We start from the raw sequence: 288358 nt of genomic DNA, 5'->3' as shown, positions 1-288358 counted from the left end.
GCCGCACCTTGTTCAGAACTCCGAGTTTCCGTGAAGCTGTTTTTATAACAGCCTCAAAATGTTGACTTTTTCGCCGTGAGAGCGCATACCTGTGTTTTCTTGGCATTAAACTCAACAAGATTGTCAGAGCCCCATTTGGCGATGAGCTCTAAGGTCCTATCGAGTTCAATGACAAGATCCTTCCGCCTCTCCTCAATTTCCGCTCGCCCAGCCACTGCGCGTCCGTGGTATCCACCATGCACTGTACTATCGTCTGCATAGCAATGTATGTTCCCAAGAGAGAGTATATCATTGATATGCAAAAGAAAGAGTGTCGGAGATAGCACAGATCCCTGGGGGACCCCAGCATTCACTACATAGAATTGTGAAGCGCAACCATCAACTAAAACACGAAGGCTACGCTTGTGTAGGAAGCTGGCAATCCAGGTGCATAGTTGAGCAGGCAGACCATATGCCGGCAGCTTGGAGAGAAGACTTCTGTGCCAGACCCTGTCGAAAGCCTTGGAGATATCGAGGCTGACAGCCAACGATTCTCCATGCTTGTCGATAGCTTCACCCCAGAGGTGTGTTACGTGCGCTAGAAGATCACCTGTGGACCGTTTTGGTCGAAACCCGTACTGACGATCATTAATTAGACAGTGATCTTCTAAGTAATGGATCAGTTGGTTGTTTAAAATCCGTTCCATCACCTTACAAAGTACTGAGGTGATAGCTATTGGCCGATAATTTGCCGGGTCAGACTGATCCCCTTTTTTGGGAACCGCTTGCACATTAGCTCTTCTCCAAGCCTCCGGCACACATCCCGAAGAGAGAGAAAGTTGGAACAGGCGCGTTAACACAGGAAACAGCTCCGCTGCGCACTTCTTCAGCACTATGGCTGGTATTCCATTGGGACCGCTAGCTTTCCGTACATCAAGTGATTGCAGCTCCGCACGCACATCACGTTGCCTGATTTTAATGTCAGGCATCGTATGGCCACATGAAGGTATTGTAGGTGGCAGCGCACTACAATCGTCGATCACAGAGTTGTCGGCAAAGAGTTTAGCCAGGAGATCAGCTTGCTCTTGCGGACTGTGAGCTAGCGATCCGTCCGGATTTCTGAGCGGTGGCAGCGAAGGTTAGTAGAAATTGTTTTGCACAGACTTGGTCAGACGCCAGAAGCTACGGGAGCCCCTAGGATGCGAAATAAGGTCATGACCAATCTGTACAATGCGCTGTGCATCCGCTCTCGTGTATGCCTTTCTACAGGACTTGGAATTTTTATTGTAGTTTGCTTTCAGTGAGTCAATGTTAGATGCCCCGCTAATGCAGCCGTTGATCTACTTGCGATATGCCGCCTGCTTAGATGATACAGCATCGGCACATTCACGAGTGAACCAACGGTTACGCGTACTCCTACTGACGAGATCTGAGCTAGGAATGTAGTATTCCATTCCCAACATGATCCCGTCAGCAACAGCAGCGGCACTAGCTGTCGGGTCATTCCCACTGAAGCAACGTTCCTTCCAAGGGACCGACGCATAGTAATCGCGATTTTCGTCCCAATCCGCCGACTTATAGTGCCAAACGCGACGTTTGCATACCGCTAGTGGCGGCAGCTTGGCCTGTGGCATTCTGGTAGATATAAGGCTGTGATCCGAAGAGCCAAGAGGAGCCTGACCCACAACCTGATATTCCACCGGGTGAGAAGTCAGCAGAAGGTCCAGTAGAGAAGGTGCTTGCCCATCAATGTCTGGGATCCTGGTGGGCTGATCAACCAGTTGGGTCAAGTCATGTGTAAGAGCAAAAGCATGAGCAGTCCTTCCAGCATGGTCAGTTTTGAGGGATTTCAACCATGATTCGTGGTGAGCATTAAAATCCCCCAAAAACACCAATTCCGCGTTAGGAAATTGCTCTTGCGCAGCATCTGCCACCCGACTAAGATGGTCGAATAATCGGCTTGTCTCCAAGTCACCATTGTGGGATCTGTAGAGGCACACGTAGACTCGGCTCTGACGAACCAGGTCCACACGTACCACCAACATGGAGAAGGAGGGGTCCTCCAAGCAGCGCAGTCGGTGAACGCAAACATCCGTCCTGACGAACAAGCATACTCCGGCTTTCGCTTTGAAGGATTCTTCAAGCGTGTAGCCGGGATAATTAAGGTAGCTGGTATCGGCAGGACGGAGTATTTGTGTCTCCGTGAGAAACAACATTGCTGGCCGTGCTGTCTCGAGATGGTGGTGGACAGCGTTGAGGTTAGTGTGAAGTCCACGGATGTTAGAGAACTCGACCTCAAACAGCGAGGGTATGGTGGGGGTGGGCACCGCTGTACGACCGTTATTTCTGTTTTGTTGCGCCATTTGGGAAAAATAAAATGGAAAAGAGACGTGAAGCGAGCGATGTACTGCCACGATTGGGATGGGCAAAGTGTGGAGGCGTGTTTCCCCAAGTGGTTGCCAAAAGGAAAAATACACTGACCCGCCGGACGGAAGGGCCTCCGAACCCCCCGGAAGTGGCCGCCGGGACCCCACCTGCCGGTCACCAACCGGCACGACGGTCCACCCCGAGATTATGCGTGGCCTGGTTTGGCAGCCTCACGAGCTAGTTAGGCACGCTCGGGCCCCTGTACGGGCGGGCGGCCAGCGGAACAGCCGTTTCTTCGGGTCTCCCTGTCCGGCAGGTCAATACAGTTTCCCCCGGCATTGGTTCAACAGCCGTCTCCATTGGACCAACACCCATCGCGGCAATACTTGCTCGGGCTCTGGCTGTACGCTGGCTGACCTCGAAACGCGGCTGCAAGCCACTTCACAAGTTTTTCACCATGCGTACGGTGGTAACAAGCCAGGCGGATGTTTAACATCCTACCACCAGATGAGCAGATGGTCGCTCAGATATCCCTTAGTCGCCTCTTACGACACCCATGGGAACGAGAGGGGCAGTGAAATGTATTCTTTCTCCGTCACTACACGGATAAAAATGTACTTATGTCATTAATGTAATGGACATATTCATTCTTTGATTAAAGTTAAATGTAAAGTGAAAAAACTAATATATTTTTATCCTAAAGCAGTTAATTAATTTCGAAGAGCAATTGAGTATACAATATTTTTTGTCAGACCGTCTTTAGCCAACACAAATAAGCTCGATGGTTTGCCCACCCGAGAACATGCAACGTATACTTGTTCGTTTAATAAACATCGTGTGTCCAAATCTAAGCCACAAACGGATATCGTTTGCCCTTGCGACTTATTGATTGTCATTATACATATATGCATAAAGCAGCACCCTGCGAATTTTTTCATGCGTTTATTTAATATTGTTTTCTTAGGATATGTCTACGGATTTTGTGTGTGAGTGGTGGCTCATCGTATATTCATCCCACTGTCCCATATGAGACAGAAATTTACAGAAAAAGGTAGTCCGTTATTTGTTTTCTTTATAATATTGGTAAGTGGTGATCATATAGTTCGTGGGGCCCATATACATTGGCACTATAAAAATATTGACCATTTCTTACATTGCGAATGCGCCATGTGTTATAATTGTATAGTGATTTAAAAGTGTGATTGTAAATTGGTGTTTTTAAATTCTAATCGTCACTCTCGAATGAAGCTTTAGAATACGAATAGAACATAATCTTTACTATTTCGCTGTCGCACCGGTGGCAATCACCATAATTTTTCTTCTTGCGCAAAAAAATTAATTTTGACTTGACCGTGACTCCTAAGATATTAATTTAAATTAATCCTTTTATAATTCCAGTGAGGCAACCGCGTCTTTTTATTACCTTTCAATGGATTCGATTATTAGCAACTAACAGTTTCTATTAAAACAGACAGATTAAATTACTGCTAAATATTTTTTGAAATATAGCTTAATATTTTACACAACTCGAGATGATTTATTTCACACAAACTATATAAACAAACAAAGACTGTTCAAAGGTGGCGCTGCTAACAGAATTCAAATGGAACTAAGTAGGAATAATTACTTATTGCATTAAATAATTAAATTTGATTCAGAATAATGATATTATTTCTAAAGGATTTTATTTTGAATATTGTCACAGTAATTTAAACCCTTTAACAATAAATTAAACATCAAAAATGTCTTTAAAAGTTTCAAACAATCAAAGCAGTCTACTATAAATTAAATATTGTTAAAATTTGCTTGATAAATAATGGTCATTGATTTTGTTTTTTTTCTCTTTCGATAGTTTTCTTTTAGGCTGAGCATATGATTATACTATCATTTCTCTGATTACACTGTCAATAGTAAACACTCGAATCATGTGTATATTGAACGTACGTAATATATATATATATATATATATATATATATATATATATATATATATATACTTCAATTAGTTTACATGATTTATTAACTTATTTTTTAAGATTGCATTATTTACACTTGCTACAATTTCGTTTTCTTGACTTTACTCCATAAAATTGTGACGAAGGCACGATATAAAGTCCCGTGTAAATTAAAACGATACCAAAAAAAACAATGTACGATTGGGGCAGAAGGGGCCCGGGGGAGGAACGAAGTACTTTGTGATGATGAGCAAGCCGTTCAATAGTGACATGCTCACACGGACATTTTCGTTATTTTGTTGGATTTGTTCGTCTGTTCTTTATGCTCTATTATTACGCATGCTTGATGCTATATTAGTTCGACGGCCCAAATGGGCCCAAATGGGCCCCCTTGCGTCTTGCTGGCATTTTTCACTGTAAAACCAAACCAAATTGTTTTATTCACTGATAAAAACGGTATACCGATAATGTATTTGATCTTTTAGTATTTTACCAAGCTTTTCAATATCATAAAACACGTTTATATTTCTAGCAATTAAATAAATCGTTAAACATTTTGCAAATTTTTAAATGTGAAAATGAAGCGACGCGACGAAAGTTCGATGAGTAATTATAAGTAATAAGTATAGTATAAGTAATTATTTTGATATTGTTCATAAAAACATACTAAAATCGTGATTACAAAATGGGATGATGGGTTAGGAGGGTGAAAATTTGGGTTAATATGTATTGTTGATGCTAAATCGAAATAAAATACAAATTAAAAAAATGTCTAAAAAATAGAAAAAAAAATCTGGAAAGGGACACCCTTATCTGCTAGCGGTATGAAATATACTTTACGACCTATTCTCATACCTCCTAAATATGCATAACAAATTTCATAAAAATTGGCCGAGCCGTTTCGGAGGTATTCGACCACAAACACCGTGACACTAGATTTTTTAATTAGATAATGTCCTCGAGACCGATTTCGGCCATGGCGGCCAATCTCAAAAGAGCCAACTACGCAGGAGATATTATAGTGCACAAGTGTGTGCGCAAACACAGGTGCACTCTCTATTCCCTAACTCTCATCATCCAATGGGACAGCAATTCGACACGACCGGAAAGAGTTCAGGCGCAGGACCAACGGCTTTACGTGCTTTCCGAGGCACGGGGGTGTACACACTTCCAACTCCCAGACTCCGGGCTGTAGCCACTTTTTCCACATTCAATTGTTATTTATTTCGTTTGTTGTAATCAACTTCTTGCAGGTAAAACGTTGAATTTTTAACCGCCATTTAAAACTTTTGACTATTAATTTATCCATACATTTCAACCAAAGTTCTGCGGATTTTTTTTTTTAATTATGTGTACAATTAGCTGCCTTTGCCAAATATCGGTCATGAGGTTACCATATATTTCTATAAGTACAATCTTAACTATTTATTTTCGGCAAAAGAAAAAAATATATACGTTATAAACGGGCTAATAATAAAGATAGGAAGTGTTTGCTGTTGATAGATGCGACTTTCCCTATTCATTTAAAGTGCTTTTTTAGCAACCAATATTATATGGAACTCTTAGGTTGCATTATGAGTAAAGGTTAGGTATAGCCGAGCGTGGAGTTTCGTGTTCAAACCACCAGTCTGCTAACCACTGGTGCTGCGTGCTGACCGTCTTCAGTCAGCGGGCTCTCAAGTGTTCAGACCGCCAGTCTAATTTCGACTGCGGCTAATTTCGACCACCTACAATAAGAGTTAATATAATTGTGAAATTGAACCATACCGTTTTTTATGTGTACATACATATTCGTAACGTTACGCCATCGTAAATTGAACATGATGATTGATGATAATATATCCTTTTATTTAATTCTGTTTTTTGAGTTAGTTCATTAAGTCGTATCATTTTAAATTTGTAAACTTCTTAATTTTAATTTTACTACTTATACTAGGTTACGCCGTGGAGTACCGGCTTAGAATAGTACTCCCTCAATCTCATCACGTGGGTGTTGTAAGAGGCGAGTGAGAGACGGGAAAAAGGAGGGATGAAAACTATTACCACTTCCCATCAGTTGCAGTAGAGTCATTTGCCCTACCGGCGCATATAAAAAAAATGGGCTGCAGCGTTCCCCCATAAATATCTTACCCCTTTACTGCGCTCGCCAACACGCCTGTCAATGCGCGGCGAGTATGGGCAAACCCTTCTACATGGTATATGCGCTCATAAAAAAGACCCCCAGTCACCGGCAAGCCCGCTAGGCCCGACCAAGATAGCGGTCGCGGTATCGGCAGGGCAGGCGATGCGAAGAATCACCGGTTCATGGCAGGCTACCATAAAACACGACTTTACATGGCAAAGTATAATGGACTCTCGATAAGACTGGACCATCACCTCGACGAATTAGAAGTAGAGTTAAGTAATATAAGCTGGCTTGCTGGAATAATTTGAAGTCCGAAGACAGGGGGAGAACACGATTACTCTAAAGTCCGGTAACTTACTCTACTTCCGCGAAGGTGATAACCTCTCCCAAATTTAGTAATTCTTATTTTAAAATTAATATTTATTCAGCAGAAATTCATAGTCATTGGTATTTCAAAGTAAATTAATTTATATTAAATAATGTTTAAATGGTTAAATAGCAAACCTTTTCCTTGCAGTCATAGAAGTTACGTTTAATATGCAAATATATTATGATTACTTTTATTTTACGTATCACTTTACTTTTGATTTGTAGGGGACTACCGTTTTAAACTGTAATTTAATTTCAAATGTTTTTAATGTTGCTATTTAATGAAAGTATCAATTACAATTTATTATATCTAAATTCAATCTATGATCTAGATACATTTGTGTACGAACGTACTATTGTTATTTTTTTTAGGTTAAATCTATTAAAACCTATCGAAAATCTAAATTTGAATACCAATCCATTTAAATAATTTTAGGTTTTACTTATAAAGATAAAAAAATACACATATTTTTTATCATTCATTTTATTAAACAATCTCTGTGGAACTAGCTTTTGCCGGTGACTTTTCCCTACCGATATGACATACGAACCTTCAAAAAAAGAGCGTACTCATTCTTTAAAGGCCGACAACACACCTGCAAGCACTCGGGTGTTGCAGTTGTCCATGGGCTGTTGTAGTCACTTTCCATCAGGTGAGCCTCCTGTAGGCAGGCCGCCCGTTAGAACGTCGTGGTAGCATGCGTAAGCGATCCCGTGCCGCTCCTTGTTATGACGAAAAGGGTACCGCTGGTTTTTTAGTGGGTATTCCGTTGTTAGTGACGCACTCGGCGCCTCGGACATCGGCGAGCCCCACATATCCCCCCACTGTTCCCGTGAGAGAAACGCGTAATGCGTTTACCAGCGACAAAAAAAAGGTAAACCTCCTGTTCGTTTACCCCTTCTAACATAAAAAAATTAATCTCAGTTAGCTAGCTTGTATGTGAGGAAGTAGTTGCCCGCGCCTTCGCTCACGCGATTTATCCTTTCCTTATTGTTAACTATAAGGAAAGGATAAATGATAGTTTGGAAGTATGTGATTTTAAAATAAAAAGCATGAAATGGCATTCTGATTAGAATAAAGTAAAGTAAGGAGGTTTTTAATTTTTAGGTTGATGATTATTCTTTTAATCATCATCAGTGAAGTTACTGTGAATCCCTAACTAATATTCCGATCCACGATTCTGTTGGTTAAATACCCCGGCATCTACCCACGTTGTTAGGTATTGTTAATACTGTAAATGAGCAAGTGTACTATTCTTTTATTCTATCAAATTTAGGTTAAACAAAACTATTCAACTCACTAAAAAAGTTATTTATAATTAATTATCGAATCACCTCCTTATAAACGGTGGTAGGCTTTGTGCCCTACCAAGCCCGTCCCTGAAACACGTCTAGGTAGTTACTCGCAGAGCTCACTCTGGAGCATGCACAGCTCCGTGTAATAATAATTATTACTAAAATCAGTGCCGGCCATGTTCAACGAAAGGCAATGGGCCTTTTGATTGTCATGGGGAAGCACACTTTGAGAGGGAACTATATACTTTCAATTCAAATATAATTTCGTGGAATGAAAACTACCACTCCTCGAGCACATCCTAAAATAAATCTGTAGGAATTAAGGGTCATGTCATGTTGAGGTAAAGCTTCGAGACTATCAATTACACTTAATTGTGCACATGGTAATAATGGAATACGTTTTCTTTATACAAACAAAAATAACTCAAATAAAACTCTTGAAACATAATAAATAATAATAACACAATATTATTTGATGTAAGCCTTATGGATTAATTGTCATAAGGGATAAATGTTCGTGTACATCCGTATTCGTGTTTTCTTCTGCGCTCAAATATCACCGAAACCTATATTATTTATAATATCCGCTGTCCAGAAGAAAATTAATAATGATAAAATTGATTTATTTCAGGTAAATTTCTACTGTTACTAACTTCTATCAAATGTATACAAGCGAAGTTTTGTTGAACTTGGTTACAAAGCTTGTGATTTGATGTTATCGGATGTTATCGGTGGTAGAACTTTGTGCAAGCTCGTCTGGGTAGGTACCACCCACTTATCAGATATTCTACCGCAAAACAGCAATACTTGATATTGTTGTGTTCCGGTTTGAAGGGTGAGTGAGCCAGTGTAATTACAGGCACAAGGGACATAAAATCTTAGTTCCGAAGGTTGGTGGCGCATTGGCTATAAGCGATGGTTGACATTTCTTACAATGCCAATGTCTAAGAGCGTTGGTGACCACTTACCATCAGGTGGCCCATATGCTCGTCCGCCTTCCTATTCTATATATATAAAAAAAATAACTAAAATAAATAGATTTACAGCCTCGCGGACTTTTTTGTAGGTGATGACTATAAACATATAATACTTTATTTTAGGTATTACCAATAGATTTTGCAGACTGACTGACTGATGACTTTTATGGTAAAAAATCGATACCTTGGGTTGCATTATTGCCATTTTCACAAGGATCTCTAACATTTTTGAAAATAAAATATAGTATGATACTTGCTGATAATGTTACTTTCTGAACGGTACCGTTTGTTATTAGAGCAATTAGATGAATAAACTGCCGAAACAATCTATGCTTACATACATAATCGTAACGTAACGTCATCGTTAATTGAACCTCATGATTGATGATAATATATCCTTTTATTTAATCCAAAATACTAAATAAATAAATGGCATTTGAAAAAACAATAACATTGAGATGCAATTTTTTGTTTTAAGTAAATATCGAAGGGCAAGCGTAAACTTTACATGAAATAAAAGTAACCCATCACGTTTCTAACACTATGTTAACTGTTCTGATAATATAATTATTTCTCTTCCTCATTATTAAGGCAAATTAGAATGAATTGATTCGTCGGGAGGTCTTTCAAATATTCAATTTATGTTTTTATTAATGAAATGTCAATAATTCCACTGATGATCAAAAACGTCTTTTACGAGTTATTTAATACAGAGTTAAATTATTCAAAACATGCACATTCATATTATTTTGTTTACTTTCAATGACAGATTGATTTCAACAGTGATTATGGATTTCGACCGCTGAGCCAAAAATAGTTAGAATACAACAAAATATTAATACTTACTTCCTTCATTGTAAGAGATTGTAAGTAAAGAAATCGCCGTCATAATAATCATTTTTAAGTTAGTTATTCTTTGGGAATAAATATTTTTAAATTAATCCAAAGTCAATATGACCGCCGGCGATCAAACGTGCTTTACGAGTAAAATTTATATAAATTCTTCCTTCTGAGAATGGGAACGTCTGCGGCACTTCTATTAAGGGAAAAATCATGTTTTCAAAGCAATAATTACCCTGAAATAAATAATGGCAGTTACAAGTACGAAACGATGAAGTTTTAGAAAGACATTTCAATATGTGGAGATAAAAATATTTACGCTCTTAAGACTAAATTACGTGAAGAGGATTTCTTTCAAATCATGATGTTCTAACCAAATACGACATCAGTAATTATTATACAACAGTTTTTTTTTGTGTACATGTGTATATTTCCAAGTACCAATGTACCAACTACGATTCAATTTGACATTGATTTCAACCTTTATATCTGTATTTGCTGTATAATCCTCCTGCTATATAATCCTATATTATATCTAATAAAGTAATCCGCATCGCCGGTTTCAGACGATAAATCATTTATGTTAATGATAATTCGGTCTGATATTGTATCCTTTTTTCTACTCTGAAATTACTGTTTCTTTTTAATGATATTTAAAGCAAACAACGTTTATCGAAAACGAACTATCAAAGCCAATAAACGAACTAACATAAGATTTTAAAACAAAATTGAGAAAACATAATATTAAGTATAGACTCAAAAAAAATTTGCTAAGCGGTTCAATGTCATAACGAATAATACTTTTGTAATAATGTCTGTATGTCGTAAGTATGTCTGTACGCTCATAATATGTACTACGAGTTTTGCTTTATTTAGTGAACGCTAACCTGTATATTTATTTGTTTTACTTTGTTTTTTTTTTATTAAGTTTGATGTATGAGCAATATATTAGTTTGTCTAGAGTTTATGCTTGTTAGTTTAAGCAGCACCCAAACAAGCTGACAAGACATGGGTATCAAGAAAAACAATAAACATTAATTTAAAATAAACATTGTTGATATCTAATAAATAAATAACAATTTTTTTTTATTTTATATAGCCAAACATTTCTTTATTCATCTACAGTGATGGCATTAAAAAATTCCTTAGCCTTATCTTTATTGCATTCATATACATTGTGACCTTTCCGTGACGTTTTTCTATGTAATAATAGGGAAAACGGGTAGGAGGCTCACCTGATGGAATGTAACTACCACCGTCCTGAAGTGAAAACTAACGTTAATGTACCTGCAACACCGGAGGGCTTGCAGGTGCATTGACGTAAGTTTTCACTTTGTAACATATATTTTATTATGAACTAATTATTAAGAAAAGAATAATAAGCAAAATGATACTTCTAACGATACTTATAGTTATAAAATTTTTTCTTTTGTATTCAACTGGATGAGCTGCAAGCTTTAAAATTTAGCTCTCTTATGATAAAGTAGACTTACTGGTATAAGTGGACAAGCCAAGGTTTTCATGGGACGTTGTGTCACAGGATAAAAATTCGCTTGCGTACGTTTGATAGAAGTTGATAAAAGTAAAAATTTATCTGAAAGAAATATATTATTATTTTTAATATTGTCAATGCAGTGGATATTATAATAAATAATTTATGTTTCGTAGATATTTGAGCCGAGGAGAAAATCCAACTATGCTACTAATACTACTACTACTTCTATTAATACCACTTATCCTATAATAATACTACTTTTACCCATTATCAATACTAACTACCAATGATATACCTCATTTAACAAGGGCTTTTAACTAATATAACAATAAGTCTATAATTTTGTACATTAAATAAATCAAAACTAAATAAAATTTACTCAAATAATAATTTACCGTCGATGCTGTAAATAATTGAAGCACGAAAGACAAATAATGTACGTGAACTCGTCGGTGAAACAAATTCAATTCAGTTCAGACATTTTAATAGAAGACATGAAAATTTCAACATAAAAAATGTTGCAGTATGTATAAGTATGTATTCGGCGATGGCGTATGTAGTCGTACAAACGAATTCAGTGAAGCACATGCATATTAGCTACTTACATTGTAGGTATTGTGAACTTGGCCTAAAAATACAAAGTTTATGGTCGCTTAATGGACACGGCTTGAGCGATTATATTTTTTCGACGTACAAGATATACTTGAAACATATGTGTAATGTATGGGGTAGTTTTAGAATATTACTTTTATAACTGTGGGTAATTGTAAACCCATGTATGGTGGTCTCTCGCTATTAAACGCTCAACCGAATGGACGTCTTTTATTGCGCTCAGTAATTATCCTCAAACAATTATCAATAATATTATATATTATTCACATACTCAACAGTGGCGACGAGTAGTAAAGAAACTACGTGTGTGACGCATCGTTTTTATTACTATGTCGGTGGGAAAACTGGAACACTTCGACCTTGGCAAGGACGATTGGAATTTGTATGTGGATCGGTTGGAACAGTATTTTATTGTTAACGATGTGAAACCGGCGATACGAGTAGCGACACTGATAACGGTGATCGGAAGTGACGCGTACGAACTGATGGTGAATTTATGTACACCAGTCAAACCATCTGCGAAAAGCTATGAAGAGCTGGTGGATGTTATGCGACGCCATCTTCAACCAAAACCGAGTGTATTGGCGGAGCGGTTCAAATTCAGACAAAGAGTGCAACGTCATAATGAGTCCGTGGCGGAATATGCGGCGGCATTAAAGAAATTGACGAAACATTGCGGTTTTTGTTCGGAAACATTATTGGATAATTTGAGCGATCAATTTGTATGTGGTATTAACAGTGACTGTATCCGTCAAAGAATGTTTGCGGAGGATAATATAAAGTTCGATTCGGCGTTTAAACTCGCGGTGACAATGGAAGCTGCAGAGGCGGATGCAGCCTTGGTAGAAGGTCGTACCAGGAGATTAGGTGACGGCGTATCAGAGGCGGAGGAATTTATAAACCAGATTACGTCCAGGAGAAGAAGCACAGGGAAACATCTACAAAAATATATGAACGTAGGAACGCGAGAACCGGTTTTAAGCAGTGGTACAAGCCTCACAAGCGGAGCGATAATTAGCAGGCGGAGCGATAATAATATGAATGACTTCGCACGACAAAAGAAGGGAACGACTTTTAAACAAGTGTGTGACGTTTGTGGTGCAAATCATCAAGTAAATCGGTGTAAATTTAGACTTTATATATGTCGAGTTTGCAACGAACAAGGTCATTTAAAAAAGGTTTGTCCAGTACTACAAAGTCAGGTGTCATTAAACATCGTAAAAGATGATAGTTCCGTATGCACAGAAAACGAAGGCTCGGGCAGTGAGGAGGTAAACAATTTTTCTATAAGTAGTTATTTAAAAAAATTTGCACCATACACAATTAGTATCAATATTGATAAATGTGTTCTTTGTATGGAAATAGACACGGGCAGTGCGATATCATGCATTAGTTATAATTGCTATAAGAAATATCTGTCACATAATTTAATTCGAAAGTGTGATTTAAATTTACGCTATTATACTGGAGAAATTGTAAAACCCGTTGGTAAAATAAGTCCTATAGTTAATTACAAAAATAAAAGAAAATCGTTGGATTTATTTATTATAAAAGATGCAAAAACGAATCTGTTAGGCAGGCATTGGATTAGCGAGTTACAGATCGAGATTCCTATTATGAATTGTAATAGTATTGATTTTAATTCCAAGCTGTTTAATTTTAATGAATTCAGTTCCAGATATTGTGAAGTGTTTTCGGACGGGCTGGGACGATTCAATGGTGGAACGGTTGGTTTTCGGCTGCGACCCGACGCGAAGCCGGTGTTCATGCGCGCACGACCGCTCGCTTACGCACTTCGCGAGCCTGTGGAGCGGGCGCTGGATCAGCTGGTACGGGATGGAGTGATCACGCCGGTTACTACATCTGACTGGGCTACACCGATCGTACCGGTAATGAAAAAGGACGGCACAATACGCGTATGTGGTGATTTTAAATTAACATTAAATAAGTGCTTGGAGGTGGATCGTTTTCCTTTACCGAGAGTCGAGGATCTGTTAGTTAAATTACACGGGGGTATCAAATTTACTAAGTTAGATCTGTCTCAGGCCTATGCACAACTTGAACTTGATGAATCAAAAAAATACACTGTAATAAACACTCCGTAACAGCCTGTGAATGTCCCACTGCTGGGCTAAAGGCCTCCTCTCCTCTTTTTGAGGAGAAGGTTTGGAGCTTATTCCACCACGCTGCTCCAATGCGGGTTGGTAGAATTCACATGTGGCAGAATTTCAGTGAAATTAGACACATGCAGGTTTCCTCACGATGTTTTCCTTCACCGTAAAGCACGAGATGAATTATAATCACAAATTAAGCACATGAAAATTCAGTGGAAACACTCACAAGGGGTTATTTAGGTATAATAGACTGATTTATGGTTTGGCTTCGAGTCCAGGTATTTTTCAAAGATTGTTAGAACAACTATTTTCGGATATGCCGCGAGTGAAAGTATAAATAATAAATAAATATATTAAAATTACAAAGTTAATATTCAACTGTATTTAGTGTTCAACAAAATAAAATGTGTAGGTAAATAATAGAAAAAGCTTAATACTGTTCGCTTCGATATCCATGGCCAGTTCGCACCGCGGCTTTTTTCTTACTTTTCGCATGATTATACCAGTCCTAACTTCTAAACGAAAGGTTCGATACTCTGATAATTTTAAGAGGAAAATACATGTACATAATCTTATGAAGCTATTTAATTGCATAAGGATTAATATCATGATACGAATGTCATCATCTTTCGATTCTACCTGTGTTTTATTGACTAATTTGAACAAAAAGCAGCTATTGGGACTTAACTGTAATAAATAGATTTATAGCCTCGCGGACTTTTTTGTAGATGATGACTATAAGCATGTAATACATTATTTTAGGTATCATCAATAAATTTCGCCGCGCACGCTACATAATGTAAAAACTTTTATGGTAAAAAATCGATACCTTAGGTTACATTATTGCCATTTTCATAAGGATCTCTAATATTTTTGAAAATAAAATATATGATAAATGTTGCTTTCTGTAGGTAAAAGAAATTTTAAAATCGGCTTATTAGTTATTGAGTTTATCAATTTTTTTTTATAGAACAGGAAGCCCATATGCTTCCTGTTGAGTAACACCTGATGGTAAGTGGTCACCAACGCCCTTAGACATTGGCATTATATGAAATATCAACCATCGCTTACATAGCCAATGCGCCACCAACCTTGGGTACTAAGTTTTTTTGCCTGTAATTACACTGGCTCACTCACCCTTCAAACCGGAACATAACAATATCAAGTACTGCTGTTTTGCGGTAGAATATCTGATGAGTGGGTGGATCCGACCCAGACGAGCTTGCACAAAGCTCTACCACCAGTAAATACAAAAAAATATCTTACCTATTTATCATATTAGTATAGATAAAATCTTCATTTTTTTGGTAATAATATAGCAATAAAATATTTAAACAAAGGTAATAAATAGTACTTAATAGGTACTGAATGCAGGTAATATTTTAAAGCTGATCGTTCAATTTATACAGTCACAGTGCACGATCACATTTTTGTGCAAGATCACAAAAATAATTTGTTCGAGTTTGCTCCAAAAAATAATTGGCTAATTTCGACCACCTACAATACGAGTTAATATAATTGTGAAATTGAACGGTACTGTTTGTTACTAGAACAATTAGATGAATAAACTACCGGAACAATTTATGTTCAAAAACTATAAAAAGAACCAAAAACTGTCCATGGTCTTATCTCGATATCGTTCATAAGAATTAATGTCTTATAAAAACGACTATTCAAATAGTAAAATATATTAGAACAAATTTGATTACCATATGAAAAGTTATAGCTAACCTAATGCATGGACAAGACAACCGACATATACCAGCATAAGCTGAACCCTTTTGTAATGTGATTGATCATATAGATCTGAGTTAACTTGCATTGGAGGTGTCTAAATCTCCGAAACTAACCATTATTTTAAATTTGTTTTATTCCTATAAACTTTCTATCATCATCATTTTACAGATTATCATTTATAGGTAGCTAAAGTTTCAGACAATTCAACTGAACAGTTATTTTATAGCAATTTTATTGAATAAATGTTCGACGCGATTCTTTAAATTGACATAACATTCTTGTTTATGAACCGATTGAAATAAAACAAGAATTAATTTTTGAGTGAAGTTGGCCACAATACATTGCTAGAAACCGCACTCATATCCGTAAATTTTCACTTTGTCCAATATATTATTATGAACTAATTAGTAAGAAAAGAATAATAAGCAAAAAGACACTTCTAACGCTACTTATAGTTATAAACACTAAAAATATACGTTACAAGATTATTTCCTTTTGTATTAAACTGGATAAGTGCAAGCTAAAAATTTAGTTCTCTTATTATAAAGCAGACTTACTGGTCTAAGTGGACAAGCCAAAGTTTTCATGGGACGTTGTGACATATGATTGCGGTAATATGATTTCCTTATCATGGGACCAATAATGTTATCCGTTAAAAATAAATCACAAGCTTTGTAAATTAATTTCTCCAAACTTCGCCTTTACACGTTTGATAAAAGTTAAATTTATCTGAAAGAAATATATTATCACTTTTAATATTATCAGTATACTGCATATTATAGTAAATAATTTATGTTTCGTTAAAAATACAACTAATACTACCACTTATATTATATCACCTATATACCACTACTCCTATAATAATACAACTATTACTCATATCGATACTAACTACCAATGATATACCTTATTTAACGAGGTCTTTTGAACACATATAATAATAATAAGTCCAAAATTTGGAAAATTAAATAGATCAAAACTAAATAAAATGTACACAGATAATAATTTGCCGTCGTGCACTGTATATAACTGAAGTAAAAAGACAATAATGTACGCGAACTCGTCGGTGAAACTAATTCAATTCAGTTCAGACATTTTAACAGAAGATATGAAAATTTCAACATAAAAAATGTTGCACAACAAAATGCCAAGAATACGTAAGTATGTATAAGTATGTATTCAGCGATGACGTATGTAGTCGCACAAACGAATTCCGTGAAGTAAATGCATATTAGCTACTTACATTGTAGGTATTGTCAACTTGAACTAAAAATACAAAGCTTATGGTCGCTTAATGTACACGGCTTGAGAGATTATATTTTTTCGACATACAAGATATACTTGAAACATATGGAGTATCGTAAATCGTGAACTTCGGACGATTATCGTATATAAGGAGTTTCTGTGAAACAAATATAAAATCTAATTATTATTCTATACAAATGGATTTCATTATTTAACGTAATTCGAAATAAATAATATGTTTACGAGTTACTTAATGTTTGTTAGCAAATGTATACAAAAAAAATCAAACTGATGTAAATAAATGTGAAATTCAAAAAGCCGATATTAACAGATTCAGCTTATAAATGTAAGTTTAAAACTCCCATTTAATTACTTTGATTCTATAGTAACTAGTTTGTAAGACTGCAGAACCAAGTCCCACACTCTCAGGGTGGGTCCATAAAAGGTTATCGAATATTCATCTGTTAACCCATTGTCAGTAGGTCAGCCCGGATTTCGTCGATCGTGTCGGATTATCGTCCCAACGGATTGTGAGAGTGGCAGTATAAACTAGAAATATGTGCACTTTGTAATCTTGTTATTTTGCTTAATTTAGTAATTCTTAATTTAAAATTAATATTTATTCAGCCGAAATTCACAGTCATTGGTATTTCAAAGTAAATTAATTTATATTAAATAATGTTTAAATGAGTAAATAGCAAATCTTTTCTTTGCAGTCATAGAAGATAAAATCATCTTAATTATTTGATTCTGTTATTGTTACTTTTGATGAGAAAGAGACTACCGTTTTAAACTGTGATTTAATTTCAAATGTTCTTAATGTTGTTATTGAATGAAAGTATACATCATATCAAAATTCAATCTCTGATCTAGATACATTTATGTTCGGACGAACTATTGTTATTTTTTTAGGTAAACGCTATTAAAACCTATCGAAAATCTAAATTTGAATACCAATCCATTTAGATAATTTTAGGTTTTATTTATAAAGAGTAAAAAAATATACATTTTTTTATCATTGATTTTATTAAACAATCTCTGTGGAACTAGTTTTTGCCGGCGACTCTTCCATACCGATATGACATACAAACCTTTAAGAAAAGAGCGTACACATTCCTTAAAAGCCAGTAACGCATCTGCACGCCCTCGGGTGTTGTAGGTGTCCATGGCGGTGGTAGTTTCCATGTAGGTGAGCCTACTGCATCACTGGAATTATAAAAGGACTGTTTTGTGTAATGGTTTGAATGAAATGTTTTTTTTATATATAACTTATAATGCGCTATTTTATATTTATTCTGAAAAATTATTATGTTACTAAAATGTTAAACGAAACTTATTAATTTATATCCCTACTTAACTTTTTGGCATTAAAAAAATAATTAATTAAAATCTACAAATTTGGGAGAGAATTGAATAAAGGAGGGTTGTATTTTTCGTGTGACAAAAATACAGTAATTAATCAATAAAAATCTACATTTTAAAGCACGTTTTGTGTTGGTATGCGAGTTCTTACGGACCCTTTATAGCCATTTGCTCGATATAAATATATATCGCCGCTAAACACTAAAGAAGATTTTAGAAGATATAGGGTCCGTTATATTTTAAATTTCAAATTTTACTGTAAAAAATCACTGTCAAATATTTGAAAACAAAGTATGCTGCTAAGTAATAAAAGCTAAGTATGCTGGTATTCTGAAACTGGAACTTGGAATCTTACTTACGGGATCACAGGACTTACTATTGTTGGGGTCTTGGAGAGCAAAGGACATTTTTTATACCTTTCCTCATATTCAAACTAGCTTTTTTTATGTTAGAGGGGGCTATCGCAGGAGGCTCACTTGTTGGAAACTACCACCGCCCATGGATACCTGCAACACCCGAGGGCGTGCAGATGCGTTAATTGCTTTTAAAGTATGTGTACGCTTTTTTCTTAAAGGTTTGTATGTTTTATCGGTAAGAAAAAGTCGTCGACGAAAGCTAGTTCCACAGAGATTGTTTAATAAAATCAATGATCGAAACAAATGTGTATTTTTTTCTCTTTATAAGTAAAACCTAAAATTATCTAAATGGATTGGTATTCAAATTTAGATTTTCGATAGGTTTTAATAGCGTTTACATAAAAAAATAACAATAGTTCGTCCGAACATAAATGTATCTAGATCAGAGATTGAATTTAGATATGATAAATTATAATTAATACCTCTCTCTATATATTTATTCAATAACAACATTAAGAACATTTGAAATTAAATCACAGTTTAAAACGGTTGTTCTTTTCTAATCAAAAATAAAATGATACGTAAATTTAAAACAATAATAATTTATTTGATTGTGTTCATTTGCATATTAAGAAGTAATTTCTACGACTGCAAGGAAAAGGTTTGCTAATTAAACATTCAAACATTATTTAATTTAAATTAGTTTACTTTGAAATACCTATGAACTACCGAATTTCGGCAGAATAAAAATTAATTTTAAAATAAGAATTATTAAATTAAGCACGATAAAAAGATTGCAAACATTGGAGAAATATAGTTTGTACTCCCATTCTCATAATCCGATGGGACGTCAATCCGACACGATCGACGAAATCCGGGCTGAACACTCGATAACTTTTTATGGACCCACTACGAGAGCCTGTGACTTGGTTCTGCAGTCTCACAAACTAGTCACTAGTAGCATCGATATTATTAAATGGGACCTTTAAACTTGCATTTATAAGCCGAACCTGTCAATACCGGTTTTTTAAATTTAACACGTATTTATATAAATTTTAATTGTAAACCGTAAACAATATATTATTGAAAATAATAATTAATTTGTACAGCATAGTTATTCATCATCATCATCATCATATTCAGCCCACATAAATTCACTGCTGGACATAGGCCTCGTCACCGGCGCGCCAATTCCCGGTCCTGTACTAATCGCATACATAGAGCACCCGCCATTTTTCTAAAATCGTCTGACCATTGGGCGGGTGACCTTTTCGCTTCTCTAGGTCAGTTCTTTGATTATGATTATTATCATTTCTTTTACAGAAACTCCTTTTGGACGTTCAACGTCCTAAGATCGTAATTTACGACCATTTATATATGCGAAATGCATCTAGCACGTCGAAAAGATATAATCGCTCAAGCCGTGTCCATTATGTGACTATAAGCGCAGAAACTTTACTTCCCACTGACAATACTTACAATGTAAGTGCCTACTATGCATTTACTTTATAATACATTAATAACTCAAATAAAACTCTTGAAACATAATAAATAATAATAATACAATATTATTTTATGTAAGCCTTATGGATTAATTGTAATGATAATGGATAAATGTTCGTGTACTTACATATATTCGTGTTTTCTTCTTCGCTCAGATATCACCGAAACCTATATTATTTATAATATGCGCTGTCCAGAAGAAAATTAATAATGATAAAATTTATTTCTTTCAGGTAGATTTCTACTTTTACCAACTTCTATCAAATATGTACAAGCGAAGTTTTGTTGAATTTGGTTACAAAGCTTGTGATTTGATGTTAACGGATAACATTGTGGGTCCTATGGTGAGGGACGCTTATTACCGTAGTCCTGTGTCACAACGTCCCATGAAAACTTTGGCTTGTCCGATTATACCTGTGAGTGTGTTTCATCACCAAAGAGCTAAATTTTTAGCCTGCACCGCATTCGATAGTGTTTAATCCAGAAGATTATAATTATATAACACATTCGCGTGTATTATATCTGTAGTCAGTCGATCAGTCATTCTTTTAAGGGGAAATTCGCCCTCGAGCACATTATCGGAATCATTACCCTTCAAGGTTTTATATGTTATTTGCAGTACTATGACTACAAGTTTCAAATAAATTCATATATACTAACCGCAACATAAAAAAATGCCTTTTGAGCAGCTTCCCGGTACTGTAATTTTATAAATTGTTACATATATTACTTTACTAGCGGTGTCCAAGGTTTCACCCGCGTATAATTAAAAAAAATCTTATCTTAAAATATTTACTTTTAATTTCGTGGGATATTAGTATTCGGTTTTTGCCGCACCCGGATCTAGACAGGGCAGGGCGACATACAATTGGAATCATACATGAGAAAAACATCATTCTCTTAAATCTATTCCGATATACATGAATGTATTTCCCTGTGCTTTATTTATTGTGACTGCAAACGATACCTACACAGAAAATTATATCCTTTTAAAATTAAAAAGTAAATCTGTCTTTTTAATAAGTACTTATTATCAACTAACCGACTAACTGGTTCATTTTTCACCCAGAGAATCGGAATTGCGGCTAGCATTCTTACCACGATTTGTACTATTTTTAAGTATTTTTAATTTTTAATTGCATATATTTAAGACTTCACTTGTCAAACTAATCGACTGAGTATACATTTAGCAAAGGAATGAAATATATATACATATATATATGCGGCAACGAAACGAAATATTTTATTTATTTACAAACCGAAAATAAATAAATGTATGTTATGAGTATTTTCAAACAACTTACTCAACTACCCGTTGTAATAATATACCGAAACTATATCTTTGACAAGAATTATTTTTTTGTAAAAACGACTGCAAATAATTTATTATTTAGGAAAAAATTTGATAACCATACAAAAGGTATAAATAGTCAACCCTAAAAGATAGACATAGTAAGACAGTTGACAGAATCATATTAAATAGGGTTCACCTTGTTTTACCAACAAAAGCTAAACCCTATTTAATATGATTGAACATATAGATCTGAGTTCAACTTACATTGGTAATAGTTATTTTACAGCAATTGTATTGAATAAATGTCCGACGTGATTCTTTAAATTGACATAACTTTATTGTTTATAAACCGATTGAAATAAAACAAACACAAAATTTTAAATGAAGTTAGCCAAAATTCATTAATGTAAACCGCACTCAAATCCGTTAAGCCAAAACTAAGATTAGCGTGCACAAACGCACAGACAAACAGACAAAATAAGGTAATAGTTTCACTCATATATCTTCCATGTACAGACAGCGATCAATTACAGATTTTTTATATGTACCGATATACGTGTTCCTATGTATGTGTAACAAAGATTACATATATTGCACATACATGGTACTTCAATTGAATGTCTAATTGTCCACAACAACATCTTAAGACTACTATTTGTTTGCAACATTGGTACTTGGAAATATAAATAGGCAAATATACGTGTTAAGAAATAATCGCAAGACCTCCCCGAACATCGAGCGCTACCAAGAAATACCATACCGTGAGAAATAATCACACCATGCATTCCTTGAAGCTAGCACCTGTTGCCAGCGTCGCTGCTTTGTTTCGCAAGACCTCCCGAACATCGAGTGCTACCAAGAATTACCATACCGTGGGGACCATTCAGTGATTCACCGATTTCGTTATAAATATGTAATTCAGACTACAGATCTTCACTTTTTGTTCTAATATCGAACAGACTGTCACGTATTAGAAATTAGAAATAATTAATTGTTAAATTTAATTACTTAAATAAACGTATAAGTTAAATTCGTTCGGTTTCATTCTGCATCCTCAACGGCAACCCAACGTAATTTACGAGTAAATATTTATATTATATGTTTAATTTCAATCATAATTATCTGGCTTCTTTCAGTACTTATATAATTTTTTATTCAGAAATCGAAAAATTTCTTGAATGAAAAAAAAATATCTGTGTATTAAAATTATTCTAACAAATTTTATTTATTTCAGGGTCATTATACATTTGAAAACATTTATTTTCCGGCAATGAAATTGCCGGAAGTATACCCCTTCTCTGCAGGAAGACTTTATGTCAACATATCTCGTAAAGGTCGTTTGATGGTCAGTGGGCTGTTTGACTATGAGTTTAAATAAAAACACTTCTATACAAAACACAAATATGAAAAATTCGCCTTATTGTATTCTTCAAATAAAATTGGAAGTATACCAAACCCAATGCAAAAGAATCATCAATCGATGCACAAACAAGAAGTTATACCCAGATCGTACGATTTTCTTATCCATATGTCGTCGAAAATTCTGAAAATTTTATTTTATATTATAAAATTATTTGTCTAATAGACAGCCGTTGCCAAATATCGGTCAAGAGGATTTTACAACTTGAACTGTTTATTTCCATCTGTAGAAGGAATAAACATATGAATTTTTCAGTCAATATTATTAATTCAACTTAGTTTTTATTCTATTTATTGATAGAGCAACGTCGAAATGAGTAGCATGCGTTACGTTTATTACGACAGATTTTATAACATAGAAAAATAACCTATAAAAATAGGATAATAATTGGCTTATATATTAATTACGTGTATACTTAACTTACTTACTAATAATAATTACCATCGTTAGTGCATAGAGTGATGTCTTCCTGACCGATTTCTTCTACGGCTACGTGTCTAAACAGAGATTATCACAATTACATATGTATAACACAGTAAAATGGTATACTCTGGTGTAATGTCACCAATATCAAAACAGTCTTTGGGGGTAAAACTTTTCGTGCAAATTAAGACTTGGTCCAAGTATTTTCAATAAATAAATTTATGTTCATATATTTATACTCAGTCTTTTATGCGTATTCGTGAACAACTAGCATTATATGTTTTTACAAAACCTGTGACATACATACAATTAATTATGGAACAAGTATTATAAGAGAATGTTAGTTTTATTAATGCCTCAAAAATCACTTAAACTATCAAATCTACAGAGACTTTTCAAGTCTTTCTGTTACTTTAACTAAGTATAGTTTTTATCAGTTATATGTACCACCAATAAGTATCACAAAGAAATTTTGAGAAATTTTACACATATCAGTTTAACATATTTCATTAAATGTTACCAAAATATTACAATATATTACACTAGATTGTCCTCCCTATTGTCCCTGATATTGTGCTATTCTGAAATTATATTAAATAACAATTAACATATTTATAAGTTAGTTCAATGCTTGTTTTAATATATTTATATTAATTGTGTCAGGTGTAATGTGACACTTAAATATTTGACTCATTACTATATATTCTATTGAGATTTTTATTTTAACGTAACAAAACTAACGACACGTCAGTGTGTTGTAAAACAAATAATATTAATGTTAGTAATCAAACAATCCAATTGCTGTAGTATATAATAAGCCATCAAATTATGTAAAAACCTATTTGTATAATTTGTATCATATCATATAATTATATCTATATACTTAAATTATACTTTTGCAACGATGTCTATCTGAATGACTTGTATATACATTTTCTAAATTTTGTATGAACACTTGGTTTAAATTATTTATTAAAAAACTGTTTAATTCAATACATTATTTATAATACTATCTTAACTGTTTCTTTGTTTTTGTTAATCATCACATAAACTTGACAAATCACGACACATCACATCTAGATATACATTAGTCCTGACTTTGTCCTGACTTCGAAACTTGACTAAATGAATTGGCAACATTGCCCCAAAAATAGAAAAACTGCAATAAAAACTCTTCAATGTATCCAAAACTCTAGTTATTTTCTATATTTCTATTTATTTTATAAAACACATTTCATTTTATAGCTATATTACCCTGCATGCTTACCAGCGGCTTTCGTAGAAATGGCCTCTGTTGAAGTGGATAATATAAAACGTAATCTATTAGGGAAACTTCACTATTGCAGTAAGTTTTTCTTTTTAACTCTTTTATGCTTCCGTTATTTAGTAGCTTGTTACATCACCAGTAGTCTTGTAACGATACTGACCATTCTATCGGACTCATTTCTTTATTTGATAGTATTAAAGTATACGAATTTGTATTACAACATGGATTGGAATTAAATAATAAATAATTTTATGTGGCCAAACTTAATATTGACAAGCTTATAAAATAGCATATATATTTATAAACTATTAATAAAAATAAAAATAAAATTATAAATATTAATAAAAGTTAAAATATTAACTTTATGCTAATCAATCTAATGGTACTTCAATTGAAAAACATTGTCTTGGGAAAGATAAATAGTGCTGATATATGAGCTAGAAATAAGGCCGCTGATCCCGAGGTTCTGGGTTCAAACCCTGGGTTGGGCTAATAAAATGTTAGTTATTAAATATTCAAGAACACAATTTAAAATTCAAATATTTTCAGATCAAACCGCGCGAGAAAATTTTTGACTCTTATATTTTTGAAACTTCGTCCAATCAAGTTTACCGTCTGGCGTCTTTTTCACCTCAACATATCCTTTTGTATATACCTGCTTGGTATCTGCACTAGTTATGTTATTGCTATTACTCGGTTTACTGAATTGTAAAAATAAAATTAATTATGCGCTTAAGCTCTATACGTCTTCGTTTCTAATTAAAAATTAAAATAATATGGATAGTTAAGAATAAAAATTTCAAACAGATTGGACTATATTTTTTCATTTTTTTTCTAATGTTTTCACCCCATTTCTCCTGTTTGGGGTTGAATTTCTAAAATTCATATACATTTATTTTTTTAAGCTCTAATATCATTGTTTTTACATCGAAAATGTCTCGATACAAATTTTCAACTGTCTTAGGGGGTAAATTTTCAAAAACGCTGAAATACATTTTTTTTATATTTCCGAGAGGGCAAAACTCTACCCCACCTGATGGGTAGAGGTTGTAGAGTCCAAGCGCGACATATTTATTAATTTCTAACCAGGAGCTTATATATGAAATTTCATGCCACTAACTTTCAAAATGACGGTTTTCATACAATCGTTCATCCCTTATCTTATTTAAAACAGGAAATTATTTTGAAATCGCAGAAAGACACTTCAATTTTATTGTATATATATGTATAGATGATATAATTTAGATTTCAATAATAATAATAGTTGTTCGCAAACAAATGTATCAAGATAAGAGATTTCATTTAGATAAGTTATGCGTATGCGAAAATTATATTTATAAATATTCAATACAATACAATAAAAACATTTGAAAATAAATCACAGTTTAAAACGGTTGTCCCTTTCCCATCAAAAGTAAAATGATTGGTAAAATAAAAGCAATCATAATTTATTCGATTGTGTTTATTTGCATATTGAAAAGTAACTTCTATGACTGCAAGGAAAAGGTGTGCTATTTACACATTATACATTATTTAATATAAATTAGTTTGCTTTGAAATACCAATGACTATCAACTAGCGATTTTTAGCAGAATACATTTAGTATTAAAATAAGAATTAGTCAATTACAATCACAATATTATTGAATATAGATGATTGCAAACATTTGTGCTTCAAATGGGAGTTTTAAGGTTACATTTATAAGTAGAGCCTGTCAATACCGGCTTTTTGGATTTAACATGTATTTATATTAATTTAAATTTTAAGCCGTAAACAATATATTATTGAAAATAATAATTATTTTGTACAACATACAATAGTTATCATTTCTTTTACAGAAATTCCTTATGGACCTTCAACGTCCTAAGATCATAATTCACGACCATTCATATTTGCAAAATATATCGTGTACGTCGAAAAGATATAATCGCACAAACCGTATCCATTATGTGACTATAAATGCAGCAACTTTACTTCCCACTGACAATACCTACAATGTAAGTGCCTATTATGAATTTACTTTATAATAAAATAATAACTCAAATAAAACTCTTGAAACATAATAAATAATAATAACACAATTTTATTTGATGGAAGCCATTATGGATTAATTATAATGATAATGCATAAATGTTCGTGTGCACACATATATTCGTGTTTTTTCCTGCGCTCAAATACACCGAAAAATAAATTATTTAATAATATCCGATGTCCAGAAGAAAATTAACAATGATAAAATTTTTTCTTTCTTTCAGGTTAATTTCTACTTTTACCAACTACTATCAAATGTGTACAAGCGAAGTTTTGTTGAATTTGGTTACAAAACTTGTGATATGATGTTAACGGATAACATTGTGGGTCCTATGATGAGGGATGCATATTACCGTAGTCCTGTGTCACAACGTCCCATGAAAACTTTGGCTTGTCCGATTATACCTGTAAGTGTGTTTCATCACCAAAGAGCTAAATTTTTAGTTTGCACCGCATTCGATAGTGCCTTATCTAGACGATAATAATTTTGTATCACATTTGCGTGTATCATCACCGTTGTCAGAGGAGTGAATTTGTAAATGATGATCGATTTCGGCTACGTCGGCAAGTCCTAAGAGAGATTAGCCAACTGCGCAGGTCAAATTGTAGTGTGTGTGCGCAAACACAGTTGCACTCTCTATTCCCTCAATCTCATAATCCGATGGGACGGCAAACCAACACGAACGGAAAAAGTTCAGGCTCAGGACTTTCTGAGGCACGGGAGCGTACACACTTCTGACTTCCGATCTGCTGCTGAGAATCTTCGACAGTTAAAATCAATAACTTTTTATGGTGGTTTCCCGGTGCTGCAATTTTAAATATTTTTACATATTTTTTTTTTTATAGAATAGGAAGGCTGACGAGCATATGGGCCACCTGATGGTAAGTGGTCACCAAACGCCCTTAGACATTGGCATTGTAAGAAATGTCAACCATCGCTTACATAGCCAATGCGCCACCAACCTTGGGAACTAAGATTTCATATCCCTTGTGCCTGTAATTACTCTGGCTCACTCATCCTTCAAACCGGAACACAACAATAACAAGTACTGCTGTTTTGCGGTAGAATATCTGATGAGTGGGTGGTACCTACCTAGACGAGCTTGCACAAAGCTCTACCACCAGTAAATATATAACTATATATACGTGTTCATATAAAACAAAGATTAAATATAAATTAAACACATGGGAATTCAATTCAATTTTACAAGTAAATTTGTTGACTGTTTGTGACATAAAATTCAACATAATAATCGGGCTTCTCTCAGTACTTTCACAAGTTTTTGTACGGTATTCGAAAAACTTACTTTAATGAAAATGACTTATTTCAGGGTTATTATAGGTTTATAGACATGAATATACCGTTAGTGAAATTACCGGAGGCTTTCCCATTCTCTGAAGGAAGACTTTATGTCAACATAACTCGTAAAGGTCGTTTGGTCGTCAGTGGCCATTTTGACTTTGGGTTGAAATATAATTAATAGTTCTATTATATAGTAACATGAAAAATTTCCCTTAATGTATTTTTCAAATAAGATTGAAGATATACTATATATCATCAGCCGAAAGACGTCCACTGCTGGACAAAGGCCTCCCCCAAGGATTTCCACGTTGGCCGATCTTGCGCTGCCCGCATCCAACGGCTTCCCGCGACTCGTTCTAAGTCGTCGGTCCACCTTGTAGGGGGCCTGCCCACGCTGCGTCTTCCGGTTCGTGGTCGCCACTCGAGAACCTTTCTGCCCCAGCGGCCGTCGGTTCTGCGAGCAATGTGCCCCGCCCACTGCCACTTCAATTTAGCAATTCTTCGGGCTATGTCGGTTACTTTGGTTCGCCTGCGGATTTCATCATTTCTGATTCGATCTCGCAGAGAAACTCCGAGCATAGCCCTCTCCATTGCCCTTTGAGTGACCTTGAGCCTTCTTATGAGGCCCATTGTGAGCGACCACGTCTCTGATCCATAAGTCATCACTGGCAACACACACTGGTCGAAGACTTTCGACTTGAGACACTGCGGTATTTGGGATGAGAAGATATCGTGTAGCTTCCCGAACGCTGCCCAGCCGAGTTGGATTCGACGATTGACCTCTTTCTCGAAGTTGGACCTACCTAGTTGGATGGTCTGACCTAGGTAGACATAGTTGTCTACAACTTCGAGTGCAGAATTTCCAACCTTGACTTGAGTGGGTGCAACATGGATGTTCGACATGATTTTCGTCTTGTCCATGTTCATTTTTAGACCCACTTGTTGGGAAACCCTGCTGAGGTCATCGAGCATAGTGCCGAGGTCTTCCAAGGTCTCAGCCATAATTACAATGTCATCGGCAAATCGAAGATGAGTGATGTACTCGCCGTTAATATTGATGCCAAGTCCGTTCCAGTCCAGAAGCTTGAAAACATCTTCCAATGCAGCGGTAAACAGTTTCGGAGATATCACGTCTCCCTGTCTTACACCTCTCTGCAGTTGGATAGGTTTTGAGTTCTGATCCTGGAGTCGGATCGACATGGTGGCGTTCTCGTACAAGCACTTTAACACCCTGATATACCGATAATCAATTTGGCACCTTTGAAGAGAATTCAGCACGGCCCAGGTTTCGATCGAATCAAAGGCTTTCTCATAGTCCACAAACGCTAAGCAAAGTGGCTGGTTATACTCCTCAGTCTTCTGTATAACTTGCCGCAGCGTATGTATGTGGTCTATGGTGCTAAAGCCTTTCCGGAATCCGGCTTGTTCGGGTGGCTGGAAGTCGTCAAGCCTTTGCTCGAGACGATTCGTAATGACTCTCGAAAACAACTTGTAAACATGACTCAGCAGTGAGATGGGCCTGTAATTCTTCAGAAGGGTTTTATCACCCTTCTTAAAGAAAAGTACCACCACACTTCTGTGCCATGCTTTTGGCGTTTGACCTTTGGCAATGATGGAGTTAAAAAGCCTCTGAAGAGCCCTGAGGATCGGTGTACCACCCGCCTTCAGAAGCTCGGCTGTAATACCATCATCACCAGGTGCCTTGTTGTTTTTGAGTTGTCCGAGAGCCATTCTAATCTCGAAAAGACTGACGTCCTGAAAATCTTCAGTGTAGTGTCGGGTTAGTCTTGCTCTGGGATCTGCAGCATGACTACTGACAGGTGATTGAGCTGTCGTGTACAGCTGACCGTAGAACTTCTCAACCTCTTCCAACAGCTCAGATCTTGACGTGACTATTCTGCCATCCTCAGTTTTCAGCCTTGTCAGTTGACTCTGACCAACAGACAGATCTCTGGCGAACACTTTAGAGCCTTTGTTCCGCTCGATGGCCTCTTTAATGCGCATTGTATTAAATTGGCGAGTGTCGCGAGTTAGAGACTTTGAAATCCGTCTGTTGATCAGCCGATAGCCGGCAGCATCAGCTGGGGACGTCAGAATCATTTTCCGTCTTTCCTCCATAAGCCGTAGGGTAGAGGCAGAGATCTTTTTGGTTCCTTTTGTACGGCTGGTCTTGAAGGTCTTAGACCCAGCCGTACGGACAGTTTCCACAAGCCTGTCGTTGTATGTGTCCACTTCCTCGCAGTCTGCTAGGCAATCGAATCGGTTTTGGAGTTCGAGCTGAAAGGCTTCGGGATTTCGGATTTGAAGAGGTGATGGTCGGAGCGTAGACTTCATCAGTCGGGACCTCTGGAGTTTAACATTGATATTTAACGAGCCTCTTACGAGTCTGTGATCGCTCCCAGTTTTGACTGCATTGATCACGGAGACGTCATTAAATATTTGTCTTCTCGTCGACAAGATGAAGTCTATCTCATTCTTGGTTTTCCCATCAGGGCTCACCCAGGTCCATTTACGCTGACCTGGCTTCTTGAAAAAGGAGTTCATCATAAAGAGTCCCTCCTTCTCCATAAAGTCGGCCAACATCTGGCCCCGAGTGTTGCGGTCTCCAATTCCATGAGGTCCCACCTTTAACTCATCACCGAATCGTTTGCCCAGCTTCGCGTTGAAGTCCCCCATTACAACAGTGAAATGAGTCTTGTTGGTATGTATGGCTTTAGATAAATCCTCATACATGACCTCAACCTCATCGTCGGAGTGTGTCGAAGTCGGCGCGTATACCTGTATGACCTTCAAAGAATACCGCTTGGTGATTCTGAGTATAAGGTACGCCACCCTAGCCGACACACTCTCGATTTTCACAACGTTGTTAACGAGGTACTTGTGGACTATGAACCCGACACCACCTTGAGACAGTTGATCGCCCTCTCGGAAATAGAGAAGGTTACCGGATTTCAGGATCATCGTATCCTCCCCCTGTCTTCGGACTTCGGGTAATCCGACGATATCCCAGTGTAACCTGCTCAATTCTTCCTCCAGTTCGATGATCTTCTCGTCGGTCCGCAGTGTACGCGTGTTATATGTTGCCAGGGCCAGAGGTCGTCGGTGTTGGTAACACGAAATCTGCCGGGGATTCTTAGCACCCCCTGCCCCGCCGTTACCACAGCTGTTACCAAGGCTAGGAATAGCAGGGCTGCCGGGGACTAGGGGCCGTGGTTTAGTTGCGCGAATCATGAGGGGATATGCCATAATCGCCACGCTTGGCAGACGGGTTGGCGATCGCAGTAAGTTAGTCATAGTACTCAGAGAGACGCTGCTGCCCGTTCTCTGGTGTATATTCCCTCGGGTCGACTTCTACGCCCCCCACGGGATGAGATGGGGTGGTGATATTCGTCGCCGTCACCACGCGACTATACCCAATGCAAAAGAATCATCAATCGATTCATAAACCAGACGTTATACCTTATGTGATAAATAATAAGTCTGTATATAACAGTCGGATTAGGATCCCTTATCTTTTTTTGCAAGCAGCTAAATTTTGTTATATAATTATATGTTTGTCATGATCTCAATTTATAATCGCTTTCAATAAAGTATATATAAATATATTTGTGTTTTTAATTGGCCAAGATACGTATTGAAACTTAACCTAAGACAGGCGCTTACTAAACTAACGATACCTCTTTCGTCACAAACTGTATATTATTATAATAGATGTATATAATGACTTGTCCTGACTGACTCATCAACGCAGAGCCTAAACCAAAGATGTTAAAGATTTTTAATTTTGACAGTTTGACCTTGATAGCGAACAAGTACCGTGAGGGAAAGTTGAAAGGAACTTTGAAGAGAGCTTATTTTCTTACTTTTTGCATGATTATACCAGTCCGGACTTCTAAACGAAAGGTCCTATACGAATAATTTAAAGAGGAAAATACATGAACATAATCAATCTATATTATGAATTTATCTAATTGCATCAGGATTAGTATCATAATATAATAGTATCCTGGGACATTTTTCACACAAGGCCATTTGATCCCAAATTAAGCTTGTACAAAGCTTGCGCTATGGAAACCAGACAACTGATATACTACATACACTACTTTTCTTTTGTAAATACATACTTATATAGATAATTACACCCAGACTCAGGACAAACAGACATGTTCATGCACACAAATGTCTGTCCTGGGTGGGAATCGAACCCGCAACCTTCGGCATGAAAGGCAAGTATCTACCAACCACGCCAACCGACTTGCCAAATCATGATACGAATGTGATCATCTTTCGATTCTACCTGTGTTTTATTGACTAATTTATTACTAATTTGAACAAAAAGCAGCTATTGTGGCTTAATTATAATAAATAGATTTATAGCCTCGCGGACTTTTTTGTAGGTGATGACTATAAACATATAATACTTTATTTAAGGTATTACCAATAGATTTCGCAGCGCACGCCAAATAGTGACTTTTATGGTAAAACATCAACATTCGTAAAGATCTCTAATATTTTTGAAAATAAAATATAGTATGATACTTGCTGATAATGTTGCTTTCTGTAGGTGAAAGAAATTTTGAAAACGGTTTCTTAGTTTTTGAGTTAATCAATTTTAAACAAACATAGAAAAAAACTAATATCATCAATATTTATCAGCTAAGTATAGATGTAAATATAGATAAAAATCTTCATTTTTTTGGTAATAATATAGGTACAAAATATTTTAACTAAGGTATTAAATAAGGTGCTGGATGCTACTAGAATTTTTAAGCTGATCTATAACTTTGTACAGTCATTTTGGTGCACGCTTCGAAAGGTCCAAAAAAATAATTTGTTCGAAATTGCTCCAAAAAATAATTGGCTAATTTCGACCACCTACAATACGAGTTAATATAATTGTGAAATTGAACTGTACCGGTTGTTATTAGAGCAATTAGATGAATAAACTGCCGGAACAATTTATGTTTACATACATAATCGTAACGTGACGTCATCGTAAATTGAACATCATGATTGATGATTTTGATCCAAAATACGAAATAAATTAATAGCAATTGAAAAAATAATAACATTAAGCTGCAATTTCTTGTGTTAATAAATATCGAAGAGCTACCTATCTACCTGAAGTAAAAGTAACTCATCACGTTTCTAACACTATTTTAACTGTTCTGATAATATAAGTATTTCTCTTCCTCATTATTTAAGCAAATTAGAATGAATTGATTCGTCGGGAGATCTTTCAAATATCCAATTTATGTTTTTATTAATGAAATGTCAATAATTCCACTGATGATTAAAAACGTCTTAAAAGAGTTATTAATAATTGAATAATTTAAATTCAAAACATGCAAATTCATATAACTTTGTTTTCTTTCAATTTCAACAGTGATTATGGATTTCGACCGCTGAGCCAAAAATAGTTAGAATACAACAAAATATTAATAAACTTCATTGTAAGAGATTGTAAGTAAAGAAACCGCCGTCATAATAATCATTTTTAAGTTAGTTATTCTTTGTGAATAAATATTTTTAAATTAATCCAAAGTCAATATGACCGCCGGCGATCAAACGTGCTTTACGAGTAAAATTTATATAAATTCTTCCTTCTGAGAATGGGAATGTCTGCAGCACTTCTCTTAATGGTAAAATCATGTTTTCAAAGCAATAATTATCCTGAAATAAATAATGGCAGTTACAAGTAAGAAGCGATGAAGTTTTAGAAAGACATTTCAATATGTGGAGATAAAAATATTTACGTTCTTAAGACTAATAAAAATAACGTGAAGAGGATTTCTTTTAAATCGTGATGTTCTAACCAAATACGACATCAGTAATTATTATATAACAGTTTTCGACGTATTCGTATTTTTTGTGTACATGTGTATATTTCCAAGTACGAATGCACCAACTACGATTCAATTTGACATTGATTTCAACCTTTATATCTGAATTTGCTGTATAATCCTCCTGCTATATAATCCTATATTATATCTAATAAAGTAATCCGCATCGCCGGTTTCAGACGATAAATCATTTATATTAATGTTAATTTGGTCTGATATTGTATCCTTTTTTCTACTCTGAAATTACTGTTTCTTTTTAATGATATTTAAAGCAAACAACATTTATGGAAAACGAACTATCAAAGCTAATAAACGAACTAACATAAGATTTTAAAACAAAATTGAGAAAACATAATATTAAGTATAGACTAAAATATTTGCTAAGTGGTTCAATATCATAACGAATAATACTTTTGTAATAATGTCTGTATGTCGTAAGTATGTCTGTACGCTCATAATATGTATTACGAGTTTTGCTTTATTTAGTGAACGCTAACCTGTATATTTTGTTTTTCTTTTTGTTAAGTTTGATGTGTGTGTTTTAATTATATATGTTAGTTTGTCTAGACTGTATGATTGTTAGATTAAGCAGCACCCAAACAAGCTGACAAGACTTATGGATGTCAAGAAAAAAAAATAAACATTAATATTTGTTGATATTTAAGAAATAAATAACTATTTTTTTTATTTTATATAGCCAAACATTTTTCCATTCATCTACAGTAATGGCATTAAAAAATCCTCAGCCTTATCTTTATTGCATTCATAAACATTGTGACCTTTCCGTGACGTTTTTTATGTAATAATAGGGAAAACGGGCAGGAGGCTCACCTGATGGAATGTAACTACCACCGTCCAAGGATACCTGCAACACCGGAGGGCTTGCAGGTGCATTGACGTTAGTTTTCACTTTGTACCATATATTTTATTATGAACTATTTAGGAAGAAAAGAGTAATAATTGTATATATATATATATATATATATATATATATATATATATATATATATATATATATATATATATATATATATATATGTAAATATGTATATATATACATATATATATAAGAAAAATAATTATATTAGTTAGTTATTAGTTATAAACGCTAAAAAAATACTTAATAAAATTATTTGCTTTTGTATAAAACTGGATGAGGTGCAAGCTAAGAATTTAGCTCTCTTATTATAAAGTAGACTTACTGATATAAGTGGACAAGCCAAAGTTTTCATGGGCCGTTGTGACACACGATTGTGGAAATATGATACCCTTATTATAGGAGTAATAATGTTTTCCGTTAAAAATAAATCACAAGCTTTGTAAATCAATTAAACAACACTTCGCTCGTGTTACGTTTGATAGAAGTTGAAAAAAGTAAAAATTTATCTGAAAGAAATATATTATCATTTTTAATATTATCAATATAGTGGATATCATAATAAATCAATCAATCATTTTAACAGAAGACATGAAAATTTCAACATAAAAATGTTGCAGACGAATTAATTGAAGTAAGTGCATATTAGCTACTTACATTGTAGGTATTGTCAACTTGAACTAAAAATACAAAGCTTATGGTCGCTTAATGGACACGGCTTGAGAAATTATATTTTTTTGACGTACAAGATATATTTGAAACATATGAAGCATCGTAAATCGTGAACTTCGGACGTTTAACGTCTATAAGCAGTTTCTGTGAAACAAATAATACAATCAAATAATTATTCTATACAAATATATTTCATTATTTAACGTCATTCGCAATAAATAATATGTTTACGAGTTACTTAATGTTTGTTAGCATATGTAAACAAAAAAAAAAATTCAAACTGATGTAAATAAATGTGAAATTCAAAAAGCCGATATTAACAGGATCTGCTTATAAATGTAAGCTTAAAATTCCCATTTAATTACTTTGATTCTACGGTGTTAGACCAGCTTATAAGACTGCAGAACCAAGTCCCAGGCTCTCTTTCCATAAAAGGTTATCGAATGTTCATCTGTTAACCCATTGTCAGTAGGTCAGCCCGGATTTCGTCGTGTCGAATTATCGTCCCAACGGATTGTGAGAGTGGCAGTATAAACAGAAATATGTGCACTTTGCAATCTTGCTATTTTGCTTAATTTAGTAATTCTTATTTTAAAATTAATATTTATTCAGCCGAAATTCAGTCATTGGTATTTCAAAGTAAATTAATTTATATTAAATAATGTTTAAATGAGTAAACGCAAACCAAACAAACAAGTAATAGCAAACCTTTTCTTTGCAGTCATAGAAGTTATTTTTCAATATGCAAATAAACAAAATCAAATAAATTATTTGATTCTGTTATTGTTACTTTTAATGAGAAAGGGACTACCGTTTTAAACTGTGATTTAATTTCAAATGTTTTTAATGTTGTTATTGAATGAAAGTATACATCATATCAAAATTCAATCTCTGATCTAGATACATTTATGTTCGAACTTACTATTGTTATTTTTTTAGGTAAACGCTATTAAAACCTATCGAAAATCTAAATTTGAATACCAATCCATTTAGATAATTTTAGGTTTTACTTATAAAGAGTAAAAAAATACAGATTTTTTATCATTGATTTTATTAAACAATCTCTGTGGAACTAGCTTTTGCCAGCGACTCTTCCATACCGATATGACATACAAGCCTTCAATAAAAAAGGCGTAGCTGTTTTGTATTGACGATTTGTAAACATAATTTACGAATATGCATATCTTATTAAAAAGAAATTTCTTATCTAGATATATATTATTATTTTTATTTAAATCTAAATTATATCATCAAATATATTGAAATCTCGTGTCACGGTGTTTGTGGTCGAACTTCTCCGAAACGGCTCGACCAAATTTTTATGAAATTTATTATGTATATTTGGGAGGTATGAGAATAGGTCGTAAAGTATATTTCATACCGCTAGCTGATAAGGGTGTCCCTATCCAGATTTTTTAGACTTTTTTTTATTTGTATTTTATTTTGATTAAGCATCAAAAAATACATATAATCCCAAATTTTCGCCCTCCTAACCCATCATCCCATTTTGTAATCACGATTTTAGTATTTTTGTATGAACAATATCAAAATAATGACATACTTACTCATCGAACTTTCGTGTGCGTCATTCACAAGAAGCATCGCTTCATTTTGACATTTAAAAATTTGCAAAATATTTAACGATTTATTTAACTGCTAAGAAATATAAACGTGTTTTATGATATTGAAAAGGTTGGTAAAATACTAAATGATCAAATACATTATCGGTATACCGTTTTTATCAGTAAATACAACAATTTGGTCTTTTTGTGTGTGTGTTGCAGTGAAAAACGCCAGCAAGACGCAATGTTTGTTTGAGACCCTTTGGGCTCTCGAACTAATAAAAGCATCAAGCATGCGTAATAATAGAGCAGACAGAACAGACGAACAAATCCAACAAAATAACGAAAACGTGCGTGTGAGCATGTCACCGTTAAACGGTGTGCTCATCGGCACGTATCCAGTTGCAAGGCTGTTCCTAAAGTCCATTCGCACACGAATAAATATTGCAAAGGACTTCGTTCCTCCCCGGGTCTCTTCTTCCCAAACCGTGCACTATTTTTTTGTTATCGTTTTTATTATACGGGACTTTTATCGTGTCTTCATCGCAATTTTATGGAGGAAAGTCAAGAAACCGAAATTGTAGCAAGTGTAAATAATACAATCTTGAAAAATAAGATAATAAATCATGTAAATTAACTCAAGTATACATACAATACATTCAATATACGCATGATTCGAGTGTTTACTATTGACGGTATAATCTGAGAAATGATAGTATAATCATATGCTCAGTGTCAAAAAAAAACTATCGACAGAAAAAAAAAGAAAAACAATGACCATAATTTATCAAGCAATTATAACAATATTTAATTTATAGTGGACTTTTTTATTTTTATATCTCTATTTGACAATAAGTAATACACAACAATAGTCAAATTATATATCACTCGGTGCCTTTAGATTAAAATTTGACTTGGATTGACGGTGTTATCAGAGAAATGATAGTATAATCATATGCTCAGCGTCAAAAAAACTATTGACAGAAAAAAAAAGAAAAACAATGACCATTACTTATCAAGTAATTATAAAAATATTTAATTTATAGTGGACTTTTTTATTTTTATATCTCAGCCTTTACAATAAGTAACAACAATAGCCAAATTATATATACCTTTTTTTCATTTGAAATAACCTGGAGGCGATCGTTTCATTCCCAGGGTGCAATCATTTAAAAAGTCATCGGATGTGTAATACAATTGAATATTTTTGAACGTTTTCTGGGATCCTGTTATAAAAGCGTATACATTGTCCCATAAAAGACTTACTAACCCTGTGTAATCTGGTAATAGTGGTTGTAAGTATATACTTGTTCCTGGTGTTAACGGTATGTACGTCACAATTTCTAGGAAAATCTTTTATGTTTTTATGTTAACGGACCACCTTTTTCAATAATCTGTCTCATAATATGGCATGATGAGCCACCACTCACACACAAAATCGACGGAGTGCAACCTACCCATCACGAGATGGTCTTAGGCACACAGACGACCACCAATGTCGGACGGTTCCAGGCCGAGAATGAAGCTGCAATGTCGAGATGAGCGCAAAACTCTACTTCCATCAGACGAATATAAAACTGTCTCGATATAATATAAAACCTCCATGACGGAATTACCTCAGAGCTTCTCAAAGCAGGAGGCACACCAGTTCTGAGAGAGCTGGCAAATATCTTTAATTCCGTCCTCCACAATGGTAAAATTCAATAGTAACAACAATATTCCTTCCTTTGACAATAACCCGAACCATGTATTTTTGAATATATTTATAATATTAATATAACCATACACTGTGAACGATTAGCATTTTGCAATTAAACTTAAAATGATATTTAATATTAAATCGGTAATGGTATATTCGGTTGTGCTTATATTAATAATTATAATTATATTCACAAGTAACTGCTATGACTGCAAAGAAAAGGTTTGTTTTTAAATATTTAATCTTCGATTGAATGGTCTAGCGAGGCTGAAAATCTTGAATAAAAAACCCGGGGCCGAGCAAATAGAATGTTATTTGGTTTTTCTGTCAAGACATTCTCAGCAGCTTCATAACTCGTGCCTTGGGATGCAAGTAAAGTTACCGGCATTTATAAGGTTTAATATTTGCATTTGTCAGAAGAGCATGTTAAAGTCGTCTTTAAGAATTATACCTTTATTTAAATAATTTTAACTATTAAACATATGTTTATAATATGTTATAAAAAAACGATGTAAAAAGTCCATGTTATAGTAATTGATTCTCATTTGTTTTTCAGAAATCGGTTTTGGACTTCGAATTTCAAAAACATAACCATCGTAGCTAAAAGACATAATCGATCAAGCCGAGTCCATTATTTAACTATAAAAGTAGAAACTGTACAACCCATAGACAATAGCTACTTTGTAAGTGTATATATAACCTTTTATATAAAAATTTCGTGTCACGGTGTTTGTGATCGAACTCCTCTGAAACGGCTCAACCATAACAAATATCATAAAAATCTTATTAAATTTGTTATGTATATTTGGGAGGTATGAGAATAGGTTGTGAAGTATATATCATACCGCTAACCTTCTAAGACGTCTGATGCCTGTGCCCTAGGCTCAAAATAATGGATTTTTCGGCTAGAAGATTCTCAGCAGCAATAACCTGAAGTCAGAAAGTTGACAGCAAATTGATTGAAAGAAAGACACACATAAAACCGTTCTCAATTTACGGCACTTCTGCAATATTATGTGCGTAGCGGATACAATCCTTTGATATTCAATCAACAGCCAATCGTTGTCCACTGCTGAACATAGGCCTCTCCCAAGGTGCGCCAAAGCTCCCTGTCCTCCGCCTTCCGCATCCAGTTGGTGCCCGCCACCTTCTTAAGGTCGTCGGTCCACCTGGCTGGAGGGCGCCCTACGCTGCGCTTGCCGATTCGCGGTCTCCACTCTAGGTCTCGTCTGCTCCAACGGCCATCGGTCCTACGACATACGTGACCAGCCCACTGCCACTTCAGCCTGCTAATATTACAAGCTATGTCGGTGACTCCGGTTCTTTTCCGGATAATCTCATTTCTGATCTTATCCTTCAAAGATACTCCGAGCATAGCTCGCTCCATAGCACGCTGAGCGACTTTGAATTTGTGGACTAGTCCCGCAGTTAGTGTCCACGTTTCGGCACCGTATGTCATGGCAGGTAAGACGCATTGGTTGAAGACTTTCGTCTTCAAACATTGCGGTATAGACGACTTGAGGACTTGACGAAGGTTGCCAAATGCTGCCCATCCCAAGCGAATTCTTCGATCGGCTTCCTTCTCGAAGTTGTTCCTACCGACTTGTATTATCTGTCCTAGGTAGGTATATTCACTAACAACTTCGAGAGGTTTCCCCTCGACGTATATCGGTCCCGGCACGACATGCCTATTGAACATGACCTTGGTCTTGTCCAAGTTCATACCGAGACCGACACGCCGGGAAGACTCGCCTAGGCTACGCAGCATTTCGGTGAGTTGTTCCAGCGACTCTGTTATGATGACGATATCGTCGGCAAATCGGAGGTGTGAGATGTACTCGCCGTTTACATTGACTCCATACCTAGTCCAATCCAGCGTTTTGAAAACGTCTTCCAACGCGTTGGTGAACAGTTTCGGGGATATTACATCCCCATGTCTCACCCCTCTGCGCAGTTGGATCGCCTTCGTCTTACAGTCCTGGATGTGGACAGTCATTGTAGCGGCGTTGTACAGACATCTCAGTACCTCGATATATCTCCAATCGATATGACATCTCTGCAATGAGTCGAGCACTGCCCAGGTTTCGATGGAGTCGGCTTTCTCGTAGTCCACAAATGCCATACACAGCGGCTGATTGTACTCTTCGGTCTTCTGCACAATCTGCCGAACAGTATGGATGTGGTCCACGGTGCTGTAGCCTGATTGAAAGCCGGCTTGCTCTGGGGGCTGGAACTCGTCAAGTCGTCTGGCGAGACGGTTCGTGACGACTCTTGAGAACAGCTTATACACGTGACTCAGGAGGGAGATTGGTCTGTAGTTTTTCAAGAGGGTTTTATCACCTTTCTTGAAAAACAGTACCACCTCACTCCCGCTCCACGTTTCCGGGGTCTTGCCATGTTGGATGACGGAATTAAAGAGGCTTGCTAGCTCTTTCAGGACCGGAGTCCCGCCTGCCTTAAGCAACTCTGTTGTGATTCCGTCATCTCCCGGAGCTTTGTTGTTTTTAAGCTGTTCTAGAGCCGCCCTAATCTCTCCTTGGTCAACGACCGGGAGCTCCTCGGAGTAATGGCGCATAAGAGGGGCGCGCTGGTCATCAATACTGATTCCCACGGGTTTATCCGATCTTGAAGAGAACAACTGCCCATAAAACCTCTCTACTTCTCCGATAATCTCAGGCCTAGAGGTAATGACCCCACCATTTTCAGTTTTAAGTTTTGTCAGACGCGGCCTCCCAAACTTGCGAGCGAACACTTTCGATCCCAGATTTTGCTCAATCGCAGCCTTGATGGCACGGGTATTGGAGCGTCGGAGATCGCGTCGCGTCAGCGTTTTTATTGTTCGGTTTAAGGCCTTATCTGACAAAAACGATGGTAGTTCTCGTCGTTTTCTCATGAGCTCGAGTGTCTCAGCAGAGAGTTTTGGTGCGTTGTCTCTTCTCTGTGGCGGAAAACACTTGCGGGATGTGTTTTGCAGTATTTTGACCAGCGTGTCGGTTCTCTCATCAATGCTGCTTATGGTTTCCAACGCGGTGAATTGATTTTGAAGTTCCATTTGGAACTTTTCGGAGCCTTGAGCAGCTTGGAGCATGGTAGGTCGGAGAGTAGACCTCATCATTCTCGATCTTTCGGCTTTTAAGTTGATATTTAGAGTGCCTCGAACCAAGCGGTGATCACTTCCGGTATTAAACCTGTTGATCACTGAAACATCTCTAAATATGTGCCTTTTATTCGAAATGATAAAGTCTATCTCGTTCCTTGTCACGTTATCGGGGCTTCGCCAGGTCCACCTCCTCTGAGGCTTCTTTTGAAAGAAAGAATTCATCAAACAAAGCCCCTGCGCTTCGAGAAAGTTTACCAGCATTTGCCCCCTGTGATTTCTGCAGCCCAAGCCGTAAGGTCCGACTTTCGATTCACCGCTATCTTGTACTCCCACTTTAGCATTAAAGTCTCCCATAACAACATTGTAGTGGGCCCTCGAGGTGTCGTTGAGGGCCTTTGCGATGTCCTCGTACATCGCTTCGACCACATCATCAGAGTATGTCGAAGTTGGCGCATATACCTGTACAACCTTCAGGGAGTACCTGTCGGAAAGTTTTAGGACAAGGTACGCTACCCGGTTCGACACACTACTGATTTCCACAATGCTGCTAATGAGATCCTTTTTGACTAGAAAACCGACACCACCCTGGGAGAGGTTATCACCTTCGCGGAAGTAGAGTAAGTTACCGGACTCTAGAGTTATCGTGTCCTCCCCCTGTCTTCGGACTTCAGATAACCCCAGTATATGCCAGTTTATATGACTTAACTCTACTTCTAATTCGGCGAGGTGATGGTCCAGCCTCATCGAGCGTCCATTATACGTTGCCATTTTCAGTCGCTTTATACGGTAGCCTGCCGTGAACCGGTGATTCTTAGCACCCCCTGCCCTGCCGATACCGCGACCGCCTCCTTGGTCGGGCCTAGCGGGCTTGCCGGTAACTGGGGGCCTTTTTTTGGGCGCATCTGCCATTAAGGGAGGGGTTTGCCCATACTCGCCGCGCTAGGCAGGCGTGTTGGCGAGCGCAGTAGGGGGTAAGATGTTTATGGGAGGGGGGACGCTGCTGCCCATCCCCCCTTTCCCCCTCCCTCAGTCGCCTCTTACGACACCCACGGGATGAGATTTTCTTTCAGGTTAATTTAAGCTTTTATCAATTAATATCAATAATCTATAAGCGGAGTATTCTAGAGTTAAATTACAAATTTTGTGACTACAATATCAACTGATTTTATAATAGTATAATACTATAAAGGAAGCATATTACCGAAATCCCGTGTCACAACGTCCTATGAAATTCTTAGGATCCGCTTGCACCAGTAAGTCTCTTTCTTATAAAAGCCGTTGTGGGTTCAAATTTCGAAGTAAAATAACTGGAGACACAACTTTCAGTCGTACGTGTGCTGATATGCCTGGCAAATCCAGTGAGTTAAAAAACTCTGTTGGATAATTTACAGTTTCATTGGCATCGCAAATTGTATCGATCGATTTGTATAAAAGCAATTCGCCTGCTGAATCTATGTAGTTTTAATCGTCGACGTCCATATTTTTTGCTGCCAAAATGGCTCTTTCAGCCAGCCATGTATGATTTTTGTATTATGTGCGTAAATCGGGAAATATGCGGTAAATGGAAGTATTTTGAGAATCAAGGATTATGCAGAAAGTAGTGGGCAATTTTATTCATCCAGAAATTTCATAGACAGCAACTTTTTTATCGCCGATATCTAACAATTGGTTCGAGAATGTGTCAGCGGATGGATCTTGTAGGATTTGGACGCGCATGTTTATCTTTAGCGTTGATATCATCAGCGTACGTTGATCGTGGAAAGACGTGAAGTGTTTGTCTCAACCTGAAAGGAGTAACAATTTATCATTGTTTTTTATGTCTTTGAGTATTCTGTTTAACGCCTCAAGAGAATGGTTGTGGGCCATAGTGCATTCATCCCAGATGATAACTTTGCATTTTTTCAGCACTGTGGCCATGGACGATTGTTTTTTTATGTTGCATACTGCGTCTGGGTTATTATGAATATTCAGTATTATTACAAGGAATTGTCCTTTTGGCTTCGGCTTTTCTTCAGCTTTGACTGATTGAACCTTGGACTTTGTTCCTTATTTTTATTATTCTTTTTGTGGCCACGGCAACAAAATACCGTATTTACGACTATGCTTCCTACTGGACTTCGGTCTAGTTTATTTATGTATTGATAAGACTTTTAGTCTTATATACCTCAGCTACGGTTGTGATACATAATGGACTTTAGTTCCACTTCATATTTTAATAATATATGAAGTGGAACTTATTGTGGGCGCACTATAAAATCGTATGTCTCATGATCGAGGAAGATTCACCGATGCGCTGTCGGAACCTAAAGCTGATGGCGGGCTTGGGGTCAATTCAGCCTCCTCCTTTTTTACAGTTTTCTAAATCAGTTAAATATATAAAGATGGGAAGGAGCGACGTGCTTCAACTATTCGTAAGACGTGTTAAAGGTAAAGGGACAGGGATCGCATAACTGAAATCACGAGCCAATACAGTATTTAAATAGTAAAAATATGAATTAATAAATATAAAAATAAATTTAATTCCATTTAATTAGGGTAAGTGTCACAATTTCAGAAAATAAAATAATAATAACGTTTGATCATCAGTGGAATTATTGATATTTATTTTATAAAAATACCTTTATTTGAACTTGCAGCTTAATATGATTATTTTAAAAGCCATTTATTTTTGTCGTATTTTAAATTATTTTATTTACCGTAACAGCCTGTGAATGTCCCACTGCTGGGTTAAAGGCCTCCGCACCTCTTTTTGAGGAGAAGGTGATCGTGCGTTCGAACCCGGGCAAGCACCACTGAATTTTCATGTGCTTAATTTGTGATTATATTTCATCTCGTGCTTGACGGTGAAGGAAAACATCGTGAGGAAACCTGCATGTGTCTAATTTCACTGAAATTCTGCCACATGTGTATTCCACCAACCCGCATTGGAGCAGCGTGGTGGAATAAGCTCCAAACCTTCTCCTCAAATTATTTTATTTATTTTAATTTATTTGAATAGGGTCTCCAACAAGAAATGTCTCTGTCACGGGGGCGCCTTGGGTGCGGAACTTTCAACGCACACTTCGGAACGGACGCTCCAGGGGTCTCGGTTCAGGCCCGCAAGTTCTTCTGCACTGTGGCAGCCTTCCTGGCCAGCTCACGATCTAGCTGGTTAAGAGATCATAACTAATCTCTCTTGAGATTGGCCATCGTGGCCGAAATCGGTCTAGATTGTGGTGACAGAGGTATCTTTAATTTAATTAACGACTAACGAGTCGCAACTGTCTTAGGTTAGGTTACAATCTCAGCGTATCTTAGCCAATTATTATCCTGTTTTTATAAAGACGACCTAATTTTTCTATGTTATAAAATCTGTCATAATAAACGTATGCCATGCTACTCATTTCTACGTTCCTCTATTTGTAAAAAAGATTAAACCGAAGTTGAATTCAAAATTATGGTGTTATCGACTGGGACACTTGTTTTAGTAAAGACTATGTCGAAAAATTAACATGTGTACTTCTATTGTAGTTTATAATGTATACGTTTTTTTATTTGGAAAAAATAAATAGTTCAGGTTGTAGTTATAGAAAGAGATTGTATTCTCTTGACAGATATTTGGCAAAGGCAGTTAATTGTGCAGATAATTAAAAAATAAATAAATAAATGTATTTCCGTAGAACTTTCGTTAGGATGTGTGGATAGAAAAATAGATCGGTTTTATTAAAACAATAAAAACACAAATATATATACATACTTTATTGTAAGCAATTATAAATTGAGACCTTCACCAACACATAATCATATAAAAAAATTTAGCTGATTGCAAAGAAGGATATGAAAGAGATACTAATTCGACTGTACATACATACAGACTTATTATTTATCACATTAAGCATAACTTCTGGCTTATGAATCGATTGATGATTCTTTTGCATTAGGTTTAGTATGTCTTCAATCTTATTTAAAAAATACATTAAGGGAAAATTTTCATGTTACTATATAATAGAACGATTAATTTTATTTCACCCCAAAGTCCAAATGGCCACTGACGATCAAACGACCATTACGAGTTATGTTGACATAAACTCTTCCTTCAGAGAATGGGAAAACCTCTGGTATCTTTATTAACGGTACATTCATGTCTACAAACCTATAATAACCCTGAAATAAATAATGTTTGTTACAGTAAGTTTTTCGTATACCGAACAAAACCTTGTGAAAGTACTGAGAGAAGCCGGATTATTATGTATTCACTCGTTTTTTTTTGTGTTTGTATATTTCGAAGTACCAATATTGCAATCAAATGATAGTCTTAAGATTGTTGCTGTGCATAACTAGACATAGAATTGAATTCCCATGTTTTATTATATATGTAATCTTTGTTTTATATGACAACGTATATATAGTACACGCATATATGTAAAAATATATAAAATTGCAGTAACGGGAAACCACCATTAAATGTTATTGATTTTTAATATCGAAGATTCTCAGTAGCAGACCGGAAATCGGAAGCGTTTGCCTCGGAAAGCACGTAAAGCCGTTGGTAATGTGCCTGAATTCTTTCCGGTCGTGTCGGGTTGCCATCCCATAGGATTATGAAGACAATTGAACAGAGGGTGCAAATGTGTTTGCGCACACACACTATATTCACACAAATAGGAATATTCTGCGCAGTTGGCTAATCCCCCTTAAGACATGCCGACGCAGCCGAAGTCGGTCAGGAGGACGTCATCATCTAGAAATTCACTCCTCTGACTACGAAGATGATACACGCGATTGTATTATAAAATTAATAATCTTGTGGATTAAACACTGTCGAATGCGGTGCAAACTAAAAATTTAGCTCTTTGTTGATGAAACACACTTACAGGTACCATCGGACAAGCCAAAGTTTTCATGGGACGTTGTGACACAGGACTACGGTAATATGCATCCCTAAGCATAGGACCCACAATGTTATCCGATAACATCAAATCACAAGCTTTGTAACCAAGTTCAACAAAACTTCGCTTGTACACATTTGATAGAAGTTGGTAACAGTAGAAATTTACCTGAAATAAATCAATTTTATCATTATTAATTTTTTTTTTTTTTATATATTCGCCGGGAGGGCAAATGACTCTACTCCACCTGATGGTAAGTGGTAGTAGAGTCCAAACGCGACGACGGCCAGTACAGACGGGAAAAACGTTCTGCACTAGCCGCCATCGCCTTGCCGGCCCGCAAGATGCCTCTTCACGCCTCGTTTGAAGGAACCCGGAACCCGGAACCCGAGCTGGTAAGGAATTCCATTTTTTGGAAGTGCGACAAAGAAAGGAGTTGCCAAATTTCTTTGTTCGCGATGGAATTGATGTCACAGTACATAGGTGACATCGAGAACCAGCTCGCGTGGACTTAAGAAGGAAAGGGGAAGCAGGAATTTTCGTACAGTGGATATTATAAATTATATAGGTTTCAGTGATATTTGAGCACAAAAGTAAACACGAATACGGATGTACACGAACATTTATCCATTATCACAATTAATCCATATGGCTTGCATCAAATAATATTGTATTATTATTATTTATTATGGTTCAAGAGTTTTATTTGAGTTATTTTTGTATTATAAAGTAAATTCATAGTAGGCACTTACATCGTAAGTATTGTCAGTGGGAAGTAATGTTACTGCGCTTAAAGTCACATAATGGATACGGCTTGAGCGATTATATTTTTTCGACGTACACGATATATTTTGCAAATATGAATGGTCGTGAAATGTGATCTTAGGACGTTGAAAGTCCATAAGTAATTTCTGAAAAATAAATGATTCATTATTATAATTAAATAACTATGCTGTATAAATTAAGTATTATTTTCATGAATATATTGTTTACGGTTTAAAATTAAAATGTATATAGATACATGTAAAATTAAAATTAAAAGCCAGTATTAACAAGCTCTACTTATAAATGTAAGTTTAAAACTCCCATTTGAAGCACAAATGTTTGCAATCATGTATATTCAAATATCTTGTGCGTAATTTACTAGTTTTTATTTTAAAACTAAATGTATTCTGCCAAAAATCGGTAGTTCATAGTCATTGGTATTTCAATGTAAACTAATTTATATTAAATAAGGTGTAAATAGCAAACCTTTTCCTTGCAGTCATAGAAATTACTTTTTAATATACAAATAAACACAATCGAATAAATTATTATTGCCTTTATTTTACGTATCATTTTACTTTTGATGAGGAAGGGACGACCGTTTTAAGCCGTGATATATTTTCAAATGTTTTTATTGTATTGTATTGAATATTTATATATATAAATTTCGAATACGCATAAGTTATCTAAATGAAATCTCTTATCTTGATACATTTATTTGCGAACAACTATTATTATTATTCAAATCTAAATTATATCATATATATGTATAAATAAAATTGAAGTGTCTTTCTGTGATTTCAAAATAATTGCCTGTTTTAAATAAGATAAGATATTAAAGATACATATATATAATTTATACCCATAACTTATCTAAATGAAATCTCTTATATAGATACATTTGTGTGCAAACAAACTATTATTATTATTATTTAAGCCTAAGTTATATCATTATTATGTAAAATAATACACAGATAAAATAAACATTTATTTTGATCATTGATTTAATAAAATAATCTTGTGCTAATGAACTTGGAGGATACTAGAGGAATGGGACAAAAAATGTTCATTTCTGAGCCATCCTAATCCCGAATACAACTTTAGTCCTTTGCTTCAGTAAGATCCTAAGTCCCAGTGTCATGTGCCATACTGCCAGTCTTCTGATTAAGGTATTTAATTTTTTTTCTTTATAGAATAGGAAGGTGGACGAGCATATGGGCCACCTGATAGTAAGTGGTCACCAAACGCCCTTAGACATTGGCATTGTAAGAAATGTCAACCATCGCTTATAGTCAATGCGCCACCAACCTTGGGAACTAAGATTTTATGTCCCTTGTGCCTGTAATTACACTGGCTCACTCACCCTTCAAACCGGAACACAACAATATCAAGTATTTCTGTTTTGCGGTAGAATATATGATGAGTGGGTGGTACCTACCCAGACGAGCTTGCACAAAGCCCTACCACCAGAAAAAGTAATGCACAAATACAATTTTATCTCAAATGAACTAAATTATTTTTATATAGAAGTATTTTGAGGTTTCGTTTGGTCTTTATTTCATCAAAATCTTCAATTGATCGATTGATATTGAATTGGTTGAATCTATCAAAAGTTATAAAACATACGTATTTTTGTTTTCCGAACCGATTCATCAACACAGAGCCTAAGCTACAGGGGTTAGACACTTGAAATTTTTTATGATGCAAACACACACTAAGGAAGGATTTCTGGAAATTCCAGCCCTAAAGGGTTAAAATAAGGGATGAACGATTATATGGAAACCCGTCATTTTTGAAGTTAGAAGTCATGCAATTTCATATACAAGCTTCTGGATATAAATTAATAAATTTGTATTTCAGTGTTTTTGAAAATTTACCCCCTAAGAAGGTAAAATAGGGGTTGAAAATTTGTATGGGGATTCCATCATTTTTGATGTAAGAAAAATTATATTTAATATTTATTTAAGCTTCTGATTAAAAATAAATGCATACATATTTCGTCGTTTTTAGAAATTCAACCACAAATGGGAGAAATGGGGTTGAAACATTAATATAAAAATTAAAAAAAATAGTCCCATCTGGTTGAAATTTACTATTTGTGTTTCTTGATTGAATTGATACACATGTATTTCAAAGTTTTCAAAAATTCCACCCAAACGGGTCGCATATTTTTATTTTTTTTTTAAACTTTAGAATAGTCGTATATACATAATCGCTTAGAAAAGTTCATTCATATACCTCTGGGTGTAAATAACGAAATGCAAAATACACAATGTCTTAATATCAATATTTTCTAAGGAGGTGCAAGTAATACTTTTTTTTAAACGAACTTTACTATATTCGTAAAATTTGTATAAAGAAAACGTATTCCATTAATACCATGTGCACAATTAAGTGTAATTGATAGTCTCGAAGCATTACCTCAACATGACATGACCCTCAATTCCTACAGATTTATTTTAGGATGTGTGTAGTTCTCGAGGAGTGGTAGTTTTCATTCCAAGAAGAAATTATATCATTTGAATTGAAATATATAGTTCCCTCTCAAAGTGTGCTTCCCCATGACAATCAAAAGGCCCATTGCCTTTCGTTGAACATGGCCGGCACTGATTTTTGTGAGAACTGTTATTACACAGTTATTTATAGTATATCCTATACAGGACAGTTTTTATGTTGCATGCTCCAGAGTGAGCTCTGCGAGTAACTACCTACACGTGCTTCAGGGATGGGCTTGGTAGGGCACAAAGCCTACCACCGTTTATAAGGAGGTGCTTCGATTATTAATTATAAATATTTTTTTAGTAAGCTGAATAGTTTTGTTTAACCTGAATTTGATAGAATAAAATAATAGTACGCTTGCTCAATTACAGTATTAACAATATCTAACAACGTGGGTAGATGCCGGGGTATTTAACTAACAGAATCGTGGATTGGAATATTAGTTAGGGATTCACAGTAAGTTCAAAGTAAGTGATGATGATTAAAAGAATAATCATCAATCTAAAAATAAAAAACCTCTTAACTTTACTTTTTTCTAATCAGAATGGCATTTCATGCTTCTTTAAAATCACACACTTCCAAACTATCATTTATCCTTTCCTTATATATGTTATATTGTTAACAATAAGCGAAGGCGCGGGTAACTACTTCCTCACATTCAAACTAGCTAAGTGAGATTATTTTTTTTTTATGTTAGAAGGGGTAAACGAAAAGGAGGCTCACCTGATGGAAAGTTACTACCACAGCCCTTGGACAACTGCAACACCCAAGGGCTTGCAGGTGCAGTAATTTTTTCTTAAATATCAAAAAATATTAATGTTTATTTTTTTTTTTTTTTGACACCCATAAGTCTTGTCAGCTTGTTTGGGTGCTGCTTAATCTAACAAACATAAAGTCTAGACAAACTAACATATATAATTAAAACACACACATCAAACTTAACAAAAAGAAAAACAAAATATACAGGTGAGCGTTCACTAAATAAAGCAAAACTCGTAATACATATTATGAGCGTACAGACATACTTACGACATACAGACATTATTACAAAAGTATTATTCGATATGATATTGAACCGCTTAGCAAATATTTTAGTCTATACTTAATATTATGTTTTCTCAATTTTGTTTTAAAATCTTATGTTAGTTCGTTTATTAGCTTTGATAGTTCGTTTTCCATAAATGTTGTTTGCTTTAAATATCATTAAAAAGAAACAGTAATTTCAGAGTAGAAAAAAGGATACAATATCAGACCGAATCATCATTAACATAAATGATTTATCGTCTTAAACCGGCGATGCGAATTACTTTGTTAGATATAATATAGGATTATATAGCAGGAGGATGATACAGCAAATACAGATATAAAGGTTCAAATCAATGTTATATGAATCGTAGTTGGTACATTGGTACTTGGAAATATACACACGTACACAAAAAATACGAATACGTCGAAAACTGTTATATAATAATTACTGATGTCGTATTTGGTTAGAACATCATGATTTAAAAGAAATCCTCTTCACGTAATTTAGTCTTAAGAACGTAAATATTTTTATCTCCACATATTGAAATGTCTTTCTAAGACTTCATCGCTTCTTACTTGTAACTGCCATTATTTATTTCAGGATAATTATTGCTTTGAAAACATGATTTTACCCTTAATAGAAGTGCTGCAGACGTTCCCATTCTCAGAAGGAAGAATTTATATAAATTTTACTCGTAAAGCACGTTTGATCGCCGGCGGTCATATTGACTTTGAATTAATTTAAAAATATTTATTCGCAAAGAATAACTAACTTAAAAATGATTATTATGACGGCGATTTCTTTACTTACAATCTCTTACAATGCAGTGTATTAATATTTTGTTGTATTCTAACTATTTTTGGCTATTTTTTATTTTGAAATTGAAAGAAAACAAAATTATATGAATTTACATGTTTTGAATTTAAATTATTCAAGTATTAATAACTCGTTTAAGACGTTTTTAATCATCAGTGGAATTATTGACATTTCATTAATAAAAACATAAATTGAATATTTGAAAGATCTCCCGACGAATCAATTCATTCTAATTTGCTTAAATAATGAGGAAGAGAAATACTTATATTATCAGAACAGTTAAAATAGTGTTAGAAACGTGATGAGTTACTTTTACTTCAGGTAGATAGGTAGCTCTTCGATATTTATTAACACAAGAAATTGCAGCTTAATGTTATTATTTTTTCAATTGCTATTAATTTATTTCGTATTTTGGATCAAAATCATCAATCATGATGTTCAATTTACGATGACGTCACGTTACGATTATGTATGTAAACATAAATTGTTCCGGCAGTTTATTCATCTAATTGCTCTAATAACAACCGGTACAGTTCAATTTCACAATTATATTAACTCGTATTGTAGGTGGTCGAAATTAGCCAATTATTTTTTGGAGCAATTTCGAACAAATTATTTTTTTGGACCTTTCGAAGCGTGCACCAAAATGACTGTACAAAGTTATAGATCAGCTTTAAAATTCTAGCAGCATTCAGCACCTATTTAGTACTATTTATAGCCTTAGTTTAAATATTTTGTATATATATTATTACCAAAAAAATGAAGATTTCTATCTATATTTATATCTATACTAATATGATAAATATGTAAAATATTTGTTTTTTTTTGTATGTTTGTTTGTAATTGATAAACTCAAAAACTAATAAACAGATTTCAAAATTTCTTTCACCTACAGAAAGCAACATTATCAGCAAGTATCATACTATATTTTATTTTCAAAAATATTAGAGATCTTTACAAATGTTGATGTTTTACCATAAAAGTCACTATTTGGCGTGCGCTGCGAAATCTATTGGTAATACCTTAAATAAAGTATTATATGTTTATAGTCATCACCTACAAAAAGTCCGCGAGGCTATAAATCTATTTCTTACAATTAAGTCACAATAGCTGCTTTTTTTTCAAATTAGTCAATAAAACACAGGTAGAATCGAAAGATGATCACATTCGTATCATGATTTGGAAAGCCGGTTGGCGTGGTTGGTAGATACTTGTCTCTCACGCAGAAGGTTGCGAGTTCGATTCCCACCCAGGACAGACATTTGTGTGCATGAACATGTCTGTTTGTCCTGAGTCTGGGTGTAATTATCTATATAAGTATGTATTTACAAAAGAAAAGTAGTGTATGTAGTATATCAGGTGTCTGGTTTCCATAGCGCAAGCTTTGTACAAGCTTAATTTGGGATCAGATGGCCGTGTGTGAAAAATGTCCCAGGATACTATTATATTATAATACTAATCCTGATGCAATTAAATAGCTTCATAATATAAACTGATTATGTTCATGTATTTTCCTCTTTAAATTAATCGTATAGGACCTTTCGTTTAGAAGTCAGGACTGGTATAATCATGCAAAAAGTAAGAAAATAAGCTCTCTTCAAAGTTCCTTTCAACTTTCCCTCACGGTACTTGTTCACTATCAAGGTCAAAGTGTCAAAATTACAAATCTTTAACAACTTTCTTTTAGGCTCTGCGTTGATGAATCAGTCAGGACAAGTCATTATATACATATATAATAATATATAGATTGTGACGAAAGAGGTATCGTTAGTTTAGTTAGCAGCTGTCTTAGGTTAGGTTTCAATATGTATCTTAGCCAATTAAAACACAAATATATTTATATATACATTATTGTAAGTGATTATATATTGAGATTATCACCATCATATATTTATATAAAAATTTTAGCTGCTTGCAAAGAAAGATAAGGGATCCTAATTCGACTGTAGATACAAACAGACTTATTATTTATCACATTAGGTATAACGTCTGGTTTATGAATCGATTGATGATTCTTTTGCATTGGGTATAGTATATCTTCAATCTTATTTGAAAAATACATTATTATTTTTTATTTTAACTATCATTTTACTCATAATATTACGTTTTATCATTACGTCATTTTGAAAGTTAGTGGCATGAAATTTCATATATAAGCTCCTGGTTCGAAATTAATAAATATGTCGCGCTTGGACTCTACAACCTCTAACCATCAGGTGGAGTAGAGTCATTTGCCCTCTCGGAAATATAAAAAAAATGTATTTCAGCGTTTTTGAAAATTTACGCCCTAAGACAGTTGAAAATTTGTATCGAGACATTTTCGATGTAAAAACAATGATATTAGAGCTTAAAAAAATAAATGGATACGAATTTTAGAAATTCAACCCCAAACAGGAGAAATAGGGTGAAAACATTAGAAAAAAAAATGAAAAAATATAGTCTAATCTGTATGAAATTTTTATTCTTAACTATCCATATTATTTTAATTTTTAATTAGAAACGAAGACGTATAGAGCTTAAGCGCATAATTAATTTCATTTTTACAATTCAGTAAACCGAGTAATAGCAATAACATAACTAGTGCAGATACCAAGCAGGTATATACAAAAGGATATGTTGAGGTGAAAAAGACGCCAGACGGTAAACTTGATTGGACGAAGTTTCAAAAATATAAGAGTCAAAAATTTTCTCGCGCGGTTTGATCTGAAAATATTTGAATTTTAAATTGTGTTCTTGAATATTTAATAACTAACATTTTATTAGCCCAACCCAGGGTTTGAACCCAGAACCTCGGGATCAGCGGCCTTATTTCTAGCTCATATATCAGCACTATTTATCTTTCCCAAGACAATGTTTTTCAATTGAAGTACCATTAGATTGATTAGCATAAAGTTAATATTTTAACTTTTATTAATATTTATAATTTTATTTTTATTTTTATTAATAGTTTATAAATATATATGCTATTTTATAAGCTTGTCAATATTAAGTTTGGCCACATAAAATTATTTATTATTTAATTCCAATCCATGTTGTAATACAAATTCGTATACTTTAATACTATCAAATAAAGAAATGAGTCCGATAGAAAGATGGTCAGTATCGTTACAAGACTACTGGTGATGTAACAAGCTACTAAATAACGGAAGCATAAAAGAGTTAAAAAGAAAAACTTACTGCAATAGTGAAGTTTCCCTAATAGATTACGTTTTATATTATCCACTTCAACAGAGGCCATTTCTACGAAAGCCGCTGGTAAGCATGCAGGGTAATATAGCTATAAAATGAAATGTGTTTTATAAAATAAATAGAAATATAGAAAATAACTAGAGTTTTGGATACATTGAAAATTTTTATGGCAGATATTCTATTTTTGGGGCAATGTTGCCAATTCATTTAGTCAAGTTTCGAGGTCAGGACAAAGTCAGGACTAATGTATATCTAGATGTGATGTGTCGTGATTTGTCAAGTTTATGTGATGATTAACAACAACAAAGAAACAGATAAGATAGTATTATAAATAATGTATTGAATTAAACAGTTTTTTAATAAATAATTTAAACCAATAGTGTTCATACAAAATTTAGAAAATGTATATACAAGTCACTCAGATAGACATCGTTGCAAAAGTATAATTTAAGTATAATGGATATAATTATATGATATGATACAAATTATACAAATAGGTTTTTACATCATTTGATGGCTTATTATATACTACAGCAATTGGATTGTTTGATTACTAACATGAGAGCAAACTACCATTAATATTATTTGTTTTACAACACACTGACGTGTCGTTAGTTTTGTTACGTTAAAATAAAAATCATAATAGAATATATAGTAATGAGTCAAATATTTAAGTGTCACATTACAGCTGACACAATTAATATAAATATATTAAAACTAGCATTGAACTAACTTATAAATATGTTAATTGTTATTTAATATAATTTCAGAATAGCACAATATCAGGGACAATAGGGAGGACAATCTAGTGTAATATATTGTAATATTTTGGTAACATTTAATGAAATATGTTAAAGTGATATGTGTAAAATTTCTCAAAATTTCTTTGTGATACTTATTGGTGGTACATCAAACTGATAAAAACAATACTTAGTTAAAGTAACAGAAAGACTTGAAAAGTCTGTGTAGATTTGATAGTTTAAGTGATTTTCGAGGCATTAATAAAACTAATATGCTTTTATAATACTTGTTCCATAATTAATTGTTCACGAATACGCATAAAAGACTGAGTATAAATATATGAACATAAATTTATTTATTGAAAATACTTGGACCAAGTCTTAATTTGCACGAAAAGTTTTACCCCCAAAGACTGTTTTGATATTGGTGACATTACACCAGAGTATACCATTTTACTGTGTTATACATATGTAATTGTGATAATCTCTGTTTAGACACGTAGCCGTAGAAGAAATCGGTCAGGAAGACATCACTCTATGCACTAACGATGGTAATTATTATTAGTAAGTAAGTTAAGTATACACGTAATTAGTATATAAGCCAATTATTATCCTATTTTTATAGGTTATTTTTCTATGTTATAAAATCTGTCATAATAAACGTAACGCATGCTACTCATTTCGACGTTGCTCTATCAATAAATAGAATAAAAACTAAGTTGAATTAATAATATTGACTAAAAAATTCTTATGTTTATTCCTTATACAGATGGAAATAAACAGTTCATGTTGTAAAATCCTCTTGAACGATATTAGGCAACGGCTGTCAATTAGACAAATAATTTTATAATATAAAATAAAATTTTCAGAATTTTCGACGACATATGGATAAGAAAATAGTACGATCTGGGTATAACTTCTTGATTGTGCATCGATTGATGATTCTTTTGCATTGGGTTTGGTATACTTCCAATTTTATTTGAAGAATACATTAAGGCGAATTTTTCATATTTGTTTTTGTATAGAAGTATTTTTATTTAAACTCAAAGTCAAACAGACCACTGACCATCAAACGACCTTTACGAGATATGTTGACATAAAGTCTTCCTGCAGAGAAGAGGAATACCTCCGGCAATTTCATTGACGGAAAATAAATGTCTTCAAATGTATATGACCCTGAAATAAATAAAATTTGTTAGAATAATTTTAATACACAGATATTTTTTTTCATTCAAGAAATTTTTCGATTTCTGAATAAAAAATTATATAAGTACTGAAAGAAGCCAGATAATTATGACCTAAATTAAACATATAATATAAATATTTACTCGTATTTTTGCCTATTTATATTTCCAAGTACCAATGTTGCAAACAAATAGTAGCCTTAAGATGTTGTTGTGGACAATTAGACATTCAATTGAAGTACCATGTCCTTGCAATACATGTAATCTTTGTTTTATAGGAACACGTATATCGGTACATATAAAAAATCTGTAACTGATCGCTGTCTGTACATGGAAGATATATGAGTGAAACTATTACCGGGGGCCTTTATCAACGCAATAGAACCTAAAACAATGGTTGTTAGAATTTTTGTCTGTTTGTCTGTGCGTTTGTGCACGTTAATCTTAGTTTTGGCTTAACGGATTTGAGTGCGGTTTTCATTAATGAATTGTGGCTAACTTCATTTAAAATTCAGTGTTGGTTTTATTTCAATCGGTTTATAAATAATAAAGTTATGTCAATTTAAAGAATAACGTCGAACATTTATTCAATACAATTGCTGTCAAATAACTGATTTCCAATGTAAGTTGAACTCAGATCTATATGTTCAATCATATTAAATAGGGTTTAGCTTTTGTTGGTAGTACAAGGTGAACCCTATTTAATATGATTCTGTCAACTGTCTTACTATGTCTATGTTTTAGGGTTGACTATTTATACCTTTTGTATGGTTATCAATTTTTTTTCCTAAATAATGCATTATTTGCAAAGTTGTTTTTACAAAAAAATAATTCTTGTCAAAGATATAGTATCAGTATATTATTACAACGGGTAGTTGAGTAAGTTGTTTGAAAATACTCATAACATACATTTATTTATTTTTGGTTTGTAAATAACTTTGTACGTTAAAGGTTATAGGTTAAGTAGGTATTTCGTTTCGTTGCTGCATATATATATATATATATATATATATATATATATATATAATTTATATATATATATAAATATAATATATATTTATATTCAATAAATTATAGGTATAAATTATAATTTTATAATTTTAATAGTGTTTACCTAAAAAAATAACAATAGCTCGTTCGTACATAAATGTATCTAGATCAGAGATTGAATTTATGATAAATTATAATATATATATATATATATATATATATATATGTATATATATATATATATATATATATATATATATATATATCTGTATATATATTTATATTTATATATATATAAATTATATATATTTATTATTATATATTTATATTCAATAACAACATTAAGAACACTTGAAATTAAATCACAGTTTAAAACGGTTGTTTCTTTCTAATCAAAAATAAAATGATACGTAAAATTAAAGCAATAATAATTTATTTGATTGTGTTCATTTGCATATTAAGAAGTAATTTCTATGACTACAAGGAAAAGGTTTGCTAATTACACATTCAAACATTATTTAATTTAAATTAGTTTACTTTGAAATACCCATGACTACGAACTACCGAATTTCGGCAGAATAAAAATTAATTTTAAAATAAGAATTACTAAATTAAGCAAGATAACAAGATTGCAAGCATAGGTGAACTATAGTTTGCACTCCCATTCTCATAATCCGATGGGACGTCAATCCGACACGATCGACGAAATCCGGACTGACCTACTGAGAATGTGTTAACAGATGAACACTCGATAACTTTTTATGGACCCATCCGAGAGCCTGGGACTTGGTTCTGCAGTCTCACAAACTAGTCACTAGTAGCATTGATATTATTAAATGGGACCTTTAAACTTACATTTATAAGCCGAACCTGTCAATACCGGTTTTTTAAATTTAGCATGTATTTATATAAATTTTAATTGTAAGCCGTAAACAATATATTATTGAAAATAATAATTAATTTGTACAACATAGTTATTCATCATCACCATCATCATATTCAGCCCACATAAATCCACTTCTGGACATAGGCCTCCTCACCGGCGCGCCAATTCCCGGTCCTGTACTAATCGCATACAAAGAGCACCCGCTATTTTTCTAAAATCGTCTGACCATTGGGCGGGTGGCCTTTTCGCTTCTCTAGGCCAGTTCTTTGATTACGATTATTATCATTTCTTTTACAGAAACTCCTTTTGGACGTTCAACGTCCTAAGATCGTAGTTTACGACCATTTATATATGCGAAATGCATCTAGCACGTCGAAAAGATATAATCGCTCAAGCCGTGTCCATTATGTGACTATAAGCGCAGAAACTTTACTTCCCACTGACAATACTTACAATGTAAGTGCCTACTATGCATTTACTTTATAATACAATAATAACTCAAATAAAACTCTTGAAACATAATAAATAATAATAATACAATATTATTTTATGTAAGCCTTATGGATTAATTGTAATGATAATGGATAAATGTTCGTGTACTTACATATATTCGTGTTTTCTTCTTCGCTCAGATATCACCGAAACCTATATTATTTATAATATGCGCTGTCCAGAAGAAAATTAATAATGATAAAATTTATTTCTTTCAGGTAGATTTCTACTTTTACCAACTTCTATCAAATATGTACAAGCGAAGTTTTGTTGAATTTGGTTACAAAGCTTGTGATTTGATGTTAACGGATAACATTGTGGGTCCTATGGTGAGGGACGCTTATTACCGTAGTCCTGTGTCACAACGTCCCATGAAAACTTTGGCTTGTCCGATTATACCTGTGAGTGTGTTTCATCACCAAAGAACTAAATTTTTAGCTTGCACCGCGTTCGATAGTGTTTAATACAGAAGATTATAATTATATAACACATTTGCGTGTATCATATCTGTAGTCAGTCGATCAGTCATTCTTTAAAGGGAAAATTCGACCTAGAGCACATTATCGGAATCATTACCCTTCAAGGTTTTATATGTTATTTGCAGTACTATGACTACAAGTTTCAAATAAATTCATATATACTAACCGCAACATAAAAAATGCCTTTTGAGCAGCTTCCCGGTACTGTAATTTTATAAATTGTTACATATATTACTTTACTAGCGGTGTCCAAGGTTTCACCCGCGTATAATTAAAAAAAATCTTATCTTAAAATATTTACTTTTAATTTCGTGGGATAATAGTATTCGGTTTTTGCCGCACCCGGATCTAGACAGGGCAGGGCGACATACAATTGGAATCATACATGAGAAAAACATCATTCTCTTAAATCTATTCCGATATACATGAATGTATTTCCCTGTGCTTTATTTATTGTGACTGCAAACGATACCTACACAGAAAATTATATCCTTTTAAAATTAAAAAGTAAATCTGTTTTTTTAAGAAGTACTTATTATCAACTAACCGACTAACTTTTTCATTTTTTACCCAGAGAATCGGAATTGCGGCTAGCATTCTTACCACGATTTGTACTATTTTTCAGTATTTTTAATTTTTAATTGCATATATTTAAGACTTCATTTGTCAAACTAATCGACTAAGTATGAATTTAACAAAGGAATTAAATATATATGTATATATATGCGGCAACGAAACGAAATACCTACCTAACCTATAAACCTTTAACCTTTAACGTACAAAGTTATTTACAAACCGAAAATAAATAAATGTATTTTATGAGTATTTTCAAACAACTTACTCAACTACCCGTTGTAATAATATACTGATACTATATCTTTGACAAGAATTATTTTTTTGTAAAAACAACTTTGCAAATAATGCATTATTTAGGAAAAAAAATTGATAACCATACAAAAGGTATAAATAGTCAACCCTAAAACATAGACATAGTAAGACAGTTGACAGAATCATATTAAATAGGGTTCACCTTGTACTACCAACAAAAGCTAAACCCTATTTAATATGATTGAACATATAGATCTGTGTTCAACTTACATTGGAAATCAGTTATTTTACAGCTATATTGTATTGAGTAAATGTTCGGCGTGATTTTTTAAATTGACATAACTTTATTGTTTATAAGCCGATTGAAATAAAACCAACACTGAATTTTAAATGAAGTTAGCCACAATTCATTAATGAAAACCGCACTCAAATCCGTTAAGCCAAAACTAAGATTAACGTGCACAAACGCACAGACAAACAGACAAAATAAGGTAATAGTTTCACTCATATATCTTCCATGTACAGACAGCGATCAATTACAGATTTTTTATATGTACCGATATACGTGTTCCTATAAAACAAAGATTACATACAGGGTTACAGGGTAATATGTCACGATCCTTTTAAAGGGTTATAGTTCAGGACAATAGCTAACAAATGACCCCCAAAATGCTTATGCAAAAGTGTATCGTTTTCGACTTATTAATTTTTTAATATTTTTTTATTTAAAGGATGTTTAAGATTCTAAAATTCAATAAAAAAAAATCAACGTATTTTCCCTATTTTTTTTTGTATTTCTTGCTAGGGTACATCCTAGTTAATAATAACCAGTTATAAAACAAAAACAATCTTCAAGCATTTTTAAATTACAGATCCAAAACTGTACAACTTTTCGATTTTTAATTTTGATTCTTTAAGTTACTCGCAATTTTTTTGTAAAAATCACTATGGCTCTTATCGTGCGGATCATTTTAAAAACATCTGCGTTTCCTTAGCTATCCATCGGTACATAAAAAGTACAGTAACAATCATAAACTCAGGAGAAAATTAGATAACAAAGAGACCAGGTAGGAAATCCGCTAAGTACCTACTAGAGGCCTTGGACCGGTTGCAGCGACGTGCAGTACGCATTATTGGCGACGTAAACGTCACAAACACCCTTGAACCTTTACAATTGCGTCGCGAGATAGCAGCACTGAGCGCTTTCTATCGTCTGTATCACGGCGAGTGCTCTGAGGAATTATTCTCTCTAATTCCTGCTTCCCCCTTCCTTCTTAAGTCCACGCGAGCTGGTTCTCGATGTCACCGCCTAACTGTGACATCAATTCCATCGCGCACAAAGAAATTTGGCAACTCCTTTCTTTGTCGCACTACCAAAGAATGGAATTCCTTACCAGCTCACGTGTTCCCCTCCTCTTACAACCCGGGTTCCTTCAAACGAGGCGTGAAGAGGCATCTTGCGGGCCGGCAAGGCGGGGACGGCTAGTACAGAACATTCTTCCCGACTGTACTGGTCGTCGTCGCGTTTGGACTCTACTACCACTTACCATCAGGTGGAGTAGAGTCATTTGCCATCCCAGGGCATATAAAAAAAAAAAAAAAAGAAGCAGACCGTCTCCAACCAGCACCTCTCGCTACCAAGCATGGCGTTTATCATACTCGGCAGCGAGAGGTCTTCACCGACTAAGGTCGCCAGGGACAAGCGCTGAGGTCCCCAAGCGGCACACTCCATCAGAGTGTGGCACGCTGTGTCCGAAGGTGCACCACACTCATGGCAGGAGGGTGTCACCTCCCGCCTCGCTATCCGGTGCAGGTACTTACCGAAACAACCGTGTCACTAGGCCTGCCGAGGGGGACCTCAGGTCCTCCTCCCACCTACGAATCAAGGCTCGCTGGGCTAGGGCCCTGACTCGCTCAACCTCCGCCGATCCTTGACGGACACCGCTTGACCTCGTTTCCACCCAGAACCGGTGCACTTCCGCAAGCACCTCTGCCTGGAGTTCCCAGGGCGGATCGCTCGCGAGAAGTGTCGCTGCCGTCCATGACACCGTACGGTACCCACGTATCGCTCTCACCGCTATGACTCTTTGCGGCCTCCGCAGAAAAGCTCTGTTACGAGCGGTGAGAACATCCACCCAAATGGGTGCACCGTACAATGCCATGGAGCGTACCACGCCAGCGTATAAGCGCCGACATGGTGTTTTCGGTCCTCCTACATTGGGTAGGAGGCGGCCCAGGGCAGCAGCAGCGCTTATGAGCTTCGGAAAAAGACAATAACGTACGTGAACTCGTCGGTGAAACTAATTCAATTCAGTTCATGACATGAAAATTTCAACATAAAAAATGTTGCACAACAAAATGCCAAGAATGCGTAAGTATGTATAAGTATGTATTTAGCGATGACGTATGTAGTCGCACAAACGAATTCCGTGAAGTAAATGCATATTAGCTACTTACATTGTAGGTATTGTCAACTTGAACTAAAAATACAAAGCTTATGGTCTCTTAATGGACACGGCTTGAGCGATTATATTTTTTCGACGTACAAGATATACTTGAAAAATATGGAGTATCGTAAATCGTGAACTTCGGACGATTAACGTCTATTAGGAGTTTCTGTGAAACAAATATACAATCTAATAATTATTCTATACAAATGGATTTCATTATTTAACGTAATTCGATATAAATAATATGTTTACGAGTTACTTAATGTTTGTTAGCATTGTATACAAAAAAAAAATCAAACTCATGTAAATAAATGTGAAATTCAAAAAGCCGATATTAACAAGATCTGCTTATAAATGTAAGCTTAAAACTCCCATTTAATTACTTTGATTCTATAGTAACTAGTTTGTAAGACTGCAGAACCAAGTCCCAGACTCTCGGGGTGGGTCCATAAAAGGTTATCGAATATTCATCTGTTAACCCATTGTCCGTAGGTCAGCCCGGATTTCGTCGATCGTGTCGAATTATTGTCCCATCGGATTGTGAGAGTGGCAGTATAAACAGAAATATGTGCATTTTGTAATCTTGTTATTTTGCTTAATTTAGTAATTCTTATTTTAAAATTAATATTTATTCAGCCGAAATTAAAAGTCATTGGTATTTCAAAGTAAATTAATTTATATTAAATAATGTTTAAAAGAGTAAATAGCAAACCTTTTCTTTGCAGTTTTAGAAGTTATTTTTCAATATGCAAATAAACAAAATCAAATAAATTATTTGATTCTGTTATTGTTACTTTTGATGAGAAAGGGACTACCGTTTTAAACTGTGATTTAATTTCAAATGTTCTTAATTTTGTTATTGAATGAGAGTATACATCATATCTAAATTCAATCTCTGATCTAGATACATTTATGTTCGAACGAACTATTGTTATTTTTTTAGGTAAACGCTATTAAAACCTATCGACAATCTATATTTGAATACCAATCCATTTAGATAATTTTAGGTTTTACTTATAAAGAGTAAAAAAATACACATTTTTTTATCATTGATTTTATTAAACAATCTCTGTGGAACTAGCTGTTACCGGCGACTCTTCCGTACCGCTATGACATACAAGCCTTCAATAAAAAAGGCGTAGCTGTTTTGTATTGACGATTTGTAAACATAATTTACGAATATGCATATCTTATTAAAATGAAATTTCTTATCTAGATATATATTATTATTTTTATTTAAATCTAAATTATATCATCAAATATATTGAAATCTCGTGTCACGGTGTTTGTGGTCGAACTCCTCCGAAACGGCTCGACCAAATTCTTATGAAATTTGTTATGTATATTTGGGAGGTATGAGAATAGGTCGTAAAGTATATTTCATACCGCTAGCTGATAAGGGTGTCCCTGTCCAGATTTTTTAAACTTTTTTTATTTGTATTTTATTTTGATTAAGCATCAAAAAATACATATAATCCCAAATTTTCACCCTCCTAACCCATCATCCCATTTTGTAATCACGATTTTAGTATTTTTGTATGAACAATATCAAAATAATGACATACTTATACCATACATCTACTCTACTTATTACTTATACCTACTCGTCGAACTTTCGTATACGTCATTCACAAGAGCGTCGCTTCATTTTCATTTTCACATTTAAAAATTTGCAAAATATTTAACGATTTATTTAACTGCTAAGAAATATAAACGTGTTTTATGATATTGAAAAGGTTGGTAAAATACTAAAAGATCAAATACATTATCGGTATACCGTTTTTATCAGTAAATACAACAATTTGGTCTTTTTGTGTGTGTGTTGCAGTGAAAAACGCCAACAAGACGCAATGTTTGTTTGAGACCCTTTGGGCTCTCGAACTAATAAAAGCATCAAGCATGCGTAATAATAGAGCAGACAGAACAGACGAACAAATCCAACAAAATAACGAAAACGTGCGTGTGAGCATGTCACCATTAAACGGTGTGCTCATCGGCACGTATCCAGTTGCAAGGCTGTTCCTAAAGTCCATTCGCACACGAATAAATATTGCAAAGGACTTCGTTCCTCCCCGGGTCTCTTCTTCCCAAACCGTGCACTATTTTTTTGTTATCGTTTTTATTATACGGGACTTTTATCGTGTCTTCATCGCAATTTTATGGAGGAAAGTCAAGAAACCGAAATTGTAGCAAGTGTAAATAATACAATCTTGAACAAATCATATAAATTAATACAAGTGTACATATAATACATACATTCAATATACGCATGATTCGAGTGTTTACTATTGACGGTGTAATCAGAGAAATGATAGTATAATTATATGCTCAGCGTCAAAAAAACTATCGACAGAAAAAAAAGAAAAACAATGACCATTATTTATCAAGCAATTATAACAATATTTAATTTATAGTGGACTTTTTTATTTTTATATCTCAGCCTTTACAGTAAGTAACAACAATAGCCAAATTATATATACCTTTTTTTTCATTTGAAATAACCTGGAGGCGATCGTTTCATTCCCAGGGTGTGCAATCATTTAAAAAGTCATCGCATGTGTAATAATAACATGTGTAATCCTTTAGCACACAAGCGTTACTTAACGATTATTTTAAATTTCACAATTGAATATTTTTGAACGTTTTCTGGGATCTTGTTATAAAAGCGTATACATTGTCCCATAAAAGACTTACTAACCCTGTGTAATCTGGTAATAGTGGTTGTAAGTTTATACTTGTTCCTGGTGTTAGTAGTATGTACGTCACAATTTCCAGGATTTTTTTTATGTTTTTGCGTACATACATAACATTATCAAATATATATTGAGAAGCGATAGTCATTATTTTAATTTCTTTAAATTTACATCTTACTGAATCTTTTTGGCCCAGGTTATAAATTGCACGAATAGCCGTCTTCTGCAGCACAAAAATAGTATTAATATCGGCTGCATTACCCCAGAGTAGAATTCCATAAGACATTATACTGTGGAAATAACTAAAATACACTAGGCGAGCCGTATCTACATCAGTCAACATTCTAATTTTTTTTACTGCGAAAGCTGCAGAGCTGAGTGTATTTGCCAATTTATTAATATGAGGGCCCCATTGAAGCTTAGAATCTATAGTGATACCAAGAAATTCTTTTGCTTCTACAACATCAAAAAATTCCCCATTTAAAAGTACATTCGTTTTTACAAATTTCACGTTGGGAATAGTGAATTTATTACATTTCGTCTTTTTACTGTTTGAAAATTATTAATATTAAGCCAATGTAGTATTTCAAAGAGTGTATTGTTCACCTTGTCATGTATTGATAAACGTCTTTTTATTTTAAAAATTAAAGAAGTGTCATCAGCGAACAATAATATCTCGTGTTTGTTATTTAGTAGATGTGGCAAGTCATTTATATAAATGAGGAAGAGAAATGAACCAAGAATAGATCCTTAAGGGACCCCCATACCAAATGGAGCCCCGGGAGATCTATTTCCATTTATATCAACCCTCTGAATCCAATTGCTAAAATACAAAATCAGGAGGCTGAGTGTTTTGTTTTTAATCCCATAGTGACGCAGCTTCCTGATCAACGTTTCGTGTTGCACACTATCAAAAGCCTTAGATAAGTCACAAAATATCCCTATGGCATCCTGTGACTCTTCCCAGGCTCTATAAATATTTTTAATGAGCTCGACAGTAGCATCGGTTGTCGAGCGACCCCTTATATTTACCAATATTATAAAAAAAAACAAATAAGGGACCACCTTTTTCAAAAATCTGTCTCATAATGTGGCACGAATGCATGGTGAGCCACCACTCACACACAAAATCCGTAGACATATCCTAAGAAAACAATAATAAATAAACGCATGAATAAATCCCTGAAATTAAATTATATCATAACAAAAACGGTCTGACAAAAAATATCGTACACTCAATTGCTCTTCGAAATTAATTAACTGCTTTAGAATAACAATATATTACTTTTTTCACTTTACTTTAACTTAATCAAACAATGAATATGTCCATTACAATAATGAAATCCATTGAATTGAGAAAATGTATGGTTGGTGTTTTCTTGTTTTTATCGGCGGTTATCGTCTAAAGCGCTCCTTTCCTTTTTCTGTCATAGATCCCATCCCTACACACTTACAATAAATTCGTTACTTTTTATTTAAAATCCGAAATATTCAGTAGATATAATTTATATGGCTGAACAACGTTTGCCGGGTCAGCTAGTTATTATTATAATTCTTTTTTATGTAAGTCAAAATTTTTTGGATTTGTTTTTTATTTAAATGTTACATCATTTGTTTGTGAGATAGAATAATAAACTAAGTAGGCTAGGCAAAGTCTGTGATTTTATTTAGTACTGGCCTTTACCCCCGGATTCACTCGCGCTTAAGTATAAGGAAAGGATAAATGATTGTTAAAAATTTTGAATTGAAGTCTGTGATTTTAAATTAAGAACCACGAAATGTCATTCTGGTTAGATAAAATTAAGGTTTAGGGGATTTTTTTTAAAGTTAAGGGGATTAGTCAGCGATTTTGTCAAAAAACGACGTGTACCGCAAACGTCGTTTTTTTCTTTTGAGGCTAAACTTACTTAGTTACTCGCAGAGCTCACTGTAGTCATGCAACATAAAAACTGTCGATGTGATAACAGCTCTCACTAAAATCAAAACGTCACACCCTTAACCCAAACATCAGTACACACACGTATGCACTGGACTAAGGAACATAATGAAGCTATTAATAATGTATACTATCAGTACAGTACAGTACAGTACAGTAACAGCCTGTTAATGTCCCACTGCTGGGCTAAGGCCTCCTCTCCCTTTTTTATATACTATCGAGTCACATTAATGGAAGCTAATTTAACAGCACATGGGAAGCAATTGCATACGAATTTTATCGAGATATTTCCTCCAGCTCTTTCGCATTTATCCGAACAAACAACAGCAGATCAACGCTATTATCTATTATATAAATACGTGAAGCACCCCCCCCCCACACTTTTTACCCCTTTTACCGCCAATTGCATGGACGAAGAAAAATTGAATTTTGCACAGTTAAAGTTTAGATATAGGAGAAGTGCAGAAAGTCATTCACCAGTCCTCTTGGAATGCTTATAATCTTTAGTCAAACTGAAATGAGATTAATATTTGATCATTTGATATACTCTTTTGCTTATGATTTATCCTATAATGTATCTAATAGATATTTGTGCGTTATAATATATTTATTTTGCCATTTCTTTAATTATTTATTAAAAGTTTTGCTTCACAACTAAAAATCAATAAATTATTAACTGTAGGAACCGCACGCTCACTGTCAAACGCAGTTGTCACAATCAAAAATTTTGTTATCAATTTCAAGTTTCCAGTGGTTTTTTTTACATAAAACTAATATTTCATACGTATTGTGTATATCTTTATGATCTCACCTTATATCATTCATATGAGTCCACCTCGAGGCTGCGTGTGAGCAAGATCAGTTAATTCAGTGACAATTAATACGTAAATATTATATAGGTGTAAACAAAGCCTAAAAGATCATTTATAATAATAATACAGGGTTTTAGAAGTGCGTGCTGTGAACATTAACTTTGTATTTAACATAATAAAACCTTAAATTTAGTTTCGTGGCTTCTGTCAAAAGTTTTAAAATGGCGGATAAAAATTCAACGTTTTACCATTTTTTTTATATGCCCCGGGATGGCAAATGACTCCACTCCACCTGATGGTAAGTGGTAGTAGAGTCCAAACGCGACGACGGCCAGTACAGTCGGGAAGAATGTTCTGTACTAGCCGTCCCCGCTTTGCCGGCCCGCAAGATGCCTCTTTACGCCTCGTTTGAAGGAACCCGGGTTGTAAGAGGAGGGGAACACGTGAGCTGGTAAGGAATTCCATTTTTTGGTAGTACGACAAAGAAAGGAGTTGCCAAATTTCTTTATGCGCGATGGAATTGATGTCACAGTTAGGCGGTGACATCGAGAACCAACTCGCGTGGACTTAAGAAGGAAGGGGGAAGCAGGAATTAGAGAGAATAATTCCTCAGAGCACTCGCCGTGATACAGTCGATAGAAAGCGCTCAGTGCTGCTATCTCGCGACGCAATTGTAAAGGTTCAAGGGTGTTTGTGACCTTTACGTCGCCAATAATGCGTACTGCACGTCGCTGCAACCGGTCCAAGGCCTCTAGTAGGTACTTAGCGGAGCCATCCCAAAGGTGCGAGCAATATTCAACGCAAGACCGTACCTGTGTTTTGTATAACAGGCACAGTTGTTGTGGCGTGAAAAAACGCCGCACCTAGTTCAGAACTCCGAGTTTCCGTGAAGCTATTTTTATAATAGCCTCGATGTAATCCCTTGGACTAAGGTCGCAGCGAACGTCCATCCCCAGCATGGCGATTTTTCTTTGTATCTCAGCGGTGTGCCACAGAGGGAGGGATGAGGGTAAAATGGTGACTTTTTCGCTGTGAGAGCGCATACCTGTGTTTTCTTGGCATTAAACTCAACAAGATTATCAGAACCCCATTTGGCGATGAGCTCTAACGTCCTATCGAGTTCAATGACAAGATTCTCCCGCCTCTCCTCAGTTTCCGCCCGCCCAGCCACTGCGCGTCCGTGGTATCCACCATGCACTGTACTATCGTCTGCATAGCAATGTATTTTCCCAACAGAGAGCATATCATTGATATGCAGAAGAAAGAGTGTGGGAGATAGCACAGGTAGGGCTTTGTGCAAGCTCGTCTGGGTAGGTACCACCCACTCATCAGATATTCTACCGCAAAACAGCAATACTTGATATTGTTGTGTTCCGGTTTGAAGGGTGAGTGAGCCAGTGTAATTACAGGCACAAGGGACATAAAATCATAGTTCCCAAGGTTGGTGGCGTTTGGTGACCACTTACCATCAGGTGGCCCATATGCTCGTCCACCTTCCTATTCTATAAAAAAAAAAAGATCCCTGGAAGCGCAACCATCTACTAAAACACGAAGGCTACGCTTGTGTAGGAAGCTGGCAATCCAGGTGCATAGCTGAGCAGGCAGACCATATGCCGGTAGCTTGGAGAGAAGACTTCTGTGCCAGACCCTGTCGAAAGCCTTGGAGATATCGAGGCTGACAGCCAACGATTCTCCATGCTTGTCGATAGCTTCACCCCAGAGGTGCGTTACGTACGCTAGAAGATCACCTGTGGACCGTTTTGGTCGAAACCCGTACTGACGATCATTAATTAGACAGTGATTTTCTAGGTAATGGATCAGTTGGTTGTTTAGAATCCGTTCTATCACCTTACAAATTACTGAGGTGATAGCTATTGGTCGATAATTTGCCGGGTCAGACCGATCCCCTTTTTTGGGAACCGCTTGCACATTAGCTCTTCTCCAAGCCTCCGGCACACATCCCGAAGAGAGAGAAAGTTGGAACAGGTGCGTTAACACAGGAGACATCTCCCCCGCGCACTTCTTCAGCACAATGGCTGGTATTCCATCGGGACCGCTAGTTTTCCGTATATCAAGTGATTGCAGCTCCGCACGCACATCACGTTGCCTGATTTTGATATCAGGCATCGTGTGGCCACATGAAGGTATTGTTGGTGGCTGCGCACTACAATCATCGATCACAGAGTTGTTGGCAAAGAGTTTAGCCAGGAGGTCGGCTTTCTCCTGCGGACTGTGAGCTAGCGATCCGTCCGGATTTCTGAGCGGTGGCAGCGAAGGTTGGCAGAAATTGTTTTGCACAGACTTGGTCAGACGCCAGAAGCTACGGGAGCCCCTAGGATGTGAAATAAGGTCATGACCAACCTGTACAATGCGCTGTGCATCCGCTCTCGTGTATGCCTTCCTACAGGACTTGGAATTTTTATTGTAGTTTGCTTTCAGTGAGTCAATGTTAGATGCCCCGCTAATGCAGCCGTTGATCCACGCGCGATATGCCGCCTGCTTAGATGATACAGCGTCGGCACATTCACGCGTGAACCAACGGTTACGCGTACCCCTATTGATGAGATCTGAGCTAGGAATGTAGTATTCCATTCCTAACATGATCTCATCAGCAACAGCAGTGGCACTAGCTGTCGGGTCATTCCCACTGAAGCAACGTTCCTTCCAAGGGACTGTCGCATAGTAATCGCGCATACCGTCACAATCTGCCGACTTATAGTGCCAAACGTGACGTTTGCATACCGCTTGTCTCGAGATGGTGGTGGACAGCGTTGAGGTTAGCGTGGAGTCCTCGGATGTTAGAGAACTCGACCTCAAACAGCGTGGGTATGGTGGGGGTGTGCACCGCTGAACGACCGTTATTTCTTAGTTGCGCTACCATTTGGAAATATAAGGAAAAGAGACGTGAAGCGAGCGACGTATTGCCACGATAGGGATGGGCAAAGTATGGAGGCGTGTTTTCCCAAATGGTTGCCTAAAGGGAAAATATGCTGATCCGCCGGATGGAAGGGCCCCCGAACCCCCCCGGAAGTGGCCGCCGGGACCCCACCTTCCGGTCACCAACCGACACGACGGTCCACCCCGAGATTATGCGTGGCCTGGTGGGGCAGCCTCGCGAGCTGGTTAGGCACGCTCGGGCCCCTGTACTATGCCACGGGTGGCCAGCGGAACAGCCGTTTCTTCAGGTCTCCCTGTCCGGCAGGTCAATACAGCTTCCCCCGGCATTGGTTCAACAGCCGTCTCCACTGGACCAACACCCATCGCGGCAATACTCGCTCGGGCACTGGCTATACGCTGGCTGACCTCGAAACGCGGCTGCAAGCCACTTCACGAGTTTTTCACCATGCGTGCGGTGGTAACAAGCCAGGTGGATGTTAGCATCCTACCACCAAATGAGCAGATGGTCGCTCAGATATCCCTTAGTCGCCTCTTACGACACCCATGGGAAAGAGAGGGGCAGTGAAATGTATTCTTTCTCCGTCACTGCACGGATACCTATCGAAGTTGCTTATAAACAACGAAATAAATAACAATTGAATGTGGAAAAAGTGGTTACTACATTTCGAACTATATTTATTAGCCACTGGCTTAGATAAGGAGTGTGAAAAGAGATAAATCACAATTTTATTAAACTCGAATGGTGTAAAATGTGTCGAAATATTCAATTCATTCAACATTTAAAAAACAGAAATCACTTTAGAAGACCTCTTTAATAAATTCAACAACTATGGACAGACATGCCTTTTGCATATCAAAACAATGCGAACACGAAGATATAAACAACTATTACGAATCTAGAAAATCACATCGTCAGCTTAAAATATGATTTCGTTGAATTAAAAGAGTCATTGGTCCATGATATATTTATAGCAAATATGTGCTTGAGTAGCTCGCACATACGTCAAAGATTATTACAACGGTCATCGCACAACAAAACACAGACAACAAATAAAAGCATCGTCATCATTGTCGTCATACCAGGTTTTTAACATGATCACAATAAGGGATGAAAATATTGTCAAACATTATGGATGGCAAGGAAGACCAGTCAACTTTTGATATTTGTTTCCAGCTGCCAATAAGGATGGTTGAAATTTGCTAGGGTTGACATTAAGACCTAAAGATTCATTCCACTCAAGAAACATATTGTGGTTGTTTTTTATCCTTGGGATAGCCATAGCTGCCAAAATTATAATTAATTCTATTCAGATATTCATATAGAAAATTTCAATGCTTTTTAAAATAAAATATGATTTGACATTATTCTAATTTAATTTAGTTACTTACTAACAATTACCAATTAATTGTATTTTTTATATATTAAACTGTTGTTTGTTACCAAATTTTTGTGGATTTTCTTTATTATGTTTGACATTCTTGACTACAATATTATACTTATTTTTCCTAGATTATATTTCAATATTGTTCAAATAAACATTAAACTAATTTCGATTAAAATTACTATTTATTTATTTATTATGCATACTAAGTACGATAAATTTCAAATTTAATTTAATTATCATACATTATTTATTGTTATCATAATATGTTATTTATTAATGTTTATTAATGGTTAATACAAAATTAATAAAAAGCATGCTGTAATTATATATAATTAAAAGTGAAATTAATCTTGCTTAGCCTTAATTATATATTGGTTGTTGTATTAATATAACTTTTGTTGGTAATTCGATATGAAGTAAATAAATTAAAAATATAATGTATTAATTTATATATGATTGTTTGTATGAACCTATCTTAATATTCAGTCTTTCATTTTGTTTTAAATTTGCAATTGTAGTCATATTCTTACTTGCCTTTTAAAACATGGTTAAAAAAGATATATATTTTTATATAAATTGTTTATTTACTGCACCTTTATTGGTTTTATTTAATGTTACAAAGTTTTAGCTATGTGATTTAATTTGTTTTATTTTGGTTTAATTAACTAATTTTATTTGGTTACACAAAATATTTTACTACACCTTTACTGATTTTACTTAATATTATTTCATGTTTTAACAATGTAATTTTATGTAGGTCTTGTTTTTGTTAATTTTAGTAATTGTTTAGTTGTTATTGGTGGAGACTAGGCTGATATATGTATTATTTTATATTAATATGCTATAAATGTCATAACATTGTAAGTTTCCCCTAAAAATAATAATAATAATTAACAGTAAAGCCTTTTTTTACGCTGGAAAAACGCATTACGCGTTTCCTCCACGGGAACAGTGGGGGGGGGTATGTGGGGCTCGCCGATGTCCGAGGCGCCGAGTGCGCCCCGAACAACGGAATACCCACTAAAAAACCAGCGGTACCCTTTCCGTCATAACGAGGAGCGCCACGGGAATGCTTGCGCATGCTACCGCGACGCTCTGACGGGCTACCTGCGTATGGAGGCCTCCATTCTCTAGGGGATTTACCAGGGTACTGAGAACCCCCTAGTCCCGGCGACGCCTATTGCAGCGCAGGAAGAAGGTGCGCATAACGCCTCATTCTTCTCCCCAGTCTCCTTTGGCGGATCAGGTTTTTAGCGGCGTCCTCTTTCCGCTCCCGCTCCGCGGCCTTCTTCTGCGACATTATATTTTCACAGAAGGAGACCATTTCCGACCAGCACTCATCGATTCCGAGCATCGCGTTGATGATGCTTGGCAAGGAGAGGTCTCCGTCGACAACTGCCGCCAGAGAAAGCCTCTGGGGCCCTCACGCGGCACACTCCGTCAGGGTGTGTTGCGCCATGTCGATTGGCGCACCACACTCGTGGCAGGAAGGTGACATTTCCCGCCGCGCTATCTTGCGCAGGTACTTACCGAAGCAGCCGTGCCCGGTAAGTACCTGCGTCAACCTAAACGAGAGCGTGCCACGTTTTCTTTTGACCCAGACACTCAAGTGCGGACGTACCGCCTCCTCTGTCGCTAGGCCTACTGAGGGGGACACCAGGTCCTCCTCCCATCGGGCTATCAAGGCTAGCTGGGCTAGAGTCCTGATCCGCCCGACATCCGCCAACCCTGGGCGGTCGCCGCGGACTCTCGCCTCGGCCCGGAAACGGTTCCCCTCTGCGAGCACCTCCGTCTGGAGTTCCCAGGGCGGATCGCCTGCGAGGAGCGTCGCCGCTGTTCAAGACACCATACGATACCCTTTTATCACCCTCACCACTATGACCCTCTGCGGCCTCCGTAGGAGGGCCCAGTTGTGAGCAGCGAGCGCGTCGACCCATGGCAGGGGCTTCGTACAATGCCATTGACCTCACTACGTCACCATAGAGGCGCCGACATAGCAATCCCGGTCCTCCCACGTTGGGTAGGAGGTGACCCAAGGCGGTAACTGTGTTGACGAGCTTCGAGCCGAGTTGCACGATGTGCTGCTTGAAGCTCCATCATCCGAAGCCATCAACACCTACGCCATAGCCACATTGACATATTCGTTTGGTATCACTAATTGGACAAAATCTGATTTAAAGAAATTGCAACGTACAATAAACACTATAATAACAAAGCATAGACAACATCATCCCCGCTCGTGTATTCAACGCATAACACTTCCTAGAAATGGATGTAGAAAACTATCGTTTAACACCATGAAGTTCACACCATTAAACTTAAAAGACACTAGAATACTACTGTCAAAAATATGTAATAAAATTTTCCACCTTACCGACGGACATGTGTAGGCGATGCAATAGCTCTTCTAAAACCATACAACATATTACTGGTGCATGCAAAACAATAGTTCAAACTGATTACAAACATAGACATGACCTATATAATACATCATAAACTAGCTTTAAAATTAAAACTTTTAGCCCCTCAGAATCGTACGGCTTATTATAAATATAATCCTCAAGCAGTTTTAGTAAATCAAACCTTCAGACTATATTTTGACAGAGGTATCTTAACCGATAGAACAATATCTTACAATAGACCGCATATCACTGTTATAGACAAACTAAATAAAACTGGATACATAATAAATTCTGCCACATGTGTATCCTATCTTTTCCTCAAGAGGAGAGGAGGCGTTTTACTAACAATGGGATGTTTACGGACCGGTCTTTACATTTTAAATAGTAATGGATGATGCCCCAATTTACCTCATAATTCAGTTAAGTCAATCATAATATTAATCTCTCAATAAATAAATTAAAATTTTATCTTAAATAAAAATAAAGATATTTTGTAATAAGCATTATAGTGGAGTAGTATGATTCTACTAACAATGGCTGGTATGTACAAGTATAGACGATTATAATTATTTAAATGTATATTAGTCTGGGCAACATAGTTCAATATTATAATAACAATGCGCCTCCTATTTATAATTCAAATTGCACTACTGAAATTACGTATAATATACCTTCATTTAACTTACATTGTTAAAAATTACATTAATTATTTAGGATACAGATAGTGTTGTCTTGTGAAATTGCTTGCAGACATATATATATATATATATATATATATATATATATATATATATATAATACCCTAAATTCTTTATTTTAATAAATTCTTTATTTTATTCCGAATCGTCAGCCATGACGAATCGCCACGACTCAACGTTTTGTGTGTATATGCTTTCCATCTCCGTGTGAGTGAGTGATGATTTTCTTTAGTCATCAATTATAAATTACTTCAACCATCAATTATTATATTTCACATGTGCTGGGTGTTTTAATATATAATAATATAATTTTAATTTAAAATATATCGAGTCAAGGTATAACATTTTTAGGTCTTTACATTAATTTTATTAAATATTTCTAAAATATATCATCTAAATGGATGCGGAAGGCGGAGGACAGGGAGCTTTGGCGCACCTTGGGAGAGGCCTATGTTCAGCAGTGGACAACGATTGGCTGTTGATTGATTGATTTGATATCATCTAAAAAAATCCACTGACATAATCTTTTTAGTAAATAAATTACGTACTGACCTAAACGTTATACAGTGTTTTTGTATATACATAAAATTCAATAATAGTTCCTATGAAAATAACCTGAGCCATGTATTTTTGAATATAGTTATATTAATAACAGCCTTACATTGTGAACGGTTGGCATTTTGCAATTAAACTTAAAATGATATTTAATATTAAATCGTTAATTGCATATTCGGTTGTGCTTATATACCTATTCACAAGTAACTGCTATGACTGCAAAGAAAAGGTTTGTTTTTAAATATTTAATATTCGAATGAATGGTCTAGTGAGGCTGAAAATCTTGAATAAAAAACCCGAAGCCGAGCAAATAGAATGTTATTTGGTTTCTCTGTCAAGACATTCTCAGCAGCTTCATAACTCGTGCCTTGGGATGCAAGTAAAGTTACCGGCATTTATAAGGTTTAATATTTGCATTTGTCAGAAAAGCATGTTAAAGTCGTCTTTAAGAATTATACCTTTATTTAAATACTTTTAACTATTAAACATATGTTCTATGATACGTTATAAAAATCTACGTGAAAAGTCCATGTTATAAAAATTGTTCCTCATTTCTTTTTCAGAAATCCGTTTTGAACTTTGAACGTGCTGTGATATCGTTTTTCGACCCTTCATATTTCAAAAACGTAACTGTCGTGACGAAAAGACATAATCGATCAAGCCGAGTTCATTATTTGACTTTAAAAGCAGAAACTATACAAACCATAGTCAATAGCTACTATGTAAGTATCTACATAACCTTATATATAAAAATTTCGTGCCACGGTGTTTGTGATCGAACTCTTCTGAAACGGCTCAACCGATTTTTATGAAATTTGTAATGTATATTTGGGAGGTATGAGAATAAGTTGTAAATTATATATCATACCGCTAGGTAATTAGGGTGTCTCTATCCAGAGTTTTTTTTTATACCTTTTTGTCCAAATTTAATTTTGATTTGGCACTAACAAATACCTATAACCCCAAATCACCCTCTTACCCTCATCATCCCATTTTTAATCGCGTTTTTAGTATGAAAAATGTCCAAATAATTTAAATGTCGTTCATATTTCAAGAAAAACTAAATTATTCATAGTGTTGAATGACAGATGGCGCTACGTCCGCCTTATCGAACTTCATCCTACCATGCGCAATTGGATTTTTAAAAGTTTAATACAATTATTACGGTGATGGTGATTGCAACACAATAAGATTAATATTTTTCTGTTTTCCTTATAATAAAAATGATTTGTCTACAAATAGCGAATAATTTTAAAGAGCAAATCTCAATATTTATCATCGCAGGGTTAATATATCAATCTCGAAAAAACATCCGTGAAATAAATTTTATTGATTTCCAAATCATCTAACTACATTTTATTATATTGTAGCATCTAACTACATTTTATTGTATGGATTTATAATTGATAAGATTACAGACACAAAAATGGAGAATACTTGAATCTCCTTATTTCGGGCAGCAGGCGATAATGTTTCGTGTACTCAGTAATTATTTATATATAATCATCCGACCTAAAAGCTAAAACATATAAGACTCCAAAATAGCTATGAGTTCTAAATACATATCTAATACATTTTTGTATTTAGAATTGATAAAGATTATGTTACTAACTCATATAAGGTACTAGTAATAAGTTGATAAAATAATTCAAACTAGAGGAATATTTACTAATGAAAAATAAGAAAACCAAGACGGAACGATTTTCTAAAGGTGTAACCAACATAGGTTTTCATACATACGTCAATTTCCATATTCTGTAAGAAGTCACTACATTTCTCACACGTGAAATATTGACAACCGACTTATGGTGACTATTTTGATCAACATATTCTTGAAATGTTATAAATTACTAGCTGACCCAGCAATCGTTATTCTGCTTTATAAATGATATCCACTGAATATTTTGGTTTTTAAATAAAAAATAACGAATATATTGTAAGTGTGTGGGGATGGGATCTAAGACAGAAAGAGGAATCATCATCTACGCTCACGACTACGAGGAAATAGTCATCGTCTACGCTCCGTAGACGATGACCGCCGATACAAACAAAAAACACCAACCATTCAATATCTCAATTCAATGTATTTCATTAATGTAATGGACACATCCTGGGAGAATCATCAGAATGCGTAGTAGTAAAACATTTTCGGCTCGGAATTGCCATTAATAATAGTGGCTTCAATAAATTAGATTTTTAATGACCTATCCGATATATATTTATATATACTTTATTGTAAGCGATTATAAATTGAGACTATTACCAACACATAACTATATAAAAATTTTTAGCTGACTGCGAAGAAGGATAAGAGATCCTAATTCGATTGTATATATAATACATACAGACTTATTCTGCCATCCTTAGAAAAATAGTTTTTCAAAACTGACATTTTCCTATATTTAGAATCACTAAGCAAGACGCATCTGCCAATATTTTTTATATTATTCTTAGACTTAAATTGAGTAAGCAGTGCATAAATAAGACGTATTTGCAAATAATTTAAGCAAGCACTAGGGAAAAAAGATGTTTCTAGTGGTTACTTAGTTGAAAAGACTTTAATACGTAAATACGTCAATTATTTATCTATCTTAATGTTATAATTTTTTCTCAGCTTCTTAGATCTCTAAGAGATCTGTCTGTGGCTTCTGTGCGTGAGCTCGTCGTACATTTGTAAACATTATGAGGTAAAAATTGATGAGCCGGCTGGCGTGGTTGGTGCATACTTGCCTTTCACGCCTAAGATTGTGGGTTCGATTCCCACCCAGGACAGTTATTTCTGTGGATGAACATGTCTGTATGTTCTGAGTCTGGGTGTAATTATCTATATAAGTATGTATTTATAAAAGAAAGTAATACATGTAGTTTATCAGTTGTTAGGTTTCTACTGAACGAGCTCTGCTTAATTTGTGATCAGATGGCCGTGTGTGAATAATGTCCCAGGATATTATTATTATTATATAAATCTTAAAAAGTTGGTCCGTGATTTGTTTTTTTTTTTAATGTAATAGGTATGTGATCCACGGTTGTTTCGGTAAGTACCCACCCACCCATTGACATTGGCGAGAAATATTAACCATCGCTTTCATCGCCAATGCTCCACCGACCTTGCGAAATAAGATATTATGTTTCTTAATACTTAAAAATACTAAATTGTTCATGATTTCATCCGTGTTCTTGAATGGTACTGACAGTCTGCCACAAGGCTACGTGTGAGTTAGATCCATATCAAGTACCTTAGTAAGAATTAACACGAAAATAGTGTAAAGTTAAATAAACAGAGACTAAAGACATGATCGTAGCAAAAAAATAAATAATTATTGCTGTTTGATGGTAGAATATGTGATAAGTGTATGGAAGGGGTCTGAGTAGATACCCAGATAGGTTTGCACAATGGCCTACAACCAATTAAACATGGTACATACAATACAATTAAACATGGTACATACAAATGAAAGAGAGATCTATCCGCAAAGACTGTTGTGTTGTGAGTTGATATTGATTAAATTACACCAGAGTACACCATTCTAGTATGTTATACATATGTATTTGTGATAATCTCTGTTTAGACACGTAGCCGTAGACGAAATCGGTCTGGAAGACATCACTCTATGCACTGACGATGGTAATTATTATTAGTAAGTAAGTTAAGTATACACGTAATTAGAATATTAGCCAATTATTATCCTATTTTTATAGGTTATTTTTCTATGTTATAAAATCTGTCATAATAAACGTAACGCATGCTACTCATTTCGACGTTGCTCTATCAATAAATAGAATAAAAACTAAGTTGAATTAATAATATTGACTGAAAAATTCATATGTTTATTCCTTCTACAGATGGAAATAAACAGTTCAAGTTGTAAAATCCTCTTGACCGATATTTGGCAACGGCTGTCAATTAGACAAATAATTTTATAATATAAAATAAAATTTTCAGAATTTTCGACGACATATGGATAAAAAAATCGTACCCAGATCACTTTTATTTTATTAAAGATACAAAAATATAAACTTTATTGTAAGCGATTATAAATGGAGACCATGACCAACATATAATTATATAAAAAAAATTTCGCTGATAGCAAAGAAGGATAAGAGATCCTAATTCGACTTTATATACAAACAGACTTATTATTTATCACATCAGCTATAACTTCTTGTTTATGCATCGATTGATGATTCTTTTGCATTGGGTTTGGTATACCTTCAATTTTATTTGAAGAATACATTAAGGCAAATTTTTCATATTTGTTTTAATAATAATAATAATAATAATAATAATAATACTTTATTTCAGATTAAACAATCCATATTAAATTAAAATTAACATTAAATTCAAATAAAATTAAAAAAAATAATAACAAATAAATCGTACGATCTGGGTATAACTTCTTGTTTGTGCATCGATTGATGATTCTTTTGCATTGGGTTTGGTATACTTCCAATTTTATTTGAAGAATACATTAAGGCGATTTTTTCATATTTGTTTTTGCATAGAAGTATTTTTATTTAAACTCAAAGTCAAACAGCCCACTGACCATCAAACGACCTTTACGAGATATGTTGACATAAAGTCTTCCTGCAGAGAAGGGGAATACCTCCGGCAATTTCATTGACGGAAAATAAATGTTTTCAAATGTATAATGAAATAAATAAAATTTGTTAGAATAATTTTAATACACAGATATTTTCTTCATTCAAGAAATTTTTCGATTTCTGAATAAAAAATTATATAAGTACTGAAAGAAGCCAGATAATTATGATCTAAATTAAACATATAATATAAATATTTACTCGTATTTTTGCCTATTTATATTTCCAAGTACCAATGTTGCAAACAAATAGTAGTCTTAAGATGTTGTTGTGGACAATTAGACATTCAATTGAAGTACCATGTCTGTGCAATATATGTAATCTTTGTTTTATAGGAACACGTATATCGGTACATATAAAAAATCTGTAACTGATCGCTGTCTGTACATGGAAGATATATGAGTGAAACTATTACCGGGGGCCTTTATCAACGCAATAGAACCTAAAACAACGGTTGTTAGAATTTTTATCTGTTTGTCTGTGCGTTTTTCACGCTAATCTTAGATATGGCTTTACGGATTTGAGTGCGGTTTTCATTAATAAATTGTCGCTAACTTCATTTTAAATTCAGTGTTGGTTTTATTTCAATCGGTTTATAAATAATAAAGTTATGTCAATTTAAAAAATCACGTCGAACATGTATTCAATACAATTGCTGTAAAATAACTGATTTCCAATGTAAGTTGAACTCAGATCTATATGTTCATTCATATTAAATAGGGTTTAGCTTTTGTAGGTAACACAAGGTGAACCCTATTTAATATGATTCTGTCAACTGTCTTACTATGTCTATCTTTTAGGATTGACTATTTATACCTTTTGTATGGTTATCAAATTTTTTCCTAAATAATGCATTATTTGCAAAGTCGTTTTTACAAAAAATTAATTCTTGTCAAAGATATAGTTTCGGTATATTATTACAACGGGTAGTTGAGTAAGTTGTTTGAAAATACTCATAACATACATTTATTTATTTTCGGTTTGTAAATAACTTTGTACGTTAAAGGTTATAGGTTAGGTAGGTATTTAGTTTCGTTGCATATTCATCCTGTGTTAAATTTATATTTAGTCGATTAGTTTGACAAGTGAAGTCTTAAATGGTAAGAATGCTAGCCGCAATTCCGATTCTCTGGGTGAAAAATGAATCAGTTAGTCGGTTAGTTGATAATAAGTACTTATTAAAAAAACAGATTTATGTTTTAATTTTAAAAGGATACACTTTCCTCTGTATGTATCGTTTGCAGTCACAATAAATAAAGCACAGGGAAAGAAATTTATGTATGTCGGAATAGATTTAAGGGAATGATGTTTTTCTCATGTATGATTCCAATTGTATGTTGCCCTGCCCTATCTAGATCCGGGTGCGACAAAAACCGAAAACTAATATCCCACGAAATTAAAACTAAATATTTTAAGATGAGATTTTTTTTAATTATACGCGGGTGAAACCTTGGACACCGCTAGTAAAGTAATATATGTAACAATTTATAAAATTCCAGCACCGGGAAGCTTCTCAAAAGGCAATTTTTTGTTGCGTTATGTATATATGAATTTATTTGAAACTTGTAGTCATAGTACTGCAAATAACATATAAAACCTTGAAGGGTAATGATTCCGATAATGTGCTCTAGGTCGAATCTTCCCTTTAAAGAATGACTGATCGACTGACTACAGATATGATACACGCGAATGTGTTATATGATCATAATCTTCTGGATTAAACACTATCGAATAAGGTGCAAGCTAAAAATTAGCTCTTTGGTGATGAAACACACTCACAGGTATAATCGGACAAGCCAAAGTTTTCATGGGACGTTGTGACACAGGACTACGGTAATAAGCGTCCCTCACCATAGGACCCACAATGTTATCCGTTAACATTAAATCACAAGCTTTGTAACCAAATTCAACAAAACTTCGCTTGTACATATTTGATAGAAGTTGGTAAAAGTAGAAATCTACCTGAAAGAAATAAATTTTATCATTATTAATTTTCTTCTGGACAGCGCATATTATAAATAATATAGGTTTCGGTGATATCTGAGCGAAGAAGAAAACACGAATATATGAAAGTACACGAACATTTATCCATTATCATTACAATTAATCCATAAGGCTTACATAAAATAATATTGTATTATTATTATTTATTATGTTTCAAGAGTTTTATTTGAGTTATTATTGTATTATAAAGTAAATGCATAGTAGGCACTTACATTGTAAGTATTGTCAGTGGGAAGTAAAGTTTCTGCGCTTATAGTCACATAATGGACACGGCTTGAGCGATTATATCTTTTCGACGTGCTAGATGCATTTCGAATATATAAATGGTCGTAAACTTCGATCTTAGGACGTTGAACGTCCAAAAGGAGTTTCTGTAAAAGAAATGATAATAATCATAATCAAAGAACTGGCCTAGAGAAGCGAAAAGGCCACCCGCCCAATGGTCAGACGATTTTAGAAAAATGGCGGGTGCTCTTTGTATGCGATTAGTACAGGACCGGGAATTGGCACGCCGGTGAGGAGGCCTATGTCCAGCAGTGAATTTATGTGGGCTGAATATGATGATGGTGAAGATGAGTAACTATGCTGTACAAATTAATTATTATTTTCAATGATATATTGTTTACGGCTTACAATTAAAATTTATATAAATACATGCTAAATTTAAAAAACCGGTATTGACAGGTTCGGCTTATAAATGTAAGTTTAAAGGTCCCATTTTATAATATCGATGCTACTAGTGACTAGTTTGTGAGACTGCAGAACCAAGTCCCAGGCTCTCGGGTGAGTCCATGAAAAGTTATCGAGTGTTCATTTGTTAACACATTCTCAGTAGGTCAGTCCGGATTTCGTCGATCGTGTCGGATTGACGTCCCATTGGATTATGAGAATGGGAGTGCAAACTATAGTTCACCTATGCTTGCAATCTTGTTATCTTGCTTAATTTAATGCAGTCTCACAAACTAGTCACTAGTAGCATCGATATTATAAAATGGGACCTTTAAACTTACATTTATAAGCCGAACCTGTCAATACCGGTTTTTTAAATTTAGCATGTATTTATATAAATTTTAATTGTAAGCCGTAAACAATATATCATTGAAAATAATAATTAATTTGTACAGCATAGTTACTCATCTTCACCATCATCATATTCAGCCCACATAAATTCACTGCTGGACATAGGCCTCCTCACCGGCGTGCCAATTCCCGGTCCTGTACTAATCGCATACAAAGAGCACCCGCCATTTTTCTAAAATCGTCTGACCATTGGGCGGGTGGCCTTTTCGCTTCTCTAGGCCAGTTCTTTGATTATGATTATTATCATTTCTTTTACAGAAACTCCTTTTGGACGTTCAACGTCCTAAGATCGTAGTTTACGACCATTTATATATTCGAAATGCATCTAGCACGTCGAAAAGATATAATCGCTCAAGCCGTGTCCATTATGTGACTATAAGCGCAGAAACTTTACTTCCCACTGACAATACTTACAATGTAAGTGCCTACTATGCATTTACTTTATAATACAATAATAACTCAAATAAAACTCTTGAAACATAATAAATAATAATAATACAATATTATTTTATGTAAGCCTTATGGATTAATTGTAATGATAATGGATAAATGTTCGTGTACTTTCATATATTCGTGTTTTCTTCTTCGCTCAGATATCACCGAAACCTATATTATTTATAATATGCGCTGTCCAGAAGAAAATTAATAATGATAAAATTTATTTCTTTCAGCTAGATTTCTACTTTTACCAACTTCTATCAAATATGTACAAGCGAAGTTTTGTTGAATTTGGTTACAAAGCTTGTGATTTGATGTTAACGGATAACATTGTGGGTCCTATGGTGAGGGACGCTTATTACCGTAGTCCTGTGTCACAATGTCCCATGAAAACTTTGGCTTGTCCGATTATACCTGTGAGTGTGTTTCATCACCAAAGAGCTAATTTTTAGCTTGCACCGCATTCGATAGTGTTTAATCCAGAAGATTATGATCATATAACACATTCGCGTGTATCATATCTGTAGTCAGTCGATCAGTCATTCTTTAAAGGGAAGATTCGACCTAGAGCACATTATCGGAATCATTACCCTACAAGGTTTTATATGTTATTTGCAGTACTATGACTACAAGTTTCAAATAAATTCATATATACATAACGCAACATAAAAATTGCCTTTTGAGAAGCTTCCCGGTACTGTAATTTTATAAATTGTTACATATATTACTTTACTAGCGGTGTCCAAGGTTTCACCCGCGTATAATTAAAAAAAATCTTATCTTAAAATATTTACTTTTAATTTCGTGGGATATTAGTATTCGGTTTTTGCCGCACCCGGATCTAGACAGGGCAGGGCGACATACAATTGGAATCATACATGAGAAAAACATCATTCTCTTAAATCTATTCCGATATACATGAATGTATTTCCCTGTGCTTTATTTATTGTGACTGCAAACGATACCTACACAGAAAATTATATCCTTTTAAAATTAAAAAGTAAATCTGTCTTTTTAATAAGTACTTATTATCAACTAACCGACTAACTGGTTCATTTTTCACCCAGAGAATCGGAATTGCGGCTAGCATTCTTACCACGATTTGTACTATTTTTAAGTATTTTTAATTTTTAATTGCATATATTTAAGACTTCACTTGTCAAACTAATCGACTGAGTATACATTTAGCAAAGGAATGAAATATATATACATATATATATGCGGCAACGAAACGAAATATTTTAGTTATTTACAAACCGAAAATAAATAAATGTATGTTATGAGTATTTTCAAACAACTTACTCAACTACCCGTTGTAATAATATACCGAAACTATATCTTTGACAAGAATTATTTTTTTGTAAAAACGACTGCAAATAATTTATTATTTAGGAAAAAAATTGATAACCATACAAAAGGTATAAATAGTCAACCCTAAAAGATAGACATAGTAAGACAGTTGACAGAATCATATTAAATAGGGTTCACCTTGTTTTACCAACAAAAGCTAAACCCTATTTAATATGATTGAACATATAGATCTGAGTTCAACTTACATTGGTAATAGTTATTTTACAGCAATTGTATTGAATAAATGTCCGACGTGATTCTTTAAATTGACATAACTTTATTGTTTATAAACCGATTGAAATAACACAAACACAAAATTTTAAATGAAGTTAGCCAAAATTCATTAATGTAAACCGCACTCAAATCCGTTAAGCCAAAACTAAGATTAGCGTGCACAAACGCACAGACAAACAGACAAAATAAGGTAATAGTTTCACTCATATATCTTCCATGTACAGACAGCGATCAATTACAGATTTTTTATATGTACCGATATACGTGTTCCTATGTATGTGTAACAAAGATTACATATATTGCACATACATGGTACTTCAATTGAATGTCTAATTGTCCACAACAACATCTTAAGACTACTATTTGTTTGCAACATTGGTACTTGGAAATATAAATAGGCAAATATACGTGTTAAGAAATAATCGCAAGACCTCCCCGAACATCGAGCGCTACCAAGAAATACCATACCGTGAGAAATAATCACACCATGCATTCCTTGAAGCTAGCACCTGTTGCCAGCGTCGCTGCTTTGTTTCGCAAGACCTCCCGAACATCGAGTGCTACCAAGAATTACCATACCGTGGGGACCATTCAGTGATTCACCGATTTCGTTATAAATATGTAATTCAGACTACAGATCTTCACTTTTTGTTCTAATATCGAACAGACTGTCACGTATTAGAAATTAGAAATAATTAATTGTTAAATTTAATTACTTAAATAAACGTATAAGTTAAATTCGTTCGGTTTCATTCTGCATCCTCAACGGCAGCCCAACGTAATTTACGAGTAAATATTTATATTATATGTTTAATTTCAATCATAATTATCTGGCTTCTTTCAGTACTTATATAATTTTTTATTCAGAAATCGAAAAATTTCTTGAATGAAAAAAAAATATCTGTGTATTAAAATTATTCTAACAAATTTTATTTATTTCAGGGTCATTATACATTTGAAAACATTTATTTTCCGGCAATGAAATTGCCGGAGGTATACCCCTTCTCTGCAGGAAGACTTTATGTCAACATATCTCGTAAAGGTCGTTTGATGGTCAGTGGGCTGTTTGACTATGAGTTTAAATAAAAACACTTCTATACAAAACACAAATATGAAAAATTCGCCTTATTGTATTCTTCAAATAAAATTGGAAGTATACCAAACCCAATGCAAAAGAATCATCAATCGATGCACAAACAAGAAGTTATACCCAGATCGTACGATTTTCTTATCCATATGTCGTCGAAAATTCTGAAAATTTTATTTTATATTATAAAATTATTTGTCTAATTGACAGCCGTTGCCAAATATCGGTCAAGAGGATTTTACAACTTGAACTGTTTATTTCCATCTGTAGAAGGAATAAACATATGAATTTTTCAGTCAATATTATTAATTCAACTTAGTTTTTATTCTATTTATTGATAGAGCAACGTCGAAATGAGTAGCATGCGTTACGTTTATTACGACAGATTTTATAACATAGAAAAATAACCTATAAAAATAGGATAATAATTGGCTTATATATTAATTACGTGTATACTTAACTTACTTACTAATAATAATTACCATCGTTAGTGCATAGAGTGATGTCTTCCTGACCGATTTCTTCTACGGCTACGTGTCTAAACAGAGATTATCACAATTACATATGTATAACACAGTAAAATGGTATACTCTGGTGTAATGTCACCAATATCAAAACAGTCTTTGGGGGTAAAACTTTTCGTGCAAATTAAGACTTGGTCCAAGTATTTTCAATAAATAAATTTATGTTCATATATTTATACTCAGTCTTTTATGCGTATTCGTGAACAACTAGCATTATATGTTTTTACAAAACCTGTGACATACATACAATTAATTATGGAACAAGTATTATAAGAGAATGTTAGTTTTATTAATGCCTCAAAAATCACTTAAACTATCAAATCTACAGAGACTTTTCAAGTCTTTCTGTTACTTTAACTAAGTATAGTTTTTATCAGTTTGATGTACCACCAATAAGTATCACAAAGAAATTTTGAGAAATTTTACACATATCACTTTAACATATTTCATTAAATGTTACCAAAATATTACAATATATTACACTAGATTGTCCTCCCTATTGTCCCTGATATTGTGCTATTCTGAAATTATATTAAATAACAATTAACATATTTATAAGTTAGTTCAATGCTTGTTTTAATATATTTATATTAATTGTGTCAGGTGTAATGTGACACTTAAATATTTGACTCATTACTATATATTCTATTGAGATTTTTATTTTAACGTAACAAAACTAACGACACGTCAGTGTGTTGTAAAACAAATAATATTAATGTTAGTAATCAAACAATCCAATTGCTGTAGTATATAATAAGCCATCAAATTATGTAAAAACCTATTTGTATAATTTGTATCATATCATATAATTATATCTATATACTTAAATTATACTTTTGCAACGATGTCTATCTGAATGACTTGTATATACATTTTCTAAATTTTGTATGAACACTTGGTTTAAATTATTTATTAAAAAACTGTTTAATTCAATACATTATTTATAATACTATCTTAACTGTTTCTTTGTTTTTGTTAATCATCACATAAACTTGACAAATCACGACACATCACATCTAGATATACATTAGTCCTGACTTTGTCCTGACTTCGAAACTTGACTAAATGAATTGGCAACATTGCCCCAAAAATAGAAAAACTGCAATAAAAACTCTTCAATGTATCCAAAACTCTAGTTATTTTCTATATTTCTATTTATTTTATAAAACACATTTCATTTTATAGCTATATTACCCTGCATGCTTACCAGCGGCTTTCGTAGAAATGGCCTCTGTTGAAGTGGATAATATAAAACGTAATCTATTAGGGAAACTTCACTATTGCAGTAAGTTTTTCTTTTTAACTCTTTTATGCTTCCGTTATTTAGTAGCTTGTTACATCACCAGTAGTCTTGTAACGATACTGACCATTCTATCGGACTCATTTCTTTATTTGATAGTATTAAAGTATACGAATTTGTATTACAACATGGATTGGAATTAAATAATAAATAATTTTATGTGGCCAAACTTAATATTGACAAGCTTATAAAATAGCATATATATTTATAAACTATTAATAAAAATAAAAATAAAATTATAAATATTAATAAAAGTTAAAATATTAACTTTATGCTAATCAATCTAATGGTACTTCAATTGAAAAACATTGTCTTGGGAAAGATAAATAGTGCTGATATATGAGCTAGAAATAAGGCCGCTGATCCCGAGGTTCTGGGTTCAAACCCTGGGTTGGGCTAATAAAATGTTAGTTATTAAATATTCAAGAACACAATTTAAAATTCAAATATTTTCAGATCAAACCGCGCGAGTAAATTTTTGACTCTTATATTTTTGAAACTTCGTCCAATCAAGTTTACCGTCTGGCGTCTTTTTCACCTCAACATATCCTTTTGTATATACCTGCTTGGTATCTGCACTAGTTATGTTATTGCTATTACTCGGTTTACTGAATTGTAAAAATAAAATTAATTATGCGCTTAAGCTCTATACGTCTTCGTTTCTAATTAAAAATTAAAATAATATGGATAGTTAAGAATAAAAATTTCAAACAGATTGGACTATATTTTTTCATTTTTTTTCTAATGTTTTCACCCCATTTCTCCTGTTTGGGGTTGAATTTCTAAAATTCATATACATTTATTTTTTTAAGCTCTAATATCATTGTTTTTACATCGAAAATGTCTCGATACAAATTTTCAACTGTCTTAGGGGGTAAATTTTCAAAAACGCTGAAATACATTTTTTTTATATTTCCGAGAGGGCAAAACTCTACCCCACCTGATGGGTAGAGGTTGTAGAGTCCAAGCGCGACATATTTATTAATTTCTAACCAGGAGCTTATATATGAAATTTCATGCCACTAACTTTCAAAATGACGGTTTTCATACAATCGTTCATCCCTTATCTTATTTAAAACAGGAAATTATTTTGAAATCGCAGAAAGACACTTCAATTTTATTGTATATATATGTATAGATGATATAATTTAGATTTCAATAATAATAATAGTTGTTCGCAAACAAATGTATCAAGATAAGAGATTTCATTTAGATAAGTTATGCGTATGCGAAAATTATATTTATAAATATTCAATACAATACAATAAAAACATTTGAAAATAAATCACAGTTTAAAACGGTTGTCCCTTTCCCATCAAAAGTAAAATGATTGGTAAAATAAAAGCAATCATAATTTATTCGATTGTGTTTATTTGCATATTGAAAAGTAACTTCTATGACTGCAAGGAAAAGGTGTGCTATTTACACATTATACATTATTTAATATAAATTAGTTTGCTTTGAAATACCAATGACTATCAACTAGCGATTTTTAGCAGAATACATTTAGTATTAAAATAAGAATTAGTCAATTACAATCACAATATTATTGAATATAGATGATTGCAAACATTTGTGCTTCAAATGGGAGTTTTAAGCTTACATTTATAAGTAGAGCCTGTCAATACCGGCTTTTTGGATTTAACATGTATTTATATTAATTTAAATTTTAAGCCGTAAACAATATATTATTGAAAATAATAATTATTTTGTACAACATACAATAGTTATCATTTCTTTTACAGAAATTCCTTATGGACCTTCAACGTCCTAAGATCATAATTCACGACCATTCATATTTGCAAAATATATCGTGTACGTCGAAAAGATATAATCGCACAAACCGTATCCATTATGTGACTATAAATGCAGCAACTTTACTTCCCACTGACAATACCTACAATGTAAGTGCCTATTATGAATTTACTTTATAATAAAATAATAACTCAAATAAAACTCTTGAAACATAATAAATAATAATAACACAATTTTATTTGATGGAAGCCATTATGGATTAATTATAATGATAATGCATAAATGTTCGTGTGCACACATATATTCGTGTTTTTTCCTGCGCTCAAATACACCGAAAAATAAATTATTTAATAATATCCGATGTCCAGAAGAAAATTAACAATGATAAAATTTTTTCTTTCTTTCAGGTTAATTTCTACTTTTACCAACTACTATCAAATGTGTACAAGCGAAGTTTTGTTGAATTTGGTTACAAAACTTGTGATATGATGTTAACGGATAACATTGTGGGTCCTATGATGAGGGATGCATATTACCGTAGTCCTGTGTCACAACGTCCCATGAAAACTTTGGCTTGTCCGATTATACCTGTAAGTGTGTTTCATCACCAAAGAGCTAAATTTTTAGTTTGCACCGCATTCGATAGTGCCTTATCTAGACGATAATAATTTTGTATCACATTTGCGTGTATCATCACCGTTGTCAGAGGAGTGAATTTGTAAATGATGATCGATTTCGGCTACGTCGGCAAGTCCTAAGAGAGATTAGCCAACTGCGCAGGTCAAATTGTAGTGTGTGTGCGCAAACACAGTTGCACTCTCTATTCCCTCAATCTCATAATCCGATGGGACGGCAAACCAACACGAACGGAAAAAGTTCAGGCTCAGGACTTTCTGAGGCACGGGAGCGTACACACTTCTGACTTCCGATCTGCTGCTGAGAATCTTCGACAGTTAAAATCAATAACTTTTTATGGTGGTTTCCCGGTGCTGCAATTTTAAATATTTTTACATATTTTTTTTTTTATAGAATAGGAAGGCTGACGAGCATATGGGCCACCTGATGGTAAGTGGTCACCAAACGCCCTTAGACATTGGCATTGTAAGAAATGTTAACCATCGCTTACATAGCCAATGAGCCACCAACCTTGGGAACTAAGATTTCATATCCCTTGTGCCTGTAATTACTCTGGCTCACTCATCCTTCAAACCGGAACACAACAATAACAAGTACTGCTGTTTTGCGGTAGAATATCTGATGAGTGGGTGGTACCTACCTAGACGAGCTTGCACAAAGCTCTACCACCAGTAAATATATAACTATATATACGTGTTCATATAAAACAAAGATTAAATATAAATTAAACACATGGGAATTCAATTCAATTTTACAAGTAAATTTGTTGACTGTTTGTGACATAAAATTCAACATAATAATCGGGCTTCTCTCAGTACTTTCACAAGTTTTTGTACGGTATTCGAAAAACTTACTTTAATGAAAATGATTTATTTCAGGGTTATTATAGGTTTATAGACATGAATATACCGTTAATGAAATTACCGGAGGCTTTCCCATTCTCTGAAGGAAGACTTTATGTCAACATAACTCGTAAAGGTCGTTTGGTCGTCAGTGGCCATTTTGACTTTGGGTTGAAATATAATTAATAGTTCTATTATATAGTAACATGAAAAATTTCCCTTAATGTATTTTTCAAATAAGATTGAAGATATACTATACCCAATGCAAAAGAATCATCAATCGATTCATAAACCAGACGTTATACCTTATGTGATAAATAATAAGTCTGTATATAACAGTCGGATTAGGATCCCTTATCTTTTTTTGCAAGCAGCTAAATTTTGTTATATAATTATATGTTTGTCATGATCTCAATTTATAATCGCTTTCAATAAAGTATATATAAATATATTTGTGTTTTTAATTGGCCAAGATACGTATTGAAACTTAACCTAAGACAGGCGCTTACTAAACTAACGATACCTCTTTCGTCACAAACTGTATATTATTATAATAGATGTATATAATGACTTGTCCTGACTGACTCATCAACGCAGAGCCTAAACCAAAGATGTTAAAGATTTTTAATTTTGACAGTTTGACCTTGATAGCGAACAAGTACCGTGAGGGAAAGTTGAAAGGAACTTTGAAGAGAGCTTATTTTCTTACTTTTTGCATGATTATACCAGTCCGGACTTCTAAACGAAAGGTCCTATACGAATAATTTAAAGAGGAAAATACATGAACATAATCAATCTATATTATGAATTTATCTAATTGCATCAGGATTAGTATCATAATATAATAGTATCCTGGGACATTTTTCACACAAGGCCATTTGATCCCAAATTAAGCTTGTACAAAGCTTGCGCTATGGAAACCAGACAACTGATATACTACATACACTACTTTTCTTTTGTAAATACATACTTATGTATAATTACACCCAGACTCAGGACAAACAGACATGTTCATGCACACAAATGTCTGTGCTGGGTAGGAATCGAACCCGCAACCTTCGGCGTGAAAGGCAAGTATCTACCAACCACGCCAACCGACTTGCCAAATCATGATACGAATGTGATCATCTTTCGATTCTACCTGTGTTTTATTGACTAATTTATTACTAATTTGAACAAAAAGCAGCTATTGTGGCTTAATAATAATAAATAGATTTATAGACTCGCGGACTTTTTTGTAGGTGATGACTATAAACATATAATACTTTATTTAAGGTATTACCAATAGATTTCGCAGCGCACGCCAAATAGTGACTTTTATGGTAAAACATCAACATTCGTAAAGATCTCTAATATTTTTGAAAATAAAATATAGTATGATACTTGCTGATAATGTTGCTTTCTGTAGGTGAAAGAAATTTTGAAAACGGTTTCTTAGTTTTTGAGTTAATCAATTTTAAACAAACATAGAAAAAAACTAATATCATCAATATTTATCAGCTAAGTATAGATGTAAATATAGATAAAAATCTTCATTTTTTTGGTAATAATATAGGTACAAAATATTTTAACTAAGGTATTAAATAAGGTGCTGGATGCTACTAGAATTTTTAAGCTGATCTATCACTTTGTACAGTCATTTTGGTGCACGCTTCGAAAGGTCCAAAAAAATAATTTGTTCGAGTTTGCTCCAAAAAATAATTGGCTAATTTCGACCACCTACAATACGAGTTAATATAATTGTGAAATTGAACTGTACCGGTTGTTATTAGAGCAATTAGATGAATAAACTGCCGGAACAATTTATGTTTACATACATAATCGTAACGTGACGTCATCGTAAATTGAACATCATGATTGATGATTTTGATCCAAAATACGAAATAAATTAATAGCAATTGAAAAAATAATAACATTAAGCTGCAATTTCTTGTGTTAATAAATATCGAAGAGCTACCTATCTACCTGAAATAAAAGTAACTCATCACGTTTCTAACACTATTTTAACTGTTCTGATAATATAAGTATTTCTCTTCCTCATTATTTAAGCAAATTAGAATGAATTGATTCGTCGGGAGATCTTTCAAATATCCAATTTATGTTTTTATTAATGAAATGTCAATAATTCCACTGATGATTAAAAACGTCTTAAAAGAGTTATTAATAATTGAATAATTTAAATTCAAAACATGCAAATTCATATAACTTTGTTTTCTTTCAATTTCAACAGTGATTATGGATTTCGACCGCTGAGCCAAAAATAGTTAGAATACAACAAAATATTAATAAACTTCATTGTAAGAGATTGTAAGTAAAGAAACCGCCGTCATAATAATCATTTTTAAGTTAGTTATTCTTTGTGAATAAATATTTTTAAATTAATCCAAAGTCAATATGACCGCCGGCGATCAAACGTGCTTTACGAGTAAAATTTATATAAATTCTTCCTTCTGAGAATGGGAATGTCTGCAGCACTTCTCTTAATGGTAAAATCATGTTTTCAAAGCAATAATTATCCTGAAATAAATAATGGCAGTTACAAGTAAGAAGCGATGAAGTTTTAGAAAGACATTTCAATATGTGGAGATAAAAATATTTACGTTCTTAAGACTAATAAAAATAACGTGAAGAGGATTTCTTTTAAATCGTGATGTTCTAACCAAATACGACATCAGTAATTATTATATAACAGTTTTCGACGTATTCGTATTTTTTGTGTACATGTGTATATTTCCAAGTACGAATGCACCAACTACGATTCAATTTGACATTGATTTCAACCTTTATATCTGAATTTGCTGTATAATCCTCCTGCTATATAATCCTATATTATATCTAATAAAGTAATCCGCATCGCCGGTTTCAGACGATAAATCATTTATATTAATGTTAATTTGGTCTGATATTGTATCCTTTTTTCTACTCTGAAATTACTGTTTCTTTTTAATGATATTTAAAGCAAACAACATTTATGGAAAACGAACTATCAAAGCTAATAAACGAACTAACATAAGATTTTAAAACAAAATTGAGAAAACATAATATTAAGTATAGACTAAAATATTTGCTAAGCGGTTCAATATCATAACGAATAATACTTTTGTAATAATGTCTGTATGTCGTAAGTATGTCTGTACGCTCATAATATGTATTACGAGTTTTGCTTTATTTAGTGAACGCTAACCTGTATATTTTGTTTTTCTTTTTGTTAAGTTTGATGTGTGTGTTTTAATTATTTATGTTAGTTTGTCTAGACTGTATGATTGTTAGATTAAGCAGCACCCAAACAAGCTGACAAGACTTATGGATGTCAAGAAAAAAAAATAAACATTAATATTTGTTGATATTTAAGAAATAAATAACTATTTTTTTTATTTTATATAGCCAAACATTTTTCCATTCATCTACAGTAATGGCATTAAAAAATCCTCAGCCTTATCTTTATTGCATTCATAAACATTGTGACCTTTCCGTGACGTTTTTTATGTAATAATAGGGAAAACGGGCAGGAGGCTCACCTGATGGAATGTAACTACCACCGTCCAAGGATACCTGCAACACCGGAGGGCTTGCAGGTGCATTGACGTTAGTTTTCACTTTGTACCATATATTTTATTATGAACTATTTAGGAAGAAAAGAGTAATAATTGTATATATATATATATATATATATATATATATATATATATATATGTACAATATATAAATATATGTAAATTATGTAAATTATATATAAATATATGTAATTTTACATATATATATATATGTAAATATGTATATATATACATATATATATAAGAAAAATAATTATATTAGTTAGTTATTAGTTATAAACGCTAAAAAAATACTTAATAAAATTATTTGCTTTTGTATAAAACTGGATGAGGTGCAAGCTAAGAATTTAGCTCTCTTATTATAAAGTAGACTTACTGATATAAGTGGACAAGCCAAAGTTTTCATGGGCCGTTGTGACACACGATTGTGGAAATATGATACCCTTATTATAGGAGTAATAATGTTTTCCGTTAAAAATAAATCACAAGCTTTGTAAATCAATTAAACAACACTTCGCTCGTGTTACGTTTGATAGAAGTTGAAAAAAGTAAAAATTTATCTGAAAGAAATATATTATCATTTTTAATATTATCAATATAGTGGATATCATAATAAATCAATCAATCATTTTAACAGAAGACATGAAAATTTCAACATAAAAATGTTGCAGACGAATTAATTGAAGTAAATGCATATTAGCTACTTACATTGTAGGTATTGTCAACTTGAACTAAAAATACAAAGCTTATGGTCGCTTAATGGACACGGCTTGAGAAATTATATTTTTGTGACGTACAAGATATATTTGAAACATATGAAGCATCGTAAATCGTGAACTTCGGACGTTTAACGTCTATAAGCAGTTTCTGTGAAACAAATAATACAATCAAATAATTATTCTATACAAATATATTTCATTATTTAACGTCATTCGCAATAAATAATATGTTTACGAGTTACTTAATGTTTGTTAGCATATGTAAACAAAAAAAAAAATTCAAACTGATGTAAATAAATGTGAAATTCAAAAAGCCGATATTAACAGGATCTGCTTATAAATGTAAGCTTAAAATTCCCATTTAATTACTTTGATTCTACGGTGTTAGACCAGCTTATAAGACTGCAGAACCAAGTCCCAGGCTCTCTTTCCATAAAAGGTTATCGAATGTTCATCTGTTAACCCATTGTCAGTAGGTCAGCCCGGATTTCGTCGTGTCGAATTATCGTCCCAACGGATTGTGAGAGTGGCAGTATAAACAGAAATATGTGCACTTTGCAATCTTGCTATTTTGCTTAATTTAGTAATTCTTATTTTAAAATTAATATTTATTCAGCCGAAATTCAGTCATTGGTATTTCAAAGTAAATTAATTTATATTAAATAATGTTTAAATGAGTAAACGCAAACCAAACAAACAAGTAATAGCAAACCTTTTCTTTGCAGTCATAGAAGTTATTTTTCAATATGCAAATAAACAAAATCAAATAAATTATTTGATTCTGTTATTGTTACTTTTAATGAGAAAGGTAGTCCCTTCCGTTTTAAACTGTGATTTAATTTCAAATGTTTTTAATGTTGTTATTGAATGAAAGTATACATCATATCAAAATTCAATCTCTGATCTAGATACATTTATGTTCGAACTTACTATTGTTATTTTTTTAGGTAAACGCTATTAAAACCTATCGAAAATCTAAATTTGAATACCAATCCATTTAGATAATTTTAGGTTTTACTTATAAAGAGTAAAAAAATACAGATTTTTTATCATTGATTTTATTAAACAATCTCTGTGGAACTAGCTTTTGCCAGCGACTCTTCCATACCGATATGACATACAAGCCTTCAATAAAAAAGGCGTAGCTGTTTTGTATTGACGATTTGTAAACATAATTTACGAATATGCATATCTTATTAAAAAGAAATTTCTTATCTAGATATATATTATTATTTTTATTTAAATCTAAATTATATCATCAAATATATTGAAATCTCGTGTCACGGTGTTTGTGGTCGAACTTCTCCGAAACGGCTTGACCAAATTTTTATGAAATTTATTATGTATATTTGGGAGGTATGAGAATAGGTCGTAAAGTATATTTCATACCGCTAGCTGATAAGGGTGTCCCTATCCAGATTTTTTAGACTTTTTTTTATTTGTATTTTATTTTGATTAAGCATCAAAAAATACATATAATCCCAAATTTTCGCCCTCCTAACCCATCATCCCATTTTGTAATCACGATTTTAGTATTTTTGTATGAACAATATCAAAATAATGACATACTTACTCATCGAACTTTCGTGTGCGTCATTCACAAGAAGCATCGCTTCATTTTGACATTTAAAAATTTGCAAAATATTTAACGATTTATTTAACTGCTAAGAAATATAAACGTGTTTTATGATATTGAAAAGGTTGGTAAAATACTAAATGATCAAATACATTATCGGTATACCGTTTTTATCAGTAAATACAACAATTTGGTCTTTTTGTGTGTGTGTTGCAGTGAAAAACGCCAGCAAGACGCAATGTTTGTTTGAGACCCTTTGGGCTCTCGAACTAATAAAAGCATCAAGCATGCGTAATAATAGAGCAGACAGAACAGACGAACAAATCCAACAAAATAACGAAAACGTGCGTGTGAGCATGTCACCGTTAAACGGTGTGCTCATCGGCACGTATCCAGTTGCAAGGCTGTTCCTAAAGTCCATTCGCACACGAATAAATATTGCAAAGGACTTCGTTCCTCCCCGGGTCTCTTCTTCCCAAACCGTGCACTATTTTTTTGTTATCGTTTTTATTATACGGGACTTTTATCGTGTCTTCATCGCAATTTTATGGAGGAAAGTCAAGAAACCGAAATTGTAGCAAGTGTAAATAATACAATCTTGAAAAATAAGATAATAAATCATGTAAATTAACTCAAGTATACATACAATACATTCAATATACGCATGATTCGAGTGTTTACTATTGACGGTATAATCTGAGAAATGATAGTATAATCATATGCTCAGTGTCAAAAAAAAACTATCGACAGAAAAAAAAAGAAAAACAATGACCATAATTTATCAAGCAATTATAACAATATTTAATTTATAGTGGACTTTTTTATTTTTATATCTCTATTTGACAATAAGTAATACACAACAATAGTCAAATTATATATCACTCGGTGCCTTTAGATTAAAATTTGACTTGGATTGACGGTGTTATCAGAGAAATGATAGTATAATCATATGCTCAGCGTCAAAAAAACTATTGACAGAAAAAAAAAGAAAAACAATGACCATTACTTATCAAGTAATTATAAAAATATTTAATTTATAGTGGACTTTTTTATTTTTATATCTCAGCCTTTACAATAAGTAACAACAATAGCCAAATTATATATACCTTTTTTTCATTTGAAATAACCTGGAGGCGATCGTTTCATTCCCAGGGTGCAATCATTTAAAAAGTCATCGGATGTGTAATACAATTGAATATTTTTGAACGTTTTCTGGGATCCTGTTATAAAAGCGTATACATTGTCCCATAAAAGACTTACTAACCCTGTGTAATCTGGTAATAGTGGTTGTAAGTATATACTTGTTCCTGGTGTTAACGGTATGTACGTCACAATTTCTAGGAAAATCTTTTATGTTTTTATGTTAACGGACCACCTTTTTCAATAATCTGTCTCATAATATGGCATGATGAGCCACCACTCACACACAAAATCGACGGAGTGCAACCTACCCATCACGAGATGGTCTTAGGCACACAGACGACCACCAATGTCGGACGGTTCCAGGCCGAGAATGAAGCTGCAATGTCGAGATGAGCGCAAAACTCAACTTCCATCAGACGAATATAAAACTGTCTCGATATAATATAAAACCTCCATGACGGAATTACCTCAGAGCTTCTCAAAGCAGGAGGCACACCAGTTCTGAGAGAGCTGGCAAATATCTTTAATTCCGTCCTCCACAATGGTAAAATTCAATAGTAACAACAATATTCCTTCCTTTGACAATAACCCGAACCATGTATTTTTGAATATATTTATAATATTAATATAACCATACACTGTGAACGATTAGCATTTTGCAATTAAACTTAAAATGATATTTAATATTAAATCGGTAATGGTATATTCGGTTTTGCTTATATTAATAATTATAATTATATTCACAAGTAACTGCTATGACTGCAAAGAAAAGGTTTGTTTTTAAATATTTAATCTTCGATTGAATGGTCTAGCGAGGCTGAAAATCTTGAATAAAAAACCCGGGGCCGAGCAAATAGAATGTTATTTGGTTTTTCTGTCAAGACATTCTCAGCAGCTTCATAACTCGTGCCTTGGGATGCAAGTAAAGTTACCGGCATTTATAAGGTTTAATATTTGCATTTGTCAGAAGAGCATGTTAAAGTCGTCTTTAAGAATTATACCTTTATTTAAATAATTTTAACTATTAAACATATGTTTATAATATGTTATAAAAAAACGATGTAAAAAGTCCATGTTATAGTAATTGATTCTCATTTGTTTTTCAGAAATCGGTTTTGGACTTCGAATTTCAAAAACATAACCATCGTAGCTAAAAGACATAATCGATCAAGCCGAGTCCATTATTTGACTATAAAAGTAGAAACTGTACAACCCATAGACAATAGCTACTTTGTAAGTGTATATATAACCTTTTATATAAAAATTTCGTGTCACGGTGTTTGTGATCGAACTCCTCTGAAACGGCTCAACCATAACAAATATCATAAAAATCTTATTAAATTTGTTATGTATATTTGGGAGGTATGAGAATAGGTTGTGAAGTATATATCATACCGCTAACCTTCTAAGACGTCTGATGCCTGTGCCCTAGGCTCAAAATAATGGATTTTTCGGCTAGAAGATTCTCAGCAGCAATAACCTGAAGTCAGAAAGTTGACAGCAAATTGATTGAAAGAAAGACACACATAAAACCGTTCTCAATTTACGGCACTTCTGCAATATTATGTGCGTAGCGGATACAATCCTTTGATATTCAATCAACAGCCAATCGTTGTCCACTGCTGAACATAGGCCTCTCCCAAGGTGCGCCAAAGCTCCCTGTCCTCCGCCTTCCGCATCCAGTTGGTGCCCGCCACCTTCTTAAGGTCGTCGGTCCACCTGGCTGGAGGGCGCCCTACGCTGCGCTTGCTGATTCGCGGTATCCACTCTAGGACTCGTCTGCTCCAACGGCCATCGGTCCTACGACATACGTGACCAGCCCACTGCCACTTCAGCCTGCTAATTTTGCAAGCTATGTCGGTGACTCCGGTTCTTTTCCGGATAATCTCATTTCTGATCTTATCCTTCAAAGATACTCCGAGCATAGCTCGCTCCATAGCACGCTGAGCGACTTTGAATTTGTGGACTAGTCCCGCAGTTAGTGTCCACGTTTCGGCACCGTATGTCATGGCAGGTAAGACGCATTGGTTGAAGACTTTCGTCTTCAAACATTGCGGTATAGACGACTTGAGGACTTGACGAAGGTTGCCAAATGCTGCCCATCCCAAGCGAATTCTTCGATCGGCTTCCTTCTCGAAGTTGTTCCTACCGACTTGTATTATCTGTCCTAGGTAGGTATATTCACTAACAACTTCGAGAGGTTTCCCCTCGACGTATATCGGTCCCGGCACGACATGCCTATTGAACATGACCTTGGTCTTGTCCAAGTTCATACCGAGACCGACACACCGGGAAGACTCGCCTAGGCTACGCAGCATTTCGGTGAGTTGTTCCAGCGACTCTGCTATGATGACGATATCGTCGGCAAATCGAAGGTGTGAGATGTACTCGCCGTTTACATTGACTCCATACCTAGTCCAATCCAGCGTTTTGAAAACGTCTTCCAACGCGTTGGTGAACAGTTTCGGGGATATTACATCCCCCTGTCTCACCCCTCTGCGCAGTTGGATCGCCTTCGTCTTACATTCCTGGATGTGGACAGTCATTGTAGCGGCGTTGTACAGACATCTCAGTACCTCGATATTTCTCCAATCGATATGACATCTCTGCAATGAGTCGAGCACTGCCCAGGTTTCGATGGAGTCGAAGGCTTTCTCGTAGTCCACAAATGCCATACACAGCGGCTGATTGTACTCTTCGGTCTTCTGCACAATCTGCCGAACAGTATGGATGTGGTCCACGGTGCTGTAGCCTGACCGAAAGCCGGCTTGCTCTGGGGGCTGGAACTCGTCAAGTCGTCTGGCGAGACGGTTCGTGACGACTCTTGAGAACAGCTTATACACGTGACTCAGGAGGGAGATTGGTCTGTAGTTTTTCAAGAGGGTTTTATCACCTTTCTTGAAAAACAGTACCACCTCACTCCCGCTCCACGTTTCCGGGGTCTTGCCATGTTGGATGACGGAATTAAAGAGGCTTGCTAGCTCTTTCAGGACCGGAGTCCCGCCTGCCTTAAGCAACTCTGTTGTGATTCCGTCATCTCCCGGAGCTTTGTTGTTTTTAAGCTGTTCTAGAGCCGCCCTAATCTCTCCTTGGTCAACGACCGGGAGCTCCTCGGAGTAATGGCGCATAAGAGGGGCGCGCTGGTCATCAATACTGATTCCCACGGGTTTATCCGATCTTGAAGAGAACAACTGCCCATAAAACCTCTCTACTTCTCCGATAATCTCAGGCCTAGAGGTAATGACCCCACCATTTTCAGTTTTAAGTTTTGTCAGACGCGGCCTCCCAAACTTGCGAGCGAACACTTTCGATCCCAGATTTTGCTCAATCGCAGCCTTGATGGCACGGGTATTGGAGCGTCGGAGATCGCGTCGCGTCAGCGTTTTTATTGTTCGGTTTAAGGCCTTATCTGACAAAAACGATGGTAGTTCTCGTCGTTTTCTCATGAGCTCGAGTGTCTCAGCAGAGAGTTTTGGTGCGTTGTCTCTTCTCTGTGGCGGAAAACACTTGCGGGATGTGTTTTGCAGTATTTTGACCAGCGTGTCGGTTCTCTCATCAATGCTGCTTATGGTTTCCAACGCGGTGAATTGATTTTGAAGTTCCATTTGGAACTTTTCGGAGCCTTGAGCAGCTTGGAGCATGGTAGGTCGGAGAGTAGACCTCATCATTCTCGATCTTTCGGCTTTTAAGTTGATATTTAGAGTGCCTCGAACCAAGCGGTGATCACTTCCGGTATTAAACCTGTTGATCACTGAAACATCTCTAAATATGTGCCTTTTATTCGAAATGATAAAGTCTATCTCGTTCCTTGTCACGTTATCGGGGCTTCGCCAGGTCCACCTCCTCTGAGGCTTCTTTTGAAAGAAAGAATTCATCAAACAAAGCCCCTGCGCTTCGAGAAAGTTTACCAGCATTTGCCCCCTGTGATTTCTGCAGCCCAAGCCGTAAGGTCCGACTTTCGATTCACCGCTATCTTGTACTCCCACTTTAGCATTAAAGTCTCCCATAACAACATTGTAGTGGGCCCTCGAGGTGTCGTTGAGGGCCTTTGCGATGTCCTCGTACATCGCTTCGACCACATCATCAGAGTATGTCGAAGTTGGCGCATATACCTGTACAACCTTCAGGGAGTACCTGTCGGAAAGTTTTAGGACAAGGTACGCTACCCGGTTCGACACACTACTGATTTCCACAATGCTGCTAATGAGATCCTTTTTGACTAGAAAACCGACACCACCCTGGGAGAGGTTATCACCTTCGCGGAAGTAGAGTAAGTTACCGGACTCTAGAGTTATCGTGTCCTCCCCCTGTCTTCGGACTTCAGATAACCCCAGTATATGCCAGTTTATATGACTTAACTCTACTTCTAATTCGGCGAGGTGATGGTCCAGCCTCATCGAGCGTCCATTATACGTTGCCATTTTCAGTCGCTTTATACGGTAGCCTGCCGTGAACCGGTGATTCTTAGCACCCCCTGCCCTGCCGATACCGCGACCGCTACCTTGGTCGGGCCTAGCGGGCTTGCCGGTAACTGGGGGCCTTTTTTTGGGCGCATCTGCCATTAAGGGAGGGGTTTGCCCATACTCGCCGCGCTGGGCAGGCGTGTTGGCGAGCGCAGTAGGGGGTAAGATGTTTATGGGAGGGGGGACGCTGCTGCCCATCCCCCCTTTCCCCCTCCCTCAGTCGCCTCTTACGACACCCACGGGATGAGATTTTCTTTCAGGTTAATTTAAGCTTTTATCAATTAATATCAATAATCTATAAGCGGAGTATTCTAGAGTTAAATTACAAATTTTGTGACTACAATATCAACTGATTTTATAATAGTATAATACTATAAAGGAAGCATATTACCGAAATCCCGTGTCACAACGTCCTATGAAATTCTTAGGATCCGCTTGCACCAGTAAGTCTCTTTCTTATAAAAGCCGTTGTGGGTTCAAATTTCGAAGTAAAATAACTGGAGACACAACTTTCAGTCGTACGTGTGCTGATATGCCTGGCAAATCCAGTGAGTCAAAAAACTCTGTTGGATAATTTACAGTTTCATTGGCATCGCAAATTGTATCGATCGATTTGTATAAAAGCAATTCGCCTGCTGAATCTTTGTAGTTTTAATCGTCGACGTCCATATTTTTTGCTGCCAAAATGGCTCTTTCAGCCAGCCATGTATGATTTTTGTATTATGTGCGTAAATCGGGAAATATGCGGTAAATGGAAGTATTTTGAGAATCAAGGATTATGCAGAAAGTAGTGGGCAATTTTATTCATCCAGAAATTTCATAGACAGCAACTTTTTTATCGCCGATATCTAACAATTGGTTCGAGAATGTGTCAGCGGATGGATCTTGTAGGATTTGGACGCGCATGTTTATCTTTAGCGTTGATATCATCAGCGTACGTTGATCGTGGAAAGACGTGAAGTGTTTGTCTCAACCTGAAAGGAGTAACAATTTATCATTGTTTTTTATGTCTTTGAGTATTCTGTTTAACGCCTCAAGAGAATGGTTGTGGGCCATAGTGCATTCATCCCAGATGATAACTTTGCATTTTTTCAGCACTGTGGCCATGGACGATTGTTTTTTTTATGTTGCATACTGCGTCTGGGTTATTATGAATATTCAGTATTATTACAAGGAATTGTCCTTTTGGCTTCGGCTTTTCTTCAGCTTTGACTGATTGAACCTTGGACTTTGTTCCTTATTTTTATTATTCTTTTTGTGGCCACGGCAACAAAATACCGTATTTACGACTATGCTTCCTACTGGACTTCGGTCTAGTTTATTTATGTATTGATAAGACTTTTAGTCTTATATACCTCAGCTACGGTTGTGATACATAATGGACTTTAGTTCCACTTCATATTTTAATAATATATGAAGTGGAACTTATTGTGGGCGCACTATAAAATCGTATGTCTCATGATCGAGGAAGATTCACCGATGCGCTGTCGGAACCTAAAGCTGATGGCGGGCTTGGGGTCAATTCAGCCTCCTCCTTTTTTACAGTTTTCTAAATCAGTTAAATATATAAAGATGGGAAGGAGCGACGTGCTTCAACTATTCGTAAGACGTGTTAAAGGTAAAGGGACAGGGATCGCATAACTGAAATCACGAGCCAATACAGTATTTAAATAGTAAAAATATGAATTAATAAATATAAAAATAAATTTAATTCCATTTAATTAGGGTAAGTGTCACAATTTCAGAAAATAAAATAATAATAACGTTTGATCATCAGTGGAATTATTGATATTTATTTTATAAAAATACCTTTATTTGAACTTGCAGCTTAATATGATTATTTTAAAAGCCATTTATTTTTGTCGTATTTTAAATTATTTTATTTACCGTAACAGCCTGTGAATGTCCCACTGCTGGGTTAAAGGCCTCCGCACCTCTTTTTGAGGAGAAGGTGATCGTGGGTTCGAACCCGGGCAAGCACCACTGAATTTTCATGTGCTTAATTTGTGATTATATTTCATCTCGTGCTTGACGGTGAAGGAAAACATCGTGAGGAAACCTGCATGTGTCTAATTTCACTGAAATTCTGCCACATGTGTATTCCACCAACCCGCATTGGAGCAGCGTGGTGGAATAAGCTCCAAACCTTCTCCTCAAATTATTTTATTTATTTTAATTTATTTGAATAGGGTCTCCAACAAGAAATGTCTCTGTCACGGGGGCGCCTTGGGTGCGGAACTTTCAACGCACACTTCGGAACGGACGCTCCAGGGGTCTCGGTTCAGGCCCGCAAGTTCTTCTGCACTGTGGCAGCCTTCCTGGCCAGCTCACGATCTAGCTGGTTAAGAGATCATAACTAATCTCTCTTGAGATTGGCCATCGTGGCCGAAATCGGTCTAGATTGTGGTGACAGAGGTATCTTTAATTTAATTAACGACTAACGAGTCGCAACTGTCTTAGGTTAGGTTACAATCTCAGCGTATCTTAGCCAATTATTATCCTGTTTTTATAAAGACGACCTAATTTTTCTATGTTATAAAATCTGTCATAATAAACGTATGCCATGCTACTCATTTCTACGTTCCTCTATTTGTAAAAAAGATTAAACCGAAGTTGAATTCAAAATTATGGTGTTATCGACTGGGACACTTGTTTTAGTAAAGACTATGTCGAAAAATTAACATGTGTACTTCTATTGTAGTTTATAATGTATACGTTTTTTTATTTGGAAAAAATAAATAGTTCAGGTTGTAGTTATAGAAAGAGATTGTATTCTCTTGACAGATATTTGGCAAAGGCAGTTAATTGTGCAGATAATTAAAAAATAAATAAATAAATGTATTTCCGTAGAACTTTCGTTAGGATGTGTGGATAGAAAAATAGATCGGTTTTATTAAAACAATAAAAACACAAATATATATACATACTTTATTGTAAGCAATTATAAATTGAGACCTTCACCAACACATAATCATATAAAAAAATTTAGCTGATTGCAAAGAAGGATATGAAAGAGATACTAATTCGACTGTACATACATACAGACTTATTATTTATCACATTAAGCATAACTTCTGGCTTATGAATCGATTGATGATTCTTTTGCATTAGGTTTAGTATGTCTTCAATCTTATTTAAAAAATACATTAAGGGAAAATTTTCATGTTACTATATAATAGAACGATTAATTTTATTTCACCCCAAAGTCCAAATGGCCACTGACGATCAAACGACCATTACGAGTTATGTTGACATAAACTCTTCCTTCAGAGAATGGGAAAACCTCTGGTATCTTTATTAACGGTACATTCATGTCTACAAACCTATAATAACCCTGAAATAAATAATGTTTGTTACAGTAAGTTTTTCGTATACCGAACAAAACCTTGTGAAAGTACTGAGAGAAGCCGGATTATTATGTATTCACTCGTTTTTTTTTTGTGTTTGTATATTTCGAAGTACCAATATTGCAATCAAATGATAGTCTTAAGATTGTTGCTGTGCATAACTAGACATAGAATTGAATTCCCATGTTTTATTATATATGTAATCTTTGTTTTATATGACAACGTATATATAGTACACGCATATATGTAAAAATATATAAAATTGCAGTAACGGGAAACCACCATTAAATGTTATTGATTTTTAATATCGAAGATTCTCAGTAGCAGACCGGAAATCGGAAGCGTTTGCCTCGGAAAGCACGTAAAGCCGTTGGTAATGTGCCTGAATTCTTTCCGGTCGTGTCGGGTTGCCATCCCATAGGATTATGAAGACAATTGAACAGAGGGTGCAAATGTGTTTGCGCACACACACTATATTCACACAAATAGGAATATTCTGCGCAGTTGGCTAATCCCCCTTAAGACATGCCGACGCAGCCGAAGTCGGTCAGGAGGACGTCATCATCTAGAAATTCACTCCTCTGACTACGAAGATGATACACGCGATTGTATTATAAAATTAATAATCTTGTGGATTAAACACTGTCGAATGCGGTGCAAACTAAAAATTTAGCTCTTTGTTGATGAAACACACTTACAGGTACCATCGGACAAGCCAAAGTTTTCATGGGACGTTGTGACACAGGACTACGGTAATATGCATCCCTAAGCATAGGACCCACAATGTTATCCGATAACATCAAATCACAAGCTTTGTAACCAAGTTCAACAAAACTTCGCTTGTACACATTTGATAGAAGTTGGTAACAGTAGAAATTTACCTGAAATAAATCAATTTTATCATTATTAATTTTTTTTTTTTTTTTATATATTCGCCGGGAGGGCAAATGACTCTACTCCACCTGATGGTAAGTGGTAGTAGAGTCCAAACGCGACGACGGCCAGTACAGACGGGAAAAACGTTCTGCACTAGCCGCCATCGCCTTGCCGGCCCGCAAGATGCCTCTTCACGCCTCGTTTGAAGGAACCCGGAACCCGGAACCCGAGCTGGTAAGGAATTCCATTTTTTGGAAGTGCGACAAAGAAAGGAGTTGCCAAATTTCTTTGTTCGCGATGGAATTGATGTCACAGTACATAGGTGACATCGAGAACCAGCTCGCGTGGACTTAAGAAGGAAAGGGGAAGCAGGAATTTTCGTACAGTGGATATTATAAATTATATAGGTTTCAGTGATATTTGAGCACAAAAGTAAACACGAATACGGATGTACACGAACATTTATCCATTATCACAATTAATCCATATGGCTTGCATCAAATAATATTGTATTATTATTATTTATTATGGTTCAAGAGTTTTATTTGAGTTATTTTTGTATTATAAAGTAAATTCATAGTAGGCACTTACATCGTAAGTATTGTCAGTGGGAAGTAATGTTACTCCGCTTAAAGTCACATAATGGATACGGCTTGAGCGATTATATTTTTTCGACGTACACGATATATTTTGCAAATATGAATGGTCGTGAAATGTGATCTTAGGACGTTGAAAGTCCATAAGTAATTTCTGAAAAATAAATGATTCATTATTATAATTAAATAACTATGCTGTATAAATTAAGTATTATTTTCATGAATATATTGTTTACGGTTTAAAATTAAAATGTATATAGATACATGTTAAATTAAAATTAAAAGCCAGTATTAACAAGCTCTACTTATAAATGTAAGTTTAAAACTCCCATTTGAAGCACAAATGTTTGCAATCATGTATATTCAAATATCTTGTGCGTAATTTACTAGTTTTTATTTTAAAACTAAATGTATTCTGCCAAAAATCGGTAGTTCATAGTCATTGGTATTTCAATGTAAACTAATTTATATTAAATAAGGTGTAAATAGCAAACCTTTTCCTTGCAGTCATAGAAATTACTTTTTAATATACAAATAAACACAATCGAATAAATTATTATTGCCTTTATTTTACGTATCATTTTACTTTTGATGAGGAAGGGACGACCGTTTTAAGCCGTGATATATTTTCAAATGTTTTTATTGTATTGTATTGAATATTTATATATATAAATTTCGAATACGCATAAGTTATCTAAATGAAATCTCTTATCTTGATACATTTATTTGCGAACAACTATTATTATTATTCAAATCTAAATTATATCATATATATGTATAAATAAAATTGAAGTGTCTTTCTGTGATTTCAAAATAATTGCCTGTTTTAAATAAGATAAGATATTAAAGATACATATATATAATTTATACCCATAACTTATCTAAATGAAATCTCTTATATAGATACATTTGTGTGCAAACAAACTATTATTATTATTATTTAAGCCTAAGTTATATCATTATTATGTAAAATAATACACAGATAAAATAAACATTTATTTTGATCATTGATTTAATAAAATAATCTTGTGCTAATGAACTTGGAGGATACTAGAGGAATGGGACAAAAAATGTTCATTTCTGAGCCATCCTAATCCCGAATACAACTTTAGTCCTTTGCTTCAGTAAGATCCTAAGTCCCAGTGTCATGTGCCATACTGCCAGTCTTCTGATTAAGGTATTTAATTTTTTTTTTTTATAGAATAGGAAGGTGGACGAGCATATGGGCCACCTGATAGTAAGTGGTCACCAAACGCCCTTAGACATTGGCATTGTAAGAAATGTCAACCATCGCTTATAGTCAATGCGCCACCAACCTTGGGAACTAAGATTTTATGTCCCTTGTGCCTGTAATTACACTGGCTCACTCACCCTTCAAACCGGAACACAACAATATCAAGTATTTCTGTTTTGCGGTAGAATATATGATGAGTGGGTGGTACCTACCCAGACGAGCTTGCACAAAGCCCTACCACCAGAAAAAGTAATGCACAAATACAATTTTATCTCAAATGAACTAAATTATTTTTATATAGAAGTATTTTGAGGTTTCGTTTGGTCTTTATTTCATCAAAATCTTCAATTGATCGATTGATATTGAATTGGTTGAATCTATCAAAAGTTATAAAACATACGTATTTTTGTTTTCCGAACCGATTCATCAACACAGAGCCTAAGCTACAGGGGTTAGACACTTGAAATTTTTTATGATGCAAACACACACTAAGGAAGGATTTCTGGAAATTCCAGCCCTAAAGGGTTAAAATAAGGGATGAACGATTATATGGAAACCCGTCATTTTTGAAGTTAGAAGTCATGCAATTTCATATACAAGCTTCTGGATATAAATTAATAAATTTGTATTTCAGTGTTTTTGAAAATTTACCCCCTAAGAAGGTAAAATAGGGGTTGAAAATTTGTATGGGGATTCCATCATTTTTGATGTAAGAAAAATTATATTTAATATTTATTTAAGCTTCTGATTAAAAATAAATGCATACATATTTCGTCGTTTTTAGAAATTCAACCACAAATGGGAGAAATGGGGTTGAAACATTAATATAAAAATTAAAAAAAATAGTCCCATCTGGTTGAAATTTACTATTTGTGTTTCTTGATTGAATTGATACACATGTATTTCAAAGTTTTCAAAAATTCCACCCAAACGGGTCGCATATTTTTAATTTTTTTTTAAACTTTAGAATAGTCGTATATACATAATCGCTTAGAAAAGTTCATTCATATACCTCTGGGTGTAAATAACGAAATGCAAAATACACAATGTCTTAATATCAATATTTTCTAAGGAGGTGCAAGTAATACTTTTTTTTAAACGAACTTTACTATATTCGTAAAATTTGTATAAAGAAAACGTATTCCATTAATACCATGTGCACAATTAAGTGTAATTGATAGTCTCGAAGCATTACCTCAATATGACATGACCCTCAATTCCTACAGATTTATTTTAGGATGTGTGTAGTTCTCGAGGAGTGGTAGTTTTCATTCCAAGAAGAAATTATATCATTTGAATTGAAATATATAGTTCCCTCTCAAAGTGTGCTTCCCCATGACAATCAAAAGGCCCATTGCCTTTCGTTGAACATGGCCGGCACTGATTTTTGTGAGAACTGTTATTACACAGTTATTTATAGTATATCCTATACAGGACAGTTTTTATGTTGCATGCTCCAGAGTGAGCTCTGCGAGTAACTACCTACACGTGCTTCAGGGATGGGCTTGGTAGGGCACAAAGCCTACCACCGTTTATAAGGAGGTGCTTCGATTATTAATTATAAATATTTTTTTAGTAAGCTGAATAGTTTTGTTTAACCTGAATTTGATAGAATAAAATAAATAATAGTACGCTTGCTCAATTACAGTATTAACAATATCTAACAACGTGGGTAGATGCCGGGGTATTTAACTAACAGAATCGTGGATTGGAATATTAGTTAGGGATTCACAGTAAGTTCAAAGTAAGTGATGATGATTAAAAGAATAATCATCAATCTAAAAATAAAAAACCTCTTAACTTTACTTTTTTCTAATCAGAATGGCATTTCATGCTTCTTTAAAATCACACACTTCCAAACTATCATTTATCCTTTCCTTATATATGTTATATTGTTAACAATAAGCGAAGGCGCGGGTAACTACTTCCTCACATTCAAACTAGCTAAGTGAGATTATTTTTTTTTTATGTTAGAAGGGGTAAACGAAAAGGAGGCTCACCTGATGGAAAGTTACCACCACAGCCCTTGGACAACTGCAACACCCAAGGGCTTGCAGGTGCAGTAATTTTTTCTTAAATATCAAAAAATATTAATGTTTATTTTTTTTTTTTTGATACCCATAAGTCTTGTCAGCTTGTTTGGGTGCTGCTTAATCTAACAAACATAAAGTCTAGACAAACTAACATATATAATTAAAACACACACATCAAACTTAACAAAAAGAAAAACAAAATATACAGGTGAGCGTTCACTAAATTAAGCAAAACTCGTAATACATATTATGAGCGTACAGACATACTTACGACATACAGACATTATTACAAAAGTATTATTCGATATGATATTGAACCGCTTAGCAAATATTTTAGTCTATACTTAATATTATGTTTTCTCAATTTTGTTTTAAAATCTTATGTTAGTTCGTTTATTAGCTTTGATAGTTCGTTTTCCATAAATGTTGTTTGCTTTAAATATCATTAAAAAGAAACAGTAATTTCAGAGTAGAAAAAAGGATACAATATCAGACCGAATCATCATTAACATAAATGATTTATCGTCTTAAACCGGCGATGCGAATTACTTTGTTAGATATAATATAGGATTATATAGCAGGAGGATGATACAGCAAATACAGATATAAAGGTTCAAATCAATGTTATATGAATCGTAGTTGGTACATTGGTACTTGGAAATATACACACGTACACAAAAAATACGAATACGTCGAAAACTGTTATATAATAATTACTGATGTCGTATTTGGTTAGAACATCATGATTTAAAAGAAATCCTCTTCACGTAATTTAGTCTTAAGAACGTAAATATTTTTATCTCCACATATTGAAATGTCTTTCTAAGACTTCATCGCTTCTTACTTGTAACTGCCATTATTTATTTCAGGATAATTATTGCTTTGAAAACATGATTTTACCCTTAAGAGAAGTGCTGCAGACGTTCCCATTCTCAGAAGGAAGAATTTATATAAATTTTACTCGTAAAGCACGTTTGATCGCCGGCGGTCATATTGACTTTGAATTAATTTAAAAATATTTATTCGCAAAGAATAACTAACTTAAAAATGATTATTATGACGGCGATTTCTTTACTTACAATCTCTTACAATGCAGTGTATTAATATTTTGTTGTATTCTAACTATTTTTGGCTATTTTTTATTTTGAAATTGAAAGAAAACAAAATTATATGAATTTACATGTTTTGAATTTAAATTATTCAAGTATTAATAACTCGTTTAAGACGTTTTTAATCATCAGTGGAATTATTGACATTTCATTAATAAAAACATAAATTGAATATTTGAAAGATCTCCCGACGAATCAATTCATTCTAATTTGCTTAAATAATGAGGAAGAGAAATACTTATATTATCAGAACAGTTAAAATAGTGTTAGAAACGTGATGAGTTACTTTTACTTCAGGTAGATAGGTAGCTCTTCGATATTTATTAACACAAGAAATTGCAGCTTAATGTTATTATTTTTTCAATTGCTATTAATTTATTTCGTATTTTGGATCAAAATCATCAATCATGATGTTCAATTTACGATGACGTCACGTTACGATTATGTATGTAAACATAAATTGTTCCGGCAGTTTTTTTATCTAATTGCTCTAATAACAACCGGTACAGTTCAATTTCACAATTATATTAACTCGTATTGTAGGTGGTCGAAATTAGCCAATTATTTTTTGGAGCAATTTCGAACAAATTATTTTTTTGGACCTTTCGAAGCGTGCACCAAAATGACTGTACAAAGTTATAGATCAGCTTTAAAATTCTAGCAGCATTCAGCACCTATTTAGTACTATTTATAGCCTTAGTTTAAATATTTTGTATATATATTATTACCAAAAAAATGAAGATTTCTATCTATATTTATATCTATACTAATATGATAAATATGTAAAATATTTGTTTTTTTTTGTATGTTTGTTTGTAATTGATAAACTCAAAAACTAATAAACAGATTTCAAAATTTCTTTCACCTACAGAAAGCAACATTATCAGCAAGTATCATACTATATTTTATTTTCAAAAATATTAGAGATCTTTACAAATGTTGATGTTTTACCATAAAAGTCACTATTTGGCGTGCGCTGCGAAATCTATTGGTAATACCTTAAATAAAGTATTATATGTTTATAGTCATCACCTACAAAAAGTCCGCGAGGCTATAAATCTATTTCTTACAATTAAGTCACAATAGCTGCTTTTTTTTCAAATTAGTCAATAAAACACAGGTAGAATCGAAAGATGATCACATTCGTATCATGATTTGGAAAGCCGGTTGGCGTGGTTGGTAGATACTTGTCTCTCACGCAGAAGGTTGCGAGTTCGATTCCCACCCAGGACAGACATTTGTGTGCATGAACATGTCTGTTTGTCCTGAGTCTGGGTGTAATTATCTATATAAGTATGTATTTACAAAAGAAAAGTAGTGTATGTAGTATATCAGGTGTCTGGTTTCCATAGCGCAAGCTTTGTACAAACTTAATTTGGGATCAGATGGCCGTGTGTGAAAAATGTCCCAGGATACTATTATATTATAATACTAATCCTGATGCAATTAAATAGCTTCATAATATAAACTGATTATGTTCATGTATTTTCCTCTTTAAATTAATCGTATAGGACCTTTCGTTTAGAAGTCAGGACTGGTATAATCATGCAAAAAGTAAGAAAATAAGCTCTCTTCAAAGTTCCTTTCAACTTTCCCTCACGGTACTTGTTCACTATCAAGGTCAAAGTGTCAAAATTACAAATCTTTAACAACTTTCTTTTAGGCTCTGCGTTGATGAATCAGTCAGGACAAGTCATTATATACATATATAATAATATATAGATTGTGACGAAAGAGGTATCGTTAGTTTAGTTAGCAGCTGTCTTAGGTTAGGTTTCAATACGTATCTTAGCCAATTAAAACACAAATATATTTATATATACATTATTGTAAGTGATTATATATTGAGATTATCACCATCATATATTTATATAAAAATTTTAGCTGCTTGCAAAGAAAGATAAGGGATCCTAATTCGACTGTAGATACAAACAGACTTATTATTTATCACATTAGGTATAACGTCTGGTTTATGAATCGATTGATGATTCTTTTGCATTGGGTATAGTATATCTTCAATCTTATTTGAAAAATACATTATTATTTTTTATTTTAACTATCATTTTACTCATAATATTACGTTTTATCATTACGTCATTTTGAAAGTTAGTGGCATGAAATTTCATATATAAGCTCCTGGTTCGAAATTAATAAATATGTCGCGCTTGGACTCTACAACCTCTAACCATCAGGTGGAGTAGAGTCATTTGCCCTCTCGGAAATATAAAAAAAATGTATTTCAGCGTTTTTGAAAATTTACGCCCTAAGACAGTTGAAAATTTGTATCGAGACATTTTCGATGTAAAAACAATGATATTAGAGCTTAAAAAAATAAATGGATACGAATTTTAGAAATTCAACCCCAAACAGGAGAAATAGGGTGAAAACATTAGAAAAAAAAATGAAAAAATATAGTCTAATCTGTATGAAATTTTTATTCTTAACTATCCATATTATTTTAATTTTTAATTAGAAACGAAGACGTATAGAGCTTAAGCGCATAATTAATTTTATTTTTACAATTCAGTAAACCGAGTAATAGCAATAACATAACTAGTGCAGATACCAAGCAGGTATATACAAAAGGATATGTTGAGGTGAAAAAGACGCCAGACGGTAAACTTGATTGGACGAAGTTTCAAAAATATAAGAGTCAAAAATTTTCTCGCGCGGTTTAATCTGAAAATATTTGAATTTTAAATTGTGTTCTTGAATATTTAATAACTAACATTTTATTAGCCCAACCCAGGGTTTGAACCCAGAACCTCGGGATCAGCGGCCTTATTTCTAGCTCATATATCAGCACTATTTATCTTTCCCAAGACAATGTTTTTCAATTGAAGTACCATTAGATTGATTAGCATAAAGTTAATATTTTAACTTTTATTAATATTTATAATTTTATTTTTATTTTTATTAATAGTTTATAAATATATATGCTATTTTATAAGCTTGTCAATATTAAGTTTGGCCACATAAAATTATTTATTATTTAATTCCAATCCATGTTGTAATACAAATTCGTATACTTTAATACTATCAAATAAAGAAATGAGTCCGATAGAAAGATGGTCAGTATCGTTACAAGACTACTGGTGATGTAACAAGCTACTAAATAACGGAAGCATAAAAGAGTTAAAAAGAAAAACTTACTGCAATAGTGAAGTTTCCCTAATAGATTACGTTTTATATTATCCACTTCAACAGAGGCCATTTCTACGAAAGCCGCTGGTAAGCATGCAGGGTAATATAGCTATAAAATGAAATGTGTTTTATAAAATAAATAGAAATATAGAAAATAACTAGAGTTTTGGATACATTGAAAATTTTTATGGCAGATGTTCTATTTTTGGGGCAATGTTGCCAATTCATTTAGTCAAGTTTCGAGGTCAGGACAAAGTCAGGACTAATGTATATCTAGATGTGATGTGTCGTGATTTGTCAAGTTTATGTGATGATTAACAACAACAAAGAAACAGATAAGATAGTATTATAAATAATGTATTGAATTAAACAGTTTTTTAATAAATAATTTAAACCAATAGTGTTCATACAAAATTTAGAAAATGTATATACAAGTCATTCAGATAGACATCGTTGCAAAAGTATAATTTAAGTATAATAGATATAATTATATGATATGATACAAATTATACAAATAGGTTTTTACATCATTTGATGGCTTATTATATACTACAGCAATTGGATTGTTTGATTACTAACATGAGAGCAAACTACCATTAATATTATTTGTTTTACAACACACTGACGTGTCGTTAGTTTTGTTACGTTAAAATAAAAATCATAATAGAATATATAGTAATGAGTCAAATATTTAAGTGTCACATTACAGCTGACACAATTAATATAAATATATTAAAACTAGCATTGAACTAACTTATAAATATGTTAATTGTTATTTAATATAATTTCAGAATAGCACAATATCAGGGACAATAGGGAGGACAATCTAGTGTAATATATTGTAATATTTTGGTAACATTTAATGAAATATGTTAAAGTGATATGTGTAAAATTTCTCAAAATTTCTTTGTGATACTTATTGGTGGTACATCAAACTGATAAAAACTATACTTAGTTAAAGTAACAGAAAGACTTGAAAAGTCTGTGTAGATTTGATAGTTTAAGTGATTTTCGAGGCATTAATAAAACTAATATGCTTTTATAATACTTGTTCCATAATTAATTGTTCACGAATACGCATAAAAGACTGAGTATAAATATATGAACATAAATTTATTTATTGAAAATACTTGGACCAAGTCTTAATTTGCACGAAAAGTTTTACCCCCAAAGACTGTTTTGATATTGGTGACATTACACCAGAGTATACCATTTTACTGTGTTATACATATGTAATTGTGATAATCTCTGTTTAGACACGTAGCCGTAGAAGAAATCGGTCAGGAAGACATCACTCTATGCACTAACGATGGTAATTATTATTAGTAAGTAAGTTAAGTATACACGTAATTAGTATATAAGCCAATTATTATCCTATTTTTATAGGTTATTTTTCTATGTTATAAAATCTGTCATAATAAACGTAACGCATGCTACTCATTTCGACGTTGCTCTATCAATAAATAGAATAAAAACTAAGTTGAATTAATAATATTGACTAAAAAATTCTTATGTTTATTCCTTATACAGATGGAAATAAACAGTTCATGTTGTAAAATCCTCTTGAACGATATTAGGCAACGGCTGTCAATTAGACAAATAATTTTATAATATAAAATAAAATTTTCAGAATTTTCGACGACATATGGATAAGAAAATAGTACGATCTGGGTATAACTTCTTGATTGTGCATCGATTGATGATTCTTTTGCATTGGGTTTGGTATACTTCCAATTTTATTTGAAGAATACATTAAGGCGAATTTTTCATATTTGTTTTTGTATAGAAGTATTTTTATTTAAACTCAAAGTCAAACAGACCACTGACCATCAAACGACCTTTACGAGATATGTTGACATAAAGTCTTCCTGCAGAGAAGAGGAATACCTCCGGCAATTTCATTGACGGAAAATAAATGTCTTCAAATGTATATGACCCTGAAATAAATAAAATTTGTTAGAATAATTTTAATACACAGATATTTTTTTTCATTCAAGAAATTTTTCGATTTCTGAATAAAAAATTATATAAGTACTGAAAGAAGCCAGATAATTATGACCTAAATTAAACATATAATATAAATATTTACTCGTATTTTTGCCTATTTATATTTCCAAGTACCAATGTTGCAAACAAATAGTAGTCTTAAGATGTTGTTGTGGACAATTAGACATTCAATTGAAGTACCATGTCTGTGCAATATATGTAATCTTTGTTTTATAGGAACACGTATATCGGTACATATAAAAAATCTGTAACTGATCGCTGTCTGTACATGGAAGATATATGAGTGAAACTATTACCGGGGGCCTTTATCAACGCAATAGAACCTAAAACAACGGTTGTTAGAATTTTTGTCTGTTTGTCTGTGCGTTTGTGCACGTTAATCTTAGTTTTGGCTTAACGGATTTGAGTGCGGTTTTCATTAATGAATTGTGGCTAACTTCATTTAAAATTCAGTGTTGGTTTTATTTCAATCGGTTTATAAATAATAAAGTTATGTCAATTTAAAGAATAACGTCGAACATTTATTCAATACAATTGCTGTCAAATAACTGATTTCCAATGTAAGTTGAACTCAGATCTATATGTTCAATCATATTAAATAGGGTTTAGCTTTTGTTGGTAGTACAAGGTGAACCCTATTTAATATGATTCTGTCAACTGTCTTACTATGTCTATGTTTTAGGGTTGACTATTTATACCTTTTGTATGGTTATCAATTTTTTTTCCTAAATAATGCATTATTTGCAAAGTTGTTTTTACAAAAAAATAATTCTTGTCAAAGATATAGTTTCAGTATATTATTACAACGGGTAGTTGAGTAAGTTGTTTGAAAATACTCATAACATACATTTATTTATTTTTGGTTTGTAAATAACTTTGTACGTTAAAGGTTATAGGTTAAGTAGGTATTTCGTTTCGTTGCTGCATATATATATATATATATATATATATATATATATATATATATATATATATATATATATATATATATATATATATATATATATATATATATATATATTTATATTCAATAAATTATAGGTATAAATTATAATTTTATAACTTTAATAGTGTTTACCTAAAAAAATAACAATAGCTCGTTCGTACATAAATGTATCTAGATCAGAGATTGAATTTATGATAAATTATAATATATATATATACATATATATATATATATGTATATATATATATATATATATATATATATATATCTGTATATATATATATATTTATATTTATATATATATAAATTATATATATTTATTATTATATATTTATATTCAATAACAACATTAAGAACACTTGAAATTAAATCACAGTTTAAAACGGTTGTTTCTTTCTAATCAAAAATAAAATGATACGTAAAATTAAAGCAATAATAATTTATTTGATTGTGTTCATTTGCATATTAAGAAGTAATTTCTATGACTGCAAGGAAAAGGTTTGCTAATTACACATTCAAACATTATTTAATTTAAATTAGTTTACTTTGAAATACCCATGACTACGAACTACCGAATTTCGGCAGAATAAAAATTAATTTTAAAATAAGAATTACTAAATTAAGCAAGATAACAAGATTGCAAGCATAGGTGAACTATAGTTTGCACTCCCATTCTCATAATCCGATGGGACGTCAATCCGACACGATCGACGAAATCCGGACTGACCTACTGAGAATGTGTTAACAGATGAACACTCGATAACTTTTTATGGACCCATCCGAGAGCCTGGGACTTGGTTCTGCAGTCTCACAAACTAGTCACTAGTAGCATTGATATTATTAAATGGGACCTTTAAACTTACATTTATAAGCCGAACCTGTCAATACCGGTTTTTTAAATTTAGCATGTATTTATATAAATTTTAATTGTAAGCCGTAAACAATATATTATTGAAAATAATAATTAATTTGTACAACATAGTTATTCATCATCACCATCATCATATTCAGCCCACATAAATCCACTTCTGGACATAGGCCTCCTCACCGGCGCGCCAATTCCCGGTCCTGTACTAATCGCATACAAAGAGCACCCGCTATTTTTCTAAAATCGTCTGACCATTGGGCGGGTGGCCTTTTCGCTTCTCTAGGCCAGTTCTTTGATTACGATTATTATCATTTCTTTTACAGAAACTCCTTTTGGACGTTCAACGTCCTAAGATCGTAGTTTACGACCATTTATATATGCGAAATGCATCTAGCACGTCGAAAAGATATAATCGCTCAAGCCGTGTCCATTATGTGACTATAAGCGCAGAAACTTTACTTCCCACTGACAATACTTACAATGTAAGTGCCTACTATGCATTTACTTTATAATACAATAATAACTCAAATAAAACTCTTGAAACATAATAAATAATAATAATACAATATTATTTTATGTAAGCCTTATGGATTAATTGTAATGATAATGGATAAATGTTCGTGTACTTACATATATTCGTGTTTTCTTCTTCGCTCAGATATCACCGAAACCTATATTATTTATAATATGCGCTGTCCAGAAGAAAATTAATAATGATAAAATTTATTTCTTTCAGGTAGATTTCTACTTTTACCAACTTCTATCAAATATGTACAAGCGAAGTTTTGTTGAATTTGGTTACAAAGCTTGTGATTTGATGTTAACGGATAACATTGTGGGTCCTATGGTGAGGGACGCTTATTACCGTAGTCCTGTGTCACAACGTCCCATGAAAACTTTGGCTTGTCCGATTATACCTGTGAGTGTGTTTCATCACCAAAGAACTAAATTTTTAGCTTGCACCGCGTTCGATAGTGTTTAATACAGAAGATTATAATTATATAACACATTTGCGTGTATCATATCTGTAGTCAGTCGATCAGTCATTCTTTAAAGGGAAAATTCGACCTAGAGCACATTATCGGAATCATTACCCTTCAAGGTTTTATATGTTATTTGCAGTACTATGACTACAAGTTTCAAATAAATTCATATATACATACCGCAACATAAAAAATGCCTTTTGAGCAGCTTCCCGGTACTGTAATTTTATAAATTGTTACATATATTACTTTACTAGCGGTGTCCAAGGTTTCACCCGCGTATAATTAAAAAAAATCTTATCTTAAAATATTTACTTTTAATTTCGTGGGATAATAGTATTCGGTTTTTGCCGCACCCGGATCTAGACAGGGCAGGGCGACATACAATTGGAATCATACATGAGAAAAACATCATTCTCTTAAATCTATTCCGATATACATGAATGTATTTCCCTGTGCTTTATTTATTGTGACTGCAAACGATACCTACACAGAAAATTATATCCTTTTAAAATTAAAAAGTAAATCTGTTTTTTTAAGAAGTACTTATTATCAACTAACCGACTAACTTTTTCATTTTTTACCCAGAGAATCGGAATTGCGGCTAGCATTCTTACCACGATTTGTACTATTTTTCAGTATTTTTAATTTTTAATTGCATATATTTAAGACTTCATTTGTCAAACTAATCGACTAAGTATGAATTTAACAAAGGAATGAAATATATATGTATATATATGCGGCAACGAAACGAAATACCTACCTAACCTATAAACCTTTAACCTTTAACGTACAAAGTTATTTACAAACCGAAAATAAATAAATGTATTTTATGAGTATTTTCAAACAACTTACTCAATTACCCGTTGTAATAATATACTGATACTATATCTTTGACAAGAATTATTTTTTTGTAAAAACAACTTTGCAAATAATGCATTATTTAGGAAAAAAAATTGATAACCATACAAAAGGTATAAATAGTCAACCCTAAAACATAGACATAGTAAGACAGTTGACAGAATCATATTAAATAGGGTTCACCTTGTACTACCAACAAAAGCTAAACCCTATTTAATATGATTGAACATATAGATCTGTGTTCAACTTACATTGGAAATCAGTTATTTTACAGCTATATTGTATTGAGTAAATGTTCGGCGTGATTTTTTAAATTGACATAACTTTATTGTTTATAAACCGATTGAAATAAAACCAACACTGAATTTTAAATGAAGTTAGCCACAATTCATTAATGAAAACCGCACTCAAATCCGTTAAGCCAAAACTAAGATTAACGTGCACAAACGCACAGACAAACAGACAAAATAAGGTAATAGTTTCACTCATATATCTTCCATGTACAGACAGCGATCAATTACAGATTTTTTATATGTACCGATATACGTGTTCCTATAAAACAAAGATTACATACAGGGTTACAGGGTAATATGTCACGATCCTTTTAAAGGGTTATAGTTCAGGACAATAGCTATCAAATGACCCCCAAAATGCTTATGCAAAAGTGTATCGTTTTCGAGTTATTAATTTTTTAATATTTTTTTATTTAAAGGATGTTTAAGATTCTAAAATTCAATAAAAAAAAAATCAACGTATTTTCCCTATTTTTTTTTGTATTTCTTGCTAGGGTACATCCTAGTTAATAATAACCAGTTATAAAACAAAAACAATCTTCAAGCATTTTTAAATTACAGATCCAAAACTGTACAACTTTTCGATTTATAATTTTGATTCTTTAAGTTACTCGCAATTTTTTTGTAAAAATCACTATGGCTCTTATCGTGCGGATCATTTTAAAAACATCTGCGTTTCCTTAGCTATCCATCGGTACATAAAAAGTACAGTAACAATCATAAACTCAGGAGAAAATTAGATAACAAAGAGACTAGGTAGGAAATCCGCTAAGTACCTACTAGAGGCCTTGGACCGGTTGCAGCGACGTGCAGTACGCATTATTGGCGACGTAAACGTCACAAACACCCTTGAACCTTTACAATTGCGTCGCGAGATAGCAGCACTGAGCGCTTTCTATCGTCTGTATCACGGCGAGTGCTCTGAGGAATTATTCTCTCTAATTCCTGCTTCCCCCTTCCTTCTTAAGTCCACGCGAGCTGGTTCTCGATGTCACCGCCTAACTGTGACATCAATTCCATCGCGCACAAAGAAATTTGGCAACTCCTTTCTTTGTCGCACTACCAAAGAATGGAATTCCTTACCAGCTCACGTGTTCCCCTCCTCTTACAACCCGGGTTCCTTCAAACGAGGCGTGAAGAGGCATCTTGCGGGCCGGCAAGGCGGGGACGGCTAGTACAGAACATTCTTCCCGACTGTACTGGTCGTCGTCGCGTTTGGACTCTACTACCACTTACCATCAGGTGGAGTAGAGTCATTTGCCATCCCAGGGCATATAAAAAAAAAAAAAAAAGAAGCAGACCGTCTCCAACCAGCACCTCTCGCTACCAAGCATGGCGTTTATCATACTCGGCAGCGAGAGGTCTTCACCGACTAAGGTCGCCAGGGACAAGCGCTGAGGTCCCCAAGCGGCACACTCCATCAGAGTGTGGCACGCTGTGTCCGAAGGTGCACCACACTCATGGCAGGAGGGTGTCACCTCCCGCCTCGCTATCCGGTGCAGGTACTTACCGAAACAACCGTGTCACTAGGCCTGCCGAGGGGGACCTCAGGTCCTCCTCCCACCTACGAATCAAGGCTCGCTGGGCTAGGGCCCTGACTCGCTCAACCTCCGCCGATCCTTGACGGACACCGCTTGACCTCGTTTCCACCCAGAACCGGTGCACTTCCGCAAGCACCTCTGCCTGGAGTTCCCAGGGCGGATCGCTCGCGAGAAGTGTCGCTGCCGTCCATGACACCGTACGGTACCCACGTATCGCTCTCACCGCTATGACTCTTTGCGGCCTCCGCAGAAAAGCTCTGTTACGAGCGGTGAGAACATCCACCCAAATGGGTGCACCGTACAATGCCATGGAGCGTACCACGCCAGCGTATAAGCGCCGACATGGTGTTTTCGGTCCTCCTACATTGGGTAGGAGGCGGCCCAGGGCAGCAGCAGCGCTTATGAGCTTCGGAAAAAGACAATAACGTACGTGAACTCGTCGGTGAAACTAATTCAATTCAGTTCATGACATGAAAATTTCAACATAAAAAATGTTGCACAACAAAATGCCAAGAATGCGTAAGTATGTATAAGTATGTATTTAGCGATGACGTATGTAGTCGCACAAACGAATTCCGTGAAGTAAATGCATATTAGCTACTTACATTGTAGGTATTGTCAACTTGAACTAAAAATACAAAGCTTATGGTCTCTTAATGGACACGGCTTGAGCGATTATATTTTTTCGACGTACAAGATATACTTGAAAAATATGGAGTATCGTAAATCGTGAACTTCGGACGATTAACGTCTATTAGGAGTTTCTGTGAAACAAATATACAATCTAATAATTATTCTATACAAATGGATTTCATTATTTAACGTAATTCGATATAAATAAAATGTTTACGAGTTACTTAATGTTTGTTAGCATTGTATACAAAAAAAAAATCAAACTCATGTAAATAAATGTGAAATTCAAAAAGCCGATATTAACAAGATCTGCTTATAAATGTAAGCTTAAAACTCCCATTTAATTACTTTGATTCTATAGTAACTAGTTTGTAAGACTGCAGAACCAAGTCCCAGACTCTCGGGGTGGGTCCATAAAAGGTTATCGAATATTCATCTGTTAACCCATTGTCAGTAGGTCAGCCCGGATTTCGTCGATCGTGTCGAATTATTGTCCCATCGGATTGTGAGAGTGGCAGTATAAACAGAAATATGTGCATTTTGTAATCTTGTTATTTTGCTTAATTTAGTAATTCTTATTTTAAAATTAATATTTATTCAGCCGAAATTAAAAGTCATTGGTATTTCAAAGTAAACTAATTTATATTAAATAATGTTTAAAAGAGTAAATAGCAAACCTTTTCTTTGCAGTTTTAGAAGTTATTTTTCAATATGCAAATAAACAAAATCAAATAAATTATTTGATTCTGTTATTGTTACTTTTGATGAGAAAGGGACTACCGTTTTAAACTGTGATTTAATTTCAAATGTTCTTAATTTTGTTATTGAATGAGAGTATACATCATATCTAAATTCAATCTCTGATCTAGATACATTTATGTTCGAACGAACTATTGTTATTTTTTTAGGTAAACGCTATTAAAACCTATCGACAATCTATATTTGAATACCAATCCATTTAGATAATTTTAGGTTTTACTTATAAAGAGTAAAAAAATACACATTTTTTTATCATTGATTTTATTAAACAATCTCTGTGGAACTAGCTGTTACCGGCGACTCTTCCGTACCGCTATGACATACAAGCCTTCAATAAAAAAGGCGTAGCTGTTTTGTATTGACGATTTGTAAACATAATTTACGAATATGCATATCTTATTAAAATGAAATTTCTTATCTAGATATATATTATTATTTTTATTTAAATCTAAAATATATCATCAAATATATTGAAATCTCGTGTCACGGTGTTTGTGGTCGAACTCCTCCGAAACGGCTCGACCAAATTCTTATGAAATTTGTTATGTATATTTGGGAGGTATGAGAATAGGTCGTAAAGTATATTTCATACCGCTAGCTGATAAGGGTGTCCCTGTCCAGATTTTTTAAACTTTTTTTATTTGTATTTTATTTTGATTAAGCATCAAAAAATACATATAATCCCAAATTTTCACCCTCCTAACCCATCATCCCATTTTGTAATCACGATTTTAGTATTTTTGTATGAACAATATCAAAATAATGACATACTTATACCATACATCTACTCTACTTATTACTTATACCTACTCGTCGAACTTTCGTATACGTCATTCACAAGAGCGTCGCTTCATTTTCATTTTCACATTTAAAAATTTGCAAAATATTTAACGATTTATTTAACTGCTAAGAAATATAAACGTGTTTTATGATATTGAAAAGGTTGGTAAAATACTAAAAGATCAAATACATTATCGGTATACCGTTTTTATCAGTAAATACAACAATTTGGTCTTTTTGTGTGTGTGTTGCAGTGAAAAACGCCAACAAGACGCAATGTTTGTTTGAGACCCTTTGGGCTCTCGAACTAATAAAAGCATCAAGCATGCGTAATAATAGAGCAGACAGAACAGACGAACAAATCCAACAAAATAACGAAAACGTGCGTGTGAGCATGTCACCATTAAACGGTGTGCTCATCGGCACGTATCCAGTTGCAAGGCTGTTCCTAAAGTCCATTCGCACACGAATAAATATTGCAAAGGACTTCGTTCCTCCCCGGGTCTCTTCTTCCCAAACCGTGCACTATTTTTTTGTTATCGTTTTTATTATACGGGACTTTTATCGTGTCTTCATCGCAATTTTATGGAGGAAAGTCAAGAAACCGAAATTGTAGCAAGTGTAAATAATACAATCTTGAACAAATCATATAAATTAATACAAGTGTACATATAATACATACATTCAATATACGCATGATTCGAGTGTTCACTATTGACGGTGTAATCAGAGAAATGATAGTATAATTATATGCTCAGCGTCAAAAAAACTATCGACAGAAAAAAAAGAAAAACAATGACCATTATTTATCAAGCAATTATAACAATATTTAATTTATAGTGGACTTTTTTATTTTTATATCTCAGCCTTTACAGTAAGTAACAACAATAGCCAAATTATATATACCTTTTTTTTCATTTGAAATAACCTGGAGGCGATCGTTTCATTCCCAGGGTGTGCAATCATTTAAAAAGTCATCGCATGTGTAATAATAACATGTGTAATCCTTTAGCACACAAGCGTTACTTAACGATTATTTTAAATTTCACAATTGAATATTTTTGAACGTTTTCTGGGATCTTGTTATAAAAGCGTATACATTGTCCCATAAAAGACTTACTAACCCTGTGTAATCTGGTAATAGTGGTTGTAAGTTTATACTTGTTCCTGGTGTTAGTAGTATGTACGTCACAATTTCCAGGATTTTTTTTATGTTTTTGCGTACATACATAACATTATCAAATATATATTGAGAAGCGACAGTCATTATTTTAATTTCTTTAAATTTACATCTTACTGAATCTTTTTGGCCCAGGTTATAAATTGCACGAATAGCCGTCTTCTGCAGCACAAAAATAGTATTAATATCGGCTGCATTACCCCAGAGTAGAATTCCATAAGACATTATACTGTGGAAATAACTAAAATACACTAGGCGAGCCGTATCTACATCAGTCAACATTCTAATTTTTTTTACTGCGAAAGCTGCAGAGCTGAGTGTATTTGCCAATTTATTAATATGAGGGCCCCATTGAAGCTTAGAATCTATAGTGATACCAAGAAATTCTTTTGCTTCTACAACATCAAAAAATTCCCCATTTAAAAGTACATTCGTTTTTACAAATTTCACGTTGGGAATAGTGAATTTATTACATTTCGTCTTTTTACTGTTTGAAAATTATTAATATTAAGCCAATGTAGTATTTCAAAGAGTGTATTGTTCACCTTGTCATGTATTGATAAACGTCTTTTTATTTTAAAAATTAAAGAAGTGTCATCAGCGAACAATAATATCTCGTGTTTGTTATTTAGTAGATGTGGCAAGTCATTTATATAAATGAGGAAGAGAAATGAACCAAGAATAGATCCTTAAGGGACCCCCATACCAAATGGAGCCCCGGGAGATCTATTTCCATTTATATCAACCCTCTGAATCCAATTGCTAAAATACAAAATCAGGAGGCTGAGTGTTTTGTTTTTAATCCCATAGTGACGCAGCTTCCTGATCAACGTTTCGTGTTGCACACTATCAAAAGCCTTAGATAAGTCACAAAATATCCCTATGGCATCCTGTGACTCTTCCCAGGCTCTATAAATATTTTTAATGAGCTCGACAGTAGCATCGGTTGTCAAGCGACCCCTTATATTTACCAATATTATAAAAAAAAACAAATAAGGGACCACCTTTTTCAAAAATCCGTCTCATAATGTGGCACGAATGCATGGTGAGCCACCACTCACACACAAAATCCGTAGACATATCCTAAGAAAACAATAATAAATAAACGCATGAATAAATCCCTGAAATTAAATTATATCATAACAAAAACGGTCTGACAAAAAATATCGTACACTCAATTGCTCTTCGAAATTAATTAACTGCTTTAGAATAACAATATATTACTTTTTTCACTTTACTTTAACTTAATCAAACAATGAATATGTCCATTACAATAATGAAATCCATTGAATTGAGAAAATGTATGGTTGGTGTTTTCTTGTTTTTATCGGCGGTTATCGTCTAAAGCGCTCCTTTCCTTTTTCTGTCATAGATCCCATCCCTACACACTTACAATAAATTCGTTACTTTTTATTTAAAATCCGAAATATTCAGTAGATATAATTTATATGGCTGAACAACGTTTGCCGGGTCAGCTAGTTATTATTATAATTCTTTTTTATGTAAGTCAAAATTTTTTGGATTTGTTTTTTATTTAAATGTTACATCATTTGTTTGTGAGATAGAATAATAAACTAAGTAGGCTAGGCAAAGTCTGTGATTTTATTTAGTACTGGCCTTTACCCCCGGATTCACTCGCGCTTAAGTATAAGGAAAGGATAAATGATTGTTAAAAATTTTGAATTGAAGTCTGTGATTTTAAATTAAGAACCACGAAATGTCATTCTGGTTAGATAAAATTAAGGTTTAGGGGATTTTTTTTAAAGTTAAGGGGATTAGTCAGCGATTTTGTCAAAAAACGACGTGTACCGCAAACGTCGTTTTTTTCTTTTGAGGCTAAACTTACTTAGTTACTCGCAGAGCTCACTGTAGTCATGCAACATAAAAACTGTCGATGTGATAACAGCTCTCACTAAAATCAAAACGTCACACCCTTAACCCAAACATCAGTACACACACGTATGCACTGGACTAAGGAACATAATGAAGCTATTAATAATGTATACTATCAGTACAGTACAGTACAGTACAGTAACAGCCTGTTAATGTCCCACTGCTGGGCTAAGGCCTCCTCTCCCTTTTTTATATACTATCGAGTCACATTAATGGAAGCTAATTTAACAGCACATGGGAAGCAATTGCATACGAATTTTATCGAGATATTTCCTCCAGCTCTTTCGCATTTATCCGAACAAACAACAGCAGATCAACGCTATTATCTATTATATAAATACGTGAAGCACCCCCCCCCCCCCCCCTTTTTACCCCTTTTACCGCCAATTGCATGGACGAAGAAAAATTGAATTTTGCACAGTTAAAGTTTAGATATAGGAGAAGTGCAGAAAGTCAAAATTTTTGTGAAATAAGCATTACAAATACCTTAAAATAGAAAAATAAAACATTACACAAACTACAACGCACATACTTACGCAATTACGCATTGGACGCGTGTGTACACACGCGTTCCATTCACCAGTCCTCTTGGAATGCTTATAATCTTTAGTCAAACTGAAATGAGATTAATATTTGATCATTTGATATACTCTTTTGCTTATGATTTATCCTATAATGTATCTAATAGATATTTGTGCGTTATAATATATTTATTTTGCCATTTCTTTAATTATTTATTAAAAGTTTTGCTTCACAACTAAAAATCAATAAATTATTAACTGTAGGAACCGCACGCTCACTGTCAAACGCAGTTGTCACAATCAAAAATTTTGTTATCAATTTCGAGTTTCCAGTGGTTTTTTTTACATAAAACTAATATTTCATACGTATTGTGTATATCTTTATGATCTCACCTTATATCATTCATATGAGTCCACCTCGAGGCTGCGTGTGAGCAAGATCAGTTAATTCAGTGACAATTAATACGTAAATATTATATAGGTGTAAACAAAGCCTAAAAGATCATTTATAATAATAATACAGGGTTTTAGAAGTGCGTGCTGTGAACATTAACTTTGTATTTAACATAATAAAACCTTAAATTTAGTTTCGTGGCTTCTGTCAAAAGTTTTAAAATGGCGGATAAAAATTCAACGTTTTACCATTTTTTTTATATGCCCCGGGATGGCAAATGACTCCACTCCACCTGATGGTAAGTGGTAGTAGAGTCCAAACGCGACGACGGCCAGTACAGTCGGGAAGAATGTTCTGTACTAGCCGTCCCCGCTTTGCCGGCCCGCAAGATGCCTCTTTACGCCTCGTTTGAAGGAACCCGGGTTGTAAGAGGAGGGGAACACGTGAGCTGGTAAGGAATTCCATTTTTTGGTAGTACGACAAAGAAAGGAGTTGCCAAATTTCTTTATGCGCGATGGAATTGATGTCACAGTTAGGCGGTGACATCGAGAACCAACTCGCGTGGACTTAAGAAGGAAGGGGGAAGCAGGAATTAGAGAGAATAATTCCTCAGAGCACTCGCCGTGATACAGTCGATAGAAAGCGCTCAGTGCTGCTATCTCGCGACGCAATTGTAAAGGTTCAAGGGTGTTTGTGACCTTTACGTCGCCAATAATGCGTACTGCACGTCGCTGCAACCGGTCCAAGGCCTCTAGTAGGTACTTAGCGGAGCCATCCCAAAGGTGCGAGCAATATTCAACGCAAGACCGTACCTGTGTTTTGTATAACAGGCACAGTTGTTGTGGCGTGAAAAAACGCCGCACCTAGTTCAGAACTCCGAGTTTCCGTGAAGCTATTTTTATAATAGCCTCGATGTAATCCCTTGGACTAAGGTCGCAGCGAACGTCCATCCCCAGCATGGCGATTTTTCTTTGTATCATCAGCGGTGTGCCACAGAGGGAGGGATGAGGGTAAAATGGTGACTTTTTCGCTGTGAGAGCGCATACCTGTGTTTTCTTGGCATTAAACTCAACAAGATTATCAGAACCCCATTTGGCGATGAGCTCTAACGTCCTATCGAGTTCAATGACAAGATTCTCCCGCCTCTCCTCAGTTTCCGCCCGCCCAGCCACTGCGCGTCCGTGGTATCCACCATGCACTGTACTATCGTCTGCATAGCAATGTATTTTCCCAACAGAGAGCATATCATTGATATGCAGAAGAAAGAGTGTGGGAGATAGCACAGGTAGGGCTTTGTGCAAGCTCGTCTGGGTAGGTACCACCCACTCATCAGATATTCTACCGCAAAACAGCAATACTTGATATTGTTGTGTTCCGGTTTGAAGGGTGAGTGAGCCAGTGTAATTACAGGCACAAGGGACATAAAATCATAGTTCCCAAGGTTGGTGGCGTTTGGTGACCACTTACCATCAGGTGGCCCATATGCTCGTCCACCTTCCTATTCTATAAAAAAAAAAAGATCCCTGGAAGCGCAACCATCTACTAAAACACGAAGGCTACGCTTGTGTAGGAAGCTGGCAATCCAGGTGCATAGCTGAGCAGGCAGACCATATGCCGGTAGCTTGGAGAGAAGACTTCTGTGCCAGACCCTGTCGAAAGCCTTGGAGATATCGAGGCTGACAGCCAACGATTCTCCATGCTTGTCGATAGCTTCACCCCAGAGGTGCGTTACGTACGCTAGAAGATCACCTGTGGACCGTTTTGGTCGAAACCCGTACTGACGATCATTAATTAGACAGTGATTTTCTAGGTAATGGATCAGTTGGTTGTTTAGAATCCGTTCTATCACCTTACAAATTACTGAGGTGATAGCTATTGGTCGATAATTTGCCGGGTCAGACCGATCCCCTTTTTTGGGAACCGCTTGCACATTAGCTCTTCTCCAAGCCTCCGGCACACATCCCGAAGAGAGAGAAAGTTGGAACAGGTGCGTTAACACAGGAGACATCTCCCCCGCGCACTTCTTCAGCACAATGGCTGGTATTCCATCGGGACCGCTAGTTTTCCGTATATCAAGTGATTGCAGCTCCGCACGCACATCACGTTGCCTGATTTTGATATCAGGCATCGTGTGGCCACATGAAGGTATTGTTGGTGGCTGCGCACTACAATCATCGATCACAGAGTTGTTGGCAAAGAGTTTAGCCAGGAGGTCGGCTTTCTCCTGCGGACTGTGAGCTAGCGATCCGTCCGGATTTCTGAGCGGTGGCAGCGAAGGTTGGCAGAAATTGTTTTGCACAGACTTGGTCAGACGCCAGAAGCTACGGGAGCCCCTAGGATGTGAAATAAGGTCATGACCAACCTGTACAATGCGCTGTGCATCCGCTCTCGTGTATGCCTTCCTACAGGACTTGGAATTTTTATTGTAGTTTGCTTTCAGTGAGTCAATGTTAGATGCCCCGCTAATGCAGCCGTTGATCCACGCGCGATATGCCGCCTGCTTAGATGATACAGCGTCGGCACATTCACGCGTGAACCAACGGTTACGCGTACCCCTATTGATGAGATCTGAGCTAGGAATGTAGTATTCCATTCCTAACATGATCTCATCAGCAACAGCAGTGGCACTAGCTGTCGGGTCATTCCCACTGAAGCAACGTTCCTTCCAAGGGACTGTCGCATAGTAATCGCGCATACCGTCACAATCTGCCGACTTATAGTGCTAAACGTGACGTTTGCATACCGCTTGTCTCGAGATGGTGGTGGACAGCGTTGAGGTTAGCGTGGAGTCCTCGGATGTTAGAGAACTCGACCTCAAACAGCGTGGGTATGGTGGGGGTGTGCACCGCTGAACGACCGTTATTTCTTAGTTGCGCTACCATTTGGAAATATAAGGAAAAGAGACGTGAAGCGAGCGACGTATTGCCACGATAGGGATGGGCAAAGTATGGAGGCGTGTTTTCCCAAATGGTTGCCTAAAGGGAAAATATACTGATCCGCCGGATGGAAGGGCCCCCGAACCCCCCCGGAAGTGGCCGCCGGGACCCCACCTTCCGGTCACCAACCGACACGACGGTCCACCCCGAGATTATGCGTGGCCTGGTGGAGCAGCCTCGCGAGCTGGTTAGGCACGCTCGGGCCCCTGTACTATGCCACGGGTGGCCAGCGGAACAGCCGTTTCTTCAGGTCTCCCTGTCCGGCAGGTCAATACAGCTTCCCCCGGCATTGGTTCAACAGCCGTCTCCACTGGACCAACACCCATCGCGGCAATACTCGCTCGGGCACTGGCTATACGCTGGCTGACCTCGAAACGCGGCTGCAAGCCACTTCACGAGTTTTTCACCATGCGTGCGGTGGTAACAAGCCAGGTGGATGTTAGCATCCTACCACCAAATGAGCAGATGGTCGCTCAGATATCCCTTAGTCGCCTCTTACGACACCCATGGGAAAGAGAGGGGCAGTGAAATGTATTCTTTCTCCGTCACTGCACGGATACCTATCGAAGTTGCTTATAAACAACGAAATAAATAACAATTGAATGTGGAAAAAGTGGTTACTACATTTCGAACTATATTTATTAGCCACTGGCTTAGATAAGGAGTGTGAAAAGAGATAAATCACAATTTTATTAAACTCGAATGGTGTAAAATGTGTCGAAATATTCAATTCATTCAACATTTAAAAAACAGAAATCACTTTAGAAGACCTCTTTAATAAATTCAACAACTATGGACAGACATGCCTTTTGCATATCAAAACAATGCGAACACGAAGATATAAACAACTATTACGAATCTAGAAAATCACATCGTCAGCTTAAAATATGATTTCGTTGAATTAAAAGAGTCATTGGTCCATGATATATTTATAGCAAATATGTGCTTGAGTAGCTCGCACATACGTCAAAGATTATTACAACGGTCATCGCACAACAAAACACAGACAACAAATAAAAGCATCGTCATCATTGTCGTCATACCAGGTTTTTAACATGATCACAATAAGGGATGAAAATATTGTCAAACATTATGGATGGCAAGGAAGACCAGTCAACTTTTGATATTTGTTTCCAGCTGCCAATAAGGATGGTTGAAATTTGCTAGGGTTGACATTAAGACCTAAAGATTCATTCCACTCAAGAAACATATTGTGGTTGTTTTTTATCCTTGGGATAGCCATAGCTGCCAAAATTATAATTAATTCTATTCAGATATTCATATAGAAAATTTCAATGCTTTTTAAAATAAAATATGATTTGACATTATTCTAATTTAATTTAGTTACTTACTAACAATTACCAATTAATTGTATTTTTTATATATTAAACTGTTGTTTGTTACCAAATTTTTGTGGATTTTCTTTATTATGTTTGACATTCTTGACTACAATATTATACTTATTTTTCCTAGATTATATTTCAATATTGTTCAAATAAACATTAAACTAATTTCGATTAAAATTACTATTTATTTATTTATTATGCATACTAAGTACGATAAATTTCAAATTTAATTTAATTATCATACATTATTTATTGTTATCATAATATGTTATTTATTAATGTTTATTAATGGTTAATACAAAATTAATAAAAAGCATGCTGTAATTATATATAATTAAAAGTGAAATTAATCTTACAGTAACAGCCTGTTAATGTCCCACTGCTGGGCTAAGGCCTCCTCTCCCTTTTGAGGAGAAGGTTTGGAGCTTATTCCACCACGCTGCTCCAATGCGGGTTGGTAGAATACACATGTGGCAGAATTTCAATGAAATTAGACACATGCAGGTTTCCTCACGATGTTTTCCTTCACCGTTAAGCACGAGATGAATTATAAACACAAATTAAGCACATGAAAATTCAGTGGTGCTTGCCCGGGTTTGAACCCACGATCATCGGTTAAGATTCACGCGTTCTCACCACTAGGCCATCTCGGCATTAATCTTGCTTAGCCTTAATTATATATTGGTTGTTGTATTAATATAACTTTTGTTGGTAATTCGATATGAAGTAAATAAATTAAAAATATAATGTATTAATTTATATATGATTGTTTGTATGAACCTATCTTAATATTCAGTCTTTCATTTTGTTTTAAATTTGCAATTGTAGTCATATTCTTACTTGCCTTTTAAAACATGGTTAAAAAAGATATATATTTTTATATAAATTGTTTATTTACTGCACCTTTATTGGTTTTATTTAATGTTACAAAGTTTTAGCTATGTGATTTAATTTGTTTTATTTTGGTTTAATTAACTAATTTTATTTGGTTACACAAAATATTTTACTACACCTTTACTGATTTTACTTAATATTATTTCATGTTTTAACAATGTAATTTTATGTAGGTCTTGTTTTTGTTAATTTTAGTAATTGTTTAGTTGTTATTGGTGGAGACTAGGCTGATATATGTATTATTTTATATTAATATGCTATAAATGTCATAACATTGTAAGTTTCCCCTAAAAATAATAATAATAATTAACAGTAAAGCCTTTTTTTACGCTGGAAAAACGCATTACGCGTTTCCTCCACGGGAACAGTGGGGGGGGGTATGTGGGGCTCGCCGATGTCCGAGGCGCCGAGTGCGCCCCGAACAACGGAATACCCACTAAAAAACCAGCGGTACCCTTTCCGTCATAACGAGGAGCGCCACGGGAATGCTTGCGCATGCTACCGCGACGCTCTGACGGGCTACCTGCGTATGGAGGCCTCCATTCTCTAGGGGATTTACCAGGGTACTGAGAACCCCCTAGTCCCGGCGACGCCTATTGCAGCGGAGGAAGAAGGTGCGCATAACGCCTCATTCTTCTCCCCAGTCTCCTTTGGCGGATCAGGTTTTTAGCGGCGTCCTCTTTCCGCTCCCGCTCCGCGGCCTTCTTCTGCGACATTATATTTTCACAGAAGGAGACCATTTCCGACCAGCACTCATCGATTCCGAGCATCGCGTTGATGATGCTCGGCAAGGAGAGGTCTCCGCCGACAACTGCCGCCAGAGAAAGCCTCTGGGGCCCTCACGCGGCACACTCCGTCAGGGTGTGTTGCGCCATGTCGATTGGCGCACCACACTCGTGGCAGGAAGGTGACATTTCCCGCCGCGCTATCTTGCGCAGGTACTTACCGAAGCAGCCGTGCCCGGTAAGTACCTGCGTCAACCTAAACGAGAGCGTGCCACGTTTTCTTTTGACCCAGACACTCAAGTGCGGACGTACCGCCTCCTCTGTCGCTAGGCCTACTGAGGGGGACACCAGGTCCTCCTCCCATCGGGCTATCAAGGCTAGCTGGGCTAGAGTCCTGATCCGCCCGACATCCGCCAACCCTGGGCGGTCGCCGCGGACTCTCGCCTCGGCCCGGAAACGGTTCCCCTCTGCGAGCACCTCCGTCTGGAGTTCCCAGGGCGGATCGCCTGCGAGGAGCGTCGCCGCTGTTCAAGACACCATACGATACCCTTTTATCACCCTCACCACTATGACCCTCTGCGGCCTCCGTAGGAGGGCCCAGTTGTGAGCAGCGAGCGCGTCGACCCATGGCAGGGGCTTCGTACAATGCCATTGACCTCACTACGTCACCATAGAGGCGCCGACATAGCAATCCCGGTCCTCCCACGTTGGGTAGGAGGTGACCCAAGGCGGTAACTGTGTTGACGAGCTTCGAGCTGAGTTGCACGATGTGCTGCTTGAAGCTCCATCATCCGAAGCCATCAACACCTACACCATAGCCACATTGACATATTCGTTTGGTATCATTAATTGGACAAAATCTGATTTAAAGAAATTGCAACGTACAATAAACACTATAATAACAAAGCATAGACAACATCATCCCCGCTCGTGTATTCAACGCATAACACTTCCTAGAAATGGATGTAGAAAACTATCGTTTAACACCATGAAGTTCACACCATTAAACTTAAAAGACACTAGAATACTACTGTCAAAAATATGTAATAAAATTTTCCACCTTACCGACGGACATGTGTAGGCGATGCAATAGCTCTTCTAAAACCATACAACATATTACTGGTGCATGCAAAACAATAGTTCAAACTGATTACAAACATAGACATGACCTATATAATACATCATAAACTAGCTTTAAAATTAAAACTTTTAGCCCCTCAGAATCGTACGGCTTATTATAAATATAATCCTCAAGCAGTTTTAGTAAATCAAACCTTCAGACTATATTTTGACAGAGGTATCTTAACCGATAGAACAATATCTTACAATAGACCGCATATCACTGTTATAGACAAACTAAATAAAACTGGATACATAATAAATTCTGCCACATGTGTATCCTATCTTTTCCTCAAGAGGAGAGGAGGCGTTTTACTAACAATGGGATGTTTACGGACCGGTCTTTACATTTTAAATAGTAATGGATGATGCCCCAATTTACCTCATAATTCAGTTAAGTCAATCATAATATTAATCTCTCAATAAATAAATTAAAATTTTATCTTAAATAAAAATAAAGATATTTTGTAATAAGCATTATAGTGGAGTAGTATGATTCTACTAACAATGGCTGGTATGTACAAGTATAGACGATTATAATTATTTAAATGTATATTAGTCTGGGCAACATAGTTCAATATTATAATAACAATGCGCCTCCTATTTATAATTCAAATTGCACTACTGAAATAACGTATAATATACCTTCATTTAACTTACATTGTTAAAAATTACATTAATTATTTAGGATACAGATAGTGTTGTCTTGTGAAATTGCTTGCAGACATATATATATATATATATATATATAATACCCTAAATTCTTTATTTTAATAAATTCTTTATTTTATTCCGAATCGTCAGCCATGACGAATCGCCACGACTCAACGTTTTGTGTGTATATGCTTTCCATCTCCGTGTGAGTGAGTGATGATTTTCTTTAGTCATCAATTATAAATTACTTCAACCATCAATTATTATATTTCACATGTGCTGGGTGTTTTAATATATAATAATATAATTTTAATTTAAAATATATCGAGTCAAGGTATAACATTTTTAGGTCTTTACATTAATTTTATTAAATATTTCTAAAATATATCATCTAAATGGATGCGGAAGGCGGAGGACAGGGAGCTTTGGCGCACCTTGGGAGAGGCCTATGTTCAGCAGTGGACAACGATTGGCTGTTGATAGATTGATTTGATATCATCTAAAAAAATCCACTGACATAATCTTTTTAGTAAATAAATTACGTACTGACCTAAACGTTATACAGTGTTTTTGTATATACATAAAATTCAATAATAGTTCCTATGAAAATAACCTGAGCCATGTATTTTTGAATATAGTTATATTAATAACAGCCTTACATTGTGAACGGTTGGCATTTTGCAATTAAACTTAAAATGATATTTAATATTAAATCGTTAATTGCATATTCGGTTGTGCTTATATACCTATTCACAAGTAACTGCTATGACTGCAAAGAAAAGGTTTGTTTTTAAATATTTAATATTCGAATGAATGGTCTAGTGAGGCTGAAAATCTTGAATAAAAAACCCGAAGCCGAGCAAATAGAATGTTATTTGGTTTCTCTGTCAAGACATTCTCAGCAGCTTCATAACTCGTGCCTTGGGATGCAAGTAAAGTTACCGGCATTTATAAGGTTTAATATTTGCATTTGTCAGAAAAGCATGTTAAAGTCGTCTTTAAGAATTATACCTTTATTTAAATACTTTTAACTATTAAACATATGTTCTATGATACGTTATAAAAATCTACGTGAAAAGTCCATGTTATAAAAATTGTTCCTCATTTCTTTTTCAGAAATCCGTTTTGAACTTTGAACGTGCTGTGATATCGTTTTTCGACCCTTCATATTTCAAAAACGTAACTGTCGTGACGAAAAGACATAATCGATCAAGCCGAGTTCATTATTTGACTTTAAAAGCAGAAACTATACAAACCATAGTCAATAGCTACTATGTAAGTATCTACATAACCTTATATATAAAAATTTCGTGCCACGGTGTTTGTGATCGAACTCTTCTGAAACGGCTCAACCGATTTTTATGAAATTTGTAATGTATATTTGGGAGGTATGAGAATAAGTTGTAAATTATATATCATACCGCTAGGTAATTAGGGTGTCTCTATCCAGAGTTTTTTTTTATACCTTTTTGTCCAAATTTAATTTTGATTTGGCACTAACAAATACCTATAACCCCAAATCACCCTCTTACCCTCATCATCCCATTTTTAATCGCGTTTTTAGTATGAAAAATGTCCAAATAATTTAAATGTCGTTCATATTTCAAGAAAAACTAAATTATTCATAGTGTTGAATGACAGATGGCGCTACGTCCGCCTTATCGAACTTCATCCTACCATGCGCAATTGGATTTTTAAAAGTTTAATACAATTATTACGGTGATGGTGATTGCAACACAATAAGATTAATATTTTTCTGTTTTCCTTATAATAAAAATGATTTGTCTACAAATAGCGAATAATTTTAAAGAGCAAATCTCAATATTTATCATCGCAGGGTTAATATATCAATCTCGAAAAAACATCCGTGAAATAAATTTTATTGATTTCCAAATCATCTAACTACATTTTATTGTATTGTAGCATCTAACTACATTTTATTGTATGGATTTATAATTGATAAGATTACAGACACAAAAATGGAGAATACTTGAATCTCCTTATTTCGGGCAGCAGGCGATAATGTTTCGTGTACTCAGTAATTATTTATATATAATCATCCGACCTAAAAGCTAAAACATATAAGACTCCAAAATAGCTATGAGTTCTAAATACATATCTAATACATTTTTGTATTTAGAATTGATAAAGGTTATGTTACTAACTCATATAAGGTACTAGTAATAAGTTGATAAAATAATTCAAACTAGAGGAATATTTACTAATGAAAAATAAGAAAACCAAGACGGAACGATTTTCTAAAGGTGTAACCAACATAGGTTTTCATACATACGTCAATTTCCATATTCTGTAAGAAGTCACTACATTTCTCACACGTGAAATATTGACAACCGACTTATGGTGACTATTTTGATCAACATATTCTTGAAATGTTATAAATTACTAGCTGACCCAGCAATCGTTATTCTGCCTTATAAATGATATCCACTGAATATTTTTGTTTTTAAATAAAAAATAACGAATATATTGAAAGTGTGTGGGGATGGGATCTAAGACAGAAAGAGGAATCATCATCTACGCTCACGACTACGAGGAAATAGTTATCGTCTACGCTCCGTAGACGATGACCGCCTATACAAACAAAAAACACCAATCATTTAATATCTCAATTCAATGTATTTCATTAATGTAATGGACACATCCTGGGGGAATCATCAGAATGCGTAGTAGTAAAACATTTTCGGCTCGGAATTGCCATTAATAATAGTGGCTTCAATAAATTCGATTTTTAATGACCAATCCGATATATATTTATATATACTTTATTGTAAGCGATTATAAATTGAGACTATTACCAACACATAACTATATAAAAATTTTTAGCTGACTGCGAAGAAGGATAAGAGATCCTAATTCGATTGTATATATAATACATACAGACTTATTCTGCCATCCTTAGAAAAATAGTTTTTCAAAACTGACATTTTCCTATATTTAGAATCACTAAGCAAGACGCATCTGCCAATATTTTTTATATTATTCTTAGACTTAAATTGAGTAAGCAGTGCATAAATAAGACGTATTTGCAAATAATTTAAGCAAGCACTAGGGAAAAAAGATGTTTCTAGTGGTTACTTAGTTGAAAAGACTTTAATACGTAAATACGTCAATTATTTATCTATCTTAATGTTATAATTTTTTCTCAGCTTCTTAGATCTCTAAGAGATCTGTCTGTGGCTTCTGTGCGTGAGCTCGTCGTACATTTGTAAACATTATGAGGTAAAAATTGATGAGCCGGTTGGCGTGGTTGGTGCATACTTGCCTTTCACGCCTAAGATTGTGGGTTCGATTCCCACCCAGGACAGTTATTTCTGTGGATGAACATGTCTGTATGTTCTGAGTCTGGGTGTAATTATCTATATAAGTATGTATTTATAAAAGAAAGTAATACATGTAGTTTATCAGTTGTTAGGTTTCTACTGAACGAGCTCTGCTTAATTTGTGATGAGATGGCCGTGTGTGAATAATGTCCCAGGATATTATTATTATTATATAAATCTTAAAAAGTTGGTCCGTGATTTGTTTTTTTTTTTAATGTAATAGGTATGTGATCCACGGTTGTTTCGGTAAGTACCCACCCACCCATTGACATTGGCGAGAAATATTAACCATCGCTTTCATCGCCAATGCTCCACCGACCTTGCGAAATAAGATATTATGTTTCTTAATACTTAAAAATACTAAATTGTTCATGATTTCATCCGTGTTCTTGAATGGTACTGACAGTCTGCCACAAGGCTACGTGTGAGTTAGATCCATATCAAGTACCTTAGTAAGAATTAACACGAAAATAGTGTAAAGTTAAATAAACAGAGACTAAAGACATGATCGTAGCAAAAAAATAAATAATTATTGCTGTTTGATGGTAGAATATGTGATAAGTGTATGGAAGGGGTCTGAGTAGATACCCAGATAGGTTTGCACAATGGCCTACAACCAATTAAACATGGTACATACAATACAATTAAACATGGTACATACAAATGAAAGAGAGATCTATCCGCAAAGACTGTTGTGTTGTGAGTTGATATTGATTAAATTACACCAGAGTACACCATTCTAGTATGTTATACATATGTATTTGTGATAATCTCTGTTTAGACACGTAGCCGTAGACGAAATCGGTCTGGAAGACATCACTCTATGCACTGACGATGGTAATTATTATTAGTAAGTAAGTTAAGTATACACGTAATTAGAATATTAGCCAATTATTATCCTATTTTTATAGGTTATTTTTCTATGTTATAAAATCTGTCATAATAAACGTAACGCATGCTACTCATTTCGACGTTGCTCTATCAATAAATAGAATAAAAACTAAGTTGAATTAATAATATTGACTGAAAAATTCATATGTTTATTCCTTCTACAGATGGAAATAAACAGTTCAAGTTGTAAAATCCTCTTGACCGATATTTGGCAACGGCTGTCAATTAGACAAATAATTTTATAATATAAAATAAAATTTTCAGAATTTTCGACGACATATGGATAAAAAAATCGTACCCAGATCACTTTTATTTTATTAAAGATACAAAAATATAAACTTTATTGTAAGCGATTATAAATGGAGACCATGACCAACATATAATTATATAAAAAAAATTTCGCTGATAGCAAAGAAGGATAAGAGATCCTAATTCGACTTTATATACAAACAGACTTATTATTTATCACATCAGCTATAACTTCTTGTTTATGCATCGATTGATGATTCTTTTGCATTGGGTTTGGTATACCTTCAATTTTATTTGAAGAATACATTAAGGCAAATTTTTCATATTTGTTTTAATAATAATAATAATAATAATAATAATAATACTTTATTTCAGATTAAACAATCCATATTAAATTAAAATTAACATTAAATTCAAATAAAATTAAAAAAAATAATAACAAATAAATCGTACGATCTGGGTATAACTTCTTGTTTGTGCATCGATTGATGATTCTTTTGCATTGGGTTTGGTATACTTCCAATTTTATTTGAAGAATACATTAAGGCGATTTTTTCATATTTGTTTTTGCATAGAAGTATTTTTATTTAAACTCAAAGTCAAACAGCCCACTGACCATCAAACGACCTTTACGAGATATGTTGACATAAAGTCTTCCTGCAGAGAAGGGGAATACCTCCGGCAATTTCATTGACGGAAAATAAATGTTTTCAAATGTATAATGAAATAAATAAAATTTGTTAGAATAATTTTAATACACAGATATTTTCTTCATTCAAGAAATTTTTCGATTTCTGAATAAAAAATTATATAAGTACTGAAAGAAGCCAGATAATTATGATCTAAATTAAACATATAATATAAATATTTACTCGTATTTTTGCCTATTTATATTTCCAAGTACCAATGTTGCAAACAAATAGTAGTCTTAAGATGTTGTTGTGGACAATTAGACATTCAATTGAAGTACCATGTCTGTGCAATATATGTAATCTTTGTTTTATAGGAACACGTATATCGGTACATATAAAAAATCTGTAACTGATCGCTGTCTGTACATGGAAGATATATGAGTGAAACTATTACCGGGGGCCTTTATCAACGCAATAGAACCTAAAACAACGGTTGTTAGAATTTTTATCTGTTTGTCTGTGCGTTTTTCACGCTAATCTTAGATATGGCTTTACGGATTTGAGTGCGGTTTTCATTAATAAATTGTCGCTAACTTCATTTTAAATTCAGTGTTGGTTTTATTTCAATCGGTTTATAAATAATAAAGTTATGTCAATTTAAAAAATCACGTCGAACATGTATTCAATACAATTGCTGTAAAATAACTGATTTCCAATGTAAGTTGAACTCAGATCTATATGTTCATTCATATTAAATAGGGTTTAGCTTTTGTAGGTAACACAAGGTGAACCCTATTTAATATGATTCTGTCAACTGTCTTACTATGTCTATCTTTTAGGATTGACTATTTATACCTTTTGTATGGTTATCAAATTTTTTCCTAAATAATGCATTATTTGCAAAGTCGTTTTTACAAAAAATTAATTCTTGTCAAAGATATAGTTTCGGTATATTATTACAACGGGTAGTTGAGTAAGTTGTTTGAAAATACTCATAACATACATTTATTTATTTTCGGTTTGTAAATAACTTTGTACGTTAAAGGTTATAGGTTAGGTAGGTATTTAGTTTCGTTGCATATTCATCCTGTGTTAAATTTATATTTAGTCGATTAGTTTGACAAGTGAAGTCTTAAATGGTAAGAATGCTAGCCGCAATTCCGATTCTCTGGGTGAAAAATGAATCAGTTAGTCGGTTAGTTGATAATAAGTACTTATTAAAAAAACAGATTTATGTTTTAATTTTAAAAGGATACACTTTCCTCTGTATGTATCGTTTGCAGTCACAATAAATAAAGCACAGGGAAAGAAATTTATGTATGTCGGAATAGATTTAAGGGAATGATGTTTTTCTCATGTATGATTCCAATTGTATGTTGCCCTGCCCTATCTAGATCCGGGTGCGACAAAAACCGAAAACTAATATCCCACGAAATTAAAACTAAATATTTTAAGATGAGATTTTTTTAATTATACGCGGGTGAAACCTTGGACACCGCTAGTAAAGTAATATATGTAACAATTTATAAAATTCCAGCACCGGGAAGCTTCTCAAAAGGCAATTTTTTGTTGCGTTATGTATATATGAATTTATTTGAAACTTGTAGTCATAGTACTGCAAATAACATATAAAACCTTGTAGGGTAATGATTCCGATAATGTGCTCTAGGTCGAATCTTCCCTTTAAAGAATGACTGATCGACTGACTACAGATATGATACACGCGAATGTGTTATATGATCATAATCTTCTGGATTAAACACTATCGAATAAGGTGCAAGCTAAAAATTAGCTCTTTGGTGATGAAACACACTCACAGGTATAATCGGACAAGCCAAAGTTTTCATGGGACGTTGTGACACAGGACTACGGTAATAAGCGTCCCTCACCATAGGACCCACAATGTTATCCGTTAACATTAAATCACAAGCTTTGTAACCAAATTCAACAAAACTTCGCTTGTACATATTTGATAGAAGTTGGTAAAAGTAGAAATCTACCTGAAAGAAATAAATTTTATCATTATTAATTTTCTTCTGGACAGCGCATATTATAAATAATATAGGTTTCGGTGATATCTGAGCGAAGAAGAAAACACGAATATATGAAAGTACACGAACATTTATCCATTATCATTACAATTAATCCATAAGGCTTACATAAAATAATATTGTATTATTATTATTTATTATGTTTCAAGAGTTTTATTTGAGTTATTATTGTATTATAAAGTAAATGCATAGTAGGCACTTACATTGTAAGTATTGTCAGTGGGAAGTAAAGTTTCTGCGCTTATAGTCACATAATGGACACGGCTTGAGCGATTATATCTTTTCGACGTGCTAGATGCATTTCGAATATATAAATGGTCGTAAACTTCGATCTTAGGACGTTGAACGTCCAAAAGGAGTTTCTGTAAAAGAAATGATAATAATCATAATCAAAGAACTGGCCTAGAGAAGCGAAAAGGCCACCCGCCCAATGGTCAGACGATTTTAGAAAAATGGCGGGTGCTCTTTGTATGCGATTAGTACAGGACCGGGAATTGGCACGCCGGTGAGGAGGCCTATGTCCAGCAGTGAATTTATGTGGGCTGAATATGATGATGGTGAAGATGAGTAACTATGCTGTACAAATTAATTATTATTTTCAATGATATATTGTTTACGGCTTACAATTAAAATTTATATAAATACATGCTAAATTTAAAAAACCGGTATTGACAGGTTCGGCTTATAAATGTAAGTTTAAAGGTCCCATTTTATAATATCGATGCTACTAGTGACTAGTTTGTGAGACTGCAGAACCAAGTCCCAGGCTCTCGGGTGAGTCCATGAAAAGTTATCGAGTGTTCATTTGTTAACACATTCTCAGTAGGTCAGTCCGGATTTCGTCGATCGTGTCGGATTGACGTCCCATTGGATTATGAGAATGGGAGTGCAAACTATAGTTCACCTATGCTTGCAATCTTGTTATCTTGCTTAATTTAATGCAGTCTCACAAACTAGTCACTAGTAGCATCGATATTATAAAATGGGACCTTTAAACTTACATTTATAAGCCGAACCTGTCAATACCGGTTTTTTAAATTTAGCATGTATTTATATAAATTTTAATTGTAAGCCGTAAACAATATATCATTGAAAATAATAATTAATTTGTACAGCATAGTTACTCATCTTCACCATCATCATATTCAGCCCACATAAATTCACTGCTGGACATAGGCCTCCTCACCGGCGTGCCAATTCCCGGTCCTGTACTAATCGCATACAAAGAGCACCCGCCATTTTTCTAAAATCGTCTGACCATTGGGCGGGTGGCCTTTTCGCTTCTCTAGGCCAGTTCTTTGATTATGATTATTATCATTTCTTTTACAGAAACTCCTTTTGGACGTTCAACGTCCTAAGATCGTAGTTTACGACCATTTATATATTCGAAATGCATCTAGCACGTCGAAAAGATATAATCGCTCAAGCCGTGTCCATTATGTGACTATAAGCGCAGAAACTTTACTTCCCACTGACAATACTTACAATGTAAGTGCCTACTATGCATTTACTTTATAATACAATAATAACTCAAATAAAACTCTTGAAACATAATAAATAATAATAATACAATATTATTTTATGTAAGCCTTATGGATTAATTGTAATGATAATGGATAAATGTTCGTGTACTTTCATATATTCGTGTTTTCTTCTTCGCTCAGATATCACCGAAACCTATATTATTTATAATATGCGCTGTCCAGAAGAAAATTAATAATGATAAAATTTATTTCTTTCAGCTAGATTTCTACTTTTACCAACTTCTATCAAATATGTACAAGCGAAGTTTTGTTGAATTTGGTTACAAAGCTTGTGATTTGATGTTAACGGATAACATTGTGGGTCCTATGGTGAGGGACGCTTATTACCGTAGTCCTGTGTCACAACGTCCCATGAAAACTTTGGCTAGTCCGATTATACCTGTGAGTGTGTTTCATCACCAAAGAGCTAATTTTTAGCTTGCACCGCATTCGATAGTGTTTAATCCAGAAGATTATGATCATATAACACATTCGCGTGTATCATATCTGTAGTCAGTCGATCAGTCATTCTTTAAAGGGAAGATTCGACCTAGAGCACATTATCGGAATCATTACCCTACAAGGTTTTATATGTTATTTGCAGTACTATGACTACAAGTTTCAAATAAATTCATATATACATAACGCAACATAAAAATTGCCTTTTGAGAAGCTTCCCGGTGCTGGAATTTTATAAATTGTTACATATATTACTTTACTAGCGGTGTCCAAGGTTTCACCCGCGTATAATTAAAAAAAATCTTATCTTAAAATATTTACTTTTAATTTCGTGGGATATTAGTATTCGGTTTTTGCCGCACCCGGATCTAGACAGGGCAGGGCGACATACAATTGGAATCATACATGAGAAAAACATCATTCTCTTAAATCTATTCCGATATACATGAATGTATTTCCCTGTGCTTTATTTATTGTGACTGCAAACGATACCTACACAGAAAATTATATCCTTTTAAAATTAAAAAGTAAATCTGTTTTTTTAAGAAGTACTTATTATCAACTAACCGACTAACTTTTTCATTTTTTACCCAGAGAATCGGAATTGCGGCTAGCATTCTTACCACGATTTGTACTATTTTTCAGTATTTTTAATTTTTAATTGCATATATTTAAGACTTCATTTGTCAAACTAATCGACTAAGTATGAATTTAACAAAGGAATGAAATATATATGTATATATATGCGGCAACGAAACGAAATACCTACCTAACCTATAAACCTTTAACCTTTAACGTACAAAGTTATTTACAAACCAAAAATAAATAAATGTATTTTATGAGTATTTTCAAACAACTTACTCAACTACCCGTTGTAATAATATACTGATACTATATCTTTGACAAGAATTATTTTTTTGTAAAAACAACTTTGCAAATAATGCATTATTTAGGAAAAAAAATTGATAACCATACAAAAGGTATAAATAGTCAACCCTAAAACATAGACATAGTAAGACAGTTGACAGAATCATATTAAATAGGGTTCACCTTGTACTACCAACAAAAGCTAAACCCTATTTAATATGATTGAACATATAGATCTGTGTTCAACTTACATTGGAAATCAGTTATTTTACAGCTATATTGTATTGAGTAAATGTTCGGCGTGCTTTTTTAAATTGACATAACTTTATTGTTTATAAACCGATTGAAATAAAACCAACACTGAATTTTAAATGAAGTTAGCCACAATTCATTAATGAAAACCGCACTCAAATCCGTTAAGCCAAAACTAAGATTAACGTGCACAAACGCACAGACAAACAGACAAAATAAGGTAATAGTTTCACTCATATATCTTCCATGTACAGACAGCGATCAATTACAGATTTTTTATATGTACCGATATACGTGTTCCTATAAAACAAAGATTACAAGTATTGCAAGGACATGGTACTTCAATTGAATGTCTAATTGTCCACAACAACATCTTAAGACTACTATTTGTTTGCAACATTGGTACTTGGAAATATAAATAGGCAAATATACGAGTAAATAATTATATTATATGTTTAATTTCAATCATAATTATCTGGCTTCTTTCAGTACTTATATAATTTTTTATTCAGAAATCGAAAAATTTCTTGAATGAAAAAAAATATCTGTGTATTAAAATTATTCTAACAAATTTTATTTATTTCAGGGTCATTATACATTTGAAAACATTTATTTTCCGTCAATGAAATTGCCGGAGGTATTCCCCTTCTCTGCAGGAAGACTTTATGTCAACATATGTCGTAAAGGTCATTTGATGGTCAGTGGGCTGTTTGACTTTGAGTTTCAATAAAAATACTTCTATATAAAAATAAATATGAAAAATTCGCCTTAATGTATTCTTCAAATAAAATTGGAAGTATACCAAACCCAATGCAAAAGAATCATCAATCGATGCACAAACAAGAAGTTATAGCTGATGTGATAAATAATAAGTCTGTTTGTATAAAGTCGAATTATGATCTCTTATCCTTCTTTGCAATCAGCCAAATTTTTTTTATATAATTATATGTTGGTCATGGTCTAAATGTATAATCGCTTACTATAAAGTATATATTTTTGTATTTTTAATAAAATAAAAGTGATCTGGGTACGATTTTTTTTTCCATATGTCGTCGAAAATTCTGAAAATTTTATTTTTTATTATAAAACTATCTGTCTAATTGACAGCCGTTGCCAAATATCGGTCAAGAGGATTTTACAACCTGAACTGTTTATTTCCATCTGCATAAGGAATAAACATATGAATTTTTCAGTCAATATTATTAATTCAACTTAGTTTTTATTCTATTTATTGATAGAGCAACGTCGAAATGAGTAGCATGCGTTACGTTTATTATGACAGATTTTATAACATAGAAAAATAACCTATAAAAATAGGATAATAATTGGCTAATATTCTAATTACGTGTATACTTAACTTACTTACTAATAATAATTACCATCGTCAGTGCATAGAGTGATGTCTTCCAGACCGATTTCGTCTACGGCTACGTGTCTAAACAGAGATTATCACAATTACATATGTATAACACAGTAAAATGGTGTACTCTGGTGTAATATCACCAATATCAAAACAGTCTTTGGGGGTAAAACATTTCGTGCAAATTAAGACTTGGTCCAAGTATTTTCAATAAATAAATTTATGTTCATATATTTATACTCAGTCTTTTATGCGTATTCGTGAACAACTAGCATTATTTGTTTTTACAAAAACTGTGTCATACATACAATTAATTATGGAACAAGTATTATAAAAGCATATTATTTTTATTAATGCCTCGAAAATCACTTAAACTATCAAATCTACACAGACTTTTCAAGTCTTTCTGTTATTTTAACTAAGTATAGTTTTTATCAGTTTGATGTACCACCAATAAGTATCACAACGAAATTTTGAGAAATTTTACATATATCACTTTAACATATTTCATTAAATGTTACCAAAATATTACAATATATTACACTAGATTGTCCTCCCTATTGTCCCTGATATTGTGCTATTCTGAAATTATATTAAATAACAATTAACATATTTATAAGTTAGTTCAATGCTAGTTTTAATATATTTACAATAATTGTGTCAGCTGTAATGTGACACTTAAATATTTGACTCATTACTATATATTCTATTATGATTTTTATTTTAACGTAACAAAACTAACGACACGTCAGTGTGTTGTAAAACAAATAATATTAATGGTAGTTTGCTCTCATGTTAGTAATCAAACAATCCAATTGCTGTAGTATATAATGAGCCTATTTGTATAATTTGTATCATATAATTATACTTTTATACTTAAATTCTAATTTTGAAACGATGTCTATTTGAATGACTTGTGTATACATTTTCTAAATTTTGTATGAACACTATTGCTTCAAATTATTTATTAAAAAACTGTTTAATTCAATACATTATTTATAATACTATCTTATCTGTTTCTTTGTTTTTGTTAATCATCACATAAACTTGACAAATCACGACACACCACATCTAGATATACATTAGTCCTGACTTTGTCCTGACCTCGAAACTTGACTAAATGAATTGGCAACATTGCCCCAAAAATAGAATATCTGCCATAAAAATCTTCAATGTATCCAAAACTCTAGTTATTTTCTATATTTCTATTTATTTTATAAAACAAATTTCGTTTTATGGCTATATTACACTGCCGTGTTTACCAGCGGTTTTCGTAGAAATGGCCTCTGTTGAAGTGGATAATATAAAACATAATCTATTAGGGAAACTTCACTATTGTTCCAGTAAGTTTTTCTTTGTAACTCTTTTATGCTTCCGTTAGTTAGTAGCTTGTTACATCACCAGTAGTCTTGTAACGATACTGACCATCTTTCTATCGGACTCATTTCTTTATTTGATAGTATTAAAGTATACGAATTTGTAATACAACATGGATTGGAATTAAATAATAAATAATTTTATGTGGCCAAACTTAATATTGACAAGCTTATAAAATAGCATATGTATATATATTTATAAATTAAAGTGTTTTATATTAACTTTATGCTAAACAATCTAATGGTACTTCAATTGAAAAACAATGTCTTGGGAAAGATAAATAGTGCTGATATATGATCTAGAAATAAGGCCGCAGATCCCGAGGTTCTGGGTTGCGTCTGGCGTCTTTTTCACCTCAACATATCCTTTTGTATATACCTGCTTGGTATCTGCACTAGTTATGTTATTGCTATTATTCAATTTACTGAATTGTAAAAATAAAATTAATTAAGCGCTTAAGCTCTACACGCCATCGTTTCTAATTAAAAATTAAAATAATACAGATGGTTCAGAATAAAAATTTCAAACATATTGGACTATATTTTTTCACTTTTTTTCTAATGTTTTCAGCCTATTTCTCCTGTTTGGTGTTGAATTTCCAAAAACTATGAAATACGTATCCATTTATTTGTTTAAGCTTTAATATCATTGTTTTTACATCGAATTTGACAGAGTTCTCAAACAAATTTTCAACTGTCTTAGGGGGTGGATTTTCAAAAACGTTGAAACACATTTTTTTTTAATATTTCCGAGAGGGCAAATGCCTCTACTCCACCTGATGGTTAGTGGTTGTAGAGTCCAAACGCCACATATTTATTAATTTCTAACCAGGCGCTTATATATGAAATTTCATGCCACTAACTTTCAAAATAACGGTTTTCATACAATCGTTCATCCCTTATCTTATTTAAAACAGACAATTAATTTGAAATCACGGAAATACACTTCAATTTTATTTATACGTATAGATGATATAATTTAGATTTCAATAATAATAATAGTTGTTCGCAAACAAATGTATCAAGATAAGAGATTTCATTTAGATAAGTTATGCGTATGCGAAAATTATATTTATAAATATTCAATACAATACAATAAAAACATTTGAAAATAAATCACAGTTTAAAACGGTATTCCTACCTTTCCTCTTCTCTTACCTTTCCCATCAAAAGTAAAATGATTGGTAAAATAAAAGCAATCATAATTTATTCGATTGTGTTTATTTGCATATTGAAAAGTAACTTCTATGACTGCAAGGAAAAGGTTTGCTATTTACACATTATACATTATTTAATATAAATTAGTTTACTTTGAAATATCAATGACTATCAACTAGCGATTATTAGCAGAATACATTTAGTATTAAAATAAGAATTAGTCAATTACAATCACAATATTATTGAATATAGATGATTGCAAACATTTGTGCCTCAAATGGGAGTTTTAAGCTTACATTTATAAGTAGAGCCTGTCAATACCGGCTTTTTGGACTTAACATGTATTTATATTAATTTAAATTTTAAGCCGTAAACAATATATTATTGAAAATAATAATTATTTTGTACAACATAGTCATTTGATTATGATAGTTATCATTTCTTTTACAGAAATTCCTTATGGACCTTCAACGTCCTAAGATCATCATTCACGACCATTCATATTTGCAAAATATATCGTGTACGTCGAAAAGATATAATCGCACAAACCGTATCCATTATGTGACTATAAATGCAGCAACTTTACTTCCCACTGACAATACTTACAATGTAAGTGCCTATTATGAATTTACTTTATAATACAATAATAACTCAAATAAAACTCTTGAAACATAATAAATAATAATAACACAATTTTATTCGATGGAAGCCATTATGGATTAATTATAATGATAATGCATAAATGTTCATGTGCACGCACATATATTCGTGATTTTTTCTGCGCTCAAATACACCGAAACCTAAATTATTTAATAATATCCGATTTCCAGAAGAAAATTAACAATGATAAAATTTCTTTCTTTCAGGTTAATTTCTACTTTTACCAACTACTATCAAATGTATACAAGCGAAGTTTTGTTGAATTTGGTTACAAAACTTGTGATATGATGTTAACGGATAACATTGTGGGTCCTATGATGAGGGATGCATATTACCGTAGTCCTGTGTCACAACGTCCCATGAAAACTTTGGCTTGTCCGATTATACCTGTAAGTGTGTTTCATCACCAAAGTGCTAAATTTTTAGTTTGCACCGCATTCGATGGTGTTTAATCTAGACGATAATAATTTTGTAACACATTTGCGTGTATCATCACCGTAGTCAGAGGAGTGATTCGATTTCGGCTACGTCGGCAAGTCCTAAGAGAGATTAGCCAACTGCGCAGGTCAAATTGTAGTGTGTGTGCGCAAACACAGTTGCACTCTCTATTCCCTCAATCTCATAATCCGATGGGACGGCAAACCAACACGAACGGAAAAAGTTCAGGCTCAGGACCGACGGCTTTACCTCTTTCTGAGGCACGGGAGCGTACACACTTCTGGCTTCCGATCTGCTGTTGAGAATCTTCGACAGTAAAAATCAATAACTTTTTATGGTGGTTTCCCGGTGCTGCAATTTTATATATTTTTACATATTAACATTAGAGTATTATACTAACACAAATCCTACTAATCGGTTCTTTATACCAAAACAAAAGTCAGGTAATAGTAAATTAATTTAATCAAAAAATTCTACATATATACATATATGTAGTATATAATATTTATTTATTTTTAAATTTTTTTTATATAGAATAGGAAGGCGAACGAGCATATGGGCCACCTGATGGTAAGTGGTCACCAAACGCCCTTAGACATTGGCATTGTAAGAAATGTCAACCATCGCTTACATAGCCAATGCGCCACCAACCTTGGGAACTAAGATTTTATGTCCCTTGTGCCTGTAATTACACTGGCTCACTCATCCTTCAAACCGGAACACAACAATAACAAGTACTGCTGTTTTGCGGTAGAATATCTGATGAGTGGGTAGTACCTACCCAGACGAGCTTGCACAAAGCTCTACCACCAGTAAATATATAACTATATATACGTGTTCATATAAAATAAAGATTAAATATAAATTAAACACATGGGAGTTCAATTCAATCTCTAGTTATGCACAGCAACAATCCTTTTGATTGCAACATTGGTTCTTGGAAATATACATACAGAAATAATACGAGTAAATTTGTTGACTGTTTGTGACATAAAATTCAACATAATAATCGAGCTACTCTCAGTACTTTCACAAGTTTTTGTACGGTATTCGAAAAACTTACTTTAATGAAAATGATTTATTTCAGGGTTATTATAGGTTTATAGACATGAATATACCGTTAGTGAAATTACCGGAGGCTTTCCCATTCTCTGAAGAAAGACTTTATGTCAACATAACTCGTAAAGGTCGTTTGGTCGTCAGTGGCCATTTTGACTTTGGGTTGAAATATAATTAATAGTTCTATTATATAGTAACATGACAAATTTCCCATAAAATTTCCCAAAAAAAATGTATTTTTCAAATAAGATTGAAGATATACTATACCCAATGCAAAAGAATCATCAATCGATTCATAAACCAGACGTTATACCTTATGTGATAAATAATAAGTCTGTTTGTATATACAGTCGAATTAGGATCCCTTATCTTTCTTTGCAAGCAGCTAAAATTTTTATATAAATATATGATGGTGATGATCTCAATTTATAATCGCTTACAATAAAGTATATATAAATATATTTGTGTTTTTAATTGGCTAAGATAAGTATTGAAACCTAACCTAAGACAGGCGCAGGACAAGTCATTATATGTATATAATGACTTGTCCTGACTGATTAATCAACGCAAAGCCTAAGCCAAAGATGTTAAAGATTTGTAATTTTGACACTTTGACCTTGATAGCGAACAAGTACCGTGAGGGAAAGTTGAAAGGGACTTTGAAGAGAGCTTATTTTCTTACTTTTTGCATGATTATACCAGTCCTGACTTCTAAACGAAAGGTCCTATACGAATAATTTAAAGAGGAAAATACATGAACATAATCAGTCTATATTATGAAGTTATTTAATTGCATCAGGATTAGTATCGTAATATAATAGTATCCTGGGACATTTTTCACACACGGCCATCTGATCCCAAATTAAGCTTGTACAAAGCTAATAAATACCGATGAGCTACCTATCTATATGAAATAAAAGTAACTCATCGCGTTTCTAACACTATTTTAACTGTTCTGATAATATAAGTATTTCTCTTCCTCATTATTTAAGCAAATTAGAATGAATTGATTCGTCGGGAGATCTTTCAAATATCCAATTTATGTTTTTATTAATGAAATGTCAATAATTCCACTGACGATTAAAAACGTCTTAAACGAGTTATTAATACTTGAATAATTTATATTCAAAACGTGTAAATTCATATAATTTTGTTTTCTTTCAATTTCAACAGCGATTATGGATTTCGACCGCTGAGCCAAAAATAGTTAGAATACAACAAAATATTAATACACTTCATTGTAAGAGATTGTAAGTAAAGAAATCGCCGTCATAATAACTATTTTTAAGTTAGTTATTCTTTGGGAATAAATATTTTTAAATTAATCAAAAGTCAATATGACCGCCGGCGATCAAACTTGCTTTACAAGTAAAATTTATATAAATTCTTCCTTCTGAGCATGGGAACGTCTGCAGCACTTCTATTAAGGGTAAAATCATGTTTTCAAAGCAATAATTACCCTAAAATAAATAATGGCAGTTACAAGTAAGAAACGATGAAGTTTTAGAAAGACATTTCAATATGTGGAGATAAAAATATTTACGTTCTTAAGACTAAATTACGTGAAGAGGATTTCTTTTAAGTCATGATGTTCTAACCAAATACGACATCAGTAATTATTATATAACAGTTTTCGACGTATTCGTATTTTTTGTGTACATGTGTATATTTCCAAGTACCAATGTACCAACTACGATTTAATATAACATTGATTTGAACCTTTATATCTGTATTTGCTGTATAATCCTCCTGCTATATAATCCTATATTATATCTAACAAAGTAATTCGCATCGCCGGTTTAAGACGATAAATCATTTATGTTAATGATGATTCGGTCTGATATTGTATCCTTTTTTCTACTCTGAAATTACTGTTTCTTTTTAATGATATTTAAAGCAAACAACATTTATGGAAAACGAACTATCAAAGCTAATAAACGAACTAACATAAGATTTTAAAACAAAATTGAGAAAACATAATATTAAGTATAGACTAAAATATTTGCTAAGTGGTTCAATATCATATCGAATAATACTTTTGTAATAATGTCTATATGTCGTAAGTATGTCTGTACGCTCATAATATGTTAATACATTATTATTGTTATGAATTTTGCTTTATTTAGTGAACGTTAACCTGTATATTTTGTTTTTCTTTTTGTTAAGTTTGATGTGTGTGTTTTAATTATATATGTTAGTTTGTCTAGAGTTTATGTTTGTTAGATTAAGCAGCACCCAAACAAGCTGACAAGACTTATGGGTGTCAAGAAAAAAAAATAAACATTAATATTTTTTGATATTTAAGAAAAAATTACTATTTCTTTATTTTATATAGCCAAACATTTCTCCATTCAACTACAGTAATGGCATTAAAAAATTCTCAGCCTTATCTTTATTGCATTCATATACATTGTGACCTTTCCCTGACGTTTTTTATGTAATAATAGGGAAAACGGGCAGGAGGCTCACCTGATGGAATGTAACTACCGCCGTCCTGAAGTGAAAACTAACGTTAATGTACCTGCAACACCGGAGGGCTTGCAGGTGCATTGACGTTAGTTTTCACTTTGTACCATATATTTTATTATGAATTAGGAAGAAAAGAATAATAATTATATAAAGAAAAATAATTATATTAGTTAGTTATTAGTTATAAACACTAAAAAAATACTTAATAAAATTATTTGCTTTTGTATAAAACTGGATGAGGTGCAAGCTAAGAATTTAGTTCTCTTATTATAAAGTTGACTTACTGGTATAAGTGGACAAGGCAAGGTTTTCATGGGACGTTGTGACACAGGATAAAACTTCGCTTGCGTACGTTTGATAGAAGTTGATAAAAGTAAAAATTTATCTGAAAGAAATATATTATTATTTTTAATATTGTCAATGCAGTGGATATTATAATAAATAATTTATGTTTCGTAGATATTTGAGCCGAGGAGAAAATCCAACTATGCTACTAATACTACTACTACTTCTATTAATACCACTTATCCTATAATAATACTACTTTTACCCATTATCAATACTAACTACCAATGATATACCTCATTTAACAAGGGCTTTTAACTAATATAACAATAAGTCTATAATTTTGTACATTAAATAAATCAAAACTAAATAAAATTTACTCAAATAATAATTTACAGTCGATGCTGTAAATAATTGAAGCACGAAAGAAAAATAATGTACGTGAACTCGTCGGTGAAACAAATTCAATTCAGTTCAGACATTTTAATAGAAGACATGAAAATTTCAACATAAAAAATGTTGCAGTATGTATAAGTATGTATTCGGCGATGGCGTATGTAGTCGTACAAACGAATTCAGTGAAGCACATGCATATTAGCTACTTACATTGTAGGTATTGTGAACTTGGCCTAAAAATACAAAGTTTATGGTCGCTTAATGGACACGGCTTGAGCGATTATATTTTTTCGACGTACAAGATATACTTGAAACATATGAAGTATCGTAAATCGTGAACTTCGGACGTTGAACGTATATAAGGAGTTTCTGTGAAACAAATAATACAATCAAATAATTATTCTATACAAATAGATTTCATTATTTAACGTCATTCGAAATAAATAATATGTTTACGAGTTACTTAATATTTGTTTTCATATGTAAACAAAAAAAATTCAAACTGATGTAAATAAATGTGAAATTCAAAAAGCCGATATTAACAAGATCTGCTTATAAATTTAAGTTTAAAATTCCCATTTAATTACTATGATTCTACAGTGTTAGACTAGTTTATAAGACTGCAGAACCAAGTCCCAGGCTCTTGGGGGGGGGGGTCCATAAAAGGCTATCGAGTGTTCATCTGTTAACAGTTAAAGTATAAATTTTAGTTAGGTGCACTTTGTTATCTTGTTACTTTGTTTAATTTAGTAATTCTTATTTCATAATTAATATTTATTCAGCAGAAATTCATGATCATTGGTATTTCAAAGTAAATTAATTTATATTAAATAATGTTTAAATGGGTAAATAGCAAACCTTTTCTTTGCTGTAATAAAAGTTACGTTTAATATGCAAATATATTATGATTGCTTTTATTTTACGTATCACTTTACTTTTGATTAGAAGGGACTACCGTTTTAAGCTGTGGTTTAATTTCAAATGTTTTTAATGTTGCTATTTAATGAAAGTATCAATTACAATTTATTATATCTAAATTCAATCTATGATCTAGATACATTTGTCTACGAACGAACTATTGTTATTTTATTTAGGTAAACGCTATTAAAACCTATCTATGAAAATCTAAATTTTAGGTTTTACTTCTAAAGAGAAAAAAATACAAATTTTTTATCATTCATTTTATTAAACAATCTCTGTGAAACTAGCTTTTGCCGGTGACTTTTCCCTACCGATATATATGACATACAAACCTTCAAGAAAAAAGCGTACTCATTCCTTAAAGGCCGCCAACGCACCTGCAAGCCCTTGGGTGTTGTAGTTGTCCATGGGCTGTTGTAGTAACTTTCCATCAGGTGAGCCTCCTGTTCGTTTACCCCTTCTAACATAAAAAAAAAATAATCTCACTTAGCTAGTTTGAATGTGAGGAAGTAGTTGCCCGCGCCTTCGCTTATTGTTAACAATATAACATATATAAGGAAAGGATAAATGATAGTTTGGAAGTGTGTGATTTTAAAGAAGCATGAAATGCCATTCTGATTAGAAAAAAGTAAAGTTAAGAGGTTTTTTATTTTTAGATTGATGATTATTCTTTTAATCATCATCAGTGAACTTACTGTGAATCCCTAACTAATGTTCCAATCCACGATTCTGTTAGTTAAATACCCCGGCATCTACCCACGTTGTTAGATATTGTGAATACTGTAAATGAGCAAGCGTATCATTATTTTATTCTATCAAATTCAGGTTAAACAAAACTATTCAGCTTACTAAAAAATTATTTATAATTAATAATCGAAGCACCTCCTTATAAACGGTGGTAGGCTTTGTGCCCTACCAAGCCCGTCCCTGAAGCACGTGTAGGTAGTTACTCGCAGAGCTCACTCTGGAGCATGCAACATAAAAACTGTCCTGTATAGGATATACTATAAATAACTGTGTAATAACAGTTCTCACAAAAATCAGTGCCGGCCATGTTCAACGAAAGGCAATGGGCCTTTTGATTGTCATGGGGAAGCACACTTTGAGAGGGAACTATATATTTCAATTCAAATGATATAATTTCTTCTTGGAATAAAAACTACCACTCCTCGAGAACTACCACCTCCTAAAATAAATCTGTAGGAATTGAGGGTCATGTTGAGGTAATGCTTCGAGACTATCAATTACACTTAATTGTGCACATGGTATTAATTGAATACGTTTTCTTTATACAAACTTTACGAATATAGTAAAGTTCGTTTAAAAAAAAGTATTACTTGCACCTCCTTAGAAAATATTGATATTAAGATATTGTGTATTTTGCATTTCGTTATTTGCACCCAGAGGTATATGAATGAACTTTTCTAAGCGATTATGTATATACGACCGTTCTAAAGTTTATAAAATAAATTAAAAATATGCGACCCGTTTGGGTGGAATTTTTGAAAACTTTGAAAATAGTAAATTTCAACCAGATGGGACTTTTTTTTTAATTTTTATATTAGTGTTTCAACCCCATTTCTCCCGTTTGATAATAATTTATTCGATTGTGTTTATTTGTATATTGAAAAGTAATTTCTATGACTGCAAGGACAAGGTTTGCTATTGACACCTTTAAACATTATTTAATATAAATTAGTTTACATTGAAATACTAATGACTATGAACTACGGATTTTTGGCAGAATACATTTAGTTTTAAAATAAAAACTTAGAAATTACGCACAAGATATTTGAATATACATGATTGCAAACATTTGTACTTCAAATGGGAGTTTTAAACTTACATTTATAAGTAGAGCTTGTTAATACTGGCTTTTAATTTTAATTTAACATGTATCTATATACATTTTAATTTTAAACCGTAAACAATATATTCATGAAAATAATACTTAATTAATACAGCATAGTTATTTGATTATAATAATGAATCATTTATTTTTCAGAAATTACTTATGGACTTTCAACGTCCTAAGATCATAATTTACGACCATTCATATTCGCAAAATATATCGTGTACGTCGAAAAAATATAATCGCTCAAGCCGTATCCATTATTTGACTATAAGCGGAGTAACATTACTTCCCACTGACAATACTTACAATGTAAGTGCCTAGTATGAATTTACTTTATAATACAAAAATAACTAAAATAAAACTCTTGAAACATAATAAATAATAATAATACAATATTATTTGATGTAAGCCTAAGGATTAATTGTGATAATGGATAAATGTTCGTGTACATCCGTATTCGTGTTTTCTTTTGTGCTCAAATATCACCGAAACCTATATAATTTATAATATCCGCTGTACGAAAATTAATAATGATAAAATTGATTTATTTCAGATAAATTTCTACTGTTACCAACTTCTATCAAATGTGTACAAGCGAAGTTTTGTTGAACTTGGTTACAAAGCTTGTGATTTGATGTTATCGGATAACATTGTGGGTCCTATGCTTAGGGATGCATATTACCGTAGTCCTGTGTCACAACGTCCCATGAAAACTTTGGCTTGTCCGATGGTACCTGTAAGTGTGTTTCATCAACAAAGAGCTAAATTTTTAGTTTGCACCGCATTCGACAGTATTTAATTCACAAGATTATTAATTTTTTAACACAATCGCGTATATCATCTCCGTAGTCAGAGGAGTGAATTTGTAGATGATGACGTCCTCTTGACCGACTTCGGCTGCGTCGGCATGTCTTAAGGGAGATTAGCCAACTGCGCAGAATATTCCTATTTGTGTGAATATAGTGTGTGTGCGAAAACACATTTGCACCCTCTGTTCAATTGTCTTCATAATCCTATGGGATGGCAACCCGACACGACCGGAAAGAATTCAGGCACATTACCAACGGCTTTACGTGCTTTCCGAGGCAAACGCTTCCGATTTCCGGTCTGCTACTGAGAATCTTCGATATTAAAAATCAATAACATTTAATGGTGGTTTCCCGTTACTGCAATTTTATATATTTTTACATATATGCGTGTACTATATATACGTTGTCACATAAAACAAAGATTATATATAAAATAAAACATGGGAATTCAATTCTATGTCTAGTTATGCACAGCAACAATCTTAAGACTATCATTTGATTGCAATATTGGTACTTGGAAATATACATACACAAAAAAATACAAGTGAATACATAATAATCCGGCTTCTCTCAGTACTTTCACAAGGTTTTGTTCGGTATACGATAAACTTATTGTAACAAACATTATTTATTTCAGGGTTATTATAGGTTTGTAGACATGAATGTACCGTTAATGAAAATACCGGAGGCTTTCCCATTCTCTGAAGGAAGACTTTATGTCAACATAACTCGTAATGGTCGTTTGATCGACAGTGGCCTCTTTGACTTTGTATTGAAATAAAATTGATAGTTCTATACATAAGAGTAAAATGAAAAATTTGCCTTAATGTAGTCTTCAAATAAGATTAAAGATATACTAAGCCCAATGCAAAAGAATCATCATCATCTCTTCGTAAACCAGAAGTTATACCTAATGTTATAAATAATGTATGTATGTATATACAGTCGAATTATCTCTTTCTTATCCTTCTTTGCAATCAGCTAATTTTTTTATATAATTATGTGTTGGTGAAAGTCTCAATTTATAATTGCTTACAATAAAGTATGTATATATATTTGTGTTTTTATTGTTTTAATAAAACCGATCCATTTTTCTATCCACACGTCCTAACGAAAGTTCTACAGAAATACATTTATTTATTTATTTTTTAATTATCTGCACAATTAACTGCCTTTGCCAAATATCTGTCAAGATAATACAATCTCTTTCTATAACTACAACCTGAACTATTTATTTTTTCCAAATAAAAAAACGTATACATTATAAACTACAATAGAAGTACACATGTTAATTTTTCCATCGACATAGTCTTTACTAAAACAAGTGTCCCAGTCAATAATACCATAATTTTGAATTCAACTTCGGTTTAATCTTATTTACAAATAGAGGAACGTAGAAATGAGTAGCATTCCTTACGTTTATTATGACAGATTTTATAGCATAGAAAAATAAGGTCGTCTTTATAAAAACAGGATAATAATTGGCTAAGATACGCTAAGATTGTAACCTAACCTAAGACAGTTGCGACTCGTTAGTCGTTAATTAAATTAAAGATACCTCTTTCATCACAATCTAGACCGATTTCGGCCACGGTGGCCAATCTCAAGAGAGATTAGTTATGATCTCTTAACCAGCTAGATCGTGAGCTAGCCAGGGAGGCTGCCACAGTGCAGAAGAGCTTGCGGGCCTGAACCGAGACCCCTGGGCGTCCGTTCCGAAGTGTGCGTTGAAAGTTCCGCACCCAAGGCGCCCCCGTGACAAACATTCCTTGTTGGAGACCCTATTCAAATAAAATAAAATAAATAAAATAATTTAAAATACGACGAAAATAAATGGCATTTAAAATAATAATATTAAGCTGCAATTTCAAATAAAGGTATTTTTATAAATTAAATATCAATAATTCCACTGATGATAAAACGTTATTATTATTTTCTGAAATTGTGACACTTACCCTAATTAAATGGAATTAAATTTATATTTATATTTATTAATTCATATTTTTACTATTTAAATACTATATTGGCTCGCGATTTCAGTTATGCGATCCCGGTCCCTTTTCCTTTAACACGTCTTACGAATGGTTGAAGCACGTCACTCCTTCCCATCTTTATATATTTAACTGATTTAGAAAACTATAAAAAAAGGAGGAGGCTTAATTGACCCCAAGCCCGCCATCAGCTTTAGGTTCCGACAGCGCATCGGTGAATCTTCTTCGATCATGAGACATATGATTTTATAGTGCGCCCACAATAAGTTAATAATATATGAAGTGGAACTAAAGTCCATTATGTATCACAGCCGTAGCTGAGGTATATAAGACTAAAAGTCTTATCAATAAATTAATAAACTAGACCGAAGTCCAGTAGGAAGCATAGTCGTAAATACGGTATTTATAAAGTTGCCGTGGCCACAAAAAGAATAATAAAAATATGGAACAAAGTCCAAGGTTCAATCAGTCAAAGCTGAAGAAAAGCCGAAGCCAAAAGGACAATTCCTTGTAATAATACTGAATATTCATAATATTCAGTATTATTACAAGGAATTGTCCTTCCAAATCCAGACGCAGTATGCAACATAAAAAAACAATCGTCCATGGCCACATGCAGTGAAAAAATGCAAAGTTATCATCTGGGATGATTGCACTATGGCACATAACCATTCTCTTGAGGCGTTAAACAGAATACTCAAAGACATAAAAAACAATGATAAATTGTTACTCCTTTCAGGTTGTGACAAACACTTCACGTCTTTCCACGATCAACGCACGCTGATGATACCTACGCTAAAGATAAACATGCGCGTCCAAATCCTACAAGATCCATCCGCTGACACATTCTCGAACCAATTGTTAGATATCGGCGATAAAAAAGTTGCTGTCTATGAAATTTCTGGATGAATAAAATTGCCCACTACTTTCTGCATAATCCTTGATTCGCAAAATACTTCCATTGAAAATGAAAAATGAAAATGAAAAATGAAAAAATAGTTTATTCTTTATCAAGTTGTACATAGCAAATAAAGGTTGGGACCCTCTAGTGAGTATAATATAATACTCGTGACAGAAGGACCCGCTCTTCCATAACATACAATTCTGTCTATGTTCTTAAAAAGAATAAACAATATCTTACTATATACTAAAACTCACAATCAGTAGGTAAACTAACATTATATCAAAATGAATTTTACTTGTGTGTTTGTGTGTGTGTGTGTGTGTGTGTGTGCATGTGTGTATGGGTGTGTGTATGTGTAGGTGGGTGTATGTGTAGATTACAGTAGATTAGATTATGTTTTATGAAACAGAATTAATTCGGTGTCATCGTATGTTTTTGTTTTTAACCATTCAAATAATTTCTGTTGGACGTTAAAATATTGTTCGGGATATATGTTTAGAATTTTATTAATTTTATTATAAAGGTAGGCAGAACGTGTTATATATTGGTTGCTAGCAAAAGTAATCTTAGCACCATACGTTTTAGCAATTTTATGTTTTATTCTTCTGTTTAATGAACTGGATTTAATGAATTTTAATGATTTATGAGCTTTAAGAATGATAAGTAGGATATACATTTGTCTGACAGTCAGTATCTGGCTCATTGAATATAGCGTGTCCGTTGAGAAGCGATGTGGCTTGAAGTGGATAACTTTTAGCAAAAGCCTTTGCGCTCTCTCAACTTCAATGAACTTAGATTTAGCAGCTCCTCCCCATACAGGAATACAGTATTCCAATATTGACTGCGCCAAAGCTTTATATATTTTATATAATAAGGCCCAAGAGGCTTTGTGGCGTAACATCTTAAATATCCAAATTAATTTACGCAATCTACATCCTATAGCTTCTAGCTGTGCATCCCATGATAGTCTTTGATCTATTAACACACCAAGGTACTTGAAAGAGTTCACTCGTTTGATCATGGAGCAGTTATTACAATCCTCACATTTAATGCTATTGGAAACATGAACTGTAATATTATAATTACTATCTGGCTGGGTTCGATTATAGATGGAAAAAGGCATGTAGTTTGTTTTGGTTGTGTTTAGAGACAGTAAATTTGACTTCAGCCAACAGGAGACAGTGAAGAGACCTCTTTCTGTTGTATTTTTAACTTTAGTCCAACTAGTATCTGTAAAAGCAATTGCGGTATCGTCTGCATAGGAAAATATTTTAGCATTGTTTATTTTTAAATTACAGAGATCATTAATGTAAATTAGAAACAAGGTAGGTCCTAAGACACTACCTTGCGGTACGCTATAAGTTATTTTTGAGGCACGACTAACAAACTGTCCAATTTTGACTTCTTGAGTTCGGTCGCTCAAGTAGTCCCTAAAAGAGCCAGCGAGGTATCTCTGATTCCCAAATATTCTAACTTTTTCACAAGAATGGGGACAGAGACCGTATCAAAGGCTTTTTTTAAATCAAGGAATACAGCCAAAGACCTTTTACCACTGTCAAGACTCTTAACAATGTGCGAGGTTAGAGCTTCAACAGCGTCCTCCGTGGATTTGCCCTGACGAAAACCATATTGAGAGTCTGACAAAAGCTTAAATTTATTTAAATAGTTTAATAATCTCACATTTATAATTTTTTCTATTAACTTTGATATTGACGGCAAAACGGAAATTGGACGATAGTTACTAACGTCATCTCTGTCACCACCCTTGTGAACGGGAGTTATGATAGATCGTTTAAGCAGGGACGGAAAGATTCCTTTTCTAAAGCAAAGGTTCGTTAGATGACAGATTATTGGAACAACTACTAATTTAGCTATTTTTAAAAATTTAGTTGGAATATTATCCCATCCAGGGGCACTATCTATTTTTAAGAGACATAAGTACATCATGTACTTCTTTACAGTCTGTATCAAGAAGTACAAAGGAGTTTAACTGACTTGTATGAGTATTGGAAAAAAATGAACCACTTGTTTACTGACAATATCAGTGGCCAGTTTTTCACCTACGCTAGCAAAGTAGTCATTGATATAATTAATTGATTGAGTGGGAGAAGATCTTATGTTTAGTAATTCTGTATTATCTGATTTTGAGCAGTTCAAGTTAGTTATAGATTTAATGTTATACCAAAATTTTTTAGAGTTTTTAGATGATTTTTCCAACTGATCTCTGTCGTATTTTCGTTTTAATTGTTTGATAAGTTTATTGCAAAAATTACGATACCTTTTGTATGAGATTTTTAAAATTTCGTTAGATGGGTCTGATCTTAGCCTCTTTTGCATTCTATTTCTGCTTCGAACACATTTCAATATACCGGGAGTTATCCACGGCTTTATAACTCTTTTATTTTTAGGTACACGTATAGTTTTGGTGTTATCTTTCAAGGACTCAGCAATATTATGAATAAGCTTTTCAATTACAGTTATTGGGTTATCACAAAATAGTAATTCTGACAGATTTTTCTCCGCTAAACTAACAAGAGCCCCATCAAAATCTACAATAGTTTTTATGTTCATATGTGCTTTATGTTTAGATGTAAGTGAAGCCAAACAAAGAAATATCATATTATGGTCTGTGATGGTAGTGTTCAGGACTGCGATTTGGGCAGAATTTTTGTTTTTGTCTAATTTTAACATGAAGTGATCAAGACAATTGTTTTCCCTTGTTGGGAATGAGTGACCCGGCATCAATCTGTGCATCGATAACATGTTCATATAGTTTAATCTATTATTACGTTCCTGACTTTGCTCTGTTTCTTTAGCGACAATATTTATATTAATGTCCCCAGTTAATATAATATTTTTAAAAGATTTTAAAGTTTCCAGATGGGAATTTAATGAATTGATGAACTGTTCAGCGTTTATGTTTGATGGCGAACGATATATGCCCAGAATAACAGTAGTTCCAATACTTATTTGAATACATGAAGCATGACATAATTTAATTTCTTTTGCTTTTGTGCAAACAATATTTTTATTTAAGTATACCACAACCCCATCATTCTGATTGAGGTGATGAGTCGTGGCGTGCATATTATAATTAGAAAGGTTTGGAATTGTTTTACTAGGATTAATTCTACATTCGGTTAGTATAATTATGTCAGGGGCAAAGTTTAATACATTTAAGGCAACATTCAAATCGCATATATTACTATAAACACTTCTAATGTTTTGTGATATGATAGTTAAGTCGTTTTCTTTAACGGGTATATACTGCTTAAGGTCTTCAATATCACATTGCATTGCTCTACTAACTTCGAGATCGTCTATTTCATTCTGAGTAGTAAGAGACCTATCCATAACAATGTGATAAATTTAGTAAGCCAAGTATGTAGAGTATGTAAGTTATATATATAGTAGTATAATATATAGATATTTTTGTATACAATATTGTTTTAATAAAGTTAAAAAGAATACGCGTGCTTCTGTTGTGAATGGTTTTAACATATACTTTTGTAGTCAGAAAATATATGGTTATTAGGTGGTGTGTATGTGTGAATGTGTATTTGTGAATATAAGATTTAGATATGTGTACATTGTAAATGTGTAAGTGTGCTGTTGATTGTATGATGACGAAAAAAGGTAAATGAGTTCCATGCTGTGTAGTATAAATGTTCTTAATACTAATAATTACATTAACAGCTAATTCTAATAATAGCCAAAACATAATTTTACATATAATATTTTTAAAGTACTTTAAATTGAAACACATTTGGTATATAAAGCCGGCTACATATAGTCATTTTTGTAATAATTGATGCGCTTGTGTCTCACTATTTATGTTAATAATAGGTGAATTTTCATCTTTCCGTAGATAAACTTTACCGTAAGCAGTCCAACAGAACTGATACGTTTTCGATTTAGCGATGTCCCGAGCCAGAAAGTACAGACGGGCCCCTCTTGGAGTAAGTTGTTCCGATATGTAAATCGGAGTGTCTTCGGCTGTTCTTATCCCTAAGTGTTTGGCACACAATTTAGATTTATGTTTAATATTGTAGGCTTTACACATTTTCAAAATGCCAGTTTTTAAAGTGGTGGAGGAAGTCTCAACAACGATGGAGCTATTTTTTGTTTTTTCTTTTTTTACCCGTACTCTATAAATGTCCTTAATATCGGTTTTCTCAATATTATAGCCTACATTTCTGGCCAAACATAAAACCATTTCAGTAAGGTCTTCTTTGGTTTCGTTGGATTGTGATGGAACGTTCTGTATTTCGAAGTTACATTTACGCATCCCTCTTTGAAGATCTTCAATCCGATCCTCCAGCGTGCTTATATACAGTTGATCGTCCTTAATTTTACCTTCTAATAATTCAATTTTCTTTTTAAATTCCTCATTCTGGTCGGTTAAATAGGCGATTGAGTTTTCGATATTTATATTTATTTGTTGTATTTATTTTTGAGTAGCAATAATTTTTTGGATTTCCTTCGTTTGTGTAGCAAATAAAGATGTTATCATACTTTTTATCTCGAGCTTAAAACTATCTAGGTCTATGTTGAATTCGGTTTCTCTAGCCCGTTTGTTCCGATACGCAACATAGTTCGGTGGTGTTTTATCCTCTCTACTAATTAAGTCTATTTCCGAATAGGAGGCTGACTTGTTTAACGATGAATCCATGGTACTAGGATAGTGTATATCGGTAGGAGCTTATAATAAATAACGCTGGTTAGATCTCGTATGATAGGTGGGATTTTAGATTCCAATCAGTAATTAGTACGTAAATCGTAAGTGCAAGATGGTCCTGTCAAAAGTACCTCATAGGTGATATAAGCAGTTGGGCGGAGTCATACGACCAATTACCAAGCAATTGGGCGGGGTCATAGGACCAATGGCCAACAGCTGTAGGCAGAAATTTCAGTCGCAAGCGCAAGGTACCAGGGCAACTGGTAAACAGAAGATTCACTCACTTTACAGACGGTCTCTTGCGATTTATGTTCTCCTATTTTTCACAACACTATTTATTTACTTTAAAAGTGTAATAATTTTTTTTTTTTAATAAGATAAAAAGAGGTTCAAGTAGCACGTCTACACCGTACGGCGATCCGGGGGGAAGGTCCATTTACCGCATATTTCCCGATTTACGTACATAATACAAAAATCATACATGGCTGGCTGAAAGAGCCATTTTGGCAGCAAAAAATATGGACGTCGACGATTAAAACTACATAGATTCAGCAGTCGCTGCCAGGCGAATTGGTTTTATACAAATCGATCGATACAATTTGCGATGCCAATGAAACTGTAATTTATCCAACAGAGTTTTTTAACTCGCTGGATTTGCCAGGCATATCAGCACACATACGACTGAAACTTGTGTCTCCAGTTATTTTACTTCGAAATTTGAACCCACAACGGCTGTGCACGCGATTGGTCATTAAAAATCGAATTTATCGAAGCCACAATATGAATGGCAAATTCCGAACCGAAAATGTTTTACTACCACGAATTTCGATGATTCCCCCAGGATATGTCCATTGCATTAATGAAATACATTGAATTGAGAAATTGATGAATGGTTGGTGTTTTTTGTTTGTATCGGCGGTCATCGTCTACAGCGCACCATTCCACTTTCTGCCATAGATTCCTTCCCCACACACTTACAATCAATTCGTTATTTTTTATTTAAAAACTAAAATATTCAGTAAATATCATTTATGTGGCAGAACAACGTTTGCCGGATCAGCTAGTAATTTATAAAATTTCAAGAATATGTTCATCTAAATAGTCACCATAAGTCGGTTGACTTATGGTGACTATTTTGATGAATATATAACTGTCAACATTTCAGGTGTGAGGAATGAGGTGACTTCTTGCAGATTAGCACAGTTTATTTCATATTGCAGCCGACTTACATTAACAAATGTAAGAAAACCTATGTTGGTTATATATTTTAGGTTTTAGGTCAGATGATTATATATAAATTATTACTAAGTACATGAAATATCTATATATCTATATATATCTCCTTATTTCGGGCCCGAAATAAGGAGATATATGAGAGATGTCGTTAGATGTTACAATACCGTAATTGATTTGGAAATCAATAAAATTTATTTCACGGATTTTTTTTCGAGGTTGATATATTAACCCTGCGATGATAAATATTGAGATTTGCTCTTTAAAATTATTCGCTATTTGTAGACAAATCATTTTTATTATAAAGAAAAGAAAAATATTAATCTTATATTTTATTGTTTGCAATTATATTGTGTTGCGATCACCATCGCCGTAATAATTGTATTAAGCTTTTAAAAATCTAAAGTCAGATTTTCCGCTGACAATCGAACGCCCTTTGTGTGTTACGTTAATTACAAATCTTCCTTCTGAGAATGAGAATTTTTGAGGTAAAGTGAATGCAGGTACCACCATATCTTCATAATTATAAAACCCCTGAAAATAAAATAAAACATAAATTACAGATGATGCATCGAAGCAGAGATTTGTTAATAAAATAAATATATATATCTCATTGTTATAATGATAAATAGCAATGCAATATACTCGCACCGTGCATAGACAAAACATTAAAGAACGACGGAGAATGGGCTTGACGTCATAAGAGTCATGTCGATTGCCGTTACGACAAACGGCCGACCAGTGCTCCTCCAAGATATAGTATAGACGTTTCACATCATCATATATATAGAATGTAATTATTATTTTTATAGAGAATCAAGACTAAAAACTAATGTCGTACGTATTTTTCCATCTTATATTCTCAAGTAACAACATGCAAATAAATGTTATCCAAAGTGTTGCTACGGATTAATGTGACAAGTATGTCTTTTAGTATAAATTATACATATATAATGTACTATAATGTAATAAATATGACATGTAAATTATGCATGTAAATTTGCAAGCCGTATAAATATTTCAATATTTAGATTAGAAACGGAATCACAATTGCTTTTATTTGCTCCTGATGTAATATAGAGGATATTAGTTTACTTTCGACCAATTTTAATTTGTGCATATACAATGAAACTGTTTGGTACTGAATTTAATATTAAGGCGCTGTTATAAGAAAGAGACTTACTGGTGCAAGCAGATCCTAAGAATTTCATAGGACGTTGTGACACGGGATTTCGGTAATATGCTTCCTTTATAGTATTATACTATTATAAAATCGGTTGAAATTGTAGTCACAAAATTTGTAATTTAACTCTAGAATACTCCGCTTATAGATTATTGATAATAATTGATAAAAGCTTAAATTAACCTGAAAGAAATAATTAAACATTATTAATATCAAAGGATTGTATCCGCTACGCACATAATATTGCAGAAGTGCCGTAAATTGAGAACGGTTTTATGTGTGTCTTTCTTTCAATCAACTTCCTGACTTCAGGCTATTGCTGCTGAGAATTTTCTAGCTGAAAAATCCATTATTTTGAGCCTAGGGCACAGGCATCAGCCGTCTTAGAAGGTTAGCGGTATGATATTCTTATATACTTCATAACCTATTCTCATACCTCCCAAATATACATAACAAATTTCATAAGATTTTTATGAAATTTGTTATGGTTGAGCCGTTTCAGAGGAGTTCGATCACAAACACCGTGACACGAAATTTTTATATACAAGGTTATATATACACTTATATAGTAGCTATTGTCTATGGGTTGTACAGTTTCTACTTTTATAGTCAAATAATGGACTTGGCTTGATCGATTATGTCTTTTAGCTACGATAGTTATGTTTTTGAAATTCGAAGTCCAAAACGGATTTCTGAAAAACAAATGAGAAACAATTATTAATTATAACATGGACTTTTTACATCGTTTTTTTATAACATTTAACATATGTTTAATAGTTAAAGTTATTTAAATAAAGGTATAATTATTAAAGACGACTTTAACATGCTCTTCTGACAAATGCAAATATTAAACCTTATAAATGCCGGTAACTTTACTTGCATTCCAATCCCAAGGCACGAGTTATGAAGCTGCTGAGAATGTCTTGACAGAAAAACCAAATAACATTCTATTTGCTCGGCCCCGGGTTTTTTATTCAAGATTTTCAGCCTTAGCTAGACCATTCAATCGAAGATTAAATATTTAAAAACAAACCTTTTCTTTGCAGTCATAGCAGTTACTTGTGAATATAATTATAATTATTAATATAAGCACAAACGAATATGCCATTACCGATTTAATATTAAATATCATTTTAAGTTTAATTGCAAAATGCTAATCGTTCACAGTGTATGGCTATATTAATATTATAAATATATTCAAAAATACATGGTTCGGGTTATTGTCAAAGGAAGGAATATTGTTGTTACTATTGAATTTTACCATTGTGGAGGACGGAATTAAAGATGTTTGCCAGCTCTCTCAGAACTGGTGTGCCTCCTGCTTTGAGAAGCTCTGAGGTAATTCCGTCATCTCCTGGAGCCTTGTTGTTCCCAAGTTGCCCGAGAGCAATCCTAATCTCGCACAAATCGATGTCGGGAAGATCGTCTGATAGATGGCGTTTTAGTCTGGCACTGTGTGACTCAGCTGGAGGTACTCGTGATGAGTATAAATCGCCATAGTACTTTTCGACTTCAGCTAGAATTTCTGGTTTTGAGGTGACGGTTGTGCCTTGTATGGTTCTGAGTTTTGTGAGGTGACAACAGGAGGTGTGACTTTGCAAGAACCTTTGAGCTCCTATTGAGTGCTATAGCATCTTCAATATTCCGGGTATTCGCTCGTCTTGTGTCACGCCTTATTAGTTTTTTAACCTTCCTGTTAAGTGCCTGACACTCAGATGACGTCATGTTCTACTGTTCTCGTCACCTCGTCATCTCGTTCAGAGTTTCACCTGAGAGCTTCGACTTAAGTCCATTGCTCTTTTGTCGAAAGTAATTTTGGCCTACCTCGCGGATGACACGCACCAGACCATTGGTGGCGTCGTTAATGCCCTGCCTGGTTTCCAAAATGGCAAATCGGTTCTGTAGTTCCAGCTGGAAGCTATCGCAACCAGCTTCGACCTGAGGCAGAGTTGGTTTAAGAGTCGACTTCATTAACCTGGTGGTAGGGCTTTGTGCAAGCCCGTCTGGGTAGGTACCACCCACTCATCAGATATTCTACCGCAAAACAGCAATACTTGATATTGTTGTGTTCCGGTTTGAAGGGTGAGTGAGCCAGTGTAATTACAGGCACAAGGGACATAAAATCTTAGTTCCCAAGGTTGGTGGCGCATTGGCTATAAGCGATGGTTGACATTTCTTACAATGCCAATGTCTAAGGGCGTTTGGTGACCACTTACCATCAGGTGGCCCAACTGCTCGTCCACCTTCCTATTCTATAAAAAAAAAAAAAATAACCGCGATCGTTCTATTTTAGTGTTAATATTCAGGGTGCCTCTTACTAGACGGTGATCACTTCCAGTGTTTACCCTGTTGATCACGGAGACATCCCTGAATATTTGGCGCTTATTGGATAAAATGAAGTCGATCTCATTCATCGCTATGTTATCGGGGCTTCGCCAGGTCCACTTCCTTTGGGGCTTTTTCTGGAAAAATGAATTCATCAGAAATAATCCCTGAGCCTCGAGGAAGTTTATCAGCATTTGCCCCCGATGATTTCTGCGCCCATAGCCGAATTTTCCTACCCTCGATTCACCATCTTCTTGTACTTCCACTTTGGCATTGAAGTCACCCATAACAATTGTGTAGAAGGTATTGGTACGAGACGAAGCTTTCACTATGTCTTCATACATGGCTTCGACCTCTTCGTCAGTGTATGTAGACGTTGGAGCATACACTTATATAACCTTTAAGTCATACCTCTCGGTTTTCTTTAAGACAAGGTATGCCACCCTCGCCGACACACTGCCAACCTCCACGACATTGCTTGTGAGTGACTTGTGGATCAAAAAGCCGACGCCACCTTGGGATGGTTGGTGTCCTTCTCGGAAGTAGAGTAAGTGACCGGCATCTAGTGTCATCGTGTCCTCGCCCTGTCTTCGGATTTCTGATAGACCTACTATATCCCAGTTAATACGACTTAACTCTACTTCCAATTCTGTCAGATGTTCGTCCAGCCGCACAGAGCGTCCATTATACGTGGCCAGAAACAGTCACCGTTTGTGGTACCCTGCTGTAGCCCGGAGATTCTTAGCACCCCCCAACTCACCGTTACCATGGCCGGTACCGTGGCCAGGAATAGTGCTATTACCGGGAATTGGGGGCCGTGAATTTTTGTCGTCGCTCATAGCCCCCTATTTGCCTTAGTCACCACGCTTGGCAGGCTGGTTGGTGACCGCAGTGGCTGGACATCTTTCACTAATAGCGCTGCTGCCCGCAATCAGGATTTGCATTTTCGGATTCCAGCATTTGTGTGGTTATACCGCCACGATTTCGGTCATATCTACTTTGTTCGCTATTAATACATCAAGTCAACAAGTCATTATTATTGTTATGTCTTACTGGGTTTTCCCAAATGTCTGCCCAGTAACTCCGTAATACTTCCGGATCGATAGAATTTTCTGAATTAGTTGAGTTTGTAGACTCCTGATTAGTACTGATGTTCTTTTTATCACGGTAAAATTGTTTTTCATTATTTATAAATTTAGTATTTTGTGTTTTACGAAGAGTGCATTTGTATATCTGGGCTAGATGACTACTGGTTACTGTAAATTTTGTTTTAAGTGTGTCTAAAAATTGCAATAGAGTAGTAATAATGTTTTCGTGTGTGAAATGAACTTTATATTGTTCAATGATGGCTTTGACATGTTTTGTTAATTTTCTATTTTTATTACTGTTCATGTATTGTGTTAGTCTTTCAATTTTACTCCTTAAGTATATTACTTTTCTTTCGAGTCTTATTTGCCACTTTGGATTTCTTTCCTGATGCTGGCAGACGCGTTCTACATGTGGAATTTGTATTTTAGCTTCATTTACTTTTGCTGCCGTCCATTCAGCACAATAGATAATTGTTTGCAGTAAATTAAATTCAGTTTATTTATGTACTCGGGTAGAATTTTTTGATTAAATTAATTTACTATTACCGCTAATTTCCTTGATGACTTTTGTTTTGGTATAAAGAACCGATTAGTAGGATTTGAGTTAGTATAATACTCTAATGTTTATTTAAATATTTTCTCTATATCGTCATTTATTAGTTGTGGCTGTTGTGTAACAGCGTATCCGCATGATGGATTGTAGTGTGATTATTATTTAAATTGGTATTAATTAACTCGGAATTATTTTCTGTTAAATTAGTATTGACCGTTGAATATATTGTATTAATTGTTAATTGTAAATCTTTACTACTTTAATCTTTAAATCTGTACTATCTTTGCTACATTTTGTTTAATTTGTTCAACTCGCCCATTATTAAAATATTTATTATTAACTAGTGATCGCCCAGTGGTCGAAAATCGACCATATTTTATTTAAATTTTATTAAACTTTGAATGTTATTAAAGCATTCTCAAATCTATTGTGTTGTCAAATCTACACATATAAATAAAATTTAAGTGTCTGTGTGTTATTTCAAAATAAATCCCACATAGCCATTTTAACTTTAAAAGAGGTAAAGTTAAATCTGGTTAGGGACACCCTTATCAGCTAGCGGTATGAAATATTTACGACCTTACGACCTATTCTCATACCTCCCAAATATACATAACAAATTTCATAAGAATTTGGTCGAGCCGTTTCGGAGGAGTTCGACCACAAACACCGTGACACGAGATTTTAATATATTTGATGATATAATTTAGTTTTAAATAATAATAATAATAGTATGTTGGCACATAAATGTATCTAGATAAGAGATTTCATTTAGATAAGTTATGCATATCCGTAAGTTATGTTTACGAATCGTCAACACAAAACAGCTACGCCTTTTTTATTGAAGGCTTGTATATCATATCGGTATGGAAGAGTCGCCGGTAAAAGCTAGTTCCACAGAGATTGTTTAATAAAATCAAGGATAAAAAAATGTGTATTTTTTTACTCTTTATAAGTAAAACCTAAAATTATCTAAATGGATTGGTATTCAAATTTAGATTGTCGATAGGTTTAAATAGCGTTTACCTAAAAATAACAATAGTTCGTTCGTACATAAATGTATCTAGATCAGAGATTTTATTTAGATATGATGTATACTTTCATTCAGTAACAACATTAAAAACATTTGAAATTAAATCACAGTTTAAAACGGTAGTCCCTTTCTCATCAAAAGTAACAATAACAGAATCAAATAATTCATTTGATTTTGTTTATTTGCATATTGAAAAATAAAATCTATGACTGCAAAGAAAAGGTTTGCTAATTACTCATTTAAACATTATTTAATATAAATTAATTTGCTTTGAAATACCAATGACTGTGAATTTCGGCTGATCAACAGCCAATCGTTGTCCACTGCTGAACATAGGCCTCTCCCAAGGTGCGCCAAAGCTCCCTGTCCTCCGCCTTCCGCATCCAGTTGGTGCCCGCCACCTTCTTAAGGTCGTCGGTCCACCTGGCTGGAGGGCGCCCTACGCTGCGCTTGCCGATTCGCGGTCTCCACTCTAGGACTCGTCTGCTCCAACGGCCATCGGTCTACGACATACGTGACCAGCCCACTGCCACTTCAGCCTGCTAATTTTGCAAGCTATGTCGGTGACTCCGGTTCTTTTCCGGATAATCTCATTTCTGATCTTATCCTTCAAAGATACTCCGAGCATAGCTCGCTCCATAGCACGCTGAGCGACTTTGAATTTGTGGACTAGTCCCGCAGTTAGTGTCCACGTTTCGGCACCGTATGTCATGGCAGGTAAGACGCATTGGTTGAAGACTTTCGTCTTCAAACATTGCGGTATAGACGACTTGAGGACTTGACGAAGGTTGCCAAATGCTGCCCATCCCAAGCGAATTCTTCGATCGGCTTCCTTCTCGAAGTTGTTCCTACCGACTTGTATTATCTGTCCTAGGTAGGTATATTCACTAACAACTTCGAGAGGTTTCCCCTCGACGTATATCGGTCCCGGCACGACATGCCTATTGAACATGACCTTGGTCTTGTTCAAGTTCATACCGAGACCGACACACTGGGAAGACTCGCCTAGGCTACGCAGCATTTCGGTGAGTTGTTCCAGCGACTCTGCTATGATGACGATATCGTCGGCAAATCGAAGGTGTGAGATGTACTCGCCGTTTACATTGACTCCATACCTAGTCCAATCCAGCGTTTTGAAAACGTCTTCCAACGCGTTAGTGAACAGTTTCGGGGATATTACATCCCCCTGTCTCACCCCTCTGCGCAGTTGGATCGCCTTCGTCTTACAGTCCTGGATGTGGACAGTCATTGTAGCGGCGTTGTACAGACATCTCAGTACCTCGATATATCTCCAATCGATATGACATCTCTGCAATGAGTCGAGCACTGCCCAGGTTTCGATGGAGTCGAAGGCTTTCTCGTAGTCCACAAATGCCATACACAGCGGCTGATTGTACTCTTCGGTCTTCTGCACAATCTGCCGAACAGTATGGATGTGGTCCACGGTGCTGTAGCCTGATCGAAAGCCGGCTTGCTCTGGGGGCTGGAACTCGTCAAGTCGTCTGGCGAGACGGTTCGTGACGACTCTTGAGAACAGCTTATACACGTGACTCAGGAGGGAGATTGGTCTGTAGTTTTTCAAGAGGGTTTTATCACCTTTCTTGAAAAACAGTACCACCCCACTCCCGCTCCACGTTTCCGGGGTCTTGCCATGTTGGATGACGGAATTAAAGAGGCTTGCTAGCTCTTTCAGGACCGGAGTCCCGCCTGCCTTAAGCAACTCTGTTGTGATTCCGTCATCTCCCGGAGCTGTTGTTTTTAAGCTGTTCTAGAGCCGCCCTAATCTCTCCTTGGTCAACGACCGGGAGCTCCTCGGAGTAATGGCGCATAAGAGAGGCGCGCTGGTCATCAATACTGATTCCCACGGGTTTATCCGATCTTGAAGAGAACAACTGCCCATAGAACCTCTCTACTTCTCCGATAATCTCAGGCCTAGAGGTAACGACCCCACCATTTTCAGTTTTAAGTTTTGTCAGACGCGGCCTCCCAAACTTGCGAGCGAACACTTTCGATCCCCGATTTTGCTCAATCGCAGCCTTGATGGCACGGGTATTTCGGCTGAATAAATATTAATTTTAAAATAAGAATTACTAAATTAAGCAAAATAACAAGATTACAAAGTGCACATATTTCTAGTTTATACTGCCACTCTGACAATCCGTTGGGACGATAATCCGACACGATCGACGAAATCCGGGCTGACCTACTGACAATGGGTTAACAGATGAACATTCGATAACCTTTTATGGAAAGAGAGCCTGGGACTTGGTTCTGCAGTCTTATAAACTGGTCTAACACCGTAGAATCAAAATAATTAAAGGGGAATTTTAAGCATACATTTATAAGCAGACCCTGTTACCGAAACAGCCTGTGAATGTCCCACTACTGGGCTAAAGGCCTCCTCTCCTCATTTTGAGGAGAAGGTTTGGAGCTTATTCCACCACGCTGCTCCAATGCGGGTTGGTAGAATTCACATGTGGCAGAACTTCAGTGAAATTAGACACATGCAGGTTTCCTCACGATGTTTTCCTTCACCGTAAAGCACGAGATGAATTATAATCACAAATTAAGCACATGAAAATTCAGTGGTGCTTGCCCGGGTTTGAACCCACGATCATCGGTTAAGACTCACGCGTTCTTACCACTGGGCCATCTCGGCTTTTTGATCCTGTTAATATCGGCTTTTTGAATTTCACATTTATTTACATCAGTTTGATTTTTTTTTTTGTTTACATATGCTAACAAACATTAAGTAACTCGTAAACATATTATTTATTGCGAATGACGTTAAATAATGAAATCTATTTGTATAGAATAATTATTTGATTGTATTATTTGTTTCACAGAAACTGCTTATAGACGTTAAACGTCCGAAGTTCACGATTTACGATGCTTCATATGTTTCAAATATATCTAGTACGTCACAAAAATATAATCTCTCAAGCCGTGTCCATTAAGCGACCATAAGCTTTGTATTTTTAGTTCAAGTTGACAATACCTAAAATGTAAGTAGCTAATATGCACTTACTTCAATTAATTCGTTTGTACGACTATATACGTCATCGCCGAATACATACTTATTACATACTTATTTATTCTCGGCATTTTGTTCTGCAACATTTTTATGTTGAAATTTTCATGTCTTCTGTTAAAATGATTGAACTGAACTGAATTTGTTTCACCGACGAGTAGGAGTAGTGGTATTAATATAAGTAGTATTAGTAGTATAAGTAGCATAGTTGGATTTTTTCCTCGGCTCAAATATGAACGAAACATAAATTATTTATTATGATATCCACTATATTGACAATATTAAAAATAATAATATATTTCTTTCAGATAAATTTTTACTTTTATCAACTTCTATCAAACTTATGCAAGCGAAGTTTTATCCTGTGTCACAACGTCCCATGAAAACCTTGGCTTGTCCACTTATACCAGTAAGTCTACGTTATAATAAGAGAACTAAATTCTTAGTTTGCACCTCATCCAGTTTTATACAAAAGCAAATAATTTTATTAAGTATTTTTTTAGTGTTTATGACTAATAACTAACTAATATAATTATTTTTCTATATATAATTATTATTCTTTTCTTCCTAATTCATAATAAAATATATGGTACAAAGTGAAAACTAACGTTAATGTACCTGCAACACCGGAGGGCTTGCAGGTACACTTCAGGACGATGGTAGTTACATTCCATCAGGTGAGCCTCCTGCCCGTTTTCCCTATTATTACATAAAAAAACGTCAGGGAAAGGTCACAATGTATATGAATGCAATAAAGATAAGGCTGAGAATTTTTTAATGCCATTACTGTAGTTAAATGGAGAAATGTTTGGCTATATAAAATAAAGAAATAGTAATTTTTTCTTAAATATCAAAAAATATTTATGTTAATTTTTTTTTCTTGACACCCATAAGTCTTGTCAGCTTGTTTGGGTGCTGCTTAATCTAACAAACATAAAGTCTAGACAAACTAACATATATAATTAAAACACACACATCAAACTTAACAAAAAGAAAAACAAAATATACAGGTTAGCGTTCACTAAATAAAGCAAAACTCGTAATACATATTATGAGCGTACAGACTCTACTTACGACATACGGACATTATTACAAAAGTATTATTCGTTATGATATTGAACCACTTAGCAAATATTTTAGTCTATAATTAATATTATGTTTTCTCAATTTTGTTTTAAAATCTTATGTTAGTTCGTTTATTAGCTTTGATAGTTCGTTTTCCATAATTGTTGTTTGCTTTAAATATCATTAAAAAGAAACAGTAATTTCAGAGTAGAAAAAAGGATACAATATCAGACCGAATCATCATTAACATAAATGATTTATCGTCTTAAACCGGCGATGCGGATTACTTTGTTAGATATAATATAGGATTATATAGCAGGAGGATTATACAGCAAATACAGATATAAAGGTTCAAATCAATGTTATATTAAATCGTAGTTGGTACATTGGTACTTGGAAATATACACATGTACACAAAAAATACGAATACGTCGAAAACTGTTATATAATAATTACTGATGTCGTATTTGGTTAGAACATCATGACTTAAAAGAAATCCTCTTCACGTAATTTAGTCTTAAGAACGTAAATATTTTTATCTCCACATATTGAAATGTCTTTCTAAAACTTCATCGTTTCTTACTTGTAACTGCCATTATTTATTTTAGGATAATTATTGCTTTGAAAACATGATTTTACCCTTAATAGAAGTGCTGCAGACGTTTCCATTCTCAGAAGGAAGAATTTATATAAATTTTACTCGTAAAGCAAGTTTGATCGCCGGCGGTCATATTGACTTTGGATTAACCTAAAAATATTTATTCCCAAAAAATAATTAACTTAAAAATGATTATTATGACGGCGATTTCTTTACTTACAATCTCTTACAATGAAGTGTATTAATATTTTGTTGTATTCTAACTATTTTTGGCTCAGCGGTCGAAATCCATAATAACTGTTGAAATTGAAAGAAAACAAAGTTATATGAATTTGCATGTTTTGAATTTAAATTATTCAATTATTAATAACTCGTTTAAGACGTTTTTAATCATCAGTGGAATTATTGACATTTCATTAATAAAAACATAAATTGAATATTTGAAAGATCTCCCGACGAATCAATTCATTCTAATTTGCTTAAATAATGAGGAAGAGAAATACTTACATTATCCGAACAGTTAAAATAGTGTTAGAAACGTGATGAGTTACTTTTATTTCAGGTAGATAGGCAGCTCTTCGATATTTATTAACACAAGAAATTGCAGCTTAATGTTATTATTTTTTCAATTACTATTAATTTATTTCGTATTTTGGATCAAAATCATTAATCATGATGTTCAATTTACGATGACGTCACGTTACGATTATGTATGTAAACATAAATTGTTCCGGCAGTTTATTCATCTAATTGCTCTAATAACAACCGGTACAGTTCAATTTCACAATTATATCAACTCGTATTGTAGGTGGTCGAAATTAGCCAATTATTTTTTGGAGCAAACTCGAACAAATTATTTTTTTGGACCTTTCGAAGCGTGCACCAAAATGACTGTACAAAGTGATAGATCAGATTTAAAATTCTAGCAGCATTCAGCACCTATTTAGTACTATTTATAGCCTTAGTTTAAATATTTTGTATATATATTATTACCAAAAAAATGAAGATTTTTTTCTATATCTATATATATAATATGATAAATATGTAAAATATTTGTTTTTTTTTGTATGTTTGTTTGTAATTGATAAACTCAAAAACTAATAAACCGATTTCAAAATTTCTTTCACCTACAGAAAGCAACATTATCAGCAAGCATCATACTATATTTTATTTTCAAAAATATAAGAGATCTTTACGAATGTTAATGTTTTACCATAAAAGTCACTATTTGGCGTGCGCTGCGAAATCTATTGGTAATACCTTAAATAAAGTATTTTATGTTTATAGTCATCACCTACAAAAAAGTCCGCGTGGCTATAAATCTATTTCTTACAATTAAGTCACAATAGCTGCTTTTTGTTCAAATTAGTCAATAAAACACAGGTAGAATCGAAAGATGATCACATTCGTATCATGATTTGTCAAGCCGGTTGGCGTGGTTGGTACATACTTGCCTTTCACGCCGAAGGTTGCGAGTTCGATTCCCACCCAGGACAGACATTTGTGTGCATGAACATGTCTGTTTGTCCTGAGTCTGGGTGTAATTATCTATATAAGTATGTATTTACAAAAGAAAAGCTTTGTACAAAGTTAATTTGGGAGCAGATGGCCTTATCTGAAAAATGTCCCAGGATACTATTATATTATAATACTAATCCTGATGCAATTAAATAACTTCATAATATAGATTGATTATGTTCATGTATTTTCCTCTTTAAATTACTCGTATAGGACCTTTCTTTTAGAAGTCAGGACTGGTATAATCATGCAAAAAGTAAGAAAACACGCTCTCTTCAAAGTTCCTTTCAACTTTCCCTCACGGTACTTGTTCGCTATCAAGGTCAAAGTGTCAAAATTACAAATCTTTAACATCTTTGGTTTAGGCTCTGCGTTGATGAGTCAGTCAGGACAAGTCATTATATACATCTATTATAATAATATACAGTTTGTGACGAAAGAGGTATCGTTAGTTTAGTTAGCGCCTGTCTTAGGTTAGGTTTCAATACGTATCTTAGCCAATTAAAAACACAAATATATTTATATATACTTTATTGTAAGCGATTATAAATTGAGATCATGACAAACATATAATTATATAACAAAATTTAGCTGCTTGCAAAAAAAGGTAAGGGATCCTAATTCGACTGTATATACAAACAGACTTATTATTTATCACATTAGGTATAACGTCTGGTTTATGAATGGATTGATGATTCTTTTGCATTGGGTTTAGTACATCTTCAATCTCATTTGAAAAATACATTAAGGGAAATTTTTCATGTTACTATATAATAGAACTATTAATTTTATTTCAACCCGAAGTCAAAATGGCCACTGACGACCAAACGACCTTTACGAGTTATGTTGACATAAAGTCTTCCTTCAGAGAATGGGAAAGCCTCCGGTAATTTCATTAACGGTATATTCATGTCTATAAACCTATAATAACCCTGAAATAAATCATTTTCATTAAAGTAAGTTTTTCGAATACCGTACAAAAACTTGTGAAAGTACTGAGAGAAGCCCGATTATTATGTTGAATTTTATGTCACAAACAGTCAACAAATTTACTTGTAAAATTTAATTGAATTCCCATGTGTTTAATTTATATTTAATCTTTGTTTTATATGAACACGTATATATAGTTATATATTTACTGGTGGTAGAGCTTTGTGCAAGCTCGTCTGGGTAGGTACCACCCACTCATCAGATATTCTACCGCAAAACAGCAATACTTGATATTGTTGTGTTCCGGTTTGAAGGGTGAGTGAGCCAGTGTAATTACAGGCACAAGGGACATAAAATCTTAGTTCCCAAGGTTGCTGGCGCATTGGCTATAAGCGATGGTTGACATTTCTTACAATGCCAATGTCTAAGAGCGTTGGTGACCACTTACCATCAGGTGGCCCATATGCTCGTCCGCCTTCCTATTCTATAAAAAAATATACTACAGCCATTGGATTGTTTGATTACTAACATGAGAGCAAACTAACTTTAATATTATTTGTTTTACAACACTCTGACGTGTCGTTAGTTTTGTAACGTTAAAATAAAAATCATAATAGAATATATAGTAATGATTCAAATATTTAAGTGTCACATTACAGCTGACACAATTAATGTAAATATATTAAAACTAGCATTGAACTAACTTATAAATATGTTAATTGTTATTTAATATAATTTCAGAATAGCACAATAACAGGGACAATAGGGAGAACAATCTTGTATAATATATTGTAATATTTTGGTAACATTTTATGAAATATGAAGTGATATGTGTAAAATTTCTCAAAATTTCGTTGTGATACTTATTGGGGGTACATATAACTGATAAAAACTATACTTAGTTAAAGTAACAGAAAGACTTGAAAAGTCTGTGTAGATTTGATAGTTTAAGTGATTTTCGAGGCATTAATAAAACTAATATTCTTTTATAATACTTGTTCCATAATTAATTGTATGTATGTCACAGGTTTTGTAAAAACAAATAATGCTAGTTGTTCACGAATACGCATAAAAGACTGAGTATAAATATATGAACATAAATTTATTTATTGAAAATACTTGGACCAAGTCTTAATTTGCACGAAAAGTTTTACCCCCAAAGACTGTTTTGATATTGGTGACATTACACCAGAGTACACCATTTTACTGTGTTATACATATGTATTTGTGATAATCTCTGTTTAGACACGTAGCCGTAGACGAAATCGGTCTGGAAGACATCACTCTATGCACTGACGATGGTAATTATTATTAGTAAGTAAGTTAAGTATACACGTAATTAGAATATTAGCCAATTATTATCCTATTTTTATAGGTTATTTTTCTATGTTATAAAATCTGTCATAATAAACGTAACGCATGCTACTCATTTCGACGTTGCTCTATCAATAAATAGAATAAAAACTAAGTTGAATTAATAATATTGACTGAAAAATTCATATGTTTATTCCTTCTACAGATGGAATTAACAGTTCAAGTTGTAAAATCCTCTTGACCGATATTTGGCAACGGCTGTCAATTAGACAAATAATTTTATAATATAAAATAAAATTTTCAAAATTTTCGACGACATATGGATAAGAAAATCGTACGATCTGGGTATAACTTCTTGTTTGTGCATCGATTGATGATTCTTTTGTATTGGGTTTGGTATACTTCCAATTTTATTTGAAGAATACATTACGGCGAATTTTTCATATTTGTTTTTGTATAGAAGTATTTTTATTTAAACTCAAAGTCAAACAGCCCACTGACCATCAAACGACCTTTACGAGATATGTTGACATAAAGTCTTCCTGCAGAGAAGGGGAATACCTCCGGCAATTTCATTGACGGAAAATAAATGTTTTCAAATATATAATGACCCTGAAATAAATAAAATTTGTTAGAATAGTTTTAATACACAGATATTTTTTTTTCATTCAAGAAGTTTTTCGATTTCCGAATAAAAAATTATACAAGTACTAAGAGAAGCCAGTTCAATTATGATCGAAATTAAACATATAATATAAATATTTACTCGTATTTTTGCCTAATCATATTTCCAAGTACCAATGTTGCAAACAAATAGTAGTCTTAAGATGTTGTTGTGGACAATTACACATTCAATTGAAGTACCATGTCCTTGCAATATATGTAATCTTTGTTTTATAGGAACACGTATATCGGTATACATAAAAAATCTGTAACTGATCGCTGTCTGTACATGGAAGATATATGAGTGAAACTATTACCGGGGGCCTTTATCAACGCAATAGAACCTAAAACAATGGTTATTAGAATTTTTGTCTGTTTGTTGTAGAAGCCGAGATGGCCCAGTGGTTCGAACGCGTGAATCTTAACCGATGATCGTGGGTTCAAACCCGGGCAAGCACCACTGAATGTTCATGTGCTTAATTTGTGTTTATAATTCATCTCGTGCTTGACGGTGGAGGAAAACATCGTGAGGAAACCTGCATGTGTCTAATTTCATTGAAATCCTGCCACATGTGTATTCTACCAACCCGCATTGGAGCAGCGTGGTGGAATAAGCTCCAAACCTTCTCCTCAAAAGGGAGATTAGGCCTTAGCCCAGCAGTGGGACATTAACAGGCTGTTACTGTTACTGTTACTGTCTGTTTGTCTGTGCGTTTGTGCACGCTAATCTTAGTTTCGGCTTAACGGATTTGAGTGCGGTTTTCATTACTGAATTTTGGCTAACTTCATTTAAAATTTTGTGTTTGTTTTATTTCAATCGGTCTATAAACAATAAAGTTATGTGTAATTTAAAGAATCACGTCCAAAATTTATTCAATACAATTGCTGTAAAATAACTGATTTCCAATGTAAGTTGAACTCAGATCTATATGTTCAATCATATTAAATAGGGTTTAGATTTTGTAGGTAACACAAGGTGAACCCTATTTAATATGATTCTGTCAACTGTCTTACTATGTCTATCTTTTAGGGTTGACTATTTATACCTTTTGTATGGTTATCAAATTTTTTCCTTCCGTAACAACCTGTGAATGTCCCACTGCTGGGCTAAAGGCCTCCTCTCCTCTTTTTGAGGAGAAGGTTTGGAGCTTATTCCACCACGCTGCTCCAATGCGGGTTGGTAGAATTCACATGTGGCGGAATTTCAGTGAAATTAGACACATGCAGGTTACCTCACGCTGTTTTCCTTCACCGTAAAGCACGAGATGAATTATAATCACAAATTAAGCACATGTAAATTCAGTGGTGCTTGCCCGGGTTTGAACCCACGATCATCAGTTAAGATTCACGCGTTCTTACCACAGGGCCATCTCGGCTTTCAATTTTTTCCTAAATAATGCATTATTTGCAAAGTCGTTTTTACAAAAAAATAATTCTTGTCAAAGATATAGTTTCGGTATATTATTACAACGGGTAGTTGAGTAAGTTGTTTGAAAATACTCATAACATACATTTATTTATTTTCGGTTTGTAAATAACTTTGTACGTTAAAGGTTAAAGGTTTATAGGTTAGGTAGGTATTTCGTTTCGTTGCCGCATATATATATATATATACATATTTTCATTCCTTTGTTAAATTTATACTTAGTCGATTAGTTTGATAAGTGAAGTCTTAAATATATGGAATTAAAAATTAAATATACTTAAAAATAGTACAAATCGTGGTAAGAATGCTAGCCGCAATTCCGATTCTCTGGGTGAAAAATGAACCAGTTTGTCGGTTAGTTGATAATAAGTACTTATTAAAAAGACAGATTTACTTTTTAATTTTAAAAGGATACAATTTTCTGTGTAGGTATCGTTTGCAGTCACAATAAATAAAGCACAGGGAAAGACATTCATGTATGTTAGAATAGATTTAAGGGAATGATGTTTTTCTCATGTATGATTCCAATTGTATGTTGCCCTGCCCTGTCTAGATCCGGGTGCGGCAAAAACCGAATACTAATATCCCACGAAATTAAAACTAAATATTTTAAGATAAGATTTTTTTAATTATACGCGGGTGAAACCTTGGACACCGCTAGTAAAGTAATATATGTAACAATTTATAAAATTCCATCAACGAGAAGCAGCTCAAAAGGCATTTTATATGTTGCGGTTAGTATATATGAATTTATTTGAAACTTGTAGTCCCAGTATCTGCAAATAACATATAAAACCTTGAAGGGAAATGATTCCGATAATGTGCTCTTGGTTGAATTTCCCCTTAAAAGAATGACTGGTCGACTGACTACAGATATAATACACGCGAATGTGTTAAATAATCATAATCTTCTGGATTAAACACTATCGAATGCGGTGCAAGCTAAAAAAATTAGCTCTTTGGTGATGAAACACACTCACAGGTATAATTGGACAAGCCAAAGTTTTCATGGGACGTTGTGACACAGGACTACGGTAATAAGCGTCCCTCGCCATAGGACCCACAGTGTTATGCGTTAACATCAAATCACAATAGATAATTTTAGGTTTTACTTATAAAGAGAAAAAATACACATTTGTTTCGATCATTGATTTTATTAAACAATCTTTGTGGAACTAGCTTTCGCCGACGACTTTTTCTTACCGATATAACATACAAATCTTTAAGAAAAAAGCGTACACATTCCTTAAAAGCCGGCAACTCACCTGCAAGCCCTAGGGAGTGTCCATGGGCGGTGGTAGTTTCCATCAAGTGAGCCTCTTGCTACACCCGAGGGTTTGCAGGTGTGTTGCTGGCCTTTAAAGAATGTGTACGCTCTTTTCTTAAAGATTTTATATCATATCTGTAGGAAAAAGTCGTCGGCGAAAGCTAATTCCACAGAGATTGTTTAATAAAATCAATGATTAAAACAGATGTGATCAAAATAAAATTATCTAAATGGATTGGTACGCAAATTTTGATTTACGATAGGCTTTAATAGCGTTTAATAAAAAAATAACAATAGCTCGTACATAAATGTATCTAGATCAGAGATTGAATTTAGATATGATAAATTATAATGTATACCTCTATATACATATATTTATATTCAATAACAACATTAAGAACATTTGAAATTAAATCACAGTTTAAAACGGTTGTTTCTTTCTAATCAAAAATAAAATGATACGTAAAATTAAAACAATAATAATTTATTTGATTGTGTTCATTTGCATATTAAGAAGTAATTTCTATGATTGCAAGGAAAAGGTTTGCTAATTACACATCAAACATTATTTAATTTAAATTAGTTTACTTTGAAATACCAATGACTATGAACTACCGAATTTCGGCACAATAAAAATTAATGTTAAAATAAGAATTACAAATTAAGATAACAAGATAGCAAGCATAGGTGAACTACAGTTTACACTCCCATTCTCATAATCCGATGGGACGTCAATCCGACACGATTGACGAAATGCGGACTGACCAACTGAGAATGTGTTAACAGATGAACACTCGATAACTTTTTATGGACCCATCCGAGAGCCTGCGACTTGGTTCTGCAGTCTCACAAACTAGTCACTAGTAGCATCGATATTATTAAATGGGACCTTTAAACTTACATTTATAAGCCGAACCTGTCAATACCGGTTTTTTAAATTTAACACGTATTTATATAAATTTTAATTGTAAACCATAACAATATATTATTGAAAATAATAATTAATTTGTACAGCATAGTTATTCATCATCATCATTTTTTTTTTTTTTATAGAATAGGACGGCGGACGAGCATATGGGCCACCTGATGGTAAGTGATCACCAACGCTCTTAGACATTGGCATTGTAAGAAATGTCAACCATCGCTTACATATCCAATGCGCCACCAACCTTGGGAACTAAGATTTTATGTCCCTTGTGCCTGTAATTACACTGGCTCACTCACCCTTCAAACCGGAACACAACAATATCAAGTATTGCTGTTTTGCGGTAGAATATCTGATGAGTGGGTGGTACCTACCCAGACGAGCTTGCACAAAGCCCTACCACCAGTAATACCACCTACCTACCACCATCATCATATTCAGCCCACATAAATTCACTGCTGGACATAGGCCTCGTCACCGGCGCGCCAATTCTCGGTCCTGTACTAATCGCATACATAGAGCACCCGCCATTTTTCTAAAATCATCTGACCATTGGGCGGGTGGCCTTTTCGCTTCTCTAGGCCAGTTCTTTGATTATGATTATTATCATTTCTTTTACAGAAACTTCTTTTGGACGTTCAACGTCCTAAGATCATAATTTACGACCATTTATATATGCGAAATGCATATAGCACGTCGAAAAGATATAATCGCTCAAGCCGTGTCCATTATGTGACTATAAGCGCAGAAACTTTACTTCCCACTGACAATACTTACAATGTAAGTGCCTACTATGCATTTACTTTATAATACAATAATAACTCAAATAAAACTCTTGAAACATAATAAATAATAATAATACAATATTATTTTATGTAACCCTTATGAATTAATTGTAATGATAATGGATAAATGTTCGTGTACTTACATATATTCGTGTTTTCTTCTTCGCTCAGATATCACCGAAACCTATATTATTTATAATATGCGCTGTCCAGAAGAAAATTAATAATGATAAAATTTATTTCTTTCAGGTAGATTTCTACTTTTACCAACTTCTATCAAATATGTACAAGCGAAGTTTTGTTGAATTTGGTTACAAAGCTTGTGATTTGATGTTATCGGATAACATTGTGGGTCCTATGGTGAGGGACGCTTATTACCGTAGTCCTGTGTCACAACGTCCCATGAAAACTTTGGCTTGTCCGATTATACCTGTGAGTGTGTTTCATCACCAAAGAGCTAATTTTTTTAGCTTGCACCGCATTCGATAGTGTTTAATCCAGAAGATTATGATCATGTAACACATTCGCGTGTATCATATCTGTAGTCAGTCGATCAGTCATTCTTTAAAGGGAAAATTCGACCTAGAGCACATTATCGGAATCATTACCCTTCAAGGTTTTATATGTTATTTGCAGTACTATGACTACAAGTTTCAAATAAATTCATATATACATACCGCAACATAAAAAATGCCCTTTGAGCTGCTTCTCGTTGCTGGAATTTTATAAATTGTTACATATATTACTTAACTAGCGGTGCCCAAGGTTTCACCCGCGTATAATTAAAAAAAATCTTATCTTAAAATATTTAGTTTTAATTTCGTGGGATATTAGTATTCGGTTTTTGCCGCACCCGGATCTAGACAGGGCAGGGCAACATACAATTGGAATCATACATGAGAAAAACATCATTCCCTTAAATCTATTCCAACATACATGAATGTCTTTCCCTGTGCTTTATTTATTGTGACTGCAAACGATACCTACACAGAAAATTGTATCCTTTTAAAATTAAAAAGTAAATCTGTCTTTTTAATAAGTACTTATTATCAACCAACCGACTAACTGGTTCATTTTTCACCCAGAGAATCGGAATTGCGGCTAGCATTCTTACCATTTAAGACTTCACTTGTCAAACTAATCGACTAAATATAAATTTAACACACGATGAATATGCAACGAAACGAAATACCTACCTAACCTATAACCTTTAACGTACAAAGTTATTTACAAACCGAAAATAAATAAATGTATGTTATGAGTATTTTCAAACAACTTACTCAACTACCCGTTGTAATAATATACCGAAACTATATCTTTGACAAGAATTATTTTTTTGTAAAAACGACTTTGCAAATAATGCATTATTTAGGAAAAAATTTGATAACCATACAAAAGGTATAAATAGTCAATCCTAAAAGATAGACATAGTAAGACAGTTGACAGAATCATATTAAATAGGGTTCACCTTGTGTTACCTACAAAAGCTAAACCCTATTTAATATGATTGAACATATAGATCTGAGTTCAACTTACATTGGAAATCAGTTATTTAACAGGAATTGTATTGAATACATGTTCGACGTGATTATTTAAATAGACATAACTTTATTATTGATAAACCGATTAAAATAAAACCAACACTGAATTTAAAATGAAGTTAGCGACAATTTGTTAATGAAAACCGCACTCAAATCCGTAAAGCCATATCTAAGATTAGCGTGAAAAACGCACAGACAAACAGACAAACAGACAAAAATTCTAACAACCGTTGTTTTAGGTCCTATTGCGTTGATAAAGGCCCCCGGTAATAGTTTCACTCATATATCTTCCATGTACAGACAGCGATCAGTTACAGATTTTTTATATGTACCGATATACGTGTTCCTATAAAACAAAGATTACATATATTGCTCAGACATGGTACTTCAATTGAATGTCTAATTGGCCACAACAACATCTTAAGACTACTATTTGTTTGCAACATTGGTACTTGGAAATATACAGACGCAAAAATACGATTAAATATTTACATTATATGTTTAATTTCGATCATAATTCTTTCTTCTTCGGCTTCTCTTAGTACTTGTATAAATTTTTATTCGGAAATCGAAAAATTTCTTGAATGAAAAAAAATAACTGTGTATTAAAACTATTCTAACAAATTTTATTTATTTCAGGGTCATTATACATTTGAAAACATTTATTTTCCGTCAATGAAATTGCCGGAGGTATTCCCCTTCTCTGCAGGAAGACTTTATGTCAACATATCTCGTAAAGGTCGTTTGATGGTCAGTGGGCTATTTGACTTTGAGTTTAAATAAAAACACTTCTATACAAAAACAAATATGAAAAATTTGCCTTAATGTATTCTTCAAATAAAATTGAAGGTATACCAAACCCAATGCAAAAGAATCATCAATCGATGCATAAACAAGAAGTTATAGCTGATGTGATAAATAATAAGTCTGTTTGTATATAAAGTCGAATTAGGATCTCTTATCCTTCTTTGCTATCAGCCAAATTTTTTTTATATAATTATATGTTGGTCATGGTCTCAATTTATAATCGCTTACAATAAAGTTTATATTTTTGTATCTTTAATAAAATAAAAGTGATCTGGGTACGATTTTTTTATCCATATGTCGTCGAAAATTCTGAAAATTTTATTTTATATTATAAAATTATTTGTCTACTTGACAGCCGTTACCAAATATCGGTCAAGAGGATTTTACAACATGAACTGTTTATTTCCATCTGCATAAGGAATAAACATATGAATTTTTCAGTCAATATTATTATTTCATTTTAGTTTTTATTCTATTTATTGATAGAGCAACGTCGAAATGAGTAGCATGCGTTACGTTTATTATGACAGATTATATAACATAGAAAAATAACCTATAAAAATAGGATAATAATTGGCTAATATACTAATTACGTGTATACTTAACTTACTTACTAATAATAATTACCATCGTCAGTGCATAGAGTGATGTCTTCCTGACCGATTTCGTCTACGGCTACGTGTCTAAACAGAGATTATCACAAATACTTATGTATAACACAGTAGAATGGTGTACTCTGGTGTAATTTAATCAATATCAACACACAACACAACAGTCTTTGAGGATAGAACTCTCTTTCATTTGTATGTACCATGTTTAATTGGTTGTAGGCCATTGTGCAAACCTATCTGGGTATCTACTCAGACCCCTACCATACACTTATCACATATTCTACCATCAAACAGCAATAATTATTTATTTTTTGCTACAATCATGTCTTTAGTCTCTGTTTATTTAACTTTATTACACTAAGGTACTTGACATGGATCTAACTCACACGTAGCCTTGTGGCAGACTGTCAATAGCATTCAAGAACATTGGGATGAAATCATGAACAATTTAGTATTTTTAAGTAATAAGAAACATAATATCTTATTTCGCAAGGTCGGTGGAGCATTAGCGATGAAAGGGATGGTTAATATTTCTCGCCAATGTCAATGGGTGGGTGGGTACTTACCGAAACAACCGTGGATCACATACCTATTACAGTAAAAAAAAAACAAATCACGGACCAACTTTTTAAGATTTATATAATAATAATAATATCCTGGGACATTATTCACACACGGCCATCTGATCACAAATTAAACAGAACTCGTTCAGTGGAAACCTAACAACTGATAACTGATAAACTACATGTATTACTTTCTTTTATAAATACATACTTATATAGATAATTACACCCAGACTCAGAACATATAGACATGTTCATCCACAGAAATATCTGTTCTGGGTGGGAATCGAACCCACAATCTTAGGCGTGAAAGGCAAGTATCCACCAACCATGCCAACCGGCTCATCAATTTTTACCTCATAATGTTCACAAATGTACGACGAGCTCACGCACAGAAGCCACAGACAGATCTCTTAGAGATCTAAGAAGCTCAGACAAAATTATAACACTAAGATAGATAAATAATTGACGTACTTACGTATTAAAGTCTTTTCAACTAAGTAACCATTAGAAACATCTTTTTTCCCTAGTGCTTGCTTAAATTATTTGCAAATACGTCTTATTTATGCACTGCTTACTCAATTTAAGTCTAAGAATAATATAAAAAATATTGGCAGATGCGTCTTGCTTAGTGATTCTAAATATAGGAAAATGTCAGTTTTGAAAAACTTTATTTTTCTAAGGACGGCAGAATAAGTCTGTATGTATTATATATACAATCGAATTAGGATCTCTTATCCTTCTTCGCAGTCAGCTAAAAATTTTTATATAGTTATGTGTTGGTAATAGTCTCAATTTATAATCGCTTACAATAAAGTATATATAAATATATATCGGATAGGTCATTAAAAATCTAATTTATTGAAGCCACTATTATTAATGGCAATTCCGAGCCGAAAATGTTTTCGCATTACTACTACGCATTCTGATGATTCTCCCAGGATGTGTCCATTACATTAATGAAATACATTGAATTGAGATATTGAATGGTTGGTGTTTTTTGTTTGTATCGGCGGTCATCGTCTACGGAGCGTAGACGATGACTATTTCCTCGTAGTCGTGAGCGTAGATGATGATTCCTCTTTCTGTCTTAGATCCCATCCCCACACACTTACAATATATTCGTTATTTTTTATTTAAAAACCAAAATATTCAGTGGATATCATTTATAAAGCAGAATAACGATTGCTGGGTCAGCTAGTAATTTATAACATTTCAAGAATATGTTGATCAAAATAGTCACCATAAGTCGGTTGTCAATATTTCACGTGTGAGAAATGTAGTGACTTCTTACAGAATATGGAAATTGACGTATGTATGAAAACCTATGTTGGTTACACCTTTAGAAAATCGTTCCGTCTTGGTTTTCTTATTTTTCATTAGTAAATATTCCTCTAGTTTGAATTATTTTATCAACTTATTACTAGTACCTTATATGAGTTAGTAACATAATCTTTATCAATTCTAAATACAAAAATGTATTAGATATGTATTTAGAACTCATAGCTATTTTGGAGTCTTATATGTTTTAGCTTTTAGGTCGGATGATTATATATAAATAATTACTGAGTACACGAAACATTATCGCCTGCTGCCCGAAATAAGGAGATTCAAGTATTCTCTATTTTTGTGTCTGTAATCTTATCAATTATAAATCCATACAATAAAATGTAGTTAGATGCTACAATACAATAAAATGTAGTTAGATGATTTGGAAATCAATAAAATTTATTTCACGGATGTTTTTTCGAGATTGATATATTAACCCTGCGATGATAAATATTGAGATTTGCTCTTTAAAATTATTCGCTATTTGTAGACAAATCATTTTTATTATAAGGAAAACAGAAAAATATTAATCTTATTGTGTTGCAATCACCATCACCGTAATAATTGTATTAAACTTTTAAAAATCCAAAGTCAGATTTTCCGCTGACAATCAAACGGCCTTTGTGTGTTACGTTCATTACAAATCTTCCTTCTGAGAATGAGAATTTTTGAGGTAAAGTTAACGCAGGTATCACCATATTTTCATAATTATAAAACCCCTGAAAATAAAATAAAACATAAATTACAGATGATGCATCGAAGCAGAGATTTGTTAATAAAATAAATATATTTATCTTATTATTATAATGATAAATAGCAACGCAATATACTCGCATCATGCATAGACAAAACGTTAAAGAACGACGGAGAATGGGCTTGACGTCATAAGAGTCATGTCGATTGCCGTTACGGCACACGGCCGACCCGTGCTCCTCCATGATATTGTATAGACGTTTCACATCGTCATATATATAGAATATTATGAATATTTTTATAGAGAATCAAGACTATAAAAACAAATGTCGTACGTATTTTTCCATCTTATATTCTCAAGTAACAACATGCAAATAAATGTTATCCAAAGTGTTGCTACGGATTAATGTGACAAGTATGTCTTTTAGTATAAATTATACATATATAATGTACTATAATGTAATAAATATGACATGTAAATTATGCATGTAAATTTGCAAGCCGTATAAATATTTCAATATTTAGATTAGAAACGGAATCACAATTGCTTTTATTTGCTCCTGATGTAATATAGAGGATATTAGCTTATTTTCGACCAATTTTAATTTGTGCATATACAATTAAACTATTGGTACTGAATTTAATATTAAGGCGCTGTTATAAGAAAGAGACTTACTGGTGCAAGCGGACATCCTAAGAACTTCATAGGACGTTGTGACACAGGATTTCGGTAATATGCTTCCTTTATAGTAGGGGCTATTATAAAATCGGTTGAAATAAAATCACAATATTTGTAATTTAACTCTAAAATACTCCGCTTATAGACTGTTGATATTATTTGATAAAAGTTTAAATTAACCTGAAAGAAATAAATAAACATTATTTATATCGAAGGGTTGTCTCCGCTACTCACATAATATTGAAATTTGCTGTCAACTTCCTGACTCCAGACTATTGCTGCTGAGAATCTTCTAGCAGAAAAATCCATTATTTTGAGCCTAGAGCCTGTGCTCTAGGCTCAAAATAATGGATGTTATCTGTTTCTAAGACTACTGATGACTGTTCATCAGTAGTCTTAGAAACTATGCACGCAATTGCGACATGTTCACATGCACATTTTCGTACTTACTGATGGTATACCGATAATGTATTTGTTCTTTTAGTATTACAATCATAAAACACGTATATATTTCTTATAAATTTAAAACAACCGTACAAAATTTGAAGCGACGCCTCTCGTGAATGAATTGCGCATGGTAGGATGAAGTTCGATAAGGCGGACGTAGCGCCATCTGTCATTCAACACTATGAATAATTTAGTTTTTCTTGAAATATGAACGACATTTAAATTATTTGGACATTTTTCATTTTCAGAGGGTGATTTGGGGTTATAGGTATTTGTTAGTGCCAAATCAAAATTAAATTTGGACAAAAAGGTATAAAAAAAAACTCTGGATAGAGACACCCTAATTACCTATCGGTATGATATATAATTTACAACCTCTTCTCATACCTCCCAAATATACATAACAAATTTCATAAAAATCGGTTGAGCCGTTTCAGAGGAGTTCGATCACAAACACCGTGGCACGAAATTTTTATATATAAGGTTATGTAGATACTTACATAGTAGCTATTGTCTATGGTTTGTATAGTTTCTACTTTTAAAGTCAAATAATGAACTCGGCTTGATCGATTATGTCTTTTCGCCACGACAGTTACGTTTTTGAAATATGAAGGGTCGAAAAACGATATCACAGCACGTTCAAAGTTCAAAACGGATTTCTGAAAAATAAATGAGGAACAATTTTTATAACATGGACTTTTCACGTAGATTTTTATAACGTATCATAGAACATATGTTTAATAGTTAAAGTTATTTAAATAAAGGTATAATTCTTAAAGACGACTTTAACATGCTTTTCTGACAAATGCAAATATTAAACCTTATAAATGCCGGTAACTTTACTTGCATCCCAAGGCACGAGTTATGAAGCTGCTGAGAATGTCTTGACAGAGAAACCAAATAACATTCTATTTGCTCGGCTTCGGGTTTTTTATTCAAGATTTTCAGCCTCACTAGACCATTCATTCGAATATTAAATATTTAAAAACAAACCTTTTCTTTGCAATCATAGCAGTTACTTGTGAATAGGTATATAAGCACAACCGAATATGCAATTAACGATTTAATATTAAATATCATTTTAAGTTTAATTGCAAAATGCCAACCGTTCACAATGTAAGGCTGTTATTAATATAACTATATTCAAAAATACATGGCTCAGGTTATTTTTAAAGGAACTATTATTGAATTTTATGTATATACAAAAACACTGTATAACGTTTAGGTCAGTACGTAATTTATTTACTAAAAAGATTATGTCAGCGGATTTTTTTAGATGATATCAAATCAATCAATCAACAGCCAATCGTTGTCCACTGCTGAACATAGGCCTCTCCCAAGGTGCGCCAAGCTCCCTGTCCTCCGCCTTCCGCATCCATTTAGATGATATATTTTAGAAATATTTAATAAAATTAATGTAAAGACCTAAAAATGTTATACCTTGACTCGCTATATTTTTAAATTAAAATTATATTATTATATATTAAAACACCCAGCACATGTGAAATATAATAATTGATGGTTGAAGTAATTTATAATAGATGGTTAAAGAAAATCATCACTCACTCACACGGAGATGGAAAACATATACACACAAAACGTTGAGTCCTGCCGATTGACGTCACAGCTGACGAGTCGGAATAAAATAAAGAATTTATATATATATTATAATGGTATTATATGTCTGCAAGCAATTTCGCAAGGCAACACTATCTGTATCCTAAATAATTAATGTAATTTTTAACAATGTAAGTTAAATGAAGGTATATTATACGTTATTTCAGTAGTGCAATTTGAATTATAATAGGAGGCGCATTGTTATTATAATATTGAACTATGTTGACCAGACTAATATACATTTAAATAATTATAATCGTCTATACTTGTACATACCAGCCATTGTTAGTAGACTCATACTACTCCACTATAATGCTTATTACAAAATATCTTTATTTTTATTTAAGATAAAATTTTAATTTATTTATTGAGAGATTAATATTATGATTGACTTAACTGAATTATGAGGTAAATTGGGGCATCATCCATTACTATTTAAAATGTAAAGTCCGGTCCGTAAACATCCCATTGTTAGTAAAACGCCTCCTCTCCTCTTGAGGAAAAGATAGGATACACATGTGGCAGAATTTATTATGTATCCAGTTTTATTTAGTTTGTCTATAACAGTGATATCCGGTCTATTGTAAGATATTGTTCTATCGGTTAAGATAGCTCTGTCAAAATATAGTCTGAAGGTTTGATTTACTAAAACTGCTTGAGGATTATATTTATAATAAGCCGTACTATTCTGAGGGGCTAAAAGTTTTAATTTTAAAGCTAGTTTATGATGTATTATATAGGTCATGTCTATGTTTGTAATCAGTTTGAACTATTGTTTTGCATGCACCAGTAATATGTTGTATGGTTTTAGAAGAGCTATTGCATCGCCTACACATGTCCGTCGCTAAGGTGGAAAATTTTATTATATATTTTTGACAGTAGTATTCTAGTGTCTTTTAAGTTTAATGGTGTGAACTTCATGGTGTTAAACGATAGTTTTCTACATCCATTTCTAGGAAGTGTTATGCGTTGAATACACGAGCGGGGATGATGTTGTCTATGCTTTGTTATTATAGTGTTTATTGTACGTTGCAATTTCTTTAAATCAGATTTTGTCCAATTAATGATACCAAACGAATATGTCAATGTGGCTATGGTGTAGGTGTTGATGGCTTCGGATGATGGAGCTTCAAGCAGCATATCGTGCAACTCAGCTCGAAGCTCGTCAACACAGTTACCGTCTTGGGTCACCTCCTACCCAACGTGGGAGGACCGGGATTGCTATGTCGGCGCCTCTATGGTGACGTAGTGAGGTCGATGCCATTGTACGAAGCCCCTGCCATGGGTCGACGCGCTCGCTGCTCACAACTGGGCCCTCCTACGGAGGCCGCAGAGGGTCATAGTGGTGAGGGCGATAAAAGGGTATCGTATGGTATCTTGAACAGCGGCGACGCTCCTCGCGGGCGATCCGCCCTGGGAACTCCAGACGGAGGTGCTCGCAGAGGTGTGCCGTTTCCGGGCCGAGGCGAGAGACCGCGGCGACCGCCCAGGGTCGGCGGATGTCGGGCGGATCAGGACTCTAGCCCAGCTAGCCTTGATAGCCCGATGGGAGGAGGTCCTGGTGTCCCCCTCAGTGGGCCTGGCGACAGTGGAGGCGGTACGTCCGCACTTGAGTCGCTGGGTCAAAAGAAAACGTAGCACGCTCTCGTTTAGGTTGACGCAGGTACTTACCGGACGCGGCTGCTTCGGTGAGTACCTGCGCAAGATAGCGCGGCGGAAAATGTCACCTTCCTGCCACGAGTGTGGTCCGCCAATTGACATGGCGCAACACACCCTGACGGAGTGTGCCGCGTGAGGGCCCCAGAGGCTTTCTCTGGCGGCAGTTGTCGGTGGAGACCTCTCCTTGCCGAGCATCATCAACGCGATGCTCGGAATCGATGAGTGCTGGTCGGAAATGGTCTCCTTCTGTGAAAATGTAATGTCGCAGAAGGAGGCCGCGGAGCGGGAGCGGAAAGAGGACGCCGCTAAAAACCTGATCCGCCGAAGGAGACTGGGGAGAAGAATGAGGCGTTATGCGCACCTTCTTCCTCTGCTGCAATAGGCGTCGCCGGGACTAGGGGGTTCTCAGTACCCTGGTAATTCCCCTAGAGAATGGAGGCCTCCATACGCAGGCCGCCCGTCAGAGCGTCGCGGTAGCATGCGCAAGCATTCCCGTGGCGCTCCTCGTTATGACAGAAAGGGTACCGCGGGTTTTTTAGTGGGTATTCCGTTGTTCGGGGCGCACTCGGCGCCTCGGAGATCGGCGAGCCCCACATACCCCCCCACTGTTCCCGTGGAGGAAACGCGTAATGCGTTTTTCCAGCGTAAAAAAAGGCTTTACTGTTAATTATTATTATTATTTTTAGGGGAAACTTACAATGTTATGACATTTATAGCATATTAATATAAAATAATACATATATCAGCCTAGTCTCCACCAATAACAACTAAACAATTACTAAAATTAACAAAAACAAGACCTACATAAAATTATATTGTTAAAACATGTAATAATATTAAGTGAAATCAGTAAAGGTGTAGTAAAATATTTTGTGTAACCAAATAAAATTAGTTAATTAAACAAAAATTTAACAAAAACAAAACAAATTAAATCACATAGCTAAAACATTGTAACATTAAATAAAACCAATAAAGGTGCAGTAAATAATTAATTTATATATAAATATATATCTTTTTTAAACATGTTTTAAAAGGCAAGTAAGAATATGACTACAATTGCAAATTTAAAACAAACTGAAAGACTGAATATTAAGATAGGTTCATACAAACAATCATATATTCAGATGGCGCTAGTTGCCCTGTTAATTGCTCTTATAGTGACTCCGTATTTAAAATGAAAATAGTAATAGTAAGGCTTAATTTAGTTAAGTGAAATCGTGATATTTTTTAAAGTTTGGGGCCAATAGCTGTCTTCTATCGTTTGTGACTAGTTTGGACCGATCGTTTTATACTTAAGAAAATATTGTGTTATGTATGGTCTATACGAAAATTTTTAAACAGATTGTGAACAGTCTTTAATTGTGTATTTACTATTAACTTTAACTGTGCTTATCCAATTTCAAAAAGTGTGTGCTAAGTGGTTTAAGTGAAGTAATTTCTTGAATTTAACATTGCAAATCCGGTTATTCTCTTTGAAATTTCAAGCGTCTTCTATATTGATTTTGATTGTTCGATTCTATAGTGACAATCTAACGTTCACACTGCTGTAAGACATATATGACAATTTCAACGTATTGTACAAGATAGTTTCTGGTCCTGAGGTGCATAATTGACTATTTGTAGTTAGAAGTCGTGAGTTCGATCCTGAGGAAAAATAGACTACAAGCTTCACGTTGTTGCAAATATTATTTAAAAACAATAATTTTTAAAATAATTTTTCTATCATAATGAAATTCGCTTGTTGTAAATCTACTGCAGAGGGAGCTACTGGTACGAGAGTATGCTCGATCTGTAAACATAATTATCACGTCACCTGTCTATACCCGAATGGTAAGAAAAAACATGTATTATCCGACATAAAAAAAATGGGTTTGTCCTGAGTGTGCTCTTAGTCATCCAAGACAACATAACAGCGACAACACTCCATTGAGATGCATTGACCGTGGATCACCAGAAAACATCTCAACTAGGCGAGGTGCGTCTTGTAAATCTCCCGAAGAATCATCGGAATTGTTGGTTTCATGTGATCAAGTTCGTAGGATTGTTTCTATGGAATTCGAAAAATTTTGGTCCAAAATAAAAACAAATATTGCAGATATTATATCCACTGAACTCTCACCCATTAAAAACGAAATAGCCTGTTTTCAAGATAGTTTAGCATTCATGAATAACCAGTATGAGAGCTTAAACAAAAAGGTTGACTTGATTGAAAAGGAAATAAACACATTTAAGGCTACAAAAAAGGACGTTGGAGAAATTAAAAATAATGTGGATCAAATTGAGTCTAAACTGAACAGTCGTGAACAATGGGCTAGACGGTCTAATGTTGAAATATACGGCATACCGGAAAAAAGGCGAAAATTTAATGGATCTTATTAAATGTATGTAAACGAATAGATTTTCCTCTTGATGTAAACAATGATTTGGACTTTATAACTCGCGTAGCCCCTAAGGATCATAACTCAAAAAGGACTAAACCCATTGTAGTACGTTTTCTGGCTCGCTATAAAAAAGACGATTTCTTAAGTAAAGCGAGAAAATTTAAATTTGGCGCTAGAGATCTTGGTTTTAATAACAATAAATCGCAAATATACTTTAACGATCACTTAACTAGTGCTAATAAATCTCTTTTACAGCGGGTTAAAGTGAAAGCGAAGGAGAACAAATATCTTTATACATGGGTTAAGAATTGTGCTATTATGGTACGTCGATCAGATACAAGTCCCATTCTACATATTTCTAGCATCTAGATTTAAACAAAATAAAGTAGGAATTATCTTAATTTATATTATGTTATATCACAAAATGTTTGCTATCAGATAACGGTGGTCAGGTGGATGTTGTGTACACGGACTATTCAAAAGCCTTTGATAAGATCTCTCATTCTCTGTTGGTAAAAAAACTTACTGCCGTTGGTATTCACGGTGACTTGCTTCGTTGGCTCGAATCTTATTTGAGGGATCGTAGCCGAGCTGTTTCTATCAAAGGTTTTTGTTCATCGTTTGTGCCCGTTACCTCTGGTGTTCCTCAGGGTTCTCATCTCGGTCCATTATTATTTAATATTTTTATTAACGACATTGTTCGATCTATTCATAATTGTAACATATTACTTTATGCGGATGACATGAAAATTTTCAAAATAATTAAATCGCCTCAAGATTGTTTAAAACTTTAAACTGATCTCAATAGCTTAAATAATTACTGTGATAAAAACCTCTTACGTTTAAATATAAAAAAATGTAACACACTAACATTTACTAGGAAACTGAGGCCAATATTATTTGATTATAAATTGCAGAATACCTGTCTTGTAAAATTGTTCATAACATTGTTGATTCTAAGAGTCTCTTTAATAATATACTTTTTAAATGTCCTCGCCTTAACTCGAGAAACCAAACTTTATTTTTTGTACCCCTTTGTAACTGTGACTATTCTAAGAATATGTTCTTGTTACGTGCATGTAAAAGTTATAACAAACATTATACAGAATTAGATATATTTAACTCAAAAATTAGCGAATTTAAATTTAGTTTACGTCATATAATTAAATTATAGCAGTATCACTTGCATTTTGTGCTTTCTGTTTTTGTTTTTATTTTTAATATAATATGTCATTTGTTTGTATTAATTTTAAGTGGAAACTTGATTGATTTATGTTTTTCTTATATTTGTGTTTTTACTATTAAGTGTAATTATAATTGTTTGTTTTCCAAATAAATAAATAAATAAATATATAAATTAATACATTATATTTTTAATTTATTTATTTCATATCGAATTACCAACAAAAGTTATATTAATACAACAACCAATATATAATTAAGGCTAAACAAGATTAATTTCACTTTTAATTATATATAATTACAGCATGCTTTTTATTAATTTTGTATTAACCGAGTGACCAATATATTTATTACATTTTCTATTCATTAATAAATAACATATTATGATAACAATAAATAATGTATGATAATTAAATTAAATTTGAAATTTATCGTACTTAGTATGCATAATAAATAAATAAATAGTAATTTTAATCGAAATTAGTTTAATGTTTATTTGAACAATATTGAAATGTAATCTAGGTAAAATAAGTGTAATATTGTAGTCAAGAATGTCAAACATAATAAAGAAAATCCACAACAATTTGTTAACAAACAACAGTTTAATATATAAAAAATACAATTAATTGGTAATTGTTAGTAACTAAATTAAATTAGAATAATGTCAAATCATATTTTATTTTAAAAAGCATTGAATTTTTCTATATGAAAATCTGAATAGAATTAATTATAATTTTGGCAGCTATGGTTATCGCAAGGATGAAAAACAACCACAATATGTTTCTTGAGTGGAATGAATCTTTAGGTCTTAATGTCAACCCTAGCAAATTTCAACCATCCTTATTGGCAGCTGGAAACAAATATCAAAAGTTCACTGGTCTTCCTTGCCATCCATAATGTTTGACAATATTTTCATCCCTTATTGTGATCATGTTAAAAACCTGGTAGGTTTTTGTGATAATATTCTTAGCTGGACTCACCATATGAATGACATCAGCAGGAAAGTGTTTGCAGCTCTGAGGTCTTTGCATTATCTTCAACATTTTCTTTTAAATAATATTTGCAAAGATCTACTGAATTCTTGATTGTTGATTGTTTGTTGTACTGAATTGTTATTTATTTCGTTGTTTATAAGCAACTTCGATAGGTATCCGTGCAGTGACGGAGAAAGAATACATTTCACTGCCCCTCTCTTTCCCATGGGTGTCGTAAGAGGCGACTAAGGGATATCTGAGCGACCATCTGCTCATTTGGTGGTAGGATGCTAACATCCACCTGGCTTGTTACCACCGTACGCATGGTGAAAAACTCGTGAAGTGGCTTGCAGCCGCGTTTCGAGGTCAGCCAGCGTACAGCCAGTGCCCGAGCGAGTATTGCCGCGATGGGTGTTGGTCCAGTGGAGACGGCTGTTGAACCAATGCCGGGGGAAACTGTATTGACCTGCCGGACAGGGAGACCTGAAGAAACCGCTGTTCCGCTGGCCACCCGTGGCATAGTACAGGGGCCCGAACGTGCCTAACCAGCTCGCGAGGCTGCCCCACCAGGCCACGCATAATCTCGGAGTGGACCGTCGTGTCGGTTGGTGACCGGAAGGTGGGGTCCCGGCGGCCACTTCCGAGGGGTTCGGAGGCCCTTCCGTCCGACGGATCAGTATATTTTTCCTTTAGGCAACCATTTGGGAAAACACGCCTCCATACTTTGGCCATCCCTATCGTGGCAATACGTCGCTCGTTTCACGTCTCTTTTCCTTATTTTTCCAAATGGTAGCGCAACTAAGAAATAACGGTCGTTCAGCGGTGCACACCCCCACCATACCCACGCTGTTTGAGGTCGAGTTCTCTAACATCCGAGGACTCCACGCTAACCTCAACGCTGTCCACCACCATCTCGAGACAGCACGGCCAGCAATGTTGTTTCTCACGGAGACGCAAATACTCCGCCCTGCCGACACCAGCTACCTTAACTATCCCGGCTACATGCTTGAAGAATCTTTTAAAGCGAAAGCCAGAGTTTGCTTGTTCGTCAGGGCGGATGTTTGTTGTCATCGATTGCGCTGCTTGGAGGACCCCTCCTTCTCCATGTTGGTGGTATGTGTGAACCTGGTTCGTCAGTACAGATCCGACAATGGTGACTTGGAGACAAGCTGATTATTTGACCATCTTAGTCGGGTGGCAGATGCTGCGCTCACACACGACTTGACCCAACTGGTTGATCAGCCCACCAGGATCCCAGACATTGATGGGCAAGCGCCTTCTCTACTGGATCTTCTGCTGACTTCTCACCCGGTGGAATATCAGGTTGTGGTTCAAGCTCCACTTTGTTCTTCGGATCACGGCCTTATATCTACCAAAGTGCCACAGGCCAAGCTGCCGCCATCAGCGGTATGCAAACGTCGCGTTTGGCACTATAAGTCGGCAGATTGGGACGGTATGCGCGATTACTATGCGTCAATCCCTTGAAAGGAACGTTGCTTCAGTGGGAATGACCCGACAGCTAGTGCCACTGCTGTTGCTGATGAGATCATGTTAGGAATGGAATACTACATTCCTAGCTCAGATCTCATCAATAGGGGTACGCGTAACCGTTGGTTCACTCGTGAATGTGCCGACGCTGTATCATCTAATCAGGCGGCATATCGCGCGTGGATCAACGGCTGCATTAGCGGGGCATCTAACATTGACTCACTGAAAGCAAACTACAATAAAAATTCCAAGTCCTGTAGGAAGGAATACACGAGAGCGGATGCACAGCGCATTGTACAGGTTGGTCATCCTATATATCCTATCCTAGGGGCTCCCGTAGCTTCTGGCGTCTGACCAAGTCTGTGCAAAACAATTTCTGCCAACCTTCGCTGCCACCGCTCAGAAATCCGGACGGATCGCTAGCTCACAGTCCGCAGGAGAAAGCCGACCTCCTGGCTAAACTCTTTGCCAACAACTCTGTGATCGATGATTGTAGTGCGCAGCCACCAACAATACCTTCATGTGGCCACACGATGCCTGACATCAAAATCAGGCAACGTGATGTGCGTGCGGAGCTGCAATCACTTGATATACGGAAAGCTAGCGGTCCCGATGGAATACCAGCCATTGTGCTGAAGAAGTGCGCGGCGGAGCTGTGTCCTGTGTTAACGCGCCTGTTCCAACTTTCTCTCTCTTCGGGATGTGTGCCGGAGGCATGGAGAAGAGCTAATGTGCAAGCGGTTCCCAAAAAAGGGATCGGTCTGACCCGGCAAATTATCGACCAATAGCTATCACCTCAGTACTTTGTAAGGTGATGGAACGGATTCTAAACAACCAACTGATCCATTATCTAGAAGATCACTGTCTAATTAATGATCGTCAGTACGGGTTTCGACCAAAATGGTCCACAGGTGATCTTCTAGCGTACGTAACACACCTCTGGGGTGAAGTTATCGACAAGCATGGAGAATCGTTGGCTGTCAGCCTCGATATCTCCAAGGCTTTCGACAGGGTCTGGCACAGAAGTCTTCTCTCCAAGCTACCTTCATATGGTCTGCCTGCTCAGCTATGCACCTGGATTGCCAGCTTCCTACACAAGCGTAGCCTTCGTGTTTTAGTAGATGGTTGCGCTTCACAATTCTATGTAGTGAATGCTGGGGTCCCCCAGGGATCTTTTTTTTTTTTTATTTTTTTTTTTATAGAATAGGAAGGTGGACGAGCATATGGGCCACCTGATGATAAGTGGTCACCAAACACCACCAACCTTGGGAACTAAGATTTTATGTCCCTTGTGCCTGTAATTACACTGGCTCACTCACCCTTCAAACCGGAACACAACAATATCAAGTATTGCTGTTTTGCGGTAGAATATCTGATGAGTGGGTGGTACCTACCCAGACGAGCTTGCACAAAGCCCTACCTGTGCTATCTCCCACACTCTTTCTTCTGCATATTAATGATATGCTCTCCCTTGGGAACATACATTGCTATGCAGACGATAGTACAATGCATGGTGGATACCACGGACGCGCAGTGGCTGGGCGGGCGGAAACTGAGGAGAGGCGGGAGAATCATGTCATTGAACTCGATAGGACGTTAGAGCTCATCGCCAAATGGGGTTCTGATAATCTTATTGAGTTTAATGCCAAGAAAACACAGGTATGCGCTCTCACAGCAAAAAAGTCACCATTTTACCCTCATCCCTCCCTCTGTGGCACAGCGCTGATGATACAAAGCAAAATCGCCATGCTGGGGATGGACGTTCGCTGCGACCTTAGTCCAAGGGATTACATCGAGGCTATTATAAAAACAGCTTCACGGAAACTCGGAGTTCTGAACAAGGTGCGGCGTTTTTTCACGCCACAACAAATGTGCCTGTTATACAAAATACAGGTACGGTCTTGCGTTGAATATTGCTCGCTACTCCTACTGGAGGCCTTGGACCGGTTGCAGCGACGTGCAGTACGCATTATTGGCGACGTAAAGGTCACAAACACCCTTGAACCTTTACAATTGCGTCGCGAGATAGCAGCACTGAGCGCTTTCTATCGACTGTATCACGGCGAGTGCTCTGAGGAATTATTCTCTCTAATTCCTGCTTCCCCCTTCCTTCTTAAGTCCACGCGAGTTGGTTCTCGATGTCACCGCCTAACTGTGACATCAATTCCATCGCGCATAAAGAAATTTGGCAACTCCTTTCTTTGTCGCACTACCAAAAAATGGAATTCCTTACCAGCTCACGTGTTCCCCTCCTCTTACAACTCGGGTTCCTTCAAACGAGGCGTGAAGAGGCATCTTGCGGGCCGGCAAGGCGGGGACGGCTAGTACAGAACATTCTTCCCGACTGTACTGGCCGTCGTCGCGTTTGGACTCTACTACCACTTACCATCAGGTGGAGTAGAGTCATTTGCCATCCCGGGACATATATCAAAAAAAAAAGGTAAAACGTTGAATTTTTATCCGCCGTTTTAAAACTTTTGACAGAAGCCACGAAACTAAATTTAAGGTTTTATTATGTTAAACACAAAGTTAATGTTCACAGCACGCACTTCTAAAACCCTGTATTATTATTATAATTGGTCTTTTAGGCTTTGTTTACACCTTTATAATATTTACGTATTATTTGTCACTGAATTAACTGATCTTGCTCACACGCAGCCTCGAGGTGGACTCATATGAATGATATAAGGTGAGATCATAAAGATACACACAATACGTATGAAATATTAGTTTTATGTAAAAAAAACCACTGGAAACTCGAAATTGATAACAAAATTTTTGATTGTGACAACTGCGTTTGACAGTGAGCGTGCGGTTCCTACAGTTAATAATTTATTGATTTTTAGTTGTGAAGCAAAACTTTTAATAAATAATTAAAGAAATGGCAAAATAAATATATTATAACGCACAAATATCTATTAGATACATTATAGGATTAATCATAAGCAAAAGAGTATATCAAATGATCAAATATTAATCTCATTTCAGTTTGACCAAAGATTATAAGCATTCCAAGAGGACTGGTGAATGGAACGCGTGTGTATACCCGCGTCCAATGCGTAATTGCGTTAGTGTGTGTGTTGTAGTGTGTGTAATGTTTTATTTTTCTATTTTAAAGTATTTGTAATGCTTATTTCACAAAAAATTTGACTTTCTGAACTTCTCCTCTATCTAAACTTTAACTGTGCAAAATTCCATTTTTCTTCGTCCATGCAATTGGCGGTAAAAGGAGTACAAAGTGGAGGGGGGGGGGTGCTTCACGTATTTATATAATAGATAATACCGTTGATCTGCTGTTGTTTGTTCGGATAAACGCGAAAGAGCTGGAGGAAATATCTCGATAAGATTCGTATGCAATTGCTTCCTATATGCTGTTAAATTAGATTCCATTAATGTGACTCGATAGTATATAAAAAAGGGAGAGGAGGCCTTAGCCCAGCAGTGGGACATTAACAGGCTGTTACTGTACTGTACTGTACTGTACTGATAGTATACATTATTAATAGCTTCATTATGTTCCTTAGTCCAGTGCATACGTGTGTGTACTGATGGTGGTTAAGGGTGTGACGTTTTGATTTTAGTGAGAGCTGTTATCACATGGACAGTTTTTATGTTGCATGACTACAGTGAGCTCTGCGAGTAACTAAGTAAGTTTAGCCTCAAAAGAAAAAAACGACGTTTGCGATACACGTCGTTTTTTGATATAAATAATATGTACCTATATATATAAATTGTTATATCAGAATCGTAAAGGCCAGAACTAAATAAAATCACAGACTTTGCCTAGCCTACTTAGTTTATTATCCTATCTCACAAACAAATGATGTAACATTTAAATAAAAAACAAATCCAAAACATTTTGACTTACATAAAAAAGAATTATAATAATAACTAGCTGACCCGGCAAACGTTGTTCAGCCATATAAATTATATCTACTGAATATTTCGGATTTTAAATAAAAAGTAACGAATTTATCGTAAGTGTGTAGGGATGGGATCTATGACAGAAAAAGGAAAGGAGCGCTTTAGACGATAACCGCCGATAAAAACACAAACCATTCATTTTCTCAATTCAATGTACTTATTTCATTAATGTAATGGACATATTCATTGTTTGATTAAAGTTAAATGTAAAGTGAAAAAACTAATATATTTTTATCCTAAAACAGTTAATTAATTTCGAAGAGCAATTGAGTGTACGATTTTTTTTGTCAGACCGTTTTTGTTATTATATTAATTAATTTCAGGGATTTTTTCATGCGTTTATTTATTATTGTTTTCTTAGGATATGTCTACGGATTTTGTGTGTGATTGGTGGCTCGCCGTGCATTCGTGCCACATTATGAGACAGATTTTTGAAAAAGGTGGTCCGTTATTTGTTATTTTTTATAATATTGGTAAATACAAGGGGTCGTTTGTCAACCGATGCTACTGTCGAGCTCATTAAAAATATTTATAGAGCCTGGGAAGAGTCACAGGATGCCATAGGGATATTTTGTGACTTATCTAAGGCTTTTGATAGTGTGCAACACGAAACGTTGATCAGGAAGCTGCGTCACTATGGGATTAAAAACAAAACACTCAGCCTCCTGATTTTGTATTTTAGCAATCGGATTCAGAGGGTTGATATAAATGGAAATAGATCTCCCGGGGCTCCAGTTGGTATGGGGGTCCCTTAAGGATCTATTCTTGGTCCATTTCTCTTCCTCATTTATATAAATGACTTGCCACATCTACTAAATAACAAACACGAGATAGTATTGTTCGCTGATAACACTTCCTTAATTTTTAAAATAAAAAGACATTTATCAATACATGACAAGGTGAACAATGCTCTCTCTGAAATACTACATTGGCTTAATATTAATAATTTTCAAACAGTAAAAAGACAAAATGTATTAAATTCACTATTCCCAATGTGAAATTTGTAAAAACGAATGTACTTTTAAATGGGGAATTTTTTGATGTTGTAGAAGCAACAGAATTTCTTGGTATCACTATAGATTCTAAGCTTCAATGGGGCCCTCATATTAATAAATTGGCAAATAGACTCAGCTCTGCAGCTTTCGCAGTAAGAAAAATTAGAATGTTGACTGATGTAGATACGGCTCGCCTAGTGTATTTTAGTTATTTCCACAGTATAATGTCTTATGGCATTCTACTCTGGGGTAATGCAGCCGATATTAATACTATTTTTGTGCTGCAGAAGACGGCTATTCGTGCAATTTATAACCTGGGCCAAAAAGATTCAGTAAGATGTAAATTTAAAGAAATTAAAATAATGACTGTCGCTTCTCAATATATATTTGATAATGTTATGTATGTACGCAAAAACATAAAAAAAATTCCTAGAAATTGTGACGTACATACTATTAACACCAGGAACAAGTATAAACTTACAACCACTATTACCAGATTACACAGGGTTAGTAAGTCTTCAACGGCTTGGGGTTCTCCTGTGGCCGATGCCCGGGGTGAGGTGCTCGAGGAGTGGGCGGTCTCGTTGGGGCTGGCGGTCCTCAACAGTGGGTCGGAGAGCACGTGCGTGCGGCGGCAGGGCGAATCGATCGTGGACATTACGTTCGCGTCCAACGCCCTGGCCCGCCGTGCTCAAAACTGGAGGGTCGAGACTGGCGTGGAGACACTGTCGGATCACCGATATATTCGGTTCGATGTCTCTGCGTCGGCTCGTTGGGATGTTCGGCCCACTGTTGTCGGAGGAACGGAAGGTCGTCCGCGTTGGTGCCTGGGCCGCCTCGACGGACAGTTGGCGAAGGAGGCGGCCATCGTCGAAGCTTGGGGGGCCGGTTCCGACCCGGTCCTCCGGATCGACCAGGAGGCCGACCGGATCGACGGCGCCCTGTCCCGAGTGTGCGACGCGGCGATGCCGAGGGCTAAGCCGCACCCGCAACGTCGGCGGGTGTACTGGTGGCGTCCGGAGCTCCGTCGGCTGCGCAAGGCGTGCGTGGCGGCACGGCGCCGTTACGTTCGGTGTAGGAGACGAAGGGTCCGTGATGACGACGCGGAGGAGGTCTTCTACACCGGATATAGGACCGCCTGCCAGGCCCTACAGAAGGCCATAGCACAGGCCAAAGAGACGGCGTGGGAGGAATGGCTGGAGATGCTCAACGGCGATCCGTGGGGGCGTCCGTATCGGGTCGTGAGACAAAAGCTCCGACCCTGGGCTCCTCCGCTGACCAGCAGTCTCCAGCCGCAGCTCTTGGCGAGGGTTGTGGACACGCTCTTCCCCGAGCGGGGAGAGTTCGTGCCACCGGCCATGGCGCCGCCCGCGAGCAGGCCCCAAGAGGAGGACGACGGGTCACCGGTGACTCCGATCACCGAGGCGGAACTGCAGGCGGCTGTCATCAGACTAGGGTCGAAAAAGACAGCCCCTGGGCCCGACGGAATCCCCGGTCGAGCCCTGAAGATCGCGTCGGAGGAACTCGGCGAGAGCATGCGGCGCCTCTTCACCGCATGCCTGTCTCAGGGTAGGTTCCCGCGACGGTGGAAAACGGGCACGCTCGTTCTGATCCGCAAGGACGGGCGTCCGTCCGATCAGCCGTCAGCCTACCGCCCGATCGTGTTGCTCGACGAGGTGAGCAAGCTCTTCGAGCGGGTGCTCGCTGCCCGTCTCGTCGGCAGTATGGAGCCGGGACTCGACGAGCGGCAATACGGGTTCCGTCCCGGCCGCTCGACGCTCGACGCGATCGCCAGGGTGAGGGGCCTGGCCGAGGAGGAGGTGTCTCGGGGCGGGGTTGTGTTGGCAGTGTCGCTGGATATTTCCAATGCCTTCAACACGCTGCCCTGGGAAACGGTGATGGAGGCCCTGCGGTTCCACGGTGTGCCGGGCTACCTGCGGCGTACCGTGGCCGATTACTTCTCGGGTAGGGCGGTGGCCTTCCCGACTGCGGACGGATGGGCCGTCAGGTCGTTGTCGTGCGGTGTTCCGCAGGGGTCGGTACTAGGACCGCTCCTGTGGTGCATCGGCTACGACTGGGTGCTGCGCGGGGCCACGTTGCGGGGGGTCAGCGTCACGTGCTACGCTGACGACACCCTCGTGTCGGCCCGCGGCAGTTCATACCGGGAGGCGGCCTATCGCGCCACGGCTGGGGTGGCGCACGTGGTCCACCGAATCCGCGCGGTGGGCCTCGAGGTGGCCCTACACAAATCCGAGGCCCTCGTCTTTCACGGGCCTCGAAACGCGCCACCTCCGGGGGCGGCGATAACGGTGGGCGGAACTTCCATCGCCGTCGGGTCGACGATGAAGTACCTGGGACTCGTGCTCGACGGCAGGTGGAAGTTCGAAGAGCACTTCCGGCGCTTGGCCCCAAAGTTGGTGGCTGCAGCCGGGGCGCTAGGGAGAATCCTCCCGAACGTGGGTGGGCCAGGAGGCTCCTGCAGGCGCCTGTACACCGGCGTCGTGCGCTCGATGGCGCTCTACGGGGCGCCGATATGGGCGGACGCTCTGAGCGCCCGCAACGTCGCCTCGCTGCGACGTCCACAGCGAGCGATGGCGCTCAGAGCGGCTCGGGCGTACCGCACGGTGTCGTACACCGCGGCGTGCCTGCTCGCTGGAAGCCCGCCATGGGACCTCGAGGCCGAAGCTAATTCGAGGGTATATTGGCGGATCAAGGCGGCAGTGAGAGCGGAGGGGGAGAACCGGCGCCACCCACGTGAGGTTCGGATGTGGCGGGAGGAGGCCCGCGAGAAGGTATTCGCCGAGTGGTCGGAGAGACTGGGTGTCCCGGGTGCTAGCCGGGACCTCGTTGCGGCCATTCGGCCGGTGCTCAGGAAGTGGGTCGAGCGCAAGCATGGCCCACCCACGTATCACCTCACACAGCTTTTGACCGGCCACGGTTGTTTTGGCCGGTACCTGTGTGAGATGGTCGGTAGGGAGCCGACGGTGGAGTGCCACCATTGTGGCGGAGGAGCCGTGGATACGGCGGAACACACGCGCGTAGAGTGCCCGGCTTGGGCGGAGCCTCGCGCGGTCCTATCCACGGCCGTAGGTGGAGACCTGTCGCTTCCGGCCGTCGTCGAGAAGATGGCCGGAAGCGAAAAGATCTGGGCGGCAGTGTCCCGGTTCAGCGCATGCGTCATGTCGCAAAAGGAGGAGGCAGAGCGGGAGCGGGAGGACGACGTGGACTCGCTCCCGCAACGAAGAAGGAGACCTCTTCGACGGCGACGTGCCTTCGCAGGCCGGACGCTGCCGCAGAGTTAAGGTGTGGTTGGCGGCGGAGCCAGTCTGTTGATCCGCCGCGGGGCTTCAAGCCCTGACGCCCAGCCTCCAGTGGCGGACTCGGGGGAGTCCGTCACGTAACAGGATGGAGGCACAGAGAGGAGGGAAGCGCGCCCTAACATCCTGGCGCGTTTCCGAGATGGGTCGCCTTATGGCGACAACCGCTGGCGGGGTTGCGGTTGTAAGTCACAACGTTCCCGTGACCCCGCCGCCTTGCGGAGAGGCGGAAATCCGGGGAGGTTTTAGTGGGTAGGACGGGGCCGTCTGCCCCGTGAGTCCCACATACCCGTCCCGGTCCCCCCCCCGGACCGGGCGGCAGGCGTAAATGCCTTTCCTCCCCGAAAAAAAAAAAAAAAAAAAAAAAAGGGTTAGTAAGTCTTTTATGGGACAATGTATACGCTTTTATAACAAGATCCCAGAAAACGTTCAAAAATGTTCAATTATGAAATTTAAAATAATCGTTAAGTAACGCTTATGTGCTAAAGGATATTACACATGCGATGACTTTTTAAATGATTGCACACCCTGAGAATGAAACGATCGCCTCTAGGTTATTTCAAATGAAAAAAAGGTATATATAATTTGGCTATTGTTGTTACTTATTGTAAAGGCTGAGATAAAAAAATAAAAAAGTCCACTATAAATTAAATATTGTTATAATTGCTTGATAAATAATGGTCATTGTTTTTCTTTTTTTTTCTGTCGATAGTTTTTTTGCCGTGGAGTACCGGCTTAGAATAGTACTCCCCCAATCTCATCCCGTGGGTGTCGTAAGAGGCGACTGAGGGACGGGGAAAAGGGGGGATGGGCAGCAGCGTCCCCCCTCCCATAAACATCTTACCCCCCTACTGCGCTCGCCAACACGCCTGCCCAGCGCGGCGAGTATGGGCCCTCCATTAATGGCAGATGCGCCCAAAAAAAGGCCCCCAGTTATCGGCAAGCCCGCTAGGCCCGACCAAGGTAGCGGTCGCGGTATCGGCAGGGCAGGGGGTGCTAAGAATCACCGGTTCACGGCAGGCTACCGTATAAAACGACTGCACATGGTAACGTATAATGGACGCTCGATGAGGCTGGACTATCACCTCGCCGAATTAGAAGTAGAGTTAAGTCATATAAACTGGCATATACTGGGGTTATCTGAAGTCCGAAGACAGGGGGAGGACACGATAACTCTAGAGTCCGGTAACTTACTCTACTTCCGCGAAGGTGATAACCTCTCCCAGGGTGGTGTCGGTTTTCTAGTCAAAAAGGATCTCATTAGCAGCATTGTGGAAATCAGTAGTGTGTCGAACCGGGTAGCGTACCTTGTCCTAAAACTTTCCGACAGGTACTCCCTGAAGGTCGTACAGGTATATGCGCCAACTTCGACATACTCTGATGATGTGGTCGAAGCGATGTACGAGGACATCGCAAAGGCCCTCAACGATACCTCGAAGGCCCACTACAATGTTGTTATGGGAGACTTTAATGCTAAAGTGGGAGTACAAGATAGCGGTGAATCGAAAGTCGGACCTTACGGCTTGGGCTGCAGAAATCACAGGGGGCAAATGCTGGTAAACTTTCTCGAAGCGCAGGGGCTTTTTTTGATGAATTCTTTCTTTCAAAAGAAGCCTCAGAGGAGGTGGACCTGGCGAAGCCCCGATAACGTGACAAGGAACGAGATAGACTTTATCATTTCGAATAAAAGGCACATATTTAGAGATGTTTCAGTGATCAACAGGTTTAATACCGGAAGTGATCACCGCTTGGTTCGAGGCACTCTAAATATCAACTTAAAAGCCGAAAGATCGAGAATGATGAGGTCTACTCTCCGACCTACCATGCTCCAAGCTGCTCAAGGCTCCGAAAAGTTCCAAATGGAACTTCAAAATCAATTCACCGCGTTGGAAACCATAAGCAGCATTGATGAGAGAACCGACACGCTGGTCAAAATACTGCAAAACACATCCCGCAAGTGTTTTCCGCCACAGAGAAGAGACAACGCACCAAAACTCTCTGCTGAGACACTCGAGCTCATGAGAAAACGACGAGAACTACCATCGTTTTTGTCAGATAAGGCCTTAAACCGAACAATAAAAACGCTGACGCGACGCGATCTCCGACGCTCCAATACCCGTGCCATCAAGGCTGCGATTGAGCAAAATCGGGGATCGAAAGTGTTCGCTCGCAAGTTTGGGAGGCCGCGTCTGACAAAACTTAAAACTGAAAATGGTGGGGTCGTTACCTCTAGGCCTGAGATTGTCGGAGAAGTAGAGAGGTTTTATGGGCAGGTTCTCTTCAAGATCGGATAAACCCGTGGGAATCAGTATTGATGACCAGCGCACCCCTCTTATGCGCCATTACTCCGAGGAGCTCCCGGTCGTTGACCAAGGAGAGATTAGGGCGGCTCTAGAACAGCTTAAAAACAACAAAGCTCCGGGAGATGACGGAATCACAACAGAGTTGCTTAAGGCAGGCGGGACTCCGGTCCTGAAAGAGCTAGCAAGCCTCTTTAATTCCGTCATCCAACATGGCAAGACCCCGGAAACGTGGAGCGGGAGTGAGGTGGTACTGTTTTTCAAGAATGGTGATAAAACCCTCTTGAAAAACTACAGATGAATCTCCCTCCTGTGTGTCCTGTTCTCAAGAGTCGTCACGAACCGTCTCGCCAGACGACTTGACGAGTTCCAGCCCCCAGAGCAAGCCGGCTTTCGATCAGGCTACAGCACCGTGGACCACATCCATACTGTTCGGCAGATTGTGCAGAAGACCGAAGAGTACAATCAGCCGCTGTGTATGGCATTTGTGGACTACGAGAAAGCCTTCGACTCCATCGAAACCTGGGCAGTGCTCGACTCATTGCAGAGATGTCATATCGATTGGAGATATATCGAGGTACTGAGATGTCTGTACAACGCCGCTACAATGACTGTCCACATCCAGGACTGTAAGACGAAAGCGATCCAACTGCGCAGAGGGGTGAGACAGGGGGATGTAATATCCCCGAAACTGTTCACCAACGCGTTGGAAGACGTTTTCAAAACGCTGGATTGGACTAGGTATGGACTCAATGTAAACGGCGAGTACATCTCACACCTTCGATTTGCCAACGATATTGTCATCATAGCAGAGTCGCTGGAACAACTCACCGAAATGCTGCGTAGCCTAGGCGAGTCTTCCCGGCGTGTCGGTCTCGGTATGAACTTGGACAAGACCAAGGTCATGTTCAATAGGCATGTCGTGCCGGGACCGATATACGTCGAGGGGAAACCTCTCGAAGTTGTTAGTGAATATACCTACCTAGGACAGATAATACAAGTCGGTAGGAACAACTTCGAGAAGGAAGCCGATCGAAGAATTCGCTTGGGATGGGCAGCATTTGGCAACCTTCGTCAAGTCCTCAAGTCGTCTATACCGCAATGTTTGAAGACGAAAGTCTTCAACCAATGCGTCTTACCTGCCATGACATACGGTGCCGAAACGTGGACACTAACTGCGGGACTAGTCCACAAATTCAAAGTCGCTCAGCGTGCTATGGAGCGAGCTATGCTCGGAGTATCTTTGAAGGATAAGATCAGAAATGAGATTATCCGGAAAAGAACCGGAGTCACCGTCATAGCTTGTAATATTAGCAGGCTGAAGTGGCAGTGGGCTGGTCACGTATGTCGTAGGACCGATGGCCGTTGGAGCAGACGAGTCCTAGAGTGGAGACCGCGAATCGGCAAGCGCAGCGTAGGGCGCCCTCCAGCCAGGTGGACCGACGACCTTAAGAAGGTGGCGGGCACCAACTGGATGCGGAAGGCGGAGGACAGGGAGCTTTGGCGCAACTTGGGAGAGGCCTATGTTCAGCAGTGGACAACGATTGGCTGTTGATTGATTGATTGATTTGATAGTTTTTTTGACGCTGAGCATATGATTATACTATAATTTCTCTGATTACACCGTCAATACTCGAATCATGCGTATATTGAATGTATGTATTATATGTATACTTGAATTAATTAACATGATTATCTTATTTTTCAAGATTGTATTATTTACACTTGCTACAATTTCGGTTTCTTGACTTTCTTCCATAAAATTGCGATGAAGACACGATAAAAGTCCCGTTTAAATTAAAACGATAACAAAAAAATAATGCACGGTTGGGGAAGACCCGAGACCCGGGGAGGAACGAAGTCCTTTGCAATATTTTTTCGTGTGCGAATGGCCGGGAGGGCAAATGACTCTACTCCACCTGATGGTAAGTGGTAGTAGAGTCCAAACGCGACGACGGCCAGTACAGACGGGAAAAACGTTCTGCACTAGCCGCCTTCGCCTTGCCGGCCCGCAAGATGCCTCTTCACGCCTCGTTTGAAGGAACCCGGGTTGTAAGAGGAGGGGAACACGAGAGCTGGTAAGGAATTCCATTTTTTGGAAGTGCGACAAAGGAAGGAGTTAGCCAAATTTCTTTGTTCGCGATGGAATTAATGTCACAGTTAGGCGGTGACATCGAGAACCAGCTCGCGTGGACTTAAGAAGGAAGGGGGAAGCAGGAATTAGAGAGAATAATTCCTCAGAGCACTCGCCGTGATACAGTCGATATAAAGCGCTCAGTGCTGCTATCTCACGACGCAATTGTAAAGGTTCAAGGGTGTTTGTGACCTTTACGTCGCCAATAATGCATACGGCACGTCGCTGCAACCGGTCCAAGGCCTCAAGTAGGTACTTAGCGGAGCTATCCCAAAGGTGTGAGCAATATTCCACGCAAGACCGTACCAGTGTTTTGTACAGCAGGCACAGTTGTTGTGGCGTGAAAAAACGCCGCACCTTGTTCAGAACTCTGAGTTTCCATGAAGCTGTTTTTATAACAGCCTCGATGTAATCCCTTGGACTAAGGTCGCAGTGAACGTCAATCCCCAGCATGCCGATTTTGCTTTGCATCACCAGCGGAGTACCACAGAGGGAGGGAAGAGGGGAAAATGTTGACTTTTTCGCCATGAGAGCGCATACCTGTGTTTTCATGGCATTAAACTCAATAAGATTATCAGAGCCCCATTTGGCGATGAGCTCTAACGTCCTATCGAGTTCAATGACAAGATCCTTCCGCCTCTCCTCAATTTCCGCTCCCCCAGCCACTGCACGTCCGTGGTATCCACCGTGCACTGTACTATCGTCTGCATAGCAATGTATGTTCCTAAGAGAGAGCATATCATTGATATGCAGAAGAAAGAGTGTGGGAGATAGCACGTATCCCTGGGGGACCCCAGCATTCACTACAAAGAATTGTGAAGCGCAACCATCAACTAAAACACAAAGGCTACGCTTGTGTAGGAAGCTGGCAATCCAGTGCATAGCTGAGCAGGCAGACCATATGCCGGCAGCTTGAAGAGAAGGCTTCTGTGCCAGACCCTGTCGAAAGCCTTGGAGATATCGAGGCTGACAGCCAACGATTCTCCATGCTTGTCGATAGCTTCACCCCAGAGGTGTGTTACGTACGCTAGAAGATCACCTGTGGACCGTTTTGGTCAAAACCCGTACTGACGATCATTAATTAAACAGTGATCTTCTAGGTAATGGATCAGTTGGTTGTTTAGAATCCGTTCCATCACCTTACAAAGTACTAAGGTGATAGCTATTGGCCGATAATTTGCCGGGTCAGACCGATCCCTTTTTTTGGGAACCGCTTGCACATTAGCTCTTCTCCAAGCCTTCGGCACACATCCCGAAGAGAGAGAAAGTTGGAACAGGCGCGTTAACACAGAAGACAGCTCCGCTGCGCACTTCTTCAGCACTATGGCTGGCATTGCGGACTGTGAGCTAGCGATCCGTCCGGATTTCTGAGCGGTGGCAGCGAAGGTTGGCAGAAATTGTTTTGCACAGACTTGGTCAGACGCCAGAAGCTACGGGAGCCCCTAGGATGCGAAACAAGGTCATGACAAATCTGTACAATGCGCTGTGCATCCGCTCTCGTGTATGCCTTTCTACAGGACTTGAAATTTTGATGCTTTTATTAGTTCGAGAGCCCAAAGGGTCTCAAACAAACATTGCGTCTTGCTGGCGTTTTTCACTGCAACACACACACAAAAAGACCAAATTGTTGTATTTACTGATAAAAACTGTATACCGATAATGTATTTGATCTTTTAGTATTTTACCAATCTTTTCAATATCATAAAACACGTTTATATTTCTTAGCAGTTAAATAAATCGTCAAATATTTTGCAAATTTTTAAATGTTAAAATGAAGCAACGCTTCTTGTGAATGACGCACACGAAAGTTCGATGAGTAAGTATAAGTAATAAGTATAGTAGAAGTATGGTATAAGTATGTCATTATTTTGATATTGTTTATACAAAAATACTAAAATAATCGTGATTACAAAATGGAATGATGGGTTAGGAGGGTGAAAATTTGGGATTATGTGTATATTTTTATGCTTAATCAAAATAAAATACAAATAAAAAAAAGTCTAAAAAATCTGGACAGGGACACCCTTATCAGCTAGCGGTATGAAATATACTTTACGACCTATTCTCATACCTCCCAAATATACATAACAAATTTCATAAGAATTTGGTCGAGCCGTTTCGGAGGAGTTCGACCACAAACACCGTGACACGAGATTTCAATATATTTGATGATATAATTTAGATTTAAATAAAAATAATAATATATATCTAGATAAGAAATTTCATTTTAATAAGATATGCATATTCGTAAATTATGTTTACAAATCGTCAATACAAAACAGCTACGCCTTTTTTATTGAAGGCTTGTATGTCATATCGGTATGGAAGAGTCGTCGGTAAAAGCTAGTTCCACAGAGATTATTTAATAAAATCAATGATAAAAAAATGTGTATTTTTTACTCTTTATAAGTAAAACCTAAAATTATCTAAATGGATTGGTATTCAAATTTAGATTGTCGATAGGTTTTAAATAGCGTTTACCTAAAAAAATAACAATAGTTCGTTCGAACATAAATGTATCTAGATCAGAGATTGAATTTAGATATGATGTATACTTTCATTCAATAACAACATTAAGAACATTTGAAATTAAATCACAGTTTAAAACGGTAGTAGTATTTGATTTTGTTTATTTGCATATTGAAAAATAACTTCTATAACTGCAAAGAAAAGGTTTGCTATTTACTCATTTAAATATTATTTAATAAAAATTAATTTACTTTGAAATACCAATGACTGTGAATTTCGGCTGAATAAATATTAATGTTAAAATAAGAATTACTAAATTAAGCAAAATAATAAGATTACTAAATGCACATATTTCTGTTTATACTGCCACTCTCACAATCCGATGGGACAATAATCCGACACGATCGACGAAATCCGGGCTGACCTACTGACAATGGGTTAACAGATGAATATTCGATAACCTTTTATGGACCCACCCCGAGAGTCTGGGCCTTGGTTCTGCAGTCTTACAAACTAGTTACTATAGAATCAAAGTAATTAAATGGGAGTTAAACTTACATTTATAAGCAGATCTTGTTAATATCGGCTTTTTGAATTTCACATTTATTTACATGAGTTTGATTTTTTTTTGTATACATATGCTAACAAACATTGACTAACTCGAAAACATATTACTTATGTCGAATTACGTTAAATAATGAAATCCATTTGTATAGAATAATTATTAGATTGTATATTTGTTTCACAGAAACTCCTAATAGACGTTAATCGTCCGAAGTTCACGATTTACGATACTCCATATGTTTCAAGTATATCTTGTACGTCGAAAAAATATAATCTCTCAAGCCGTGTCCATTAAGCGACCATAAGCTTTGTATTTTTAGGCCAAGTTGACAATACCTACAATGTAAGTAGCTAATATGCATTTACTTCACGGAATTGGTTTGTGCGACTACATACGTCATCGCTGAATACATACTTATACATACTTACGTATTCTTGGCATTTTGTTGTGCAACATTTTTATGTTGAAATTTTCATGTATTCTGTTAAAATGTCTGAACTGAATTGAATTAGTTTCACCGACGAGTTCACGTACATTATTGTCTTTTTACTTCAGTTATATACAGCGCTCGATGGCAAATTATTATCTGTGTAAATTTTATTTAGTTTTGATCTATTTAATATTCCAAATATTAGACTTATTATTACATTTGTTGAAAAGACCTCGTTAAATGAGGTTTATCATTGGTAGTTAGTATTGATAATGAGTAATAGTAGTATTATTATAGGAGTAGTGGTATTCAGGGTGCCTTCCTATCTCAGAAGGCTGTTGGGGACATACCTCCGGGATCGAGTGGTCCTCTGGGAGGGGGGCGATGGGCGACTTGTCCGGCGTTGGGTAGGCTGCGGTGTTCCACAGGGGTCGGTACTCGGCCCAATCCTGTGGAACGGCGGATTCGATTGGCTCCTTAGGGCCGTCATCCTTCCCGGAATGAGGGTGTTGTGCTACGCGGATGACACCCTCATCACGGCGACGGGGCAGACCTTTCAGGAGGCGGCCCGCCTGGCCGAGGTCGGGGTATCGCTCACGATGGACCGGATTGGGATGCTGGGCTTGAGGGTCTCTGTCACAAAAACAGAGGCCCTCCTATTCCACGGTCCACGTCGGGGTCCCCCTCGAGGGGCGTCTATCACCGTCCAGGGGACGGTGATTATGGTGCAAGCCCAGATGAAGTATCTGGGCCTGATCCTGGACGGAAGATGGAGCTTCAGGCAGCATTTTGTCCAACTCGGCCCGAAGCTCATAACCGCTGCTGCTGCCCTGGGCCGCCTCCTACGCAATGTAGGAGGACCGAAAACACCATGTCGGCGCTTATACGCTGGCGTGGTATGCTCCATGGCATTGTACGGTGCACCCATTTGGGTGGATGCTCTCACCGCTCGTAACAGAGCTTTTCTGCGGAGGCCGCAAAGAGTCATAGCGGTGAGAGCGATACGTGGGTACCGTACGGTGTTATGGACGGCAGCGACACTTCTCGCGAGCGATCCGATCGAGCGATATGAGTTACTTTTATTTCAGGTAGATAGGTAGCTCTTCGATATTTATTAACACAAGAAATTGCAGCTTAATGTTATTATTTTTTCAATTACTATTAATTTATTTCGTATTTTGGATCAAAATCATTAATCATGATGTTCAATTTACGATGACGTCACGTTACGATTATGTATGTAAACATAAATTGTTCCGGCAGTTTATTCATCTAATTGCTCTAATAACAACCGGTACAGTTCAATTTCACAATTATATCAACTCGTATTGTAGGTGGTCGAAATTAGCCAATTATTTTTTGGAGCAAACTCGAACAAATTATTTTTTTGGACCTTTCGAAGCGTGCACCAAAATGACTGTACAAAGTGATAGATCAGCTTAAAAATTCTAGTAGCATCCAGCACCTTATTTAATACCTTAGTTTAAATATTTTGTACCGTACCTATATTATTACCAAAAAAAGGAAGATTTTTATCTATATTTATATCTATACTAAGCTGTTAAATATTGATGATATTAGTTTTTTTTTATGTTTGTTTAAAATTGATTTACTCAAAAACTAAGAAACCGTTTTCAAAATTTCTTTCACCTACAGAAAGCAACATTACCAGCAAGTATCATACTATATTTTATTTTCAAAAATATTAGAGATCTTTACGAATGTTGATGTTTTACCATAAAAGTCACTATTTGGCGTGCGCTGCGAAATCTATTGGTAATGCCTTAAATAAAGTATTATATGTTTATAGTCATCACCTACAAAAAAGTCTGCGAGGCTATAAATCTATTTATTACAATTAAGTCACAATAGCTGCTTTTTGTTCAAATTAATAATAAATTATTGCAGGACCGGGAAACAAAAATTATTGACATCAAAAGTTATTGATTTTTACTGTCGAAGATTCTCAGCAGCAGATCCGAAGTCAGAAGTGTGTACGCTCCCGTGCCTCCTGTGAAAGACGTAAAGCCGTCGGTCCTGAGCCTGAACTTTTTCCGTTCGTGTTGGGTTGCCGTCCCATCGGATTATGAGATTGAGGGAATAGACAGTGCAACTGTGTTTGCGCACACACACTACAATTTGACCTGCGCAGTTGGCTAATCTCTCTTAAGACTTGCCGACGTAGCCGAAATCGATCATCATCTACAAATTCACTCCTCTGACAACGGTGATGATACACGCAAATGTGTCACAAAATTATTATCGTCTAGATTAAACACTATCGAATGCGGTGCAAACTAAAAATTTAGCTCTTTGGTGATGAAACACACTTACAGGTATAATCGGACAAGCCAAAGTTTTCATGGGACGTTGTGACACAGGACTACGGTAATATGCATCCCTCATCATAGGACCCACAATGTTATCCGTTAGCATCATATCACAAGTTTTGTAACCAAATTCAAAAAAACTTCGCTTGTACACATTTGATAGTAGTTGGTAAAAGTAGAAATTAACCTGAAAGAAAGAAATTTTATCATTGTTAATTTTCTTCTGGACATCGGATATTATTAAATAATTTATTTTTCGGTGTATTTGAGCGCAGGAAAAAACACGAATATATGTGTGCACACGAACATTTATGCATTATCATTATAATTAATCCATAATGGCTTCCATCAAATAAAATTGTGTTATTATTATTTATTATGTTTCAAGAGTTTTATTTGAGTTATTATTTTATTATAAAGTAAATTCATAATAGGCACTTACATTGTAAGTAAAGTTGTGTGAAGTAAGTGGGAAGTAAAGTTGCTGCATTTATAGTCACATAATGGATACGGTTTGTGCGATTATATCTTTTCGACGTACACGATATATTTTGCAAATATGAATGGTCGTGAATGATGATCTTAGGACGTTGAAGGTCCATAAGGAATTTCTGTAAAAGAAATGATAACTATCATAATCAAATGACTATGTTGTACAAAATAATTATTATTTTCAATAATATATTGTTTACGGCTTAAAATTTAAATTAATATAAATACATGTTAAGTCCAAAAAGCCGGTATTGACAGGCTCTACTTATAAATGTAAGCTTAAAACTCCCATTTGAGGCACAAATGTTTGCAATCATCTATATTCAATAATATTGTGCGTAATTGACTAATTCTTATTTTAATACTAAATGTATTCTGCTAAAAATCGCTAGTTGATAGTCATTGGTATTTCAAAGTAAACTAATTTATATTAAATAATGTATAATGTGTAAATAGCAAACCTTTTCCTTGCAGTCATAGAAGTTACTTTTCAATATGCAAATAAACACAATCGAATAAATTATGATTGCTTTTATTTTACCTATCATTTTACTTTTGATGGGAAAGGGACAACCGTTTAAAACTGTGATTTATTTTCAAATATTTTTATTGTATTTTATTGAATATTTATAAATATAATTTTCGAATACGCATAAGTTATCTAAATGAAATCTCTTATCTTGATACATTTGTTTGCGAACAAACTATAATTATTATTTAAATCTAAATTATATCATCTATACGTATAAATAAAATTAAAGTGTATTTCTGTGATTTCAAAACAATTGTCTGTTTTAAATAAGATAAGGGATGAACGATTGTATGAAAACCGTCATTTTGAAAGTTAGTGGCATGAAATTTCATATATAAGCTCCTTGTTAGAAATTAATAAATATGTCGCGCTTGGACTCTACAACCTCTAACCATCAGGTGGAGTAGAGTCATTTGCCCTCTCGGAAATATAAAAAAAATGTATTTCAGCGTTTTTGAAAATTTACGCCCTAAGACAGTTGAAAATTTGTATGGAGACATTTTCGATGTAAAACAATGATATTAGAGCTTAAAAAAATAAATGGATACGAATTTTATAAATTCAACCCCAAACAGGAGAAATGGGGTCAAAACATTAGAAAAAAAATGAAAAACTATAGTCCAATCTGTTTGAAATTTTTATTCTTAACTATCCATATTATTTTAATTTTTAATTAGAAACGAAGACGTATAGAGCTTAAGCGCATAATTAATTTTATTTTTACAATTCAGTAAACCGAGTAATAGCAATAACATAACTAGTGCAGATACCAATACCAAGGAGGTATATACAAAAGGATATGTTGAGGTGAAAACGACGCCAGACGCAACCCAGTACCTCGGGATCTGCGGCCTTATTTCTAGCTCATATATCAGCACTATTTATCTTTCCCAAGACATTGTTTTTCAATTGAAGTACCATTAGATTGATTAGCATAAAGTTAATATAAAACACTTTAATTTATAAATATATATACATATGCTATTTTATAAGCTTGTCAATATTAAGTTTGGCCACATAAAATTATTTATTATTTAATTCCAATCCATGTTGTAATACAAATTCGTATACTTTAATACTATCAAATAAAGAAATGAGTCCGATAGAAAGATGGTCAGTATCGTTACAAGACTACTGGTGATGTAACAAGCTACTAAATAACGGAAGCATAAAAGAGTTAAAAAGAAAAACTTACTGGAACAATAGTGAAGTTTCCTTAATAGATTACCTTTTATCTTATCAACTTCAACAGAGGCCATTTCTACGAAAACCGCTGAAAAAAATGAAATGTGTTTTATAAAATAAATAGAAATATAGAAAATAACTAGAGTTTTGGGTACATTGAAGATTTTTATGGCAGATATTCTATTTTTGGGGCAATGTTGCCAATTCATTTAGTCAAGTTTCGAGGTCAGGACAAAGTCAGGACTAATGTATATCTAGATGTGATGTGTCGTGATTTGTCAAGTTTATGTGATGATTAACAAAAACAAAGAAACAGATAAGATAGTATTATAAATAATGTATTGAATTAAACAGTTTTTTAATAAATAATTTAAACCAATAGTGTTCATACAAAATTTAGAAAATGTATATACAAGTCACTCAGATAGACATCGTTGCAAAAGTATAATTTAAGTATAATAGATATAATTATATGATATGATACAAATTATACAAATAGGTTTGTACATCATTTGATGGCTTATTATATACTACAGCAATTGGATTGTTTGATTACTAACATGAGAGCAAGAGCCGAGATGGCCCAGTGGTAAGAACATGTGAATCTTAACCGATGACCTTGGGTTCAAACCCGGGCAAGCACCACTGAATTTTCATGTGCTTAATTTGTGTTTATAATTCATCTCGTGCTTTACGGTGAAGGAAAACATCGTGAGGAAACCTGCATGTGTCTAATTTCACTGAAATTCTGCCACATGTGTATTCCACCAACCCGCATTGGAGCAGCGTGGTGGAATAAGCTCCAAACCTTCTCTTCAAAAACAGGAGAGGAGGCCTTTAGCCCAGCAGTGGGACATTCACAGGCTGTTACGGTAACATGAGAGCAAACTACCATTAATATTATTTATTTTACATATATATATTACACTGACGTGTCGATAGTTTTGTTACGTTAAAATAAAAATCATAATAGAATATATAGTAAAGTAAGTAAGTCAAATATTTAAGTGTCACATTACAGCTGACACAATTAATATAAATATATTAAAACTAGCATTGAACTAACTTATAAATATATTAATTGTTATTTTATATGATTTCAGAATAGCACAATAACAGGACAATAGGGAAAGCAATCTAGTATGTTTCGTAATATTTTGGTAACATTTAATGAAATATGTTAAAGTGATATATATATATGTAAAATTTCTCAAAATTTCGTTTGTAATGCTTATGGGAAAAGTCTGAGTAGATTTGATAGTTTGTGATTTTCGAGGCATTAATAAAACTAATACGCATTTATAATACTTGCTCCATAAATTAATTGAATGTATGTCACAGTTTTTTGTAAAAACAAATAATGCTAGGTGTTCACGAATACGCATAAAATACTAAGTATAAATATATGAACATTAATTTATTTCTTGAAAATACTTAAATCAAATATTAATTTGCACGAAAAGTTCTATCCTCAAAGACTGTTTTGGTATTGATTACATTACATCAGAGTACACCATTCTACTGTGTTATACATATGTATTCGTAATAATCCCTGTTTAGACACGTAGCCGCAGACGAAATCCGTCAGGAAGACATCAGTCTATGCACTGACGATGGTGATTATTATTAGTAAGTAAATTAAGTATACAAGTAATTAGTATATTAGCCAATTATTATCCTATTTTATAAAATATTTTTCTATGTTATAAAATCTGTCATAATAAACGTAACGCATGCTACTCATTTCGACGTTGCTCTATCAATAAATAGAATAAAAACTAAGTTGAATTAATAATATTGACTGAAAAATTCATATGTTTATTCCATATACAGATGGAAATAAACAATTCAGGTTGTAAAATCCTCTTGACCGATATTTGGCAACGGCTGTCAATTAGACAGATAATTTTATATTATAAAATAAAATTTTCAGAATTTTCGACGACGTGGATAAAAAAATCGTCACTTTTATTTTATTAAAAATACAAAAACATATACTTTATTGTAAGCGATTATAAATTGAGACCATGACCAACATATAATTAAATTAAAATAAAATTGGCTGATTGCCAAGAAGGATAAGAGATCCTAATTCGACTTTATATACAAACAGACTTATTATTTATCACATCAGCTATAACTTCTTGTTTATGAATCGATTGATGATTCTTTTGAATTGGGTCTAAAATATCTCCAATTTAATTTGAAAAATTCATTAAGGCAAATTTTTCATATTTGTTTTTGTATAGAAGTATTTTTATTTAAATTCAAAGTGAAATAGACCACTGAATATCAATCGACCTTTACGAGTTATGTTGACATAAAGTCTTCCTACAAAGAAGGGGATGCCTCCAGCAATTTCATCGACGGAAAATAAATGTTTTCAAATCTATAATAACCCTGAAATAAATAACATTTGTTAGAATAATTTTTATACATACAGACGTACAGAGATATATTTGTTTATCAATTTATTTGAAACGTGTAGTCACAATATCTGCAAATAAAATATAAAAACTTGAAGGGTAATAATGATTGTGCTCTAGGTCGAATTTCTCCTTAAATGAATCCTCGACTGATCGACTAACTACAGACATAATATACGCGAATGTGTTATAAAATTTTAATCTTCTGGATTAAACACTATCGAATGCGATGCAAGCTAAAAATTTAGCTCTTTGGTAATGAAACGCACTTACAGGTATCATCGGACAAGATAAATTTTTCATGGGACGTTGTGACACAGGACTACGGTAATAAGCGTCTCTCACCATAAGACCCACAATGTTATCCGTTAACATCAGATAACATGCTTTGTAAACAAATTCAACAGAACTTCGGTTGTACATATTTGATAGAAGTTGGTAAAAGTAGAAATTTACCTGAAAGAAATAAATTTTATTTTATTGAGAGTTGGAGTATAAACTATAGTTCACCTATATTTGCAAATCTTTCATAATTTAGTAACAGTACAGTAACAGCCTCTTTATGTCCCACTGCTGAGCTAAGGCCTCCTCTCCCTTTTGAGGTTTGGAGGCTTTGAGCTTATTCCACCACGCTGCTCCAATGCGGTTTGGTGGAATAAACATGTGGCAGAATTTCAGTGAAATTTGACACATAATTTTTATTCTGCCGAAATTCGGTAATTCATATTCATTGGTATTTCAAAGTGAACTAATTTGTACTAAATAATGTTTGAATGTGTAAATAACAAACCTTTTCCTTACAGTCATAGAAGTTACTTTTCAATATATAAATAAACACAATCGAATAAATTATTATTACTTTTATGTTACGTATCATTTTACTTTTGATGAGGATGGGACAACCGTTTTAAGCAGTGATTTGTTTTCAAATGTTTTGTATTTAAGATACTTAAATATAATTTACGAATACGCATAACTTATCTAAATGAATGAATCTCTTATCTAGATACATTTATGTGCGAGCAAACTATTATCATTATTAAAATATAAATTATACGACTATTATATTAAACAATAAAGAGAAAAATACACATTTGTTTTGTACATTGATTTTTTTCATAGAATAGGAAGACAGACGAGCATATGGGCTAACAACTATATCAAGTACTGCTGTTTTGCGGTAGAATATCCGATGACTGGGTGGTACCTACCCAGACGAGCTTTTTTGCACAAAGCTCTGCCACCACTAGATGTACACAAAAAATGTGAATATGTTGAAAACTATAATAATTACTGATGTCATATTTGGTTAGCCTTAGGTTAGAACATCATGATTTAAAGGAAATCCTCTTCACGTAATCTAGTCTTAAGAACGTAAATATTTTTATCTATACATATTGAAATGCCCTTCTAAAAGTTTTTTTTTTATTTCAGGGTAATTATAACTTTAAAAACATGAACGGTTTTGTGTAAAGGACTAAATGAAATGTTTTTTTATATATAACTTATAATGTGCTATTTTATATTTATTTTGAATAAATTATTATTTTACTAAAATTTTAAACAAAACTTATTAATTTAAATCCCTAAACATTTTTTTAAAAATTAATTAATTAAAATCTACATTTTATAGCACGTTTTGATTTGGAAAATATCGCAAACAACTTGGTTCCTTACGGGGAACCCATTTTTTATATTATTCCCAGGCCGCACATTTTTTTTAAATATACACGTGACGGTATGCGAGCTCTTACAGACCCTTTATTGGCCTTTGTTCGATAATATATATCGCTGCTAAACATTAAAGAAGATTTTAGGATTTTACTGTAAAAATTCACTGTCAAATATTTGTTTATTTAAAACAAAGTTTGCTAAGTATGCTGGTATTCTGACACTGGAACTTGGAATGTTACTTACGGGATCAAAGGACTTACTATTGTTTGGGTCTAGGAGAGCAAACGATATTTTTTATACCTTTCCTCATATTCAAACCAGCTAACCGAAATTGTTTCTTTTTTTTATGTTAGAGAGGGCTAACGAGGAGGAGGCTCACCTGATGGAAACTACCACCGCCCATGGACACCTGCTACACCCGAAGGCTTGCAGGTGCGTTGCTGGCCTTTAAGGAATGTGTACGCTCTTTTCTTAAAGGTTTGTATATTATATCGGTAGGAAAAAGTCGTCGGCGAAAGCTAGTTCCACAGAGATTGTTTAAAACAATCAATGATAAAAAAAAGATGTGATCAAAATAAAATTATCTAAATGGATTGGTATGCAAATTTAGATTTACGATAGGCTTTAATAGCGTTTACCTAAAAAAATAACAATAGCTCGTACATAAATGTAGCTAGATCAGAGATTGAATTTAAATATGATAAATTATAATTTATACCTCTATTTAAATTTATGTTCAATAATAACATTAAGAACATTTGAAATTAAATCAAAGTTTAAAACGGTTGTCTCTTTCTAATAAATAAATATAATATCAAAATAATAAAAAAAAGTAAAATGATACGTAAAATAAAAGCAATAATAATTTATTCGATTGTGTTTATTTTCATATTTAAAAGTAACTTCTATGACTGCAAGGAAAAGGTTTGTTATTTACACATTTAAACATTATTTAATATAAATTAATTTACTATGAAATACTATGAATTGACTAAGAATTTTGGCTGAATAAATGTTAATTTTATTTTAAAATTTTAATATTAATTATTATTTAAAGAATTAAGCAAAATAACAAAATTTCAAAGTGTACCTAACTTTAGTTTATATTCATAATCTGATGGGACGCTAATCCGACACGATCGACGAAATCCGAGCTGACCTACTGAGAATGTGTTAACAGATGAACACTCGATAACTTTTTATGGACCCACCCCGAGAGCCTGCGACTTGGTTCTGCAGTCTCACAAACTAGTCACTGTTGAATCAAAGTAAATAAATGGGTGTTTTAAACTTACATTTATAAGCAGAGCCTGTTAATATCGGTTTTTTGAATTTCCCATTTATTTACATCAGATTTAATTTGAACCCGTTTACATATGATAACAAACATTAAGTAACTCTCAAACATATTATTTATTTCGAATGACGTTAAATAATTAAATCTATTTGTATAGAATAATTATTTGATTTTATTGTTTGTTTTACAGAAACTCCTTGTGGACCTTCAACGTCCGAAGTTTACGATTTTCGATACTGCATATGTTTCAAATCTATCTGTTACGTCGAAAAAATATAATCGCTCAAGCCGTGTCCATTATATGACCGTACAATTTGCATTTTTAGTCCACGTTGACAATACCTACGATGTAAGTACCTAATATGCATTTATTTCACTGAATTCGTTTGTACGACTACATACGTCATCGCCGAATACATACTTGTATAAGTATGTATATACTTACTTATTCTTGGCATTTTGTTCTGCAATGTTTTTTATGATGAGATTTTCATTTCTTCTATTAAAATGTCTGAACTGAATTGAATTAGTTTCACCGACGAGTTCACGTACATTAATGTCTTTTTACTTCAATTATATACAGTGATACAGTTGATAACGAGTAATAGTAGTATTATTATAGAAGTAGTGGTATTAATAGAAGCAGTAGTAGTGGTATTAGTAGCATAGTTGTATTTTCTCCTCGGCTCGAATATGAACGAAACATAAATTATTTATTATTATGACTGTATTGATAATATTAAAAACGATAATATATTTCTTTCAGGTAAATTTTTACTTTTATCAACTTATATCAAATGTGTACAAGCGCAGTTTTGTAGAATTGAATTACAAAGTTTGTGATTTATTTTTAACGGATAACATTATTGGTCCTATGTTAAGGGAATCATATTACCGCCGTCCTGTATCACAACGTCCAATGAAAACTTTGGCTTGTCCATTTGTACCAGTAAGTCAGCTTTATCATAAGAGAGCTAAATTTTTAGCTTGCACCTCATCCAGTTTAATACAAAAGCATATAATTTTACAAGGGTTTTTTTAGTGTTTATAACTATAAGTAGCCTTAGAAGTGTCATTTTCCTTATTATTCTTTTCCTACTAATTAGTTCATAATAAAATATATGGTACATAGTAAAAACTTACGTCAACGCACCTGCAAGCCCATCGGTGTTGCAGGTATCCTTGGGCGGTGGTAGTTACTTCCCAACAGGTGAGCCCGGGCATCGGGCAAAAGTCTGTTTGCCCTACTATTACATAAAAAAAACGTCACGGAAAGTCACAATACACATATATGGAAGCAACAGGCAGAGGATTTTTTAATGCCATCACTGTATATACAGATATCAGATTTCAGAGTAGAAAAAAGGATACAATATCTGAACGAATTATGATTAACATAAATGATTTATTGTCTGAAACCGACGATGTGGAGATTATTTTATATATAATATTGGAATAATCTTCCTGCTATATAAATAGAAGGAAGATTATACAACAAGATTTATGGTTAAAAATCGTAAAATTTCATCGTTTCGTTCTTGTAACAGCCATTATTTATTTCAGGGTTTTTATAACTATGAAAACATGAATTTACCCTTAATAGAAGTGCCGCGGACATTCCCATTCTCAGCAGGAAGAATTTATGTAAATTTTACTCGTAAAGCACATTTAATCCTTGGTGGTCAGGTTGACTTTGGATTAATTTAAAAATATTTGATAATACAATAAAGTGTATTAATATTTTTTTGTATTTTTATTCTAACTATTGTTGGCTCAGCGGTCGAAATCCATAATCACTGTAGGAAATTGAAAGAAAACATAATTATACGATTTTTAATGTTTCGAACAATATAACTCTGAGTTCAGAAAACACTAGAGACCGTCATACTTACCGAAATCACCAGTAAAACAGAAAAAACTTGTGTATGAAAAAATTTATGTATTTGGATCTCTAACAGTTGTATATAACACACATACAAAACACGCTTACATTAACTTAAATTAACTATTCAAACCGATTACAAGAGGAACACACTATTCTCAAATCGTGTTTAGGTTTGGGTTAAAGAGGTAAAATATACAAATCGAAAATAAAATAAAAACAGAAATAAGAAATATTTAAATAAAGAACAAAAACAAAAAACAAAAGGTAGGAACTAATTAAATTTTAAAACAAATTAACAGTATATATTAAAAGAAACATGATATTTTTTCATTAACGATGAGAGTCCGTCAAAACCAATGTCCAGTGTTACTGTGTTTTTACACAATTATTATATTCTCGCGATATTCGCGATATTAGAGCATTCTGTCCAAGTTTCGTTCGAGTGCAATCAATTTTTAGAACGGGCATGGGTTGCGAGGTCTTCTAGATTAGAGCATTCATTAATCTTTATTATTTAAAATCAATTAATTCAAAGAAATCTAAGAATAGGTTATGTATACTATTATTACTATTTAATTTTTGGTAAAATATAAAAACTAGATCCCAGCTTAGATTTGAAATGTTCAAATCACATATTAATGTGTATTTTGTATTATACTCATCCATAATTTGATTGGTGTTATTAATAAATGATTTTAGCAATTTTTCATTTAGAGAAGGTGCCACCTTCTGATGAGCAACACAAATTTTAGGAAAATCGGATTTTACTCGTTGAGACCTTAACCTTAATCCAAAGATCTTCGTATTCGCTATTGCTATTAGAAATTTTACATGATATTAATTTGTTAGAAATTGCTATAAGAACACCGCCACCAAGCTTATTATTTGCACGAATTTAGCCTTGTTTCTGTAAGGATAAGATATAATATTTTGAATGTTTTGAATTTTTAATGAGTGAGAGATGTCTCTTACGTTAGATCTTAGTCCTCTGACATTCTGATAATAACATGATAAAGCATTGAATGTTATAGTAAGGTATTCCAATACATTTATATATGTATGGATAATAATAAATTTATTATTATTAGTGTAGTTAATTCAAACTGTTGAGCGATTGAACATTTTTGATGCATATATACTCCGATGAATCATTTTACGTGTATATTTGCGTCCCGATTTAATCCATACATATCTGTAGCCTATTTCTTTTGCTCTAGCCCGGGTAGCTGCATGAAGAGATTTCAAAGCCGCGAACGAGTGCTCCATGACATATATAGAGTTCCGTTTACCTGATATTCTTAAATGGCATGTATTAAGTTTTTCGTTATTATATTTCTGTTTCCTGTTGAAGAGTATAATGTCGATGCTAGAAAACCATCACGAACTCTCGGGCTAGCAAACTTTACAAGAACAAAGCGTGGCTTCAAACTGTTTTTATCTATTTTTGATATTCTTGTACATAAGTGAATATCTGTTTCATTTAATTTATATTCGTATATATTTATTTGCAATTTATCAATAACTCGTAAAAGAAGTTTGATCATCAGTGGAATTATTGACATTTAGTTAATAAAAATGTAAATTGAATAACGACGAATCAATTCATTCTAATTTGCTTAAATAATGAGGAAGAGAAATAATTATATTATCAGAACAGTTAACATAGTGCGATAAGCCGAGATGGCCTAGTATAAGCCGAGATGGCCTAGTATAAGCCGAGATGGCCGAAATAAGCCGCGATGGCCTAATAGTTAGAACGCGTGAATCTTAACCGATGATCGTGGGTTCAAACCCGAGCAAGTACCACTGAATTTTTATGGGCTTAATTTGTGTTTATAATTCATCTCGTGCTTGACGGTGAAGGAAAACATCGTGAGGAAACCTGCATGTGTCTAATTTCATTGAAACTCTGCCACGTGTGTATTCTACCAACCCGCATTAGAGCAGCGTGATGGAATAAGCTCCAAACCTTCTCCTCAAAAAGGGAGAGAAGGCTTTAGCTCTGCAGTGGGACATTAACAGGCTGTTACTGTACTGTACTGTAATATAGTGTTTGAAACGTGATGAGTTACTTTTATATAAGGTAAAGTTTACTAATATTTACTTAAAACAAGAAATTGCAGTCTAATGTTATTGTTTTTTTTTGTTTATTTTTTTCGTATTTTGGATTATTAAAAATAAAAGGATATATTATCAATAACTATCATGTTCAATTTACAATGATGTAACGTTACGAATATGTATGTAAACATAATTTGTTCCGGTAGTTTATTCATCTAATTTTAAAAAACGGCACGGTTCAATTTCATAATTATTTTAATATAGGTGATCGAAATTAGCCAATTATTTTTTGGAACAATTTCAAACAAATTATTTTTGTGACCCGTAACACCACCTTGTAGCGTGCGCCACAGCTTTAAAATACTACAAAAAAACAATAAGATAAGATAAGATATTTGTTTTATTGTATGTTTGTTTGTAATTGATGAAATTAAAATACTAATAAAACGATTTTAAAATTTCTTTCACCTACAGAAAGCAACATTATCAGCAAGTATCATACTATATTTTATTTCCAAAAATATTAGAAATAAAACGCACGTAACATAAAACTATCCATGTGTGTGTTCAGTGACTGGCCTTGAGACTTATTGATTGTCATGGCGAAGCACACATTGAGAGATAACTATATTCTTCCAAATTCAGTAGGATATTCTGATGGATGGTGTTCCTGAAATAAAAACCTACCTCCGCGAGCTCATTCTACTATAAATGTATAAAAATTGTGGGTAGTGTTAAGGTAAAGCTTCGAAACTACCAAGTCAGTGGCCCTGACCTTACACTTTGAAAGCGCGTATAAATCCAACTTCTATAATTTGTTTGACTCCAAAAAAAGTCATTTAGAAACATTGATTAAGCTGTTAAATACAGTGCATAAAATGTTTGTGTTCAATATGCTGACCCATGATCAAGGTAGAGGTCAAGGTACACTAATGTTTCCACCCCATTTCTCCCGTTTGCAGTAGAATTTTCAAAAATTACTAAAATACATATTTATTTATTTCTAACCAGAAGCTTGTATATAAAATTTAATGCGTCTTACATCAAAAATGACAGACTCCTCATACAAACTTTTAACCCCCGGTTCACCCTCTTGGGGGGTAGATTTTCAAAAACCCTGAATTACTTAGTTATTTATTTCTAACCAGAAGATTGTATATAAAATTTCATGCTTTTATTTTTGAAAATTACGGGCTTATATATATATACAACCGTTCATCCCTTATTTCCAAATATCCTTCAGAGACTATCACCAACATATAATTATATAAAAAATTTTAGCTGATTGCAATGAAGAGGAAGAGATCCTAATTCGACTGTATACATACAGACTTATTAATTATCATATTTGGTACAACTTCTGGTTTTTGAAAAATTGAATTGAATTCCCATGTGTTTACTTTATATATAATCTTTGTTTTATATGAACACGTATATATATAGTTATATATGTAAAAATATAAAATTGTAGGACCGGGAGGCTGTTCAATAGCTTTTTTTATGCTGCTTTATGTTTATATCAATTTATTTGAAGTTTGTAGTCATAGTATCTACAAATTTGACTGCCTCGTTGGTCTAGTGCCTAGATATCGGTCAAGAGGATAAATAAATATTTGTAGTATTAATAGATTATTATATAACATATTTGGATATTATTAAAATTAATTGATTTAAAAAATTGGTGAACAAAACTCTATATTAATAACAGTACAATATATTAAATTCAGTATAGTTAAGGAACATAAAAATATCAAATTGATCAATAAAACATATAATTTTCAAAATAGTTTTTCATTTATTTAATTTACAAAATAAAAATCATGCACTTTTAAGTGACTAAGAATGTGGTATTAAACATGAAAAGCTTTATAATAATATAATATAAACATTGCTGTTTTTATTCATAACCATCTATATTATTCAAAATTTTAATTTGATACGATGACGTATATAGCTTAAATGCATAATTAATTTTATTTGTGCAATTTAGTAAATTGAATAATAACAATAACATAACTAGTGCAGATACCAAGCAGGTATATACAAAAGGATATGTTGAGGTGAAAAAGACGCCAGACGGTAAACTTGCATGGACGAAGTTTCAAAAATATAAGAGAGTCAAATATTTTCTCGCGCAAGGTTTGATCTGAAAGTGTTTGAATTTTTAATTGTGTTCTTGAATAATTAATAAACTCACCAACAGTTTGTTGGTCTAACTCAGGGCTTGAACCCAGCACCTCGGAATCTGCGGCCGTATATCTAGCCACTAGGCAAACGAGATAGTATGCACATATCAGAATATCTATTGCCAAGGCGTGTAGGCTTCCCAAGATATTGCTTTAATAATTTAATATAAAACACTTCAATTTATAAATATATGTATATGTACATATATAAATTTGTAAATGTTAAAGAATTAAAATCAGGTTTACAAAAGATCATGTTTTATTTTAAATTAAAAAATAACACATAATCACAATCATTTCAATCCACGTTGTATTACAAATTCGTATACTTTAAACTATCAAATAAAGAAATGAGTCCGATAGAAAGATAGTCAGTGTCGTTACAAGATTACTGGTTTTTTAAAAAAGCTACTAAATAAAAAGTTCGAAGTTTCCTTAATAGATTACGTTTTATCTTATCCACTTCAACAGAGGCCATTTCTACAAAAACCGCTGGTAAACACTGCCGTGTTTACACTGCCGTGTAATCGTGAAAGAGAAATCAAAAAAGAATTTAATGCTGACCTGTAAATATTATATAATGGGTACAAATAGGCAAGTTCTAAAGATAGAGTGAAAGAAACTTATTCTAAAACAAAAAAAGACACTAATAGAAAATTGGCGCACATTTAATGATCTTTTTTTTTCATCCTGGGACAATATTCACACACTGTCTGATCCCAAACTAAGCAGAGCTTGTACTATGGAAACCAGACAACTGATATAATACATATACTACTTTTCTTTTGTAAATACATACTTATATAGATAATTACACCCAGACTCAGGACAAACAGATTTGTTCATGCACACAAATGTCTGTCCTGGGTTAGAATCGAACCCACAACCTTCGGCGTGAAAGGCAAGTATACCACGCCAACGGCCCGTCAAAACGATCATTTAACAATCATGTCGAGGGGAAACCTTTTCAGGTTTTAGCGCCGCAGTTCAGACAGAACGACTGCTGAACGATATACATCAATTCAACTAAAATACTTTCCTTACATTTATTTATACGAGAATTGTTAACGTCAAAAAACTCTTTTTATACCAACCTTAAACTTTTTAAGTCTTGCCACTTCCATGATGAAAGTATAAACGTATACGAAATAAGATGACAACCCGAGTATTACCTGAAATAAATGTAATTATGTGATGAATATAATCCTTATAGTGCTAAAAAATGTCCCCCTATTCAGGAATCTGACAGTGACATATGGCAAGGCTCGTGAGGCGAATAACATCTGCGCCGAATAATTTATAATACTTCATGGCGACCACGACCGCTCTGACAGGAGTGTCACGACGAAGAAGAAGAAGAAATTCAGGAATTAAAAATTTCTGTAAACAAAACAATTGACTTTTGTTTGACGTAAGTGGGGTGAGATATATGCGGTTTAATGGGTATTATGGCGCCTTATCCGCTGGAGTACCCATTAAAAAACCCGTGGTCACCACTACGTCACTTGAAGGACGGCGACCGTCCAGAGGTAGCAGAGGTGGAGCGAGTTGGCTAGTTAGCCCAGTGAACTCAAATCCCAATAGCGTAGTCTCTACGTCGCTTCGTTGCATTACTTAACTCGCTGAGTATTTTTTTTCAAAAATCATGCGCCAGAAAGAATATATAATAACAAGTAGTACATTTAGTATGCAAAAGCGGCCTTATCACTTACAGTGATCTCTTCCTGGCAACTTCTGTAAAGAGAAATATTTATGGTTTTTTTGCCAGGATCATTAATCGGGCATGGTGTGTATACTTAAAATTTATTGAAAGCTTATGAACATAATACAAATATGTAATATGCTAATATACATACTCATATATACTCATATATACATATATACTCATGCATACATACATACATATAAACTTATATAAGAATAAATAACCATATACATATAAAACGCTATTATAGACCGAATCGGCATAGTCCAATAGGGGTAATAGCAAAGCGTTGGCAAAGGCGAGTTTGATTTTATACGGCAAAAACTTTTTCCAATGCCTGAGAGAGCTAATGGAGGTGAAAATTTTTCGACATTTATTTATAATTTTAAGCATCTATAGATAAACATTTATTCTGCTTTTCTGCCATTTTACCAGTAAAAAATAACTTATTAATAGTTTAGAAGCAAAATCCACGTGTTTCAGGTTTGTTAGTAATTTTTGGTAAATAATTAAGTGCTCCATTAATTTTGTGGCTTGTATTTTCTCTTGATCGTTACTTTGGTTTTGGGAAAGATTAAAAGATTTTTCTATCCCGATCCTCAAAGATTTCACTCTCTTCCATAGCATCTCAAACATCATTATTCGTGTCATGTGACTTGAATTATTTGCTTGCGATAATAAAGTAAAACCCAGTAAGTAAAAATTGTACATACTGAAATACCTTTTCGTAGAATAGTACAAATATTGAAATACAGTTTTAAATATAATAGACACAGACTTTTTTTTTTATATTCGCCGGGAGGGTAAATGACTACTCCACCTGATGGTAAGTGGTAGTAGAGTCCAAACGCAACGACGGCCAGTACAGACGGGAAAAACGTTCTGCACTAGCCGCCTTCGCCTTGCCGGCCCGCAAGATGCCTCTTCACGCCTCGTTTGAAGGAACCCGGGTTGTAAGAGGAGGGGAACACGTGAGCTGGTAAGGAATTCCATTTATTGGAAGTGCGTCAAAGAAAGGAGTTGCCAAATTTCTTTGTTCGCGATGGAATTGATGTCACAGTTAGGCGGACAGAACACGATATTACGATTTCAAATTTTTGAATTTCTAAATGATCTTGAGTATCGAGATTTTTCAGACCTTCCATATATTTATAAAAATTTTCACCATTAAAGATTGAAATTACTATAATGGAAGTATAAAATACCATTTTAAATATCATAGATAAAAACGGATAATTTTCTTTGGACAAGAGAAACAAATTTATGCTTAAATATGATAGAAAAACACCAATGCAAATACAACAAAACCTTGATAGAGTGGCAACGATTTTATTGTTACTAAAATCCATATACAACCCCGATAGGACACGAATAGTCATGATTGTATTAATGGAAGTGTGACGCATAAAACGTAAAATAGAATATTTTTTTAAATCGGCCATAACTAGAGCTCAAAGACACTGAGAGATACACCGAGGTCTTTATACTTTGTACGTCGCTGTCCTAATGACTTATTTTTAATAAATTAAAAACTTTAATGTTACCCTTGATAAATAAATAAAATATAAAACGTAGTAACTTAATATATTGGATATATTTTAATGATATATTTATTACTTATATCAAATTACTTTTATCGAAAGAGTTATCTATGATTAGTTTTGTTCCAATTCAACTATATTGTTCAACTTTGTCAGCGTATTAAAATTCCTTTTGTAAATTTTCATGAAATGAATTTGTAATATTGAACTGTATTTTTTTCTAAAAAAATCTTGAACGTTAGTAGTTCCTGCAATATATATGTATTATAACTATTTTTATTTTGTTTTCAAATAATATTTTTTATTGATTACAATCTGGTGGTAGGGCTTTGTGCAAGCTCAAGCAATACTTAATATTGTTGTGATCCGGTTTGAAGGGTGAGTGAGCCAGTGTAATTACAGGCACAAGGGACATAAAATCTTAGTTCCCAAGGTTGGTGGCGCATTGGCTGTAAGCGATGGTTGACATTTCTTACAATGCCAATGTCTAAGGGCGTTTGGTGACCACTTACCATCAGGTGGCCCACATGCTCGTCCACCTTTCTATTCTATAAAAAAAAAAAAACAATCGCAAGCATAAATTAATTTTAAAATTATTTTTAGCTATTTTTTCTATAATAAATTCATTTCATATCATTTGGCTATCATTCAGTATCATTTGGCTTACACTGAATATTTTTTTTATATAACAATTATTATTATGTTTATGCGTGTTATTCATTTATCTATTGTCTTAATAGTTGTAGATTGATTTTTATATAATACATACTCGTTATATTCCAACATCTAAATTTTAGCCAATACAGTTTTTTAAATAAATAATTCAGAGTTTTCTGTTTTGGCTACTACCAATTAACACAATTTTATTTATATATTTGCAAGTATTATATTTTAGATTTAAAGAGATCACAAAATTAGTTAGTATATTTTTTAAATTAAACGTGTTAACTTACCAAAAACTATTAATTTCTCATCTCTCTTTAATAGTTTTAGACAATTAGACTAATAACTAATATTATAGTCACGCGACTTACATAATTATACAATTATGGTTTTCTGATCGTTGGCGACTCAGATGATTCACAACCATGGCTTTAATACAAGTGAAATCCGTGATAAGATCGAACGCCTTTGTCAATAATAAGAAACCTATATCGAAAACATTAAAATTATTTTTCATGTGTATCCAAATAATATTTTTTATGGATTTTGGATTTGTTTATTACAAATCGCTCAAGCATAAAATTATTTTAAAATTATTTCCAGCTATTCTTGCTATAACAAATTCTATCATTTGTCTCACACTTACTATCGACCATAAAGTACCTGAAAAGTTTATGGTATGGTACTTTAAATCCCTTTTTGAGAACACGGTTCATATAATCATTTTGCTATCCACTTCCAGGTCTAAATCATTTTGTATGTTTTTAAAACATTTGCATTCAATAGACGCAAAACTCGAAGTGGAAACGACCTCGTATGGTTTCGATATTAAAATAATAACTTATTTTATTATATCTGGACTAATCAAAATAATAATATCTGTTTGTTATTGTTCATTCTTTGATGATTGTCCCGATTCGCTCTTGACATATTTAATGTTTTTGAGTATTTATTTATCTTTGGACTTTCCACTTATCATTCTTTATTTCATATATTATGCATCACATACTCGATTACTGGTTTTAGGTAATCTAATAAAAATTAACAAATTTGAGACAAAATATTTCCAATATGTGTATAAAACATTGATTGATTCAACCGAAAATGTTAAAAAGACCTATGACTCTATAGTAAGTGTTGATGTTAATGCAAAAATCAAATTTTTTATTTCGTTTTATTTTAAACTAAGACAAAATTAAGGTACAAAACCATAAAAAAAGAGTTAACAATGTGATCTCAGCTAGGCTTTCAGTCTACGCCTTGTACATATGCTGCCAAGACAAACGTTACATTCAGTGCTTGACTCTGCCTTTTTCAATTTCAGTTCACCATGACTTTATTAATGGATTTACCAATTATTATGAGTACAATTTACCAAATCATAAAAGAGATGAAATATGACACGGTAAGTGAGATTGATTTTTCACAAGCTCATATGTTACTTATACATGTAAATATTATGTATTTATATATATTGTACTGTACTGTAAGTATCGTGTTTATCGACAATACCTTACGAAATAGAGCCATAGATTATATTATGGTAAATAGTAATTTCTTTGTTTTATATGTTATAGGTACATTACATAACATAGAACGGACGAAAAAAATTTGAGATTTTAAATTAAAAAAGTGTAATTGTACCCTTACATAATATGATCTATTGTGTCTAAGACGTTGTCACCTCTCAATGTCAACCAGCTGTCAGTAATTACACCTAGGTCACACCATTTATTTACCCAAAAAAAACAATGAAAATAAAAAATAAAATATTAGAATCAATATTTAACCTTTTAAAATATAACTATACTTAAATATAATTTATTGGTGGTAGGGCTTTGTGCAAGCTCGTCTGGGTAAGATATCCACTCATCAGATATTTTACTGCAAAACAGCGGTATTGATATTGTTGTGTTCCGGTTGAAAGGCTGAGTAAGCCAGTGTAATTACAGGCACAAAACATCTTAGTTCGCAAGGTTGATGGCATTGGCGATGTAAGCGATGGTTAACATTTCTTTCAATGCCAATGTTTAATGGGTGTTGGTGCCCACTTATCATAAGGTGGATGGGCCTTCTCTGCTAGTCCACCTACCTATTCTATAAATATATGTATATATGTCTGTAATGTTATTTTTTATTTTATTTCAGAAACATTCGAGTAGCTATATTGTTCAAGGGTTTTCGCTATTTTCGTTAGTGTTGATTATTTTCGCACCAACTGTTGCAGCCAATACATTGTCAAGTGAAGCTGAAAAGATCAAAATAATTCTACATAATAATCTACTTGAGGAAAAAGGTTTAAGTACTACTTCCTTCCATTGAAACAATAGTATTTTAAAATAAATCTACATAAAAAAATATAAACTAAAAATGTAGGCAATTATTTTGAATTAAGAATCAATTCGATTGTAATATAAATCAAACCAGTTGACATTTAGCATTGAAAACGAAGGGATATCTGCATAATATATTTATATATATATATATATATAGAAACATATATATATATATATATATATATATATATATATATATGCTTACGTGATTCTAAAAACAATGTATCTCTAACATTGACTTTGAAAAAACGAAATACAGTCGCATTAATTCTTAAAAGTTCTAGTTATCCGTGATAAAAAAATATGCACATGACATAAAATTTCGTATGCAATGACATAAAATTTCGTACAACATTCCATAATTAACTACTCATATTTCACCCTGTACATAGGTTCTATTGAAAATGAGCACGATGATAATGGTCATGTTGATGATCACAGATCTGGAGACCTATGATACAGCTAATATTCTATATATAATAAATTCTGTAACTAAGGAACAATTGCATATTATTTTTATTATATTTTATATTTTTAGTGATAACATAAGTATATAAAATATGGTATTTAAATATATATTAATTTTACATTCTTTCTTTTTAGATGAAAATAAATCGCAAGATATACAAAGGTTCATCAACTATATCGAAGTGCGTCCGTTCAAATTTCATTTGTTAAAAATAATTCCGGTCAATGTAATTTTACCTATCAAGATATTTAATTTATGTATATCCTATTTAATTATTGTCTTACAAATAACGCATTTGTACTAGAACCTTATATAAAAATATCCGTAACCGTAACAGCCTGTGAATGTCCCACTGCTGGGCTAAAGGCCTCCTCTCCTCTTTTTGAGGAGAAGGTTTGGAGCTTATTCCACCACTCTGCTCCAATGCGGGTTGGTGGAATACACATGTGGCAGAATTTCAGTGAAATTAGACACATGCAGGTTTCCTCACGATGTTTTCCTTCACCGTAAAGCACGAGATGAATTATAATCGCAAATTAAGCACATGAAAATTCAGTGGTGCTTGCCCGGGTTTGAACCCACGATCATCGGTTAGGATTCCCGCGTTCTTACCACAGGGCCATCTCGGCTATATAAAAATAAGTACTATAAAATTATTATTTGATAATTTTAAATGGGCCATTTATTATATTGTAAATTGAAAACATAACAATGAGAATGTGACCAGACGTCATACGGTTTATAACAAACAACGTTAATATATATATATAATGTTTGTTTTTCATTTAACGTAGACATATCACAGACATTTTATTTATTTATTTATTAACACCAACAAGATATACATTAACAAAAGCGAGTAAAACATAATTAAACAACTAATATTAAAATCTAAATGTTGTCTTAATTATAGGTGTTACACACATTTCAAAGCAAAATAGACACAACATGCAGGTAAAATTACAAATTAAAAGAAACAAAATTTGGAATGAAAATCATCAACATAAACATTAAAATAATAAATAATAACATATCGTAACAAATTAGATAAAATTGAGCATATTTATAAATTTGTACTTTAATATCATTAATAAATATTAAAATAAAGAATTACAATGTCCAATTAAATAAAATATAAAACAAATCAAATTTTTAATTGAGTAACAAAGTTTTCCGATATTAGGCAATAACAAATTAATAAGTTAGTTAATGCATCACAACCATCATAATTATTAGATTACTCTAAATTAGAATTATATGATGAATAAAAATTTAATAAATTACATTTAAATTTCACAAGGCTATCACAAAATATGTCAATATCCATCTTTCTATCTAAATTCTTTTTATCTATAGTGGATGACGTAGTAGAAAGAGTACAATTATTTTTTGTTAATTTATAGATAGCATTGTAACTTAACATTAATCTATTAATTGGAGAGTAGCGTCCTTGACGTGAGCGTGTAGGTCTACAAATGGAGTATAAGACGACGGTCTTAATGTCCTCACCGGTGCACGAATATTTAATTGTTTCAATAAACAGGGACTGTCAATGACACCATTCACCAATTTATACAGGAAAGTGAGATCATGGAGCCGTCTTCGATCCGAAAGTGAATGAAGTTTAAAGAACTTAAGCCTGTCTTCGTATGTCCTAAGAGTTTTGACTAGGTTAAGATCAAAGCACAAATGCCAAAGAAATCGTTTTTGAATACTTTCTATTCTTTGTGAATAAATATTGAAGTGAGGATTCCACACAACACTGCAGTATTCCAAAATGCTACGTACCAAGGCTGAATAAATAATTAATTTAGAGCGTGAATTCTTAAATTGCTTGCAGTTACGTAAAAAGAAGCCAAGAGTCTTAAAACCTTTGTTTGCAGTATTGTCAATGTGGATATTAGACCGAAGTTTATTATCGAGTATAACTCCTAAATCACGTATGTGAGGAACTTCGGACAGAGCTGTACCATCAATTAAATAAGTTCTCGCAAAAGAAGTCTTTTTCCTGGAAAATTTTTTTTCCTGGAAAATTTAAATATGTTCAAATCATTAAAACTTATTTTATTATTAATTGTAATATGAACTCCTATCACAGTTATCAGTCGTATAATATAAATTGTGATAAGTCCATATTTTTATATTTTATATTATTTTTGAAATAATATATGTAATACTATATAGCAACCAATCTTATTTTGAATTAATAAATCTTTAATACTACTAATAAATATAAGTTTTTTGTGTTACATGTGTGTTTATTATGAATATAACTAAGAATAATAAGTGTATAAAACGACATATTTGATTGATTATTTATAAGAAATGTATTGAATTATTTGCTTAATGTTATTGCTTTCATTAATGCGGCATTTTATAAATGATGTTGTAACAGAATAAAACGTTTTCTGTGCACCTTTGTTATAATATTTTAATCTTTAGTAAAAGTAACAGCCTGTTAATGTCCCACAGCTGGGCCTAAGGCCTCGTCTCCCTTTTTGAGGAGAAGGTTTAGAGCTTATTCCACCACGCTGCTCCAATGCGGGTTGGTGCCTAGTAGTATTTCTGATAGAATATAGTAAGCTTAATATAGTCTCCCAGGGATAAATTAGTGATCCATTTCTGTTCCTCATTATGAACAATGTATGCGCTTTAACAACAATAATCATGGTAGGTTAAAGGTCAAACACGTCTAAATATTTTAAATAAATCAAGGCTTGCTAAAAAACAAACATCTCATAAGTTTTATAAAATTTCTGACTTTTAATGTTTTTTTTATTGTCTAGATATGCAGGCGAGCATATGGGCCAGCTGATGGTAAGTGGTCACCAACACTCATAGACATTGGCATCGTAAAAAATGTTGACCACCGCCAATGCACCACCAACCTTGGGAACTAAGATGTTATGTCCCATGTGCCTGTAATTACACTGGCTCACTCACCCTTCAAACCGGAACATAACAATACCAAATGCTGCTCTTTGGCGGTAGAATATCTGATGAGTGGTTGGTACCTAACCAGACTGGTAGTAGGTACCAGTACATAGGTGAAGTATGCGATCGTGACAGATTTTAGTTCTCTGTTGTCCAGGAATAATCTTAATTAACCGTTTATCTTATCGAAATGGCGACTGATAAGCACTTTCGGATAACACCACTACATATAAACCTAAAATTTCGTTTACCTTCAAGTCAAAAAGGGGTAAAGTAATCTTCTCATTCAAGGAAGATCTCACTCAAATCTTACCATTAATCGAGTTAATCCAGATGAAATTCTACTGGCAACATTCAAGGGAACCATAACATTTAATGGTAGTTTTTCTTACTTACTAATTACTACTATAAATACAGTACAGTAACAGTAACAGCCTATTAATGTCCCACTGCTGGGCTAAGGCTTCCTCTCCCTTTTGAGGAGAAGGTTTGGAGCTTATTCCACCACGCTGCTCCAATGCGGATTGGTAGAATACACATGTGGCATAATTTCAATGAAATTAGACACATGCAGGTTTCCTCACGGTGTTTTCCTTCACCGTCAAGCACGAGATGAATTATAATCACAAAATAAGCACATGAAAATTCAGTGGTGCTTGCCCGGGTTTGAACCCACGATCGTCAGTTAAGATTCACGCGTTCTAACCACTAGGCCATCTCGGCTATAAATACAATTTAAGTATAATCTGTCATTATTTTACAAGTCTCATATTATTCTATTTAATGAGTTTATAAAGTCGTATTCCAAAAGATTTAAGCTAAAAATTTAATTTAATTTAAATAATCAATTTTATTGCGCAATAAAATTGATTATCAATTTCAATTAATTTTAACAGGTTTAATACCGGAAGTGATCACCGCTTGGTTCGAGGCACTCTAAATATCAACATAAAAGCCGAAAGATCGAGAATGATGAGGTCTACTCTCCGACCTACCATGCTCCAAGCTGCTCAAGGCTCCGAAAAGTTCCAAATGGAACTTCAAAATCAATTCACCGCGTTGGAAACCATAACCAGCATTGATGAGAGAACCGACACGCTGGTCAAAATACTGCAAAACACATCCCGCAAGTGTTTTCCGCCACAGAGAAGAGACAACGCACCAAAACTCTCTGCTGAGACACTCGAGCTCATGAGAAAACGACGAGAACTACCATCGTTTTTGTCAGATAAGGCCTTAAACCGAACAATAAAAACGCTGACGCGACGCGATCTCCGACGCTCCAATACCCATGCCATCAAGGCTGCGATTGAGCAAAATCGGGGATCGAAAGTGTTCGCTCGCAAGTTTGGGAGGCCGCGTCTGACAAAACTTAAAACTGAAAATGGTGGGGTCGTTACCTCTAGGCCTGAGATTGTCGGAGAAGTAGAGAGGTTTTATGGGCAGTTGTTTTCTTCAAGATCGGATAAACCCGTGGGAATCAGTATTGATGACCAGCGCGCCCCTCTTATGCGCCATTACTCCGAGGAGCTCCCGGTCGTTGACCAAGGAGAGATTAGGGCGGCTCTAGAACAGCTTAAAAACAACAAAGCTCCGGGAGATGACGGAATAACAACAGAGTTGCTTAAGGCATGCGGGACTCCGGTCCTGAAAGAGCTAGCAAGCCTCTTTAATTCCGTCATCCAACATGGCAAGACCCCGGAAACGTGGAGCGGGAGTGAGGTGGTACTGTTTTTCAAAAAAGGTGATAAAACCCTCTTGAAAAACTACAGACCAATCTCATTCCTGAGTCACGTGTATAAGCTGTTCTCAAGAGTCGTCACGAACCGTCTCGCCAGACGACTTGACGAGTTCCAGCCCCCAGAGCAAGCCGGCTTTCGATCAGGCTACAGCACCGTGGACCACATCCATACTGTTCGGCAGATTGTGCAGAAGACCGAAGAGTACAATCAGCCGCTGTGTATGGCATTTGTGGACTACGAGAAAGCCTTCGAGTCCATCGAAACCTGGGCAGTGCTCGACTCATTGCAGAGATGTCATATCGATTGGAGATATATCGAGGTACTGAGATGTCTGTACAACGCCGCTACAATGACTGTCCACATCCAGGACTGTAAGACGAAGGCGATCCAACTGCGCAGAGGGGTGAGACAGGGGGATGTAATATCCCCGAAACTGTTCACCAACGCGTTGGAAGACGTTTTCAAAACGCTGGATTGGACTAGGTATGGAGTCAATGTAAACGGCGAGTACATCTCACACCTTCGATTTGCCGACGATATCGTCATCATAGCAGAGTCGCTGGAACAACTCACCGAAATGCTGCGTAGCCTAGGCGAGTCTTCCCGGCGTGTCGGTCTCGGTATGAACTTGGACAAGACCAAGGTCATGTTCAATAGGCATGTCGTGCCGGGACCGATATACGCCGAGGGGAAACCTCTCGAAGTTGTTAGTGAATATACCTACCTAGGACAGATAATACAAGTCGGTAGGAACAACTTCGAGAAGGAAGCCGATCGAAGAATTCGCTTGGGATGGGCAGCATTTGGCAACCTTCGTCAAGTCCTCAAGTCGTCTATACCGCAATGTTTGAAGACGAAAGTCTTCAACCAATGCGTCTTACCTGCCATGACATACGGTGCCGAAACGTGGATACTAACTGCGGGACTAGTCCACAAATTCAAAGTCGCTCAGCGTGCTATGGAGCGAGCTATGCTCGGAGTATCTTTGAAGGATAAGATCAGAAATGAGATTATCCGGAAAAGAACCGGAGTCACCGACATAGCTTGCAAAATTAGCAGGCTGAAGTGGCAGTGGGCTGGTCACGTATGTCGTAGGACCGATGGCCGTTGGAGCAGACGAGTCCTAGAATGGAGACCGCGAATCGGCAAGCGCAGCGTAGGACGCCCTCCAGCCAGGTGGACCGACGACCTTAAGAAGGTGGCGGGCACCAACTGGATGCGGAAGGCGGAGGACAGGGAGCTTTGGCGCACCTTGGGAGAGGCCTATGTTCAGCAGTGGACAACAATTGGCTGTTGATTGATTGATTGATCGATTGAAACATACATGCCCATGGTGGACACTGATGATAGCTCTTGAGATAATGTGTGGAACATTTCCAGACTATTACAGCTATTTCGTTAATAAGTAAATAATATATCTATATTTAAAAACATGTTTTTTTTCTATAACACTAAGTATTATTATGAAAAACTAAATCAATTAACTTAGATTATATTTAGGTTTCAAATAAACAACGATTCGTTTTAGATCAATAAGATTCTATTGAGTTAATTAAAGGCCTGCTGTAAATATGTGAAAATTAAATATTTGCTCATGTCATCATCTGAGGCTGATGGTCAACAAAGAAAATCCAAAAGGTAGACCCCTTTTTTTCACGCAGTGGAAACCTTCCTAAAGGTACCCATAGGGGGGAAACTAGGTTATGTGGGATTCTTACCCACTAAAACCACAGCGATGGCCGTCCTTTGCACGGATCGTAGAGGCTGCGGGATCGTGATGATATAACGCAACCGCGGCCTCTCCCGTGCTTTGCTCCACTCGTGGTTCGGCGGAGCTCTCATTAGGGGGCGAATCTCGACCCCCCCCCCCCCGCACTCCTCGCTAATGCGTACGACAGCGCGAAACCATCCCGGCTGCCGTCCTCCACAGGGCCGTCTAAAATAGGACATGCGAGGCCCCCACCTCATGCATCCACGGCCCCATGGTTACGCCCTGGTTGACTGGATGAGCCATTAAGATCAATGGAGAGAGATAAATAATAATAAAATATAAAAAATAAACTAAAAAAACTAGAACCCGAATATTCGAAATATTTTTAAAATCGCTCCTAACGATTTATCATTTGTCATAAATAATTATTTCCATTGATATTTCTAGACGTAACTTTTTAGTACTTCATGCTTGGCGCAATGTGGATTCGTGTATACATTAATTAAATTATTTTTCAATTATTCATTCTTAAAAAATATATATTAGAAGTTGTTTTCAAAATAAATATTATAATACCCCCTCTTTTTTTAATTCTGTCAGTCAATTATAGAGAATGGAGCGCCAGCATGGTGACAGACGCGATCTTCAAAGCTGCAATGTATCTTATGGCATTATACATTATTATAAAAAAACGTAAATAATAAAATAAATTAAAACTATAATAAATTTATCAATTTCAGACGTAATATATAACATTTAAATATTAAATACTAATTTAAATAATTATTAAAATATTACTAAAATATTAATATTAAAACCATAGATATGGTTTTAATATTATTAAAGCAATTTGCTTAATACATTTGGTTTAGTAATTACTTAATTTGAAATGAAAAGAACAAGGCATTACAATATTAAATTTTACGCCAAGCTGACGACTCCTTTGTCTAGTAACTTAATATAAAATAAATAATAATAACTTTTTTTTAAATAAAAAATATCGTAATGATTAATGTGAAACCAAAATACTTATCGACTTCAAACTCACCTTCCGTACCACGAATATCGAAAAGCCTTAAAATACTCTTTATATGGCTGCAAATTTTGTATTCACTTGATTTCGGATTTATTCATTATAAATCTACATGCCATAAATGTATTATTAAAATAATTTTAGCGATTCAAGCTGTTTTTATAGGGATTGTTTGTATTATATTAGTGGCTAGATATGAATCGAAACCAATCTTTGTCATATGGTATTCAAAATATGTCTTTGAAAATTATTTTTACATTGCAATATTATTAGTAATGCAAGAACAAAAAACGTTCCGTAAATTTCTGGAGCATTTACTTTGGATAGACACAAGAATAAACGCAGCTAATTTCTCTAGCCATTTAGATGTTAAAATATTGATATATTGTGTTGGGTCATTTTTATATAGAATTATTTTAACAACCATTTATTGTATCTGTATTGGTGGATGCTACGAATCTATTTATATGCAAATGACCTTTACAATATCTTTAATATGTATCGATATACCTATTGTCGTTTATTATTTCATTTTCTATGCTACCAATATGAGACTGATAACTCTCAGAAAATACATAAACAATAAAAGTGTCAATCTGAAAGAAACGCAAGTATTATATAAATCAATGATTGATTCGGTTGAAAATATAAAAAACGCGTTTGACCCTATTGTAAGTGAGCAATTTGGTATAACAATATTTTAGTATTTTTACATAAGTGTAATAAATAAGCTTAACTGAATATTTATTTTAGTTTATCATTGCATTATTGGCAAATATACCTGATTTGATGGTTTCAATATATGGAATGATAAGTGAAATAAAAGAAGGATCGGTAAGTCTTTTCAATATTCAAAAAATCTAATTAATATTGGTTTGGGGGGTGGTAGGGCTTCGTGCCAGCCAGTCTTGGTAAGTACCACCCACTCATCAGATATTCTAACGCCGAACAGCAATACTTGGTATTATTGTGTTGAAGTGTGAGTGAGCCGGTAACCTTCTATCATGGAAGAAGTTGCACAATATTCTTACCATATTGTCAGATGTTATCAGGTTTTTACTCACCCATGGATGCTTAAATAACTTTTGAGATCTGATATTGATATATTTTCGTTACAGGAAAACGCATTGCAGTTCACGTCTGAATGTATCCTAATTATTATATTAATAGCTAAAATGTTTGCGCCAGCTATATCAGCGGGTTCATTATCAACTGAGGTTTATAAAATAAAAGTGATTTTACATGATAAGTTGCTGGTAGAGCAAGGTTTGTAAGCATTATGAAATAATTATTTCTAGCTTTTTGCGTCTGGATAAATGTCAGTGCACCTCGCTATAATTTTTCATTCCTTGCACATTCCATTGCATTCATTAATTCATTACAGCTTCATTCATTGTTTTTTCGTTTTTCTTCTCACCTTATACCCATGAACAGCAATTCTTAGATATGTCATTAATCAGCGCTCTTACTTTTGTTATCACAAAAATAGATATGTAACATCTCCACAGTTAATCCTAATCTTAATTATATGGTTTCAAACGCTTAGATATTCGTAATATTAATAGAATATCTACTAATAGGGGTGGTTTGAATAATATTCGTAACTCCCCACAGCGAAACACTGAACATGTCTTGGTTGACATGCCTTGAAACATATTAACTATACTATAAATTTATATTTTTGGAATGTGAATCAATTTTTTATTGTTTATTTTTTCATTTACAAATAATTCAAAGCTTATATACATTTTCTTTTCAGATGAAAATAAAAAACAAGATATAAAAAGATTCCTTAATTACATAGAAGTACGCCCATTTAGGTTTAATGTTCTCAAAATCATTACCTTGGATGCGACCTTTCCCGTTGTGATACTTAATCTCTGCATCACATATTTAATAGTAACTTTACAACTTACTCATTTATACTAAAACCAGTTTTAAGTACAACTTTATGTATAAATAAATAAATTTCATTATTAAATCAGATATATTTTTTTTTCTGTATAAGCTTAATATAATTCATTTTGTATTTACAATTGTTCTCCGCAACCAACAATACAGCTAAAAAAATAAAAATTAGACTGTAGTCATATCATATCCTCAACCGACAATTATTTTTTTCACGCAGTGGAAACCTTCAGAAAGGTACCCAGGCCCCATGGGGGGGAACTGGGTTATGTGGGATTCTTACCCACTTAAACCACTACGATGGCCGTCCTCGGCACGGATCGGAAAGGCTGTGGGATCGTGTTGATATAACACACCCGCGGCCCCTCCCGTGCTGTGCTTCGCTCGTGGCTCGGCGGAGCTCTCCTCAGGGTGTCCTCAACCGTCCAATGCTAATGGTGGCAAGTGGCTGTTTAAACTGACCAATGATCATAATTGTATAGTTTACCGGCTTCATAATATTTAATGTATTTTATGTGTATTAATGTTGATTGTGTTGATAAGGTTTTGATTAGATTAAATATCGCAAATCTTAAAAACCATATACGAAAGCCTGCACCTGCACCTTGCAAAAAAGTGTCCACATACCTTGAAAAACAAAATTTTAATTTTAACAAATATTATGTACATTTTTGACAAATTGTAATTTAACAGTATTTGTATTCTTAATATGTTATGCCTCATTAGTATACATTCTACAATATTGATAGTAAATTTCCTTGTCAACTTATCCAATCCTAATCCAAGTTTTTAAATGGAACGCCATAAACCTTTTTTTTATTTATCCCAGGAAAGACACATTACGCGTTTTCCTCACGGGACTCGCCAAGGTCCAAGGTGCCAAATGCGCTCTGAGTATCGGAATATCCACTAAAAAGCAGCAGTACCTTTTCCGTCTTAACGAGGAGCGCCACGGGATCGCTTGCGAATGCTACCATGACGCTCCGACAGACGGCCTGCCTATGTCTAGAGAGTGAAGGCCCTCCATTTCCGATCAGCACTCCTCGCTTCCGAGCATCACGTTGATGATTCTCGGCAAGGAGAGGTCTCCAACGACAGTCGTCACCAGGAAATACCTCTGGGGCCCCCACGCGGCACACTCCGTCAGGGTGTGACGCGCCGTGTCATATGGCGCACCACACCGTGGCAAGAGGGTAACACCTTCCGCAGCGCTATCTCGTGGTACTTATCGAAGCGGCCGTAAGTGTCCGGTAAGCACCTGCCTCAACCTGAACGATCATGCGTTCGTATTCCTATTCAATAATTAAAACCAATAGTGTTCATAAAAAAATTAAAAATTGTATATACAAGTCATTCAAGATATGATACAAATTATCCAAATAGGTTTGTACATCAATTGCTGGCACTTAATATACTACAGCAATTGGATTTTTTGATTACTAATATGAGAGAAAACTACCATTAATATTATTTGTTTTACAACACACTCACGTGTCGTTAGTTTTGTTACGTTAAAATAAAAATAATAATAAAATATATATGAATGAGTCAAATATTTAATTGTCACATTACAGCTAACACAATATAAATATATTAAAACTAGCATTGAATTAACTTATACGTATATTAATTGTTATTTAACAAGATTTCAGAATAGCACAATAACAGAATAGATTGATCTATTTATAGGGATAATAATCTAGTATAATATATTGCAATATTTTGTTAACATTTAATATTAGTGTGTAAAATTTCTCAAAATTTCGTTGGGGATGCCTGTAGGTGGTACGTCAACCTACTATAATTAGTTAAAATAACAGAAAGACTTGAAAATTCTGTGAAGATTTGATACTTAAAGAAAAGGACTAAATGATGACGAATTAACTTTGCGTTGTTCTGAAATTTGTAGTTTAAGTATATTTTTACCTTAAGCGTTAATACAATGTTTGTTATAAATATGTTGTAAAGTATGTAAATAATTGTGAGTTTATAAATTAAATTAAAGAAAGACACGGCCGATTGCTCTATCTAGATTCAATAAAAAAGGAAGTCCTAATGCTGTTGCCTTCGAAACAAATGAAGCCTAATAAAATCTTAATCTATTTGTATTCCTATAATTTGAGTGTTACCATACCAGCGAACAATAACATCTCCTTCTGGATATCTTTTACAAAATGTATTACGACTAAAATTCAATAATTTCGATTCAATAATAGCTATACTTGCCTTTGCCATCTCTCCCTCTTCTCTCTCTCTCTCTCTCTCTCTCCCACATCCATTAACTTTAAATTTGGCAAAAAAATGAGATGAGTTTGTGCAGTCGGTAATTCTTTAAGTTGTTTCTATATTATCGCTGGATATTCTATATCAATTTTGATTATACTGTCATGCTCTATTGTAAAATACTTTAGATTTAATTAATAAAACCAGTCGATTTTTTACAATCTTAAAACTAAAAATTCTATTCGTGACTTTTTTAATAAAACAAGTACAAAAACAGTGTCGCAACAATATATTTCAAAAAGTTATGTGCATTTAATGAAAATAGCCTTATAAAACGAATTCCAGCTACACAATGTCAGTGCAATTATTTTGGGGCAAGGTGTCTTTAATAGGGCTTTGCATAAATTAAATTATTATTAAAAGAGCTTTTTGCGGGATTATTTTGATAACAAAGCTGCGTGAAGTTAGTAGACTTTGGATTTTTGCAAGATACTTAGAATAAACTGTATTAATCGATAAATATAGTTAAATAAGTTCAAAAGCGGAATTACTTAACAGCTCCTCTAGGTAGAGTGCGCTTTAGACATGGGACATTCTAGATACATCATGATACTAGGTGTCGCAGTGACTGTTACTTCAATATACCAGTGACAAATACGTGCGACAAAATACATGAAATAAAAGTATGTTATTATATTTATTTAAAATTCTTTATCGAACTAATTATTGCAATTGGTACATAAAACGGATTTAATGCATGCAATTTAATGAAATTTTACACAAAATCGTTAATATTTATTTCAAATTTATTTTTACTACCAATCAAAAACTGTTAACAAAATTCGCGTATATTATAATAATACCTTTAGAACATTAAACTGTATCTCTTTCATAATTATTCAATACGTGTATATGTAACAAAGAAAAACACATTTTATTTTTTCAAGGACGGTAACAATGACTGACGTTACTTGTGAGTACGGTCACAGATAAAATATATCTCTATTGTGTAATGTTTAATGTTTCTGATATTTTATACGTATTTATTTTGATGCTAGTATAAATACAAGTATGAATAAAATCTTGTTGCTATTTTTTATCTAGTATTTTTTTTTATCTGTGACGATAAATACGAATCAACTAATGCTCATTCCAACCCGGAACTTACGTGACATTTTCTTATTGTGACGAATCATAAGTCTTAAAAGGATACTCGAATTAAGTATTTTCAAATTTAAATATCTATTTGATATAATATGAGTTTGTTCCCGGTTTTAGAATAAATGAGTCAATTGTAAAATGACGATTAAATACGTGATGCAGAGATTTAGTATCACGATGGGTAACTTTGCATCCAAGGGAATAATTTTAAGTACATTAAACTTAAACGGACGGAGGTCTATGTAACTGATGAATTTTTCTATTTCTCGTGTCACATTTTCATCTGAAAATATAAGGGATTAATAATTATGGATCATCATCTTTATATAAATGCTGAATATGTAATATTAGTTACATCATGTATACAAAACATTTTCAATTTTCCAAAGATAAAGTATTAAGAATTATATTGCAATAAATATATTTCGATTCTTCTTTTAAATATCGTTATTACAATTAATAGTTAGTAAATTTTAACAAACCTTCTTCTATAAATAACATCTCATGCAAAATAATTTTTATTCTATAAGTCTCAGTTGATAAAGAAGCCGCTGCGATTGCTGGCGCACAAATTTTAGTGATTGATGTTATAATTGAGATCGTTTCAGTCGTCCAATGCTGAGTATTTATCTGTAAAGTATTTTTTATAGGTTGGCGGACGAGCATATGGGCCACCTGATGGTAAGTGGTCACCAACGCCCATAGACATTGGCATTGTAAGAAATGTTAATCATCGCTTACATCGCCCATGCGCCACCAACCTTGGAAACTAAGATGTTATGTGCCTGTAATTACACTGGCCCACTCACCCTTCAAAGCGGAATACAACAATAACAAGTAGTAGAATATTTGATGAGTGGGTGGTACCTACCCAGACGGGCTTGCACAAAGCCCTAACACCGGTCACCAGTTACTTATACGGTAAAGTTTGATTTCAATCTTATAGAGATGGACTAATGCAGGAAGTCTGAACGTTTTAGATGTACCACGCACTCACCAGTTATTTGACAAACAAACAACAGTATAACATTTGTATTTCATAATATTCTCTGTACACTATAACGTGTATATGGAATATATTCTAAAATAATTTTGTTGGTTGAAAATTAATCATGTAAGAAATGGTTTCTGCATGTCTTTGCTAATAATAAAAACAATCATTTGCGTATTTATTGGTCTCCTTTTTTATTTTTTTATATTAATGCGGTTATTATATAAATAATTTGTGTGCGAAGCATATGTCAAAGTTTTATTCGAAATCATTCGTTTTCACTCTTCGTCTTTCCTTATAAAGTACTTAGTAAATATTGTTTTGTTAATTCGTTACATAATTAAAGCTTAATCTTAAGATAAGATACGCTTCGTCTGTCGATTATATTATCTCGATTGCGTATAATCAATGTATTTATAATGATTAGAATTTGACTACCTCCTTGGTTTAGTGGCGAGAATATGAGTTCAAACCCCAAGTCGATATAAAGTTAATGGGTTTTTCTTTTGAAAATTTCTCACTAGCATTCCGAAGTCTGGAAATGGGAAGTGCCTTACTCTCGTGCTTCAGTCCCATCGTATTATGATTGTAAAGGAATCGATCAGGAGGGTCATCAATTATTAGAATGTTATATTGAAAATCACCCATTGAATGTTGCTTAAATTGAAGTACGCAATATTTGGGTATGATGTAAGTTTTCTGTTTTCTACGTTAACACTGTTCAACATTTATTTATATTCATTCGATACTATATTATTTATTAAAAAATACTCACCCATCCCTCTTTTAGTCCTTTTATGATACGATAAATTGCCATCATCACTCCAGGTGCACTTGCCAATAATGTTACTATGAACTAAAAATATGTAACCGTTAACTATGCATATAAGTCTAAATTTATTAAAAATTACTTAACCAACGTTGCTCTTACTTACAATTGGTTCAAAATACTTTTTTATATTTTCTACCAAATCAATTAATGTTTTATACAATAATTGCGTTTCTTTCGGTTTGATTTTTTTATTGCTTATACGTTTTCTTAGAGCTACCAATTGAGTATATGCAGCATAAAAAACGAAAAAAAATATTATAGAAGGCATGTCATGCCATGTAAATGTTATCAGGAGCGTCGCTGGTATGAATATATTGTGTGTGCATACGTTGAAATACATACAGCAGGTAAGAAAAAAACTTAGTCTATATATGAATGATCCTAAACAGCCTATCAGTATTTTACCTTCTAGACGGTAAAAAGAATTGTTCGCGTTTAATTCTGAATCTATCCGTAATAAATTTTCTAAAAATTTACGAAACGTATTTTGTTCAGGTGTAATCAATAATATGAAAATAAACATATAATTCTCAGTGAAATGCTTTAAAAACCATATAACTTCCCATTGGCTATTGCTATCCTTTATCAGTATAAGAACAAGTATTCTTACAAAAAGAGGTGCTATAACTAAAATTGTTTTAACAATAAATTTAATACGCTTAGATTTATATTTTACAAATCCGAAATCACATAGACACACAATTTGAAGCAATATGAAGAATATTTGAAGGCTTTTCGATATTGGTGAAATGGACAGTGAGTTTGAAATCGTTAAGTGATTTGGTTTCACATTAATCATAATGATATATTTTAATTCAAATTAAATTATTATTTTATTATGATATTTAAAAATGTAACTGGCGTCAGCTTATTGTGAAATAAGTAATATTAATGCTACTTTAAATCCATTTTAATAATCACGGAATCAAATGTATCACACAAATTGCTTTAATATACGTATACAAAGCCATTTAGTATTACTTTGTAAGCCACACTAATACGAATTTTGTATTCGCTTGATTTCCGATTTATTAAATATAAAACTGCGTGTCATATAGATATATATAATTAAATCATTTTTAACTTTCTCATTTCTCTTCTATTTATAACTTATAATAATGATCAATTGTACGTCAGATGGTGTGTAGTATATTTAATTGAAAAATATGTACAAATTTTCGCATTACTGAAAACGCTTGGACTATACTAATAGGTTTGTTAATAATTTACTAATTATTTCTAGGAAAATATACTGTGTACTGACTCAAAGTTAAATACATGCAATTCTTCTTACTATTTAGTAAGCGTGGTGGATATCTCATAAATAATATTTCAGTTGCTCAGTTTTGATTCCTTTGTTCTATTTTTGTGTGTAAATTATACGTTTACTTTATTGTTGTATAGTTATTTTGATTTATCTCTATTTAAAAACCTATTTCTGTCTTGATTTCTAATAATATTATGATACTTGGAATTTATCACATTATAAAATAACTGAACAACGGCTGATTAAGTTTTTTTTAATACAAAACCACATAGTCACTCTTTTGGTGTACATATTCTATTCTATCCTAGTCAGTAAAAAAAACGCTAAAGCGCCATTTTGGCCAAAATGAGATATATGTACAATTCATTGTACATATTTAATTGGATGCGGTTTTTTGCGTCAATCGATGCAGGTTTCAATCCAATCAGAGCCTATCATTGACTTCATCAAGAAAATATCAAGACAGTTCCTTGAAATGTACTCTTAACCCAGCCCTGGATTTATGCCTACGCCTACAAGGCACCGGCCCAATTAAGCTAATGAAAATCGAGTGCTGCTTGCCTGGGCTTAAACTTGGAATCATCGGTTGATATTCATGTTTTCTAACTACTGGAGCATTACTACTCTTTATTTAAAGTATTATAGTTTATTCTTAATATCCTGTAAAAATCCAACGTATACTAACTCCACGCCCATTTTATTGTCGACATAATATGTAATATATAAATCTGTAAATGTACGCCTCCGTATGAATGGTCTTATACATATATTTATAGGTTTGAAGAGTGAGGGAGCCAGTATAATGTCTTAGTTCCCAAGGTTGGTGGCGCTTTGGCGATGTAAGCAGTGGTTAACATTTCTTACAATGTCAATGTCTATGGCCGTCGATGATCACTTAGCATCTGGTGGCCTATATGCTCGTCCGCCTACCTATACTATAAAAAAAAACCACAAACTATTCTTCTAATATTAAGGTGTAATACATTTAGCAAGTCACAGTTAATAACGTCATCAGAAGATCGTCTGAGACTCAGACTCGGCCTAGTTTAGGCGCTGGTGTGGGCACTGCCTGAGTCTGAGATAAATACTTGTAATATATCCATAAGTTAAGGGCACTAAATGTATTTTTTATTTTTATTTGGTGTGCAATAAAGTATATATATATATATACTTGTGTATATAGTAAAGATACCAACACCTTGCCCCAAAATAAATGCACTGAGTTTTTGTAAACGGAATTCGTTATAAGGTTATCTACACTTTCCGTGTTTGTGGAACCAAATATATTTGTAATTTTTCTTATAAATACTAACACAAAAACAGAACAAGAACAAACACTGAGCCCTATGGAACAGTAATTTTATTATAGATAGTCCATATCACTTCGCTATACTCTGTGATTGTGTGATTAAAATAAAACATGCATTACATTAATTTCAATATACATACATGTAAATATATCTTGCTTGGTTCACGACATATTTGAATAATGAAGATACCAATTATCTTTTGGCCCGTATTACAGAACGACACTCAGTCGTGAATCTAGTTTTAAAACTAATTTTAAGTATAGCTTTTATTTTAGAACGACTCTTAAAACGAGATTCATTAATCAGCTGAGTAGTTTCTAATTTTTGAACCATATTTGACATCAGATCATGACTCAAGAAACGATTTGATCAGAGTTTACGTAAAAGCTGTCAATAGCACTCTTGAGAACAGATTGCATAAAGTGACTCGTTAATGTCACTCTAAAATTAATATTTTCGTAGATATCCAATATTATGACTTTTGTTTAGATAGAACAGAAGTAGATATCCCGCTAAAATATTTGCGAGACGCTTATTTTTTTTTTTTATAGAATAGGAAGGCGGACGAGCATATGGGCCACCTGATGGTAAGTGGTCACCAACGCTCTTAGACATTGGCATTGTAAGAAATGTCAACCATCGCTTACATATCCAATGCACCACCAACCTAGGGAACTAAGATTTTATGTCCCTTGTGCCTGTAATTACACTGGCTCACTCACCCTTCAAACCGGAACACAACAATATCAAGTATTGCTGTTTTGCGGTAGAATATCTGATGAGTGGGTGGTACCTACCCAGACGAGCTTGCACAAAGCCCTACCACCAGTAAAGACGCAGTATGCAATAGACGTAAGAATGTTTAAAGTGAGATATCGATTTTCGCAGGAAACGGTCAAAAATATAATTTTACAGCTGATTCTTGCCGACCTGCAAAAATTAAATAGACGCGGGCTAGCACTTGAACTGCAAATCTTGGTATGCCTTCTATTAATTTTGTCTATCTATTACGCTTACATGGCTAACTATTGACACGATTTTGATGAAATTTGGTATGAAGCAAGCTTGAAACCAAGGAAGTACATAGCCCTCTCCCAGACACGCAGGCGAAAACTAGTACAATATATATACATATAATACCCATATAACAAGAGAAATAATCCTAAAACCAAGTGTACGGAAACCATGAAGTATCCAATTATATTTGTATATAATATTATTTTATATTTTATTAATAACAATAAAGAGTACCTTAATTTAAATTTTCCTTGCAGAGTAAACCTTGATTAATAATTATGTAGGCAATAAAACTATTTTTTACTATAAAATGTGTTTAATTTTACCAAACAAATCAAAAATTACAAATACTTAAAAAAAATAAGTGCTGATTGCATGACTGGGCAGAAATATCAAAGATTATTTTTTTCTCCTACTGAAAATACCAATATAAAAATTCACAGGTCTTTTTATGGTGACTCTGCACTGGATTCGGCCTCCTTTAGCTTCTCTTTTAAAATTTGTATTGCTAGTTACGTTGCCTATTATAAATTAAGTGTAATAATTGGAATGTTTTTCATTTCATAAAGCCCACAAGTGTTAACACTAGTTTCTTGCATGTGCTTTAATATAATTACATAAATCTGATCAGCAAAACATATCATATTAATTTAATTTTTAACTTCTGTGTAGGAACCCAAATGCGTGTTTAAGTTTTCAAGGACTTACATCTAGACTTATGAGAAAAATACAACATATTAATTATTTATTTCGTTAGTAATATCTTTTTTTTCACTTCACGGCATTTTATATCACTAAATAACACGAATAAAATTCAATTGTAACTCGAACTTCGTGAACTTTTGAATAAACAAGAAAATGTTGACTTTTGACGAGTATGACATTAGACACTCCTATTTTTTTTTATTTTTTTTTATATTCGCCGGGAGGGCAAATGACTCTAGTCCAGCTGATGGTAAGTGGTAGTAGAGTCCAAACGCGACGACGGCCTGTACAGACGGAAAAAACGTTCTGCACTAGCCGCCTTCGCCTTGCCGGCCCGCAAGATTCACGCCACGTTTGAAGGAACCCGGGTTGTAAGAGGAGGGGAACACGTGAGCTGGTAAGGAATTCCATTTTTTAGAAGTGCGATAAAGAAAGGAGTTGCCAAATTTCTTTGTTCGCGATGGAATTGATGTCACAGTTAGGCGGTGACATCAAGAACCAGCTCGCGTGGACTTAAGAAGGAAGGGGGAAGCAGGAATTAGAGAGAATAATTCCTCAGAGCACTCGCTGTGATACAGTCGATAGAAAGCGCTCAGTGCTGCTATCTCACGACGCAATTGAAAAGGTTCAAGGGTGTTTGTGACCTTTACGTCGCCAATAATGCGTACGGCACGTCGCTGCAACCGGTCCAAGGCCTCAAGTAGGTACTTAGGGTAATATATTTACCTTTAGGGTAATATTAGATTGCGGTATTATATATTATATCATAATGTAATAAGCTTTTCTTAATTTTTTGGACATATTCTTGTTAATTACCTTAACTATATTGTTATTTATATTTTTAATTTCTATTTTGAACAAGGAAATTTCATCATTTTTAACTAGATCTTGTGAGAAACGGAGTAAATTTGAAAATATTAAAAAAAATGGTAAATGAGAACGGACTTCAATCAAAGACAATTTAAGTAGATATCAATTCTATACTTGAGTCTAGTTTCAACTGAGTAATATTTAAAACTCGTTTTAAAATAAGATTCCCGCTTGAGTTTTGATCTGTACCTAAAACTAGTTTTGGATGATTAGTTTAAACGCTACTTGAGTCACTTTCTGAAATACGGGCCTAGTTAAGAAATTATTGAAAAGACATTTAGGTCAGGAACAATTCCGTCGCTTACTCTGTCTCCCCTATGCAGAGCAAAAGTGACCACGATGTTACACACCCCCAGAGCCGCCCATGTGCAGGCCTCAGACAAAGCCCGGATTGCATCAAACCGGACCTCTCTACCTTGACCCATCGCCACAGGACTTTATTGATATCGGAGTCCATATATACGAAAGCAGTCAGTTACGCGGGAGCTTTTTCAGTACACAACGCAGGCGCATAACCCAGGTGCAGACCCTCGTCTTCCCCTTCTTTGATCCAGTGGAACGGGAAATCGCTACGACTGGAGGAAGGATCCGACGATGTGTCGGGCCGACAGTTACTGTGCGCCTTCTACTGTCGCCCTAGGCCGTCCACCTTGCCTAGCTACCTCGCCAATTCTGTCAAGCCCGATTGCATATCTGCTTTGGGTTGCCTTCCCCGCCGAGATAGACTTTATGTATTAAGCGGGAAGGATCCGCTTGTAGATCCACCATTCTGGCAAACCCCCCTCAACCAGGTTCAGCCCGCGAGCCAACGCGGTTACCAGGGTGTGGCCGCTGCATGCACTACAGCTTCTTGGAGCACTAGACCAACGAGGCAGTTATAGAGGATACTACATGTATCAGATTGGTAGCTAAGAAAATGTATAAGCAATAAAAAATAAATTCGAAGCAAACACAATTACTGTATAATTTTTTAATTGATTCGATTATACAATAAAACTTTTGATCTTATGGTAAGTATATATTAAGTAAAAAGAGTTACCATCACCGCGTGCGAGTCCGAATCTTACCCACGGGGAGCGCCAACAGATTTTTCATATCGAAATCAACTGGAGTCTGATTTAAAACTAAACCTTATTCAAATATAATTATATTTTTATTGCAAACTGGGACTTAGTTTGGGATCAGATGGCCGTTTGTGAATAATGTCCCAGGATATTATATTATATAAAATATACAACACAGCAATATTTAAAATAAATAAAATACATACTTAAGTTTATAATTCATCTCGTGCTTGACGGTGAAGGAAAACATCGTGAGGAAACCTGCATGTGTCTAATTTAATTGAAATTCTGTCACATGTGTATTCTACCAACCCGCACTGGAGCAGCGTGGTAGAATAAGCTCCAAACCTTCTCCTCAAAAGGGAGAGGAGGATTTAGCCCAGCAGTGGGACATTAACAGGCTGTTACTGTTACTGTTACATACTTAAGTCAATTATTTTTAATATCAACAGGGATTGTGATGGGATTGTAAATCACTCCCAGCGTTGAGAACTGGGCGTATAATTTAAAGCACAATTCTCAACCAAAACAAAAGTTTTAAGTGGGTTAAGGTTAATAATAAATAAATAAAAATATTAAAATCTATCACAAATTTAGTGTTTCGTTATGTGTACAAACCTTTCTCTTCAAGCAACTTATGTAAAATCAATTTTATTTTATAAATCTTGGTTGATAACAAAGCCGCTGCAATCGCTGGCGCAAATATTTTGATAAAAATTGAAAATATTTTAATAATTATAGCCAAATTAAAAAATATATTTATCTGTAAAAGCTATTGTAATCATTATTTAATATTAGTAAACATGTAAAGTAAAAAAATAACTTCCATCAGTGCATTTTTTTTATTGAATGTCACATAGTTCATATACTGCCAATTGGTCACCATCACCCTAAGACATTGGCATTATTAGAAACATTAACCATACCTTACATGCCAATGCGCCAACAATCTTAGGAACCAAGATGTTATGTCCCTTTTGTCTTACAGTTACAGTTCCGTTATAGTATTAGAGTTTTCGCTCGCAAACTTTGGGCGAGATCTCAGTACTCATTTTAGTACTAACACATTGCAGCAGATGAAAAAGTTTTTTTTTTTTATAGAATAGGAAGGCGGACGAGCTAATGGGCCACCTGATGGTAAGTGGTCACCAAACTCCCTTAGACATTGGCATTGTACAAAATGTTAACCATCGCTTACATCACCAATGCGCCACCAACCTTGGGAACTAAGATGTTATGTCCCTTGTGCCTGTAATTACACTGGCTCACTCACCCTTCAAACCGGAACACAACAATACCAAGTACTGCTGTTTTGCGGTAGAATATCTGATGAGTGGGTGGTACCTACCCAGACGACCTTGCGCAAAGCTTTACCACCAGTAAAACTCTCCTCAAACTCCCCTACGAGATAATTTACTTAATAACATGAATGTGTAATCGTATATATAACTTAAAAATATTTAATACAATTCGTAAAAAAAACCTGTTAATTATAATTATCAAATGATCAATACTTTTTTAACATTTTATTATTGCAGTGTGGCAACACCATTTTACAAGAAAATCTCCGTTCTATACGCACCGAATTTTCTTTTGTGTATTGTATCATTTCATAAATTGCGAACATAACAATTGGTGAATTTACCATCAAAGCGACAATGAACTGAAAAGAAAAAGGGTTTTAAATTATTCAAATTAAAATATTATATTACCAAAAGTATTCGTACTTACGATAGGATCAAGTGCCGTTTTAATGTTTTCCACGGAATCAATTAAAGATTTATATAAATTTTGCGTTTCTTTCGGCTTAAATTTTTTTTCGCTTATGTAAATTCTTAGAGCTGTCAGTATGATATTTGTAGCGTAAAAAACAAATGAAAATATTACAAGCGGTATGTCCATATACGATAATGTTACGGGATACGTAAATAGCGTAATAATTTTATTTACACATACTTTGAAATAAAAACAATAAAATATTCCGCTTAGGGATTTGTATATCATTGTTGCTAAGCCATATATTACTATTTTAACATATAAATGGTTAGAGGACAAATTCATGTTTAGTTTTGAGTCGACCCACAGTAAATGTCCTAGAAATTTACGAAATGTTTTCCGTTCAGGCGTTATAAGTAATATAACAATATACATATAAGCCTCAGTATAATACATGAAATACCAGAAACAATAAACGAATTTGTTAGTTTCATAATAAATCAATGTAAGACAAATGATTACTACGACAAATGGTTTAATTGATAAAATTATTTTAATAATAAATTTATGAACCGTCGACTTATATTCGACAAACCCGAAATCCGTTGAATAAAGAATTTGAAGCAGTATCATGAACGTCCTAAGTAGTTTTGACATTGGTGGTATGTCTGGTTCAGTCTGGTATGAAGTCGGCAAGTATTTTGGTTTCACTTTAATCATTACGATATAATTGTTTTCATTATAACGTAAAAAATACAAGACGTCAGCTTGACGTAAAATAAATGATATAAATGAAGATTTTAGTAACCACGGAATGAAATTTATTTATACAAATTGCTTTAATAATATAAATAACTCATTGTTATTACTTTATAGCGTCGATTAAATATCAAACAAGCAGCTAAGTATATGAAACGACATACTGCATCAGTATGTCGTTTCATATACTCATATATATATATATTTTATATATATATATATATATATATATATATATATATATATATATATACAGATAGAAATCATATATATATTTATATTTATTTAAAAATAAAAATTGAGATGTACACCTCCTTAGCGCTTTATTTATTTCATGTCCTTCACCCGAAGGTTGTCTGGAAGAGATCGCTCTTTTAGCGATAAGACCGCCTTTTGTACAAAATAGTTTTCGTTTCTTTTGTGTTTGTGTTTAAAATGGTTCTGTAACTCTTTTGGTGTACAATAAAGCATATTCTATTCTATTCTATTCTATTCTATTTGTCTATCAATTTATATACATTTTGTTAATAATTATAAAACTTTTATAAAAACACATAAAAATGTATTAATGGTTGTAAGATTTTTTTTTTGTGTAGCGTTTATTTTCGCACAGTGGGGGAAAAGGTCGAATCGTATGACAACGAAATTATATATAATTGTATATAACAAAATATAATTTATATTTATATCCGTTGATCTTTGTTTAGAATAAATTATACTTTAAAAATTAAAAATAATTGAATTGGCGAATGAAAATTCTTTAATTTAGATATCTTAGATAAGCATGGTTTGGGCATGTGATGAGGAGAGATAATAAGCACGTAACTAGAATTGTGGTGTCTACTGGTGGTAGAGCTTTGTGCAAGCTTGTCTGGGTAGGTACCACCCACTCATCATCAGATATTCTACCGCAAAACAGCAATACTTGATATTGTTATGTTCCGGTTTGAAGGGTGAGTGAGCCAGTGTAATTACAGGCACAAGGAACATAAAATCTTAGGTCCCAAGGTTGGTGGCGCATTGGCTATGTAAGCGATGGTTGATATTTCTTACAATGCCAATGTCTAAGGGCGTTTGGTGACCACTTACCATCAGGTGGCCTATATGCTCGTCCGCCTTCCTATTCTATAAAAAAAAGAGTGATGAGTATAAATGTTGATGGATATAGGGGACGGGGGAGGCCGAAGAAAGTATGGATGGATTGCGTAAGAAAGGATATGTGTATGTTAGGGGTAAGTACTGAGATAACGAGTGACACGAAGAAGAGGAAGGAAAATACATGTTGTGCCGACTCCACGTAGTGGGATAAGGGCAGGAAGAAGAAGATTCCTTTTTGGCTAATCCAGATATAATTTTATTAGCCCAGATTATATTTAACAATAATAATAATAATAATATCCTGGGACATTTTTCACACACGGCCATCTGATCCCAAATTAAGCTTATACAAAGCTTGTGCTATGGAAACCAGACAACTGATATACTACATATACTACTATTCTTTTGTAAATACATACTTATATAGATAATTAAACAATACAGTTACAATAAATGAAAAAATAAATAACATTGATCATTAATTATATAAAATCGAATAAAGAATATTTTAAGGGATCTCGACATGGGATATCTTTGGTGACCGTGAAGCTGATAAATATTTCGGTTTGACATTAATCATAAAAATAAATTTATACTTTTATTATTATTGTGACGTATCAAAAGAAAGACTTTGTTGCAAAATAAATAATGTTTGTGACAGCTTTGTTAATAATAACGGAATTCAATCTATAAAGTGCTTTAAAAGTAAGTTACTTTGATGAAATGATATACAAACAATAACATAAATGAATAATTTACTTATGTTGTCTACTTCATCAACTTAAAGTAATAAATATTTTTTAAATAACCTAGAGCAATAGCTGATAATTTTTTTTTTAATTAATGATATATACACTAATAAATTACATTATTACTGTATCTTATTGTTGTGCCCCTCTTAACTGTCAACTCCCTAAGTTTTGCTAGATAAAACAATTGCTTCTGTAAAAGCACAGCATGCCTAGTTATTAAAAAATATATCAAAATCGTTTCCGCCAGCGGCTTCTCCCACACATGACAGGCGGCACGTTTTTGGTAATCTATGTCATTTTCTGTATCTTTGATATCATGTATGCAATGTATCAAAATTACTATACATAAAACAAACTACCGTACCGTACCGTAACAGCCTGTGAATGTCCCACTGCTGGGCTAAAGGGCTCCTCTTTTGAGGAGAAGGTTTGGAGCTTATTCCACCACGCTGCTCCAATGCGGGTTGGTGGAATACACATGTGGCAGAATTTCAGTGAAATTAGACACATGCAAGTTTCCTCACGATGTTTTCCTTCACCGTAAAGCACGAGATGAATTATAATCACAAATTAAGCACATGACAATTCAGTGGTGCTTGCCCGGGTTTGAACCCACGATCATCGGTTAAGATTCACGCGTTCTTACCACTGGGCCATCTCGGCTCAAAACAAACTAATTTATACACAAAACAAACTACTTACCATCATAACTTTACTTTCTAGTAATATATTATAATATTTATTTACGTAAGACTTTAGGAACGCTGTATTTTAATTTATTTTACTTCGTATTTATTTTCATTTTAAATTATTTTTTATTTAATCGAAATAAAAAAAAACAACGCGTCACTATTTTGACTGTTAAGGTGTTTTTCTCTCCTGTAAAATATCTATGAATGGAGCCTATCTGTTAGTTTAGTTTGTTTGCTAGGCGTCTGTCTCGCGGCAAAACTCAGCAATTTTAGTAATATTATACGACTCCTGTTTCTAATTTTTCTTTAGTGTCACTATCCAATGAGGAAACAAAGGATTGTATGGACGAAGTACCTCCTTTTCCTGATTTACTATTTATTTTATAAAATACAGTGATCTGGACTGGTGGTAAGTATGACCATCTCCCATAGACATTGGCAGTGGGAAGAAGGCATAGAAGGCTGTGGGAAGTATAAACCGTTCCTTACTTCGCCAATGTAACCCCAACATTGCTACGCCTATGTAATTCTAACTTTGGGAACTAAGATGTTATGTCACTTCTGCCTGTTACACTGGCCCACTCCCCCTTGAAACCGAAACACAACAATACTAAGTACTGTTGTATTGCGGTAGAATATCTGATGAGTGGGTGGTACCTATACAGACGAGCTTGCACACAGCCCTACGACCAGGTTAAAAATAGGACACACAAACATATATCATTTGTAATCATTAAATGTAAGTTCATTTATGTAATTAAACAAACAGTTATTCTTTGCACAAAATACTTCAATTGAATAACGCATTTGTTGCACTTATTCACATTTCATGGGTATTCGTTGACTGTACAAGTGCGTTATGTCTTCTTCGAAACAAACATCAATAATAATGGTTAGGGAATTAGGAACTCCGAAAATTAAGTTTCTTTCGAAGCCATATAAAAATTCGAGTATTTCTAAAACGCTGTACATATTTTTCATTTTTATCCGTATCATATTTATGCTGGATTTCGGATTCTTGAAATTTAAATCAGTGATAAATAATACTATAAGTACATATATAACTTTTTTTCAATCTTTTATCTGGTTGGTGGTTTATATTTATATGTTGTGCAATGGCTTAGAAGTATCGACCGTGATCTGGTTCAGTTTTTACGTTTTTGAATATTTTATTGACATTTTATTATTACTCTTTTCTGATCATAAGAATTCTTTAAAAGCATTGCTAGATAATCTTGCAATTATTGATTTTTCATTACAATTTAAAAATTCTAAATCACTGGATTTACTCGTAATTGCGTATACTTTACTTAATTTTGCAATCAAAATAGGGCTTTGGTGCTTTTCTTGTTTTTTCATTAATAAGTGTCCAGCATTGAAAATTTACCACTTAGCTTTTTTGCTTCCAATATTGGGCATAAACTTCCCCTTGATTGTATACTTTATAATATTTTATTTAATTCATTGTCGATTAAAGAAGCTTAAGAACATTATAGAAAACAATTTCCAGGAAATCGTTTCCATTCATTATATTTACAAATATTTAATCGATTTAACCGAAACAGCTAAAGAGAAAATTGATAAATTGGTAAGGGAACGCTTTTAATAATTAGAAATAGTGAAATTTAAATTGTGATGCTGTCTGGTCATAAAAACAATTGGGCACAAACATAAATCCAAATTATAGACAAGATACCAATAGCACGGACAACACGTCTGATATGATTCGAGCCGGTTGGCGTGATTGGTAGAGAGCCCGTTGGCATGATTGGTAGATACTTGCCTTTCACGTCGAAGGTTGCGGGTTCGATTCCCACCCAGGACAGACATTTGTGTGCATATGTTCATGCATTTGTGTCTGTATGTTCTGAGTCTGGGTGTAATTATCGATATAAGTATGATTTTTTATTACATTTTTAAAATATATTTTTTATGACATAAATTATTATGTTATTAGTGCACTCGTTAATTATAATATTTGTTGCTTTATTTTTAATGTTATTAATTTTTTTTAAATCTATTTTCACAGAAATGTTGTTAGCAATTTTTAGTATTTTAATATTATAAAAAATATTGTTTGTTATAATCTCTTATAAGTAATAAAAAAAATGCGCATATATACCTAAAAATGCATGTTGTGACCGTCTTGAAGAGTCGCACACTTTATGTTAAGTCTCAATGTGTTTTTATTATTACAAGTGTAAGTGTAGTGACTGCCGATGCTCCTAAATTTAAAAAATAATTATAAATTATAAACAAGACATATCTATCTATGAGATATTATCCCTTAAATTACATTGATTTAAACCCGCTGAGTTTCTTTCACCGGTTCTTCTCAAGCAGGGTCTTTCATTTCCGAACCGGTGATAGTTTCTAATTTAATAATCAATAAGTAAGTCTAATTTTTCTATGTTGAATGAAGGATTTTGATGATTTCATTTGATGTCACTATTTTTTTTTTCACTTAAAAATAAGTAATAAGTTAATAAATCCATATAAAAAATAAAGTTATAATATATATGTATATAGTTACATAAAAATGTATTTAATTTTTACAAACAAAAAAAATTAAACTTTAATTTATCACTTTTTTATCACTTTTACTTGTAGTAGGGCTTTCTACAAGCTCGTCTGGGTGGGATACCTTCCCACTCATCAGATATTCTACCGCAAGCAGCAACAGCAGTACTTGGTATTGTTGTGCTCTGGTTTGAAGGGTGAGTCAGCCAGTGTAATTATTGGCACAAGGGACATAACATCTTAGTTCCCAAGGTTGGCACATTAGCGACGTAAGCGATGGTTAACATATCTTACAATGCCAATGTCTATGGGCGTTGGTAGCCGCTTACCATCAGGTGACCCATATGCTCGTCCGCATACCTATTCTATATAAAAAAAAATTAAAAAACTAATCAATAAGTTGTAATTACTATTTTTTCATAAATAGGCTGGCATATCGCAATAAGTAGGCAAATTTCATTAGCAATTTGACATTGAATATATAAATATATACTCCTGTCATGATTTCTTTCAGTTTGTACTGGCAATGTTGATAAAAATCCTCGAAATTGTAATCACATTATATGCAACAATAGTTACAATTAAACTGACACCCGTAAGTACTGCGAGTTCAAATAAAAATCTTTTCTATAAAGTACATTTTTCATTAATGTTATACTTAAGTTATACTTTTGATTTTTAGGTAGAGATTATATATAAAATTCTCATATTTAGCTACGTTATTCAAAACTTCATGCTTCTATTTTTGCCGGTTTTCGCAGCAACAATATTAACATCTGATGCCAATAAGATAAAAGTTGTGTTGCATAACAGACTCATTATTGAAACAGGTGAGTGCATTGAATATAATAATCAAAAATAACTATAATAACATTAAGTTTTAAGTTAAATTTACTTGGTGGTCCGGCTTTACGCAAGACCGTCGAGGTAGGTACCACCCAATGTTATATATTCCTCCGCAAAGCATCAATACGTTGCATTGTTACATTCCGATCTGAAAGGTGAGTGAGCAAGTGTAACTTGCTTGTAGTTCGCTGTTTATATTTCTTACATCCCCAATGTATTACATTCAGATGGAACAATTGCCAGTCAGTAACTAATAAAAAAACCAGAAAATGTACAAAATATCTCTGTTGCCAAATACAAAATGATGATGAAACATTTGTTTGTACTATACAATTAGAAAAAAAAAGCAGAAAATGTTCAAACTATCTCTGTTGCCAAATACAAAATGATGATGAAACATTTGTTTGTACTATACAATTAGAAAAAAAAACAGAAAATGTTCAAACTATCTCTGTTGCCAAATACAAAATGCGATGGAACATTTGCTTCTATTATACTCACTAATTGAGTTAAATCGCATAGAAAATATTCATACTTTGTTTTTCACAGCAAGATATAATTGCAATTACTCATCATATCTTGCCGTTAAGCGTAAAAACTTGGCGAGAATATTTTTTTATAATAACATACTATATGTACTGAATGTTTATAAAAAAATTATTAAAAAACACAATTTTATTTCTTAATTTAGCTACTGAGTTAATATTATGAACGAATGAAATTTTCTAGTAACCCGTTCAAAAACCGATTACATTTCATTTTTTTTTTCCAATCGGCTTATATTATATTTTTACTTCAATATTATTTCAGGGTCTAATCGCACTGAAGATATAAAAAGATTTATAGACTACATCGAAGCCAGACCGTTTCAATTACAAGTTTGTCATACGGTTCAATTGAATTCGAAGCTTCCTTTAATTATCATTAATTTGTACATAACTTACCTAATTATTATTATACAATTTTCTCGTGTCTCTTAAATACTAATATAATAATAAATATCATTTGACATTTATAATGTTAATTGCTTTTAATATGAAAGGTCCTTATTAATTAGGTTTAGTTTACATCACGCTGCTCCAATACGTGGTGGTTGATGAATATACGAGTGGAAGATTTTCATACAACACATGGATGTTACCGCACGATGTTTTCCTTCCGCGCCGAGCACAAGATGAATTATGAACACATATTAAGCACATGTACATACTGGGTTTCAACACGCAATCGTCTGTTAAGATTCAAGTTTTCTGGCCACTGAGCCATCGATTCTTTTTTTGTTTAATATTAAGTATATGTAAAATTATTATAAAAGTATAATCTTTGAAAACATATAAAAATGGGTTTCTCTTTAAGATTCAAATAAGACATTCACAAGCAATAGCTCTTATAAACTTGGATCAGGTATTCGTCATCTCACTTACTCGTATAAAACTTCCACGGCGCCTCGTGAGACCCAATCAGATTTTTGTAAAGTCGGAAAAATTCATGAGGACTACTCATGACAGCGAATATGCCATTGACACTGAGACACACGGCCGGGGAGTACGAAAACCAATATTTATTTTAGAATTGAGCCCGCCTTTTGTTTAATATATTTTTGTATTGTTCAATAAATAAGGTTTGTAACTTTGTAAACAAATCTTTATTCTTATAAATAGGCTTGGTAATATACGACAGAAACAAAGAAATATAAATATTTATATAATTATACATAAAAAAAAATATTTTTTGTCTAAATATAACTTAAATAAATTATGTTCAAAAATATCTAATTTAATAGCTAGACTTCGAGGTACTATTCGATGTTTTCCGAAATCTTTACGATATTTTATATATAATTCAATGGTAAAATCTCACCTTGAATATTTGATTGAAATATGGGGAACTTCTGCAAGTACTAACTTAAAAAATTAGAAATAAAACAAAACAAAATCATAAAATTACTTTTTCACTATAATTATCGATCTCCTACTGAAAAAGTGTATAACGAAACAGGGTTGATGACAGTGTCCCAAATATATAATATCACGTGTCTATTAGTGCAAAAGATTTTGAACAAAAACATAAACACAAAACTATCGTTCACAAAAATAGGACAAACACAGAAACGGATAACTAAACGGATGAATTATATAAGTCTCATACGACCAAGAAAAAGCATATTGTATGAAGGAGCACGGTTATAAGGATAATCAGTTTTTAACTTTATACAAAAAAAACCCTAAAACACCACATATTAAAGAAGTTCTCTAGGTCCTGAAGTATTTGCATTTGTTATAAAAATGTTTTAAGAGTTTAGTTTAATATTATCAACAACTAATTTTCTATATTTTTATTTGATTATTGTATTTTTCTAACAAAATTTTAATGTATAAATTAGTTAAAGAAAATAATATCAATTACTATAACAAAAACGATACGTAATATTGCATCTTTTTTTGTCATACCCACATTATTTTAAGTGAAGAGTCTAATTTGTTGTTTTTATTTTTGTGTACTGCCCGTATTTTGAATATATATAATTTTTAAGTATGTTAATCTTGTTTTCTCAAAAATTTAAAGTGAATTGTATTCTTTTTTTTTTGAGAAATAAATTCTTAAACCATAAACCATAACCATAAATATAGTTTCAATGAGAAAGAGTTGATTTTAAGTTTTTATTTGAATGAAATAATTTAAATTACTGTCTAATTTTAAATCTGTATTCGTTGTTTCCACGCCTATAATTGACCTGTTCATAATTATCCAAAATAAATGCATAATAGTAAAAGGGAAAAAGTATATAGATTATAATTACTTATATATAATAATAATTTATTTATTTAAGTAAACTCATATACAAAATTACAAAAAATAAAATAAACACTACTATCTACTACTTATATAATTTACTGGTCCGGCCAAAACTTTACAACAGCGGTTTATAAATATACAGTCTAGTCTGTTGGACCCTGTGAACCAAGGATGCATGCTTTTTTCGCATTAATGCGTAAAAACAGTCTATATTCAATTCAGCGAATATAATATGATGATCTGTATGTAATATACAGTGTTATATTTGTATAATTATATCTGCTAAACTAACGAGGCAGTCAAAGACCAACGAGTCATTAGTTGTGTTGGAATAAAGAAAAATAAATAAAAATAAACGCAAAGACGTGTTCTAGAGCAGAGTCCACGTCTTGGCAGGCGTAACGTAGGTCGCTCTCCAGGTAGAGTGACGATTTACGCAAAGTGTGGAGCGCATGGAAATCGAGACCTGAAGATCGAGCTCAGCGGCATACCATTGGAGAGGCCTATGTCCAGCTATGAGAAAGTGATGATGATGAAACGCATAGATTGAATTATATGTGTGTATAGATAAAGTTACGTTACACTCGACGTCCGTATGTCAAATTCAAGCTGAGCTACGTTCGGTAGCGCCATTAAAACACGCGGGATCAGTGGAATCTCCTCCGTCCCGGGATTTTATAACTTGAATACATAATTTATGACCCGACTGCTCTCGCATAACCGGAACTAGTTTCCTTTAGCGAGCTCGAGTCTTTGGAAGTAATCTCGGAGTAATTACTTTAGAACTTATACTAGTGCCTGATTAGTTGATGCTTTTAATATAAATTTAAGATTGGAATAAAAAATACAAAAAAAATTATTTACACATTTCTAATCTTATAATGTTAAAGAGCAATTCTAATATTATAAATGCAAAAGTGTCTGCCTGTTACGCTTTCACGGCTAAGCCACTGAACTGAATTTGATGAAATTTATATTGGTATGATGCATGCTTGAACGCTGGTTTTATGTAAGAAATATTTATAAATTAGGACAAGTTATTAATAAAAAAATATCCAATTGTGATGTTTATATTTTTCACCTAAATTACGGATTTAACACCCAATCCCAAATCCCAATACTGATTTGAAAACCGTCAAGCTTGTAATCTCAATAAGATTGATGGCTCCATTATTGTAACACAAATGAGAAACCGTGTCCAGTATAATTTGGCACGTGTTATCAAACTTTTGAATACGACGCAGAGTTCAGACGTCTTTGATGTTGTCGAAATTACATAACCAATTCATGTTGAGCCGTGTTATCGATGCGTTATTTTTGTGTACAGATATAGTGGACAAATGAACTTAAGCAGATTATGTTATTTTAGATTAAAGGTTAAAACAATTAATAATAGAATTATACTTGAAATACTAATATTTCAATAAACATTTGTCTAAACATTATATCACATACATTTGTGATCCTTTTTCTATAAATTACTAACAAACTCGATCTGTCTCGTTCTTATAATTTCAGTACTTTTTTATTTACCCGTGAGCGTGTGTTTGTTATTTGTATTATCTTATATGAACATTTAATTTACTCTCAGTGTGTGTACGTGTATTCTGTACGAGCACCGAGTATAGTTACCCGAGAGCTGGTTGTTCGGAGGGCCGCTGAATAATTCATATAATTTCATACAGACGTCGTTCGACTTGATGTCACATTATTCACAATTTGCGCGAAATACCTTAATTCGCGCGTGTCGTGTAAATATATTTTTATCCGATTTACTTTATGATAATCCGCTCTTTATGAAATATGTATTTTTCGAGAGATTCACGTTCGGAAAATATTAAACTGAATCGTGTATTTCGATGACACGAGTTTTCTGATTTAAGTGCTCTTTTGTTTTTGTAACATATATAAAAACTCTTTTGTGTAATCTATAATACTTATATTTATTGTGATCAAAAAATATTTTCAAAGTTTTCTTTTAATGTTTCGTTTAATATAGTAAAAAAAATTAATTCGGAATTAACAAGTAGCAAAGTTAAAATTAATACAATCCATTCAGTATAAGTACCGATGAACAGAATGGACAGTGCGACAAAGTTCTCGATAACTTTGATAAAAATGGACTGTGACCGGCACCAAAAAATTAAAAATAAATTTAATGGGACTAAAATGCAAACTAAAATTGAAGAAATATATATATATATATATATATATTATTAATGGATTTGCGCCATTTAAAAGGCAATGGAATTTGTCGTAATTAATAATTTGATACTGTTAAAACGCCAATTTTAACAGTATCAAATTCGTCAAAGCAAATGAATCCATATTGAACCGATGAAATCAATACAACCATTGGACTATTTTCAATCAATATTTATTTAAATTTAAATGAAACAAATACGACTTATATTTTGATACCATTCAAATACTGAGCATGATGATGTTTTCCTGACTAATATCGACCACGATTGTCATTCTTTAAAGAACATAGCTAAGCACTAGAAGTATGCGCGTAAAGACGGGATAACTTTACTATCAACTGACTATCAACGCATGAGAAGTATTTTATACATCATACGCTCAAAAATGATTTTTGGAAATTTCAACTTTAAAAGGGAGAAATGGGAGGAATAACTTCGTATGAATTTTACCCGTACGAAGTTGGGACAAACATAATAGCAAAACGTTTTTTTTTTTGGAAATTTGAATGAAAATGGAATATTTTCTATGACTGTGTCTTTCGCCGGTTCTTAATATATATTTTAAATGTATATCAAAGACAGACAGATTTATTTTTTGAAAAAATATATGACATTGAAAGTAAGTTAAGTTAAGTAAGTCAGACACATACATATTTACTTTATATTTAAATTTGTTTAACAATATAATTGAAATGAAAGTGCTACGACTTAATAACTTAAGACCCTACTAAAAATACCAGACTACCTATCTACGATTCGTTTGATGTTGAAAAATATTACATCAAAATGTTACATAAGAAGTGAATCCTTTTTCGAATGAAACCTTGTTGCTTAATTAGTAAAGAACCCAGATGCGATCGTAACAGACAATCACCCTGACTTCCTAAATAGGAGAAACAATAAAATTTTCAAAGAACAATAACTTGGATTGTATAAACAAATAAAATAACGTAAGTCGCCGTTAAAATATTTTATCTGTTATGAATATAATCCAGGTTTTATGGGCTATCTTAAATTTGAACAGTTTTAAGGGCCAACATAAAGATGGTATAAAGCGAAGGAACCCTTACAAAGGATTATCTCCGCCCTACTTTTTATTATTTAAGAGCTGCTATTTAAAATCCTTTGTTGGTAATAGCTATCTGAGTTATGAATAGAATTAGGTGTTAATCCATTTTTTCATTTGTTTTGATTTAGGGACACGTTATATGTAAGTTAACACCATATAATAATAAAGTTATTTATTAATTTTATATATATAAGGTTAGTATGATGATATATATTTTGAGCTTAACGCGAATCAAGCAATAACTTGTATATAATGAAATAAAATATAAATATATAAAGCGACATGACAACAACAGTTACACTTAATAAGAATTCATTTATATAATTCTTATGATGCTCGTAAAATCTACTATGTATAGTTAAAAAACAAATGAATTTTTCAAACAAGAAAAATTGTGCCCTGGAAGTTAGCAATTACGGTGTATGCATCAAAGTTAGTGTCCCAAAGCGACAACCAGATGAATTTTGAAGCATCCATCATCTTCGCTGTCCCTAGAGTCCGGTGGTTCAAAAGTTAAATTGAGTGCACTGCTCTGGTCTTTATAGCTACCGTATCGCTATGGACATAGGGATGAAATTCGAATGAAACGTATAACGTTCTTAATCTAAAGCGACAATCGAAGTTTGGAAGAATTTAAATTGCAAGTTGTTTCGTTTTTAAATTTTTATAAATATGTATATATATATATATATTTATTACATATTTATAAACATTATGTTATTTATATTGTGTCATTATATTTTATTCACCATTCAAACTAATAATTAAGCGTTAAGAAGTGGAGAAGACAATAGCTCAGAGTCACGATATAATCTTCGAATAAGTATATTTACTTTTTTATTATATCACCCATGTAATAAAAAGTAAATATTATGCTACTTAATTTATCACCGTTATAGTGGTTTGAAGACCCGTTTTGGAGAATACCACATAATATGATCTCAGATCCCATAGTTAAAGTTACATCAATAGTTTTCAGAACGGTTGGTATTTTTGTAATGTCAGTGCTTATTAACTAAGGTAACCATTTTGCTGGTTAACTATAAAGTGACGACTTTAATCGTCTGCCTAAATAATAAAAAAGCAATAAATTTCTTCACTATATAAAATCTGAGATTGAGAATTCTTAAACCAAATAAAGTAGACACGAGATTATTTTTAATTTAATTGACTTGATAAATTATAATTAAAAAAAATCACTAATGATAATTGCAACTAATAGCAATGTATTAAAATAGTCCCATTTCAAAATTACCTCAATTAAGTGCATTTAGCGAACGAACCGTCGCGACAAACATTCATTAATATGAAATTAGTCAACATTTAATCTACGTACGGCAATAAATTAATATCGAGTTTCCAAATGCCACTAGACAAGACCGCGCTTTCAGTATCATAACAGTACACTACGAAAAATGGAAATACCTTTGAGTATCTTTTGCATAAATAAGTTTTCTATCATAAGATCCAAATAATTTTAAGACACTGACAACAGCTAATTAGATTCCTCTTAATTTAACTTAAAACAATTTTGTATCATGTAAGTAGCAGTAAAAAATAAATTATGTACATCTTGAAAGTATTTCCAAGAACGCTATTGCGTTCAAAATATATTTTCTCTAGAAAAAATAAAGTCAAACTAACCTCTTAAAAATGCTTTTAACATAAATGTCTGGTTTCGAAGAAATATTTGGGCGTGGATAAAATATCGAAACGCTAATGGTCATAAGTGTCGCCAGCATTTAGGTTAATACACATATAAATATTAAGAATACGTAAGTAATGTATAAGATTATCTTAGAAATAATATTAGAAATAAAAAATATTCCTTGAAAAAACAGTTTGAAAAAAGAAAACATTCTATTTTTATTTTTATCTTTAAATATCTGAATTCAGGTACTAAATGAATAATTAAATGGTTCTTCTAGGTTCTATCATAAAGTATCGCCATGTCGGTATAAATAAAGAGCTTAAAATCGACACTGATATATCGACAAATGATTCGTACAAACGCCTGGACCATTTATACTGATTCAAAGTAGCATTCGTTGTTACGTCGGAAATATAATTCGAACAATCTATATTTATAAAAAAATATCTATTTTAAAAATACCATTAATTAATGATATTAAATATTTTTAATAATAAATTAAATAGTTCTAATGAAGTAACTAAAATATTTTTAGTCAGAAAAAAAATCTTCAAGAAATATCGTCATGGAAGAATCGGGCTATGAGTGTTTTTATCCACTAAAGCCCTTGCCACGGCTGTCACGATAACGCCAATCCAAGACAAAAATATGATAATTGAATTCATTTATTTTTTTGTACTAAGCAATCGCAAACTTTAACTTCCACATACTCTTGTATTAAATGAGCAACATAAAATGTAAGTTTTGTTTTCTTTTTCTGTGTTAAAAAAATATTTCATTATTATATATACAATAAACAATAAACTAAGACAAAATACAGATAAGAAATATGTACATCAGGCGACATTATCGCTAAGGCAAGCAATCTTAAGGAGACAAATATATTATAAAGAAATTATAATAACTAGACACAAATTATTTTACAGAAACACATATACAATTGATTCAATTAGTCCGTTTAATTCACAGCGACTTTGCCTTTAAGGTTTCACATACCAACAGTCCTCTACATAGCTCTGTTTGGACATACAACGCTGATAAATGCGTGCGGTGTCCGCTGTCAATAGTGTGCAATGTTAATATATGGCCTCTATGATTTACGAGAGCACTTCATTAGTTCACCCACCCGCCGTGTTCTCTTATACATATTATAATTATACGTGCAATTGTTTCAAATACTAATATATTAATAAGCGTATTGTTATACTCGTTTGTTTGAAAGTTAATTATGATACAATTCCTTGTTGTGAATCAAAATGTATATTCTTAATATATTCTTACATATTTTGAATCGTTATTTAAAAGTTTTATTACAAGCGAAGCGAATTGTGGAAATTCAACTTTCCTATGTCTATTGTCCATTTTAACTGTGGTCATACTTTTTTATCAGAAAAACAAATTAATTTCACAGTAAACAGCAACGGATTTTACATAACAAAACAGAATATAAATGCCGTTATTAATTTTTAATACATCATCATCATCATCTATTTGAATGTGAAATAAAATCTATTCAACCTAAAAATTTCTAAACGAAAATACACAAAACATCCATCCAATTTGTCAGAGTATAACTCACAATTGTATCGTATTCAAACGTCGCTATTTACATAAGATATTTTATTTACCTTCCATTACGGGAAATAATCTTTTCAATTGAAGGAAAGTGAATTGACAATCCACCTTCAAGTAAAGGTTTGAATATAGTTCTTATCGTATTGTACGAAGAACCGAAATATAATACTGTTTGGTTAAGGTTGGGGTTGGATTTTAGTACCGACACTGACTGTGCGATCAGATAATATACAAATATAATAATAAATACTCTAATAATAAATATCAATGTGTATACATAATCACAATAGTGTATTGCTAACCTTAACCTTTAATCTTTTTAAATTATTTATCTTCCTATAGTAGTCAAGCTTATCAAAAACTGTTTAATAACTTAAACACCGTAGGAAAATAAATACAGATTGCCAATACATTATATATAAAATTAATTTTTCAAACAATCTTTTCTTATTTATTTATTGGTCACAATGTATAAAGGTGTTAAACAATAGAACGCTAGATCTAAGTGTATCACGCCGATTGACAAATTGTTTTTTATAATTTAAAACGTCGTAAGACGCAATCAGAAATGTATTTCTTATATACGTAAGTATTTACATATACTTTATCTATAGAATCGCTATCTCTGTGAAACATAAGCATCTTATTGCGGTATCAATATGTTATAAAGATAAAAATATTTTTATTTGTGTTACGCAATGTTTGGACATACTTTGCTATATTTAGGATTTCCCTTTGATACTCCACTTTTGGATTTATTTATGTTTATTTGCTCACATCTATCATCTAACATCACTCTTATAGTTTATCAAATACAATACACGTATAAATGTAACAGCCTTTAATGTCCCACTGCTGGACAAGGATCTCCTAAGCAATAAAAATATACTATTATGCAGTAAATCTAAGTCCCACTAAGTAAATTTTGCTTTAAAGAAAGTCATAATTTTTCGTTTTGATTTACATTAAAGCTATATATTTCAGTTCATTTATTTAAAATACAGTCTTCACAATAAAAAGAAAATACGCATATGAGCCTCATAAACTTTATAAAGTACCTCATAAACTTTATAAACATTATAAAGTAAAAGGCCGACGAAATTTTTAAAATTAGCTATATATACACATATGGAATTTTTAAAGAAATTATACGACTTAGTTATGATATGATAATTTTCTTCTTGTCACTTTATATTAAAAAACTTATGACTTCATTATATGTACTCTTGATCATTCTGCTTATGTTATTTCATATTCCATTAATATGAACAAAGCTACCATTATTCTGTTGTGACACAAGATCAAGAATCAGCACATTAAAGCCGGCAGTAACCGCCAATAGTATTTTCGAATGAATTTAAAATATTCCTGTGTTTTTTATGTCCCTTTTTGAACATACGTTAAGAATAGTAAACATTTAATTAAAGTATAGATGAGGGTTATGTGTCATCTATTTTATACGTGATATTGGCAGAATATTTTGCGCTTAAATAGCGTAGATACAAACCAGAAAAGAGAAAAAAAAATAGATGACGGTAATTGATAAATAAATAACATTAACGTGTTATTCATCTAATAATATTAGATTCGATGTTGATATATTCGTTAATTGCCTCATAAAAAATAGAATCAAATCACATCATGATATGGCCTTCTTTCTTTTTTTATAATCTTTATCCACGGCTTTAACCACTTTTTACCAGATTGGTTCCTTTTTATTCTATTCGGCTAGTGAAATAAAGTTTCTTTTATATTTTTGCATGATGTGTTTACGTCTAGTAGGATACCATTTATTCTTTTGTTATTATTTATTGTGTGGTCTTATTGCATCCAGTTTAAATGAAATAAAAAAATAATAGCACGTAATATCCGCGCATAAAAAAGAACTTTGATTCTTAGTATTATACAGATTGGTTAAGAAAAACATTGTATTTAGGTACAAATGTTATTTACATTAAAGACACGTGAATGTGTGTGCTTTTTTGTATTCAAGCGTGATTATTAAGAATAATATATATATATGTAATAACCGTCAACAGTAACCGTGTATCAGTAGTAAAAACATTGAAATTGATTAAAAACCGAATGTGGGCGATAGAAAATGCAGAATATGAAAATTCATTTTTTTTTCCGCCTTCCTGTCTGTTTGTCTGAAAATCTCCGAAACTAAGAAACGAATTTTCTTTCGATTTTCACCGGTAAATTAAGCGCAGCTTGGAGTGAAATAATCATTAAAATTGGATGACAGCGAAAAAAGTTATCGTCGTTTAAAGATAATTGTAAATTCGTCTTCTCTACAAATAATGAAACAGTAAAAACGGCCTGCCTATATATTCAATAATTTTATAAAAACAACGAGCATGAGTAATAAAATATAAGTAACAGAACACGAAAATTCATTTATATTACATATTATCGTAATAATACCGACTTCGAAGAAGTCTCGGATCACTTTATATACAGTACAGTACAGTAACAGCCTGTTAATGTCCCACTGCTGGACTTAGGCCTTCTCTCCATTTTGAGGAGAAGGTTTGGAGCTTATTCCACCACGCTGCTCCAATGCGGGTTGGTAGAATACACTTGTGACAATTTCAATGAAATTAGACACATGCAGGTTTCCTCACGATGTTTTCCTTCACCGTCAAGCACGAGATGAATTATAAACACAAATTAAGCACATGAAAATTCAGTGATGCTTGCCCGGGTTTGAACCCACGATCATCGGTTAAGATTCACGCGTTCTAACCACTAGGCCATTTCGGCCACTTTATATATAACCAGCTAATTATATATAAAGAAATATAAATAATCGAAGACAAAAAGAATAACACTTAATTTATTCATATTATTTATATATTAAATATATTTATTTCAAACTCATCCTTTGCTGAAAAACGTATAGCTAGAAATTGTATATTTACTGAACAATACACTAAATCTAAAACTGTTAGTCCACCTATACATATATTCTTCGAAATACTGGGTTGAAATTTTTAAAAATGAATATTTACTGGCCACGTGAAATAACCCTACGCTACCGAGCTGGTACAATGGACCATTGCGCGCGAGCTCTTTATTGTAACCGTGGTACAATTTATATAAGAACAGCGGATTTTAACATCTCAAAACATTATTAAATATATACTAAAATAACTAACATATCTACAGATTTAATCAGCAATATATCTATAATTTGAAAGTGGTTAACATTTAGCATGAACGCAGATACTCTGCATCCGCGAAGGTACAGGTTCGAATCTATTTACTTTCTAAAGGTTCAGTAAAAATCCTTTTCATTAATTTAAACACTTTTTAGATATATCATGTTATATATTAAATATCCATAAATATATTACTACTAAACTACTACTAAATTAGACTAAAATTTAAAATCGATATGATATTTAGTTTCGAAACAGGTCAATAACAATCTTTTTTTTAATAATTATTTTTAGAGCTACCTGGGTAAATTGTCACCACGGACAATAGACAATGGCACTGTAAGAAATGTTAACCATTCCTTACATCACCAATGTGGCACAAATCTTGGGAACTAGACGTTATGTCCCTTGTATGTGTAGTTACACTGAGTCACTCAAACTTCCGGAACACAACAGTACTAAATATTGCTGTTTGATGGTAGAATATGTGAAGGCTATGAATATAGAATGTCACGTCATTCAATTGCTCCATTGGTGACACCCTTTAGCATTTTTAATATTGGTATGAATTATTAGATTTTTTAAATGTTATGTTAATATACTATGCGTTTATATTATTAATTAAACAATTACGTTTACTTAAACAATTACGTTCTATGAGCGAGGAATGATGGAGATTTTTCGAAAAGACTACAGTTCTCATAATTCAAGTCCAACTACCCTCAATGATTAAAAAATGAAAACTGGATAATTTATTAATAACTTATAATAAACATTCAAATCGATATTTTATATTAATGTTATAATATTTAATTCAGTCTATCCAGTGGTTATAGTTACAAGCATATAATATATGGGACTTAGTTGATTGCGAGTTAGTAGTCAGCTACGATACCTTGTAACTTAACCCGTTTTCCTCTCCATATCGCTGGTACGCACTAACTGTACATCAAGTGGACGTCCGTGCGGACTGCATCGCATACTAGTTGTTAATTTTGCACGAAACGCCTCCACTCAACTGGTTTATTCCTACGGCTATGGCCTCTGAGGGGTGATTTAGACCCGCTTGGACAATGGAAGACTTTGACTCGAATTTAAGGGTTAAATGTGCTGACAGTGCGTATTTCTAATCTCGAGGCGTATTTGTGTAATTGTTTAGTGGATTAAATAGAAAATGAATGTTACAGTAAAAGAATAAATGAATGGATCTTTATATGACAAATATGAATCAAATGAACCAGATCGATGTTAAATTGGATTATTAAAAAAACCGAAATCGCTAGGAGAAGGCATTTTTGCAGCGCAAGCCGGTTAGAAATAGCGCATTTGTTCTAGACTAGTTAAGAAGGATGTCTACGAATTTAAATGTCTAGAACTTGTCCATTTTAAATTGTTCATCATGCGATTTTTAATTTCAGAGAATTTTTGGATTTAGTCCTTCCATGAAAGCGCTACCAACGAACGGATTTAAGGTTTAAAATGATAATATAACTAGGGAAAGTTATTTTTTAGGTTAGGGATCTAATAATAATCTATGTTTAATTGTTTAGCGGTAGAATATCGGAGCCCTTATACGGAAATCATAAACGGCCGGCCGGAATGAATCTTAACATCAGAATGTCTGGCCATTTTTAAATTAAATTACTTTCATCATTACATAGTTACCAAATATTTAAACAAAGGTTATATATAATCCGTAATAGCCTGTGAATATGCCACTGCTGGGCTAAAGACCTCCTCTCCCTTTTTTGAGGATAAGGTTTGGAGCTTATTCCACCAGCTGCTCCAGGGTTGGTGGAATACACATGTGGCAGAATTTCAGTGAAATTAAACACATGGAGGTATCCTTACGATGTTTTCCTTCACCTTTACGATCATCGGTTAAGGTTCATATATAATATAAGGTATTTATTATAAGTATAATAACATAGATACTGAATCTTGGTAATATTTTAACGCTGATCTCACTTTGTACAAATATTCTGATCCACACCATGTACGTATAAAGCCAGATAGGTTGGAAGAATATACATTAAGTTTTATATTACTTTGTTATATATATATTATATGTGTATTTATTTATTATATTATTTAATGTGAATATTATCTAAAAATAAATATGTCATAATAAGTCAAGACTTATTTTAGCAATATCATCATTCATAGTGGCGTTCAGACAAAAATATATATATATTCCTAATACTACTGCCAATTAATAATGAAAGTGCACTTTATAAAGATCTATTTAAATTCTATGATATAACATGAACAAATTCAATAATATGAATATCACAAACATAAACTATGATATGGACATGCAATTTCAATCAGGCGAGTGGCCATACGTAGCACCAGCTGCGCCACTGACGAGTTAATTTCGTATGCTAATACGCAGGTTGTGCTGGTATTAAAATATGAGACAGTACCACAATAACTCGAAATAATCACACTCAAATGTCGCATTTAAATATAATTGCATTATTTAAGATTTTTACTTTATGACTTCTTACTTCCACTTACTTCTTACTACATATGGAGTACATGCAATGAAGAATGCACCATTCAAACTGGAACCCTTATTAGGTAACTTGTAAGCAAATTTTAAGTTATGTTATATCTTCGAAATTGATGGCAAATGAATTAACATCCATCTCAGGATATGGAGTTCTGTTTACAATGGTGAAAATGACTTCTCAAGGACAAATATACTATTATTTCAGCTCCAAAAAACATTCAGTAATGGTAGGCTATGCCTGCTATAGTTGCCAATGGTGTTTTATATTTAATTAATACAAAATTTATTAATAAAATTTAATAAATAAGACAAATAGTAAAGGCTACGTATTTATAAATGGAACACATTGGACATTTGTTTTGCGAGGTCCGTTATTTTGATAATTTTGAAAGAG

This window comes from Nymphalis io, chromosome 20, assembly GCF_905147045.1.
Source record: "Nymphalis io chromosome 20, ilAglIoxx1.1, whole genome shotgun sequence".
NCBI classification, from domain to species: domain Eukaryota; kingdom Metazoa; phylum Arthropoda; class Insecta; order Lepidoptera; family Nymphalidae; genus Nymphalis; species Nymphalis io.
Note: the sequence above shows the minus strand (reverse complement) of the source record.